Consider the following 288,358-nt stretch of genomic DNA (forward strand, 5'->3'; position numbering starts at 1 on the left):
GTGCCCCCATTACTGCGGCAGCCGTACCAATCCGTCTGTCAATCTCCTGCTCCATTTTTCCCTCAGAACAAGACCCCGAGATACTTAAACTCCTCCACTTGAGGCAGGAACTCCCCTCCAACCTGAAGAGGACAAGCCACCTTTTTCTGGTCAAGTACCATGGCCTCGGACTTGGAGGAGCTGATCTTCATCCCAGGCGCTTCACACTCGGCTGCGTACCGCCCCAGCACATGCTGTAGGTCTTGGCTAGAGGGGGCCAGCAGGACCACGTCATTTGCAAAAAGAAGAGACGAAATCCACTGGTCCCCAAACCAGACCCCCTCCGGCCCTTGGCCGAGTCTAGAAATCCTGTCCATAAAAGTTATGAACAGGACCGGTGACAAAGGGCAGCCCTGCCGGAGTCCAACATGCACTGGGAACAGGTCCGACTTAGTGCCGGCAATGCGGACCAAACTCCTACTTCGCTCGTACAGGGACCGGATGGTCTGCCAGTGGGTGTGTTGGAACACACCCACTGGCAGACTGGGGGACCACCACCCCAGTCTGCCAGTCCAGAGGTACTGTCCCCGACCGCCACAAAATGTTGAAGAGTCGTGTCAACCATGACAGCCCAACAACATCCAGAGATTTGAGGTACTCAGGGCGGATCTCATCCACCCCCGAAGCCTTGCCACCGCGGAGCTTTTTAACCACCTCGGTGACTTCAGCCTGGGTGATGAAAGAGTCCAACCCCGAGTCCCCAGCCTCTGTTTCCACCACGGAATGCGTGATGGCAGGATTGAGGAGATCCTCGAAGTACTCCTTCCACCGCCCGATAATGTCCTCAGTCAAGGTCAGCAGCTCCCCACCCCCACTATAAACAGTGTTGGCGAAGCACTGCTTCCCCCTCCTGAGGCGCCGGACGGTTTGCCAGAATCGCTTCGAGGCCAACCGGTAGTCCTTCTCCATGGCCTCACCAAACTCCTCCCAGGCCCGAGTTTTTGCCTCTGCCACAGCCCGGGCCGCAGCACGCTTGGCCTCACGGTAACCGTCAGCCGCCTCAGGAGTCCCACAAGCCAACCACAGCCGATAGGACTCCTTCTTCAGCTTGACAGCATCCCTTACTGCCAGTGTTGTAGAATATAAACTATCTATGTGTGTAATGTAGAATATAAACTATCTATGTGTGTAACTGGAAGGTGCAGATATAGGGGAGTGAAAACTTAGGGAGTGAAGCATAGGGGGGTCAAGCTTAGGGAGTGAAGCATAAAAACTGCAAAGTCATAAATTGGTGAATGACAAGGGAGAAAGAGTAAAGAGAGGGCAAGGTTGTAAATAGATGGAGGATGGGGGAGACATGGAAAGATGAGTTTGCCAGAAGGGAACAACTAGAAGCACTCCTTATTTGGACCTAAGGAAATGTTATGCTATATACATGAGTGACATGATATATGTATATGTTGAACACACCCTTGAGACTGAATAAAACGAGCTGAGAAGCGAAGAAAGGGCAGAGTTGGACTCAGGTTTTCACTGGAGTCTATCTCTCTCAGTCTGCGCAGAGGCAAACTGAAAGTTGATTTTACTTTGTGTTTATTTCACTCTTTTGAAACCTGTACCCAAATCAACGGACCCGGGGAAGCAGAGACGGCTTCGACAATTGGAGGCTCGTCCGGGATTTGGAAGAATTAGGTGAAAAATTGGGATCACTGACGAGTACCAAAAGACATCAGACACAGGCTAGCCAAAAACTATAGAAAAGGTAAGCAGAACCTGTTTAATCAAACTCTGCTTTTGGATTTTCGATAGGCTAAATTAATATTGTGTCTGATGTCTAAGTAAGTCTGAAGTCTGCCAAAACTTAAGAAAAAGAGTGTTATACATGTCGACTAGGATTTACACTGGTGAATAGGATGTTGTTTTAAGAGAATTACAAGACTTAGTGGTGGTGTTGTGTGGAAAAATATAGTAATTTCTCGAGTGTGGCGGTTCAGAGTAAGCCTCGACAGAGGACTACTGTTAGCTGGGTTGGAGGCCTGAGGAGAGTGAGAAACCTCAAATTCTACAGAAATGTAAATACACTAAGATCAGGCAAAACACTTGGGTGTGAATGCCGTGTTTTACGTGAGTTCTGCCTCAGTAAAACCGGAATACAGACGTAATAAAAGCACAAGCACATAGTCTGAGAATAAGTCCTGTGAAGTGATTAAATAAATGAACTGTGAGCTGAAATACAGGCATTCAGCAAGACCAGGCTTTTTGGTAAAAAACTCATGAGCTGTGCCCAGAGGAAATAATCTGTGTTACAGACATTATTAGGCGGAGTGAGGGAAAATTTGTGTATGACTGGAGAGCAGCGCGACTCTCATAAGCAGGTGACTGAATGCAGCTTTCTGTCCAGAAACCAAACGGTGATAACGAAAGACAGACTGCTGATTGCAGCTTTTGATGAGTAACAGAAATATTTCTTTGTGAAAACTCAGATTACAGACGTCTGTATAAACACAGAAGGAACAATATAAGCGGTGGAGATAACACCGTAAGATATAAAAATAAATGAGCTGTGAGTTGGGTAAAACCAACGACATCAGACAGAAATAAAAGTTAAAAGAATGAGCTGTTAGTTGGATAAATAACCAACAAACAGACTTGTTAGGGTTAAAAAATTAATGAGCTGTGAGTTGGGTATAAATAAACCAACAACATCAGACTTGTTAGAGTTAAAGAGTGAATGAGCTGGACACAAAACACACCAGCAAAAATTAGACAAGATTTATAGTTTAAGTCCATGAGCTGAGATACACACACACACTGGCCACTAAAAACAGGCTTCTGGGGGCTGAATGTGTTCTGGTGTCTTGGAGGTTGGTCAGAACTGAATGAGTGAGTGACTGAGATAACGCATTAAAAATATATCTTTTAGAAAAAAGGATAGTAGTTGTCATAAGATGGAAAGTGAATTTAATACAGAAATGGATATCAGTGCAAAAGAACAGAATGATTCATGGAAAACTATAGAAAATCAGCTGTTAATAATGAAAACTGCTATTAAGAAAACACTTGAATACAGAGAGGAACAAAAGTTGGTTAAACGGATGGATTCTAAAATAAATGAAGAATTGTCAAAAGATGGAAAGAGCAAGACACATAGAGAAAATATTGGGAAGTGGTTTTGGTTGAAGGAACAAAATGCAAAACAGAAGAGAGACTTGGCTGACAAATAGTGTAGAGACAGCAGATGGTTGAGCCGAGGAAAATGGAAAGAACTGAGAGACAAAGCAGAAAAAGATGGAAAATTTTGGTCACAGATGGGAATGTTGTGGCAAAGTTGTGACCATGCGATGACTGACCAGAAAAGTAGACAGATTAAAAATAGCAGTACAGTTGAAATGCCACCATCATATGACTTTCTACCAAATAAGCCCACTTTATCACACCACACGGCCCCCACCTATCCCCTTACTGGCTTATATCCCACGCTGAAAGTAACTGGAGGAAATGTCAGCGTGTGTGATTTACCGCCAGTAACTGCTCAGCCTCCTCTTGACCCCCCCTGCTCGGCCCCCACCTCTTTCTGCTCACATTCCACTGATGGGTCTGTACTCTTATCCGGAGGTTCCTTAATTTCACAGGATCCATTAACTGACCCATTTGCTGACCGGGTATTACGGGACAAAATGCGGCCAGCTTCTGGCCCAAAAAAGTGTTCCACCCCGTATATTTCCCATTCACCTAGTGATATGGAATTGGTCACACCTCTGAAATCAGATGTAACTGAGGGCTCAGTTAATATGTCAGTGTCAGGGAAATGGATAAATGACGAACCACTGACTACAGTAACTTATCATGACGCTGCTATGCAGGCACCACCTATTACAGTACAGAATCAGTCACCAATTGAAAATGAGGAAGCTATGCTACTAGTGCCTGAGGCTACTCCTCCCCCTGCTGGACATGGCTATAACATGAGACCCCGAACCCAGTCCAAATCTTCTTATATGGGTCCACTGTTCCAACAACAATTTGGGGCAAATAGATACAAGCCTTTTACACTGGGAGATCTTACCACTTTGTGTGACAAATTGCCTTTGATCGCAGAAGGTGCGTCTATATGGTTACAGACTCTAGACTCCCTGACAGCAGGTACCACGTTAGCTCTAGGTGATTACAGGGCCATTGCTGGGCGATGCATGAAGCTTGTTGCAGGTACAATAGCAGTACCAGATGGGGTCCCACTTACTGCATATTCCACTCTTATAGGCATGGCTCTTAGACAAATGTATCCAGTAACCAGAGGACGTACCATTCTAAAATTTGAGTGGAACACAAACACAAATCCTAGAGAATATTTAGATCAGTGCAAATCTGTGTGGCAAACACAGACAGGAACTAATCCAGACAGAGCTGGTCCCCAAAGGGACTGGTTCCAGGATGCTGTTTTAAGAGGATCACCGTTGCAGGTTAAAACTAATATGGAGGATAATCCCAACCTCCCCAGAGCCTGGAGTATGGGATCGCCATTTGATGCATCATTTATCTAAACTCAAAGAGGCAAAACAAGATGAGGAGAGTGAATTAAAAACGTTACAAACTCAACTCCTGAAAATGCAATTAGCAGAAGCTAAACAGAAGGTTGGGGAAAAGAAGAAGGAGGGCAAAACATCTCAAATTATGTATGAAGGTGCAGTGTCTCAGCCCCCTCAGGCTCCTCCATTTCCTGGAAATAGAGAAACAGCAGTGGCATCAGGCCCCGGTCCCATATCAGGGACATGCTGGTCGTTTTGGGGGACGGGGAGGGCTAAGAGCAAGGGGATTCCAGAGAGGACCACAGAGGAGACTGGGTAATGCTGATGTGTGTTATTACTGCAATGAGCCTGGACACTGGGCCAGAGATTGCCCCCATAAGAATGGTTCACCCGGAGGGTATGGGTGTTATGGTCCCGCCATGGCTCCTCCGGCCCGTCCATACAGAGGCAGAGGTGGCCCAGCACGTGGTGCATACGGACCACAACTCCAATTACCGGCCTGAGACAAGCCTAGTCTCTGGCCTGAGCACAACTGACCCCACCGACCCCAGAAGACAGCGGGACTGCGGACCCCCTGCTGTCTGTGACTGTGTCCGGAAATAGCCTTGCTTTTCTGGTGGACACTGGGGCCACATGTTCAACCATCAAACAGGCTCCTCCAAAAACACTCTCCACCAGGACTACAACTGTCATGGGGTTCTCGGGGTCAAAACAGGTCCTGCCATATACCAAGCCTTTAAAGACTGAAATTGGTGGACAGACACTGAATCACAGTTATCTAGTCTCCACAGACACACCAGTAAATTTACTGGGGAGAGACATGTTAATAAAACTGGGAGCAACCATTTTATGCAGGACTGATGGACTGCAGGTTCACCTGCCCAATGGCATCCAGTTATTTTGTGACAACAACACTTCTTTTTTACATGGACAGTACCTCCTCCAGCCACTGCAGGACTCAATGGCTGATATATACTGGGTTTTGCTGCAACCTGAAACCACCGTGCACAGAGGCATTCTCTCGGCTTTCCAACGGTGGAAATCCTGGGTCTCCACTCTGGCGCCCTATGTACCTCCTTCTGACCCTTGTCACTTTGTTTTATGATATAAATAATTGTGAATGCTACCAGGAAAGCTTTGCTGACAAGTTAGAGGGTACACACTGGGACATTACCACCACAGACATTTATGTAGCACCAGAAGGAGTGGTGGCCGAGGTTCATTTGACTAAAGAGCAGGAAGTGTGGTTTAGGATGTGGTCTGATGGCGTACCTCATGTCTCTTTAGCTCTGCACCCAGGTCATGAAGCACGTGAACTTGGAGGTGTGTTAAAACGCTCCCTGAACCTACAGGATTGGCAGCCTTTGGCAACCCCTGACCTTTTTTACTCGCCCTCAGGAAATACTTATCGCATATTCAACCACCCTACGGATGTGGGCACACTGGAGCATGTTCAGTTAGACAGACACCATGGCAGGGAAAGAACAGACCATCCACTGGCAGCTGCTGTTGTGGGAAAAATGCCTTCCACTCTCTGGGCAGTGGGGCCCACAGATGTAGGCCTGATTAAATGTTCCCCCATTACCTTTCAGTTAACCACCGACCAACCAATATGGAAGCCCCAATACCCTCACAAACCAGCAGCAGAATTAGGCATTAAAGATACAGTGGAAGGCCTCTGGAACTCAGGTGTTTTAGAGTCCGCACATTCCTCTTCATGGAACACACCCATTTTGCCAGTGGCGAAAAAAGGGACAGGTAAATGGCGCATGGCACATGATTTACGGGCCATAAATGCAGCTTTGGCAACCCCTACCGTTCCCGTGCCCAATCCCTATGTGGCTCTGACAAATCTTAACCCTGACCATTGCTGGTTTACCTGCATTGATCTGGCCAACGCATTTTTCTGCCTTCCTTTAGCTGAGGAATGCAGGGACATTTTTGCATTTACCTATAAATCTCATAGGTATAGATACACTCGTTTGCCGCAGGGATTCGCGCTTTCTCCAGGAATCTTCAATCAGGTTCTCAAAGACTCTCCAAGATTGCCTATTACCTCCAAACACCACTCTGATTCAGTACGTGGATGACATTCTCCTCGCAACACCCACTGTGGATGAATGCTTAGCGGCAACAGTGATTGTCCTGTCACATTTGGCTAAAAAAGGCTACAAGGTTAGCAAAACCAAACTCCAGATCTGCAGACGCCAGGTTGACTTTCTGGGCAGAGTTGTTTCCCAACCTGGCACAGGGATGTCCCCACCTCACCAATCTGCAGTTTTGTCCCACCCAAAACCGCTCCTGGTGAAGGACATGTTGTCTTTCCTAGGACTCACAGGGTATAGCAGATCTTTTGTGCCCGGCTACACCGACCTCACTGCACCCCTTAGAGATCTTGTCAAAAAACAGGGCATGAGAAACCTCACTGCCCCGCTTGAATGGACCAGAGAAGCTGAAGAAGCGTTCATTAACTTAAAAACCAGCCTCTCGCAAGCTGCACATTTGGCACACCCAGATTACTTGTTGCCATTTCAGCTGGATGTTTCTGTAACAACACACACAGCAAATGGTGTGCTGTTCCAGAAAAAAAGGGAGAATAAGAACAGTGCTAATGTACATAAGCGTAATGTTGGACAACATGGAACAAAGACATCATGAGTGCACCCGACACGCAGCAGGGATGGCTAAAATAATTCAAAAAACAGCTCATGTAGTGATGGGAAATCCTCTTAACATATTAACATCACATGGTGTGGTGGCCTTTGTGAACTCTCAGGCTTTCACACTCTCACCACTGAGACAACAGAGGCCTAGTAAGGTGCTGGAGGCCCCAAACATCACATACACACATGAAGGGATAAACATGGCAGATAGAATAATTACCGGTACACCACATGTCTGCGCAGAAAAAGTGGAGTTTAATGAAAAAATCAGACCAGATCTACAAAGCACATCCCTAACAGATGCCCGAAACCTGTACACAGACGGGTGCTGCTTCAGACATGACACAGAAGGACTTAAGGCAGCATACGCGGTGGTGGAAGATGCAGGGACAGATTTTATCACAGTACAGGCAGAGGAACTGACAGATGCACAATCAGCGCAGAGAGCAGAAGTTTTGGCAGTGATAGCTGCTCTGGAACTAGGAGCAGGGCAAAAGGTTAACATTTACACACACTCCGCATACGCTGCAGGAGCAGTACATGTAGAACTTAAACAGTGGCTGAGGACAGGATTTAGAACTGCAGGACAGAAATCCATTAAACATGAACAGGAAATGAGAAAGTTGGCTGAAGCTTTGTTGCTCCCTCAAGACGTAGCTGTCATTAAATGCAGAGGGCATGACAGCAGTAACACCAGAGTAGCACAGGGGAATCAGGCAGCTGACCAGGCTGCTAAACAGTGTGCAGGATATCAGCCCAGGCACATAATGCTGTGTTCAGAAGCAGGGTGGACACCAGAACCCACCCTGGAAGAAGTAATGAAATTACAAAAGGGGGCCTCTCCTGAGGAAAAATCAGTTTGGAAGGCCCGAGGGGACTCACAAGAACAGAATGGTTTCTGGAGAAGTCCAGACGAACGTCTCATTTTGCAACCAGGTCTTACCAAAGTAGCCTTAGAAGAAGCACACGGAGTAGGACATGTGGGAACAATGCAAATGTTGAAAAATCTTGAACACTGGTGGCATCCTTTTTTGAAACCAATGGCAGTGCACAGTCCAAAATGAATTGGGTTACGGCCTTGCCATTAGCTCTGATGTCTGTACGGAGTTCTATAAATCAGAAACATGGTTTAACTCCACATGAGCTGCAAACAGGGAGGCCATTTCCATGCCCACAAACAAGGTTACCGTTTCTCACTGAGTGTGAACAATCTATGTCTCATCGTGATTATTACAGATCTCTCCACAGTCTTGTTACAGCTTTCTCCAAACAGATCCCAGCAGAACGAGAGACCGGGGTTGGGACCACCACATCGGAAGCTGAGTGGGTCCTCCTGAAAGTCATCAAAAGAAAGTGGTCAGAGCCAAGGTGGACCGGTCCATTTCAGGTCACAGAGAGGACAACCCATGCAGTCAGGCTGAAGGGCAAAGGCGCTACTTGGTATCACTGGAGCCAGTGTGCAGGAGCAGAACCACCTCAACGATCCCTTTCTCAGGTCCAGGAGGATCTGAGCGAAAACACAGGAGAAGACAATCTCACTTCTCTCACCCAAGAAGGGGCAGAATAATCCCCGGGTGAGAGAAATTAGCCCAGGGTTAGTCTGCCCTGAGAGCTGAAGACAGAAGAAGAACAACAAAAGAAGAGGCGGAGTGTCCCTCTCACTAGGAGTGGTAGAGTTTCCCTCCCACCCCAGAAGACACTGCTCGGCGAACATTTTATATTTTATATTACATTTTGATTTTTTGGTATCTTTTTTCAGGTTATGATTTAACTGTATATGTTTATGTTTTAAGTTTCATAAGTTTAAAAAAAAAGAAATGAGTACCCAAAACAAGGGAACTAGACTCTAGGAGTTTCATCATAGGTGGAGTGTTTCTCTCAGCACTCATTGTTACGTTTATCTTAGGGTATTTTTGTGAACTTCCATTCCAGACATGTTCTGAAAACCACTCCGGGAAGGTGTCCAAAAGATCTAGGGTAACTCCATCCAAGGACGTATGCCTTAAGCGTTACGGGGGAATAGAACTAAATTACACGTCAGGAGCAACTACCACTTTTCGGTTTGACCTGTGTGATGTCATGAAGTGTGGGAACAATCCGACTGCCTGGTTGGGGTAGAATGTGTATTTGTGTGCCAATCTCGACGTGTCCACCAAATGCGCTGCAGGCAGGACCATGAGTTTATATGGGGGAAACGAGCTTTGCGGAAACTGGGGTCATGCAGTGGGGTACACGGGTAGGTGGACGCCCACCCTGACATATAAAAGTTTATGGAATCGAGAAAAAGCCAAACAAATCAGCCTGGTACGGGCGTTGACGCATAACACACTTGGGGGTGCCAATACACTATTTTTATCCATAAAATCGTTACAAGAAGGTTTGCATCGCATCTCTCACAAGTGGGATGAGGTGATGTATTTCACTCTAGGGATAGAGGTAACACGGACCAACCCCCAGATACTAATCAAAGTCAATTTAAATAAACCATCCCCTCAGGTACAGGCCACTAGCACTTCTACAGTTCCAGAACCAGAAGACCAACTAGAAGGGGTGATGAAAGTAGATTACTCCACCCTGCAGCCTCTAGAAATAATCCAGATAGCCACAGGTGACACAGACGATAATCTTTGGTTGCAATGGATGACCCAAACCGCAAAGGAACAAAGTAGGTCTGACTGCATTGCATGTGCATCTGCAAGGCCACACTTAACCACTGACCCAGCCCCTTTATATCCGGAAGATGCTTGGGGGTACAGTTGCATGTTACCACTAACTAAAGAAGCTGCTATAATAACCTTATGGTGAAAATCAACCATTTTTTTTGTCTTAAACTTCATGTTTTACTGGTTTGCTGCCAAAAGGGTTTATGATCCTTTGTGTGGGCTGAGTTTTACAACCCTGCTGGGGGAAGGTTTATGACTGCCCGTGTCCCGCTGAGCTACACTTTGGGAGGGGCGCACCCAAAGCTTCGTTCAACCATATTCCCCTTTTATTTTGCCATAACGGCCATACCTGCTGGTTTGATTTCATACACACCCACTGCTGTTTTGTTTTATTTTGTTCAGTCAGATATTTTGCCCTTTTGTGTAGAACTTTGCATGTTTGAGTAGGTGAAGATCATTAGATCGAAGAGCTGATTGTATCAGGCTAATTGGTTTAATAAATTTTCACGTAGATAAAGAGAAGGCGTTTTGTGTTTATTTTGTGCAACTGTGATTTGTCAGTCAAAATAAGGTTAAAGTTCCACACGTTTCGGCAGAAACGGTTGATTAAACAGCGACATCTCTGGTAATAGTTATCAATTCTTACTGGGTATTTAACGGTTGTAATTATCAAAGGCGTTGAGCCACAATTACAACACGAGAAGACATATCTGGTCTCGATTCATAAATGAGGATTTTTGGTTAAGAAATTAATTTTCTCAAATTATGATTTTTAATTATAATTATTGATAAATATTAATTAATCAATAATCATAATCCTTACACTATTAAAGACTTTCTCTTTAAATCTTGTTCCAGAAACTTTTGCCTCGATTCTTTGGTCCTTTGAAGTTGAGTCTGTCATTGGCCCACCTACTGTCACCTCAGACTTCCATTACACCTCTTTGTCTATCCTGTTTTCCACATCTCTTAAATAAAACCAGTCAAGTCCAGCTCATTGAATTACCTACCTGGATTTGCCATCGCTCATTAACCTGCCTGTTCACCCTATGACGTTCATCACTCCAACTTGGATATAGGAGAAAGAGACAATCACTGACACGCCCACTCAGCAATCTCCTGCCGACCCGCTACTGTGAATATACTTACCTCCTCCTGGAACGCCATCTTTTCTTCTGCCAGTAAGAAACCTTTTTTCATACTTCACTACAAAATCAGTCTTAATCATTTTGGATCCCAGACATTTAACACTTCTCTCTCCTCCTATTGATGTCCTGGACCACACTCATTAACATGAAAAGTTCATCTTACTTTACACATTCACCATCAAGCCTTTTAAACTATCTTTTTGTGTCTATGATTGGTGCCTGACTAAAGTCTTACTCCTTAAAAAAACATGACAGTTTGGTCTAAAATCAAGTTAAGAAGATATAAGACGTAGCTTCATCATATTTATTTTCAACTATACAACAACCTGATTAGACTTCACTGACCCTCCCCAAAGCATAAAAAAGAAATGATAAGATAGTCAAGTAAATGTTATGCTGTTCAATGATGTGAATGTCAATGGGTTTTGTTAATGTCTTTAGTTCACATATTAGAACAGCAGGACCCTGACATGGCAGCTAGGATTACTCACCCTGGTGTACTGGGACTGCAATCACTGATCAAATATGATGCCATGCTTGTTTGCCTTTAATTAAAACTGTCCAAGGTGTCATTTTTTTTTTTCTTATCTCAGATGTTTGTTTAAGCCCTCAGTAACTTTTTAACTTCAAAAACCCAGAGCTAACAAAACCTCAGCTGCTGTCCTGTCTGAATGTGACCACCGTGGACCAACCAAAATGCTGATGTCTGGAAATGTCTTTTAAGCCTAAGACTCCTTTGAAAAGATAGTCTCACATCCAAGAGGGTACCAATAAGCAACTGATAATAAAGCACAAAAGTTGGATCCAACTGGCACTTTTCCCTCTTGTCCTGAATGGATGCTGATTTGAATCTGGATGGTAAAGTCTTGAGTTTTTCCAATTAGAGTTTCAATTTCTTCTTCCAACATTTCCCTGGCTACTATTAATTTCCTTCCCAGACATTGACTAGCATTAGATGGATTTTTTTCTCTATGACCTTTAGTAACTGTTACATTTTCCATGCTTATAACAAAAAAGGTAAATTGAATTCCTCCTCGTCCTTAAGAAGAGCAATAAAAAAAAAACACTTTACCTTAAACAAAAGTCACTCACTTTAACCCAGATATTACTTGTTTAGAATTTAAGGTTATTGGTAACTCTTTCCAGCCCACTTTTTGGTAGCCTAAGCATTAAATATTGGTTACTTTAACCCGTTGTTTGGGTTAAAAACCTTAAGTAGTGTGCTCGGTCATTTACACAACCCATCCGTGTTAAATCAACCCACATTGGCCATAGTGGAGCAGTATACCAGGTGAACCATTAAAGAGGTTATAGTTTTCTATACAGCCATCCTGGTTTCAGTTACCAACCTCAAGCCCTTTGCTGTATGTCTTCCCTCCTTCTGTCTCTGTCCATTTCCTTTCTGATTACTGTTAACAAAAACCACTACTGCCACAAAAAAATAAAAAATTAGCCTGTACTACAGAAGTTAAAAAAAATCCGTGTCAGGTAGTTTTTAATCTCCTTCATGTTTTAGACAGTAGATATTGAGTCTTTTCCTGTAGGTGAATATCACATTTGTTTAAGTGTTGTGCCTTGCTCCATCTTTTCCTAATGTGGCCTTTTATATGTTGACTGGTGGAGGAAAATTTGTCTGTTTTGAATTGAAGAAAAAGATTGTCAGCTACCAAATAAAATGGTCACATGGAACCAATAAGAAAGGCATTTAGAAATATTAGTTTCTAGATTTTAATATTTCCTCACCAGTAGGATACAAGTTAAGGAAGAGATGATAAACATATCAAAATTAAAGAGGTACAAATTTAAATTCCGAAGTTAAACTTTGCACTCATGGGGTAACACTGCCTTCATTTAAAAGTCAACAGATGGAGAAGAATGAATGATGAATTCTGATGAAAAATGGGAAACGATTCAGGAGACCATTTGTGTTTCAAACGTTCCATGTCATACAAATTTGACTGTGATAAATAAATAAAGCAGATTAGTGCAAAAACAAATTGTATGTTCATTTCAGGAGGGGTATCATTTATCAACTCCTGACTCATTGGACTGCTTAATCAATTAATGTACATAAATTAATCTATATTAAGTATTTTTATAAAGCTAACACTGGGTGTCACATGGAAGTGGTGATTCATCAAGGCTTGACCATTTGAAGAAAAGAAAAAAAAGGACTCTCCAGAGGCAGTGCGTGGGTGTATCATACTCACACACACACAGTTTCTGTACAGGACACAAACTAAACTTTAAGTGTAAAGCAATATAAAGTCATCCATTTATTTCATTTGTTATGTTTTTTTTTAATTATTATTTTCATGTTTTACAACCCTCCAACTCCCTGGAAACATCTTCTTCACAAAAGTAAGCATATAATTTTATAAACAGCTGGAACGAGATATTTACATACAATGCATAAAAATACATAAAACCTTTTTGTTTTCTTCTCTGACAATAAATCAGACTAAATATTCCCTGTTTAGGTCATTTTGATTTACCAGTATATTTTTTTGTGTAATCTCAGAATAATGAGTGAGATAAATACTTTTTTCAAATTTATAAGTGTACATGGACTAAGATTACTGTGACATTAAAAAACTCGGAAAAGCCCAGATAATGATGACATGGCTTTGGAGGCACACCCACAACATATCAGGAAAAGAGCTGTAGATCTCCACAAGTCTGGTTCTTCCTTGGTTACAGTTTCCAAATGCCTGAATGTACAGTAGTTATCTGTTCAAACAATTCTACACAAGTATAAACACCAGGGGGAAGAAAACGTTTAAATAAATTATCTAACAAACGTTATGGAGTTTAGCAAACCTAAATGCTTTGTGTAAACCTAAATGACCGAAAACAGGAAAGGTTTAGTCTAATTTAAAATCAGTCAGGAAGGGGAAAAAATGATGTGTCTTTTTATACAGTGTCTGGTTTAACGTGTTCAAATCTTGCTTCTCATGAATATAATGTTTTGCTATAAATGACACATTAAATATGCCACTTACTAACTGGAGATGTACACAGCTTCTAGATAACTACTACATTATTGTTTGTTTATTGCACTATATGTTGCCTAGATTAGGATAGAAAAATGTTTAAAAGGTTGATCATTGCTTTGTTAGGTATAACAACTATGGGCACTCTTATGATTTAATTTTATATAGACCACCTGGATTGATTTTCGGATTATGGTTGTAGAATTGTAAAAGTTGAAAATAAGCAAGGGGTTTATGTTTTTGCCAGTACATCTTTAACTTTAATTGTCTGTCTGTTTTTCACTATTATTATATTATAATGCTGATGCAAAGTCTTGTTTGCGCTAAATTGTAATAAAAGGGTTTAACGTGCATTTTTTGGTCTATTCAATTTTCCCACGGTACTGAAATGCATCATGTGATCTAAACAGGTGATGTAGAAAAACCCGGGGACAAGGCCGCCTCTCCTGTGACGCACAGCTCACGCTACGGTACGCCATTTGTGTCTAGCAGCAAAAAAGCGCGCACCGTGGTAATAGTCACATAACATTGGGTAAGTCCGCTTGATTTATGATAATGCTTCCAGATTTTTACTCAGGATGCGTTTAAATTGACGACCTTGACGCATTTATGGTATTTTAACATGCTGTTTAGACTCTGTGGATGACTATTTCAAAGGTCGACGTTAGCCTCCTTTTTGGGCCTCTGTGCTGCCGTCGTTTTCCAAACGTTCGAGCATTTTAGAACCGCCTTACCCCCGCTATGATTGGCTATCACAGCCGAGGAAGGAGTCTAATTGGACGCGCTGCGTATCAGTAAAAGTACAGTAGAGGAACATGTTGCTAGTTAGCAAGTTAGCAGTAGTTACCCATCTGCAGCAGCGCTCCATAACCGTACCTCCGACACGGGGAGCTAAACTTATGTGCGCTCAATAATGTGGGCTTTTGCGAAAGTGTACCTGGTTGCCGGATGGTTTTTATAGTTTTCCCTGCTGTAAACGTTTGAGCGTGCTGTTTAGTCCTCCGTGGCTAACTTTTTAACACGAGTTTCAGTTAGTCTTGTCAGGCTAGTTAGGATGGTAACATTCCGACTTGATGTTGTCAGCAGCCAAAATGAACATGTCTGTGTTTTTAAGTAAAATGGGGAGGATGTTGCATGTGCTTTTATCTTAATTTCCTTTTATTGCAGTTGTCGTGTGCTAAAAAACTAAACCTATTGCTACTCATTGGAACAACATTTGGTGTTTTTGTCAAATAGACCTGCGTTAAAAAAAGGCACATTAGGTAACGATTTAAAAAAAATATATATTTCTTTCAATTGTAATATATCGCTCCATCTGTTACATCCATAATGTTCAAAAACAAATAGGGGATTAAAGCGGATTCTTTTACGTTGTAAAATCAAGTCAAGTTTATTTCTCTTTTCTGGTTTTTGTTATCATATACATACACGGTGTAGATTTTTCTTGCCTAAATGTGTGCATATAAAGCATTAGTTCCTGCTTACAATTAAGCCCAAGCTCAAGGATTTTAAGTACAAATGGACTCAAATTGAGAATGTACCATTTCCAGATCCGACTGTGCATGGAACAACTTTCTGATAGTGGAAATCCTCCATGCCTGTCCAAACCTTGAGGGCCATAATCATCAAGTCGAAAGTGCTGGTGGGCCATTAAAACTTTTTTTTTTTATAAAACTGTATTGATTTTTTTCCCTGCTCAACAATAACCTAAACATGCAATATTTTATTTAAACCAATAAAGTAGTCAGTGGGAAAATTAGTATAATTCCCAGCCTGCATTTTGGACACCCCTGCTTTAAAATTAGAGTTTATAGGAACACATCACAAAATGGATCAAATCAATTTGTAAGCGGACCCAGATTGAGGAAAGCATGCAAAAAAAAAAAAACATTGCTACAAACATTGTCATTGTTTTTTATTTTTTATTTTAGCAACAAAAAAAAAAAAACACAATTGGCTAGTGTTTGTGAATACAAAAACATACATCCAAAAGTGGTAATATTTACCATCATATCATAACTCTTCAAGTCAAAGTAAACATGAAAGAAAAACTGGCATGATTACAAGTTAGTAATCTTACCTGTTGAGGCGGCTTAGTTACATTGTCAAAAAATGCATCTTCCATTACCTGTTTCACATTTTGTAATGTTACAACCAAAAACTTAAATGTATTAAGAATTTATGTGATAGAACAACAGAAAGTTGGATATAACTGTGAAGCATTTCCAACATTTTGAAATTTTGTATTTAGCCGTATTTACTTTATTTCCACTGAATAAAATCCAGGGCAACCAATAACCATCAGAAGTCACCTAATAGGCAAAGATAGCCTGTTGAAGTATTCATTCTTACTATGAAGGAAGGCCTCAGAGGTTTGTTGGAGAACATCGATGAACAAACAGCGTCACAAAGACCAAGTAGCACATCAGACAAGTTCTAAAGTTACATCTCATTGAGATATCTTAAAATGGGAAGAATATGGCACAACTTCAAACCTAACAAGACATGGCCATTCACTTAATCTGACAGTCTGGACAAGGTGAGCAATTAATCTGAGAGGGTGACTCTGGAGGAGCTGCAGAAATCCACAGCTCAAGTGGGAGAATCTGTTGACTGCAGCTATTATGCACTTCACAAATCTGGGCTTCATGTAAGAGTGGCTGGAAGAAATCCATTGTTGAAAGAAAGCTATAAAAAGTCTTGTTTGCAATTTGCAACAAACCACCTAGGGGACACAGCAAATAGTTCTAAGAAGGTGCTCTGATCATATGAGAACAAAATCAAACCTTTTCTGCTTCAATGCAGAGCGCTATGTGTGGCAGAAAACAAACGGTGCACGTCAACCTGAACAGAACATCCCTACGGTGGTGGACTGAACGTTGTGGGAGCATCCTACTTTAGGGATAGAGAAGGTGGTCAGAGTTGACAGGAAGGTGGAGGTAGCTAGAACAGGGCAGTTCTGTGAGAAAATCTGTTTGAGGCTGCTAATGTCTGAGACTGGGGTGGAGTTTCACCTTTCAGCAGGACGACAACACCAAACATCCAGCCGGAGCTGCAGTGCAATGAATAAGATCAAAGCGAATAGAAGTGTTAAGAATGGTTGAGTAAAAGTGCAGACCTAAATCTATTGCAGAATCTGTGGCAAGACTTGAAAATCGATGTTCATAGATTCTCTCCATCCAATCTGACTGAGCTTGAGTTAATTTGCACAGAAGCATGGGCAAAATGACCAGTCTCTACATGGGCAAAATTACCAGTCTCTACATGGGCAAAATTACCAGTCTCTACATGGGCAAAGCTGGTTGAGACATACCGCAGAAGACCTGCCGCTGAAGGTGGAAAAATCATTTTCTGTTCATTACTCAGATATGCCTTGCTTTGTGTCGGTCTATTACATAAAATCCACATTGATGTTTATAGTTGTAACCTGACAGAATGTGAAAAGGTTTGAGTAGTATAAATACTTTAGCAAGGAGGGAGTACCCTTTGCGTTTTTTTTTATTTTTATTTTTTTCATGTTCAAATCAATCTGGTAGCATTGAGGCTTAGAAGGACATTACACAGAGGTGTAATGTAGCAGAATGTAAAGGGTGTGAAGGTTTTGGGGATCTACGTCTCAGAGTTTCAAGTTGACCAATGGAAAATTGTGGGAATTATTTAACAGAAAGTCAACTGCAACAGTAGGGAATATGCAACATAAATTAGAAATAAAAAACCGAATTCATTTATTTTCAGTTGTAATTTTCATTTATTTTTGGTATTTTAACATTGTTTTCTAGTATATCTATTTGAAAAAGGTCAATCTTGAAAATGAGACATGTCTCAATGAAATTTACCTGCATTATCTGTAATCTGAATCCATGGCCGAAGCACTATTAATAAAGACTTGCGGGTTGATTTGAGGGATAGAATAGGTCTGTCATGTAATATGCTGCTCCCACATTGTAACTAGTGCGAATTAGTTACAAAGCATATTGTGAAACAATGAAAATGGCAAAAATGAAAAACAAAAGACTCTGTGGATTAACTTTGCCCGAAAAAAATATATATAAAAAAAAAAAAACACTTCTCAAAAATAGTAGAAAGTGTTTCAAAAGATAAGATTTAAAAACATTTGAGTAGAGAAAAAAACAAAGCAGATCAGAGTCATGGAAACTAGGCGAGGGAAACACACAAATTTTACCAGAATGGATGAATAACTGACATACCCTTTTTCTTTTGCATTAACCTTGCATTTGTTTGCTCATAATATTATACTTTCTATATATTTTTTTTAATCACATGCAAGATTAAATATTCTACAATTACATTTACCAGTCCTATTCAGTGCACCAAACTGTAGATTTGACAGCAAACCTTATTCTAGCAAACCACACTTTAAGTGTATTGTGCTGAGATAAAGTTGAAAAGGCTTAAATAAATACAGCTTTGTGAAGGATTATCTACAGTGGTTATTTATATTATATAAACTCACTCTGATAAATAACAGTGATATAATCTAACCTTTCAATGGTGATTCTTAAAAACAACAAACCACCTTTTATGTTACCATACTTTAAGTGACAGTTCATGTCTACTAACACTAGATGGCGACATTTAATCACGTTTTGCCAGACGGCGTTGTAAAAACTTTCTGCCATGCGGTCCAACATTTTAAAAATGAAAGTACTTGCGGCCCACAAAAATTAGATAAAAAAAAGCAAAAACTAATGGCATTCTGATGTTTTTTTTTTTTTTTTACTTTTACATGGTCAACAATAAACAAAACAAAAAAGTTTTAACAAAAGAAACAAAGTAATCAAATTTATGTAGAAAATGGATCTGGATTAGAAATGTATAAAGGGTCTTACACTTTATTAAAAGAAAGGCATATGATTTCTGAAATGTAAGGGTCAGTTGTCATAGGCTATTAACAGCAACAAGAACAGGATATGGCTCACTCCTTCAAGAATGCTTTCTGCAGCCTATGAACTGCCTGTACTGGATGGTCTAATTCTTGAATTGCATTTGGGGTACTGCACAAAATCACTCTGAGTACTACAAATGGCCCAGGGGCTGCATTTTACACAGCCCTGATCTTGGGGCTGATATTAGCTGTTATATAGTAATATGTTCAAAACACTTGGACATGCCGCATATAAAATATCTTTGCATTTGTTTATTTTTTTTCCTCAGGATTGTGATGCGGTTTTGATGATGCAACTGGATTTCACATTTGTGTGAAATAAGAAAAAGGTATGATATGGAAAAAACACTGATATTAGGAAAAGTGGATGCTGAGAGCAAATCAGCTGAAAACCACTCTGTGAAGGTGCCTCCAGATGACATGGAGATGGAAGAAACCACAGGGGACTCCCCTGGTAGCACTAGTGAGTTCAATAAGGCAGAAGAAGAACGGGCTGAGAGGCTATTGCCAGACAGTGGACGTGAAGATGAGGAGAACGTTTGCAACATTTGTGGCTTCTCAACCATGTACCCGAGATCACTGAAAATTCATTATACACGAAAACATGGGAAAGCAATTGACAAAAATCCTCAGCCTCATGAACAAAATGTATATAATGTCGATGTTTGTGAAGTCCAAGATGAGCTCACCCTAAAAACCGTGGAAGATGATGGTGAACAAAACCAGAGTCCAAATCTAGATCAAGAAGAGCTGTATGCTGGCCAAGAGAGAAGAGTGAGCAAGCGAATCCCAAAACCTAAGATAATTTATTCCTGCAACTACTGTGGACATGAATTTAGGGACAAGTCTCCTCTTGATGTTCACATTCAGAGATACCATGCCAAAGATGTCCCTTTAACTTGTGAGTATTTCCTGTTCACAGTTAATATTTATTTAATGGAAATATCTGATCATCAGCCTTACATGTGAATTATGTTTTTAAGTGAATTAAATATTAATCTTAGATATTGATGGCCATTATGTTTTTCTGCACGTTGAGAAAGACTAAAAAGAGGGATATCTCTTGTCTTTTCAGTTGAGTTGGATGAGAATGCGGTCGAATCGGAGGAGGCCGTGGAGAGTGGCGGCACTGAAAAGGCTGCACCATCAAAAGTGGCACCAAAACGTGTTCTCAGCAGGTTCCAGCTGAAGTGTCCGATCTGTGATTTCAGGGTGGGCAGCACTGCGGTACTGGAGAGGCATGCTCGTGATAAACACCTCACCCTAGAGTGGTTCCGCTGCAAAGTGTGCAACTTCTTTGCAGCGACTTCAGAGTGGATGAGTGCTCACCTGTCGTCTGATGGCCATTTGGAGAAGCAGAAAGGAATGAAAAGCTCAGAAGCTTCTTCATTTGAGGAGTGCGTTGAGAAAGTAAGCAGAGACTCTGCGGGAGATGATGCTGTTGTATGTGACCTCGATCAGGGGGCTGCTGGAGAAGGGGTCGTTACTTTGACTGACGAACAACAAAAAACCGATGAGCTGGCAGAGGCAGCAGAGTCCTTGCTGTCTGAGGAGGAAGATGTAGAGCTTGAACCTCCAAGAAAGAGAAGAGGAAGACCAAAACAAGGTACTTCTACCACTTGTGGATACTGTGGCTTGGTCGTGTCCAATGCCACCAACCTCAGTGTTCATGTTCGCCGTAAACACAGCAAAGATTATGGCTACAACTGCACTTTGTGCAACTACAGCTGTGTGACCAAGGGAGACATGGATCGTCACTGTTTAACTAAGAAACATGTGAAAAGAGCACAAGAGAGTTCTAATAATAAGAACCCGGCAAGGGCCGACACCAGTCCACCATTGCTTGAGCCAACCAGTACACCGTCTACTGTCCCACAGGCTACTGACACAAAGCAAGAACACGACGAGGAACTTCTTGAGGAACACAAAGATGAAGAGCATACAGAGTTAGACGCAGGTCAGCAAAAACACAAGTATGACTCTGTTAATGCTTGCAGTCTTTGTGATTTTGTTGCCCAGTCAATCCCATCCCTCCATCTTCACGTCAAGAGAAAGCATACCAAAGATTTTGAGCATGTTTGTTTAGCATGCAGCTATTACGCTGTAACCAGCAGGGAAATGTATCGTCATGCTAGCACAGAGAAGCATAAACAAAAGAGTCAGAGATACCTGGAGCTGCAAAAGAGCAAAGAACAAACAGCTGCAGAACTTCCTTTAAAAGAGACCGATATCAATGTTTCTCCTGGGCAGAACCCGTGCTCCGACTGTGAACTTGTGAACCCCTCTGAAGTGTCGGGATCTTGTTACATTGACAGTCAGCATATGGAAATAGACGATCCAGTTGCGTCTTCTGTCACTACAGAGATTGTTCGAGTTGTGGTTGGAGCAACTGGCAGAGAAGATGAAACGCCAGCAACAACTAACACATCTTCTGCTGACAATGAACCAGAAACAACCAACCAGACAGCTGAGATGACGGTGCAGCAAGCTTCAGTAGAACTTAAACCTCGATTAGATAAGTCTGCACATCAAGACAACCAGAACGTAGGGTGTACACAAGCAGGAGAGGAGACTTTGAAGGAAGATGTAGTGGTTGTTGATATGCAAATGTCCAAAGCCCCTCCATTCGATGCCAGCATTGTATCTTTTAAGGCCCTTGCAGACCAGGAGGCTGCACTGCAGGAAGGTCTGGCACTGGAAGGCGAGGCCTCTATCATATGTTTGACTGGGGGAGCAAAATCCGGCATCATGTCCCCCAGCTCTTCATATGTTAGAAAGCTCAAACCCAAGGAAGGGAAGGTGAGGGATGACGCCAAAGGCAGCAGCTCTCGCATTCGCTGCGAGGACTGCGGCTTCATGGCAGACGGCATCAGCGGTCTCAACGTCCACATCTCAATGAAGCACCCGTCCAAAGAGAGGCACTTCCACTGCCTGGTGTGTGGCAAGTCCTTTTACACTGAGAGCAACCTGCACCAGCACCTCTCCAGTGCCGCCCATCTCCGCAATGAGCAGAACAGCGTGGAGGAGCTGCCCGAAGGGGGCGCAAGCTTTAAGTGCGTGAAGTGCACCGACCGCTTCGAGACAGAGCAGGACCTCTTTGTCCACATCAAGGAAAAACACGAGGAGCTCTTGAGGGAGGTCAACAAGTATGTGCTGGAGGACACGGAGCAGATCAACCGGGAGCGCGAGGAGAACCAGGGCAGCGTGTGCAAATACTGCGGCAAGGTGTGCAAGAGCAGCAACTCCATGGCCTTCCTGGCACACATTCGCACACACACTGGTATGTAGCTCTCCGTTGTGCACTCGCTCAGTCAATATACATCTCTCTGATACTTTCAACATGTTTTGAAAACATGCATAGAATTATTAGCAGTAACACACAGTTAAGATGCTTGATTTGAACACATCATTACATATGCATTATTACAAATTCACTACTTTGCAGCTGCATACATTATTAAAACCCTCTTGTAACTGATACAGATTAGGTACATTGCTCTCTGGCCGTCTCGTGAGCACTTAAATGTGACACATTTTCCGGGATATCTCAAAACAATAATCTCCTTTAGTGAGTGTTTAGCTATTGGGCCTTTGTTTTTAGGTGCAGCAGCATTAAATAGGGAGATACGGGGTCTTCAGTGGCAGTTCAGGCTATTGTTAAGGCCACTATCTACTCCAGCCAGGTAATAGCTCTTTTTGTAGAAGTGAAGGTAAAGACTGATTGAGCTTCAAACCAACAGGAGAGACGCTAATGGACCCCAGATTGGGATTTCCTGAGCACCGCTTGGTCAGAGACATGTGCAACTCATAATTGATGTGTCCATTACTAAGACTCAGTTGTAATTATAGTCAATAAGTCTCTGTAAATGTGTTAAAGCTTAGGCTAAAAGCATTGGAGGTCCAAAGAGAGGTGGGCTAATAATTTAAAATAATCAATGCAGACATATTCAAAGCCTTTAATTTCCCTTGTGTCTGTATGTCCACGTTTGTGCATATATATATCTGTGTGTGTGTTTGTGTGAGAGAGAGGTTGAATGTCTAGCAAGTGTGTGTGTGTGGGTGTATGTCAGCCTTCATGGCTAGCTGATTATCCTCAATCCATTAGGATTTATCTTGTCATTTATAATGCAAAGCAGGGCTGCTTTGGTCAGGGCTTCGGCTGGGAAATGTCCGGCAGGTTAAGAACACGGGGTGCTCCATTACTTTTCCCTGACCGTGTGTATTAATTGCTTTTAAAATCAACTTAATGCAGGAATGAGATGTGAGGGCACCATCAATAAATGCCCCTCTCTGCCTCCCATAGTCCATCCCCCCTTTCAGGCTAAACTTTAATGGGACTTTAATTGAAGTCCATGCTCTGTGTTTACTGTGTGTGTACATGTGTCTTTGTGGGCGTGTGAAGCCTCCTTTTAGAGTCAGATGAAGTAAGGAAGCTTTGGACTTGGAGACCGTGGATGGTCGTAGTGGGTTTTCAAGGCCATCAGCTAACTTGATGACTATTATTCAAAGTCTGTCTCGACTGTTTGCTGATTTTACTTAATATTATTTACTTATTATTAATCTGTCACCATAAAGTGCCTTGCAAAAGTACCGGTACATCAAAAAAATATTTTTTGCTCACCCATTTTAGAAAGTGAAACTTTTTTTGTATTATATAGATTTATTACATGCATAGTGAAATACTTCAAGCCTTTATGTCTTGTAGTTGAGATGATAATGGCTTGCATATAATGAAAACCCAAACAGAGTTAAATATTGGAAACTTACACTGACAGCTAATTAACCCAAAATACCTGCAAAGGTTTCCTGAGCCGCTAAATGGTCTCCCAGTATGGGTCAGTAGGCCACACAATCACGATGAAGAGTGCTGACTGGACAGATGTCTGGAAGGCAGTCACTGACATCCTCCACAAGGAGGTTAAGCCATAGAAGGTCATTGCTAAAGAAGCTGGTTGCTCACAGAGTGCTGTATCCAAGCATATTCATAAAAGATTCTGTGGAAGAAAAAAATGTGGTAGTAAAAGGTGCGACAGCAGCAGGGATAACTACAGCGATGAGAGGATGTTCAAGCAAAATTCATTCAATAATTTGGGGGAGCTTCACAAGGGGTGTACAGAGGCTGGAATCAGCACATGGAAAACCACTACTGACAGACAAGTCCTACACATGGGCTACAAATGTTGTCGTCAAGCCACTCCTGAACCAGAGATGTCAGAAGGCCCGGGGCTGAGGAGAAAAAGAACTGGACTGTTGCTCAGTGCTCTAAAATCATCTTTTCATATGAAAGTAAAGTTTGGATTTATTTGGGAAATCTAAATCCCAGAGTCTGGAGAAAGAGCAGAGAAGGACTGAATCCATATTGCGTGAAGTCCAGTGTCAAGTTGTCGGTGATGATTTGGGGTGCCATGTCATCTGCTGGTGCTGGTCCACTATGTTTTCTGTTCACAGTCAACACATCCAGTTGACAGGACATTTTAGAGCACCCTTTGCTTCCCTCTGCTGACTAGCTGTATGGAGATGCTGATTTAATTTTCCAGCGGGACATGGCACCTGCCCACACTGGCAAAGGTGCCAGAAGCTGGTTCAAAGACCATGGTGTTACTGTACTTGATTGGCCAGCAAACTGGCCTGATCTGAACCCCAGAGAGAATCTATGGGGTATTGTCAAGAAGATGAGAGACACCAGACCCAACAATGCAGATTATTAAAACAACCTGAGCTTCCATTACACCTCAGCACAAGATGACCACAGACTGATCACCTTTATCCACCTCGCATTGATGCAGTAATTCATGCAAAACGATGCTCAACCAAGTATTAAGTGCATTGAAATGAACCTTCTTTTCAGAAGCCTAACATCTGTTTAAAATGTCCTGTTGTTATTGATCTTATGTAATATTCAAATTTTCTAAGACACTGAATTTTAGGTTTTCATTATCTGCAAGCCATAATCATCAAAATTTCAAGAAATAAAGGCTTGAGATATTTCACGATATTCTTGGAGATGTACTTATATTCATACCCCTTTTCCACATTTTGCTGTTAGAACCACCAACTTCAATATATTTGAATGAGAACTGATATGATAGACCAACACAAAGTTACACATAACTGTGAAGGGGAAGGAAAATGATTTATGATTTAGAAAATGTTTTGTTTACAAATAAAAATCAGGTAAATGTGGCTTGCTTTGTATCCAGCTGCCTTTACTCTGATGCCCCTAAAAACAGCAGCCTGTTGTCATTCAGAAGTCATTAGTAAATAGAGTCAACCTGTGTGTTTTAATCTCCGTGTAAATCCAGCTGCTCTGTGAAGACCTCAGATGTTTGGTAGAGAAGATTAGAGAACAAACGGCATCATGAAGGAACACAGCAGGTTGATCAGAGATAAATATGTATAGTTGTTCAAATCAGTGTTACATTATAAAGCAATATCCCAAGCTTTAAAAAGCTGACAGAGGACTGTTCAAGCCATCAGCCAAATATGGAAAGAGTATGGTACAGCTGCAAAGCTACCAAGACATGGATGTCTACTTAAACTGACAGGCCAGGTAAGGAGAACATGATCATGATCATGCTAACTCTGGATGAGCTGCAGAGATTATCCGCTCTGGCGAGAGAGTCTGTTGACACAAGTGTTTGCTGTGCGTTCCCCAACTCTGGCCTTCATGGAAGAGTTTTAAGAAGACGTCACTGCTGAAAGAAAGCCACCAGAGGTCCTGCTTAAAGTTTGCCACAAGTTGTGTAAGGGACACTGCAACTATGTGGAAGATAAATAAATAAAGGGCAATCTTGTAAGAATGCCTGTTACAGGCTTCAAAAGAGTTGAGAGTGGGGTGGAGATTCATCTTTCAGCAAACAAATAGCCAGAGCTAAAACGAAATGGTTTAAATCGAAGCATATTAAAGTGTTCAGATGGCACATTCAAAGTCCAGACCCAAATCCTTTTAAGAAGACTTGAAAATCAAATAGTATTTTCCTTCCACCTAACAATTATACACTGTTTTGTGTTGATCCATCACATAAAGCACTGATAAAATAAATTGAAGTTTGTGGATGGACAGTAGCAAAATGTGAAAAGGGTGATCTGTAAATCAATCTTAAATTAAAGGGCGTATTGGAAAAAATGTTGCTGTAGTCCTGGACTAATACAATTTGTCTCATTTTGCAGATCTTACATCATGGTTCTAGCGTCTGCCACCTTGTGTGCCAAAGTCAGATTTCTTACTGCTGAACTCAAATAGCTTAAAGCTGTGAGAATTGGAGGTTAAATCCCAATGATTAATGTTTAGCTTCTACACTCTTCATATTAATGGTTACCCTACACGTATTCATAACTTTACCCAGTGTCATAATTCTTGAGTTTTGAGGTCACTTACTCAGTGTTACTTAAGAAAATGAAAGTAGTGACACCGAGGTCCCAAAAGATGGCATCCAGTCAAGGGCACACTCTGAGGTTTCATATAAACTGTTTGTTTTGTTTTTATCCCATAGAGCTATGTACTTGCTTATGTGATTAAATCTCCACTTCTTTGTATGTTTTCTGTTTCAAAGAGAAGGCCAATTTTTCCTCGTTTTGACAGCATATGTCAGTTGTTATTATTGCTGAATTACCTCATTACAGTGAATTATTTCGCTTTTCACATGTGGGCATTCATTCTGAGAGTTTGTTTGTGGGGCCGCAGAGCAGCACGGTGGGGGTCTGCTAGTTTCTGAGCAGGGAGCACGTCCAGATCCTTTTAATTAAGACCTAGTTTTTATTCACTTGATTAATCAGTGAAATCGGGGAATGGTGGTGGGAGGCTGCACACAGATTTGTCAATTTGTCCCTTTAAGGAAACCCGTACACATGCTTGCATTTTGCCAATGAACTGGAATTACCATTTTGAGCTAAATTGGTCACTTTTTCACCAAAGCGAGCTGTCTGACCTCAGACCGAGACTTAAAGCAATGCACACACGTGCCAGACATGGGAGTTATCAAGCAGGGTGGGATTTTTGTCTCCATTTAGAACTGCAAAGGGACAAATCCATCCAAAACATCAACCTTTTCTTTGTGTGGGCATTTAAAAACACTCCTCTTCGAATGCAGCCCAGTCTCCCCCAAAATTTACTATATATCTTACTTAATATCTACGTTGGTCCACAAGGGAAAATGGAGTATTGTCACAATTTGGGCTCCTCAATACGTGTCAACCCTACGTTTTATTTGGCCTATTCATTTACATTGACTTGCCACCAGGTCACGTGATTATCAAGTCTCTCTCGGTGAATAAAAGGAAATGTCCAACATTATCCGTATTTTATGTGAAAAACAAAATTTTAAGAAAGCACCTGCATTATATGCACTTTGATTACATTTCTAGCAAGAAGTACGGATAATATTCTCATAATCTCCGTTCAGGGAATGTAGGCAAGCTTTCGTTTATTAGTTTTTTATGTATTTATTTATTAAAGTTTCATATACAATACAACGAGGCACATTTTACATCAAAACAAAGTGCAGTACAAATACAATTGCCTGAGCAGAAAAAGTACAGAGTTTTAAAGTAGAAAACCCCAAAAATTTAATATAAAAAAACACCCCCAAAAAAAACCTATTCCCAATTCAAGAGGACAAAACATTCTTTAATGAAATTATATATATCTATATATATATCTATATATATAGATATATAGATATATATATATATATATATATATATATACCGGATGTCTCCTGGACGTCTTCCTCTGGAGGTGTTCCAGGCACGTCCCACCAGGAGGAGGCCCAGGGGACGGCCCAGGACACACTGGAGGGACTATGTCTCTCGGCTGGCCTGAAAACGCCTTGGGCTCCCCACAGAGGAGCTGGAGGAGGTGTCTGGGGAGAGGGACGTCTGGGTGTCTCTGCTGAGTCTGCTGCCCCCGCGACCGAACTTTGTAACCGTTTGAGTTTGATGGTATCATTCATTGGATCAAAATTGATCATATTCAAATTCGTTCCTCTAAAGATTTAACTACATCACATTTCCTGATGTGATGGCATCTGTTTCGCTAAATAAAATTAAAGTTGTCTTGATTGATTTTTATTTTTTTATTTTTTATTTTTAAGCATTTTATCAGATATGAACAATGAAGAAGCTGGGTAAATAAATTGAGATAAACTTTTCATTTTAGTGAGAAGAATACAACCAAAAATAGATAAATCTCACTGGAGCCAACCGTTGTGAATAACGTAACTTTTCTGGATTTTAGTGTCTATGCTGGATGCCTCTCTTAATTCTTTATCTTTGGAAATAATATACTTCACTTCTTTTCTATTTGGGATATTACAAAAAGCATCAAAGTCATTATTTCACATGTTTTCATATTCAAATGCAGACCAGATGCTTTAGAAAACGTTTGTATCGCCTTCAGCACTTTTGAGATTTGTGTTTTATCTTTTAGAAACAGGGTGGTGTCATCTGCTTGTTGAGTAAATCAGGGAGTTTCTCGTCATATTTAATGGTTCAATACTTAAATTATTTTTTGTAAAAATTGCTAACAGTTCTGCCACAATAATAAAAACCAAACAAGCAAACAAATGAAAATGGTGTCAATAAAGCACAAGGGACAAAGTGTCAATATGTAGGCATAAAATAAGGAGTATGAGGTAGGGATGGTGGATTTATCGTTTCGTCTGTCACTGTTGCGAAACAACTCTTATCGTGATTCTGAATTTTTATGACAATCATGAATTCCAATTAATGACGTCTAAAATCTCCATAAACTCACTTTATTGTCTGGATTGTTCCTTTGACTGTTTCCTCCACTGTGTGTTCCATAAGACTATCAGTACGTATCAATAAATCTAATAATATAATTACACACACTTACTATATGCAGTGTAGTGATAAGAATCACACGTAGCATTTGTCTTTATGGGACTATGATTGTGGTGACATGCAGTCACAGCCATGCAGTTGCCTAAAAAAAGACACAAAATGAAAGTCTAATAAAGGTCTGAAGAAAAACAGTTTTCAGTCTTGAGGACATTTCAAGAGACTACAAACTTTAACTCTAAAGAAAAAACTGTTTTTTTTACCGTCTTTGTCTACTAAGCTTCTAAAATGGCTTTCTGTCCTCAGGATGGGCAGGAAAACTGTTAAAGTAGATTTTACATTTACCTGCTTTAGAAAGACTACTATACTATACTATTTACCAGATAACTAGTCAAAAGCCAATTTTGTGTGTAATTATTTTCAGTACATGCTGGGGGTCATTGTCCACGCACCAAAGGTTATGTGTCCAACTGCATACCTGACAGGTGGGATGCTGATCTCCGGCTTGCAAACTTACTTCTTTTTTTGTGATGTGATGGCCGTCATGGTCCTGCACTTCAACTTTAGCTCCATCAGACCACTAGGCATGTCTCCAAACATTGGGCTCTTTGTCCCTGGATGCATTTGCAAACTCTTATCTGACTTTTATGTTTGTTTTGGAGTAATGACTGCTTCCTCCCTGTGTGGCCTCTCAGCCCATGTTGGTACAGGACTCGTCTGGTCAGCGTCTTCATAAGATCTTTTGCTTTCGTTCTAGGGATTAACACACATTTTGAATCAAAACACATTCAACTCTGGGGCAGATAATCCGTCCCCTTTCTAAATAGTATAATTTTTGGACATTCCTATTGTGTTTATACTTATTTTGAGTTTTTGAACTTAGTGGAAGAGCTTGTCTCCTTCCGCCAACACTTATTTGTACTCAACCATGAACCAGACTGTGGAGGTCCATCATTTTCTTCCTGATTTCTTAGCCAATTTACTTATTTATTTTTCTATGATGTCACATAATGAAACAGTGTGTTTGAAGTTTTGCTTAAAATACAACCTCAGATGTTGTAAATCAGACTTGTACAAAGCCAAAATATTTCCATCTTAATATCTGGCTTCAACTTTATTTAAAAAAAAAAACGGCTTATGTTTTCCCTGTGTTTGCATGTAATCAGGGTTAATTTGTCAAAGTTACTGTCATGTGCCATGGTTTATTTTGCTTTTGTGAAATCATATACTGGGTGCTGGGTAAAAATAAAAAAAAGTGAACCTATTGCAGCAGAGTGAAGTGTTAAAACATGCTACCAAGTTGCATAAAGGGAAGTGGAGGACAGCTTTGCAGTTTATTCATACAGTCCTCCAAATGTCAAAATATTTTCGGCTCAATTGCATCATTATTTGATTTCTTTTGTCATTTTTGTCAGTTGTGGAGATGCACTATTAACATACTTCATGCATTTTCTTTTTTTTTTGACAAAAATTTTCCCAGGTTTGTGTGCAAAACCTGTTCACAGATGCCATCAAACTATGTGGTGGCACGCAGGCCAAAGTGCCTCTCTGGGTGTACTTTTCACACTCTGGTGCTGACAGAAACAGCTGAAACGTTTCAATAAAGAATCATGTTTAATATGTCTCTGACTTGGTGGCAAAATTCAGATCCACTCATTTCTATGCGAAAAGAAAGATATTTGTTGGGTGAAAAAGTCGAAAGGAAAAGAAGAGATAAAAATAAATTTTATTCGGGTATCTTGCTATCCCAGGTGTCAGAGAGAAATGGAACAAACAAGAGCACAAACACATTTATCTAATGTGAAATTTACATTTTTTTTTATTCTTATTTCCCTCCAAACCTGAAAGCAGAGGGTCTAAGGTAGAAGTGAAAAAAAAACAAAAACGTAAGTTATCAAGATATGTGAGGTGAAACATTGCATGAGGTTTCTCTCTTCTCTCAGGAAATGAATTAGTCATTCTCTGTCTCATCTGGGATGTGAAGCAGCTACATTGCCCCTGTGTGGATGGCAATATTAATTTAACATGACACCGCATTGATGGTCAATTTCAGTTTCAGGGAGGCTGTTTAAGTAGAGTGGTGGAGTATTAATGTGATAAGATGTTGGAACGGGGGGAGGCAACGGTACATCTCTCTCCACTCTGCCATGTTTCATGCTCAGCCAGCCATCTGGACAAATCATCTCCCCACACACCTCTCTCTCTTCTCAACTTTAGGTTGGATGTGTCTGAAAGTGGGTGAGTGAGAAGGAAGAAGGGATGATTGTTTTTTTTTTTCTCAGTGGGGAATGTGTTTTGGGAATATAATGGCGTCTGCATGCACCCGCACGGCTGCGAGGTGGGGCTCTGAAACTTCATGTAGGTGTTATGGTGGGTGTGGTGTGACCCTGTACGACTGTCTTTTTGTTTTTATTAGGTGTCGATGACTGTATTGTTGAGTGTGATTTCGCAACATTTGGGTGTGAAGTCTGCAGCTACATTTGGGCCTATAATCATTTTTTTTTTTTCTGTTTTTATTAGCTCCTGTGTTTATGGCTGTGTAAATATTTGTGTACTGTACTGCAGAGACATGGAATATAAAGAGACTGGCCGTGCGTGGACCCCCACCCCACCCCAGCCCACCCTCATCCCCCTGTCCCTTGTGTTTATGGACCTTGTTAGCACAAGCTTGCCTTTCAATCTTCGTTACTGGCATAAAATTCGATGTGTCGTACTTCCAGCTCACAGCAAGTGACCCGTGTATGAACGAATTAGTAATCTACACAAAGTGCTTAATCAAATCAGCAGCTGCCCCTGGAATAAATATTGTAGAACGTCTTGGGATATTCACTGGCAGAGGGTGAGGGCTTGCTCAAAGATGCGTGCGTGGATATTATACCAGGCTACCACTTAGACTGAAGTGTCACACTGTGTCATGCCAGCCTAAATTCGACTCAGCTTACTAACAAATTATACATTTAGCTTCATCATACGCATATGTTTAATGTATGTAAGAATGGGTAGGTTTTTTTTTGGGAGGGGGGGTTGTGAATGGTAGGTAAACCCCCTAATAATAATTGTTTGTGGTGTTTCTCAAAAATGACATGGTTAGACATAGTGTATTTCCTCAGTTGTCAAATATTTACATTCCACTCCATTGCATTTTGGCCTTGAATTGTGGCTTACATGCAGTGGCCATTAGTAGATTCCTATAATGTACCTTCAGTGAGCACATGGTATGTGCTCACTGAAGGTACAATAAAAATGCTGCTATTATTGAAACTACTGGTAAATATTTATCCATACTATGTTCCTTTAATTCTACACTGGCTGAGAGAAATTGTCCTTTGACAGAGCTTTATTAAAGCTTACGTTAAAACATAAATCAACAAAATGAGAAAATAACCCACATTTATAGAAAGATATTTAAGGAAACAAAACAATGATGAGCTGTTTACAGGGGTTATTGCAGAGGGGCTATTAATTAAGAGGGGAATTATTATAGTCATTCATTCATTCATTCTTTCATTATTCTTTGTGTAATTAATCTAAAATAAATGCAAATTAAATATCTTTATAGCAATAAAATTCCATACCTCTTATTTACAAGTTTTGATGCATAGCATCAGCATTTCACTGAAGGTTATACAGTTTTTCACTTTAGCCTGTTAGAGGGCGATAATGTGCTGCATTACACATTGTCTACTCAGAGCTGAAGAAGAGAAGAACTTAGTAGAAATTATAAAGTGATTTTTCATCAGAATATCCATAAGGTTTATGCAAACTTGTCGTCCTTGTAGTGAGACAAATCACCCAAACTGAGGAAACAGCAGATCTCTCCTTACTGCGTTTCTTTAAAACAAGCTTTGTTGTTGTTTTTTTTTCTCCTCATGATCTGAGATTTGTTCTGTTCATCTGCTGTGCATATGGTGCCAACCTCTGATTCAGAGTATTATTGTCCTTGGCGGCGCAGCACTGCCATGCTGGACATACAATTTGTGTTTAATTGTATTTAATATTGTGGTGATAGTCATAAAAGTGTACTTTATCTAAAGGGTACCCCCAGTTTCCACTGATGGTTCTGATCTCTGTCTGGGCTGGTTGCTTCTTAAGAAATTAGAGAAATTTGGGCCTCTGATCAGATCATAATAATCCTGAGTGACTTCCAACTTGTAGATATTATTTGTTTTAGTTATATAAAACCACATTGTTTAGTAATCGGTTGTTGCTGAAAGAGAATGTAAACTAATTAAGGCATTTGGATGAGAAGGTAGCGGGACTTTTTAAAACGGGAAACATTTATGAAAATGATTTTTAAGAGATTTAAAATGTCAATCAGCAGCAGTCAAACTCGGCCAGGGTAGAGCACCTAGAGTTTCTGTCACAACTGCCAGAGAAATAGTTCCCCACAAAGTAACATACAGGATTTTGTGAAGCACAAAAAGGCACCTGAAGAAAAAATGGGCTTAATGGTCGAGTGTCTAGAAAAAAGCTGTTTCTACACACCATTGTCACAAAGTAGATGCCTACAAATCACCAAATAACACAGAGACAAGCCTCAAAATTAGTTGAGGCCAAAAAGAAACTCTCTGGCCACAATCATGAATGCTACAGTTGGAGAGGAGACAACAAGGTGATTAAAAGGATACTGTTCTTACTGTGAAACACGGAGGTGGATCACTGATGTTTTGGACTTTTGTCATCTAAGAAACTACAGGGAAGTGGGTCCAAATGGACAGCAAGATAATTACATTTCACCAGAAAAGGCTGGAGGAAATTTAAGGTGTTAATGGGTCAAACATGGACAATGATTCAGAACCCAGGGCCCAGTCATTCTTTAATTGGGTACAACAGGAAACAGTGAAGGGTCTGGACTGGTCTTCTAAGTCCTCATACTCTTTTGATCAGGGTCATTTGGGTAAAACAACTGTTGGATAATAAATGGCTTCACCCATCCATGAGTGACAGAAAAGTTTGTGTTGTATCATTTAGGTTCTCTAAAAAATTGCAGGAAAATTAGAAACTCTTCCAACTTATTAGCACAACTATATATAAATTACAAACATCCTCCTGCAGACTCTCATTTAAGGACATTTTTGTGAACTTATAGTGCACTCCCAAAAACTCTGTGTTCAGGGTTGTCTTTATTCATTTTTTTGACTCAGACACCCAAATATGTCTACTAAATATCAGAAAAAGTGACTTTTTATGTTATGTCCCTTTTCAGTTGAGCTGGTGGCTGTTCATGCATCACACATATAGTACAGGCATCTGCCCTCACTGCTCTGCAGTTAAATGATTGATGGCAAAGAGAAGCTTTGCCACTCTCTCAAACGCTACCCCGCCCTCTGGACTTATTAATGACAATAATTAGAAGGAAACCTCCCTGTGAAGCCCGCCAGAGTGATTAGTGCTTTAATGATGGAATGGGAGGTAGCGAGTGCACCCAGAATTGATTTACGTATTCGCCCTGACCTTTGGAATCCAATTTACACATCCACAGGCAAAGAAAGAGTAGGTAAAAGATGGAGGAGAGTGACAAGGATGGATAGATGGAGTGAAAGAAGAGCTGCTTGGCACTGTAGTTTTTATGGATGCTAAATTAGAGACAGATGTCTTTTTGTGTTTGGTTCTTCCTTTTTTTCTTATTGCATCTGATTTGTTTGCAGGATCTAAGCCCTTCATGTGTAAGATCTGCAACTTTGCTACTGCTCAGCTGGGAGATGCCAGGAACCATGTGAAGAGGCATCTCGGGATGCGAGAGTACAAATGTGACATTTGTGGGTGAGTGACGAGCCGGTTTTAATGTGATTAAAAACACTTCTTTTTAATAAGCTTGTTAGGGGTTTATTTTGTCATCTCCGCTTTTTTAAAAGGTAACCATATTTTCAGTTGTTGAAACCTGTTGGATAGGTGACCATTCATATTCCTTCCTTCTGTCTGTTCCAGAAGAATCAATTCAGACTGATAATGTGAATAAACAAGCTTTTACGTACAGTTCCTCCTGAATATCCCAGGAGGAACTATATCCACAACAGCTGCCATAGCTTAGGCTTATTTGTCAAACTGAGATGGAAACTAATTGTTAAAGACAGTATTTGCTCTGTAAGCTCTGCTCTGTGAAGTGTGAGCAAGAAATTATCTGTGGTATAGCCTTCCCAGATCTTATTTGTCTTAGGTTAATTTAAAATATACCCCGGATGAGAGAACCAGACTGGAACCAATGTGTTTTTTCCATGTCATAAAATAGTGTTTCCAGAGATGGCCTGATTCTATCTCAGGGTCCTGATCAAACCTTTGCTAAATGACCCATAAAGAGTTGGTATTTTTTTTACACAACCTATTTGATTTTGACAACTTGCATACATTATTCACAGAGAAAGAGACTGTATTGGATGCTGCACCTTGCCCTCTGTCTCTCTACTTGCTCTGTTCACTGTGCTCAGGCCTTTTAAGTTTGATATCTCAAGTGTCATGGGAGAGGTGCGCAGAGCGCTACCAAAACAGCAGTCATTAAGTCTGGACATTGAAAGCCAAGCGCCTAGTTAATGATGCGGTAACAATTTCTCTAATTTGTGTCCACAGATGAAATCTGTTACGAGCTGAATTATCAACAAGTCATATCAAAAAAGAGGGGAAACATGGTAGTATTACCATAGCCCTTTAGCAAACTGTTCTGCTGAAAAATGTCGCCTGTTGTTTGGGTTGAGTCACATGTACAGTACTGTGCAAAAGCTTTAGGGAGGTGTGAAAAAATGCTATAAACCAAATGGAAGTGTTAATCGTTTATTTTTATCAATCAACAAAATGCAGTGAACAAACAAAAGAGAAATCTTAATCAGATGAATATTTGGTGTGACCACCCTTTGCCTTCAAAACAGCACCAATTCTTGCGCACAGTTTTTGAAGGAACTTGGCTGGTAGGTTGTTCCAAACATCTTGGAGAACTAACCACAGATCTTCTGTGGATGGAGGCTTTCTGACATCCTTCGGTCTCTTCATGTAATCTCAGACACACTCCATGATGTTGAGATCAGGGCTTTGTGGGGGCCATACCATCACTTCCAGTAACTCTTGTTCTTCCGTCCGTACGCTGAAGACAGTTCTTAATGACTTTGGCTGTATTTTTGGGTTCGGTCACTTAGCATTTTGTAAATTGATAAAAATAAACAATCATCCTTTATATTTCTGAAAGCATTCTTTGTTTACAACCATTTTTCACACCTGCCTTAAACTTTTGCACAGTACTGTATCTTCAGAATCAAATGATAAAGATTGGGCAAGATTTTGATGCGGACCTGAAAAACTCCTGGGACAAAATATCCCGTGCTACCCAGATTAGTTGGTGAATTAAGTGCTACACAGTCATAATACTTATGTAGACCATTTAAGGTAAATAAGGATTGCTCATTAGCGACAAATTAAAATGGTTTTGTGACTGCATCTTGGGGATTCAATTATAAATACTTTGTCTGATCGGGCTTTAACTCGATATTTCTACACTCAACAGAGATTCTTTAAATCAGTTTATGATGTATGAAATATTTATTTTTTTAACTAATAAAAATCATTTTCATTGCTTTTTGAGAACAACGACCTATGAATTAGACGGGGAGAAAAAAATGTAACATATGGACTGAGAAGTCCACCCTGATAAAATAGTCTTTAAAACACAGTGGGATCTGTGAAACCTTTGCTCTAATTGTGAAAATGGGGATTCTTAATTTTCCCCAAAATATTTCAAAAATCTTGTCTTGTGAAGCAAGTAGCTTATATTCTATTGTATGACTGTATTGTATTGTTGTGTCATGTCTTTTACATGGCACTGATTTTAATGAAGTTTTGAGCTGGGACTCTTTATCAGCAGAGGCCTGTTCTTAAAATACTCTGATCGGTATTAGGTGCAAAATAATCCCCATCCTCATCATTTTTTTAATCTGTTTAAAACAGCCAGCAACAGAATTAAGCTGCACAGTGAAACATTTAACATGATGTATATTTTATTTTATACACTTACTGCTTTATGTGTAAATACCAGCGGTCCAAAAATAACATGAAGATTTATTAATAACATGTGAACGTGGGATGCCTGGCCTTTCATTTCAAGAAAAAATGTATACTCCTCGCCAACTTTCCTCCCAGCATAAGGTGAAAGAAATGATTTTGCCAGCTGTACAAATAATCCTAATTGGAAGTTTATGTAGGTTAGCACAAGGCTATAAATATCCAGTAGTTCAAGAGTACGGCTGTTATGGTGGTACCCTGTACCCCCTGCATTCTGACCATATGTTGCGCTCAGCTCCTTCCATTCCCGTGGTAGACCTCCTCACAGCTTTGCCATGTTCAAATAAACATGTTAAGCTATTTAACACTCAGCCGGGGAATAGAGTAAATTGGGGGATTTTCGCCTTTTTTATTTAATTTTATTTTTTTGCCATAAAGTTATAGCAGGTGCACGTCATCTTAGATGAAGCAATACGCCGCTAAAACAGACATGTAGAAAGATAGTTGTTAGTTTCTCCCACTGTGTGATTCTGAGTAAACTGCTTCATTTGGTCTGGTTGTAGGCGGAATCTTATTGTTTTTGTTTTGTTGTCGACCAAATCCGAGCAGAGCAAATGTGTTTATTTGCTCCCGCTGATGTTCGCAAACATATTACAGCAGGAGCCAACAAGCTTTGGTTTAAACACAGCATCTCCTTTAATGAGAGGAGAGGCCCATGTTTCAGTACCCCCCCACCCTTCCCCCAGCACACACACACACACACACACACACACACACATCTGAAAACCCGCTCCTTCCAAGTGCAGCAAACATGTTGGGCTTTGACCAAGCGGTCTCACTTTACACACACACACACACACGATTGGAGCGGTTCTCCAATATGCTTTTAAATGGGACTACTAAATACAGCCCCTGGTTTCACAAATCATGCGGCTGTAGGAGCTGCGTGCTGCCAGTGCCAGCCACCGGTGACAAATCGGCCCTGTGTGTGCTTTCAGGACTGACTGATCACCAGGCCATCCCTCGACTTGACTAAAGAGCAGCAAACACAAGAAACTCCCAGCAACAACCTCATTAAGGCCAGAGCCATACATACACATAACCCCGCTTCGCCTTTTTTTTTTTTTCTTCCTCCCCCAAACTTTTCACACTTTGATACGTCCCTAATCTGAATGTAAAGCACGGTACTAATGGATGGCCATGGATCAGGTGTAACGTGTGATGTTATTAGCCGTTTTGTTTTTGGGGTGACCCAGAAAAGGGAGATCATAGTGCGATTAAGCTGCACATCCAACTGAAGGGAGAGAGAGGGTGTTTTACTTCAGCAAACGAATGTTTTAGAGGATTTTTAAGTGCAATCACACTTCATCATGTCAATTAACACAACACTTTGTTTGGGCTCCTTTTTCCTGCAATGCAGCTTTATGGTTTCATTATTCACTGATAAACTACATGCTTTCCTTTGCATCTATGTTGCATGGTGTTTATGGTCATTTTGTTTTGGCTTAGATCATTGTCTTTTCTTTTCTTTTTCCTGAAGAAAAAGGGGAAAAAAAGACTTCTCCTCTTCCATTGATCGCCATGTCTTCCTTGTTAAACTCCCAGACTGGAAGATTACCTCGCCTCTGACTCTTTGAATGGATGTGCTGCATCTCGGCTGTCCACCTCACTTTAGCAGCTGCCCACTGCTGCTTTTCTCTTCTCAGGAACCTAGGGGGAGTTGTTGATAGTTAAAGATCATATTGTTTTGGCATTTAATTAAGAAATGCAAATGCCGGGCCACGACAGATTAGAACCCTTGACCACGCTGCCAATCAAACCTGATTATGGTTTTCAGCGTCCTGCTCGCCATTCACTTCACAAGCTCTTGGTGCCATCTCTTTGTTTCATTTGCTTCTTTCTATAGTAGCGCACAAAAGTATTCATGTCCCTTGAACTTTTCTACAAGTGTGTTTTTTTAGGGAAAAAAAGGATATATAGTCTTGAAAATCTTTAAAAATAAAAACGAACAAAAACTATCAAGACAAGCCAAGAGGCTCGAAGTAACTCTGGAGGAACTACAGAGATCCACCGCTCCAGTGGGAGAAAACGTGGATAGGACTACTGTTACTTGTGAAAAGAAAGCCACAAGTAGCCTGCTTGCAGTTTGTGACAAATAATGTACGAGACCCAGCAAACAGGTGGAAAAGGGTGCTCTGGTTAGATAAGAGAAAAATGCAAATCGCTGTATGTGGCTAAAAACTAACATTAATTGTTAGGATAAAGGTGGATGGGGAATGTTTGCCAGAAAGCATCTGCCTAGATGACAAACGTAAAAATGGGCGGTCAAAATGAACGTGTTAAATCTTAATGGCCAATTTGTAAATTCACATCAAAACATGCTAAAAATGATTCACAAGAATCAGCGTATCGCTCTATATGTAGTCTCAGTAGTCAGTTTTTTTTAAATGCAGCTAGACATAAAACTACAGCACATGAAACTGTGGCATATGGTATTATTTGAAACAGCCAAAGTCAAAAGTCTCACCGTATAAAGAATTATTTACTAACCAGGCTCCGGCTCTAAAGAGAGATTTTATTTGGAAAGGATACTGACGTATCACATGTTGTAAAGAGAATCACATACAGGTCCTTCTCAAAATATTAGCATATTGTGATAAAGTTCATTATTTTCCATAATGTAATGATGAAAATTTAACATTCATATATTTTAGATTCATTGCACACTAACTGAAATATTTCAGGTCTTTTATTGTCTTAATACGGATGATTGTGGCATACAGCTCATGAAAACCCAAAATTCCTATCTCACAAAATTAGCATATTTCATCCGACCAATAAAAGAAAAGTGTTTTTAATACAAAAAACGTCAACCTTCAAATAATCATGTACAGTTATGCACTCAATACTTGGTCGGGAATCCTTTGGCAGAAATGACTGCTTCAATGCAGCGTGGCATGGAGGCAATCAGCCTGTGGCACTGCTGAGGTCTTATGGAGGCCCAGGATGCTTCGATAGCGGCCTTTAGCTCATCCAGAGTGTTGGGTCTTGAGTCTCTCAACGTTCTCTTCACAATATCCCACAGATTCTCTATGGGGTTCAGGTCAGGAGAGTTGGCAGGCCAATTGAGCACAGTGATACCATGGTCAGTAAACCATTTACCAGTGGTTTTGGCACAGTGAGCAGGTGCCAGGTCGTGCTGAAAAATGAAATCTTCATCTCCATAAAGCTTTTCAGCAGATGGAAGCATGAAGTGCTCCAAAATCTCCTGATAGCTAGCTGCATTGACCCTGCCCTTGATAAAACACAGTGGACCAACACCAGCAGCTGACACGGCACCCCAGACCATCACTGACTGTGGGTACTTGACACTGGACTTCTGACATTTTGGCATTTCCTTCTCCCCAGTCTTCCTCCAGACTCTGGCACCTTGATTTCCGAATGACATGCAGAATTTGCTTTCATCCGAAAAAAGTACTTTGGACCACTGAGCAACAGTCCAGTGCTGCTTCTCTGTAGCCCAGGTCAGGCGCTTCTGCCGCTGTTTCTGGTTCAAAAGTGGCTTGACCTGGGGAATGCGGCACCTGTAGCCCATTTCCTGCACACGCCTGTGCACGGTGGCTCTGGATGTTTCTACTCCAGACTCAGTCCACTGCTTCCGCAGGTCCCCCAAGGTCTGGAATCGGCCCTTCTCCACAATCTTCTTCAGGGTCCGGTCCCCTCTTCTCGTTGTGCAGCGTTTTCTGCCACACTTTTTCCTTCCCACAGACTTCCCACTGAGGTGCCTTGATACAGCACTCTGGGAACAGCCTATTCGTTCAGAAACTTCTTTCTGTGTCTTACCCTCTTGCTTGAGGGTGTCAATAGTGGCCTTCTGGACAGCAGTCAGGTCGGCAGTCTTACCCATGATTGGGGTTTTGAGTGATGAACCAGGCTGGGAGTTTTAAAGGCCTCAGGAATCTTTTGCAGGTGTTTAGAGTTAACTCGTTGATTCAGGTGATTAGGTCCATAGCTCGTTTAGAGACCCTTTTAATGATATGCTAATTTTGTGAGATAGGAATTTTGGGTTTTCATGAGCTGTATGCCAAAATCATCTGTATTAAGACAATAAAAGACCTGAAATATTTCAGTTAGTGTGCAATGAATCTAAAATATATGAATGTTAAATTTTCATCATGACATTATGGAAAATAATGAACTTTATCACAATATGCTAATATTTTGAGAAGGACCTGTATTGTATTGTTTGTTTCATATTTGCCAGGGTAGGTGATACGAGTCTTTTTAAAAGTGGAATGAAATAATGGAATCATATCAAAGAGCAGGGCCGTAGGAACGCGTGCACAGGCTCCATATAGAGGCTGGCTTAATAACATAAGATGCACAGATATCAAGATAACCTTTTTACTTGCAGTTTGTGCACGACCGGGTACTGAGACTGTCCTGAGGCAATTCTGAGGGTTTTTGTTGTCCCGTTGTACCCTGGAAGGAGAGTCTATAAAACTGTTTGATCAAAGCATAATTATGCGTTAAAATGACCCAGTCAAAGTCAAGAACCTAAATTCAGCTGAGAATCTGGCAAGAATATTGAATATTGTTGTTTACAAACACTTTTCATTTAATCTGCCTGAGCTATTATGTATAGATGTAAATGTGCTAAGCTGTTAGAGATATACGCCATAATACTTGCACCTGTATTTGCCATTAGGTGGCTCTACTGGGTATTGACTCTGGGAGCTGAATATAAATGCATGCCACACTTCTCAGATTTTTATTCTTTAAAAAGAAAATTAAAACCATATTTCTTTTTCTTTCCACTTCACAATGATGCACTACATTGGGTTGGTCTATCATACAAAATGACCACAAAATACACCGAAGTGTGTGGTTGTTGATACCAGCAATGATAGTGATAAAATGTAAACAAAAACATAAAATCTAGGGGTGTGAATACTTGTGCTAGGCAGTGAATGTGCCTGCTGTCCTACATATCTATCTACTCACTTTTGTTTTTATTTTTGAAAAGCCTTATTTGTCTTAATTTGCCTATAAAGAATTCTTTAGATCTAAAAACCAGCAGAAAAACACAAATTGGCTGTTAGGATGGAAGATCAGATTCTTCAAATTTAATTGGTTAAAAGAAAAAGAAAAAGGATGGCAGAATCGTCCATTTCCTCCTCGTGTTTTTTTTTTTTTTTGTCCACAGTGGGGCTTGGCTACTTAATGAGCCTCCTCTTCCTCTCCTCCATCATCTGGCAGAAAGGCCGTGGATTCAGCATTTCCAGCTCCCGCTCTCTTGTCCTCCCTAAAGATGCAATGGACGTCCAGTGCTGTTGTAAGTGTTAAATTATGGATAAACAGTCTAAATGCTTTGAAGCATCGGTTTAATATCTCAGCTCGGGCTCTGGTAGCAGCAGCAGCATCGCCGTGGATGCGGATTGTTCTCATGTGGATTGGCGTTTTATGATTATGGGTCACGAGTTTCCCCACCCTGAGTGTCACTTGAGAAATTTCAACAACCCTCTAAAACCAACATCTTTTTGCCAGCACAAAAAAAAGTTTCCCGGATCCAAAAAGTTTTGTGTTTCCTCCTCTCCTAATTACTTTTCAGAGAGTGTGTGTGTATATACAGTTTATATATATATATATATGCAGTTTGTAGTTGTGATTTCATGTTGTGTGTGTGATTTGACTGTTAACAGACTAGGGCAAGCTCGTGTCAGGGTTTTTATGTCTTGTGAGATTGTCTGGTTTGTTCCCAGAATAGCCCATCAGTTCCGCCCTGCGTGGCTCATCCGCTTGTAATGTGCCTTAATGCCCGGGCCTGTACTGGTAGCGCGAGGCCCGGCTGTGACAGTGGAGGAGCATCTTAGCTCGCTGCTTATTCAGAGAAAGCCGTCACTTAACTCGGCCCCTCTATTGTCCGTCCACACAACTCTCCTTCTCCCCCTGACGCGATTCTCTATAATCCTCAAACAGATTTTGGTTAGAAGTCCCTGAGAACTATTTTTATGGGTTTTTTTTTCTGCTTCCTTTCTTCCACCCATTAAAACATTAATGGCTGTTGCAGATGAAGAGAGGGATCCCTATGAGGATGATTATAATGTCACTCCGCTGATCTCCTGCCGCCCGAAATAATTGTACATCATCGCTTCATAACGTGTCATAGGGACACGTTGGTGGTGTGCAATTAAAACCGCAGAATATAATACAGCAAATTACGGGCTGTCAGGCCTACGAACAACACACTCGGTATTTGAGTTACACTTAATCATCACGTACATTAGTGATTTTGCTGAGATCCCTTCAGCCCCCCTCCCCGGTCTCCGCTCATACAGCAAGTCTGTGAAAGGAGTTGCTCCTTCCAGGCTGCTGAGGGATCATGGAGTGATACCCCCGATATGTATTTATGTTGCTGGTGGAGCTTTCAAAGAGTCACCCAATGTGGCCCCATTGGTTTCTAGCACCGTCCACACTCCTGCAATCAGGGTCCCTACACAGTTATGAAATCACTTATTGGCACCCCTAGCTCATCCTGTAAGGTTAAAGTAAATGAAGGATTTTTGTCATCTATACTTCAGTTTTATTTTGATCCTAGTTACTAGGACCTTGACCTTTTAATTAGTACCCACCAGGTGCCTATCTCCAGTGGTCATTGAGCAAACGGTGGGGTACATCCTGGACAGGTCACCAGTCCATCTCAGAAAAACACAAAGACACACAGAACAAGATAGTTTCCATATTGTGGATTGTGAAATGGGCAGCCAAGCTTATTGGGCAGCCACAGGTGAGCCATGATTTGCTCTACACCAATCAGCTGCAGAGACTGTGCTCCAGCATCATGCAGGACCCTCTGAACCACCTCTTTCAATACCTGCCATCAGGACAGAAGTTGGTAGTTCCAAGATGTAGAACAAAGAGATACAGAGTCAGTTTTATCCCAACAGCAATTGTCTTTTTAAAAATATGTCTCAGCGTCACTAGGGACTGATTTTAGTTTTTTAGTATTTTATACTTTGTGTCTTTGTATGTGCTGTTGAATGTTTGTGTTGCTGCCTTTGTTGTACTGCAACCTAATTTTCCTATGGGTACTAATAAAGTCACCTTGAACCTTGATATCACCAAAACATCTGTTGTTGCCAGTTAAATGGTTTAAACTTTAATAACATGGCATAGACAGTGATGGTTTCTTTCTTTGTTCACATGGAGTGCCAACACTTCCTGTCCCCTCCCCCATACGTTCTATTTCTCAGACCCAGTACTTGGCTCTTCCTGTAAGGAAAATGTATATAACATTTACAGCCTCCTAGACTCTCAAGTCTCAGTGTGTGGACATGGTCCTTGTCAGTCAGCACAGACCCCCTTCACCAAAATAAGCACATTTTGCTCTGATGCATTTAACTAAATCTAGTGTGCCATTATGGGAAATGAAAGAAGTAACGCTAAAGGTCATTTGGAAAATAATGCAGAAAGCCTGGTCTGGAAAGGTTAAGTATGTGACGGAGCAACTCTGATGATAACGAGAGCTGCGCGTACAGCTTGGAGAGCTGTGCGTTCTGGTTTGACTCGGCGCCGCGATCGCTCTTTATGACCGAGACAGCTTTACAGCCCGTTTCCCCACCACCACCACCACCATAACACGATAAAGCACGGCATAATGGATTGGATGTGTTTAGTAGCCTTGGGCGGATGTTTGTAAAATTAATGCTTTTTGCAATAGAAACACACTCTAACCCGGGTACACTTGCTCACACAGAGAAAGGCAAAAGAGAAGGGAAAATATTCAGACAGCGCTGATGCATCAGTGCAGATCCACGGGCCCGTTTTCACAATTTTACCTTGAAGCAGAATCCCCAGACTTTATATATTCATAAGCTGTGTGTCCTTACAGGTAACTCTCAGCAGAAGAGACAGAAAAAACATGGCTTCATTAGTTAGGTTTGTGTTGTAAAGCTCAACAGCCGGCAAATGAGGCAATGAGTGTTATTAAATTTGTGTTTCAAATTACGGTGCGCAAGTACTTGGGGGGGGGGGGATAGTCTGTTTGCTCTGTCTGTCTCTGGTTGGGTACAAGACTCTTTTGAAGAATGGGAATAGGACCCCACTCAGCATCTCTGAGCTCGAGAGACAAAGAGAAAACTCTCCGTCAGCATTTCAGTCCCATTAGGTTTTAATAACAGTCTCATTTTCTCTCGCGGCCCCACAACAGGGGCCTGGGGGCTTCATAATCAAACCATTTTTCCTTTAATCAAAGACAAAGCAAAACAAACACTTCGTCCAGAAACTAAGCGTCCAACTCAGTAGTTAAAGTAAGGGGGTAACGTTGTGCATGAGCTCCTAATGGTTTGTTGTACTTCTCTTGAGGGCTGTTCAAGTTAAGAGGCTTTTATGTGAGCTGTGCATGATCTAAGTGATTATTTTACTAAACTTCTTTTGTCCCCAACATTTCTGTTCCTTTTTAGCACACAGATCAAAACATGAAAGAAGGCTAGCTTTCCTTTGTTATCTATCTATCTATCTATCTATCTATCTATCTATCTATCTATCTATCTATCTATCTATCTATCTATCTATCTATCTATCTATCTATCTATCTATCTATCTATCTATCTATCTATCTATCTATCTATCTATCTATCTATCTATCTATCTATCTATCTATCTATCTATCTATCTATCTATCTATCTATCTATCTATCTATCTATCTATCTATCTATCTATCTATCTATCTATCTATCTCTCTATCTATCTCTCTATCTATCTCTCTATCTATCTCTCTATCTCTCTCTCTCTCTCTATTTATTTATTTTCATTTGTGAAGTGTTTTGTTGCAACTAGAGATGGATAAATTAATTGGCCATTTTCATAAAAATAAAAATAAGTTTATAATTCCCTTAATTTCAGTTAGATTTAAATCTTTACCAAAGAACCTGTGGCTCTTTTTTTTAAATCTTTTATGTGGTATAGTTCTTGCAAAAAAAAACAAAAAAAAAAGATCTGGGCAGGGTCCCAACCCTAACTTTTGAAAACTGTTGACATAGGCTCAACACGAACAATTAAATTTTATTTATAAATAAAACCTGAAAAGGGTGGCATTTATTCATATTCAGCCCCCTTTTATCTGATACCTTAAATAAAATTCTGTGCATCCAGCTGCCTCAAGAAGTTGCTTCAATTGTAGACAGTTTGAGTTCGTAATGAGACAAAATGTGTAGAAATAAAAGGTAAAATATTACTTTACGAAGGCACTGTATTTTGTGGGAGAAAGGAAAATAAAGAGAGAGTAAAGTTAATGAGTGATTAGCAACAGCAATTAAAAGATGGAGTGAGAGGCAGATGAAAAAAAGGTCCGTAATTAAAATATCAGTCCGTTCATTGTCAGAAGTGCGTGTGTCATCCATTGTGCTCTTATTAAAAAGCTGGGTGGAGGAGGGAAGCAGCGAGTGGCGCTTAATTCCAGCAGCCCAAAGTGTCTGGTAATCTGCCCGTGGATGGGGCTCCGCAAAGGGCCGTAACTCACATTTAACTGTTGGGGCCGTGTCACTGCGGGTTCACAGTCGTGCATTTCCATGTTGACACCCATCGGGGCAGGGGATATTTGGCAGTCAGGAGTAATTTAACTTAATTAATGGGATGCATATTTGATGGAGGAATAAAATATCCCGGCTCAGCAAAGTGGAAAAGCCGAAAGATTTAGTGGGAGTTAAAGGTGGAGGGGAGAGTAATTTGTGCCTTCGGTTACCGGCTGCTTGAGAGACGAGGAGGGGAGAGAGCAAACTGAGGGGGGAGCGGAGCGGAGGGGAGGATGAGAGATGGATGGTTGACACAAAGCTGAGCTGATGTGTAGAGGGGAATGGGCTGTCCCTCCATCGAGAGGACCATCAGAGTGACGGTGCTTGATTTAATTGATATCCAGACTGAGCTCTTCCTCAACGCAAACAGACACATTACGCTGGTTTGCAAACTTCTAGCTGAGCCGCCGACTGCCAAGGGCCTCTTTAATATTCATGAGAGGGCTTTTAAAAGTGTTCGCCGATGGTGTCCTCCCTCTGCTGCCACCACCGCCTGCGTTCCAACTTGTCTTTGCTACCAACACACACACACACACACACATCAACACACACATTACCTTCCACTCACACAGCAGACACGCAACTCGCTGGTTCTCTCAAACAAACTCGTGGCCTGACGAAAAGCTGTCACGCTGCTCTTAATCTCCCCTGGCACTTTTTAATTGACTTCCTGTAGGTATAGATTATATTCATGCCGAGTCTGCCACCGAGATGTTTGATATCGTCCCAGAGACTGGCATCCGGGTTGCTTGTAGCTCACCGAGGGTGACGCCGCTATCTCGGTCTCTGTCTCTGCTCCTCTTTCTCCTCTTCCATCTCTCTCATTGTGATTGCCAGACTTATTTGGGCGACAGGGGAGAGGTAAAACACTATCACTCATTGCCATCATCGTAATTGAGCTGATGTACCTGCTGGGAGTGCTGGGAAAATGCTGGCTTGGGCGTAGGGAATGCTGCTTGTGTCTGACCGAGGCAGTTAGTAGCATGAGGCCCAGCAGGTTCTGGCCTTCTGCTCTGAGCTGGATGCCAGCCAGTTTGTCCGATCAACATGATGGATTTGTCGTAGTTGCTCTGATTATATCCTGCAGTTATTGTACGATTACGTTGTGTTGCCACATTGAAATGGTCCACATTTTGCTGTTACAACCGCAAGTTTTGGAGTATTTTATTGGGACTTTATTTGATAGACCAAGACCGAGTAAAATGATACAAGTTTTTGTTTTTTTTAAGATAGAAATTTGCAAAACCAAATACCATTGATATTCAGCCACCTACTTTAAGTAGATGAGTGAGTAGGTACAACGGTAAGTAAAACTTTATTTCTCAAACACTTTACAAGTCTAGGATTACAAAATGGTTCATCTAAAGTACCAAAAAAAAACAATTGATAAGTAAGTAAAATTGTAAACATTAGGACAACTAGAGAGCACAGACAGAAGGTTAATCAGAATCAAGCATGTTCAGTCAAACAGAAAAAAAACATTAGGAGAAGAGGTCCATCTTCAAGTGGGATTTAATACAATCATCTGTGTTTTCAGGGGAACGTCATTCCACAACTTAGGTTTGTAGAAAAACCTTGCTATGCATTTATAGCTGCAAGCCTTTCAAGGTACATCACTAACAGTTTTTTGCATCTACAGACTGGACGTTTGCTCATTTGTCTTGGCAAAATGCCCCAAGCCCAGTCAGAACATCCATTTTCAAGTTTCACTACTGATCTCAATTGGACTTAAGTCTGGACTTTGACTGGGCCATTCTAGCACAGGAAATCTGCTTTGTTCTAAACAACTCCATTGTAGCTGCCTGTATGTTTAGGGCCTTTGTCCTGCTGGATGGTGAACCTCCACCACAGTCTCTCAACAGGTTTCCTTCTAAGATTACTCTGTATCCGTCTGTTCATCAGCTTTCCCATCCCTGCTGAAGAAAAGCATCCACACAGCATGATGCTGCCACATCCATGTTTCACTGGGTGTTCAGGGTGATGTGCAGTTTTAGCTTTCCACCACACATTGTTTTCATGTAGGCCAGAAAGTTCAACTTTGCTCTCATCTGACCACTGCACCTTCTTCCACGTGTTTGCTGTGTCCAGGACTTGGCTTGTGGCTGCAACTTGAAATTCTTATGGCTCTTTTCAGTAATGGCTTTCTCCTAAATTTTATTTGATTTTATTGTGACAAAACGTTATGAAGGGATAAAGACCTTAAGTCTGTTAAAGCAGCTTCACTGGATCTCAAATAATTATCTATGGAGTTTTATTATGAATGTTATGTCAAATTAATTTTGGACACACAAAAGTCATTTTGTGGATGGACCTGGTCTGTTTTAAACATGGTCTTATAACTGCACTGTTTGAAGTTTCAAAGTTTTTTTTGGCCCTAAAGTGATTGTGACATTTTGAAGTTATGAAATATGAGCACAAACTGTCATCTGTCAGCGGCTCGAATCCAAAAATCTCTATGTTTTGGATTGAGGCATCTCAAACCAATCGGTGCGCCAGATTCCGCTCTCACTTTATGTTTCACATGTTGCCTGGCCCACACATACCAGGCACAGTAGCGCACAGGTCCGCCGCCTACGCACCGTCAACTATTTAAACGTTCATCGTATGAACACCAAACTTGGTTTCAGAGTGGGATTAAAAGCCAGCTGATACTACAGTGACATTTAAAATGGGTTTTCATTTCTATTCATGATTCCCATTTTCAGTGATAATATGTCATCTGAAAATCGACCACACTGTTATCAGATGCCTGTTTCCCTAGATCATTTCTGCCACAGAGCTGCTGCACGTAATGTGTGTACCCCTGCTGCTTAATCCCTTGCAGTAGCTTTGATTGTTTAAGGTACCTTACTTCCTATTTTTGGCCCTCGCTCTATGTTGGCCATTATTTGGTGGGTTAATATCACTGGATCCCCATGATTCTCCCATTTATGAAGCGATATCGACCATCGTTTTATGCGAAACAGATAATAAGGTGTGATGAATGGCTGACATTAGTGATGAAATTACATCAACCTTAACAGGCTATTGTATTAACACACCTTGCCGATTCCACTCCTCCCCACTGCCCGTTTACTTGATTAATTGCTGACGTGGATGGATGAGGGGCCGGTTGGTTCTGGATCAGTGGGCTGATTGCTAGTCAACCGTAAACAAGGAGCGGCCACAGTGGGCCCTCAAGGGCAATATTCATGCTCCCCAACCTTATGGTGATTCCTTCTCCAGCCCTGACAAGAGGAAAAATATTTGACCATAAAAAGGCTTGTATAAACCGGGCTGACATATATAAAGCCCTTCTCTGTTTTTCTTACCCTCCCTCCCTCCTGGCCTGTGCCGCGTCTCCTTTAGTGCTCAGCGCACCCGTCGGACTCTGAAATCACCCAACCTCGTCTGCGTGCGCAGCCAAAGTCCCTCAGGTAACCCCTGAACATCCCCAGCTTTAAATATGAGCAAATAATGGCAGCGTGAGTGATGCTGCCCCCGTCCTTGACTGGGATCCTTGGTGTGCCGTAGCCACTCCTCAATGTCTCTAAACCTTGGGGACGCATAAAACATCCTCATAGCAAAAGTCCCTAAGCTTGTCTGTGGCATCTGTTGGAAGGATGGTAGCCCACCCTGCGCGAGCAAAGGGGTGGACTCGCATAATCTTTACTCTGCTTTGAGTTTAATGACAGGGACACTGTGTCCTTTTTAATATGTTTACATTTTAGAAGTAGTGCAACAAAGTCATTAAAGCGCAACACCACACATCACATGTTCTTTATGTCTTGCTGTGTGTTTGCCGGCCTGGTTTGTGGCCCCAGTAAATAATGCCGTGTTTAGTTCTTGCAGTAGGTTAGTTTCGGTGTCACTGGTGCTGATTAAAGGCACACAGCTATGCTCAACCTCCCAATGGAGGCAGACGGGGTTACATTTTATAGTGCAACCAAGTTGGAAAGGGGTAAGGGACATTTTCATGCCTTCCACTCAGGCATCTCCAAATGTCAAGACAGAAGAAGACGTGACCATAACAAGTATGAGACAACTTTTGTCATCCGGGCTGCCTTCGCTTTGTCCGACCCAGCCCCACATTAACCTCTGTTGCAATAAGGCCCTCCAGGCAGAAGCATATAGGTCTGAACCCCCACTGCCAGCTGTGAAAACGCTGACACATCGATTACCCCACGTGAGAAGAGGAAAAAAGTAAAGCTCAATGAGGAGAAACGCACGGCACAAACATGAAGGAGATGCATTTATTCACTTATTCTGTTTATTCAGCAAAACAAACACGAGGTCAGGATTATGCTGCAACACCGACAGCCTGTTGTCTGTTAGAATTAAATTTCAAATTAACCAGTTCACTCTGCAAACCTTTATGGTCATTTTAAAGCATGCCTGCTGTCCACCAAAGAAACTGTTCCCCATCCTAATGAGAAAAATTATAATGTTTCTTGAAGTCTACTTTGGAGCTTAAAAGAACTCACTAGTGGCTTGCACTCTCTTTATTGAACATTAGATGGTGCCATTCAACTTGCTAGAAAGTGCAAGCACAGGGCTCATTGCAAAATGTGACTGCCTGCTGTGTGGTGCATGTAGATGTCTAAAGCAAATGAAATACAGTTGATATTCAGTTTGTTCTGTTGAAAGTTGAGTTTGAATTGTCAACTTTATTTATATATCTAGAGTTAAATAAGGTGAAGCTAGAGCAAGTTTTTGGTATAATGTGAAACGCCAGACGTGTTTGATAATAAAGCTATTAATAAATGGCAGCCAATCACAAGTGTTTTGCTTTGATCTGCTCAAGGAAACTCTTACCTTTCGTCACAAATCCTCAGTAGAATATTTTCTTTGACATGGTGGACTACCAATAAATGTTAGAGCGGAGTAAAATGAGCCAAGTTGGAGGAAGGAGTTGTGGCAGGGCAGACGGTGTGATCGTGGGGGTGTTCCTGCCGGTGCTGCTTTAACTAGGACAAGCCTTTCTATAGCAGCGGCGCTGAGGGGCCGATCACCAGGTCTCAGGAGAGGCTCTCTATAGTGCCGTCTCACCAGGCCTGTCACGGGGGAGCTGATGCTGGGCTGCCTAGGCTGGCTGGCTGGGTGTGAGGCTGCTGCGATGACGGTGATGGTGCTGGTAGTGGGCGAGTGGGTGGGTGTGGGCTGACATGCCGAGAGGGCAATTACAGCAAGGACAAAGACTACACAGTGATAAGTCCCCACAGCAGCCCTAATGAAGAGAGCAGGTTAGCGTGTTAAGAGGAGAGAGGAAAGCGAGCGTGGCCTCGGCGCGTGCGTGTTTGTTTTCGAGTGAATATGTTTGTGTACGTTTAACCTACCCGAGGAGGATATGCTTTCAGAGGTCATGTTACTCACCGTCCCTCACTAACCTCACTAACTCACTAAACGCCGCCTCTTCCATAGACAACGTTTTTCTCCTCATGGAGCAAAAGCAAACAACAACACGAGACTGGAAACCAGTCCATCTGTAGGGAATTCTGTTCCTGTGGCTGTGTGGAGCGAGAAGGGAAGTCCCGATGCAAGCTGTTAATGAAACAAAACGTTTAAAATAAGCACGGATAATTGCTGCACATTACTGGACCTAAAAATCAGGTTTTTTATTATTATAAGGCCTTATTATTTTTAAACGGAAAGAGTAATTCTAAAACTTAAAAATGCAAATTTTTCATATATAAAATAAAATCAGTTGGATTTGATGAGAAAACCAAAAGGTGGAAGTGTTGTTAACTTTTGCACATCCAGCCCGCATGTGATTATAGCCAGTTCCCCAATACCTCACCACGTTTCATGAGTTCTTCTTCTCTTCTTGTATTTTATTTTGCTTTCTTGTTGTGTTTTACTTTATCTCTTTTATTTCTATTTTTCTGGGGATCGGACTGCAGAAAGGAAAGATGGCGTGTACCTGATACTGCTGCGTTGGCACACCAGTCTGGGATCTGATAAGGGAGCCCCGTGGAGCGGCACTTATTCAAATCAGTGCATGTTCACAGTGAATGGGGAGCAGGTAGAGGCAATAAGATACAAGACGATAACCTTTCTGGAAAGGCAGAGAGAATAGTTTTACACCCTGTTTCACAGCTACACAGGATGAGGGATTTTCAGCACAGTCTAATTGATTAGCTTTTTGGAGAGTTTTACAATAAAAAAACAAACAAAAGGCTTCTTTTCAGTTCAAATGGTTTTCCAATACGTTAGGCGATTTTACCTTTCAGATTTTTAGTCTCAACCACTGTATTTACTGCTTTGATGTTTTTATTGTGTGTGTTTGTTTGTGTATGTGTGTGTGTGTGTAAATATGTTACTCCCTGTTAAACCCATATTTAAATTTAACACCACCAATTTATTTTTTTAGCATTCTACCCCCCGCTGTCTCTGATGAAAAGCAGAAGCATATGGGGTGGGTAAGTAAAATCAGTGTTTATGACACAAACACTGACACGAACACAAGCATTACATAAAATCAATTAAGTTTAATAACTCTGATCCGCAGTGATCAGTTTGCGCAGAAGTCTGAGGCAAAGCTTTAAGCTTAATTGCGGCACTCGGTGGTGTGCCAGGCGTTCTGGAGGAGTGGTGGTGGTGTGTGTGTGTGCGTATGTGGGGGGGTTGGGTGGAACATATGTTGCTTGAGCCTAACACACGACTCAGCAGTGATGGCTAAATGTTTGGCTGGAATGCAAGCTACGAAGGCCTCGGCCATAATGTTTCTGGCGTGTGCTGCACTCGGCGTGTGCGACCTGATCTTTAAAACTGTACTTCCTGGAAAAATCCTAGTACAACAATAGTGTTTCCAATCATGCAACTAGTGAAAATCAGAGGCTTTACATTAGTCACCTCAATAAATTTTATACATTTAAAAATAACGCATTTGTTGTAAATTTACAACTTTGTTGTTTTTTTTTCTTACAAAACAGAACTAAAGAAAGTGATGCACTTTTTGTTTATTTTTAAGTTTTGCTTTCCTGTTCTAAAAATGTATTTTAGGCACTTAAAAAATTGCAACCCCTAAACACACACTAGGAGAGGCTCACTATTAAATAGGTTTTAGAATACTGACATGTAGTACAATAAGACTAATAATGTATACAGAGGGCTATTGGGCAGCTCATTACTGTCAGGGGTCTAATGTGATACCCCCCTTTTTCTTTTAAGAGAAGAAAGATAATGAAACACCCGCCCCCCTCCCCTGTTTGCAACCAAACATCACTAATCTAATATAATAGTAGTCGCCCATGCTGCTGAATGTGTGAGCAATTATTCTAAAAAGTTTCCACGCCGTGCCGAGGCGACGACGGGAGTACGCGCAAGAAGGGCCGCAGACACTTTTGACGGCTGCGTGGCGACGCTGATAGGCCAAACGGCGGTGGGGACCTGCCACTTTTAATCACGCGCAGGGCGATAGCTTTCATAAGAGCGCATGGCGACTCTGACTGCTGTAATAAGGAGAGGTGACAGAGAAAAACTTTGTGTTAGTGGCAAAACAGAGACGAAGGGGGTGGTCCTTTTTTTCCCCTCTAGTTCAGGTTGAGCATAACAGTTGAATTTCGCTATCTGAGACTGGATTTGTGGTGAAAGAATGTCAGCATTAATAAAGGGCTTTGAGGACAAGGTCACGCGGATGCCTCTACAGCAGAACACCTCGAGTCTGTTTGTTTCTTTAGGGACGGGGACAACATGCTAAGACGTCTCCCTGTGCATAAGGTAACCGACCAGGAGTTTTTTTCCCCATCAACGTCTTATCGCCAAGTCTAATTTATGATTCCTCAGCCCCCCTTTTTTTTTTTTATTCAAAAACAATCTGGGCTCTACTTAAGAAAAAAAAAAAAAGGAGCGAAAAGGAATGATGCTTTGAGGATATAATTAAAGATATCGTTCAAAGAACAACTTTTTGCATATTTGAATTATTACTGTCGTTAAAAACCACACAAAATATGGAAATATGATTGCCGGAAGCACATAAATCAATGATCAGCAAGGCCTCAGAGCCCAATAAATATGGGGAGTTAAATACTTTAAAATGCAAATCACATCTAAAATTTGCATATGGGTGAATTTAAAGGAAGTGTGCTTCCTTAAGACCCTCTGAGGTAGAAACTAGCAGAGCTGGAGGGGGTTTGGGGAGGGGTTGTGGAGATCACAGACAGACAGCCCAATGTGGTATTTTATATATAAATATATGTATATTTATATTTATTCCCGTTATCATTGGTCAAGTTGTTGGATTGCTCTAAATGATAGCAGCTGAAGTGGGCTGACAGACAGGACTGCATTGCTTTTGTGGATCCAGAAAGTGCCTTAAGTGATCTGAATAATTAGGAGTTAATTATTCTTCATCCATCTAAATCAGAAAAGGACAGATATGGGAGTGGAATTATAATTTTAGCCCGACGCTCTGTCTCGTCCTAATGTGGTAAACTAAAGTGACTGTGAATAATACCTACTGACCTTCGAGTAATTACGCCTCGCTTGGCAATTTGCTTGCTGTTGCTAATTGAGGGTATTGATTCAGCGATATTCATATTAAAAATACATATGTTTTATGGCTGGGATTTTTTTTTTTGTTTTACTTCTGGTTGTGTTTAATGTATTATTAATCCTTATTATTATCTTATTTTTTTAAAGCATAATTAGGAGACAGGATATGCAGCACTTGAGGGTTGTAGTAGAGTTTCTTTGTCCTAATCACAGTTGCAGGTAGTTTATGTTTTGCAAAACTTTCTGCTGAAACCGCAGTGCTCTGCATATGTGTTCACACCCTTTGTGCTTTTCCACATGTAGCCACTGAAGGAAAAAGTTGCATGTTTCTTTTTTATTAGCATATACTGTATATGTATATACTCCCCTTTACTCTGATACCCATAATAAAAACCCACCAGAAGCCTTGAGAAGTTGCCTTATTAGTAAAATAGAGTTTAGCTTTATAGAAAAGTGGCAAAAAGAAAGCTATTCTTGACAGAAAGCCCTAAAAGATATAATTTAAAGTTTGATCATGTAGCAGACATGCTGAAAGAGGTGTTCTGGTCACATGACATCAAAACGAAATGTTTTCGTGTACATGAGTGTTGCATGAAACTACAACTACATCATCCTGAACTTACCAATCCCTACTGTGAAACATAGTAGTGGCAGCATTATGCAGTGGGGATGATCTTCAGCATGGACCGAAATCATACAGCAATCCTTGTATAAAACCTGTTGTTGCTAAAGTATTCGCATCCTTTCAACTGTTGTTTTTATGAATACATATCTGTAAAGTGTGCAGTGCATATGTATTCGTCCACCTTTACTTTGATACCGCTAAATGAAATCCTTCAGAATCCTTTAGAAGTAAACTAATGGGTTAATAGTGTTGATCTGTGTGTAATTTAACCTCAGTATAAATACCACTGTTCTGTGCAGGCTCGGAGGCTTGTTAAAGTTAATATCTTTTCATTTGAGCAAAAAAAAAAAAGTCTCCTAAAATAAATAGTGCAAAATGCAAGGCAGTCGAGATTCTCATGAAAGCTAATATCCCGGTAGCTCTGCATAAACTCCCCCTGTGTTTTTCCCCCTATCAGACATTTAAAGATTCTCTGGCGGCATCGCTGGATCAATGGACATGATGTCTCCTTGTGCATTAACACGTAGGTTAGACTGTTAGGTTAAAAACCTGCCCTGCACCTTCATGCAAAAAAGAAAAGAAAGGAGAAAAGTGGGGGGGGGGGATCAATTTTCCCTCTGGAGTCAGAGGGGTGGTCTGCTGGTTTCGAAGGCATACCTTTACCAATATCTATGTGTGTGCGTGTTTGTGTGAGGAGTGTGGGAGCGGCCGGGACTGTTGCTGGTGAGCGTCAGGATGCACGTACGCCCATCCTGTGGCGCCTGCAGGTATTGACCAGTGCAGAGGACGAGGTGGCTTCCTTCAAACACATCTCAGCCCATAATATTTTAAGCCAAGCAGAGCTCCAATGGCAGCTCACAGCCTCATAATGACCTAGATAGGGATCGATGGCACTGGATTTAGGCACTTACCCCTGCTAAAACCGGTAAACTCATTTGTCTCTCTGGAGCGAGCGTTGCCTCCGATGTTTAAGGAGACATTTTAAAGAATTCCCTGAATTAAGATAATGTGACTGTTTGGTGTGTGATCAGGCAGGCTCCAGCAAACGGACAAGCAGCTCTTTTAGCTCTTTTATTAGCTCTGTGTTTAAGGGGCCATACATGTTTTGACGGAGTCCAACTCTCTTTATTTTATTTCTGTCATGCTGATTAGTGTGTCGGAGAACACCCGCACTGCTCACACACCCCCTCCTCACAATAGTGTGTGTGTGTTTTAAGCAATGCCAGCTCTAAATGAGATGGACCAAAGTGCGATAGCCCTGCTGCTCCGCTGGTGCAAGCCTGGACACAAATTCTTGGTGAAAGACTCAATGGATGCCGTGAAATCGTATTTGCTGTACAGCTAATGGCATGGGACTGGTTCTGCTGGAATGTTCCTCAGAGCGAGAAAACACATCATTGTGCTATGATGCACTCTGACCATCTGCAATTTACCATACCGCATGTATGGTTCACCAAAATCTATGCAAACTAAAAGCAAAAATGCTCTTATTTCCAGGAAATTTGATTAAAAATTCTGTCTTAAAATGCGCAATTTTGTTGTTTGTATCATATGCATAAAGGATTAATATATTTCCTTAGTAAACAGGGCCAGTTCAACTGACGTACATAAAAGGGTGCAAATAAATGGATATGCCACACACACCGCTGTGTGTACTCCACTGTGTGCTGCTGAACACTCAGGGAAGAGAGAACCTTAGAGCCTTTAAAGGTGTTGTTAAAGGTGGTGTGTCTGGAGAAAATAGGACAAAGTGACACCTTCACCGAAGAGGAGAGAAAATACAATAAAAACAAAGGGAGGAAAGAAAGAGAGGTGATTTGATAAGTCAGAAAACAAAAAAACCTCCCAAACTTCAAACATACCTTGTTTGTTTTTTAAGCAAACTTACAACACCCCTTCATTTAGAAAATTAAAAAAAAACTACAAAGTGCTGTCCATCCGTAGGAGCTACTCTGCCGTGGGTGTCGCCGACTGCTGCTGCTGCTGGTGGTAATTAGGCGTCACAACACTTAAGCCGGGTGTCTCGCGCAGCGCTGGATTCCTCCTGACGTGACGGAGGGATGGAGGAGTTATTCAGTTCTGCAGTTTCTTCTGCTCTGCTGGTCATCTGTCCTCTTCAGGGCCCATCAGCATAAACAGCCCAGCCAACACACACACACACAGAAAATGTGCACACACACTGTGTGACCCTGCTGCCAACCCCTACGAGAACCCGCAGGCAGGAAGGAATCCGTGTGTTGGAGGGAGAGACTGAGGGAGCTATCAAAGCCCCGGAGGGGTTAGCAGAGGGTTATGATGGGGGGGAGGGGGCAAATATATGGTGTGTGTGTGTATGTGTGTGTCCGAGGTTGGATGTTGGGTGTGGTGGAGGGGGGGTTCAATACTTGAACTTCTGAATCACTGGCTGCACAGACAATAAAGATCAATATTAGGTGAAGGCACATATATTTTACTAATAACTACAATAATTAAAATGGTCTTTTGTTATTAAAACAAAATCAGTACATAGTTAATTTTTTTAGCTAAATGCATTTAGACACAGTTGGCTAATCCTGTTTCAGCTTTGTTGCTCCCTTGTCATAAAATCATTTCACAAAACAAGATTAGCAAAGGGAAGCCTTTTTATTCTGTCTTTCTTTATAGGTCAACCTTGGAGACCAGTGGCAGGTGATGAGCAGGTTGGGTTTTATTATCACAGCCTACAGAGTGAATCATTTCACTTTAATCACCTACGATTTGTTCATTCAAATTTAAAGGAAAAGTCAAAGGTATGGAAAAACGATACTTCTGGTTGATAGGTGTAGGGGGGGGCACATATTTTTTTCTGCTTTTTTGTTTTTGTTTATATTCCCTTTAATGAGACAGTTGAGGCTGTTTTCTTTTTGTCATCATATGCACTGTAGATGCTTTCCCTTCCCCATTTCATGCTTAGCTGCATAAGATGAAGAAAAAAAATAACTCTAAACTTTATCTCCTAAAAATTTATTTGAACAAATAAGCAGTTTATTGGGGTTGTAAACACAACAGTTTTGGTTGAACTACACAGGAAAAAAAGCAGTCTTTTAAGGGTAACACTTTTTAGGAACAAAAATTTGCAATGAGATTTACCACGTTTCTCGTTGATGAACAGTGCATTGCAGGCCGGCCACCAAAGCAAATGACCCAGCCTAACGAACTAGCTAATTTTAACTTGTCAGCCTTCAACCATTGGAGCAGAAATGATACAAAGTTCTGCACAGTCATTATGTTAGAATTTCTAAATGTAGCAGGTGTTTATTTAATGTTTCTACTACTGTTTAGTCACAATATATTTTCGTCATGTTGGCTCCCTAAGTTTTAGCTGAACACCGAGTTTTAATTTCCTCTCTGTACTTTAGATGGAATTAAAGTTAAAGTCTTGCTCTTAGAATACTTTTAGCTGGTTGACAATAATTTTAAATCAGTTTCACAAGCAAATGAATTAGCTTAAAATGATTTTGCAGAGAAAATAAACGACAGTACACTCGTTTTCAGTCCTAATCTGCATTTGTGCATTAAAATAAAAAAAATAATAATTTATATCTAGACCTATGAAAGAAACCAATATAACAGCTATGTGCGATAATTCAGCACCGGTAGTAATAGAAGTTGCATTGGTGTGTTTTAGGCATTTTCATTTCTTATTTAATTTACTTTTTACTTTTGTGGTATTTACTTTTTGGAAATTGTGCTACACACAATCTCATTCACACCAGACCATATAACTACATTTATTCACACCCCGTTACTGTGACACCCCTAAATAGATTCCTGTTTGCAATTTATTAACAGTATTAATACAATTTCTGTGAACTCTTCAGAGGTTCATTAATGATTTTCTTTTTTCATCTAATAATAGTGACAAAATGTAAAAATGTAATTTAGGCAACCTTCTATTTCACATTGTATGTATTTTTCAGTTAATATTTTTCTTAATTTTATTTAGTTTTTAGTTTTTGTACAAGGTTATCACACTGTAAAATTCACAGGGGTCAATGCTGGACCATATCTATATCAAATACAGCTGGCTAGTGTATTTGTATTTGCATCAATATGTCAATTGGCTATTAATACTGCATACATTTGAAAGATTTGATGGAATAATGAAAAAAGTCATGGGGCTAAGAGAAACTTGCTGTGGCAGGAAATTCAGAGTTTGCATGGCGTGCCAAGCACACTGCTAGACTACAATAGAGAAGGAGAGACACGCTGCTTTCATATCCCCGAGCCACGTCCACGTCCACTGAAGACTTCTGTTTTTACACAGGTAGGCAGTTTGGGGACTATATCAGTAGGAAAATGAGGGGTGAAAAAAGAAGACTGGAGGAATCAAAGGATGTTCTCCCCTTTTAATAATGTAACAAATATTCTAATTTCCAAAAATAAAACCTCCTCTTCATCCTTCCTGCTAATCTGAGCTGTAATTTATTCCAACCCAAGGCCATATTAGTATGCTAGCCATGGGCAACATGGTTATGACTAAACCAAGATTCCCTCAGACACATAGAAAAAGGGAGCGAGGAGCTCAGGCTTCAAGTTGCAGCCAACAATTGAATTTTGATCTTTGAACTAGTTGGTGACAAAAGAGTCTAACTAGTATGCAACATAAAGTTTCCGCCTAATGTTTCCCAGTACTTACGATAAATCAATAGACTAATGGGGAAAGGATGTTTTATTTTTTGACTCTCTTTGCACTGATTCTACTCATTTATTTCAACTATATTATATAATTAATATTTTTCTCATATCCGATGCAGAGAAAAAGGGCCAAGGTAGGACAGTTTTATAGCTTATATAAATGTAGTATAATGTCATTCTGCTCTTTGCACATGCAAGCATTTTTATTTCTGATTAATTGCATCTGAATTGTAAGTTTCATATGTATGTGGGGGTGTGTGTGTGTTTTTCTGTCCACGTGGATATATTGATGCCATTTTATGAAAAGCAATTGAGCAATGGGACTTTGTACTAACCGTCACATAGACACTTCATTATGGAAGCAGTGATAACAAATACATTGTGTAGGATAATGACGGCAATGGTTCGTGCTGTTCATTATATGTCTGGGTGTCATGCAGCACTTGGAATTTATGTGTGTGTGTGTGTGAGTGTGTGTGTGCTTCTGGTTTTCGTCATTTTACAACATCATGTTTTAGTAAATGAACGTCTGAACCATCAGGAAGAAAAATATCCCATCATCTGCTATCTGTGACAAACAATATATTTTGGATAATGATTGCGTCTATTGGCTTCTGCATTTGTAAATGTGAGGTAATGAATTTCCTTTGTGAGCAATGAAAGCAAAGATATTATGCCACTTTCCTTCAACAGGCCTGTTGGATGCATGATGTTCGCTCGTTCAGTGATAAACTGTTTCTCTTAAAATATTCTTTCGGTGGTAAGAACATGCCACACATAAATATCTCAATAGAATATACTTCTGCTCAGACACTTCGGCAGGAAGCAGGAGGTGCTCCATGTGGAGAAAGACCGGAGAAGGCCTCTGGCACGTTGAATGGCTTCAACCTATGGGCCTGTCAAAGGTTTTTTTTGGGGCACTGGACTGAATCGATGCCTGCCACACACACGTCATGCCCTCCCTCCCTTGCGAGCCCTGCAGTGCCACAATCAACAGTATTTTCACTTCCAAATGTATATCTTTAATTTGTGAACCAATGACAGTTTCGCTTGATTTATGGTCCAAGGCAAGATTTAATTAATTGAAAAAACGCATATTACCCTGTGACTTAATTATTAGCTAATTAATCACAGAGTACTTGTTCAGTTCTTCCCTCCTATTCCTTTCTACTTTTCGGGCATATTTCTGTGTGTGCCTGACACTTGAATTTCCTCCTGGGGTCATTTTTATGTGAGGTCATGGTTTTTCTTCCTGAGTGCCTGTTAAGATAGAGAACATGCTCCAGAAAGAGCTCCATTATCCAGGCACTGACAGTCTTAATGCAGAATATAAAATAATTTTCTCACATTGCTGGGATAAAATCTGCTTAAAGAATAGTGTGGATTTCTTAATTGTGGTCTTGAGTAAAGTTCCCAGTAGTAACAGGTTGCTTACCTGTGGTAGACAGATAAGTTGTAGAAAAGGAAAGAAACCCTTCTAGTGGTGGAAGGCAAACAACTAGTTTGCTGACATCACCCGTTCTAGCTCATTTTAGCCATTTAAAACAGCTAAGAAGAACTTTACAATAGATTAACGCTTTTTTTCTCAGCTAAACAACCTCCATGTTACTATGCTAAACTTACAATGGTTGGCACAAGCCGGCTGTATCAATCTGTCTGATCAGATGCTACTTGTCTTTTCTCCATTAAGTTCACCAAGTGTGAAATAAACTTTTGCATTTTACTACAGATGTCATTTACTTGTGCAATGACATCAAACATGGTACGCTCCTGGGCCTTTCTAGGTCTCAGTGTTGTCTAGAAATTATCTTTGTGGACTGACGATTGGCTGATCATGTGGACTGGTGCAACCGGCAGCATTGTTTTGCACCGTAACATTGATGCAACACCTTATAATAAAAATTTCAAACAACCCAGACTGAAATGTTATAAATCCCTGGGATATGCTATATTACAGTACAGTAATCATCTACAGTTTCACAAGAGATCATTATGTGGTTGCTTGCAGTTTCTGTCTACAAAAGAACTTCCCTGTCACTGTTGTCTGAGGCTGCCAGCCGTGCCATTCTATCCAACCAGCTGATCATGAGTCCGTTGGAACATTTTTCAAATATGGGTTAGGGTTGAGGTTAAGGTAACCCACCCTAACGAGGCCTGCACAAGCTCTGGAACATACCAACATAGCAAAACTAAAAAAAAAAAAAACTAAAAAAAAACTTTGTGTACCCTGTTAATATCTGCTAATGTAGCGATGTGAACATTTTCAGCTTGAGTTGTCTTAACTTGCTACAGGCCACAGCAGCTTTCTACTATAGATAAGGGAACTGAATCCATATGTGCAACACAGCATACAGATGGGTTGAACATTTATATCCTCCCCCTGTTTTTTTGTTCAGTTTGGGAGTCCTTCAGACTTCACCAAACTGTCTCAACACTGAAAATAAAGAATATACCCCTACATTTACCTGCCTCTTGTCCAGGTCTTCATCCAGTATGTTAAATCCTACGGCCTTAACCCTGAAAGCCTGCTAAGAGCCTTTGACTTGTTGAAATTGTTACCTCACCACCAACTATAAACATTTCTACTCAGATATAATCGTAATTTAGCCGATCACACAAGCATTCACAAATTGCTCTCTACACTTCAAACTCTACAAGAAACACAACCGGCAGCTTGTTGCACACACAGAACATATTCATATCTTGTGTGGTAGCCTTGGGAAGCCCAATTTGCCAAAGATGCAAGTTGATCCTTAGGGTCACGGTCAGAAACGATGAATAAACGTCTCACTGTTACAGCTGTCAGTGGTTTACCTCTCAGCGGTGGAGGGTCTAAATGGTAGTTTTTATGTCGGTTGGTTTTTCCACAAAAAAAAGCATGGCAGGTTGATCTGGAGATCAAGGATTTCCCCCGCCGTGAGAGCCTTTCCAGATATGTGCTGTTAGAAAATGATAGGGAATTGACACTTTGGACGCATGCATGCAAGAAGACGGGCTAAGATGTGGCTTCTATCAGAGGCCAGCCTGCCAAAACACCTTACCTCCCACAGCTGTTTGCTTCTCCTGACCACTATCTGGCCCCCATGTGTCTGTGCCTTGTAATGGTAAGCGTTTTAAACTATTAGAGCTACTGTGTAAAAGGCCTGTTTGAGTGCAGGGCTGTCAGTCTGCAATGAGGCAATTGGGGGTGGGGGGCTGTCATGGTTGTCACTCAACAGGAGGATGAGAACTGTTTGGCCCTAATGGATTCCTCCAGGCGGACGGCTTACACAGCGGTTAGAAGTAAAATCGATGTGTTGTCATGAGCGAGTGAGGCATCATCAAACGACCAGGTGGACGGGGAGGCAAGGAAGGGAAAGCCTGCTCAGGCAGTTACGTCTATATCTGAAATTGTGTGTGTGTGTGTGTGTGTGTGTGTGTGTGGTTCGGAATGGAGAGAAGAGACAGACAGATGCTCAGCTCAGCTTTACACGCCCAATGGGGCCTCCGCTATTATTGTAAGCATGAAAGGGGGCTCTGACCTCCATCATCTCTGTTGCTTTTATTTTCCGGTTCTCTTGGAATCAGACACAGATACATGCAGACATACCCCCCGCACTCACTCACATGCACATAGATAAATGTGAAGCTAAGCAGACAAGGGGTATATTGCCCTGACAGGTCAAACATCATCTTGTAGGCAAAATCACTTTCCATTTAACAGATTTCCATCCAGTGATTCCTGGTTTTGACTAGAACCTGCAGAGAATGACGCAGCTAAAGCCCAGATAGTCTAACAGAATATGACAGAAATTCACATCTGCACGTCTTTTTTCAAACTGCAAATTATTCACTGTAGCAAGGGGAACAGACTGGAACATTCTGACAGGATAAGATGAACATGAGCAACCTGCAGGAGAAAGGTTAAAGGAAAAAACGATAGAAGAAAGCCACAATTTGTGGTGGATTTCTGCTTTAGAAAAACAACAGTGTCACCCAGATTGCTCATAAGAGGGAAAAACATACATATATGTTGTAAATTAGTACCCTGAAATTGCCATACTATTGTTTTCTTTAACTCACAGACCTTAACAGTTTGAGGTTATATTATCTCTACATTGTGTTTACCCTGGTGGCCTGGTGCGTCCTTGGAGAATTCGACGGGGGCCACCCTTCGGCTTCAGATTGGACCTGAGGGAACGGCCCTGGCTTATTGATCGGGAGAGTTGGAGGTGATTGCTCCAAGCTGGCTGGCTGCAGGCAGACGGCTGATGCTGAGCAGGGGTACAAGGGTTCAATTTCTGCACTTGGCCTCTTTGGCTGGGCTCCACCAGCACTTGACAACCTGCTGGCAACTTTTTAGCACAACTGAATCTCGGGGGGTGCCTGTGGGGCTCTAGGTATGGGTTAGTTTTGGAATCAAGGTGTACCAAGGTTTTAAAAAGTTACAGTTTCACACCTGTTTAAATTGAACTATACCAACATTATAAAGCAATCAGTTTTCTGTAGCTATACAAGGTGTAGAGAAGCAAAGTGCTGCAACTACCCCATCTGTTGCTGCACACTGCTGGTCACTTGGCAACCTTAAATAAGACATCTATACCTCTGGCAGCCTGATCTGCCCTTGTGTCTCTCTCAGGTCGTTTTTATGAATAATAATTTGTTCTTCATACCTTACCTGGTTAAAAATATAAAAATAAAATAAAATACATAAAGAAAAATGTTGCTGTTCAGACACATATCCGGGTTTGAGAAAAAATGGAAAGTGGTGATAATGGTGTAGAAATTCAGATCGTTCTTGTCAAGGGCAGTGTTGGGAGTAACCACATTACAAAATAACGGCATTAGTAACTGCGTTACTTTGTCGGTAACAGAGTAATCTAACTAATTATTTTTCTCATTTCCGTAACGTTGTTATGATGTTTACAATGTAAAGCGACACGTTACTACAACTCAATAAGTGAGGTTTAATAAGAGCACAGTCTGCTGCTGCGGAGAGATCTGCTTTTCCTCTGCAACTGCAGTGAGAGTTTTTTAAAGCTATTCAAGGAAAACGCAGGAGGAGGAGTGAGGGAGGGGGGCATGGACAATTAGTGACATACAGGACGCTGATTGGCTGAGAAGGCATCAGGTAGGTGGGTTTTCACCACACAGACACAGTAAACCAACAGCAAGAGAGAAAATTGTAAATTCAAAGACAGTGTTCGAAAGTTGAAAGTATTGGCAATGTTTCACATTCGCTGAAGTTAAAGGCAAAAATGCGCATGGGATTTGAAAGTTATGTCCGGGAACAAAGGAAATATCCACGTTCGTGACCAGCAACTCCAACCTTACGAAGCACCTCGCATCGTCTCACCCTTCCACAACACGTGTGGCTAACGACCCGAGCCCTGCTGCGGCCAGCGTGACCTCCGACGATCCTACACCATGCAAACAGAAAAGGCTTGATTTTTCTGGTCCGCAACTTGTAACATCATTTTAGATTCTAAAAAGTAACTGAATAGTTACTTTGCCTGGTAATTAGTTACTGTCATAGTGCAGTAACGAGTTACTTTTTGGGAGAGTTAACAAGTAACTATAACCAGTTACTTTTTTAAAGTAACGTTCCCAACACTGGTTAAGAGTCACACTGTTTTAAACCCATAGGTGTTAAGCTCAGAGTGTTTGCTAAGCAGCCAACTACCCAATTAGAAAGCTTCACTAGTTGAACAACAGGTTGTGGTATTTGTGTTTTAACGAACAAAAGGTCTATAAAGAGCTAATTAGCAAAAAGGTGATCAAATTCTGTTGTATTTAGTTTCTTTATATTGCCCCCCAATTTACAACAAATCTCAGGGCACTTTACGAGGCAAATCAGGTCCAAAAGAATCCATTACAGTTCAGTCCAGTTGATTTCAGTCCACATTCAGATTTAATTACATCCGGTCCAATTCCACTCCACTTGTAGGGTAATATGGAAGCAAATCGTTACCATATTTCAAATGAAAAAGCATTTTCAGAAATGCTTTTTAATTTTAACAATGTGGCTGGATTATGTGACCCATAAATAAAATTAGTAATCAATCATCCTATTTGCATTTGCATTTTCTTCTTCACGACTGCACATTTTATGCCATAATCAAAAAGAAAACAAAGCAGACATTGCTTTTTTGTTTTTGTGGTCTGCCCGCAAAGTACTGCCCAGAACTCGAAAACGAAAAAGCATTCCGAGCGGCGGGCGCAGCAGAGTGACGTCAGCAGCCGCTCTTCCTCAGCTCCCTGCTGACCGAGCTACCCACCTTGTTGGGTAGGGGGCGCTGTGCACGTCTGCGTTGCATTACATTGCAAACGTGCCGAGAAATTGATTGAATTGCAGCAGGACCGAGCTCAATTTGTGGCAGTGGCAGGCAGAACTGGTAGTTTCGGTGGCAGGCTGTGGCATTTCCGCCACAGCCTGCCACCGGAGCTGCCACAGCCTGCCGCAGGGTGGCACGGGATTCCACGAGGATGCCAGAAGGTGCCAGACCGGCCGTAAAAGCTTGCCAATGCGGTTGCCGCTGTTTTTGTGGAAGCTGATGCTGATTATCGGCAAATGGGATATCATTGTTGTTATAGCCTGTTACCTTTACATAATGATTTCATTATTGATTATTATTTAATAAACAGCTTTAGAACCATAACATAAGGTGATTGCATTTACTTGACATGGAAAATAAATAGCACTATGTGTATGTGTGACGTGTTGAAAGGATGACGAAGATTTATTGCACAAACAGCCGGTTTATTATAGAGCACGAGTGGCTATTCTGAATTGTCACTCACAGAAAATTATAAATAAATGCTTAAAAACATGCTGGATGTCCCAGGCCATAAGGTTGCCACCGGAACTACCAGTTCTGCCTGCCACTGCCACAAATTGAGCTTGGCCCTGCTGCAATTCAATCAATTTCTCGGCACGTTTGCAATGTAATGCAATGCAGACGTGCACAGCGCCCACTACTGAACAAGATGGTAGCTCGGTCAGCAGGGAGCTGAGAAAGAGCGGCTGCTGACGTCACTCTGCTGCGCCCGCCGCTCGGAATGCTTTTTCGTTTTCGAGTTCTGGGCAGTACTTTGCGGGCAGACCACAAAAACGAAAAAGCAATGTCTGCTTTGTTTTCTTTTTGATTATGGCATAAAATGTGCAGTCGTGAAGAAGAAAATGCAAATAGGATGATCGATTACTAATTTTATTTATGGGTCAAATAATGCAGCCACATTCTTAAAATGAAAAAGCATTTCTGGAAATGCTTTTTCATTTTCAAATTTTACATTTCAAATTTAATTTTGGTATCTATTTGCTGGGGCATATTTTGAAAAATAAATCTCAAATGTCTTTTTCTTTTTCATTTTAATTTAGTGAAAGAATGAGCAGTCTTGAAGAAGAAAATTAAAATGCAAATAGGATGATTGATTACTAATTTAATTTATGAGTCAAACAATGCAGCCACATTCTTAAAATGAAAAAGCAATTCTGGAAATGCTTTTTCATTTGAAATATGGTAACAATTTGCTTCCATAGGGTAATACTATTGAAGTCAGTTGATCACAAAATGCTAACTATTTAAAGGTTACCTTTCTAAAGAAGCCCAGACAGTTGCATTAAGTTTTTGCCTTTGCAGCAATCCCTCCTCCTGCGTAAGCAATGCCAAAAGTGGAAAGGATCAGCTCCCTACCAACAGGAAGACATCTCCAAATCAAGAGTATTTTAAATAAAGCATTGTTCTTATTTTTATGAAGCAAGCAGAAGAAGAAGCAGCACTAGTGCTAAGATGACGAACCAAGAAACTACGGTACAAAGCCAGGTAATGTTAAAAAGTTTATATATTTCTTAATGTTGTTAATATATGCTCTTGGTCCGTCATCTTGGCGCTAGTGCTGCTGCTTCTTCTGGCTCTACGTTTACTGGCGGTGAGGAGTGTGACAGCGTATGCGCAACGCGAATCGACTACCCACAATTCACTGCTGCAGATCACGTTCTGAGCAAAATCCAATCACAACTGTCAACGTAACCAGCCATCAAATCAGAATAATAAGAACTGCGTAAACTTTAGACAGCAAACCAACAAATATATATTTTTACTGGTTTTTCAGGCTCAACGTTGTAAGAAACCACTGGGTTCAGATTGAGTCTGGGCAGTCAGTAGCCCATAACACTTTAGTTACCTTTCAAACAAACACTGGCACGGTGAGAGTCTGATGTAAAATCCTCCTGCACTTTCTTCTCCTCAAAACAATTGCTTGTTGCAGTTTTATATAGTTTTTTTAGCAGCAAGACTGTGAAAACAGCGCTGGTTCCCGCCCTTTTTGATGTTGCAGTTACGGTGCAGAGGTGACGTCGATGACGTAACCCCTACTGTCCCAATTCTCCAATTTTGCACGCTTGTAACATGCGCACTTCAACCCTTATATGCACTTATACAAAGTACACACTTCATAGAGGGGTGTAGTGTGGGTATTGGGACTGAGACTCTGTGCTCCACTAACCAGTCTGAGATCAGGTGACACCAAGTCGCTGATGTAAATTCATATTCTCAAAGAAAATAAATCGTATTCACAAACTGTTATAGCACATTGTATTCATAAAGAATAAACCACGACTGTAAACTTGAACTTTGTGTTTGTAATTCCTTGAAGCTGTAACATTTTATTTTGTATTCTATACAATACCTCTTGTGGATTTTACTTATGCACAACTATTGACTAATATACATACATTTCCGTCTTTACATACACATTGTTTTTGACAGCGTTCTTACCCCATACGTTTCTGTTTGAGATGAAAGCAGTTAGATCATGGGATACATTTTAGTTTTATATGTTTGCATTAATACCGTGATACGGTGACATTTTGACTCAGGTCCTTCCCACCGGAAACCCCAGAGTTAAAAAAAAGCAGTATTCCTCCTCCTGTTTGCCTTGTTTTCTTCACCTGTTTGGGAAGATTTTGGAACTTCATTTTTTTAATAAAAATGTGTTGTGGAATTTCTCGCTGCATTTAGAGTTTTATGTTCCATTACAGCCTTTTCATTTCCATTTAATAACTAAAAGTAAGGAAGACAGAATAAGTAAATGTGTTATTTTTTATTTCTACAATTAAAGATAATAATAATAATCCAACAGAAGCTTTTCTGATTTCTGTAATCCTTGTCTTTTAGGGAGAAAAGCTTTAACAAATGTTGAAATATATCACTTTTACATCTTTTTGTACACCACATTATCACACGTTTGGATTAACACGAGTGAATATGTTCTGAAAGTCCTGCAAAGTCAGGATATTTTTTCTCTTTTTCTCCAACTAGACTGATAAGCTTGTGTAAATCTATTCTGTTTGTTCAACACTTCTAGTTTTCTGTTTCAAACTTGTCGAGACATCCTTCGTAGCCTCTCTTGTTAGCCTTTGGAAACAAGAATTGCTTCTTTTTTTATTGCTGAACACATGAAAGAGTTGGTTTTGATTAAGGAGGCCTTTTAAGCTAAATGTGCTTTGTCCTTAGGAAGATGAAAAGGAGCTGAAGTTAGCCCGAGCTGATTCTTACCTTAGCTCCTCCAATGGATAAACCTCTGGGAGGATGCCTGAGAGAGAGACAAACGCCAAGCCTTTATTCTCTATGCTAATTTATCTGCATTTTACTTGTAATTATGCCCCAGCATCCCTCTGTCTCTTTCCTCCTGTTTCTTTTCTAACATCACCCTCCCTGCACTCCTCCTCTGGCAGATTAAAAATTTTTTCCAGCTATACCTTCTTCTTTTTTGAAAACCCGATCCATATCTTTTAGATCTTCACCCGTTTTCACCAAACCTGTATTTGATTATTTCCATCAGAGTTACTGCTAAAAGGAAAAATGACACTTTTGTTCCTTGATTCATAGACATTCAACTGGAACGTCTCGCTTCTTTATCAATATGCCGCCGAGGTCCATTCAAGCCAAAGTGTTTTGTGGTGACGTATGTCCTCTTTCTCCTTCTGACATGTCACTTTCCCTCCATCTCAGCGCTTCCATTGCCCATATTTATTTTATCTTGCTAATGTGGGTCACCCCTGCATGGCGGCCATCAGCGAGCCGCAGTCAAACAGCCGTGTCTGAAGCCTACCTTCGGCATGATTTATGGGCCCATGTGATGCTCAGCTCTCAGAAGGACCGCCATTGTCCTGCTCCAGCTCTCGACGTAGGGGCGCTTTGTCTGCGTTTGAGGCAAACCAGAACCCCTTTCTTTAAAAAGAATCAAATTATTTCATCATGTTGGAAATGAAAAGGCTGTAATTACTCCTAATTAGAGCCTGACTTTTTTCTTCTTTCTTTCCCTTCTTTTCCTCCTCTCGTTGTGTCTTTTTTTCTTTCTGACTTGGGCGTTTCTACAGTGAATACTTTTTCCAGAGGGGTTCGAGATTGCTCTAAACCAGACCCCTTTAGGGTGGAGAGTAGGAAACAATTTTCTGTTCAGTTTGAAATTGATGTAGGCTCTTGACAGCTCTTCTGGCTTTGATACTCCGTGAATGGGGAGGTCTCGAGTGATGTGATGACAGTGTAATGTTTGCTTTAGGATCTACCTTAATGGGGCTGGCTCCAACCATGTCAACCTGTTTCATAGCCCAGAGGGAAAAACGAGAAGCAAAACACGCCAGTTGTGGGGTGTTAATACGTATGTCTGTGTTTGGACATGAGTGAAGTCTTGGTGGATCATCTAGTTGCGGAGAGAGCACGTGTCTGTGCAGCCGTGTAGGGTTTCCCTTTCCAATAACAGCCTTCCATGCCGGAGAGCGCCAGCCTAATGGTTGGCCATCATGGAAAATCATTTTCTGCCCGTCGACTATTTACATGTATCTTTACCGCACAAGCCTCGTCGTTTTAGGCAGCTTGACAATTTGCTTAGCAAATCCAATTGCTCTTTATCTATCAAAGAGAGGCAGTTGGTGTGTGGCTGGAGAAAGTTAGGAACAGATTGGGGTGGGGGGTGGGGTTCTTTTTTTGGAGGAGGTGGGTCAGCAGTGGTGGTGGGGGCAGCGAGGGAGGCAAATATTTTCTCTGGCTTGCGACAGCACAGTGAAAACACACTCCTGATGCTGATGTATATTAGAAGTGAGCCGGGCAAATATTAGGACTGCCTTACAGTGGCAGAGCGGTGGTGTGTGGATGTTGGGGTGGGTGTGTGTGAGATTGAAGGGGCTCACTGTGCTGCTTTGTCACACTGGTAGTGCTTTTATTAGCCTACTATAACATAGCCTAACAAGGTTGACTCCTTTTATAGCTTAAGTATAATTTTTTTCCTCTTAAACAAAAGTATGCCCTGAAAATTGTTGCCATTAAAAATAAAACAAATTGCCACAAATACTTGTATGAATTTTACTTCATAAAAATTTGTAAAATAGTAAAATTTTGGAACTGCTTGTCCTATAAATGACCAGAATATTTACTAATAATATAGTTCCAGTCAGTAGTTTATACACTCTTATCTGCAGGAATGTCATGTTTATTTTGGGCTTTTACCAATGCTTTAAAAGCATATTTTTGGACCGATAATACAATATACAATTATTATTTTTGAAACTAGAATTGGATGCATAAGTTTGAATTTATTGTGATTTTGTCTCTAATCCTCACAGGGTCACATACAGGTCCTTCTCAAAATATTACCTTATTGTGATAAAGTTCATTATTTTCCGTAATGTCATGATGAAAATTTAACATTCATATATTTTAGATTCATTGCACACTAACTGAAATATTTCAGGTCTTTTATTGTCTTAATACAGATGATTTTGGCATACAGCTCATGAAAACCCAAAATTCCTATCTCACAAAATTAGCATATTTCATCCAACCAATAAAAGAAAAGTGTTTTTAATACAAAAAACGTCAACCTTCAAATAATCATGTACAGTTATGCACTCAATACTTGGTCGGGAATCCTTTGGCAGAAATGACTGCTTCAATGCGGCGTGGCATGGAGGCAATCAGCCTGTGGCACTGCTGAAGTCTTATGGAGGCCCAGGATGCTTCGATAGCGGCCTTTAGCTCATCCAGAGTGTTGGATCTTGAGTCTCTCAATGTTCTCTTCACAATATCTCACAGATTCTCAATGGGGTTCAGGTCAGGAGAGTTGGCAGGCCAATTGAGCACAGTGATACCATGGTCAGTAAACCATTTACCAGTGGTTTTGGCACTGTGAGCAGGTGCCAGGTCGTGCTGAAAAATGAAATCTTCATCTCCATAAAGCTTTTCAGCAGATGGAAGCATGAAGTGCTCCAAAATCTCCTGATAGCTAGCTGCATTGACCCTGCCCTTGATAAAACACAGTGGACCAACACCAGCAGCTGACACGGCACCCCAGATCATCACTGACTGTGGGTACTTGACACTGGACTTCTGGCATTTTGGCATTTCCTTCTCCCCAGTCTTCCTCCAGACTCTGGCACCTTGATTTCCGAATGACATGCAGAATTTGCTTTCATCCGAAAAAAGTACTTTGGACCACTGAGCAACAGTCAAGTGCTGCTTCTCTGTAGCCCAGGTCAGGCGCTTCTGCCGCTGTTTCTGGTTCAAAAGTGGCTTGACCTGGGGAATGCGGCACCTGTAGCCCATTTCCTGCACACGCCTGTGCACGGTGGCTCTGGATGTTTCTACTCCAGACTCAGTCCACTGCTTCCGCAGGTCCCCCAAGGTCTGGAATCGGCCTTTCTCCACAATCTTCCTCAGGGTCCGGTCACCTCTTCTCGTTGTGCAGCGTTTTCTGCCACACTTTTCCTTCCCACAGACTTCCCACTGAAGTGCCTTGATACAGCACTCTGGGAACAGCCTATTCGTTCAGAAATTTCTTTCTGTGTCTCACCCTCTTGCTTGAGGGTGTCAATAGTGGCCTTCTGGACAGCAGTCAGGTCGGCAGTCTTACCCATGATTGGGGTTTTGAGTGTTGAACCAGGCTGGGAGTTTTAAAGGCCTCAGGAATCTTTTGCAGGTGTTTAGAGTTAACTCGTTGATTCAGATGATTAGGTTCATAGCTCGTTTAGAGACCCTTTTAATGATATGCTAATTTTGTGAGATAGGAATTTTGGGTTTTCATGAGCTGTATGCCAAAATCATCCGTATTAAGACAATAAAAGACCTGAAATATTTCAGTTAGTGTGCAATGAATCTAAAATATATGAATGTTAAATTTTCATCATTACATTATGGAAAGTAATGAACTTTATCACAATATGCTAATATTTTGAGAAGGACCTGTATATGCATACACCCTGACTATCATTTAGATAATCATCCATTGCAAAGTTGCTGATAAACCACGTTTTTTGTTGCCATCCTCAAAGTTCTGGGGTTATTCTGCTTGGATATTTGAAAACTCTTCACGTCTCATCGGAAATCATAGAGGTCATTTGAATTTGTTGGATTGCTGGGGCGCCCCCACTTTTTAGGCCGTCCATACATTTTTAATAGGGTGGAGACTGGGTTCATTGCAGGGGCCTCATGTTAACATGTTTCATCCATATTTTGTTCTGGTGTGTTTGGGGTCATTGTCCTGTTGGACACAATTGTGTCACAACCAATTTTAACTAGTCGTTGCTTCGAGGTGAAATTGATGAATTTGAAGTTAGTCTTCATTATTGGTAATTTCGCCAGCATTGTGAAATCCAGCAGTACCCCTGACAGCTAAACAGAGCCTTATCATGATGCATTTACAACCAACCTCCTAGACAGTCAGCACTAGTGCTTTTAGGTTTAAAAGCCTTGCCTTGACCTCTCTAAACATACTTCTTGTTGTTGTGGCCAAAAAAGCTTTTATCATCGTGTAGTCTGGTGATAAAACCTCCACAAGCTTTTGTCCATGTGGAAAGCTTCATATTTCAGGTGAGCTTAAAGGGGTTGATTGTGAAGCTGGAATTTCTTTTTTGGTTGGGACAATCTCAGTCTGTGTTTTCTGTACACTTACACAGATGTCCCAGCACCATCCTGTTTGTGATGGGCTTAAACCTTGGTGGTCCCTGGTGGTTCTTGAAAATCCTAACCCATTTATTTTTTCTAAGAAGGAACATTTTAGTCATACGGTTAAACCTTTATAGAGGTGGGTGTTCCAACATGACAAAGATGGTTACATCAACTGACTCTGACCTTAAGGCCATTCATAATGTATGGACTATGTTTAAAAGTCAGATTGGTGACAGGAAATCAACCGGCTTAAATGGGTTCTACTAATTCTTACAAGAAATGTGATCAAATATCCAGCCAGAATTACACTTGTTGATGGCTACAAAAAGTCTGGTGTTTCTCTGTAGCTTGCCAAGAAATATATTTGACAAAACATTAGTGGGGATGTATGTATATGTTTGAGTTTGTTTGTACATTTTCTACCCTGTGTGGATTATAGAAACTACAACACTAAAGTCCACACTAAAATTAAAATCTTGTCCTTCAAATTTTTGTTGATAAGTCATTGAAATTCAATATTTTTCCACCCTCAAAAGAAGGGCTACTGTTAATAATTGCTAAACAAATTTTTCTCTTTATAAAGTTAATATGAACCTTTTAAAGGGTTGACCTTTAGAAGGTGTTCTCCTCAAGACAGACCTACTTACAAGCCCACCTAGTGCCCCAATCAGATCCTTGCATCTACTAAGCCAGACAGCTTGTTTAGGTTGGAATGTGCCCTCAAAGGCACAACAGCAGCAGCAGAGGCCTTTCACCACACCCACATTTTCTGCATAAATTGGACACTAGCTGCGAACTGGGGGTGGGGTCAAACCAAACAATAATGCGTTCTGTTTGTCAGAGGAGGTTTCCAAATCTATTTCCTGCTCTTGTCCGTCCACATCAGGCGTTGAGGATGGATCTGCTGGCTCTTATTGTTTTTTGTTACGGTGGGGGGGCTGCGGATGTGGAGAAGTGGGTGCACACATGCCCAAAAATAATGCGTCTCCTTTGATCTGTTCCAGTGTGAGGCACTTGAACTGCACCGCTGCCAGGCACACACACACACATGCAAAGCCCTGCAGTTTGGCCCTTCGCACTTTTTACAGCCCTGCCCAGTGTATAATTCTTTGTGCACACATGTATGAGGAATGGGTTTTTTTTTTCCAGTTAAGTTGGTGGACTCATTGTAATAGGAGCTGCTGTTTGGGCTACAGCACTTATTAGTTTCTTATCTCAGCTAATTACCCATTTAATAAGCACACGCACACACACACCCTCACACACACTCTCGTTAGTCGATAATTAGCAACTGGACAATTATGAATATGCTTTTCGCAACGCTTACTGTGCAGAAATATGAATATATCCATTCTAATTTCTTCAATTGATTTGTCACGCCTTTCATGAAGCCGTTGCGCCTTTCTTCAACAGAATCCAGGAATCAGAGAATGTAAACTGGTCCACTAATCATGGTATGGGTAGTCTTTCTTCCTCGTGGGAGGTGTGGACAGTTGCAGCCACTTTAGTATTTATATCTTCACTTTTCTGTGCGTGGTTTGTTTGATGCTTCATTAGCAGGAATCAATGCTGCCGGCCTGCAGGCAACCTCAGGAGTGGGTCCAGCAGCAGCAGATGTGAGGCCTAATTCAGTTCTCACTGGAGCTCTGCCAGCGTTGTGTTATGCTGCTAATTTGAAATGTTTTATTTTTATAAGTTATGAATATTAAAACCCACTTAATAAAGTTTTCAATTTCTGATGCTGCAATACTGGACAGTGTTCTCTTGTTCCCCTTTGTTTTGTTTTTTGTTGCCTGTTGTTGCACGGATAACGCTCGGAGTGGTGCGTGTCACATTGGGTGCGTCAGGATGTCCATAGGCCACTGGTTGCTGACTGTGGTCGTCCTGGCCAATCAGGTGTCGGCGCGCTGACCTTTTTGCTGCCGTGCTGACCCTGATGGGAGATGATGTGTGTGGCTGGTAGCAGTCAGTACTGGCACAGCGGGAGGAGGAGGAGGAGAAGCAAAAGAACCAGGCCGGAGGCTGAGAGGTTTTCTTGGCCAGCCTTTCCTGTCCTCCTCCTGGCTCTCAAGTCGTCTTCAGCTGGATTTATGACAGGTTCTTTTGGCCGGTTTTCTTTGAGGTTTGCAGGCTTTGACAAACTCTTGACTCTTGTTTTAGAAAGTCTAATGTAAGAGAGGGTTTATAGGCTGGGAAGAGTTTCTCACAGTGTGATACAAATAAAAACATATAATATGATCATATAATATGGTTTAATTTACAAGAGAGAAGCAACAATTATGACAACTGCTGCTAGAATCATATAACATACAGTCAAGCGTATTTAATTTTGTCATACTTTAGTATACTTGCATTTGTCAGTGTGCTTCATGTAGTTTTAAAGAAGGGTAAAGTTAAGATATGCCATTTTGGTTAAACTAATTTTGTACATTTTTGTTAAGCTTAACTGAAATTTAAACTGAAACTGAATGTATCTTTCTTGTAACCAGAAGAAAAGTATGACAGCCTTCTTTTAGCCAGCTGGTGGGAAGTGAGCAGCAACATCTCTTGGAGGGGTAGAAAACTGTGACTGTATGGAAACCATAGCTGTTACCCTAACCGACCAGTGCCTAAAACAAATTAAGATATTTCCATATTTATCCGTAATGGATGACTTTTTTGTTGTCCCAAAATACCTTGCAAAGGTCTCTTCCTGGACCAGAAAACAAAAGTCAGAGGATGCTTAAAAATACTCCAAAATGCTATAATGACTGTTTCTGACATAAAAGACCACTCTCCCAGCATCCATTTGCCTGACTCTGTCCTCAAAACAGCCTTTTTAAAGTCAAGTGATGAGGGTTAAGTTAATTATGCACATTAGGGCCAGTCTCTCTCCCTCTGTTGTTTATTCAGTCCCTTCATGTGTGTGTGTGTGTGTGTGTGTGTGTGTGTGTGTGAGGACTGCAACGGTGGCCTGGGATGCCAAATCTCTGCCTTTAATTAAACACATATGCATGCAGGAAGAGACTGTCCGTCACACAGACTTTTAACAACAGCTGCATACATGCAGACATGTACTGTATGCACGCAGACACAGGAGATGAAAGGCTCTTGATTGTGTAAGAGGAAGCAAGTTCTTTGTATTGCCGCTCTGCAAGAGGATAAATATCTCCATCTAAATTGGGCTTGAAAATTACTGGCTTCCAAAGCAGAAATGTCAGATTTTTAATTATATTTGTTGCTTTGCAGAATAGTTTAACAGTGCCTTACAAAAGTATTTATTACCCTTAAAGTTTTCTCATTCTGTCACATTAAAACCACAAAGTTCAAATTTTTTTTTTCAAGATTTTATGCAGTGAGGTAGACCAACACAACGTAGTGCTTAGCTCCGAAGTGGTAGTGCAAAGTAGAAGGTACAAATAAAAATCTAAAAAGTGTGGCATGCATTTGCATCCAGCCCTCAATCAAGACTACGTAGGGTCGCTTTTTGCTTGAAGTTTGTTTGTCATACGTCTGTACCAGCTGTGCACATCTGGAGACTGATTTCTCTATCATTTCTGTGTATAAAATCAGTCAGTGAGACAGAATGAAGCGCATGCATTGGCTATTCTAATCCCCAACCATGGGGGTGCAAACCAGTACAGGTCCCTGGGCTGTTTGGTACCGGGCTGCAACACTACAATAATAATGTTTTGTAATTTGTGTGGGATTGACGATCAGATTGTGGAAGCGATTTTTGATTTAGAAAAACTGGAAGCCTCTGTCTGTGTGCAGCCTTATGGTGATCCCCCCAAACCAGGGTTGTGCCTTAATCCAGTTGATCTATCCATTGTAGCTCTGGCTGTATGTTTAGGTGTGTTGTCCTGCTAGAAGGTGAACCTCCACTCTATTCTCAAGTCTTTTGCTGCCTCTAACCAGTGTTCTTCCAGGCTTGCCCTGCATTTAGCTTCATCCATCTTCTCCTCAGCTCTGGCTAGCTTCCCTACCCCTGCTGAGGAAACACCTCTCGAAAGCATGATGCAGCCACCACTATATTTCAAGGTTAGGATCGTCGGTTTAGGCATATGTATGGTGTAAGTTTTCCACCACACACAGCGTTTTTTGTGCAGGCCAAAAACTTTATGTTTTGGTCTCATCTGAGCAGAGCACCTTCTTCCACATGTTTGCTGTGTCCCCTACATGGCCTGTGGCAAAGTGTTAATCCATTTCTATATTGGCACAACTCTTCGTTAAAAGGCAAATTTGTTGATTGCACAGGTAAAAGTTGTCTAGTGGAGAGATTTTCCTGCCTGAGTTGTGGATTTCCCCAGCAAATTCCCATAAGCTAGTGTAAATAATGCTCTCTTTGCCTGACCTTTTGGTTTAGGTGGACAGCCATGTCCTGGTGGATTTGCTGTCATGCTCTTTCCATTTTCAGATGGTGGAACGAATAGTGCTCTGATGTTCAAAGCTTAGGATGTTAATTTATATCCTAATCCTGCTTTAAACTTCTCCACTTTATCCCTGAGCTGTCTGCTGTGTTCCTTGGTCTTCATGTTGCTTCACCAATGTCCTCTAACAAACCTCTAATATTTCCAGCGAACTGACATCACATTATACGCAGGTGGGCTCTATCTATTAAATTGGAGACGTCTGAAGACACTTAGTTGCACTGGAGTTCATTTGTGGTTATCAGAGGTAAGGGGACTGAATATTAATGCTACCACATTTTTAAACATCATGTATCACTTTCTATTCACTTCACAATTCTGTACCACTCTATGTTGGTCTAGCACATAAAATCCTCCCACAATACATTAAAGTTTAGGTCGCAGTGTTGGTGATAGCATGAGAAACTCACATATAGAGGCTGTACATCCTTGGTACAACCTTCCGGGGTTCTGTTCCCGACCCCAGAACCTTTGCTGCATGTCTTCTCCTTCTGTCTTCGCTCCTTCGCTGAACGCTAACGTCACAAAACGTTTGTCTATAATTTGAAAGAGTACCTGTAAATGTTTCTTTATGTTTTTATTAATAATGTGTTTATACTTCTATACTTTTAATTTTTAGTTTTCATTAATCTTCATCATCCAAACCCTTTATTGTTTTCATCTTTTTGCTGGGTGTCTTTCATCTTCCGTGACATGACAGCTGATTGACTGAATCTATTTGCAAAAAGAGAGGGAAGCAGGATGTACCACTTCGAGACGTGAAGTAATCAGTGGACTACCAGAGTCCAGATGCTCAAAGCAGCTGCGAGTTTGGAGTTATTTCATGTTAAATACTGAGCGATTGTAAGTATAGTGTTATGGCCACTGGATTTTATTCTGTTACCTTTATCTGAGAGCTATTTTGACAGAGATTTCATTGTGTAAAAAGTTAAATTAAATACACAGTGACAAAAACAAATAAATAGAAAAAAACTTTTTTTTTTGACATTGTCTTTTTTCCTCACCTTGTCATTCTTAAATATGGTTTTTGTATTTAATGTAATCTTATTAAAGGAATGCGTTTTCTTTGATCACACATATCGAGGCGGTTGCCTGAAATTTTCAACTTCCTCCTCTCTTTTTTTTTTTTTTTGGTCTCTCGGTCTCTGCTGTGCCACTGCGACCGCCTCATTTTTCATTAGAGGATTGCCCCATTATTTCATTTCTTGTGATAAAACGACAAAAGATTACTCACGAGAAATACTAAATACAGAGCCGGGCCGATGGGATCTCCCCTCATATGTAACAGGGCTGCGTCGTGGCTGAAGGCTTCATATTTTCTATTTCTCTCTCTATTATATATATCTGGCAGAGTTGTAGATATAAGAAGACTGGTGTTTGTGAGGTCCATATTACATTCTGTGTGTCCCAAATCTGATCAGACATGACTAGCTGGTCAATAGACCTTCCTCCTTTTTTCTTATTTCATAAGGAAACATTTTTCTTTTTTTTTTTAAAGTTAAAGAATTTGAAAAATATCCAAGGTAGTACTGACAGAAATGTCACTGGGTTGTTGGAAAAATAACTAATAGCATGGAGAGAAAGAAGAAAGAGGGTAAATAGTAAACACAGGCCAAAGATGGTTAACTGGTGATTGAAAAAAAATAAAAGCCTGTATAATAAATAAATAAATACACTGTATCTTTATCTGAGATGATTCATATTTTATTTCAAAACACCTCCTGCTTTGGTCATATTTTCAGAGGTGGATAATAGAAAATGCAAAGATACGGGAGGTGAAATATGAGTCGGTTTGGAGAGGTAAGAATAAGAAAAGATTAGGCTGAGATTAGAATAAGAAAGATGGAGGAGGCTAGAGAGCTCTGTGGTGTGTGTCTGTGTGTGTGTGAGGGATTTTGCAGGTTTGCTTGTCTGCCAGTGTGTGTGGGAGAGTAATGATGGGACACACTCCCACTCTGCTTTGTTTTCTTCTAACTTCCACACCAGAAGAGAGTGGGCATCCTTGACCGACCGGCTCAGCTACATCTGCTCACACAGATTTCAGTGTTTATCAGCAATCAAACTCAGTGTGAAGCTTAAATTCGCTCACTTTTTCAACCATTTACCCAAAGATGAACAAGCATGATGTAGTTGTTACGTGCTGCAAACCGCCATGCAAACTAATAAACTTCTTTGTTTTGTCATGCTGACTCTTTTGTTTTTGCATATTCATCGGGCTGTAAGTATCAGGTAATCCACGTCGAGCTGAGCTGCTTCAGTGGTTTGTTCAGCAAACCTGTTTTTCTTGACCCTTGTGCTGCAGCCTCACAGTAGTTCAGAGGGTGCTGAACTCTTACCTTGGTGGCCTCGTGTTTTTATTTCAACAAGATACCAAACAAGGACCTGTGATGGAAGCAGGGCCACAGTGAGGGAAACCCAGACATACATTAGCATACACGTGCATAGACAGAAGGAGCTCGTGTTTATTGGAAACTTCCAGATCAAATACTGTGAGTTACGCCAGATTTGAGCTTTGCTTAGTTTGAACAGGAACCGGGGACTCTGGTGATGAGAAGTGGATTAAAACCAACATGGATGCAATTATCATCTGCCCTATTTCTATTCTGTCCCTTGTTTTATTAGCAACTTGGACCCGTATCTTTGTGTAACAGTCAGGAAAAAATGTTCTGATCCCGTGCTAGAGATGTAACGGTAAACCAAGATCACAGTTCAGTGTGTTTAATTCAGTTACATAAGAAAAAAAAAACCCACAACTAAATATGTAGTTTTTTTTCTGTCTGAAATTAGTAAATAAAAAATATAATTAAAAAAGAAAAGGTGTAATCCTTAGAATTCACCTTTAGAGCATAATCAGTACCGGATCATGCTGTTTTTGTGTGCAGATAAACATTGCCGTCAGTCATCAGGCAGTAACATAAGCTTTTGGGTAAATCACGGACTGCATGACTTACAGGTTTAAAACAAGATGGTGTATGTTCAGTCTGCTGCCGGCTGAACCGAATGGCCCAAACTTTGTACCATTTGTTTGGAACAAATACATTGCAGAGTGCTGAGAAGTAAACTACTGTAATATCTTTGGTCAAACAGTTACATGTGTGTTTTAGAAGAAAGGTTCTCACTTTTTTTATTTTTTCTGTAATGAGGTATCTTTAAAGTAACTTGATTGACCTTAAACCTGTAACAGATGATTCTCTGGGGAAAAGATGAACAACATGTTTTTCTGCCAACGTTTTAACATAACATGCTCTTCATGTCATAACTCAAATTAGTATCAGAGTTTGGAGTTCTCATTACATCACATTGTAAAATCTATTTGCATAAACAGCCCCCTGTTTTTTTTTTATGATCGTGGTACCATGTATCCTTTTTACAGCGCCTGCTTCGATGGCATCTGCTTTGCTTTAAAAGAAGGTCTGAGTGATTCAACATGAAGGACGTGGTCGGCTCATCACGCAGGGCTAATTTACTTTAAGTTTGGCCACGTTTGTGATACTTTAGATCTGCCACGGCATAACGCAGATGTTGCTATAGCATTATTTTGTTTTGTTTTAGACAAAAGAGGGAAGACGAATAATCCTCTCTGACAGATCAGGCCTGTTGTTGGTGGACATAGCTGGCAGAGGCTGAGACTGCTTTGTGTTCATGTGTGAGCACAAGTTACTTGAAGAAGAAATGGAAGACAGAGTTTCTGTCTTTTGATTGTTTTTTGGGACTTTAATTCAAGAAATATGTTTCGCGTTGCCCCGTTTCAAAATGTTGTTTTTATGCAGCATTTTATCTTTTCCATTCATCTTTTGTATAGTATAGGATTTGCATTGTGGCCTCAGCTTTCAAACACCAGCCCAGGTCTTTGTCTTCCAGCAATACAGCTGGCACTAGAAAGCTAAATCGTCGTTCTTCTTAGGAAATTAAAACAGTTTTCTACATTTAAAAAAATGAAAAACTATTTCCTAGAGTCACAACTGTGCTCAATGTTAAATGTTCAATGGCTAATATTTACTTTAACCTTAATCATGCGGGGTCCGACCAATAAGCTGAACGCAGTTGTTCCAAATATGTACTTAAATAAATAGAAATGCACCAATTAGAGGTTTTTCACCCATTTCAGATCCTATGTTTTGTAAATATTTGACCAGCTTATGAGGATTTCAGTATATTCTAAATACCCTTCAAGAACTGTAATATAAAAAGATATTTCTAGTCATCCTGCCATAAGAGTACATTAATGATTTATAATAAGAACAGAGGCAACCCCAGGTGTGTAAGAAAGCATTCACTAACACATTTTACCGTTTTATGTTTTAAATCTTGTTTTAAACCATATATTAGCAGTCTCATGGTTAGCATTATTAAAACAGCTGTCTCCATGTGTGTCTTCTTAGAGAATTTATATAATTTTTTCCCTAAATTCCAGAATAATAAGCAAGATATTTTTTAATGCAACTTTTTAAATATTCTTTAAATTCAGAAATTTGCATATGTTTCCTGAGTATTTGGTAGAACGGCCTGTAATTATGGACCAAATGTTTTTGGTACCATTCCTCAAACTTCCCTCAGTGGTTTAACTGAACTAGTGCAACAGAGTCAGATTCATAAGTTTCCCTGAATTTCACCTCTGGCCATTATTTTTCTATGTGAGTGAGATCAGGGCATTATGATGGCCACTCCAAAACATTGGCTTTGCTGCACTTAATCCACTTTGTAGCCAAGTTGGCTGATACAAACATCATTATCCATTTGGATGTCATGTCCACCCAGGCTTTAACTTCCTGGCTGATGTCTTAAGATGTTGCTTTGATATTACCACGTAATGCGTCAATAATTTCCACATAATTCTTCCAATTAGATACCATGTAATTTAATAGTGCATCGTTCCTTTCTGCAGCAAAACACCTACACAAAATGATGCTGCCACCTCCGTAGTTCACAGCTGGGATGGTGTTGTTAGGCAAGTTTCCTCCTCCTTTAAATGTGTGAGTGTTCTTTGGGGTAATCTGGTAAAAAATAGTAAAGTGACTTTTTATGTGGTGTCCAAAGCTACCGCACCCTGTTGGTGGTCAGACGCCTTGGAGCTCCACCGGTCCTTGTACCCCGGAAACAGTCACCATTCTATCTAAAGACTCTTAGGGGAACGACTCTAAACCAGTTTCTAACCTTTAGCTCTTTTTAATCTAAGTTAAGGCCGAGGAATGATTACAGAGATCAGCGCTAAGGCTCCTGTCTCGGACCGTCGCCGTCTGTGTAAGCATGACGAAGAGCCCCGATAGAAGGTCACATACAGTTTTTATATCTGGCACTTCAATGCAATGGATGTTCTCTCCCTCAGTGATGATCAGTAGACTATGTGTCACTATTGTGGTGTCTATCTGTTAGATTGTGTAGAAGCGGGTGTCCATACTTAATCTAAGTGTGTTGTAGGTTTCTAATCAACCCAGTTATACCAGCTGCTCCACTATCTACCCCTGTGCCCCAGCTACAGGTCATTTATGACAACCCTTGGGCCATTTATCCTTGTAATATGTGTCGATGAGCATTCTTATCATATTCTAACAAAAGGTAAACATTAGAACTTATATTTATTTCACTATAGTATAAAAGGGGAAAACAGCTATGAGCATATTAATAAAAGTTATTCCTAACAGTGGTGGATGTAAATTGCTGTTTTCAACTTTACATTGACTGATGGCTGTTGTAAGATTGTTTTTCTTTAACTGATGGCCTGTTGTACAGTTGAGAACATGGTGCAGGATCTGAATATATTCTTAATATAACTTAGCTGTCAGACCATAACCCTACCAATGGATGTGCTGTTGAGAACTGTTATGTTCATGCACAACAAAAAAAACCCAATCAAAACTCTTCTGTGTTCAAATTGTTTCATGTACATCCTCCCAAACAGACTAATACAGCTTTTTAAGCCTTCTTACAGATGCTGAAGAGTTGTTTACCTACTTAACACAGGCACACTCGGAAAAAAACCCCTTCTGTCTAATTAGAGATGGGAATCACTGTCATCTGTCTCATAGCAAGGAATCATGATCGCTTTTTATATCACTTTAATGCCATTTGATATTTTACTGTGTCTACAAATGAGCAGCTGAGTTGTTTCCTTATTTTAAGGCTCTGCTGTAAACAGGGTCACTTGCTGCTGTGTGTGTGTGTGTGTGTGTGTCTTTGCGTTTTCTCTCTGCACTGTCAATTACTTAGTGGAAGCACAGAAACAGTAGAGTGGTGCGCAGGCTGGCTGACTCGCTGGGCGGCTGACTTGGTGGCTGACTGGCTTGTCTCTCTGAAACCTCTGAAATATGATTTACATTGTGAGCATGTTGTAGCGAACCCTATCCCACGATATGCATATTCTCCCATTGTTTGTGACAGTTGGTTGTACCTGTACAGGAGAAGCGGTGGAGGGGGGTGGGGGGCACCAAACAGGCATCCGACTTTGCATTTCAGTGACTGAGCTCAAGGTCAGGAGCACATCTGGTTTACTGGGAGCTCTTTGGTGTGTGTGTGTCATTTTCCAGCCTCGCAGACACCCAGCCACGCTCGCGCACGCTTACTGAGCTCACTTGTTGCTGTGCAGCCGGAGCCCCGCGTGCTGTAAAAGCAGCACAAACAGCAGAACCCGCCGCACTGATTCACTCCCACACAAACAAACAAACACACCTGCTGCTCCTGGCAAGTCGCTCTGACAATCAGCCCAAGGAGGGAAGGCAAACAAAACAAACGGTTTAATTTACATGACAGTAGCCTGCTGTACATTAGCATGCCGTGGCAATGATAGAGCGAAGCTCTGCAGGAAGCGTTAAGTAATGAAAAGTGATGGTCCTATTTGCGGCATACTGTAAGTGCAGGAATTGGAGGCTCAAACAGTCAGAGCTGATAGTGTGTGCACACAGTGCTCCCATGTTTCCCACAAACTGCTGTTGCTGTGTCATTAAAAAAAAAATACTCAATCCTCCATTTCTGTCCTTTCCAAAGGAACAAATTCTTCAGCCGCACAAAATAAATGTAAGCAATTTGTTATGGTGAGCAATTTCAGATGCGTACAAGTGTTATGTGAAGAGAGGGCAGCAGTTCTTTTAAAAGCTGCTTTTCCTTTTTTTTTTTTCACAAACTTCCTAGCTAGAGACAGAACATGAAAGGCTCGTGCAGCTTTTGCAAACTTTAACGAGCAATTAACTTCATCAATGGACAAGCAAACATTTTTTGGAGGGTGTTTATAGTGAGAATGGTATTTGTGTAATGAAGCTCATTTTTTTGTTACTCTGTAAGCATTATTTCTGAGGACATGAGTCTTAAATTGTGTGTGCTTGTGTGGATTGGGGAGGATTAGTTTGGTTTGAGACTGCATATTTGTGTTTCCCATGGGATGATGGTATACACGCTTCATGCCATGTGTTTGCAGTATTGCTGTGTGTGTGTGTGTGTGTGTGTGTGTGTGTGTGTGTGTGTTCTGGCTCCGGTGGTCTGCTCCTCATGTAAAGAGATAGCATCTTTCCACAACAGATCAATAAGGGGATATTTCTAGAATCCCCGCTTCTGTCTCTGATTTAACCAACTGTGTGTGCGTGTGTGTGTGTGTGTGTGTGTGTGCGTTTGCAAAAAGAAAAAAAAAAGAATGAAGAAAACTCAGACTGACAACCCTGCTTGTATCCTGGTGGTAAGGTTCAACTTTGCTGCCATTATCAAATCTATTGGCATATTATCAGCCAGGGAGAGGCTGGTGGAGATGTATTTTGTTTTGCTGCTGCTCTGTTGTGGTAAGATATGTACTTGTTCTTAATATGGCTGCCCAAACAAACACCTCAGCAGCCCTATTATGCCGTATATGAAATGAAATGTAGGAAGAACTGCATTGTCTTCTCCAAACACACGCTCACACTATATATCAGTATGTTGACTCTGTCTTGCACTTAGATTCTCCACCACCTCCACTTTTCACCTAGCCCATGTTTACCTGCAGTAAATTGTCCTAAAGGGATGAAGTCACAGCTGATTTATGGTGCTGGATACGATTAGATCTCACATTGTTTTACACACTTTTAGCACAAGCCTTCTTAATACGAAGCCGGTCGTCATTAATGTCTTTAAAAAAAAAAAAAAGATAAACAGCACGATCCCGACTTATTAAAACACAGCTTCATATTTCCTCCTCATGATGGTCTCAGCGGCGGATGGCAGCACTTTGGCAACAGAGGTGCATCCCACTCAGAGTGAATGTGAAAATATTTATCTGAGAATGAGGGCCAGGGTGTCAAAAAGTGCGGGATGGACTCTGGTGATCGCTGGTAATTTAAACTCTTAAGTGACAGCTCAACTGGGCCCCTCCTGAACCATAACTGCTTGGGTCGCCTTGTGCAGCAGTATTTACAAACTATTGAATGTGCAATCGGAGAGGGAAATCTATGAGTAGGAAAGAATTTACATTGACTGACTGACATTTGATTGAAAAAGTAGGTAAGATCATTTTTATTGCTCTAGGTTTATTACCAGTAACAGCTTCTTTGGTAACATTATTGCCGTAACATTGGAAAACTTTGTTGTAACAACATAAAAGCTGCAGCATCCTTACAATGTTACATCTCTAGCTGTAGCTTTATAACAATATTAGTACCAAAGTAAAGAAGCAACAAAACATCAACTGCAACAATTTTCTTACTAGTCAATCTGCTGTTTTCCTTGTTAACTGTTCAATAGTAACTTTAATGAGGGTAAGCAATAGAAATATAAAATGAAATGACTTCAATGAAATGATGAAGAAAATTGATTCATAAATTAAGTTGAATTATTTCAGTTTAATTGAAAACTTTTTCGAAAATGTGAAAACATGACTACACGTTTTTTTTTTTTACGTTAGGAATGGACCGGCTACAAGGGTCAAGATATTCTGAGGTTACAGATTCAAAACTGCCAGATTTTTGATGTCATACCATGACGTTTTAATTCTTTTTTATGAAAAATCGGAGAAATTGGAAAATTTTTGCAGCGCAGCCCCTCCCCCACGTACTCTTGCGCACTGCCGGTCAGCTGGCTGAAAGAAGAGTGCTACACTGTGTACACAGCTCGCAGGAAAGGCAAATTTAGCTATTTGAAAATACTCCTGGTTCAGAAAAACATAGACGAAGATGGCTTGGAAATCAAACAGTGCCACCTATTACTGTTTTTCAAAGCTGCAGTAGGAGGTTCTGGGAAAACTGTGGACTTAGCCTAAAGTTAGAACAACCACAACTTACAAGTCCTTGCCCCTTTCTCTCTGCTGTGGTATACAGCCCTCCCTCCACAGGTTCTTCCCCACAGCGGAACCTGCCGTTAACGCGCAGGCTAGCAAGCAGGGCCACCGATGACAGCGGATGAACAGCTATGGGAACGAAACATTAACAATATGCTTTACACTGACTATTGCCTGCCCAAACTTTGACTACAAACTTGGTCCTCAAGTCATTAGCGCTGCTGCAGCACAACGGCAATCTTGAACGAGTGTACGTGCTGTGCGGGGAAGCATTGCGTGATGCTTTATGTTGTGTGAGCATTGCGTACACTAGCGTAATTGACACTGCTAAAATATTCCTCCTGGCTCTGATTGGTTGTTTCTGACTGGGAGCGGTCTATTTCTGCAAATGGCAGTAGGGGCCACTGGAAGGAGCCGAAGGGGGTTGATTGTTTTCACAGATAATCTGGCTCATATTCTACTGTCAGGACACAGTGACACTTTTAAAAAATATGAAGAAAAAAAAAAAAAATGTTTTTACAAAAGTTAAGTGCTGCAGCTGTAAGAGCTGTTTTAAAACTACTGTTGGATAAATCGCCAACTGCAGGCTGGTCTCCCGAGCAGCTTTTTATATTGGTAATGTTACTCTACAAAGAGCAGAGTGGGAAAAAAAACAGGCAATAAGCATGTTGATCTAAAAACTACTACATGAATACTGCTAAATTGAAGTCTGTGTATACAAATCAATATAATAAATAATATCTACAATCAACACATCACTTTAGCAGCAGAGAATATAATTGTTGCTATTTTGAAAAAAACCCAGCATTTTAAAAGTGTTTTTTAAAAACGTTGTGTAAACAGTTATGCTGTGAACCTATGTTATCCTCATTCACTGAGAACCTCATAACGGTCGATGCCTTCTGAATACATGTAGTAAATGGCTAATTGTTCTTGGCACGTGTCTCAGAACACTTGCTACATAGCGATATCTCTCCTCTGCACTGTTCCTGAGGTGGGACAGTCTGAATAAAATCCGTTCTGTAGAAAACACTCCAGGGAGGCGCTCACAGTGTGGTACGTGTTTGCTTCCTCATCAGTTCATTTCTAACATCTTTTAACCTGTTTACGTTTTGCTCAGGAGAGTATACCGACATGTTGCTACAGTCTGTACATACTTTATGTCTTGCAGAGGTTAGACATGCATAGTTCAAGGTTATTCTCTAGCTCAGATCATTGTCAATAAAATTGATCTTTGTATGTTTTTTACTCTCCTCACATTTTGTTATTCTTCTCCCCCTCCTCTAGACATTTCCCTTCCCTCACTCTACTCCCCTTTGCCAGTGCCCTTCTCTTTTCATCTCAAGCCAGATAAGTCTGCTCTGACTGCCAAAAGCAACGAGTATCACTGCTTGGCTATTTTTTTTTTCCTCCTCCTCTTATGTTCTTCTCACAGTGCACTGAAGCCATGTCGCAATTTCTCAGGGAGTTTTGAAGCCTGGATGTCTCCTGTCTGGGCCCATCTCGTCTGAGGCGCAGTGCGGGCCCTATGCGATCTGAACTGCGCTGCCTCGCTGCAGGTCAGCCTTCACGGCCGATTAGTGTCGAAGCGCCACTTTGGTCACAAGTTGTCGGGAGCGCTTATCGTGAAGATCAACAGCGATCAGTCTCGCTGCTGCTTCACTCTCTCCCTATCTCTCTCTCTGTCCAACTCCTCCGCATCTCCTTTTTTGTTTTTTTCCTGCCCTCTCCCCTTTTGGCATTACCTCCCTTCCCTCTTCATGTTTTTCTCCTCAAATCACCATATTTCCATCTCTATCTCATCATTGTCATCCCCCTTTCTACTACCTTCCTCCATGTTTGTTTTCTGGATCTAACCAGATCAAAATGCTAGTCACTTTGCGTGGAAAACATCAGGACTGCGAGTTTGAGTCGATAGCTGTTCCAAGATAATATGAAGAAAGTCAATCTATAATTTCGTATGATGTTATTGATTTAGAATGCAAAAATATACACTTTTCTTTGTTTTAACAGGCTGCAGGAGTGTGTTGGTGTTGTGCGTTTCCAGTATGCAGCTACACACCAACAAAGCTTCCCTATTTTTGTTTTTTTTGCAAAAAAAAGCAAGGAATCTATAAAATCTTTGTTAAAAGTTTGGAATTCTACAAATCATCTCAATAGTTATCTATTGAAACATAGTGATTTTTTCTTCTCGATTGTCTCTGTCAGAATTGCATCCTGCATCTCTGTGCTCTTTCCTCCCACATTTAATCCCTCCATCCTTCCTTTTCATGGTGTCTCTGTGCGCCGTCAGGCCTCGTCTGTGGCGGGAGCGGAGACAAGTCATGTTTGGCCTGTCAGTGTGGTTGCTAGTGTCAGTATCTGGAGCTGCTGGTTCCTCTGACAGCGCTGGAGGGGCTGCTGGTCCTAGCAGAGTGCAACCATCACCCTGTGACACGCTCAGTGTCACCGATCCCCTCCGTCGGGTGACATGGCATCCCCCTCCTCCCTCGTTCTTCTTTCTCAACCCCCCCAAGCCGGTGGCCTTTTCACTGCCACTCTGCAGTCAGTCACTCCAGCCACTCACTAACTGGCTCACTGAGGACTCTTTAGTAGAATTTGACCTACATGTATTTCTAAATGCTGAATTTCTCTGTACATTTAGTCCGATGTTGTTTCCAGCGTCTTTTGTTATGCTTTTTTGTGGAAAAGGCATATGCTGATACAGCTTCCCAGTCCAACCCTGCATTAAAGTTCATAAATACCTTGTGTATGTTTGAGAGCTCAGCTTTAAGTTTGAGAGCTTTAAAATGCAATGAAATAGCACACGCAATGTGATCAGTATCAGTGGCAGAGGGCTAACAGTCAGAGGCCTGCCCTGTTTTAGCTTAACTCAAACTGAAAATGTTTGTATCTTTTGTACACAACACTATATTATTGAATTTTGACCATCTACACTTTTACAATAGACCGATTGAAGTTTGTTGCTGTTTTCTCTAGTGAACACGTCTGTGCTACTATGCTAAAGTTACATTAGAGTATCCGCCTCAACTGAGACTCGTCGGTCTCCTCTAATTTCGCCAAGAGTGGAGTAAGCATTTGGAATTTGCCTCATCACAATAGCATTGAAGATGCTTCATTCCTGTGCTTTTCCAAGTCTTGTGATCAAATAGATTAGGTTAGGTAGAGTCGGTTCCCTCTGTCAGCCTAGCTTCATGTGATGACACAGACTTTGTTTGGCTGAGAAACAAACTTAGCAGCTGTCTCTTGGGAATGTGTACACCAGACGTCTGTGATTGCGGTCCATGGGGGTCGTGTCCTGTATCTTTAGGGGGTCATACTCCAACAACACTTCAAGTACAGAGAAAACTGCTTTACCGAAAGACCGTAATTCAGCTTGTGTTCATGACAAAAACGGCCTATACTTAAACAGAGAGGTGAAAAGAAAACTGATTATTCTGCTCTCTCCCCTACACCCAGAGCTATCTGTGGACCCCAATCTGGCATTTGGGATTGGACTGGGACACTCCTAGAAGAAATTAAAGAAAGCTGAAAATGTATTTTAATGTTCTCTGACCTGTTTTATGTTTTACAGACCAATGGGCAGAAGGATTACGAAGGGAACCATTACAATAAAGATGGAAAAGATTATAGATAAGATGATATATGGAAAGATTGATAGATAGATGGATAGGTAAATATTCTGTGCACAGCAGAACTAAATATGTGTGTGATTTAATTCGGCCTTGGCGAACATGCAGCAGTGACAAATGGATGCTCACTATGAAACTCTCTCATCCAAGAGACAGTATTAGTTTTTGCTTTAATTACCAGCAGCAGTAATGTTTCCTATCCATAACTGTCGGCCTGCGAGAACGTAGCCTGGCAAAGGGGTGAGGGCCTTGTCTTTTCTCTCAGTGGGCTTCCTGTCTCATCTCCAACGCACCCACCCCACAACCCCAGCCCATTCTCCCTTTATCCTCCTTCCCTCCGTCCCCCTCCAGCTACCTCCTGCCCCCCTTGCGCCCGCCGCATCTTTCATTTCAATATTTCAATATTTATGGCTCATCTGAAAAGTTCAAAGTCACAGTAAGGAGGCATAACTTTCTCTTGCCTCCCCGCCGACAGCGCAGGACCCTGCCTTGTGGACAGGAGAGGGGATGCTGTGATGGCTTGTTTCTCCTCCCTTCTGATGACAGAAACAGAGTAAAGTCTGTGCCTAGGGAGTTTGATGTATAGTTGAAACCAGATATTTACATGCACTGTATAAATATACACATAACCTTTTTTTTTTCTCAAAGTCTTATATAAAATCAGACTAATCTTTTCCAGTTTGATGTCAGGTAGGATTACCAAAATATATATATATTTTTTTGCTAAATGGCAAATTCTGTTTTAAGGGATTCTTTTATTACTTTCTTCAAAGTCAATAATTTTTTTACAGAATCTTTTTCTTTAAACAGTTTTGGAAAGCCCAGAAGATGATGGCTTTATAAGCTTCTGAATATATTTTTAAGTTAAATGGAGACACATTTGTGGATGTATTATAAGGTGTTGTGTGACATCATGGAAAATAAAATAAAAGTCAGATAAGATTTCAGGAAGACAATTGAAAACCTCCATAAATCTGGTTCATACTTAAGTGCAATTGCCATATGCCAGAAGGTGCAGCGTTTATCTCTTCAAACCTTTATACTGGTTATACCAGCATGGTAATGTGATTGCAACATATTGTGTCCCGGAGATTAACATGTTTTGATGTGAAATGTGTATGCCAACTCCAGAACAAAAACAAAACCTTGTGAACAGGCTGACTGAATCTGGAGTTTACACAGTGAAAGCGATCTTGTTTTTACCAGATTATTGACCGCCTTGTGGCAGCAGAAGCCCAGTGTTCTTTCCCTGCTCTAGACTTCGGTCTAGAAGTTTTGTGTCAGTGGCGCCTTGAGTAAATCGCCTCATAGACCGAAGAGGAATGTGGATAGGAATTCTCCACCTTAACCTTTCCGTCGCTGACAAGACCAGGCGTTTCCCCTGGGTTCTCAACCTGTTGCCCACCCTGACGTCACGTAGCAGCTGGTTCTCCACCTATTTCTGTGTTAGTGGAGCTGATTTTTTTCTTGCTTGCACTTCTTCTGGATAATTTAAGTCCAATGTGTCTCTACTCTTTGCAGAGCTATGATTGGGCATCTGTGACCTGAATATTAATCCTGACTTCAGTTTGCTAAATCTCTTCATTGAGAACATTAACTCCTGTGGTGTGGCTGAATTCCTGGGTCCTCAGTGTTATTCTTTACATAAACACATAATTTAAAAGATTTTATGTAATTTTAAAAACTCAGTTTTGGGTGGGTTTTCAGTTTTTTTTTGTTTTTTTTTCTTTGTCTCACAAAATTGGTCCTGACTGTCACCATCAGAGCTCTTTCATGTGCAGAAAATGTCAACAATTGACAGGAAGTTAGCTAAATAAAAGACACAGTGATTTATAATTGGAAGTATCCATGCTCAAAATGTTCTTTCCTTTTATTTTAATGAGTTGTTTAACGTTGACATCGCTGCCACTTGCTGTCATGGATGATTTAGTTTTTTTTTATCTGGATCAATATTTTTTTTCTCAAATTGAGGAAAACATACTTATTGCCAAAAAATGTTGGTAATTGGACCAAAATGTTATTACAAAGAGGAAAAATCAACTTTTCGTTTCATGCAAACTACTTAAAAAATTTTGAAAAGGTAAAATGCTGTCTATACATATTAAATGGCTTAATCATACATGATGTTCATCTTTTTAAAGATAAATTGGGACAAAGCATATAAAAAGGTTCAGCAATATGTCACTGGGTTAAATAGGTCCAATGATTGGTGAAGTAGCCATAAAAATGTCACTGGTTGACCAGTGTGTGCAGTTAATAGACTTATAGGTTAACATAACTGAAACCATAGTTTAACAGCAGGTTTATTCATAAAAATCACATGAAGTGTTAGGCCAGTTTCGCTTCGACAGAAGAAGGGAGGACTTAAGCCAGTAATGACTCTTCATACCCCTTGAATGTCTTAACACCACAACTTCATCTGATAGACACAGTAGTGTATAATTGTAACAAGGAGCCATACGAATAGATGGGTAACAATTATGTTTATTAATAAATATCTGAACATTTTGATTGCATTTGAATCAATCCTCTTTACTCTGATTTCCCTAAATGAAATCCAGTGAGACCATTTGCTCTCAAAGGTCACATAATCGCTACAACTCTAAGATTTCAGAGGTTTGTTAGAGAATATTAATGAACAAAAGATATCAGGAAGATCAAGGAACACAGCAGACAGATCACGGAAAAGGTTGCCGTAGTAAAGTTTAAAGAAGAGTTAGATATGAAACTGCGAATATCTAATGTTTTGAATATCTCACAGAGCACTGTTCAATCCTTCATCCAAATATAGTGTTCAGCTCCAAACCCATGGTGACCCTTGAGGAGCCACAGAGATGCACAGCTCAGGGATGGAGAATCTGCTGACAAGACAAATATTAATTGCAGACTTTACAAATCAGGCCTTTATGGAACAGTGGCAAGAAGAAAGTCGTTGTTAATCAAATGCCATAAGAATTATTTCTTCGACTTCGCTAGAAGCCAGAAAAATAACACTGTACATGACCCTGAACACACCATCCTGGCCTTGGATCGTGACTGTGGCAGCAGCATGCTCTGGGAATGCTTTTCTTTAGCAGGGACATGGAAGCTAGTCAGAGTTAATGGGACATGGGAATGTTCATCGGTTTTCATCACTTTTGCGAGGAAATGTCACTTGTAGCACCCCAGAGGACAATGGGCAGCACGGGTTCTTGTATATTTCTGAGCCCATGTCAGTATATGGGTACTTTTTGCTGTAGCACTAACTGACCATCTCTTTAAGAAAAAAACTCTGCGGACAATTTTAATAAATAAAGTGTCTGACAAGTCTGTCCTTTGCCATAAAGCTCTCTGACAGGCACCGTCTGGTAATAGATTAGCCTAATTACAGCGTCCCTGAGTCTAGATCACAACGTCACATACTCAGCCTGTCGCTCTAATAGCCATTACAGCCACTGCTCAGCACTCCCCCCCTGTTAATGTAAAGTTGTTCAAAAAAAAAAAAAGAGGGGGACTCACTCAGAAAAAAAAAGACCAGAAAAGGTCGTCGTCATTTGCATGCAAGCCATCATTAGAATATGCGAATATGCTAAGGACCAGAGCTGGCAGTTTGCATGTGCAGGTGATGAATGGGCAGTACATTGAAGAATAGGCCGAGATGAAGGCTTCATCACCCTCATCTGCATAACATACTTTATTTACTTCATTATTTCATAATTTACTTTTTGAGTGCTTGCTCTCTGTTATGCATTTTGTGTCTGCAGATGTTGACTGAAGACCTTTCCAATTTTAACCTCCTTCCATTTCCATGACACATTCACAAGACAGGACTGAATGAGAACTATCTGTACTTTTCAGACAATGTTCGAAGGGCCATTTTTGAGAGGCCTCCGTGTTTGCTTGACACTGCACAATTAGGATGTACCCAAGATATTTTGCTGGCTGTTGAGCATTGATTTAACCTGTAGAGTATTCCAAAAGGTGTCAAATAGTAGGGAAGAGGGCAGCTGGTATTTGAATGAAGCCTGGCAGTGGGGGAGTTGGGGGTTTGAAAGGTGGCTGGTGAGTTTACAGTAGAAAAACTCTTCTCTTCACTCTTCTCCGCTGTCAGGGCAGCAGATGGTGGGTGTCAGACAACGGCAGCTATAGGCAAAACAAGACATCTTTTGTGTGTGTGTGTGTGTGTGTGTGTGTGTGTTTGTTTGTGTGCATATTTTTCGAAATATAGAAGTGCGATGCCTTTGAGTAGGAGGTATCAGCAGCTACAATAACACATGGACAGTGAATTGTGTTAATTCCAAATTTTTGCTCTCACTCACTTTCCAAAGTGTCCGTTCGAGACTCCAAAATGAGCCCACTTCTCAGTTCCTTCAACCAGAGAATATGACAGATGTCACGTTCGCGCCGGTTGCACTCCAAGAAAATGTGAACTTCCACTTCCTGCAAATCTTCTTCTCCTTCAGCACGTCTGTTTCTTTGAGCCTAATAAGCCATTCTTTGATATTACGGCTGAATATTAGATTAGTGCCGTTGCAGTTTATTTTGCTCCTTTGGAATGTGACCTTAGCTGCCCTCCGCAAAGGCGGGGAGATAATGAGAGTGGTAGCCGGCCGACAGACGGGCCTGACATCCCAGCTGCGCCCTTCACTCAGCCGGCTGAGGAAAAACGTCAATACCGAGGCCTTATGTTTTATGGATTATCTGCTTTAGCAAAACTATGGTGGGAGAAATCCAATTCTCGCTTGTCATGTTACTTCAGTTCTTTTTAATGTGCGAGACCACTCTCCGAAACAACATCGGTTGAAATTAGAGGCTGTCTTCCTTCTTTGTTTTTTTCAGCTTTTCCTTTTTTCACTTCTCTCTCCATCTCTCTGATTCTTGGCATCTTCAAATCGCTCAAATCTGATCGCACCGACCTGGTTGTCTTTGACCTGGTAGTGAAAACTGTTCTTCTGCCTTTATTGGAGAAAGAGTAGTTTCACAGTTTTCAGTGTGTGTATGGCTTGCCATCACACTCTAATGTGTCTATTGTGAATAAAGCTTTTACAGTCCTTCAGCTTTGGGATTTTTATTTATTTTAGTGTACATTATTAATTCTCTTTTTCAACTGTTCTTTTTTCTATTTTATACATTTAATTTTTTCTCAGAGGATTATATAGTAAACAGACTGAATAAATCATGTTTCATTTTGTATTTTGTTGGAATATGGGGGGGTACATCAGGGCTACTGTGTTGCTTTTAATCCCCAGGAGGTGTGGGGATGTCGGTGGCTTGGGGGTTGGGTCTGACTTCTGTAAATGGACCCAAATGCACCCGTATTACATGGAGTTTAATCTGGCCTTTTGGGCCCTGTGGTGGTGGTTTGGGAGAGGGGGTGGCGACAGGCTCATCACCACTCCTGGTTCATGACGGGGCTCAGAGGGGGCAGAGGTTGCAAAGGGTGCCTGGTGTCTTTCCCCTCAATTAGGCTCCCTAACTGGGGAAAAGGCCCATCTGGGGTGGTTTTCTGTTCTAATGACGCATGGTGTAATGGCAGTGGTCATGCGGAAAAACGTGGTCAAAGTTGCTACACTCTGAATTGGTGGCTGTAAATTAGGTGCCAAATATGCATCAACATCAATCTCAACAAGTGAGCACTGATGCCATTGTCTTTTAACTAATACTAAAAAAAATTTATTAGCAAAAATCTACATTAAAACAAACAGAACAAATATGTTGTGTTTATAAAACCAGTTTAGAAGTGGAAAAAGAAACATAAATTTGTGTTTTGCACTTTTTGCTTTTGTCTGTCATAGCCTGAGAAAACACTGAAGCAAATAAGGTACCTAGTAGAAACTATATGTGAAGTCAGCTAAATACCTAGCAGCATTCCTTCAAAGCTTAAATAAAAAAAACACCAGACTTACATGAGACTGTATGAGATTCTCACTGTATGATAGTCTGGAGTGAAAATACTACATTATCACTGTATTTACTCAAAATCTTAAAACAAGAATATGTAACATGATCTTATTGCTCTCACTGAAACAGAGGAGCAACAATTATTCCAAATGCTGCTGAAATTATGAAACATATTGTTAACAAATGTTATAATGTTAACTATGTCATTTGTTATGGTTTTTTAATTTAGATACAAAGATGAAAATGTAAAATAAACACTAGTGATAGGCACTGGTTTTCAGATTGCCTTTTTGCACAGAATATTAGAAGACGTTAATAACTTTGCATTATAACAAGCTGATATTAGCTGGGTAGTTTTTACAACATAACTTCATTTTTTTCCATGACCAGAAATATTTCCAAACAGCTGAATTTGTGTTTCTTCTGAGCAAGAAGAAAAGTGTCGCAGTCACCTCTAAGCTAGCTGACCAGCAGTGCACAGCGACAGGTGTGGGAGTTTATTACAATGATTTTTAAAGCATAGAAACAGTTTGAAATAGTGAAACAACACAATATTGGCTTTTGATTTTGCCCGTTTCCAATGTGGAAAAGAGCTATTTCAGTGCTTTTTTGCATCTGCACTAGGTTATCCTGTAGGAGGTACAGATTCTATTACAGCACAGTTTATGTTTTGTAAAGAAAAAAAAGTTTCAATGCATTGTTTGAATGGCATATAAACAAGACCAATTTTAAGACCGATGGTCCTGGTTACTCTCACACTTTCTGTGACATCTTATTAGGAGGAACTGAAACTGTTGTAAAGTGTCAAGTAAACTTTCATTGGCTCAGTGATGCTTAAAACCCTGGTATACCATAATACTGAAAACATGGCCATGCTTACAGAGAAGAAAAGGGGTGTTAAAAGGGAAATTAATTCACTTCTATGTTTTCTCTTCAGTTCTTTTAAATGACAAGATTTAAATAAAGTTTTCTTAAGTTACAGTTTAAATAGACGAGGCTAGAACATGAGTTGTGTTTTTCTTATAAGCTGAAGTTGGCATATGATTCATAGCATTTAATTTTGTCCCATGTTTGTAATCAGAAGTTTGATTTTCTGAGTTCCCAATCATAAAAAATAATCAGAATGCTCAAAAGTCAGAAATTTCCACTGGGAAATTTGGAGCTCACTGAGGGACCCCAGATTTACTATGCAATATGGCTGCATATATATAAAATGTTTTTATTGGTAAACGTTGGTGGTATTAGCCATTTAATTAACACATCTGATGTTTTGTATCTCATTAAACCAGTGGTACACATAGTTCTGTGCATTATCTATGTGTAAACAAGAAACATGTTCCTTTGGTGCTTGAACACTTTAAACGGAGAGAAATATATTTATTAGTATTACTAATAGTAATTAGCCCCAAAACAGATAACCAATTTCAATGTCATCATTTACAGCCAGAATATAAGTTTTAAATCAAATGCTAACTTCATTGTGCTTTTTTTTTTCCACTTGAAAGAGTTATCCCAATTTAAGATTGATTTAACCTTATTTTAACGTTGTAAAGGATTGTTGAGCAATATTTAATCTGTCATGAAAATATGGAGAACACCGAGATTAACATAGAATAAGCTCATAAATGTCTTTTTACTCAAGATCAGACCCATTATTGTGTGCCTTTTATGGTCTCTTAGAGCCTTAACATCCCCAAGCTCATACTGTCAATTACTAATTATTCTTGTGGGCTTGTTAAATGTGAGTCTGGCATGTTTTGCTGTCATTTAGTGTTCAAAGAAGTAGGCCAGTCATTAGGACGCCCACTGCTTAAACCTTGGAAACATGTTTTGAATAACTGAAAAGGGTCAATAGGATAACGCTTTTTACCATTTAGATTTTTATTAAATGTGTTATCTTTCCAAGTATATCTGACATAATTATCTATTTGTCTATGTATATCTTATATACTGTTTGTTTACCAGACAGCTGAAAGAAATCATGAAAAATGGTCTCTGCCTTATTTAAATATTACGACGAAGTTACTTGACAGGTTAAATGATTAAAATATGCCTTTGCTATAAGAAACAGAGCTGTTGTAAATGATATTTTATTGACCCACCTCCCTCTCTGTCATATGGATGGATCTTCTGGAGGCACCACGCTGTATAGTCTCTTCTTGTTTTATGTAGAAACGTTGTTTTTGGCTCCAGAATAGTTTTCTTGGACCACAGACGTTAATGGGTGGTTCACATTAAAAATGTTTTCACGCAGAACCTTTCTTTAGTATCAGTACTTCGGTTTTGAAAAATCTCATAAAGAAGCTTCTTAAATGAAAAGCGTCGAGACGTCCTTTATTTGCATCCCGTGATGCTGAAGAGCTCTTTCATAAATCATGAATGATTAAATGTTTTGCTGTTTTACATCCACTGCTCACTCTTGGGAGCAGTCATGTGGAAATCTTCGCTGCAGCTCTGTCCTTCAATCCAAACATAAACAGTTCCTTTTCAAAGACAACATCAAGTCCCTCCAGTGATAGCTGTGCTTTTGCAGCTTTAGCAAATTTCATCCACTTTATGAAAACATCGTCAAACTAATTTGGCCTGATAACACTGAAAGCACGCAGAACGGCATATTTCTCACCTCTTCTTTCCCCAGCGTGCACCGCACACACCTGAAGAGGCCGAGCGAACCGAGCATAAGGCGGACCTGCATTACAAATTACTGCACATCATAGAAATTGTGCAGCAAGCTTTTTAAAATACCAGCGCTGCCAGTGAGGCGCTTTGTAATTTATCCCTTCACGGCTGTTAGCTGCGCGGTGCAACAGTGATTTATTTGGTTTAAGAGAAGTTTTGTTTAGAGAGATAATGAGCAGGACTTCTCTTTAATGATTTAACACGGCGCTGTGGAGTAGAGAGAAAGAAGGAGGTGTTGGGGGGAGGAAAAGCACATATATTTTTCATATCCTTAACTGCACTGCAGAGAGAAGAGAAAAAGGAGGAAGGAATGTAAGAGAGAAAGAAAGATGCATTAGCAACAGAAGCTAACAGCCCTTAACACGGGGCATTTTTGATTCATTTTGTTTTGTTGTGTAAAATGACTTTTTCACCTACTTTGGAACTCCGCACCATTTTCCCTTGTTATGTATTTCACTGGAAATGTTTCTCAGGACGTGCTCCGTCTTCACAGAGCTTCTTTTTCTTCAGCTTCTTCTGTCGTTTTCTTTTTTTTTGTTTAATCTATAAAAGTAGATCATGTTTGTGCTGATACCACACAATATCCCAGCTTTTTGAAATCTATTTTGAAAAGTGCTTTAGCTGCTTTTGTAACCCCCCCCCCCCCTTTTTTTTTTCAACACCTCTCTTTTCATCTTGACACAAAATACAGTATTATTCTTTCTTTTTCAGCATTTTCAAGTTTCTCCTCTCACTTAGGATTCAGACCCCAAATTAAAGCAGTTAATTAGAAAATATAATGAAGCTGAGGAGCATAATAAGCAAACAGGGCTCTGACGCTCAGAGCTGGGGGGGCTCCGTAATGCTGAAACTGCTATCGGCTCGTAACGATGATGATATCAATAATGGATTACTTCATCAATCGCTGTTCTCTCTTGAAGATGGAAATACGCTGTTGGGAAGGGACGCATTCCTTTTCTTCTTTCCTGAAAACGTGTGTTTCATCTCACATTATGGTGTGCTCTGCATAAGTGCAGGTGGAACTCCCCCACCCGCCCTTCCTCTAAATGATCCTTTAATGGAACAGTGTGCACTGGAGCTGGGAACTCTATGGGGCGCTGCCACTGTCGATGAGAACTTCGCCTCAATCAATCCGTCAAGCCCCATCACCTGCCTCAGCAGATGATCCAAAAACCCCTTCGGAGAGGCAAAGTGAGCTTTTTATGTACCTCCTCTAAGACTAGAGGGGACCCACACACCTGCAAACACACACAAGATGCAGCGTCACATGTGAGAAGTGTCTGTTTCACTGAGAGCGTTGACGTTGATCTGTTGTCAGAGAGCCTCCCTTTTATTTCTGTCAAGATCATCTTAGAATAGATCGAGTGCTTTGCTTCCCTGTGACTCGGCTTGAAAACAGAATCAATTCAGATACTTTACTCATTTATTTTCCTCCAAATATCCGTTACGTTTCGGGATTGTACACATAAGTGGATCCCTCTTGACTCCGAGTGGTATTGACGTGATGTCCTTTCTTGCTTCGCTCAAACAAAGTGACAGCAACGCAGACTGCCTAGGCTTAGAGTTTTTCCACTTTTTGTCACATTACCAGAGACTTTAATGTGTTTTATTAGAACTGCATGTGACAGACCAACAATAGTGCATCATTGTGAAGTACAACGGAAAGCATTCATCATTTACAAAATAATTTTCAAAGATCTAAAAACTGTCAGATGTATTGGCTTTCAGCCCCCCTTGTACTCTGATATACCTAAGTAAAATCCTTTACTGCCAATTATATGTATATGGCCCAATTATAAGTCAAAAAATAAACTTTTTGGCCTCCACTGCACGTCAGCCTGAACACAGAGTCGCCTTCATGAATCAAGGTGGTGGGGGCATTGTGCTGTGGGGAGGATGATCCTTATAAAGGCGTGTCACAATTCTCAGAATCTTATTAGGAAAAACGAACTTTAATAACCATGTATGATTTTAATTCCTCTTCACAATTGTGAATTACTTTTGGTTGGTCTAGCAAATAAAATCCCAATGAAGTACATTAAAAATTAAGATCGCAAAGAGACAAAATGTTAAAAAAGTTCAAGGGTCAAGAGAAGTTCTGCATGCCACTGCATGTGCTGATGAAACTCCATCATGATTCCTTCATTTCCAATCTCCATCTTTCCATCAGCCTCTTTCTCTGCAGTATATTGGCAAATTAGACTTCTCGTTTACAGTGGTGTGAACCCATCCATCCTGCCTGTGGAACATCCACGTGTGCCCGTCTGTCTCTCCATCAGAGAAGCAGCCATTCTCTTCTGTCAATAAATGCCTTATCTTTTGACTACATGTTTCTGTCTGTTTATGTATCAGTCTGACATGTCGGCAGCTGTCTCAGCGCTCCAGGGTTGCTGTCAGCCTAGTGTTGGTTTCTGTTCTTCTGTCAATTCACCTGCTTGTCACCGTCTCTCAGATTAGAAGTGTCAGTTTACCTCCAGCTTTTCCGCCTTCTCCAGGATGGCTTTATAAAAAAATAAACAAGGAAGCGGCAACTTTCGTTAACTCTATAGAGTGGATTAGTGGTGACATTCTGGAATGTTCTGTTTTATTTCACAGATCACCCTCTTCGATGTTAAATATAGTATGAAAGTGCATCCTTTTACATATCTAGCAGGTCTCCTACTGCAACAGAGAAGTGTCAAGTTAATTGTAAAGGGGCTCAGTGCTTTTACAAGTTCAAATTGTTCTAAGATCCAAAATTTCCCCATTTGTTCTAAATAAGGAGTTACTCCAAATTGTGGGAAAAGGATTTGCTAATAGATAGATTGAAAAGATGGATAGAAATAGGGTGAGGAAGTGAAGGGAGGTATAGCCCACAGGGTGTAGAAATAGGGATGTGAGCAGGAGTACATGGAGATGGATAGGGAAGGAGGCTCAGCTGAGACGAGAGCTAGGAGAAGCAGAAGATGGGAGTGAGGAGAGATGAAGGAACATGAGATGGCAGATGAGATGGAGGTGGGAGTATGCAGAGGGGAGCTACCTGCTGCTGATGACAGTCAAAGTCAGTGAAGGATGGAGGGCGATCCAGCTGTGACATTAAAGCAGCAGGTGGGGGCCGTCATTAGGACTGGCACAGTAGGCTAGATGAGCCCGCACACACTCATTTCTTTGGGGCCCACCGGACCACTGCAGGGTTAGAATGTGTGCATGTGTGTGTGCACTCATCGAAAAGAGCTGAAACGTAGTCCCATAACTTCAGAGCTCATACCCACCTCCACTTTCATCTTTCCCCTACTGAACTGCCCCTCCTCACTCAGATTTGTCGGCAACTTCTCCAGCAGACGGTTGACCCAATCTGGTAGGTTCCCTGTGAGAACGTTTATCTTTTTCCAAAGGAAAGTTTAGTTGAGGGTTTATATGCTGCCTGGAAAAGTATGGAAATTAATTTGGTTTTTTCTGTAAGAAAAAGAAACTGAGCAGTGAAATTTGAGTTTCCAGGCTTTATTTCTTATTCAGTTGCTTAAGACATTGGTTCCAAGAGTTGGAGTCAGGATTCCATTGGGGGTCACAAATTAACAAGTGTGGGTCTTTAGATCCTCTTCAGAAATCACGCTTCATAACAAAAAAATATAACATTAAAATCATATTGCTGTAGATGGTGCAGAAGACCAAGATTAGAAAAAGATTAACAGAAAACATGTATTGTTGATGCTAACTGTGTTATTATACCCTTATACTCATATACATAACACTTTTAAACTCGCATCAAAAGTTTTATCCTTTCTGCATCAGGTGCTAAAAAGTTTGGGAACCACTGGATAATATAAAGTTTTGAAAAACAAAGATTTTCAAGTGGATTTATATTTAGAAAACAACTTTTCTCCTCGATTAGACGCATATACCTGGGTTTTGATTTAACTTGTCAATCGTTGTTTTTGAGTTACTGAAAGAAAACTCACAGAGGGAAGACGTTTATCAATTTGAGTCTAGTAATGGCTGGCTTGCCGTTTTATTTCTTTTTAAAAAAAAGTAGATTTTAAACCGTTAAATTATCTTCTCATTCTATTCATGTTACCTAAAGCGTTATAAATCAGATGCCAATTTTCCAACTGAGTTTTTAACTGGGTTTTTCTTAGTATGTATGGCAGCTCTGGCACCCCAATTAGATCGAGTTATACCTTTTTTTTTTTCAATTCTTCAAGTACCGGGCAGCTCAGAGGGGTCGGACCCATTTTACGGATTGATTTGTGTCTGTCACAATACCAATAAAATGCTATATATGATAGTCTAATCATCATGAGCACCACTGACCCACACAATTCCAGGACTCCACAGCCCTAGGGGGACGTGCACAACCCTCACTCTTCTGATTCAGAAAATACTGCCATACATCCAACGAGTAGAGCAGGGTTCTCCAGTTCACCTGTTGAGCTAATGGCCTTCTCCGGTCTACAGGAACTCCTAACTCCACCAGCACTGTGTTGTTGCATGGCGGCCACTTATCCCTGAGGGATCCCCCAGCGTCAAAAAACTCGGAACTGCCATACAGCCATAGTTCTCAGCCTCGGTGGCCAGAACATCACACCTTGTTGTGCCTCTTTATCCTACTCCACTGCACATAGGCACACTTTCCCAAGAAGGGCGAACATGATTCCAACCAGGCTTGGAAGCATCTACAGGCTGCTCCTGATTTGTTCCCACCCCATGTTCGGAACTTCCTGGAGGGGTATACCTCAGCTCCCAGCACCAGACCAGCAATCCAATTTCTTTGCCGGTACCCGACAGCCATGGGGTTAGCAAACCATGAGTTACTGATCATGACCTTCAAATAGGTCCCTGGACCATAGGGGCCAACCACGCCAAATTTTCACCATGCCGCCCGTCGGGATAGTCTTCCTGCACCGTACAGAATAGTTTCCATGTTGCCCATTACAGGCACACAATCTGGATTTCCATCCGGCCCTGACCCGCAATGTTTTCTAGTCAGTTAGTCACAGCATGTGTGTTAGGGTGCAGGTACAATAGTCAGTTAATCTTGACATCCGATTTATCCGTCGCAACAGAAATGATGGAATCAGACTTTCCAGCTTAAAGATACCAGGATGCCATCGCGACTTCATGAATACAGCAGTCCATTGCACATGAATGGTGACAAATGAAACCACCACTTTACAGCCTTCCAGACCACGCCATCCATCTTAGCCAGTTTGGTTACCGGTGCCTCGCCTAGATCGGCCTGACAGTGGTAGTCCAGCTCCTACCTTCTCAAGTGTATAGATGAGGAGATCCATAGCTAGGTTGAACAGCAGTGGGAACATTGGGTCTCGTTGCTTCATTCCAACCTTCATGGGAATGAGCTGCATATGGCTGTCCACGCTGCACTCCCTTTTCGTGACCTGTCCACCTCCGATCGTTGGATGATCTCAAACAAGATTAACAGGTTTTCTGCACAACCAATCAAGGAGACTAACAACCGCGTTGCCTGGGATTCAGGGGAGAGGTTCGGAATACTGTCATTGCCAAATTCCGCATGAAGAGCCTCAGAACCATCGTCCTGATGGTCACAGGGTGCCACCCAGAGCCATTTTGAGTTTGAATATTCAGTTTAATTCTGCTATTGTAAAATAGTTTCAGCTTAAACAAGGCTTTCACTGAAAAGCATTCATAGAGAAGAGCTAGGCGTGCCTCAATGATAAATAATTCGACTTGTTGAGTTTGAAGTAGATATCTTATTCGTACCATATGTATAAACCAAATTCAGGCTAATGATACCACTGGTTAATATTGTTTAGTGAGACATGTTTGAGTGCCCAGCCTATCTGCACTAAGTTACGACACATTTGTAGGTCCCCTCTGAGCCAATGACTACAATTACAGTAAAAACTTCAAGAAACCAGCATAATGAATGGTGGCAAAATGAGATACCACATACTCTGTACGTCCTGGCTCCATCCCAGCATGCCACTTGAGCACCTAATGGACGTGCACGGTTTGTGGGTTTGGTGTTAAAGTTCTCCTCAGCCAAGTCTTGCTTGAGGCCTTTTTCTTAGATCTTTCTTCCCTTCCAGACCTGTGGATGAGACTATCCAGGAACACCATTAGGCAAATGAAGTTGTTTGTATCAAATATTGACATGTTATCTCTTCATCGTCAGGCGGCGGGTGGGAGGAGAAAGAGAAAGATGGTAACTGTGGGTAATTGAGCCGTGTCTCCCCTGCTTATCGGTAAAGCTCCGGCACGTCACGGACCTAACGAGCTGTGGCGTGCCGATTAGTCTGAAGGGAAAGTCGAACGTGGAACGCCAGAGCCTTCGTCTTTCTTTCTGCATTTTCTTTTTTTTTTCTTTTCATATCCGCAATGGATATTATGAGCATCCCTGGAGGGCAGAGGCACAGCCTTATTAGTTCAATTCATGAGAGGGAAGAGAAATGATATGGATGAATGGCATGTTAAAGTATCCCTTTGTTACAATAACCATCAAGGCTGATGGTTGGGCCTGATGATGCAGCCCAAGGCAGCGGGACGACAAGCTGAGGCCTTGACCTGGATGGCAGAGGATGCACACACACTGTGGGCAGGGGGCTGATTACACACTGCCTTAAACAAATGGATTTGGCCCCTTAACATTTAGATAGGGGATCCTTCTGTGTGTTAGTGCGTGCATGAGAGATTGGGTACTTGTGAATGTCCTTTCATGAGGAAGGATAACCATTTTTCTGCCCTTGTGCATTTGTGTGTCTGCGGCCTTTTGTGTGAGTTAGATAATCACACAGTGAATAACTAATTGTGAATGTGTTATCCCCCTTTCTGTGCAGTTTCTATTTCCAGTTATGCACGGTTATTTAGTGGGGTGCACAGTGTTGTTGCGCACATCTGCGAATGTTAACACACCTTGCTGTTTGTGCGTGTGCATGTATAGAAAAGCAGCCTGTGCCAGGTGCCTCCACAGGGCATTAACCATTTTCCACTGGTGCCACTCTGAGAACAATCCAGCGATTAAAAAGGCAGAGATGAAAATCTCACAACACGCCAGTTTGATTTGTACTCCTCGCTATCAAAGAATGCTAATTAAAATCATATTTTGCATATGTCTTGTCTTCATGCACATATGCAAATTGCCCCCATTGCCTTTCAGCACTTAGTAATTAGGTTTATGAAGGACAGCTGTAATACATAATTAACGGGAATGTTTGCAAGCTCTTTTTTCTCTTCATGTCTAAACACGATGACTTAAACAGGCACGAGTGAAGTGTTTCAGGGCTGTGATTTTCCCTCAAATATATTAATAAATTCTTTTATTCCCCCCCTCGCAGAAATATCTTAATTATGCTGTAGATTTATTTATAGATAATGGCAACAGTCAGAGGCCCTTTCAGCAGGCCAAAGAAGCCCAGCATTTTGATCTTGCCAGTCTCTGGCTGGAACCTACAAGATTTAGCTGTGTGCCTGCTCCTAGTTTAACTCCTAGGCAACACTGTGGATGAGTGGATGAATTGAGTTAGAGAGGATTGCAAAGATCTAGAGTGATGATAATGAGGCAAAACAGTGGAACATGTTTGAATATTTATATGATGGTGTTAGTTAGAGTCAGCCTCAGGGACCTCGATGACGGACGGGACTCTGGGGCCGTGGAGGACGCTTCAGTGTGTGTCCCTCAACTGTTAGAGGGGATGTTGGGGAAGAGAGAGGCAATGGCTGACATAGCAACATAAATGGTGAAATAATTATGCTTTTGCTTCAGAAAACACAACTACTGAGTGAAAATGAAAGCTTCAAAAGCCGGACAGAAAATGGAACAACACTTGACTTGGAAGAATGCAAACTAAAAACATCCAGAAAAGAAGGAAAGGGAGGGACCGAATTTGTGCAGTGACAGTGCCAGCCGTGCAGCTGCTGGTTCGACTCCCTCACCCGCTTTCATGTTATATGTTGCGGCGTCCTCGGCTCTCAGATGTGGTCATTGTTTCTCTGTGGCACAATAATGGGAAGTGATGGGTGCTAAATGAAAAGGCCAGGGGATGAAAACCCTGGTGAAGCAGCTTAGATGTCAGAGTAGTTATTCCTGTCATCCGTTCATTATGTTTTCATAAGCTGTTTGGGAGACACGGTAAACTCAGGCCGCTCGACAAAGTCAGGGCATTGTGGTCACTGTCAAGCAATGGTACTTTTGTGGGTTTTGACTACGTGCGTGCTATTGTATGTTCTGTAGATACATGTGCATTTAAATCCTTGCAGATGTGTGTGTATTAGTGGGACACTTGTATTTAGGGTCGGAACCACACTTAACGCAACCAAAAAGGTGCAGATAAAGTGAACAAACTCAAGCTTTTCATCTCTGAATGTGCAACAGTTTATTAAAAGAGGGTTGCTTTTGGTCGAATACTATAACGTACAGGGTTTGTTTATAATTTTTTCCTTTTTATTGAAGTATTATGGGCAGGTAAATGTCTTACCTGATGTATATATTGAACTCTGATTGAGATAAATGTTTTCCAACGACTCAAGCTAATGGCTACCCATTGTGAGAACTTCCCAAGCTGATTTTTGCCGTATTAAAACAAGTCCAATCACAAAACAATTATGTTGGTCCATGAAACCACTATTTTATAAACCTTTATACCACTGTTATATCTGTTTAGGATGATTATTAGATAAAACTGTAGTTTTTAGAATTATATTTTTTCTTATTGGTTCTGCAGAACAGAAGATGTTAAGCATGACCTGTCATAGTAATATCCACATCATACTAGTACATACAGTATCTGCCTTGCATTTAAATAGTATAGGAAGGTATATTGCCTTAAGTACATAATGTTTTATCCTAGATATTGTAACATTACAGAATGTAATCTCTAGCTGAGCAAAAGATATTTCTACATGTTAAAAAATGTTGAACTTGGGCTACATTTACACTGCAGGCAAATGCAACTCATGTATGACTTTTTCAAAAAGATCTAAATTCTGCCACTTTCATTAGTGGTACCGAATTGGAAACGTATCTGATAGTTTTCAAAGTGTCCACCATAGACTTGATATCAAATGCCCTTGATGCCCAAATCGCGTCCGGTCTGAAAGCACCATTAGAGTTCTCATATATCCCACCCACAGGTACTGCTGCTATAGAATTTGGGCAGATGCAACTGCAGCAATGACCCAAAAATAATAATAAAATTACTTAATCTCATGAAAACCTATGCAGACACTCTATCTGCACAGATGAAGATTTACTCTCCATAGCTTGTTTAATGCTTCTAGCAGCCTCAGTGGGATGGTAGCCTGACCGTTTATTCTGTTTAATTTAGCTAAAAGTTTAAAGGCACACATAGACTGTATGTAGAGCATTGAGCATTTAGCCCACTTATTACTGTATATGACTAATCATAGGTGCATTATTTCCTTTTAAAAAGTTACATCTCCATGGTTCCTCTGGCTTCTTTTTAAACACCTCACTAATAATCAAAATAGCTTTGAGTCTACGAACCTCAGTAACAACATCCACACTGAATAGTGTTGCTGTCAGTGAACCGTGGTAGCACTTAGGTATGGTGTGTTCACAGATCAACATAAAATCAGATTTTTTAGCTTCTGACCAGCCAGTCATGGATTAGGACCAATCAAGCTAAAAATTATTCATATTTATTTGATTACTCAGGGCATCTGTTATTTTGTTTATTCAAAGTGAGGTCAATCCAAGTTAAATGATCAGTTTTTATGGCAGCTAAAATTTCCTTAAACTGGATTTAATAATAAAGGAATCTGAGCAATGAATGTGTTTCAATTCAGTTTTTGCTTATTGCAAAGGTATTAACTTTGCTGAAATTGCAGCACACATATTTGACCTTGGTGAATGATGCGTTTACTGAGCAGTCTTGTTTTAGACTTTCATCACAAAGCTCTGGCTTTGATCCTCCAGCAAAGTTTGATTACATTCTGTTGTTAACTCTGGTGCTGCATTTGTGTGTGTGTGTTTTTTTTTAGATGGGCCTTTGTGATGAAGAAACACCTCAATACCCACCTGCTGGGAAAACACGGAGTCGGGCAGCGTAAAGAAAGGTAAATCAAACGCATGCAAACTGCACTTATAAATCACAGTCTGCATTCAGAATCAAGCTTCATTTAGGTCAAATGCATTTAAAAGCAATGCGAAGAGTTTCAACATATTTCTCTTTTGGATTCAGAGAAACTTTTCTGCATTTCCATATGTTCTTTAATTGCTGACTATTGTAAAGAAATGAACTCAAGATTTTGGAGGATAACTCTGGAGCTCTGCAGGCTTTCAAACCCATTTTCCCCACTAGTTAAATTTCCAGCTAAATATAACATGAAATCCTCTCATTCCCTAATGAGTTAAATGGCTGTCTGCTGTCTGTCTCCGTCTCTTGCTTACATCATTTTTTTTTCCTTTCTGTCAAACTTTATCTCGCTCTCTCTCTCATCTTACTCTCTGCTCTCCATCTTGAATTAAGGATGAATGATGTTGCCTTTCCCGTTTCTGTGTGTGGATTTGAGTGTGGCGTTTCTGTCTATGTGGAATTCCTGTCTCGCTTGGCCCTGTCTATCAGAAACAGAGTCCTGCTGTCAGAATGTGTGTTTGTGTGTGTATGCGATGAGCAGATGAAGTTGTGATGCCCCCCCCCCCTCCCCGAATACTGACAAGCCCAAATGAGACGTTAAACACCTCTCAATCTGTCAAGTGAGCTGCTAAAATAGAAACAGACCCGTTTTTTATTACTCTGCAACTGAAATTGATACTTTTGACAACATGCTGTATTAGACATGACAAGGGGCTTCAGATATAGCAGTGAGCGGCCCAACCAGACGCCTTTCAATCTTTCATACTTTATCTGCTAAATTCTTACTGTCAGCTGCTGCTCTGGATTAGATTGGGAACATATCCTGGATATCCTTGACTGCTACAGGACTGTTTCATCCACAGTTTGGATACAGTAACCTTTATTTCTCGACAGGTTGCAGAAAGATTTCCTTTTTTTTCACTCCCACACAGATATTTACATTTATGACTGACCAAAAACAGTGACATTTTGCTTTTTAAACTCAAACAGGAAAGAAATCCCTCCTTTGCCTCTGACAGAACAGATTAAAAAATATCTAAGATAAAGAAGCAGGATTTTGTGAAGCATGCCAGACCATGTGCTCAAACTCTGGTAATATTGAAGATTTTGTAATGTAGCAAATAGACATAGTCATTTTTGTGCCTGGAAATCCACACAATGGACTAGCATTCCTACATGTAAACAGATAAAAACATGTTGGAACATCAACTTTTACACCTTAAACAGGATTATGTGATCAAAGCTACAAAGACTGGAGGAAGAAGTCCTGAAGAAATGTTTTTTTTTCTTTTTTCATTTTGGCATATTTAGCTGCTTCTTCAACTCCATTTCCACAAATGGACAATGAAGATTATAATACATTTTGACTCAATATTTCAAATGTAGACATATGGAAAACTCAGTCTGCTTTGATTGGTCAGCTCCACAGACATGAACAGGCAACACACACTCTTCTACATCAGCTTTTTTCCTGTATAAGAAAATTATAAAATGATCTTTGAAGGTCAACAGAATAGTTTTCGTTCCAAGTAGCAAAATCTTCACTGACCTCAATCAACCAAACAATCTGATAAAGGCTGACTGATGTTCAGCTGTGTTTCACCAGTAAGTCAGTTGATACGTTAGTTAACGTCAACCCTTTTGCATATTTTTGCATTTTTATTGAAACACTTTAAAACTAATTTTTTCCGCATCATGCTTTTGATTTTAACTCATTCATAACCCATCATGGCATGCAAACTGTCCTCTACGTTTTCTGCAAATGACCATCAAAAGATCACTTTTTAAATTTTCTTTTTCCTTTCATTGCACACATAGATATGCATGCAGATACACACACACACAGACGGTCTCCTGCATGCACACCTTGCGAGAGGACAGCCACAAGGTTTGTTCTATTTAAACCGGTAAAACACGGCGTCATCATTTTTCTGACAGTCCTGCAGACAGAATATATCTCATCATTAATTAACCATCATATTTCCAACACAGTGCAGCTTAATTAGCGCAAGGTCATTGGGGAGGGGTTATTAAGTGGAACAAATTTGGGCAAGTGTACGAGAGGAGGCAGAGGACGCAGGATGGAAGAGTGAGAAGGGAAGATGGAGGGATAGGATGAAAAAACACACAGGCATAGAGAGGGGAGATGAAAGGAAAGGAAAGGAAGGAAAGGAAGAAGAAAAGGAAACCGAGAAAGAGAGGAACCGTGTTTGGGTGCATTTGTCCATGTGTAGGTGTACAAGCAGTTTGGGCCAACTTGACAGAGCCGACTCAGTGATTGATAACCGCACCAGTTTTGAAAACCCAGACTTGGAGACTAGGACGCTTGCTAAGGGAGAAGGAGAGACAGCGAGAGGGAGTGGATAGGGAATTGTGCATGTGCCTGTGTTTGTGTGAGTGTAAGGGGGTGTATCCGAACAGGCAACTGGGGACCAGTTTGCGGGGGGGGAGTTGAGAGGCAATGGGGGTTGTTGGGGGGAGCCAATTGCAAACATATGCTGGCTGGCAGGCGGTGGAGAGATGGATTGCAGTGGGACAGTGTCAGAAAGGCAGTTTCATCACCATCTCTACAGCCCTGTTCACCAGGTATTTTTAGAACACTTGGGAGATCTGTTAGTTAAAGGTAGAGAGGAGGAGGAGAGGAAGGCCTGACTAGCTGCTGGTTACACTAGGCTCCACTTAGCCAAATCTTTCTGGGACCACAAATGAAGATATTTCAGACAGGTATCTGAGAAGCAGATGGAGTCTAATTAATGTTGATTTTAAAAGTTTAAAGTCCTCATCATTTGTTTTATAAGTGTACTGTATGTAATTCCTAGTTTAGTTTAGTCATCTGGTGAAGTACTCCAGTGCTGTAGTATTTCCTTCATGATTCAAACCAATCAGAATTTGAAAATAAAATAATATGAAAATGAAATCATAAGGAATCTTCAGTAATTTCAAGTCGATTTTGCTTTTATTTAGGTTTGTATGCTTCTTTGTGATGGTTCGATAATTTAAATACATTCTAACACTTTTAGCTCTGGTGGGGCTGCAGAGATCCACAGCTCACAGGTATGAAACAATCCATGTAGGGGACACAGCAAATAAATGGAATAAAGTGTCCTGGTCAGATGAGACTTAAAGGTGAACATTTTGGCTCACATGAAACCTATTACTGCACATCACCCCAAACAGACAATCCCAACACATGGTGGTGGCAGCATCATGCTGCGGGGAAACAGGTCAGAGTTGATGAGAAGATGGATTGAGCGATACTGGAAGAAAACCCGTTAGAAGCTGCAAAAGACTTGCAATGTTTTCAGTAACCATCTATATTTTTTCCACTTTTGCGTTTTTTTCCACAATTGTTTTTTGGGCAGTCACATAAAACCCTTATAGATTATAGTGAAACTTGTAACATGAAAAAATGTAAAACAGAATGCCTCTCTGTTTTACTGTCTTTTTTTATTTATTGTAAACACTACAGTAAAGCAGTTTTTACAGTAAAGCATTTGGAATTAATAAAGTATTTTTGAATTGAATTCAATAGGTTTTAATGTTTGATAAGAAAAAAAGACCCAAATGATTATACAAACTGCAATGTTCCAATAAGGCTAACCTGTAGTCTCCTAAGTAACTTTCCCTCCCTTTTAAAGTCCATCAATCAATGAGAACCTGGCAAGCAACTACCTGTAGGAAATTAGGACACAGTTTCTCCATACAATCACTTTGCACTAATGAACAGCGGACACTGGCGGGTGGCGCTGGTCAGATCTGTTTAAATAAAAAGCTAATATTAGTCCCTACGTTGCTTGAACCCCCGAGGAGGAGGGAAAAAAAGGAAGACGAATCGAAAAGAAGGATGTTTGAGACGCCAAACTCCCACTACCTGACAGGTTCTGGGTGAGAGAGAAAAAAGGAGAGAGAGAGAGAAAGGGGTAGGTAGGGCTGAACTGTTTGAAAGTGACACAACTGGGTCTTTGTCTCAGTCACACCAGCACTCCTAACTGCAGGCACTGAGTGGAGATGAGGGCTTTTTTGTCCTTTTATCTGTGTGTGTGTGTGTGTGTGTGTGTGTTGTCACATATCACATAGGTTTGAGGAACACATGTCCTCCCAAGTTTACGAGAGCCGGCCTCGTTTGAGCATGTGTGAAAACGCTACCATAATATTGTCTCCAAATCATCACAACATGTATTTTGAACTATCCTCATTTCCTCCCTGGATCCGGCCTTGTGTTTCCAGTTAACACATGTAGGGTTTGAGGCTGCAATCTAGTTTTTGATGCTTTTCATTTTGATTGAGCACTGCACATCAAATACTCTGGATCGTCTTCATTCACACGAGAACAATAGAGTTGTCCTGATTAGAAAAGGAGGGGTGGAACACAGAGAGGTTACAGCAATCAGCCTGAAATGTGGAGTGTTAACTAGTGCAACAAAGAATTACAGCCCCTCAGGAGGAACATGGAAAACACATATCCCATTCCAAGTCAGGTTTGAATAATTAGAACTTCAGTCTGAAGTTCTCTTCTTAAATCTAAATCATTTTACGTGTTTTCATGTAATGTTTGACTACCTCAATTTTCTCTTTTATCTATGTTTGTTTAATTTACTGTTGAATCTCTCACATCACTTAACCCAAATAGGTCAAACTCTAAAATAGATTATTTATACAAAGAATGATATCTTTGTATCTTTGTATATCTTTATCCGTATTTCTGGTCATTTTAATAATTTAATGGCCTAATTATTTAGTCACAAAATTAGAATATTACACAAAAACGACGAAAAACAAGGAGGGCAAGACACAAAACGTCTTTGCTACATATGCTGGCTGATCTTGGAATGCTGTAGTCAAAGATACTAATTAAATGTTTAGTGAAAGGAAAAACTGTAAAAGGAAAAAGTGCACATGCAACAGAGACTGCAGTTTCGAGAGGATAGTGGAACAAAGCCTAATCAGTCGTCTGGGTGAGATTCACAACTTGTAGACTGCAACTGAAGCCAGAGCTTCAAGAGCCACCACATACAGACGATTCAGGAGCTTAAACTGTCAGATTCCTTATGTTAAGCTACTCCTGAACCAGAGACCACATCATAATCAACATACATGTGCTAAGGAGAAAAAATGCCAGACTGTTAATCTATGATCAAAAGTCATCTTTTCAGATAAAAGGAGAAGTTTACATTTGGAAATCAAAGTCCCAGGGTTTAAGGGCAGAGTTTCCACATTCAGTAATGATGTCCTGGAGCCATGTCATCTGCTGGTGTTGGTCCACTGTGTTTTCTGAAGTCAACAGTCATCGCAGCCATCTATCAGGAAGTTTCAGAGCACTTCCTGCTTGCCTCTGCTGACAAGCTTTATGGAGATGCAGATTTTACTGCCAAGAATACCAATATCTGCTTTTATGATCATGGTGTCTCTGCACTTGACTGGGTAGAAAACTGTTCTGAACATAACCCCAGAAACAATCTATGGAGTATTGTCAAGAGGAAGAAGAGACACCATAGCCAACAGTGCAGATGAGTTAAGGCTACCTGGGCTTCTTTAGCACCTCAGGAAAGCTACAGGCTCATCACCTCCAATCCATGCTGGACTGATGTTGTAATTGATTTAAATGGAGACCCAACCACCTATACTATACAGTACATGGGCGAACGTTTCAGTAGGAATTAAAATACATTTAATGGTTTTATGTAATAATCAAAATTTCTAAGGATTTAATTAGCTGTGAGCAATAATCACCTAAATTCACAGAAATACATCTGAGATTCATCACTGTGTATGTATATATTAGTTTCTCTTTTTAAACTGATTCACTAAAATAAAATAACTTTTTGATGATATTCTAATTTAAATCACTGTACTTGTATTTTTCTGCTTAGAGCAACTTTTGTCATATCCTCCCCATCTTTATAAACTTGGTGTCCACTTTTCTATTTTTACGGGGTGTGCAGACACCTAAACAAACACTCAGAGGCAATAGATTGGGGGCCTGATTGACAACAGCCCCCTTGACTCAACTGTTTGTAATTAGTCCTTTAAAAATAGGGCGGCAAAACACAAGTGACCCGGCTCACATACCTGTTTTCATAGGTAATTGTTAAAACGCCTGCCATTTTCACACTTATAATAATAAGCATCCCCAACTAATACACTCGCCACTCTTGGAAGTGGAGTTTCGACGAGCTGGAGAAAAGATATATTTGTTTAAAACAAGTGAGGAAGCATACGGCATGGTATGCACAGCTGGAGAGAAAGTTTTTACTGCGATGAAGGGCATGTTTCCTTTTTTGTGTTGTTTTTTTTTTATGCCACATTAGTATTTGTCTTAGCTACGTAAGCTGGGGCTAAAACCTCATGAAGGACAGCAGGAATAAGGAAAAAGACATTGCCGCATATCCAGAAATATCTTCCATGATGCACGCAGCGAAGGTGTGGTGTTTCACCAAATGGAGATGGTGACGCGTATGAGGCTGCAGCGAGAGTTGTGCCAACATTTAACTGTTTATACTGAAGGTAGGGGTGTAAATGGTAAATAAATGGTAAATGGACTGAATTTTATATAGCGCCTTTCCAGTCATACAGACCACTCAAAGCGCTTTACACTAGAGCCACATTCACCCAATCGCACTCACTAACGCTCACACATTCATACACCGATACGCAACTTGAGGTTAAGTGCCTTGCCCAGGGGCACATCAACATACAGCAGGAGGATGTAGTTGGAATTGAACCCACAACCTTCCGATTGCAAGATAACTATTCTTCCTACTGAGCCACAGTCGCCTGCAGGTTATATAGTTGATAACAGGCTTTTCCATGTTTTTCTTCAACTGAGATGTTTTGGTTTTGCAGGGTAAAGAACTCTTAACTTCCCCCCCCAAAAAAAATAAATTAAAGAAGATCTTTCATTTTGAGCACATTTGGGAGAAAAATCCCCTCTTAAGAAATTATAGTTTTTGTTTATAAAATCCATGTCTAGTGCACTTTGGTACCCCTGCTGATAAAACCCTATCTAACAACCTTTGCCAAAAAGACAGAGCGTCTCCTGCAACGTTTTACAAGGTGGATCATCTAGAGGGGAGGGGTCAGCTCAGCCCACAGGCCTTCTATATGATTTAGGCCTGGGGAAGGAGATGCCCAGTGAAAAAGGCGCAGTAGAGCATATACGTGTTGATTTAGCCATCTCTTTTGGATTACAATTACACCCAAATTACAATCCTATTATCAATTTTCCTGCAGAGGCCTTTAGATTTTTACTAAAAATCGGGCATTTCAAAGTGTTTATGATGCCATGCATTTTAACACAGTTCCCAAGAGCTTTGGGAGAGTAACAGGCCCCCAGCATCACAGATACACCACCAAACCTGATAGTGGGTAGGAGTGCTTTTGAAACTACATGTTTCCAATTGTGATGATAAGAAAGAAGGCTTTTTCCTGGCATGCTTCCCAAGCAGCCATTTGACATGTAGATAGTGGCTAATAGTTGTTATGGAGACTTGGCGATACGAAGATGCCACTATTGGCAGCAGTTCTTGATAGTGAGCTTTTAAGATTTTTTTCCGCCCTTATGAGCCCACGCATTGTGCGTAGTAATTCATTGTAGAGGCCAGAGACTGAGGAAAAATAGGGTCACATGATATTCGTACCCCAGGGAAACTGAAAAGTTTGGATTACTATTTAAAGGTTTCTGGACACTGAGATCCTCTCATAAAACCAAAATATAGAATAGAAATGCTTTAGATGCATGTATTATATAGAAACTGTAAAAGGTTCCAATAATTTTTCCATATCTTTACAAAGGGTGAGCATAATTGTAGAGGTCGCTGTAATTGTACCACATTTATTCTACGTGTGCACAAGATTGATCTGATATAAACCTGCGGTCGGTCATGTTGCTGAGCCAGGGGCCGATCTCGCATGAGCGGGCATCTGGTTCTGCAACGCAGGGCTCCGGGCTCGCAGCCGCATCGCAGCATGCAGTGCGGCGCAGCCATATTGCCCCGGCATGGAGGGCCCAGACCGTCCATGCTGGACGAGGGGAGCAGGGGCGGAAGAGCCATGCCTGGAGCCAGCATGGTGGCAATATGGACCACACGGAGCAGGCAGGGGTCATGTCACACACAAACCACCAAACAGTGTGGGTGAGCAGGGCTTCCATGCATGCATGTGTGTGTGTGATGGAAGTAAAAGTGTTAGTAGCATGATGGGGAGATAAAGAGTAGATAAAGACAACTTCTAATTCATTAGAATAAATCCTTTCCCTTAATTATTGATAATGAATCTGTGCTTTAATCTTTTGTCTTTCTTCCTTCTCTTATCTGCTCGTGTCAGCACTTTGTCTCTGGCTTGGTGTTGGGTGGTAAAGGCCTAGGTTTTAGCCACCCAAGGGCAGCAGTCACTAACATCCTGTGTGGCTTCTACAACAAGAGGGGATTTAACTGTATGACACGGCAGGGAGACTATCAGGATTTCTTTAGCCCCTTTAAGTGAATAGGATTTTTTTGTTTAGCAGCATGGAATGATAAAACTAGTTGCTATATGTCGGGTCGGCAACCTGTCACAGCAAGCCAAAAAAGCATGTCTCTTGAAAACAAAACGGCTTGTTTTCATAATAATTTTAAATACAAGAACAAAACTTTTATTTTGTTTTTAATACATTTCCTTCAATGGAACATTCTTTTTTTTTTTTATAAGAATAAGCATAAAAAAAGCGACCTAATGACAAAATATACTTCATAAAAAAATTATTAGTGTCATTCTTTGTGGAAATGGTTTGCATATATTTCATGAAAACACCTATGAAAAACTTATATTCTAAAACTTTGCTAAATTCTTTAACACTTAATGTTATTAAGAGCCGCAGGCTGCAAACCCCTGATCTTGATAATTTGGAATGTAGTAAACGGTTTATTTATTTCTGTACTTTAATTCTAAAAGTGAAACTTGTTTACAATACTGTGAGAATCATGCCATACAGAGTGATACATTTATTTATCTCTGTTTAGATGATAATGGCTTACACCTAATGAAAACCTGAATTTCAGTTACCCAGAACATTTGCATAATGCATTAGACCTTTTCTGCCCCAGTTTTTCCTTTCACTCAACTTTCTGTAAACATGCTTGGATACAGCACTGTGTGAATAGTCAGGTTCTTTAGCATATACCTTTTGTGGCACACCCTCTTTATGAAAGATTGAGTATTTGCTAGACAACTGTCATGTCAGCAGTCTTATCAACGATTGTGTTGGCCATAACTAAACATGGAGTTAAAAAAATTATTGGTCTTGAATAGTATACACTTTTCAGAATTTAGGGTTTTTAATAGCTGTAAGTGACAATCATCCAAATGAACAGAAGCACTTGAAAAATAGCATTCTGTGTTTAAATAATCTATACATTAGATGAGTCTCAGTTTATGAATTGAATCACTGAAATACAATCATCTATCAGTATTCTCCCTGCAATATCAATCAGCCTCCGTCTCACAGAGGTGGGCACTGTCCGTGTTGTCCCTGCTTGGTCCTGGCAGGGCCTCAGACCTCTAGCTCACCTTTGTGTTTGCTGGCTGCTCTTTTGAATGGGAGCCAGTGGACACGGCGCCTCCCTGTTTACCCTGCTCAATATTTCATGGCAAGTGAACACTTGCAAAATGAGCGATCGCGCTAATATTGCTGTTAAAATTAAGCGATAATTAAAATTTGTTAGTTTAAAAGCCACTGCAGTCTATAAAAGTTTGATTACTGGAAAATGAGGTGCATTAAGTTTTTATGGGTTGGCCCGGGCAAATGCTTGGGAACAATTTTTATGCACTTGTCATGGGCATATGGCGTTGAATTGGGAGTGTGTGTTTGTGGGAAGGGTGTTTGAGGGAGGCACAGTGGCTTCATGAAAACTGATGCATTTTAAAGGTAAAATCTTCACTCCTAGGGGGCTTTTATTAGCTTAAATACAGCAGTAGTGCTTCAGAAGACAACTGTGATACAACGCCAATTATAAATCTGAGCCTGTGTCAGAGGTCATATTCTGGGCATCTCGATTGGCCTGTGATATCATGTCGGCTCTCATTTCAGAGCTGTGTATTATTCCTCCTTGTTGCAGGGTGATCTAGGGTCCTATCAGCTCCTATTACTAACAGTAATATTGGTCAGCGGCTGACAGCTCGTCCCAGAGTCAGAAGCCACTTTTCACGTCAGAGCAATGTGACCTTGACTCGTGGAATATACTAGCAGCAGTTGTTCATCTTCTACCTCATCTGGGCAGTGCAGTTCCAACAGTCTTTTCAGCTTTTTAAGTTTTTATGATCTCACCCCCGGCTGAAGCCCAGCTGACATTACTCAAGCAGAGAACAACGGTGAATGTGAACACTTCACCTTCGTATTCATTTCACATCCTATGGCACAAAACCAGGCAGTTATTCTGTGACACAATTGCGCGGCATAACTGTTGACAGAAGTTGGACATTATGCACAGAGGGACTGTGGAACAACTGGGCTGCTGCCAGCCTGGTCTTTTCCTCCCAATTGAAACATCAGACTGTCATTGCAGAAATGGATGTTGCCAGGCATCACTAATGAACCAATTAATCAATGAATTAGCTGAGCAGCGATTAAATTAATGCGAGCTGGACGGGCGAGCGGCAGTCGTGGATATATCCTGGGGAAGGTGATTAACGCACACACAGAACAGGCAGCGATCAACAAGGCTGCTATTAAGTTGGACAACTTCCTGAACTTTTGTCTTTACAGCTAAATAAGGAACAACTTAATTGATTTTATTTATAGGTGTACTGCAGCTTGCTGGGACACAGTGTTGCTAATATATTGTGGAAGTGTTTTCAGTAGTGACAGATGACAGATATAATAACTGTTTTTTCCATAAAAATAATGTCTAAATCCCAACCGACCAAAGCACACAGTCCCAGTTAAAGTCCCAGTGTAGTTTAGCTAACAACATACTTTTACTTTTGTGATGATATGACAAGAAAGTATTTTCCCTGGCATCCCAAACAACCACATTGCATGTATAAAGTGTCGAATGGTTGTTATGGAGACTTGGAGACCCCAATATGCCACGTTTTGCTGCAGTTTTCAACCAGGGAGAATTGGAGATTGTCGTACAACACCTTATCATCCTCCTCACTGTGAGTGGTGGAAGGATGAACTTGGGTCCTTATCCAAACCTTGATTGTCTCAGTTCCAGATGTTTTGAACTTCATAAGTATTGGACTAACTGTAAAAATAAGCAATTTAATTTTGTTTTCGTTGTCATCATTTCCTTACTTATGAAGATGAACAGTGCATCTGCTTAACCGAATGACATGTTCTCCTGCCTTTCCTTTTTTGAAGAGGCTCTGATAAATGGACCTCCATGTAATATCATATTTACAACCTGGGAAAACAATCACTCTAATTATTAATTTAAAGGAATACAAAAGTGCTACACTTTTCAGTTCATAATATACGTTTTTTATAGGAATTGCAAGGTTTAGCCGGAACGATGATATGTTAAAGAAAAAACTAAACTGTAAATCAACTCAAATCGTAGCTTAGATGTTTTCTACATTTATTCAGTAGGAGGTATTGCTGCTGTAAAATAAGATGCATTTCTTTTAAGTGTCTTTACACCTCATAACATTCATAATATTATTAATTAGCACCTGCATTTTCTGAATCCCTGGTCGCAGATGCTAAAAATTAAAAGTAGGGCACATACAATGTCTTTATTCTTCAAGAAATGTAAAATATAACATGGAAAAGTGAAACACCATTAAAACAAGTTTCACTGTCAAAACCCTTCCCCACTTCAGCATATTTTCACGAGTTCGTGTTTGTCATTGGGTAACTCGCTGCACTTTATGAGAAACCCTGAACGTTTAGGTTAACAGTCATAAATTCAGTAAATTTGATGCATTCAGGCTCCTAGCTATGCCTCTGTGATCTTAGCCTATGTAAATAAAAAAAGGTGGCCCACTGTACAGTGAGTTTTGGGGCCAATTAACGGGACAGTCCTGAGCAGACTGTATGAGGTCCTAAGAAATCTTCAACAAAATTAGGAAATTAGGAATGCTTTTTAGATTTAGTATTGGATTTAGAGAGTATAAAATAGTTTTATTGTCACTAAACTTATAAGTCCTACATAGGAGATGTATGAAGCAGGCTGATACATTTACCAGTTAAAACGTCAGACTGTGCCACATCGCCCCCCTGATATCTGCGGTCTCGAGGCCTGCCATCCTCGGTCTGATCTACAATATTACAAAAGGCAGAGGTGGACATGCCATTGCGTTTGGGGAGACGTTGGAAAGGCGGCATGTTTGGGAGGGGCGTCTCTCTTGATTATGTGACATCCTCCGGAAGACCGCTGGAGTTGTTTCCTCCATTACCTAGAGACGGGGAGGGAGGGAGGGAGGCCTTTTCACTATTGAGACTGTCACTCTCAATTTGGACTAACGGTAAGCATGCACAAGGTCTTCTGAACGCCTCCCCTCTACCCTACCTGCTCTCTTTCTCTCTTTCTGCACACACACCCAGACACACACACACACACACTCACAAACAACTCCACAGCCGCTCCTCCCCTTGCAGCGGGTCGCCGTGGTGACAGTTTGATTAGATCATCAATCGTGGCCGTTAACAGCGGTCTTCCTGAGCACCTGGACCGGCAGGTCACAGCTGGCTCTGAGCTACTGCTGTCCCTCTGACCCAGCACAGTGTGTGTGTGTGTGTCAGTGGAAATATGCTCGCAGACACAAAATTTCACTCGCAGTTAAATTGTATCCATGGTTTTTGTTCTGTGTTGTAGGTTTTCAGGTGCAGCTTAACTCAAGTTTTAGTGCGTTGTGTCCTCGTAAAGGTTCAGTCTTAGGGTTTTAGGCATCGATACATAGCAAAAATAAACTGGTTCTTTAAAGGTTCTAAGCCAAAATGGAAACTATGTTTGAGAAAAAGTAATCACCCCCATGATGACCTTGTAGGTCCATCTTTACCAGCTATAACTTGAAGTAGACATTTTCTATATGACTGTAGCAGTCACTTTCAGATCATTGAAGAGGAACTTTGGCCCATCCTTCTCAACATCATTGCTTTAGTTCATTAAGGTTTGCAGGAACCTGTTTCCAAAGTGGTATCATAAGGATGCATCATGGCATTTCAAACAGGTATAGTTCTGAACTTTGACTGGGCCGTTTCTTTTTCAAGTAGATCTGCCTCTTTATGTGGTATTGTTGTCCTGTTGATGACCTCATTTGGGTCAAGCCTCATTTTTATAGCCTGAATACTTTGTTATACAGTGGAGATCTAGTTTGAGATTTTGTGTTGCTATGTTATCTTTAGCATTGTGTGTGATGGCCAACGGTCGTTGTTTGAAAAGTCTCCTGTTTTTCATTTAGATGCTGCTGAAGTCTATTTAGAGAGGTGGATTTGCCCTGACATCTCTTCCATACAAACCATACACAGTCTTTTTCTTGTGGTGAATTATGACATTTAACCTACTAATTGTCTTAAGTTGGAGCTATTGAACTTCGGCTGAGTCTACAGGGACCTTCACCTTCTCGAAGGCTGGAAACTTTCCACTCGTGAATAATTTGTCTTTCTGTAAGATCATGATGGACTTGGAAACTTTGGAAATGGCCTTTTAGCCCTTCCAAGAATGATAGAGAATGGGTAGTAACAATTGCCTCTCCAAGGCTGCTGCTGGTGTCTCAGCACACAGCTTTATGCTCCAGACTAGCAAACAGCCAAAACACTTGCTTTAATAGAGATGGTCACACTCCAGAACATTTCATTAGCAACACCGGACTGCCACTTTTCTACTTAACATCTTGCGGAAGCAGCAAGCACATAATTAGCATTAAACACGCTTTTCTATTTTGGCTTAATTTTTCAGAGTAGAATATGTTGTGTGTTTTTGTACACATCAGGTTAGATTTTATTAATTTTAGAATTTGGTTAAAACCAGTTTCTTTCTGTTCCGACACCTAAAACTCTTGAACTGACAAAAGGGTAAACTTTCTTTTTCTCATGACCAGGTGGTGATGTTTGTGTCTTGGTATCTTCCCATGTCTATTAAGGGATACCTCTTCAATGCAGAGGATGTTTTTCAAGTTGAAACAAATATGAGATTGTATTAAAACTGGAGGGCCTTTAACCCAACCATTTTATGAAAACTCTTTGTCTGACTTGGGAGAATAAACAAGTGCAAAACTCAAATGTTAATACAACCAGGGAGACTTGTAGAAGAATAAAATAATAACATTTTTATCTCTGTGTTCTCTCCCAGATACTTCTTAGAGTCTATTACTCTCCATGTTTGCAGATACACAGATACTAGAGGAAAGCTGCTATGGCTATTCATCTAAAGCACACACACACACACACACACACACACACACACACACATGAACAGTGAGTTCACTACACAAAAACATTGGTACATTAATTCACCTGCTTCCCCGCGTTGTCTTCAACTGCTGTATCTGCCCCTTCTTCAGCACTCAGGTAAAGCAGTTAAATTTATGGCTTAACAATAATGGGACAAAGTGTGTGTCTCGTTGCGATTCCTCAGGTATTCCATGATTAAATAAATGTCCCTGGTCTTTTCATAAAGCTTGTTTATGGCAGCATGACACCATATACTGCTGCTTACATCCCACCCACCCATCTCCTTCACTCTCTCCCTGCTTAATTCTCCTTTTCTTCATCTTTCTCTTTACTCAGAGGTGGAGTAGTCATGGGAAAGCCAAAGTTGTGTGTTAACCTGCACACGTGTGGGGTCACAGTCTTCAAACCATCTAGCCTAGTATCATTAAGCCAGTCCTAATGACTGTGTAAATACACAGAAAGTACCAAAACTGTTTGAGTAATTAATTCTCCGAAGCAGTATTCAGTATCCTTTGTATGTTTGTAAAGAAATAAGTGAAACCAAATCAGAAAAGCAATTAATTTCTCCAGCCGTGACATGGCAGTAAACACATGTGATTGTTCACCTTATTGTCTTGTTTGTGTTCTTCTCTGTAGTCCGTCAGAAACTTGAGAGACCGAGTCTGTATGCCGCAGACTTTTCTTGTGATTATTAATGGCCGCTTCACATTAACTCGGCTCTGCTAATATACTCGACAATGGCCCAAATCACCTGAGCGATGAGGACAACGGAGCCGGCCCCTGTCCCCTTGTCCAGCCAGCGCTGTAACGGCTACTCCGCTAACCCCTCCCTATCCTCAATGACCAAGATTAATGAAACCCCCGACATTTTTAATTAGCATGGCCGCAGTCATCAATTACGTCTGCCCCACCCCAAATACAAATATTGTTATATTTGGGGGGAAAATTCTTGATTTATTTCATTGTGGCGGCCGAAGGAGTGAGATGAATGGCCTCCCATCATGGTCATTTGTGGAGATGAGGACGAGAAGAGAAGGGAGGGTGGGATAGGGGGGTAATAAGATCAGTACAAGGAAGAGGGGGTCGGTGCCTCACAGTACAGTAGAGGATGTGTACATGCCTGGCTATGATAAAGTTGAGTTAAACCGAGTGAGAGCGGTCTGGGTCTCTCCGTGTCGCTGTTCTGTGATTCGACTTCAACTGTTCATAAAACCTCAGTAGATTTTAAATCCAATGATGCAAGATTCAAGTTCCCTCTGAAGCAATTTAAGCACCAAGTAGTGTAAATTTTACATTGTTTGGTTGAAGTGGCTTTTTTGCCTCCTATAGGTAGAGTCTGGTGCAACAAACACTTGTGTAAGTTCTGATTTGAAAGGATCTAATGACACTTGAGCCTATCTTCATTATATTCCAGTGGCAAGATATACCTGCCCTTGGTAAATAGCTGCTCTAATTTTGCAGCAGTGACCTAATATTAATACTTTATCCAAACTTAGCCTAGGCAAATTTTCTGTTTGCACTGATAAAGAATTACTCTTCTTCGCACTCGAAATGCTTGAAGTAGCTTCAATTGACAGCAACCCGACCCATTTATTTTTACTAAAATGGTGACATCATGACAAAAGTAACTTACCCCACCCTGGTGCAGTAAAAAATTATTTTTCCTCCTTAATCCCACTACTCTAACATTAAAGAAAAACAAAAAAATAGAACTTGAAAAATAAGACAGGATGCAATGTTTCATTAAATGTGCTTCAATTCTTCACTTTTAGACCAACATAAAATATGTTTTAAATACATAATAATCTGTGAGAGCAGCTTTAGGGGTTATTATGTATGACTAGTGTGTTCTCCATGGCTGCATGCTTTATTTTCTGTGATATGTCCATTTTAAAAACAATGTTGTGACTGTACTTTTTAAATCAGACTTTATTTGATGTTTTCAGCTTCACAGGCATATGCCAGGCAGGTTCAATGCCTCAGCCTGTCCCACAGCAAACAACCTTTAAATGGCAACAACATGGCCACAGAAATATTTGTTAAGAATAAATATAGTTCTGCACCCTAGTTTGTCTTTGAATGAGCTCCTTCCTGTAGAGAAGCTGTATTGATGAATGCAGGCCAGATTTCCTGGTGAAATATTCCCTGTACGGTTTTGCAGCTTCTTCTGATGTGATGAAGTAAAGAAAGAAAGAAACAATACAGACATGGTGCGCAGCCTTTTTTGCTTTTCTTGTTTTTTTATTTTTTATTTTGTTTTTTTCAAAGACACTGCTGGTTCTATTTTGAACCAAGTCTGTACTTAATTTTCATATCTATAATTTGACTTATGAAGCAAAACTAACTCCTCTAAATCAGGTGCTTGAAGACCAAAAGAACCAAAAGATTGTAATAAACCAAATGATTAGCTTTGGCTGTTCCTTTCTGCAGTGCTTCAGCTGAAGTCCGACTTCTCTCTGTCGTGATAATAGTGCGAGTGCTGCTGCTTTATAACTTGGAGATGTGTGCAGCTCCTTTTTGTGGTTTTCCTGAGATCGGGTGTTTACTCCGCGGTGAGCCACCAGACACTTGACTTCTGATGGCTGCACACACACTCACACATACACAGGTTTTTATTTTATACCCCTGCCGCCATAACCATCGCCTGCCCACTGGACTTGAGAGGGAACGGTGGGAAACATCTTGAATATTTTATGAGGCTCAGGAGCCCCACCTCTGTTTTGCCCACCCTGTGAAAACTGCAGACGCTTCGTCCGGCAATGTGCGCGCACACACCCACACACACACTCGCGTACACACCCGCAGAAAGAAATAATGTTTTAAATGCAATCATTGTCAGGCCCAAACAATGTCATTTATCAAGGGAGCATTTGGGACTGTATAATAAGTTTCACATTATTAATACAATTTTTCATCCTCTGTCAAGCCTATCTGATTTATGGTACGCGTGTGATCTAAGGTGATCATTGAATTACAATTCTAGTAATAAGAGAGAGAATGGACCTGGTTTACTTCTACCCACTGGAGCACAACTCCTCCCCTCTTTTCCCCCCGATACACGCATATACACTGTTAAAAGAAACAATTCAGATTTAAACAATAGCGTTAATTTAACAATTTTCATACTTTTATTTATGTAGATTTTTATCAGTATTTCTGAGTACAAAATATATTTGTAACAGCTACTTAAATAAAGTAGGTCGATTTCAACAAATTTTTAAATGTACTTGAAATTTTTTTTTTTTACCAGATTTGTGTGAGAATTCTACTCAGATTAATTTATTTTTTTACCTAAATAAAAATTAGGTTCTAATTTATCCTTTTTACATTGACTTAACCCCTTGACAGCCAATATTTAATTTGCACAATCAATATCCCTGTTGGGTCTTTTTTGGCAACACCAATATAACCAGGCACCTCAATTCTTTCTTTCATGAAGTTATCTACATTAAAAGAAATTAAAAATTATTTGTAATTAAAACTAAAATGTTAATTAAATAGTAAAAACCTCTAAAAACTTGTCTTTTTAGAAAGATGTGCAGTTTATGAGAAATGACTCCCTTGGATTTAATAATCAAAGCTTGCTAGCAAGTTTGACGTTACTATTAGTAAGATTGCTAAACTAGTTCTTACTCTTAACTACAAGTCTTATTACATTTCCTAAGTTTTACTACGTTATATTCTTTCATGATACAACCCATATACAAATACTATTTTACCATCTTCTTTGTGATGCAACACACAATGGGTGACTCAACGAACATCAGTTACAGTCTCATCAAAATGTTTAGGTAGGATTTGTTACCAAAATAGAAGAACTAGCATTATTCAAAAGTAGACAGACAAACTAGTATGCTTTATTTAAATTTGAATCATTATATTGACACATATTCAATCTAAGCTTGCTGTTAAATTTGACTTTAGTTTAGCACTGTTGCTAAACCCGTTAAAGTTGAATATAAACTAGGGATGCATTAATATCAAAATTCAGGCCGACATAAATATCCAATATTAATATCACTATTATGGCCGATAACCGATATTTACCGATATTATATATCATCTTTATCTCACTACCCTTTCAACACCATGAAAAAAAACAACCACACCACTGATATTGCTGCTCTGCTTCAGTTAAACACCCTACAGATACCACATGGTCAACCCCCTTCCCTCCACTCCCCCTCCAGAAACACATACACAAACAACAACAAGATGGTAATAAATATCGGTTATTAATATCGGCCCAGTTTTACTTATCGGACCGATACCGATGTGAAAACAATGACTAACATCGGCCAATACCAATGTCAATGCCGATATATCGTATAAGCCTAAACTCTTTCTCTAACACAGAAACTTTCACAACCCCAAGACTTAGCTTTATAGAGGATTTATTAATTCATAACACAAGCCATATAAACATACAAGTCTCTCTATTTTTTACTAGCTGGACATGATGGCGAATAACAATTCACCGAAACAACATATTCAGTTAAATTCCAATCCAAATATTTAGGCTTTGTTTGTTTTCAAGAATACATAGTTAATTTTGTTTGAACATTACTTTTGCAAACAAATATGCTTGATTGAAATGTAAATACTTCTAATGGCTTGTATTTGATACCCTCCAATATTCATTTTTGTGGTGCTCCAACAATCTAGGATGGAAGACATTAACAGTTAAACTTTTACCGCTCAGAATTTGGAGCTGCTTTGCTTAATATTCCTGATTTAAGGCAGCATGCCAAGGTCCTAATTTTAGGGACAGAAAAGAGAAAAGATAACAAACAAATGAACCCAGGCCCTGTTAATTAGATCAAGAACAAAGCTCATTATTCTAAAACGATATTGGCGCCCAGAGAGTAAATATGAGTGGCCTGTTAGGGGGGTCTGTAATGGGACAGGGATGCAAGTCGTTACAGGGCCAAGTGATTTACAACCAGATGCTCTTTGATGTATAGACTGCACCTTTTATTAAGTGGCTGTCGTTATGGTCACTGGCTCAGTCATTTCCCTTTTTGTCTAATCAAAATCCATATCCGCAAAAACCACAGCCATACAGAACCCAGCTGCTCCACATAGGGAAAGGAAACTGTATGGGAATGTTGGAGTTCCTACTCGTCTCCTTCCTCCCAGTTGGAACTCACCTTCAGTCGAAGATTATGTTGCAGATAACGCAACTTCCTGCAAGTAACAACAAATAAACAGATGGAAATGTGAAATTCTTTTGAGGTAATTAAATAATAAAGACAGACTCCCATCATAAGATTTCGACTGTTGTGGTTTGAGCAAGTATTTTCACTATTAGCACTCTTGCTTGGGCTTTATCGGATTAGCTCGTCGTTTAGGGCCCGCTGATCGCTGTCATACATCACCCTGTTTGATTTCTGTTTAGAGTGAATTTGAGGAGGCCACTAATTGGATTGTGGCAGTTTACCCTCGGTTAAAGATGGTAAACGGCAGCGCAGGCTCTCTCCCCCTACCGATTCAAACTCGTGGGCTTCAGAGCCGCCGGTTCTCCTCACGATCGCCACAATTTATGACACATTTTCTCTGTATTCTTAAAAGATAATTAGGTTTATCGCCTGTTTTTTCTCCACCTCCCATTACTTCTCTTTTGTGTACCTGAGAGCACACAATTGCAGCATGAAAACATAAATATTTCTGCAGCACAGCAGCACTGGCAGGTGAGCCTAATGAAATTCTAGCTGTGTAATTTGATTTACGAGGTGCTAATGCGGCCTGATATTAGAGAGAAAAAACTCTGATATGGCTGCCTTGTGCTGTATTTAAGGCCTATCAGAAGCCTGATAAAGAGCATCCTGTCCTTAGCACTGTGCCTGAGTTATTGTTGCAGATATTCATATTGATAGTAATTCTTCCCGACGCAATTTAGTACCGGCAATATATAAAAATGGAGATAATAGTTAATTTTGGCTGCTGCTAAGATTGCGATGTTTAAAATTCAAGATTTTACACACACAAAAAAAACAACTTTAAGCTGGGAAGCATGTGGAGGCTTTTTTACGTGTCATTTAAAGGATGCGTGTGTGTGTGATGGGGTCAGAGATCGGCCCTTGACCCCTACCGCACCACATAAATCAGAGTTTTTCAAATTTTAGCAGGAGGCTATTTTCGAAGCTCTTGATTTGCAGCCATTCTATTGAACATTTAGATTTATTGTCTAATATCTGTAAGGCTTCCTAAGCTTTTAAAGTTAGCCGAGCCAGACAGCAAGACATCATAAACACAAAAAGAAATCCTTTGGGGAGGTTCATTTACTTTTTAAAAGGACTTCTTTCTAATTGAGGTTGGTGCACATGGTGGGGTATCCACAGGGGTGTGACTTTATTCGTGTTTGGTGGACTTCTGAGGGTCATATCCAGGTTTGTCTGTTTGGGACCATTAAGCTATGGCTCCCAATAAAAACAGGCAATAACTGGGCCACCACAGAGGGACCTGGCCTTTGTGCTTCCCCCCTCACACCCCCTTCCCTCTCCTCTCCACCCCCTAACTTATGAGCTGAATAACCGCGCAACAATATTAAGATAACATTTCCTGATTGTTTGTCAGGCAGGAGGCTCCTTCACCCCGCTTTCATCACGTCCACCGTGTTCATTAAATTGACAATTTGTATTTGCCCTACAGCGGGATAAACAGGAGCTTATCTGATGGGCTTGGTCTTTTATTATTTATTTCATTATCTTTTTTTTCCGTCCCTCCTCCACCCCCTCCTCCTCTTCTTCGTCTTTCTCCCGGGATTGAAGGTAAACATAAATCAGGAACAGCATCTCTGTTGAGTGCCGTTGTTTATATTGCAGTCATACGCAGCAGTGATCATCTCACAGGAGGTTCATCTACAGTACTCTGCAAACACATGTGGCCTCCTTGTGGAAGTTTGAGACCTCAGTAAGATGTAACTCAGTGCTTATTTCACTTTAAGATTCTGTTCTGTCCTCTAGTAATGTCATCTTGTTTTTTCCTTCAGGTGTTTCAGTTTTTTGTGTGCTGCAGATATAATTCACCCCCCTTTTTTGTACCCTTGCATTGCCACCATGTCTCTTCCTACTTTTATTTCCTGCCCATAAACAAACCACTTTTTACCCATGTTCTTAAGTCAGCGTGTATCATTTTTAGTTTAAGCACTTTCAGGTTGTACAGAGATAACTGTCACAAAAATACTTAAATGTCTTGTATTATTTAATTTTAATTGTCACTTTTATGAATGTTTTTTTTAAGTGATTATTTTACTAAACTTCTCATCTATCTATCTATCTATCTATCTATCTATCTATCTATCTATCTATCTATCTATCTATCTATCTATCTATCTATCTATCTATCTATCTATCTATCTATCTATCTATCTATCTATCTATCTATCTATCTATCTATCTATCTATCTATCTATCTATCTATCTATCTATCTATCTATCTATCTATCTATCTATCTATCTATCTATCTATCTATCTATCTATCTATCTATCTATCTATCTATCTATCTATCTATCTCTCTCTCTCTCTCTCTCTCTCTCTCTCTCTCTCTCTCTCTCTCTCTCTCTCTCTCTCTCTCTCTATCTATCTATATATCTAACTCTCTCTCTCTCTCTCTCTCTGTATCTAGTAATCAATGCAGTGGTTGGTGGGCTGGAATTCAGTGTTTAACAGTGTCATAACAGGGTATGTTGTTTTTCTATGATGCCACGTCTTGTTATTTTTAGGTTTTATGTAAAAGGATCAACTGACTATCTGGGAATCGTATTTCAGTGCCCTTAAGTGTTCAGATAATTAATACTCAAATAATCAGACCATAAGTGAAGCCATAGATTTCACTTTCAGCATCCCAAGATGAGTAAAGTGTCTGGATATTTTGGTGTGCAAGGTTGTAGTTTGAGATTAGGTGATGATTTAAGAAGTATCATTGCTGTGATATTTAGATTGCAGTTACATTGATCCTGTAGCAGTGGTGGAAATGCTGAATATGTGTCATATGTGAGATCTGCCGTACTCAAGTGGTAGACTTTTTTGTTCAAAAAATCCATGGCGGGCTGGCGTATGTGGTGGTCAAACTGTGTATGTTACAGTGTTAAATGTGAATAAAGGTGATGTGGGAGCTGGAGTGTCCAATGCATCTTGTCTTCCAACACAATTGAAATGAAAAGTTGATGTAAAATAGTTTGACAGCTTGTCAATTATTACTAAGTTGTTAAATTGTTAGTTGACAAAGCAGGTACAATCATGTGGCAGGTATAAATTGGTGCATGGTCAGCAACAAACTTCCTGTGGCAATTTGGTAAATCTTGTGGCTGAGAACAAATCAGCTAAAACTACAGGTTAAAAAAAAAGGCAATTTACAGATATAGTTAGTCACTTCTCCATGATGACTGAACTCACGCCCTTCATTTACCAATAATTGACAATACTTGCTTGCCATTATTCTGTTATGTGTTTAAATAATTAAAGTCCTAAGCCTATAGTAAACTATGGAACCCAAAACAATCAATACTGGCATTATTACCTTAGAGAAGACGGAAGCACCGTAAGCTAACTCTGGAAAAAAACATACGGTAAATGTGGTCTAGCCTCTTAACAACTAAAGCACTACTGTGATGAAGGGAGAGGGACAAGCAATGAGAAGAAACAAATGCAACACTGATGCATTGAGATTTAAACATTAAACAAAAATGCAGTCCAAGTATCAAATTTTGTATTCCTGTGAGCAGGAGAAAAGGGTTGGGGACAGCAGCAATTCTCAGCAACATGTGGGGGAGGGGAAGCGCAGCCCTATTTCATAAACCAGTAGAGCAAAGATTACTCCTGCACTTTCTTTGGCATCTTAATCACATGTGGCAGGAGATCTCTCAACAATAAAACAGCAAAATATTTCTTGTCAAAGTGAAGTCTGTCTGTCTGTCGATGTGCTATCCAGCTGCTATCAGCTTGTGACTCTCTGTGGCCAAATAAAAGTGATAAATGTAATAAAAATGTATTTTTATGAGCCTTGAATGCGAGTGCTTTAGGTCTGACTCCATGTATTTATGTTTAAGATCTTATTTTGAAGTGTAAAAGGAAACAGCAACACTACAGAGACTGGCTAGCCGGTAGCTGCTTGCAAATACGTTAGCAACTGCCTAAGAGATTCCTATTGATCCTAAAACAAAGGGCTGTTTCTACACTTAACAAAGATTGATAAAAACAGTTTGACATTCAGGGAAAATTTCAGTACTTTTTAGCATTACAACCACCTTAGAATTAGACAATACAAAATAATATTGTAAAACCTGGACTGGAAGTATCTACACTGATTACAACACATGGCCGTATTGCTAAAACCCAATATCACATATTACCAGTTGTCCCCTTACATGAGCTGGATGTATCGTTCCACTGCTGTTTATCATACAACATCCCGACTTGTCTAACCAGATTGTAATGCTGTAAATCTGGGTGTTTCTTCAATTGTCACTTCAATTGAATGTTAAACTAGCATTATCATGAAAACTGATTTGTTCCCACAGACCACACTGACTTACAGCACTTCCTAAAGCACTTCTCCTTAGCACTGTGAGTGATGATGTTGCCCTCCTCAATCTCTTACCTCCCGGGGGAAACAAGCCTGTCGTCGGTCAACATTGTGCCCACAAATGAAAACTAACGAAGCCTGTGACTTTACTTAGGAAACAGTTGTCCCAGAAATGTAATCTTTTACCCATTTTTTTACCCAGCAAACCACCTGCCCCACCCTCTAATCAGGTTTCAATTGACTGCCACTGAAGGAAGAGCTTCTCCTCAAGACGCTTATATAGGTCCGAACCCAGTCAGACGCCATTTAAAGCTTACTCAGTCTTCCTCCCAATATCTCAGAGAGCTCAGGGCCAAATGATTTAATCTTCATTCAGCTAATTTAGTCTGGATTTAAGCTGCCGGGTTGTCGAAGTGCAGAGTGATGGAGTCTGAAAACAGGATGAGAGGGAGAAAACGGAAGGAAGGAGAAAGGGAAACAGGGAGCGATAAAGTTAGAGCGATGGAGGGAGCGAGGCAGAAAAAAAGAGACGAGGGAGGAGGAGCAGGGGGGCTGCTGAAGATGATGATCCATCCTGACCCTAGTGAATGCTGTCATGTTCCCCCCTCTAGGTAATCTCTCTCACTCTCTTGCTATTTTACATGTGAAAATGCTCTCCTGACAGTTGCATATCAGATGAATTTTCCTCTCTTTTTTTCCCCCTCGCTATCTCCCCTCCTTTCCCTTCGCCAAATAAACAACAGTCCTCACTTTGAAGTTGTCTGTTTGTGTCAGTTTGGCTTCAGGCGAGCGTCGGCCTCTCCCTCTTCTGTCTTTGTGCTGCAGCGCGAGAGCATCGCAGATTATTTCCTCTTGCGATGGCCGGCCGGCACAATGCAGAAAAACAGGTTGAAAAGTGTTTGATGTCCAAACAGGTCCACATCACTGCATTTATCAAATTAACTAGGAAGAAGGTTTGAAATAAGAGGAGGCATGTTGCCGGTTTGGATTGAGCTTTAACCATATATTTTGTAAAGACAGAGATTTATGTAGCCTAAGCAAACATCTGAATCCCTTTTTTGCATTTTTATGCTCTTAATCAAGTCAGAAACCACCATTTTTAACAATCTGTTGCCCAACTATGTGATTATAGGTCCCAGTAAACACACACTCTGCAGGTTCCTCCTCAACAGACACAGCCTCACCACTTGGGGGTGGTAGTGGGTGTGTGGTAATGAACCATGTCTTTTTTTTTCCCTCAGCCCCTATTAGAGGTGCAGTAACTCCTCCTGAGGGATCTCTGTCACAATTAAAGCCAGCAATGTTCTGACAGTTTCCCCACGTGCCGAATCAGGATCACACCACAGTATAGATATGGTAATGAGTGACAGTATGGATACGGCCACATTCCTCTCTCTGGATGTTGAGTCAAGAAGCTCACCTGTGTCTGTGAATAAATCTGCACAGGATGTCAATCAGGTGGCTCTGCTTTGCCATCAGAGGGGAAAAGAGAAGGAGGAAGAAAGATGAGGAGAAGACAGGAGAAAGGGAAGAAGAATTGTAATGAATCAAAGTAGGGCTTGTCTGTGATTATAGATGATCATTTCATAATGTTATTACATTTATTTATTTAATTAATTTATGTACCAGTCTAATGAAATAAACATATGATATGAAACTAATTTTATGTATAAGTGGTTATATAGTTATAATTTACTGAGTCTAGTGAAACGTTGCCTTTTTGTCTGTATTTTAAAGCCACTTACCAGCAGGTACGTTTTTGGTTAATTTGTTCAGGAGATGGATGGATGGATGGATGGATGGATGGATGGATGGATGGATTATACGACAACAAAACTACTGGAGAATGGTCAATGTTTAGGATTTTTTTTGAAAAGACTGGGACATTTGATGTTTTTGGCAGGTCAGACTCAAAAAAATCCACATCAGGTTTAATAGTTGGATGTATAATATGAACTTACTTATGATAGCTAAATCTACTCCCCCTTCATCGTTTAAATCATTTCATAGGTTTTTGTGTTGTTGTTTTTCATATAAGAAAAAGACATTTAGAAACCATTAAAACTGAGAGGATTTTTTATTGAATATTTTTACCACAATTTAAAGTGATTCAAGTTCTTTTTATTAAACTGACCATTTTTCAACTCAAACACTTTAAGACTCCGCGCGTAAAAGAAAGCAAGTTGTAATTTAAAAATCACATTATTATACTGGTTTTAAAGGAGGACATTTTTGATTAAAAGTATATGCTATACGAATGCAGAATGACTTTTAGAAGTTTTTCAGGCTGTGTTTGTCTAATGTGGTTGCTCAGGGAGGACTTTGTGAATTTATTTTCATGCCTTTGAGTTTAATTCTTGAAAGCATTCTTGGAAGGAGGAGAAGTTTTCAAAATAGACAAAAAATCTAATTTTCTGTTCTTCCTCCCTCCTTCACGCTCACGCATGTCCTTTCTCTCCTTCCCTCTCCTTCTCCGTCCGCATACACCTCTGCCTCCCACCTCTGGGTATGTTTTGCATGGTGCCTGGCTGTTTAGAGGCACTATGCATATGTATGGGTGAGACGGTGGATCATGACGGGATCTGACATGCAGGGACAAGATCAAAGCGCTCCATCTCATACAATAAGAAATGAACGCAAACCTTCCTCTCATCCTTACAAAACCCCCAATGACTCTGCCAGCCCTGAATCCTCCATCTTCCCTCTCCTCTGCTCCCTGCTTCCTGTTCTCACTCGTCCCAGCACGCTGCGTGCCCACGTCAAGGCCTGCCTGACTTCGCGATTAAGCCCAGTGATAAACAATGGCCCCGTTAGCTCATAAAGTAGGAGTGTTGTGCATAATGCTTACAATAAAAGATAGCATCTCTTCACTCATCTTATTTACCTCTCCCAGTGTGGCACGGCCAACAAGCTATTCTATAAATACCACAGGGAGGAAGGAGAAGTAAGGAACTGCAGATGCTGCTGGTCAAATAAATTCTGCAGATGAGATTTAGAAACCAGAAATCTGATTTTTAAATTTGCATTTGATTTGATAAAGGCATCATTTTAAAGACGCCTCGTTCTTTCTTTGCAATTGAGCTTAAAATGTCCTCTAAACTGGTGCATGGTGACATCTACATCACATTTAGATCCATCTCCTTGGAGCATATAGATTGATACGAAAACCAGCCTCCATTCCTCCAACCTCCCTATTCCCGACCCCCCCCCTTCCAGTAAGAAAGATGTATGAGTTTGAATTATTGATTCAGACACATGCTACATGCTGCTCGGAGTCATTATTTGTTCAGGTGAGTGTCACGCTGCTCGCTATGAAACAGATACCACGGGGATTAAGCGACACAATCAGGACTTAAAGACAGCCGCCCTCCCTAAAATAACACGGCCCCTCGCTGCAAGACGAATGCTCCCCAAAAGCTGACTTCATTTGTTTATGACTAGAGCATTAGTCATTCCGCGCCTAAATTATCGCACGGGGGTAAAGATTAATTCAAGCACAGGCGGGGTTTGCTATTGTCTTCTGCGTTTTTCTTGAAGCCGAATAAGGCGGTGGATGAATCTAGGTGCACACATCCTACACACTGATTAAAAAGCCAGAGCTTTATTTTTTTCTTTTTCTATTTTATGAATCGTAGGCGTGAAGAATAGACAGATGTCCGGAGCAAAAACAGAATGGCGTGCATATTCACAGCCTTTTCAGTGCCTTAGGCATCATACAACAAAATAAAATGCACCAAACAATGAATCATGCCTTACATTCATTGATTCTGACTATCTGAAGCTATAGAAGGCTGCAAATGTTGGTGATTTAAAACAAAAGCTGTGCTGTACAGAGGTTTTTGATAGAGAGAAGCTCTGATACAAGAGTCTTAAGAGAATAGCAGGAGGTAAAATGTTCATTTAGCCCCGGCTAAGTGGTCGGGGACAATGGACAGGTGAACTCTATTCTCCCCAATGGCCCTGCAGGGTGTGTGTGTGTGTGTGTATGTATGTGTGTGTGTGTGTGTGTGTGTGCGCACGCATCTTTGTATGGACTGTAACAGAATTTCTCTAGTCCTCTGGGCCCTGGTGCAAAGCGGAGAATAAATGGTGGAGGTGGCAGGCCTGGACAGAAAAATCAATGCCTGCTTATACAGACATGACACACCAGCAGCCAGCTACATTTTGTGTGTGCTGGGGTGTGTGTGTGTTTGTGAATGTACAGAATACAATCACACCACCGCCGTGCTCTGTTGGTATAAGTACTACTACCCAGCAAACTCCCATTTCCTCTCTCTCTCTTAGTAGATTTTCTACCTTTTTTATGTCAGCTTTGGGATCAGTAAATAACTCCTTGTTTTGTTTTATTTCCCCACTCCTCCTCCTGGTCCCTCTTCCCTTGCCTCTCTTGTCCTCCCGCAGGAAGTTTGAATGTGAGCTGTGTGACCGCTCCTTCAGCGAAAAGTGGGCCTTGAACAACCACATGAAACTGCACAATGGGGAGAAGCCGTACAAGTGCATCTGGCCGTCCTGCCACTACGCCTTCCTGAACCTGTCGGCCATGAAGGACCACTACAGGACGCACACTGGTGAGACACACAGTCACCAACTCTCAAAGGCTGCTCCTCCAAAAACATGGAAAAACATTTTTAAACACTTTGAACTTCTTCACAACTTTTTACGTTACAACCTCAAACTTCAACGTGGTTCATTTTATTTATTCAGCTCTGTTTTAATAATATCCAGTGCAACCTTATTCCCAGTATAAATGCATTCAGGGATAACGTTGTGGACAGATTTAAAGCAGGAGGTGGTTAGAAGATAGATAGAGGCGGTGAGAAGACAAGAAAAAATGAAAACCTACAAAGATGTGGCTGCCCAAGTAAACTGAGAGACTGGGTAAGGAGAGGATTAATCAAAGAAGCAACTAAGAGGGACATGTTAACTCTGGAGGAGCTACAGAGCTTCCCAGGTCAGGTAGGAGAATCTATCAACAGCACAAACATCAGTCAGCACTTCACAAATCTGGTATTTATGAAAGAGTGGAGAGCAACAAAGAGCTTACAGGAAACTTGGTCCGAAACCAAAATGTAACTTTTTGGCCTACACAGAAAACACTATGTGTAGGAAGAACACATGAGCCAGCATGGTAATGACAGCATCATGCTGTGGGAATCCTTTTCTTCAGCAGGTACAGAGGAACTAATCTGAGTTGATGGGAAGATTGACAGAGGTAAACAGGCAAGCTGACATCTTTGACTGGGCCCAGGGCAGCGACACAAATCTCAGAAATAAATAAATTATTACATTGTTGAATTCATGTCTGCGGCACATGACCATAAAGTAAAAATATTTATGAAAATTACTAATAATGTAAATGAAAAAAATATGTTGTTAATATATTCATTTATTTAAGATAAAGATTAATTTATTTGATGCATGCATATCAAAAATGTATTAAACATTCACATGTAAAAAGATCAAATTTGAGACTTTAGTTTAGTTAATTGTGGCACCATTGGCTTTTCTTACCTGCTGGGAGGTCCAAATCTTTCTTGGACTGGGTTCCAGACCACTTCTGCAGAGACAATTAGGAATAATAAAAAGTTTTTTTTTTTTTTTTTGTGATTTAAACAGTAGGCTGTGTTTTTCTTTTCAAATATACCAATTTTGAAAAAAAATATATATATATTCTAGCCCATAAGTTGGTAGAGGGCCCAATTTTGGTCTTCCTTCCATCTTGGGCGCAGGACAACTGACCCGGTTGCCACCCCCAACTGCCCTGTTGGCGCCCATGGAGGTAAATACAATGCAATCCTGGGAGAACACCAGTTAGTGGCTGCGAAAGACTTGAGATTCAGGAAGAGGTTGACCTTCCAGTAGGACAATGACCCTGAACATATACCCAGAGCTACAAGGGAATGATTTAGATTAAAGCATATTCATGTGTTAGAATGGCCCACACTTTTATTAAGAACCTGCGGCAAGACTTGAAAATTAATGCTAGCAGAAGTTTTTCATCCAATCTGACTCAGGTTGAACTATTTTCCAAAGAGCAATGAGCAAAATTTTCACATTTGCAAAGTGTCCTTTTGCCTCCGCTTCACAATTTTGTGCTACTATGTGTCCCAATCCCAAAGAAACACAGTGACGTTCAATGAGTATAAATGCTTCTGCAGGGCACTGTAAGTTGCACTCTGAAGTGCAGTATTCAGATATGACTTTTACAGGCAGTCAACAAGTTTGGGACAAAGAGTTGTTTATTCATACTTGGATGAGATAAAATGCATTTTATAGCTGTAGACTTTAGCAAAGTATAGTTTATGTGAACTGTGAAAATCTCACATTTATCATGAATCTTCTCAGCTTTGGCTGGAAGAAATATTCACAAGTTTCGGCCAATAATAGCCGCCACTTGTCCATCTGTACTCGTTATGAACATCCAGATAAAGTGGAGCCAACTCTTGGCAGCTTCGCCGGCGGCCGTTAGCCGGTTATACACAACCTCTTGATCCTGATACGACTAGGACTGTTAAGAGATGCCTCATCCGCCAAATAATAGTAAAAGGGGAGAAGATAAACAGTGCAGGGGTCTTTGGATTCTTGTTTTTTGTTTTCTGCCATCCTCCACGCTTGGAGTGACACATTCCAGGGATATCAAGGTGGTGCACATTTCCAAATCCAACGGTTGTAGCTGTGTGATTCCCCAAAGACTCCATCTGGACACAGAGTGTGTTTTCTTCTAATCCAGCTGGTCACTAAGCATGTTTTGGTCAAATCTGATACCGAAGAGTATTTTTTCCATACTGGACTAGTCCTCTTTGTGTTCCTGATTGAGAGAAATGATGCAAATCTGAGCGAAGAAAGACTCTCAGAAGAAGAATGTTTATATAATGGTAACAAAAAGTTAGACTTTGATTAAAAGCAGGAACGTTTTTTTTTTATGTAAACATGTTGTACATGCTGTAATATCATTGCAACTCCCCACTAATAGGGCAACATCAGGAACACAGTTGGCATATTTAGTTTCCTTTAATTTAAATCAACATCTTCTGCAGTGGTTTGGAACAAATTGATGCCTGAACCTTCTTGTTTATTATAACCAAAGTGAAATCTCCACAAAAAAGATGGCTCACCAGCTGAGCTGAGATCAAACAGGAATCTTAGTTTTCAGATTAGTGCAAATTTTTATTATGCTACCTTAATTCTGTTCAGCAGCCTGTCTTTCCAATTCCACCGCTTCTTTTCGTCTCTGTTGATCCGATAAAACACACTGTGGCGCTGCTCTGAATGGTGTTTTTTTTTTCTCCTGTACTTGCTAAAAACTTTGGATCGACAGATGGTTCAGTGGGCGGTGGGAGGATACTGTCTTGAATAATAACCCCATGATAGGAGCCCAAGTCAGCCTCTTTGAATGTGTCTTTATGCTGCAGCCCAGCGGTTTCCCCTTGGCCTCGGTAATGTCCCACACATGGCTCCTTGATGCCCTTTTAAGTCAATGACAGAAGCAGCAGCCGCCACCAGCCTGACAGGCTGACTGAGCGCTTGCAGCAGAACCCTCCATCCGTCACTGGTGCCTGCTGTGTGCGCGGGTTCTTAAACCTTTGTGTGTGTGTGTGTGTGTGTCTAAGACTTGCTGGATGTTATTTTAAATGTGTTTTAGCAGTGATGTAGCATCAAGGCGTCTCTGACATAATTAGACGTTTTATTTTCATTAGTTTCCAGCTCTCATCACTCCTCATCAGGCAGCTGGCGTCACACTGTCACATAGCTGTCACCTGCAGAGGTGCGAGGAGTGTGTGCCCGGGTCTTTGTGCGAGTTCGGCAGTAGGGAACATGCTTGAAGAGAGCGAGCAAGAGAGGTGATTGAGATGGTAAAAAGTTATTGAATAAGAGAACTTGAAAGATCAGGGGGTGAGCAAATATGAAAGCGGAGGGAATTAAGAACAGACCTGAAACAACCTCATTTCTAGTGAGCAACAAGCCCTGACTTGATTAGCGACACTCAGAACGCTAACACAATTTGCACCGCCATGACCTCCAACACTCCTTTGTCAGTAATTGGTGCCGGGTTGGACAGTTAGCTGCAGCTTTGCCATCGCTGCAATCACATTCCAGCAGCCCGCCTGACACACTGAAATATTATCTGCATGTTTGTGATCTGTTTAGAGGTTATAAATCGACTCCTTTGCAGAGCTACGATGCAATACTAATAAAATAAAGAGATTGAGAAGTTGAACTGATCTGTCCGGAGATCAGAGCCGTCAGTAGTGGAAGGCGATGTGAGCTATGGTCCTTGTGTGTGTGTGTGTGTGTGTGTGTGGGCCGGGGGGGTGAAGGGGGGGCTAAGTAGAGTAGAGTTTGTATAGTTCTTCCTGCACATCCTGCATGGTAGATATAGATGGAGATGCACCAATCAGAATTCAATCAGAAGTCCAGTTTTTGATTTATTTTATTCTAACGTTTTGATCTGCCCATTCTGACTTCAGCTATTTCTAATTTCTCTCAACGTCCTATGGACGACATAATGCGCCTTTTCCTCTGGCTCAATTTGGCCTGGCTCCACTCCACTCCGCTCACTTTGCGAGCCTTTCCATTACAGTTTTTTTTTCATAGTGGTACCTAGTTTTTTGATCCCTGCTCCTGAGCAGGTCCGACATGTGACGTGAACAGACTGCTGTTCCATGATTGGCCATGGGACCATGAGAAACGAAAAGGTTTTTACTGAGGTAGCGCAGATAAAAGTTAATAAAACTGAAAAGTGACTATAAAATTATTAAGGACCGCAATGGCTGGAGCGAGTCATACCAAAATATAACTTCACTATTTACAAATCATAAACCATGCCTGAAGACAAAAAGAAAAGAAAAGGGGCACATTAACTTTCTGAATTACACAGAGGCAAGGCACTGTATTTAATAACATCCTAAATCAGCTGTTCAGACGCATATAGCTCCAGCAGTTTGGATCCATCCATCTATTCATCCATCCATTTTGAGTTTTCACATAGGTCTGACCACTGTGGAAAAGTCTGCCATAAATTCAAAATGTTTACAGCGTTGAGAAGAGTGTGGCAAACTTTGTCTTTCTCCTGATCCCTGGGCTTTGTCTTGTGAACAGAAGAAAAGTACACTCAGTAAATAAAAGTGGGGCACTCTGAAGGAATCAGCAACAAGCATTTAAGCAATGCATCCTGGTTCTGTATTATCACAGTGTGAGGTAATTGTGGTCATCAAAGGGAGCAGACCAATCCAATGAACGTTGCAGAGAAACACACTGGCCTTACCTAGGGCAGGTAGTTATTCTGGGGGATGCTTACCACACATCAGTTATAATCTGAGTCTGCACAGTTGCAAAGGTTTTGTAACAAGATCATGCATGTCCAGATGCAGAACATGTGTTTATGGACTGCCTACCTTTTGAGATCCTCTCATGGCCTGCCAGATTCCCCATCTTCCCCCAACCGAAAATATGTGCGTCAATATATGTGGATGACTAAATGCAGAGAAGATATGAGGATCAGAAATCAGTACCAGGTGTCACAGGTGACTAAAAACAGAGCCCAACAGAAATTAAACAAAAGGTATTTGCAGAAATGAACACGACCAACTTAAAACCACTTTACTCCGATGTTAAAAATGAACAATACACCCAGTTTTGTCATGTTTGTTACAGGAAGGACAGCTAGTCTAATGCATTAAAAACTTTGCAAACACAATTGTTCATAGTAGTCTGTTATCTTGGTATCAATGCCCGCTGATGGAACAACTGCAAGGAAACTCAAATTTCATAATTATCAGTCACAAAACCATCAATATATATGACAACTCTCTGTATTTCAGAAAAGGGCCATTTTCTATATTTCTTTGATTTCTTTGATTCAGGCCAGTGGGCGGCATTCCTGCTCAAACATTCACTAACATTTGACTGTTTGACATGTGCCTTTACACCATCATTCTAAACAAAATGTTTTTCAGTCCCTCGGATAGGAAAACATCTCCAAATCCTTTTTCCTGGAAGTTTTTTCTTTCTGTTGTTTCTGCGGCCAGATGACTCCATCTTTGCATCAAACATTGCTCCTGGGATGGGCTTGCTGTGGTGGCAAGAACTGGATAAACCACTTATTCGATATCTACAGCAGTTACAGATAATTTCATTGCATTCATCCTTACATCAAAAGGATAATTTGGAGTAAAAGCTATTACATACCGGTGCCTATAGTACTAGCTTTCTTTTTAAAGTTTCTCCAGGAACTCTGTCGATCTTGGCATGGTGACACTACACTGGGACAGTGAAAGAACCAGAGCGTCAGGTTTCACCTGATGTTTTGTAGGAAGATGAGGTGAAATAAAGCCTTTTTTTCTGATTCCACTGATTTTTAAAGAGGTACAAATGTAAGGATGTATGGGTTTTTATATAGCTAAAAATGAATGTAAAACTTAATTTTTTTAATTTATTTTTCTTTTAGTCATTTAAGAAGCAAAAAACCCAACACATTTCTATCTAATGTAGAATCAGTTATGGGAATACAAGTGATTTAAAAAGGTTTCTTGAATTAAACATTTTAATAACGTAATTAAAGTTCTTAATGACGTAGATATTTATCAGAGAATATCCAGGTAAGTTACAGGAGTGAGATCCCAAGATTTCTAGAGTGGGAACATGATCTTGTTTTGAAGTTCAGTATGAAAATGTCCAACTAACAGACACTACCAAAGCTATCCAAAAGTTTGGACTCATCTTCTCATTCAATGGTTTGTCTTTATCTTTATTGCTACCTCTGGGAAGTCTTTTAAGACTGTTGGAAAACCATTCCAAGTGACTACCTCATGAAGCTCATCGTAAGAACGCCAACAGTGCGCAAACCAGTAATGAAAGCAAATGGGAGGGTATTTGGAAGAATCTAAAATATGAAAGATGCTTTGAGTTATTTCTCTTTTTGTTTTGGCTACATAATTCAATATACTTTTGCCTCACAGTTTTGATGTCTTTTCTATGTATCTACTATTTAGAATGTGATAAAAATAAGGACATGCCATTAAATGACAAAGGTGTGTTCAAACCTTTGACTTGTATCAGCAGTATAAGAACTTTGTTTTCTTTTGGATGTGTTTTTCTGCCTTTAGACTATAGTAATATGAAGTTAGTTACTTTTTTTTCTCTTTGGACCATAAATATGACCAGAGTTTAAAGTCTTGGAATGACTGAAGGGATTTTTATTGAAAGTAATTTGCAACAATAATATCAGATCTCTGCCTTTTGCAGTGGATCCCACCAGATTGGATTAACAGGTTATCTGGTCTCTGATAAATATAATGATGATTCTTGTTTAGAGATATATAACGGATTACCATGGCATCTCCATTTAAAACTGGGCCCGTTAGCATCAGTGGCCAGGAGAGGGTGTTAATTCTGTATTCAACAAACTGCTTTCACAACATGGTGCATTGATTGGAAGGGATCCCAGAAAAAGGCCATGGCCTTTTCTGTCCTACAGTCACCATAATAAGCATGTGGAGTTTGGTACATGTGCTACAAGGACTTGAACTGGGCCTGTATCTGTGGCTGAAAATAGATGCAATTTTTCTGTTTAAATAGTCTTTTTTTCAGCATGCTTTATATAAAAAATTTTTTGGTGTGACATATAAACTTGGTGACATTACCAAAAGTTAGTAGGTATGTAGAAATGCATGGGATGCTTCCATGTATTATAAAACTACTGCACACAGCGCCAATGATGAGCACATTGGCCCAAGTGAGCATCACAGTGAGACAAATTTTTCAAAACATCTAATCACAGAACTCCATCCATCCGTCCATCCATGAATTGTCTAAACCTAGAGAGGGCTGGTGTCCATCTCCAGGGGTCATTAGGCAAGAGGCCAACTACACCCTGGAAAGATCACTGGTCTATCACAGTTAAACACACAACGCTTATCTGTATACACAAAGCAATGATTTAACATTTAAAAGATGTTTCTAATGATGTTTCAAAATTACCCACCTCTTTGCTATTTCATCACTTCCTTTATGTGATGTGAAAAACTGCCAACAAAAGTCATCATTAAAGCTCAAGTGTCTGCTATAAATGTTATAAACAGTTGATGATAGTTCAGCATGCATTTTACTCAACTAAAAGCCAAATTGTTGGTTCACCAAATTTCAAATAACGGTCATCTCTAGATGGATTGAGGTGCTGGGACAGAGCTTCCAGTGTAAAAGATCTGGGGGGGGGGGCAATTGTGCTCTCCTTTTTCCTGTCTCCTACAACATTCATTGTTCCTCTCTGATTTGTGTGTTTTTTATGTTAATCGCTCCCCGCTCACACAGCAGTCATGTCTGAGGAGGTGGGAGGAGGGCCGTAGAGGGGGGTGGGGGTTTCAGTGTTCGTCAGCCGGGGTCATTTGTAACAGCTGATGAACGAGCGACTCAAATAAATAAATAAGTGCACTGTATCTGACCCACCCAGCTTATCCCAGGCGCCTGGGTGTTATGAGTGGTGGGGAAAGACAGGAGTGCAGAGGAGGCCTGAACACAGCGACGGTGCCACAATTGATTTCCTCATTGCTTCAGTTTGTTGCTTAATCTGGCGATACGCTGATAAATCTTTGCACTTTGTCCATTAATTTTGCTGAAAAATGGGACCCAAAATGGCGGGCACATCAATACAGCAGCGGATTCCGTGTCAAAAATTAAGCGGTAAAATTAATTGCCCTCCCATCCGCTCCTGCTAAAACATAACTAATGAGGGAGGCAATTATAGCTGCATGCTGACTCCTCCGGGGTTATTTAAAACACACACACAGACAGACACACTATATGTATAATTCTGCACACACTTGCAAAGAAAGGTTGTGTATATTTTGACTTTCAAGTGCTTTTGTTGTCTTCCTATTTAATTCAAGGAAGGAGAGTAGGGTTGACATGCATCATGGGAATAAAAGAGAAGAAACTTTATAAACATACAAATAACATTAAGGTCTCTCCTTTATGTGGAGACACATTAACTGACGTGGTTCTAGTTCAAATCTAAAAAAGATGTTTTTGACCTTTGACTCGATCTGTGTTCTTTATCTGCCAAACAAATGATGAATCTTCAACTGAATGTTTGTGAACAGTAGACATGAAAGTACTTTAATGGGGTTCTCCCTGCACATGCATGAGGTCTCACCGGTTATTCCAGCTTCCCCCTGCAATTCAGAAACATGACTTAGGTTAATTAGTCTCTCTAAATTGTCCTTAGGTATGAGTGTGTGGGTGCATGGTTGTTTGTCCTCTGTGTCTCTGAGTTACCATGTGATTGACTGGCAATCTTTCCAGGGTGTACCTTGCCTCTTGCCCAATGACCTCTGGGGTTAGGTACCAGCCCCATGGCCTTGCAAAGTTAAGCAAATTTTGACAATGGATGGATGAATTGATTATACTACTTCCACTTTCCACATTTTTTCACATTGCAACCATAAACTTAAACCGTTTATGTTGGGATTGGAAATGTTGGACCATTGATTTTATTATTATTATTTTATTTTGTGGAGTATCCATCATCCTTTAATCTGAAGCCTCTAAAAACTGCATTGCGTTCACCTGCCTTCAGAAGTCTAATGTGTAATGTGTGTAATATCTGCATCAAAGGTTTGTTAGAAAAGATTTGTTAACAACAGCATCATAAAGACCAAGGAACATCGCAGACAGGTCAGGCATAAGGTGGTTGAGACGTTTAAAGCAGGGTTGGTTTGTTAAACATATTCCTGGTTTTGAGATGATACTGGAACAGAGGTTAAACAAACAGCCAGATAGCGTATTCACGTGCTATAAACTTTACAAAGGCCTCAAAAACTATTGTTCAAAGAGGCGTGAGCAATTTTGCAAAAAAGAATGGACAAAGCTGTCTATATGTGCTAAGCTAGTAGAAACATATCCCCCAAAAGACTTGCAGCTGTAACAGAACTGAAAGGTAGTTCTAGAAAATACTGACTCAGGGCTGCTGAATACATGTCACACTTTTCAGATTATTCCCCTAAAAAATTTTAAAAAATCATCTATCCTTCTCCTTCCATTTCATAAGTGCTTCATGTTTGTTTATCGCATAAGATCTCGATAAAAGAAACCATTGAAGTTTATAGTTGCAATGTGACAAAACATGACAGAGATCGATGAAGTATAAGTACTTTTTGGAGGCACTGTAGGTGTTATGATGGAAGGCCAGTACTGCTTCATCCCGGCTGATCCTCCAGTTTTGATCGTAGTGCTGCTTACACCGCCCCCTCCCTCGCCGTCCCTGCCCCAGTCCTCCGGGCGCTCTGTCCTGCACAGCAGCAGTTGAAAAGCACACATGTAATTTATCGCCAACGTTTCCTCCTCAGGAATAATTGTGGCGACCGCGGCTGGGCAAAGGGATCGATGGCTATGGATTTTTCTGTGGTGGGGTCTTGTAGCGTTGGGCATAATGAGAGATGGAGAGAAGGGGTGGAGAATTGACTGGTGGTGTTCGTTTATTTTATTTTTTTACTTAAGAGGGATAAACAGCTTTAACAGATGATTGGTAACTCGTGTGGAGTTTACAGACCTATGAATAAAGGTGTTGTTCATTTAGTTTTCCATTATTTTTCTTCCTTTTTTTCTAAATTTATTTTAATAAATGCCTTATAAATCAATTCTCCTTCCATTATTATTTAGTTGCTGCAAGAACAACAAAACATGGGGAAAACGCTTTTTGCAGGAATCAAACTCGGTTGGACTTTTAGCATTTTTTCAACTTATTCCAGCTTGATCCCTGCACGGTGATTTCTCAGTATCTCTGAAATCAGGAGCGCACTTAATGCATAAATATAGTCCTTCATGTTTACATCAGAGATGGAAACATTTAATGTAATTTTACTAAATAAGTTTGAAGATTTCCTATAAATATTTCTTTGATGTTAGATGGATCGATCAATATCTTTTAAATCATAGAATAACTAATATTTCTCTCAAATTATTGCTTCTAGTTGTCACAATACTAGTGTTCCTTTTAACCATTAACTCTATTTTAAAGTTCTCCTTTTGACCTATAAATTCCTAAATGGTCTGGCACCTGTAAATCTCTCTGACCTACTTCAACCTCATGTTCCTCCTCGGGCTCTGAGATGATCTGATCAGCTGCTTTTAGTTCTTCCAAAACCTAGATTGAAGCTTAGAGGAGGTTGGGCTTTTTCAGTTGTGGTTCCTAAATTCTGGAACAATCTCCCTTCCAACATTGGACAGGCTTGTTCACTACCTGCTTATAAATCTCCCTGTCTTTAAACCCACTGTGAGTTGTCTTAGTGTTTTATTGTTCTGTGTTCTATGCGTATTTCTTCTAAATTTGTTTTATTCTTTTAGTCTCTGCCATTGCCTTCTATTGTTCAGCACTTTGGTAACAACCTATTGTTTTTAAATGTCCTTTATAAATGACATTTGACTTGACTTGAGCTATTTTCATTTAGGCAGCTCCACTGACAGCTCCACAACATATGTTTTGTGCACATCTTCACTTTGTATAAAGTACACATGAAAGATCTGGTTAAACAGCAGAATTCTCTGTGGTTCCATGGATGCAACACATTTTTCAGTGGAGTTCACATTAGGCAACAATGTCAACCAAAATCCTCATAGGGGGGTGAAACACCCACACTATAAAGTCTCCCTGTGATTAACTGATCTTCTCACAGTGTGCTGTTGCACCAGCATGTAGCAACTGGGCCTAATATTATATCATTTCTCTATTATGGCTGCACAATATATCGAAACGCAATGACAATTGCAGCATCAGTCAGTGCAATGTCGCATTTGCAAAGGACAGCTTGGATGCAATAATTGGTAGTGTGTAATATTTCAAGTAATGTGCCTTAAAACTGTGCTTTGCATTGTTATATTTGGCCACTTTGAGGGACCTTTTGTGTCCACCAGTGTATTACACCATTACAGTTGTGTTACTTTTATTTATTCTCATTTTCTGCTCTGAAAGGGACTACAACCTCTCTCTCTGTGTATATATACAAGTCCTTCTCAAAATATTAGCATATTGTGATAAAGTTCATTATTTTCCATAATGTAATGATGAAAATTTAACATTCATATATTTTAGATTCATTGCACACTAACTGAAATATTTCAGGTCTTTTATTGTCTTAATACGGATGATTTTGGCATACAGCTCATGAAAACCCAAAATTCCTATCTCACAAAATTAGCATATCATTACAAGGGTCTCTAAACGAGCTATGAACCTAATCATCTGAATCAACGAGTTAACTCTAAACACCTGCAAAAGATTCCTGAGGCCTTTAAAACTCCCAGCCTGGTTCATCACTCAAAACCCCAATCATGGGTAAGACTGCCGACCTGACTGCTGTCCAGAAGGCCACTATTGACACCCTCAAGCAAGAGGGTAAGACACAGAAAGAAATTTCTGAACGAATAGGCTGTTCCCAGAGTGCTGTATCAAGGCACCTCAGTGGGAAGTCTGTGGGAAGGAAAAAGTGTGGCAGAAAACGCTGCACAATGAGAAGAGGTGACCGGACCCTGAGGAAGATTGTGGAGAAGGGCCGATTCCAGACCTTGGGGGACCTGCGGAAGCAGTGGACTGAGTCTGGAGTAGAAACATCCAGAGCCACCGTGCACAGGCGTGTGCAGGAAATGGGCTACAGGTGCTGCATTCCCCAGACCTGGGCTACAGAGAAGCAGCACTGGACTGTTGCTCAGTGGTCCAAAGTACTTTTTTCGGATGAAAGCAAATTCTGCATGTCATTCGGAAATCACGGTGCCAGAGTCTGGAGGAAGACTGGGGAGAAGGAAATGCCAAAATGCCAGAAGTCCAGTGTCAAGTACCCACAGTCAGTGATGGTCTGGGGTGCTGTGTCAGCTGCTGGTGTTGGTCCACTGTGTTTTATCAAGGGCAGGGTCAATGCAGCTAGCTATCAGGAGATTTTGGAGCACTTCATGCTTCCATCTGCTGAAAAGCTTTATGGAGATGAAGATTTCATTTTTCAGCACGACCTGGCACCTGCTTACAGTGCCAAAACCACTGGTAAATGGTTTACTGACCATGGTATCACTGTGCTCAATTGGCCTGCCAACTCTCCTGACCTGAACCCCATAGAGAATCTGTGGGATATTGTAAAGAGAACGTTGAGAGACTCAAGACCCAACACTCTGGATGAGCTAAAGGCTGCTATCGAAGCATCCTGGGCCTCCATAAGACCTCAGCAGTGCCACAGGCTGATTGCCTCCATGCCACGCCGCATTGAAGCAGTCATTTCTGCCAAAGGATTCCCGACCAAGTATTGAGTGCATAACTGTACATGATTATTTGAAGGTTGACGTTTTTTGTATTAAAAACACTTTTCTTTTAATGGTCGGATTAAATATGCTAATTTTGTGAGATAGGAATTTTGGGTTTTCATGAGCTGTATGCCAAAATCATCCGTATTAAGACAATAAAAGACCTGAAATATTTCAGTTAGTGAAATATGCTAACAATATGCTAATTTTTTGAGAAGGACCTGTATATATATATCTATATATATATCTATATCTATATATATATAGATATATAGATATATATATATATATATATATATATATATAGACATATATATATATATATATATATATAGATATAGATATATATCTATATCTATATATATATATATATATATATATATATATATAGATATAGATATATATCTATATATATATATATATAGATATAGATATATATCTATATATATATATATATATATATATATATCTATATATATATATATATATATATCTATATATATATATATATATATATATATATATATAGATATAGATATAGATATATATCTATATATATATATATATATATATAGATATAGATATATATCTATATCTATATATAGATATATATAGATATCTATATCTATATATAGATATAGGGCCGTAAGTCCCTCCATGTGCTCTCCAGAGGTAGCCTGACTGCCATTAGGTTCCGAGATGAGATCCTCAGACCCCTTGTGAGACCATATGCTGGTGCTGTTGGCCCTGGGTTCCTCCTAATGCAGGACAATGCTAGACCTCATGTGCCTGGAGTGTGTCAGCAGTTCCTGCAAGATGAAGACATTGAAGCTATGGACTGGCCCGCCCGTTCCCCAGACCTGAATCCGACTGAGCACATCTGGGACTTCATGTCTCGCTCCATCCACCAACGTCACGTTGCAACACAGACTGTCCAGGAGTTGGCGGATGCTTTAGTCCAGGTCTGGGAGGAGATCCCTCAGGAGACCATCCGCCGTCTCATCAGGAGCATGCCCAGGCGTTGTAGGGAGGTCATACAGACACGTGGAGGTCACACACAATACTGAGCCTCATTTTGACTTGTTTTAAGGACATTACATCAAAGTTGGATCAGCCTGTAGAGTGTTTTTCCACTTTAATTTTGTGTGTGACTCCAAATCCAGGCCTCCATTGGTTAATAAATTTGATTTCCATTTATGATTTGTGTGATTTTGTTGTCAGCACATTCAACTTTGTACAGAACAAAGTATTCAATGAGAATACTTCATTCATTCAGATCTAGGGTGTGTTATTTGAGTGTTCCCTATATTTTTTTGAGCAGTTTATATATATATTTTAATTTTTTAATTTTATTTAAATGTTATCCACATTTGGATGGTGCAGTGAAGCTGCACGTACTGGCTAACAAATGTACCTTTTTAAGGTTGTTTTGAAGTGGCACCGCATTAATACTCCTCACAGTCGAGTGCATTTAAATGGGTGGAACAGGGAAAACTTGAGGCTGCTTGGTCTCTGCGGACCCCGTGAAAGCTGCTATCTATGCTGAAGAGGAGCAGAGCGGCGCCAAAGCCCAGCTGGAAGAGTCACCCAAATGTGTTATCATTGTGTGGCGAGAGCCGTGCTGCACCATCAGGAATTGGGATGAATATTTAAGTGTGAGGATCTCTGATGCAGATGAAAAAGACACACACATGGAATATTTTATGACCTGTATGTTAGACGTAGGTGTGGCTCCAACAGCACCTCCACACCCGGAAAACAACATGTACACGTACAGTAGCTCACCACATGCATGTTGTGTGTGTGTTTGCACACATTTGCATGCACATCTGCGTCCAATCTGTAAATGTGTGCACTCGTTTTCCCGAGTGAGCCTAATCACAAATGTTGCAGTCCTCGTGTGTATGTGTGTTCCGTGGCAGACAGAGAGAGGTAGAAAGAGAGACCATCATGCTGTTAATGACGGAGCCAGATGCAGAGAACAGAGGAGAAGTGTAAAAAAGCTCTCCACGCTCCCCATCTGGAAGGCATCGCCCTCAAATGAAGTTGTACAAAACCATCCCATTGATAATAAAGCTAATTTTTATGGCTCTGACAAGTATGTAATTATGTTCAGCGGTGCTTTTCAGATTTTATCACAGTCAATAAACCACACTGGCAATTTCCCGTCCCCCATTTGACATATTTACACGGATCCATCTGATTGGAGGAATTAGTTAGCTATGAGAGCTCTGATGGATATACACTAGCGATCTGTGACTTCTGCTTGGCTCATCTGTTAGCCGACTGGGCCCTCTGCTCATCTGTTCAATCTGTCTTTTCTTTTTCGCTTCGCTCCTACTTTACACGTTTCTTCCTTTCTCACCATCCCCATCCTCTTTGTCTTGTTGAACGGCTCGCTTGTCTCAGTGGCGCTGTAGCTGCTGCTCTCAGTGAAAGACATGTCACATTGAGGTATCAAGACTCATCCATCTAATCCATAGCCATATGGCAAGTGAGATTGCACTTGTGCCATTTGATTTTTATTTTGTGGTTGTTGGTGAAGCTCGAAAGTGAAATACAGCTTGAAATAGAATCAGTGTGAGAGAAACTAGCTTTACCTCCAGTCTACTTGAACATCAAACTTAGTTTCTTTCCAAGACGGCAACTTTTGAGTCCATCCATCCATCCACCCAAAAATTAACCTACCTGTTTTGTGGTATTAGAACAGAAGCTTAAACATAGATAACATGATCTAATTTATTATTTTAAAACAAAAATGCTGCTAATATTAATACTGCTGGCAATATATTACACATTTTCTTCACTAATATTTATTGTTAAAGCCATATTGCCATATTATTTTATAAAGTGTGTAGTTATTTTGATTTTGATACACCAATATAAAAGACTGAGACAATACAGGTAAATGTGCTGACAGTCATTCTTTTTCAACTTAGCTCCTTTGTATAGTCATAACACAGATTTTCAATAATTTCTAAAAATAGAAAATTTCAGAATTGATGTTGAAATTCAAATAAAATTTTAAAAATTGAGATGAAACCTAAAGTCAGTGTCAGTTTTTTTAAATTACTTTTTCCAAGATTACAAGAGATCATTTTCACGTTTTTTCTTGAAAACGTTATACAGCTAATCCATAAGGCTTCTTCAGTTGTAAATATGCGCCGAAAGTACCACGCTTATAAATTGTAGGCAGAGGAATCACACTAATAGGGCTGTCAAGGTCAATAACTGGCCCCTCCCTCCATCTTGTTTAATGTTTGGGTCGTAGCTACTTAACAATCCAACATACCACCCAAGTTGTTTTGGTCACATGCCTCAAGTTGTAAATGGCTGTATAACCTCCTTGTTGAGACGTGTCAAGGCTGCCCTACAGGTGTTAGAAAGATGAAACCTGAGGCAATTACCTCTGTTTTGTCTTGGTTTTTAATGCCTATTGAAAATGTCTTCATTCACAAAATTTAAATTAAAGATAATTTTTTTTACACCTTTGATCAACAAGTGCATTTATAGTGAACTGAAAAAACTACCTAATATTTCCTCCCATCTCTTCGTTTTTTTCTCATTTGTTTATCATTCAGTGTGTTTGTCAGCTGTTACCATTTTGACATTCCTTCTTCTACTCTGTATTTATAGGAGAGAAGTCCTACCTTTGTGACCTATGTGGCTTTGCAGGAGGCACAAGACACGCCCTCACCAAACACAGGCGCCAACACACAGGTAAGCAACCCCACACATCCTGAGCTGGTGTTGTAAACTGATCCAAGCACAAACTAACTCTTGTGTTTGCAGACTTTCTTAATTTCAGACGGTGATTGACACTTTGAGAGGTGAACCGTCACACAGTTTAGGCGACTGTGTGCTGTGTCTCACTCACACACAGGCGCAGCAGTTTGACACTCTGCCGTCTTTGATGGACATGTGTACGAGTATGGCTGACTGAATCTAAGATTTTTAATTTCAGTTATCATTTCACCATGTCATTCTGTCGCTTAGGGAAATTGCATTTTTCAGATGGGCTGTCAATAACAAGTGTTTTTTTCCCTTTTTTTTTGGAAAAAATTGAGATAGTGAAACTAATTTTTAAACCTTAACTGGCAGGCTACTAACAATTAATGATCCTATTATAAATATTGATTTGGGTTTTAATTATTAATTCAGTTTGCTCCTTCGGTTTTGTACACAAAGCATCCAGCTTTAGTCCAGCTCTCCTGTGCTGACATGTGTCAGTTCCACTGATTTACCCACACACCGAATGACAACAGATTTGAAAATGTAACAACTGAGGACACTAGGAAGTCCAAACTCCCAAGAGTCATATTGTGCCATTGTTTTAGATGAATTCGTAGGTTTTACGAAAGCGGCCATTGCCAGTCCTTTGAACATGGAAATGTCACTGAGGCAGTAAGTTAACAAACACAGTGTCCAGTGAAGGTCATGTTAAGTATAAAAAGAGTGAAGATTGTGAGTAAAATACCTTCCTGCTACACTGATCCTCTAAAAATAGGTGAAACAGACCTGCAGAAAGTTAAAAAGGTACTGCCGAGTGGTGTCTTTCAGTAACAAGTGTAAAATGATAATAAAAGACAAATAAAAGAGTTAGATAGTGAATTATGGATTTCCTCTAGAAGTAAATTGACACAGCTAGCTTGTGAGACAAGATGATAAAGGATAAAGCTAAGAATCCACACTTGTTTTGACAAATCCCAATTTAACATATAAAAAACTGTGTGCTTTAAACAATCAGTAACCAGTGGAGCATTATCTAGTCCAGGTTTGACCAGTCCATATAGGGCTGTTTTCATGCTTGTTTAATTTCAAAATGTGGTTAATGCAAAAAAAAAAGCATTAAAAAAGCTTCCTTTTGTGTTTTTAGAAATAGAATAAAAGGTAATTTGTTTGGGCTAAAGAACATGTTGGGATTATAAATCTGAGAATATTATTTAATATTTTAATATTTTATCAAATAATATTTTGGTGTGTTAAGGGTTGTCCTGTGAATACCAGCCCAGTAAGGCGATGGTATTAGGACACAATAGAAAGGTGTGAGACAAGCTCTGACATTATTGAACAGCATAAACTCTGCACATATATGGAATAAATTCACACAAGTTCTTAAAATACAAGAATTCATTATCAAAAATAAGTAAACTCAAAGTCAAACATATTTCAATCAACAAACTCTTTAACAATCCAACTAAACTACCAAGCAGAATTAAAGAATAACGAAGACTAATGGGCTATGTACAATATAAACAAGTTGATTAAAGATGCTTGAAAATCATGACCAAAAGAGTGATGCAATATTACCATGCAATGTTTATGTTTGAGAACCAAGGATTATCTTGAAGAATCTGGAAGTGAAGTTAAGTTAGTCTTGGAACTAACTTAGGCAATAATCAGCAAACGTTTAGACAACCATTCACAATGCAAGATCAGATAAAATATTATTTTAATAAAATAATGTTTTAAAGATTGATCTGCTGAATAAAACCAATCTTCTGGATGACTAATTCTCAGTGGTGTCTCATTAGTTGCCTTTATTTATTAAAATAATATTTAAAGAAAAATTATTAAGGGAATATTTGGGAAAAGAGACAAATCTTTCTGGAGAAATGGGGCTTAATGGTGTTTACTTAGTTATCAAATTTAGTAAAATGATGTTAGGGACACATTATTTACTGGATTGAAAACTAAACCTTTCTGGGTAAATATTATTTGGCAGCAAGCACGTGTCCTTACCTGTTAGCAGTTGAAGCTAACAAAGAAGGCTGATAGCTTAGCACCAGAATCAAACACACACCTTTAAAAATACCATCAATAAAAGGGTTAAACGCGGACGGCGCGTTATGGCCAATCTTCTGTGTTTAAAATCACCGTTTAAATAAAGTTTGTCTTAACTTTAAAAAACACAGAGCACAACCTGAACACATGTGCTGCAGATATTCTGCTAGCACCAAGATAGCTGAGTTCAACACAAACAAAACCAAACTTCATAACATTGAAAAACGTTTAGATTATTTCATTCTAAATCACTTCTATCTCTCTGCCCAAAACCTAACCTCATGAACCGTGCTTTAGGAGTTGTCCGGGCGATGACAACGTTTGAAGAAAGGTCCACTGTGAACAAAGGGTTAGTTTCCAGCTAATCTTTGGAGCTGTGGATGAAAGACGGCCCGTTCTGTCCGCTGACCACACTGCACGTTACCACAGGATGAGGCTCCTGTTGCCCTTCCTTCAGACTCGGCTTTGTAGAGACCGCGTCTCTGCAGGGAACTCTGGAACACAGTTTGCTTCTGCAGGCCTCAGAGAGAAAGTAAAGCAATGCTTATACCTTAATTTCCCTTTTATGAATGAATACTGGCTTCTTTCAACATTACATTCATCAGTACTTAACTTGTGCATATGATCGCGTGATCTTATGACACCCTTGGATCCAGTTTGAAGAGTTTATGTCTGTTTGCCAGCAAAGAGACATTAGCCCGCTGTTCCCCCCTATCCGGTCCCTCTGGAGGCCGTGTGGAAGAGATCGGACCATTGGGGGGAAGTGGGGTTTTATGTGGACAGTGGCATCATGGGAAGTTCGCTGTTACCCCCAATTCCTAAGTTGTGCCAGAAATAGGTTAATGCAATTTATTTTGAAAGTTCCAGAAAGGTTCGTACCACATTTCCTGTTGTAACTCATGACTGTGGGTCTTCCCAACAGATCTATTCAGTGCAGAATAATCAAATTCGGGTTTGATCAGTCTAAGTATTTTAGATTTTGAGCAGGAGATGATCAAATGTAGTCTAGACTAGAGCATTAATTTGTCACCAGCTAATATTAAGCTAGTTCTGCTACTCTCACATTGCTCACAAATCATAACCTTAGTAAAGCGAAAAACATGACTGGATGATCATGTTACTATGGGTGTATATTTAGCTTTATGGGCATTCCTACATACACTATATCACCAAAAGTATTCGCTCACCTGCCTTGACACACATATGAACTTAAGTGATATTCCATTCTTAAACCATAGGGTTCAGTATGACATTAGTCCATCCTTTGCAGCTATGACAGCTTCTACTCTTCTGGAAAGCCTTTCCACAAGGTTTAAAGGAGTGTCTTCATGGGGATTTTTGAAGCACATTTGTGAGCTCTTAGACTGATGTTGAACGAGAAGGCCTGGCTCTCAGTCTCCGCTCTAATTCATCCTACAGGTGTTCAAACGGTTTGATGTGCAGGCTAGTCAAGCTCATCCACACCAAACATTTTCATCCTTTATGGACCTTGCTTTGTGCACTGGTGCACAGTCATGTTGGAGGAAGAAGGGGCCATCTCCAAACTGTTCCCACAAAGTTGGGAGCATAGGAATTGTCCAAAACTTTTAGGATGCTGAAGCTTTCAGAGTTCCTTTCACTGTAACTAAAGGGCCAAGCACAGCAAAATAACCCCACAGCATAATGCTTCCTCCACCAAGCTTTACGTTTTGCACAGGTAGCATCCTATCACAGTACATCACTGGAATTCACAGATCTCCTGAGATCAACCCATTTTTTAACAAATGTTTGTAGAAACAGTCTGTATATCTAAGTGCTTGATTTTACACACCTGTGGCCATGGAAGTGATTGGAACACCTGATTTCAATTATTTGGATGAGTGAGGAAGTACTTTTGCCAAAATGGTGTTTATTTATACACAAAAATAATACATATGGACACCAGTTTAATTCTAATCTTGAAACACAAACTTCATGACTGAAGACTGCATTCTCTTCATTCTTTTCATCCCACATCGTAATTGCAGAAAGTGAGGAAAAAGGGGGAAAACAGAAACAAAAACTGAGAAAACAGGACCAATTCAACAAACCAAGGCACAATTTAGTATGATGAGTTGACAAACAAAACAACAAATGGTTGAAATTGGAAGACAACTGTGATTTCAACCTAGATAGGAAGCGGCCAAGTTTCTTTCCTTGCACTCAAGACTGATCTGTCCAGCAGCTACTCATTTCAAAGTATGTATTTTAACCTTTGTGGCAAAAATACTGAAACTAAACCGATCAAGCTGACTTTCAGCGTAATTCCAATTTGTTCTACCATAAGTTGCCTGTAAACTCTATGCAGTGGGCTTTCAGCCCTGGCATTTCAGTTAGCAATGTCAGCACCCTACTGTTTATATGAGACATGTAAAATGAGTTCCTGGATTAGAGAAGTTGCCATTTATTTTGAAGGGATAGTTCACATATCACTTCCTAGTGCCAGCTTATCATTAGCAAGATCAATATTTAGCTTTGGTAAAATAAAAAGCTTCTGCTGACCTTTTGGCTTTATGCAAATTTATTTAATTCTAAAAGAAGATGACCTTGCTTTTGCTAATTTTACACATCATCTTATCGGTTGAAGCAGATCAGACCCTGGTGGATTTTTTTTAAAGTAAAGCCTGCAATCTATAGTGTTATATAAGCTGCTTTTATCTTTTATCTAAGTCATGTACAGTGCTTTGCAAAAGTATTACGTTTCAAACATTAAGCAGCAAAAGTAGCCCTGAAACCTTTTTACATTTGGTAACATTATAGCAACAATTTTTGTGATAGAAACCAGCAGAAAACGGTACAACTTGTAAAGTAAAAGAAAGATAATAGGTGTTTTTCAACACAGTTTTTTGTAAATTAAAATTTGAAAACTGTGGCATGCATTTGTATTCAACCCCCATACACACACACGCATACAGATTTTGTTTCCATCCTTTGCATAATAGCTGAAGCAGACTCAAGTTAGATGGAGAGGATGCTAACTTTAATTTCTTTAAGTCTTTTCATTGATTCTTAATTGGATTAGGTATGTACTTTGACTGGGCCACTCTCACATGTTAAGCAGTCTTTGATTTAAACCATTTAGTTTTAGCCCTAGATGTTTATTTATAGGTGTTGTCTGCTAGAGGTTTAACACCCACCACAGTCTTTCACAGCCTCTAACAGTCTTTTTTCCAGGTTTGCCCTGAATTTAGCTTCACCCATCTTCCCACTGACCCTGACTCACTTCTCTGTCCCTGAAGGAAACATCCCCAAAGGATGATGCTGCCACCACCTTGTATTACTGTGGGGAGGGTGTGTTCAAGCTGATGTGCAAGTGTTGGTGTTCTGCCACACATTGCATTTTGCAAACTTCAAATTTCATTTTTGTCCTCATCTGATCAGAGATCCTTCTTTAACATGTTTGCTGGGTCCCGTACATAGCTTATGACAAACTTTGAACAGGACTTCTATTTGCTTTGTTTATACAATGGCTTTTATCTTGCTACTGTTCCACATTGGTTAAGTGCATGACTAACACTTGTTGACTCACTTAAGATGTGGATGTCTGTAGGTCCTCCAGAGTTGCCATATGGCTCATTGCAACTGATCTAATAAATGTATCCTTTTCCACCCTGTGAGTTTAGGTGGATGGCCATGTTTTGGTTTGGTTTCCAGTTGTGCTGTGCTCTTTCTTTATAACCTTAATCTTTCTTCAAACCTCTCCACAACGGTGTGTTCCTTGGTGTTCATGATGCAGTTTGTTCTAAATGTTCTGGGTGCCAGAATAAAGGAGGCCGACTGCAAATGCATTCAACATATATTAGATTTTTTATTGGTAAAACAAAATTAAAACAATCCGAGATATTTTGTGTTGCACAGACTATTTGAAAGAATACTTTAAAGTTTGAAATAGTAAGAAGACTTGTTTCCACTTTTTCATTATTGCTAATCTCAGAAATCTCAAGTCAGCTTCAATGTTTTAACTGTGTGTTTCTCTGTTTCTGTTTCTATGTCATTTTTGTCTCATCTCTTGACTTGTCTGTCTCCTGTCGTTACAACACCTCCACACAACAGGAGAGAGACCCTTCAAGTGTAAGCTCTGCAACTTCGCCTCCACCACGCAGTCCCACTTATCACGGCACAAACGTGTTCACACCGGAGAGAAACCGTACCGCTGCCCCTGGTGCGACTACAGGTACTGGCTCATTGACCCGCACATAGCTGTTGGCGCAGATGGCTCTGATGGTTAGGAGGTTGATAAGAGGGGGTCGAAGGGGTTCCATGTGGGCGGAGATGTATAAGTGTGTGTATTTGATGGCGAGAAAGCAGGTGACATTGTAGGGTGTTTTAGGGTGGGAAGTTAAGGGTAGCAGTAACATTAAAAGCATTGTGTGTGGGTACGTGTGTGTTTGGAGTTTTATGTGTGTGTGTGTGTCTGTGTGTGTGTGTGTGTGTGTGTGTGTGTGTACATTGGTTGAAAACAAAGGAGAGCAGACAGGTCTAATCTCCACAGCACGGCTCCATCTCATCACTCTGCCATCATCAACAAGTCCAGCCAGATCTCCACAACACAGACACTCAGAGCCACATTCCCACTCACATCCTCACACACAATGTCACTGGCGGGTCTCTGTCATTAAAACACCATCATACCACATCAGTAATTACACAGGAAATTGTCGGTGAAATTGAAAAAGTTTTGGCTGGCGTTGCACATCTGCCTCTCCCTCTCTCTCTCTCTCTACCTGTCTGTTCTTCTCTCCCCTTCATTCATTCCCTCTACCTCTCTTTCCGTGCTTCCTCATCAGATTGTGGCAGGAATGTGTGAAAGGGAATGATCTCAAACCCATCACTGGTTTTAGATGTACTCATTTGTTTTTTTCCTTCAGTGACAAAATCATTTCAACAGCTCACTACACCTGCTTTGCTAAAATGAAGCACTGGACTCTGGCTTTATCTGTGTTTTGAATGCAACTACATACAAAAGACAGCAGATATGTGGAGGAAAAGAAAGGCTGACAAGCTATAATTGTTACCAAATTATTGCTTTGTGTTTAAAAAGCTTTGGATATTTTTTTTACTTTTGCAGGCCAGTATTTGCATATGTTACCTGCACCTTGGTCGATACTGAAATATCTCTTAAATGCTCTTAAATGTTCCAGTCACATCTGTTGAACCAGTGTTTCACTGTTTCATCTAACAGTCAGGGTTTTCACATATCCAGACAAGTGTCTCTACATCCTTTACATTTATTATTTTTCTAACTTTTCAACTTTGTGTGTGGCCACAAGCAGGTCATGTCATGCCATTGTGGGGGTCGTCACAGTGATTCATCTGTCTCCATGTCTAACCCTATGTTCTGCATCTTCTTTTCTCACACCCACTACCTTCATGTCCTTTTTTATTCCATCCATAAATCTCCTGTTTGGCATTCCTCTAGGTCTCCTGCCTGGCAGTTCCCAACTCAGCATCCTACTGATGTACTCACTATCACTCCTCTTTACATGTCCAAACCACCTCTCTGGCTTTATCCCCAACACATGTAACATGAGCTGTCCCCCTGATGTACTCATTCCTGATCCTATCCATCCTCGTCACTCCCAAAGAGAACCTTAGCATCTTCATCTGTGCTACGTCCAGCTCTCCCTACTGTCTCTGCCTCAGTGCCACTGGCTCTAAATCATATAACATTACCAGTCTCACCACCATCTTGTACACCTTTCCTTTCATTTTTGCTGATACTCTTTTATCACCCAACACACCTGACGCTTTTCTCCACTTCCAACCTGCTTGGACACCTTTCTTCACCTTTTTTCCACACTCACCATTGCTCTGAACTGTTGAGCCTAAGTACTTAAAATCCTCCCCCTTCTTTGTCTCTGTTTCCTGTAACCTCACGACTCCACTTGGGTCCCTCTCATCCACACACATGTATTCTTGTATTCTGTCTTGCTCCAGCTAACCTTCATACCTCTCCTTTCCAGGGCAATCCTCAATCCCTGTAGATTTTCCTCCAGCTGTACCCTGCTATCACCACAGATCACAACGTCATCTGCAAACATCATAGTTCATGGGGATTTCTCTCTAACCTCATATGTCAACCTGTCCATCGCCACAGCAAACAAGAAGGGGCTTAGAGCTGATTCTTGATGCAGTCCCACTTCCACCTTGAACTCCCCTATCACACCTCACAGCTGTTTTACAGCTCTCATAATTGTCACCACTCTCTAGATACTTCTCTGCTACTCCAGACTTCCTCTAACAATACCACAGCTCCTCTCTCTGCACCCTGTCATATGCTTCCTGTATATCTACAGAAATACAATCCAGGTCCCTCTGACCTTCCTGTGCTTCTCTATCAACATCCTCAATGCAAATATTGCATCTGTAGTACTTTGTAGTCTTGTCATGAAACCATACTGCTGCTCAAAGACGCTCACTTATAACCTCGGTCTAGTTTTTACTACCTCTTCCCATAACGTCATTGTGACTCCTGAACTTTATTCCTTTTTAGTTGCCACAACTCTGCACATCTCTCTTGGTTTTGAAAATTGGTACCAGCACTCTTCTCCTCTATTCCTCAGGTACCTTCTTGCTCTCTAAGATCTCATTAAACAACCTATCAGCGCTTTGAGTGTCTCATTGCTGAAAGGCGCTATATAAATAAACTTACCTTACCTTATCAAGAACTCTCTGCTGTCTCTCCTAGACACTTCCATACCTTCACAGGTATATCATCAGGATAAACTCCCTTTCCACTCTTGATTCAATGCCTTCCTTACCTCATCTTTACAGATCTTTGCTACTTCCTGATCCACAGTGGTTCCTTCCTCTGGTCTTTGGTCTCTCTCATTTTCCTCATTCATCAACTCTTAAAGGTTTTCCTTCCATCTTCCTATCACACTTGCTACATCTGTCAGTACATTTCTATCTTGATCCTTAATCACCCTAACCTGCGGAACATCTTTCACATCTCTGTCCCTCTGCTTTGCCAACCTGTATAGATTCTTCCAACCTTCCTTACTGTCCAACTTGTCACACAAGTCACTAAATGCCCTTTTCTGGCCATAGCTACCTCTATCTTCACTTTACGCGGAGTCTCACTGTACTCCTGGCCACTCTCTTCAGTTCTTAGTGGCCCACTTCTTAGCTGATCTCTTTCTCTGTACACAGTGTCCTGTACTACCTTATCCCACCACCAAGTCTCCCAATCAACTGTCCTTCCAGAAGACATAAGACATACTCTCCTACCTGTCCTCCTGATAACATTAGCTCTAGCTGTCCAGTCATCTGAAAGCACCTCGGGGTTATATAGATCCTGTTTCAACTCCTCCTTGAAAGCCACACAACTTTCTTCATTTTTCAACTTCCAGATGAAGATGAAGAGGGCTGTGTTTGTCCTCTTCATCTTCCTCACCATCAGTCATTATACACACCACCATCCTGTGCTGTCTTGCAACATCTACTACTACCTTGCATTCACTGACTTCCTTCAGATTACATTGTCTACACAAGATGTAATCCACCTGTGTGCACCTACCTCTGCTCTTAAAGGTCACCCTCTGTTCCTGCCTCTTCTAGAAGAAAGTATTCACTACAGTCATTTCCATCCTCTTTGCAAAGCCTACCACCATCTGTCCTCTGCATTCCTGTTCTGGATACTAAACGTGCCCATTACTTCCTCATCCCCTTTGTTCCCTGCTCCAATATATCCATTGGAGGTCTGCACCAATCACCACTCTGTGACCTCAGGGGATATTCTGTTTAACTTCATTTAACATGCTCCAGAATTTCTCCTTCTTCTCTAACTCACATCCTACCTGTGGGCCAAAACCACTAACAACACAGAACATCACACCATCAATTTCTAGCTTTAGACTCATCACCCTATCTGACACTCTTTTCACCTCCAGAACATTTCTGACAAACACCTCCTTCAAGATAACTCCTACACCATTTCTCTTCCCATCCACACTAGAATAGTAGAATGGTAGAATAGCATAAACCCTGCTCCTAAGCTTCCAGCCTTGCTATCTTTCCACCTGGTCTCCTGAACACACAGTATGTCCATCTTCCTTCTCTGCATCATGTCAGCCAACTTTCTAGCTTTTCTGTCAAAGTCCCAATATTCCCTACTCCTTAAGTTTCTACTCTCAATTCTAGAATCTTGTCTTTCCTCTCCTGTCTCTGCTTATGAATACATCTTCCTCCTCTTCTTCCTCTTTTTCCTCTTCATCTTTGCTGACCAACATTTGCCCAATTTCCACCGTTACTCTGTCAGGCATCAGCACCAATAGCGGTCATTGTTAACCCAGGCCGATCCGGTATGAAGATCGAGTTCTTAACTTGCATGGTAGATGAGGCAAAAGTTACTAGACTAAAATCATAAGTACTGCAAGTTCTAGATCCATTTACACATTATGTTAACATGCTTCGTTGTCCATGAAGCATGTTACTTCAATTCATTTCAACTGAGTTTATTTATATAGTGCCAATTAACAATGAACATAGGCACTTTACTGGATACCAAAAAAAAAAAACACCTCAATCCAATTTAGATACAGAAATATACAGTTAATTTAATTTAATCATATAAATGGATTTAAAGTTAGTTGCACTCATTCACTTTGATTCTAGCTTGTAAACAGTTCTGTTAACAAAAACTGGTAAAACTTTGCCTATCTAAGGAAACACAGCCAATTGCAGTGTGTCCCTGACTTTGCAGCAATCCCTCCTCCTAGACTAGCATGTAGGTACAGTGGACAGTTATTTCATTGATTTGTTAACTTTGCAGCGGTTCATACTGAGCATTTATATGGCAATACCATGACATCATCAGCTGCATCCTGAAATTGCTGCTCTACCTCAACAAAACCTGTCAGAGTTTCATGAAGACTCCATTGTTGTTATAGTAGGTCATCTACTTTTTGTTAACATCCATGTAGAAACTGTGTTATGTGAATAGGCAAATTTGTTTTATCCACATGGAAACAAGGGTTTTAAGAGCCTTCATAAAATATTTTTTAGAAATCGGTTCCACAACAAAGTTTAGCATTGGTTGTGGAAACAATTAGTTTTTGCTGCTGTCATAAGACAAAAAAAATCCTACATTGAATGATAAAGTCAGTATTTTGTATATTTGTTCAAACTGAACATACTGAAGATTATTTGCAAAAAACCTGATACTTTATGAGATCACTGATCCACATGCTCCTTTGTGTGAAATTTGGCCCTCATATGAAATCCCTACACTGAACCCGACTATCAGAAAGATATTTTTGACAGAATGAGCCAAATGTTCCTGGCCCTATTGTTCCCTGGCTGATACATAATGATCGTTACTGATAGCAGCAAATTAAACAGTAAATTAGAAGCCAAATTAACATTTTGGTAGCCCCAAGGGTTCTAGGGATCCAGAGGAAAGGAAATAAGGGGAGGAGGTTATAGGAGGAGGAGGTAGATGGAGGAAACACCCTGCTGGCTTACAAATGTGAAGATGGGGAGGTGAACGTAAGGGGCCCCACCTTCGACTTGCTTTTACGCTCTGAATGCAGGTTTAAAACGTCTCTGGTGACCTGGTTGTATTAAGGAGCTGCTGGATAAGTTGGCCTGTTCTACCTCTGAGTGAATATGGGCTTATGAAATATGACGCATTCATAGAGAAATAGTTCAGTCTAATGTGACTGACAGTCGTTGCTGACTGAAAAAAAAAAAACGGGGGCAGGGATCTACATCTGATTTGCACAGTTACAATATGTTAAATGTTCCGGGTGTCGTCCATGGTTCTCACTTGATACAATGTTATCCCCATCAAAGCTGCTTCTGAAATACATGTAAATGAGCAAGGAGTAAATGATCTATCAAATGCCACTCATCTACCATTCAGACAGACATAGATAATGGAGGGAGGATAATTATAGTTGGGAAATAGTGGTGAAAATATTCTAATGATATTGCACTGGGAGTCCGGGGCTGTCAATTAATGATGTCTGTCTCACTTTTCCATAGCTATTTATGCAAGCTGCTAAACTGCTTTACTTCCAGTGTTTAAGAAATGATTCCTATTGTTCACAATGCGAATTTTGTTTTTCTCATTAAAGTCACAGTGGCATCTTAAATGGTCTAATTAATCTGTAGCCTATGACTTCTCACGCCCCAGGGCCTACTATTGCTTACTGAATGCTTAACCAGTTTAGTTTTACTCTGGGTGATTTGAGGATGACATGCCTACTGTCAGAGCCAGTCAGGTCTGCAATCTTGTAAACCGAAGAGAACAATCAACGAAGGAGAGGGAGGCATTAGCGATGCTTACTGGGCCTCATCTGCAGAAAAGGATCCATATAGCACAAATGATCCAAATACAACCCCTCCCAGCGCTGAACACGCGCAAAGAACACATTTAAATCTTCACTAACAAAGCACCTCTCAATTACACCTTTCCCATTACCATACAGTCTTAGGGAGGAGGAATATGGAAGTGGCTCAGATAAAGCGGGGAGTCACAAAGTGGCGGAGATGAGGTGACGTATGTGTTGACTATCAGTATGGCTGACTCCCGTGATGAGTGCATAGGTTGGAGGAGGAAGTTGAAACAGTGTAGGACTAATTAATCCAGTGTATGGTAGGAGGGTTAGTGTGGGCTTTCACTAACTGTGACACCTGCTGACTCCTAAACGCACGTTGTGTTGTTTTAATATGACAATTACCCCATTACCATATCTGAGAGATAGCATGGCCCCCCTAGGAATCCGCCTGCACTCTCTTTAGAGCCTTTTAGCTCTGCTTCAAATTTTATCTATTTATGCTGCAGCCCTAGAATAAGAGATCTGTTCACTTTTCAGCATTTAATGCTTCTTTCTTGCAGCCTTATTTGTGTTAATTTGAGTACATGTGACAGTTTAAAATTCAGCGGGGGTTTTTTTTTCCATCAGGCTGGAGTGGAGTCAACAGATGGCTGCAAGTTACCTGTGAAGCTGCTTTGGTTTGTTACCCATAACGGATAACAAAATAATCACAGAAAATATAAGGTTATTTGTTTGATACAACCATATTATTTCATATTAAGGCCTATAGAAAAATGTAAAAGAACTCTTTTTCACAGTTTGTCACAGTACAATCTCAAACTTCCATTGGTTTTGTTACATCTTATCTGATAACTACATTAATGTGAAGTGGGAGGAATAATATGTATGGTTTTCCAAATTTTTTGCAAATGGAAATCTGCAAAGTGTGGCATACATAAATATTCGGCCCTCTGTCAGCCACCTTCTGCAGCAAATACATCTGGAAGCCTATTAGGGTATGCCTAAGAAATGTTTGCACATAATAGAGACTGAAACGTTTGCCCACCTGTCTTTGCAAAGTAACTTAAGCTTTCTGGTGGCAATATATTTTGTTCCTAGGGTTGCAGTTTATATAGCCCTTTACATTGCCGTTACCTCATGAAACTATAACCACAGCATGATGCCGCTATTACCATGCTTCTCCATGGGGCGATCTAACCAGATGTTCTTATTCTACATGTTTGTTTTGCCCTTACACGACTTGTGGAAAACTTATTTGGCTTCCTTTTACACATAGCCGTCATATAGCCACATATAGACATCTTTCTTTTTGCCACTCACCCATATATGCCAGATTTGTGGAGCTGTTATTTGTTGCACTTCATTTTATTTTTGGTTATGGCAGGAAAGGTGGCCAAAATACATATGCATACCACACTTTTGAGAATTAAAAAAAAGTCTAAAACCCATGAATACTTTTCCGTTCACCGGTTACATGATAACATGCAACTTTGTGTTGGGCTATTATATAAAATCCCAAATAAATGATTGTAACATGACAAAACGTGAAAAGCAGGTATAATATTATTTTACAAGACACTGGTAGTGTGATTTGATTGAGTCATAAACAAAGGCTTGTCTGTGTTTAGGCTTTTAACCATTGAAAAAGTATATATTTTTTCTTTCTTGAGGCAGAAGATAAATCATCACCCCTGTTTTCTTTAAAGTGTTCTTAAAAAAGACCCTTCCTCAAAATGTTTTAACCTGTGACTGGGAAAAAAAGTGCTAAATATTGATCCACCTATTTTTAAGCAAGGTTAAGTTGTGGAGGTTGTGGGTGTAAATCCAGATACATCTTCACCCACTGCTACTCTTAAACTCATCTCTAGCAATCCTGAGGTGTGTCTTGAGGACCTGGATAGAAACAGAGACACAAAGACATGTCTCCCTCAGGAAACAGGCTGAGAGGTGGCAAGTACAGTTCAGTTCATCTGGTCAGACGTCTACCTTAGCTAACTCATCTATAAGCTGCTTACGCTGTTTCTAAAGCCTGTTCACACCTGGGGGTTAAGTTAGTGGACAGCTTTTAGTATGAGATTTGTGACATCTCATACTGAGCAATCAGATCACCCTTTGCTTTGATGACTGCTTTGCCCTCTTGATATTCTCTCCATGAGCTTCATGAGGTGGTCACCTGAAATGGTTTTCCAAAGAGTCTTGAAAGAACTTCCCAGAGGTTCATTGAGAGATGGCTAGAGGTTAATATTTCAGTCATTACAGCTAAGGGTGGCTACTTTAAGGAATCTAAAATATAACTTATTTAAAGTTATTTTACAAATGTTGGTTTGCTACATAATAACCAGACTTGCAGTGTTCAGGAAGGTTGAGGTCAGGACTCTGTGCAGACCAGCTAAATTTCTCCACACAAAACTTAATACATGAACCATGGAAGTGATTGGAACACCAGAATTCAATGATTTGGTGAAGTGACCAAATACTTTGGGCAGTATAGTGTGTGTATATATAAATACCGTAAATGTGCACTTTTCTGTTTTAAAACATTTAGTAAAAACCGAAAAACAACGGTCCTTACTCATTTTAATCTTGATAGTTATTGCAAACCTGTTTTCTAAGAGGCAGACATGAACACCCACATCGCTTGCACATACACTCCACCCTACGTGATCTACCCTGCTGCTTCTACTTAACTTTATAAATATTTTTTGATTCTGGACAAGGCATCTGCATGTTGGTCTCAGTGTAAATAGATCATCAATGAACGCCAGTTTAATAACGAATGGGACTAAAACAGTTATTACTGTGTAGTTATATTTATAATTTTATATCATTCCATTTCCAAAAATGCACATGACGAGGTAGTTTTATGTGTAAAAGAAGCATTTGATGCAATTCTTTCTGAACTTTCCATTGCACCCCTTAGGGGGGCAACCCCCTCGACTGGGGACATTGTCCTAGGTAACCGGAGGAACATATTTTTGAACCCTGGGTGAATTTGAAAAGCTTTATGTATTTGTGGTTCGTTTCCTGGGTTCTAATAGGTGTTAATCTTTAGGTTGAAAATGCCGTAATAACAACATATTCCGCCTTGGAGCCCTCATTGTTCAGCATTGGCTGGTTCTTATTTATTCTATACTTGTGCACCACCCAGTGAGGGCTGTCTCCATTGTTTTTTTGGCTGCAGTAAAGCCAGGCTGGACTGTAGACCTGTGATGGAGAGAGGCGTCTCTGCAAAAGTGAAAACAAATTCTCTCTTTGGCTGGGGTGAGCTATGGCACTGTTGGGCTTTATTGTCCCAGCCAAGGTGATAAGGGAGAATAATTGCGTATTATACTGCCCGAGAATGTCAGGTCCAAACTGAGCATGAGTGCCCCATCAATCAACACATGATGGTGTGTAAAGCAGCGTTCTACCCTGCACATGCGTACTTGTATGATGTATTGTATGTGAGCCCATATCTGTGTGTGAGTTCATTGATTCATGTCTATAAATGAAGACCACTGCTGTATCATTTGATTCTTGTTTTATTATTTTCAGCTCATACTTTAGTGCATACTTTTTATTATGCTGATATTCAACATAAATACGTTCATGCCCGTCCGGCTTTACGTTTAACCTGAACCTGTGTGTGGGTATGGGGGCCAGTTGAGATGAAGCCAAGGAGCAGATTAGGCAGCATCATTAATCAGCAGAGGGTTGCGTCTGACTCTCCGAGCTGACATTGTTACATCCTATCCTTCTGCAGTAGCTCACTTCTTAGTCTGGGCTGTTTGACCATCACAAACACACACAACACGTACTCCATACCACAACCCAACAACATAATCCTTTACTTTACTTACAGCTGCTGAAGATGCATAACTGCATAACAGATGGCCTCGGACATCTCTCTTTAATGCATTCTGTGGGTCTGAGTCCTCCAGCTGCCCAAACAGACTGCTCCCAGCATAAAATGAAAAAAAGTGTGAGAAAGCCAAATATCTTACACACACAAAATAGTTTTACTGTGTGCAAAAGTGGCTAAATTTAGTGTTAGGAGACCTTGTCCAGCTTTTGTCCGGAGTTGTTGTCTTGCATTTGTCAACAGAACAATAAAATATTACTGAAACAGACCTTTCTTGGAATCAATAGCAACTATTTCACTTGTATTTTCTCTCTTGAAACATATTTTGAGCTCTTGCCTTTTTTATTTTTTATTCTACTCTGGAAGATAAGAGTTTCTTGGTTTCTTTTTTATGGTTTGGTTCCCTAGATCCAACTGTGCCGAAAACATCCGGAAGCACATTCTTCATACGGGTAAACATGAGGGAGTGAAGATGTACAACTGCCCCAAGTGTACCTACGCCACCAACTCCCCCATGGAGTTCCGCAACCACCTGAAGGACAATCACTCTGACATCGAGAACCCAGACCTTGCCTACCTACATGCAGGTAATGTTGCACAAATACTGACTAAGTCGGGGATTCTGCTGTGTTCTGAAAACTGATTCAACCATATGCTGTAGAAGACGGCTTGTGATCTGTGTGAATCAGTGAATCGCTTGCCTAGAAGTCAGACCAAACTGAAAACAGTTTGCCTGAATTATTTAGGATTTTATTCATGCAACAGAAAAATCCTTCAATTTCTTCTAAGAGTCAGATGACCAACCCACTTTTTCTGGAAATTCCCCACTGCTCTGATGATTTTGTTTGTCTTGGTTGCTGAGCAACTCATCTGGATTGGCCAAAGGTTAAAGGGGCATTTCACCAATTTTACAGCTGATGATCTGTTCTGTAGTCAAAGAAGCCACCGCTCTGCCTCTGAACACAATGTAATAATTTCTTTGCTATCTCCAAGGGGACCTTTGTATTCTTAGATATCAACCAAGGTTATGTCATACTGATGCTATCAGAGTCTTGGAGACTTCAAATATTTGATAAAAAATCAAGGCATAAACTGCATGAACTCTCAAGTCAGGAAATGTGATACTGAGTTTCTGATAATCATCAAGTTTTCCCCCTTTTGCTCACTTTGTACTGTGTTTGTTATACCACTGTTGTGGAAGCAAAGTACAGTTGTAAAATTTCTATATAACTCTTTTGGGGGATTATTTATAGTGGTGGGTTGGCGTTAAAGTCTTTTAGTTTGTTACACTAATACTTCTCAAACAGAACCTTTTCCATTACACCAAAGATTTTTGCCTTAAGGTCTTTGAAGGGTTGTGACGTACCACAAAGATCATTCCTAGGCTCCCTTGTGCTATTTTTAATTCATGTTTTTGCTTTTCTGTATAATGTATGTAATGTATATGTATTCTGTATATCTAGATGTTCACAGTACAGGGGGTGTCCTCACATAGCTCACGCAGCAGTCTGGAAGTGGGACTAAAATAGCTTTTTCATAGCAGGTGCAGTGGCTGCATAACATGATGCAAAACTGAATTTATCTATTATTTACACATGAACTGGTGGACAGACCCTATCCTAGTGCTTGCATTTGACAGGTGGAAAAAATGCTCCAAATGTAGTCATGAACACAAATGGAGTATTTGACAAAGTCACACAAAACATGCATAAAGATACTTTTCGGTTTAGGTCACAGTTTGTTAGTAATGGAGATCATCTCTACTTTCTTTCTTTATTTTAATGGGACTCCCTCTCTTACTTTATATTGGTGCTCTACAAATATTTAACTGTGTTTGTTGTTTTTCTTCTTTTTGGTCTTCTACCTCACCTCTAGTGATAATTGGTGACATTCTACTTCAACAATCTTATTCTTTTGCTTTTTCGAGGTTTTGAACCTTGATCTTGTATAACTTATTTGAAGTGTGATGGTTCAGATTTTTAGAGTGCATTTTTGTCAGTGGATCAAGTCTTGTTATTAAGCTCTGATGGAAGGCGCCCAGCCACAAAGAAGAAGAGCTCAGATATTGGTGGTGCAGCCATCCCTGCCAGTCACTCAGGCCGCAGAGGCAGATCAAATCTTGTTCTTCCTCGATTGGGTTCCTTTGTGTCCCAGTGTTCCTCTTTGTCCTTGAGGACCTCCAAATCCAATCGGTAGAGTGGCTGTCCTTCAGAGGTGCGCCGAGGACAGCCTTTATCCTGTTATCCCTCTGACCTTACACAAAGGCATTGGAACCAGAGGGGAGCACCATGGAAAAGAGGCCAGGCAGGAACATTACTGGAAAACAGCTGCTTTCCGTTGATACGTATATTTCCCTGAACTCGTAAGGGTTGCGTCCTTGTTCGGACTCTGAAGTTTGTTGTTCTGAATGAGTTATTTATGCGTTTACTTCATATATTTTTTTGTCAGATTTAGGGATCTTCCTTAACCTCCTTTACTTCCACCTTCTAACCTTCCTGTTCAACCTTTTTACCTTAGTACTTTCGAATTCCCTGCACCCTTTCACCTTTAGCCAAAGCATACATTTAGGTTTAGATTTACCTTTTCACCCCACTATTGTTTTCACCTTTGTTTGTCCAGCTTCCCTAGTTTTTGTTTGTCCTCATGTTTCATTAAAACAGATTCTGAATTGGTTTTATTTATGCGAGCCTGCCAAGTTTCACCTGTGAACCCATAAAAAATAAGACAAGATATACAAACGAGGACAAATTTTTTGTTTTATCTGACAAAGATGTACAAGCCCTAAAATAAATGTACCTTTTATTTTGATATGATAACATATGATAGAAATATCCAACCTTTGTTGTAGTATATTTTTGCAGTTGGGAAAACAAATATTTAGTAGCAAAATCCCCTAGTGTAAATACTTTTATAAACCACTTGTTATAAAAGTATTTACAGTGGGGGATATTTGTGGACATGATACTGGACTCCAGTCTACAATAGCTTTTTCAGTTCCTGAATAGAAAGAGTTAGAAAAGGACCATCCATAGCTGGTGGGGGGTTGTTCGATAGAAGTTAATAGCTCAGTTTTTGCTGTTGATGCTAATGTTTACTTTACTCTTCTCCTATGATACTTCATAAGGTTGGATCATACTGAGAGGCTGATATTTAAGCATCCTTCTTTGCACAATCTTTCTAAAACCTTCAGAGATCTGGTTCTTCTCTTCTGGCTTCTTGTCTTCAGCTCAACCCACAGGCTTTCTACAGGACTTAGGTCTGTGGACTGAGATGGACATGAAAGAAGGTGTATTTAGTGTCAGGCAGAGGCGTTTTTAGGGTCTCAAAACATTGGGGGCTTTAGCCCAAATCCAAAATATTCAGATTTCAATATGACAAGGTAATTTAAAATTAAAGTAATAAGGGACATGTTGTACCAGTTCGCTGTCTAGGCATGTTTTAAACTGAATGTAAATTATTGGGAATCAAACAAAAAAGATTTGCAATAATTTTACTTTTTATTTTTGTTAGAAGCTGAATGAAGGATAAGGAGAAACAGAGTTTAGCCCATTTTGCTGAAGCAAATAATGACACATTTGAGGTACTTAGAAAAGAACTTGATCTGAATTTTTGCTGACAAAAGTTTTTCTTAAACTCAGAGATGTTTACTTTGGGCCAGATAAATATGCTTCTTTTGTCATCTACATAAATGACCTTTTTAAACATTATATTGTCATCAAAGTGTCCCACTCCTGAGGCTCCATTATCTTTATTCTTATATTTCAAAAAAGGAAAGTGGTATAAAGTTGATTTTCCTAAATCTTAGTCAAATGGTAAAATCCGAAAACACATTTATTTTATTATGCCAAGAGCTTTCGAAACATTTTATTAAAATTGTTCCTTCTTTTCTGAACCTGTTCTCTTTTACCGCCATCTTTTCAGCCCTTTATTCCACTTCTGGAGAAATGTGGCCTGCCAAAAATAATAAAAGAAACATTTTACCACCCAGTCTTTTGTTCAGCACTGAGCATGTGAGACATTAGTGCAGTTCTTACTATTAAACACTTTGAGAGCAAAGGGTGTTAAGTTGTCTTTAAAATACAGCATAGAGCCTCATCCTGGACCGTATCAGTACTAATATTACAGTTATTAATAACTGTATACATATGGTATGTATGTCTCACCTTCAGTGAAACTGTATCCTTGTTCAATTAGTTTAGTTTATATAATATTTAATGTGTAATTCAGAAAAATAAAATAGTTAACTAATAAACCTGTGATTAATTACTATGATTTATATCTTAATTATACTGCATCTTTAAACCCAGAGCTGTATGTTTAGAATCAGCACAGAAGATATGAAAGAGAAGAGGAATGCTTATTTTTGAACTTTCTACTACGTCTTACTGGAACCAGGAGATATTTTCCTGGTTTATTGAGCAACACTTTTTTCTGTGTAAATGTAGAACTGGACTATAAGACTGGCTGCAGCAATGAGATGTAATGTGTTGATCTGAAGGACCTTTTAATGTTTTCAGCTACATTAGGATTAAATGCTTTTATTTTGACTGAAGTAAAGGACCAGATATTTTCACATTATGATGCAAATCCGGCTAGAAGCTCACAGAGAAGGTTGTTACTGTTTTCTATCACAGCCACATCATTTACCTTCACCTGTAGCTCAGGTGAAAGTCCCTCATCATGACCCCGAAGGTGCTCATTAGAGTGAACCTCCACCTCATGTCTTGCTGGGTGAATAAGTGATTAGCTGTAACTTACAATTAGCCCATTCCGAGTCAGCATTCAGGTTTTACCGCTATCTTTGTCTGGGTTATACCGCTCTGTGTCCACCTGTTCCTGAACACACACCCACCAGTTTCCCACGCGTAGTTGCGCATTTGTGGTGCTGCGAGTGCGCAGATAACTATTTTTTGTCTTCTCCTTTTAACTCATTGTCAGGTTAGGTGGAGCGGGAGGTGATTATATGGAACACAATTGAAAAAATCTGATTGTTTTTAAATTAAAATGTGAAGTCCAATTCCATTCTGTGGCTGCATCTTTTTAATACTTCTAAATTTCTTCTATCAAGAAGTTCGGGACTATTCTGAAAACATCCGGGGCAGAAGCCTCGGAAGCCCAGGTCTAACTACGCGCCTGGTGTCAGGTAAACCATTTCTGTGTTGATTAGTAGTGCGTAATACCATGCACTCAAACAAGGTTACCAAGGCCTTTGGAAGAGGAAAGGACCCACAGTATCACTAAGATGCTTTTCCACATGTGATCTTTGGTGTCATCCCAAACGTACCTGGAGTGTCTGACCAAGGAATACTGAACCAGTTAAAGTTCCAGTAGAGTTTCATAAATGAAACTGGTCCTTGTGTCATACCATATTTATATTCTAAGGAACAGAAAATCATGTATTATCAACTATTATTATTTCCTTTAAACTCTAATCAACTTAAAGATAGTAAATAAAAAATACTTCCTTAACTTTATTTTAAAGGAATTGCTAAGTGTACCAGCAATTTTCCCACTGTAGATTTTAATGTTGTTTAAATATTATTTCTTTAAAGTAAAGAATGTTCTCTCCTTTTTGTGCCAGGCTAGTGCTGCAGCGGCTACATACTTTGTCACAGATTTTCAGTGTTTTATGTGAAGGTCAGATCTCATCTGAAAAACACACCATTCAAAGGAAGCACATCCTCCTCCTTCAGTCAAATTAAGCAGCGTATTTTCAAGATGTCATCTTGCCTCTAATATATATTCAGCTCACAGCCCACCACACACAGGAACTAAAGAATGACAGCAGCTGAAATAACCTAAAATACAGCAGCTGGCCCTTTCAACCCTAGGAATAAACTTTTTCTGAAAATAATTGCCGTTAATATTTTATAACTCTAGAGTATCAGCATGTAAATAAGGACAAACTTTACCATCATTAAAGACCAAAGCAAAAAAAAGAAATAGGTGATCTGAAAGAAGATTGAAAATCCACTTGTGAACTGTTCTTCTTTGAAAAAGAGTAGAAAGGGGAGGTGGAGGTGGCAGCAGGAAGAGGAGTTCTTCATCTAAGTAGACAGAACGAGTCCAAAAGAAAGAGACAGGGGGAAAAAGATTAAGAAGGTAGATGTTGAATTAACCTGCTTGTGATTGCTCTCTGTCAGAGTGGCACCGGGGCCAACAGCGAGAGGCAAATCGGCTGTGATGGCCCTTCCTGCTGTTCTCCCTTTGAAAGACACAGATCAAAAGCAGCCCCAGTCACGGGCCCTTGTAGCCCCTCGCGCCGGATTGATTGACACCCGAACGTCTCGGCTTGCGCTCCGTCTTTCCATATCGCTTCCTCTCGTCTTCTCGTTCTCTCGTTCTTTCCTTCTTTATTCAGAGTCGCACTTCGAATTAAAGCCTCTCTCAAGGATGAAAGCAGAAGTCCTTTGCAAACGAAGGAAGAGGGGGAATTAGATCCAGCAAGTGATAGAGGGGAATGGTGATTAGGGCATGAGAGGGATGGAAGAAGAAACAAAAGGAGGTTAGATACGTGAGGGGAGAATATTGCTGACAGGAGTGATTTTGATAAAATGGTAATGACAATTGTCTTTCATGTGCGATATGCAGAGAGATATGCCAACAGGAGAAACACAGCAGAACTGCTGCAACACCTACAGTGTCTTTCTATTCACTCCCATTGAACTTGTTACATTTTATTTATATATTTTGTCAGATTAAAACCTCAAATCTTACCATATTGTATTGTTATGCAATAGACCAACACAAAATAGTGCATAATGGTTATGTGAATGGAAAAGCATACGTGCCCCATTTACACTGATATCCCGAAATAAAATCCACTAAAACTAACTACCTTAAGAAGCTTATAGTTAGAAAAAGGATTGCACTTTGTGGCTAATTTAATCCAACTTTAAATCCAGCTGTTCTGTGAGAGCCTCAGGGGTTTATTGGGTAACATTAGTGAACATACTGCATCATGAACACCAAGGAACACAGCAGATTGGTCAGGAAGAAAACTGTGTCCGTTTCAAGCTTTGAATGTATCACAGAGCATTGTTCAGTTCAGTTCAATTCAGTTTTATTTATATAGCCCCAATTCACAACAACACATGTCGTCTCAAGGCACTTCACAAGGTCAATTCAATCTAATCATACAGATTTCAAGTCAGATACATACGTTTCAGTTAATCCTAACCATTGAACAGTGCAGTCAGATTCAGTTATTTATTGAAATTGGTTAAAAAGTTTTTCTGTTTAAGGAAACCCGGCAGATTGCATCAAGTCAGAGATTTGTAGCATTTACTCCTCCTGGATGAGCATGTAGAGACAGTGGACAGTAACTGGCGTTGACTTTGCAGCAATCCCTCATACTGAGCATGCATGTAGCGACAGTGGAGAGGAAAAACTCCCTTTTAACAGAAAGAAACCTCCAGCAGAACCAGGCTCAGCGTGAGCGGCCATCTGCCACGACCGACTGGGGGTTTGAGAGAACAGAGCAGAGACACACAAAGAATACAGAAGCACTGATCCAGGATAACTTTCTATAGGAAGGAAAAGTAAAATGTTAATGGATGTAGCTTCTTTAGTGGCTTCATCTAGGTAGAAAAAAAACCCAGATAAACTCTAAGCCAGTTTTCAGGTTTAGAGTATGAAAGGGAGCATATACAGCACAATAAAAGCTCAGTCTGTAGCTATGTCTAGGAGAAAAATAGGGTTAAACACTGAAAGACAAGGCCAATTGTATCATCAGTAGAAGGTAGCAAGTTCTTGGCAGCAGAAGCTTGGACGATGCCCCCCTCCAGGAAGGTGTCACAGGTAGACACAGAGTCAGGCCAGGTGTAGCTTCTAAGAAGAGAAAAGAGGGAGAACATAAAGTTAAAAGCTGAAATAACAGCAAATAATGCTAAATTGGAGAGTAGTATGGGAATGTAGCAGAAAGAGTGAAAGTTGGACTCCATTATGTCATCCAGCAGCCTAAGCCTATAGCAGCATAACTACAGAGATAGCTCAGGATAACCTAAGCCACTCTAACTATAAGCTTTATCAAAAAGGAAAGTTTTAAGCCTAGCCTTAATAGTAGACAGGGTGTCTGCCTCACGGACTAAAACTGGGAGCTGGTTCCACAGACGAGCCTGATAACTAAAGGATCTGCCTCCCATTCTACTTCTAGAGACTCTAGGAACCACCAGTAAACCTGCAGTCTGAGAACGAAGTGCTCTGTTAGGAACATATGGAACAATCAGATCTCTGATGTATGATGGAGCTAGATCATTAAAGGCTTTATATGTGAGGAGGAGAATTTTAAATTCTATTCTGGGTTTAACAGGGAGCCAATGAAGGGAAGCTAAAATAGGAGAAATATGATCTCTCTTTTTAATTTTTATCAGAACTCTTGCTGCAGCATTTTGGATCAGCTGAAGGCTTTTAACTGCATTTTGTGGACATCCTGATAGTAAAGAGTTACAATAGTCCAGCCTTGAAGTAACAAATGCATGGACTAGTTTTTCAGCGTCACTCCTGGCTAGGATATTTCTCATTTTAGCAATGTTCCGGAGATGAAAGAAGGGAATCCTAGAAACCTGTTTAATATGGGATTTAAATGACATGTCCTGGTCAAAAATAACACCACGGTTTTTTACTTTATTATCGGAGGTCAATTTAATGCCATCCAGGTTAAGTGATTGACTAAGCAGTTTCTTTTTTAAAGACTCCGGTCCAAAGACGACAATTTCTGTCTTGTCTGAATTTAGAAGCAAAAAATTTAAAGTCATCCAAGTTTTTATATCTTCAAGACTTGCTTGTAGTCTATCTAACTGGTTGGGTTCACCAGGATTTATGGATAAGTAAAGCTGAGTATCATCAGTGTAACAGTGAAAATTTATTCTATCCTGTCTGATAATTTGACCTATTGGAAGCATATATATAGTAAAGAGAATTGGCCCAAGTACTGAACCCTGTGGTACTCCACAATTAACCCTGGAGTTTAAAGATGATTTATCATTTACATGAACAAACTGGAATCTCTCAGACAAATAAGATTTAAACCAGCCTAGCGCTGTTCCCTTGATCCCTACAGAATATTCCAGCCTTTCTAAGAGAATATTATGGTCGACTGTATCAAATGCAGCACTGAGATTTAACAGAACCGGTACAGACACAAGTCCATTATCTGAGGCCATAAGAATATCATTAGTGACTTTCAGCAGAGCTGTTTCAGTGCTATGATGAGCTTTGAAACCTGACTGAAACTCTTCAAACAAATCATTGCTGTGTAAATGCTCACACATTTGATTAGCAACTATTTTCTCAAGAATTTTAGATAAGAACGGAAGATTGGAAATAGGTCTGTAATTTACAAAATCATCTTGGATCAAGTGAAGGTTTCTTGTGTAAAGCTTTAATTACAGCTACCTTAAAAGCCTGTGGTACATATCCATTTACTAAGGATAGATTAATCATATCTAAAATGGGGCTGGTAATCAGAGGGAACACTTCCTTAAATAATTTGGTTGGGATTGGGCCTAACATAGAGTTCAAACGAAAATTCAACATGGAAGACTCACCATCCCCGCCACGTCCAATCACTCCTCACTGGCTGCTCCAATCAATGGCAGGCCTGCACTCCTCCTTGGCCAATCATCTCGCAGGGCATCACTATTAAAGACCTTCTGCATGGAAGACACCGCTCTTCTGCTGAGCTTCGACCCTCGCCAGCGCCAAAGAAATAATCTTTCATGAATAAACTCTTGAACCGTCTTCTTGTTGTTTCTCCATTATGTGAGTCTTTCCAGGTTGAAATACAAGTTGAAGGTTTAGATGAAGCTAATATTTCTGATAACTCAGGAAGCTCCACTGGATCAAAACAGTCCAAACACAGATCTGGTTCTATAGTTACTTCCAATATTTTGTCGCTTGCTGAGGATGAAGTAATCGTCTTCGGGAGTATGTCAATGATTTTGTTTTTAATAGAATCGATTATTATTAAAAAGAATCCCATAAAGTCATGACTGCTGAGAGCTAAGGGAATGGATGGCTTCAATCCATCATCTGAAAATAAAAGCATTAAAAACAACAGCAAACCTAGCTGGGCAGGCAGAGCATTAATCACATAAGAGGCTAAGAGGCACATGGTAACTCTGGAGGAGTTGTAGAGATCCACAGCTCAGGTGGCTGAATCTGCTGATAGAACAAATTTTAGTTGTGTACTCCAAAGCCATAAAAGTTCCCATTTCCAATTTGCCACTGGCCATGAACAACAAACACACAACAAATGGCAGAAGGTGCTGTAGTCAAACATTATGTGTAGCCAAAAACTAAAAATGCACATCACTTGAGCACACCACAGTGAAACATGATGATGGCAGCATCCCAATAAGGAGATGTTTATCTTCTGCAGGGACAGGAAAGTTGGTCAGAGTTGGTGGGAAGATGGATAGAGCTAAATATAGGAAAATCCTGGAAAAAAAACTGCTAGAGGAAGTAAAAAACTTGAGACTGGGGTGGAGGTTAATTTTCCAGCAGGACATTAACCCAACGCAGTGGAATGGATCAACGCATATTCATATGCTACAGTGGCCCAGTCAAAATGTGCAAAGATGGTGAAAAGATGCCAAAAAGACTTGCAGTTTTTCTAGAAAGTATTTACTGAGGGAAGCTGAATACAAATGTGCAACCCTTTTCAGATTTTTCTTTGCAGAAATCCCTACATAATTTTCCTTCCACTTGCAAATTTGCTTCATGTCATGTCAGTCTATCATAAAATGGAGTAGGACCTGTAAATGTAATATGACTAAATGTGAAAGGGGTTTGAGTCCTTTTGCAAGTCAGTGAACAACTTTGCTAAATTACCGCTTGTCACAGACTTTATGTAGTTGAAATGCTGCAGCTTTGCTTTTTACTCTGTTTCCCTCTTTCTTCTCCTCCCAGAGAGGTCAGCTGTGTTTTTTCGGCTGCGGCTGTAATAAATTGACCTAACATCCGGTGTGGAACCAAAACTGGCACTGATACACAGGTGAAACATCACCATCAGCTTTGTCAGAACATTTTCATTGGACTATTTTTAATTTTAAAAAGTTTTCCAATTTTTTTTAGCTAAGGTTGTAACTGCTCACCTCGAGGGCTCAGAAATCAAATGCTTTGTAATTAGCAGAAAGCGTCATGAAGCTCTGTGCATAAGGTAAAACAGATAAATAAATAAACTTCTTGGAGGCATTGTTGCTGCTTTATGCAGATTATGTTTTCCATAATAATGCATGATGGATTGCCACAGCAGAGGGCCAGAGGAGGCGCTGGCCTTGTAAGTGATGATCTTAATACACAGTTATAACCACAGGCAAATTCATTTGTTTGCTCATTTTTTTATTCCTTATTAAGCAAATCTGTAAACAAATATGAGTTTCAATGGCTTTTACTTAAGTAATGCATCTATGTGCCTGTGCAGATACCCCTCCTCGCTTTCACCTTCTGTTCATCATGTAATGAAACATTACTCTCATGAGTTTTACTTGCATATTGTGTTACAGCGGCGTGTTGGATTGTTGAGGACAGGTGTGTATGTCATGCAAATATGCCCCCAGTATCCCTGAGCATATGACACCATGTTGACGTTGTGAAAGAAGCCACAGACACCGGCGATAAAATCAACATCTGTTTCTAATAACAATGTGGTATATGTGACAAGTTTTTGTGTGAGGTAAAAGAAAAAGCCACACACACACATAGTATGTTGCAGGTTTTGAAAAACACCGATAGGACTTCAAGGTGTCAGCTTCGGTGATAAACCTGTGTCTTCGTGTCACCTTCCTTATGTTTGTATCTGCTTGATGGACATAAATGAAAAACCATTTTCTGTTTGGAATTATGTAAAACTCTGAGGAACAGGGGTGGAAAATTGTGCTGACGCCATCACAGCAGAACCTTGGTGATACTGAGGTAAAGTAAACACTGAAATTTAAACATTTTCTTGTCCTCTTCGGTTCCTACACAGTACGGAAAAATTTAGAGAAGTCTTGATTTAAATATTCTTTAGGTCTGGGAAAGAATAAAATAAGAAATTGAGCCTAGAAGTTTATTCATCCTTCCAAACCAGCCATCCATCCACACCCACCCCTCCACCCATCCACCCACCCATCCATCCATCCATTCATCCATCCATCCATCCATCAACCCACCCCTCCACCCATCCATCCATCCATCCTTCCATCCATCAACCCACCCATCCATCCATCTACCCACCCACCCATCCATCCATCCATCCATCCATCCATCCATCAACCCACCCATCCATCCACCCATCCACCCACCCATCCATCCATCCATTCATCCATCCATCCATCCATCAACCCACCCATCCATCCATCTACCCACCCACCCATCCATCCATCCATTCATCCATCCATCCATCCATCAACCCACCCATCCATCCATCAACCCACCCATCCATCCATCTACCCACCCACCCACCCATCCGTCCGTCCTTCCGTAGAAATATGCTGCATTTCACAGTTATTTTTTTGTATCCATACAAAAAATAAAGAAAAACAGGGTTTAAGTACAATAGATTATCTAATAATGGATATTTTTCTGCTGTCTATTTACTTTACTTCTAGTTAATTTGACCTGAAAATGACTATACAATCTCTTTTGAACTAACTGTAAATTATTCTAACAGCATCAATTAGTAAGCTCAGCACGAAAGACTGATTAAAGCTGTATAGGGAGAATTAAACTATAAAGGAGAACCTATCAGCTTTTTCTGATCCACTCACTTTGACCCATTCATCCCAACCTTAAAAAATACCCTCTTTTTGATTGTTAATCAATATTCAATACCTGCTTCTTCACCTCCCCCCTCCTTCCACCACCACCACCACCTCCTGTGTTGTCCTGTTTGAGTTATGAGAGCAGAAAAGCAGCTGCTCTGTGCTCGTCCCCAAGGAGACAAACAGCAACCGATGTGTGAGTTTTTTGGGGTTAGCTAAGCATTTTATGGAAAAACACACAGCATCAGTTGCATGCATCTCAGAAAACCAATCCAGTGCCGGTCTGGGACGAGCAAGCAGCAATTCCTGCGTAATGACCTGCTCCAATGAGCGTGAAAGCTCTCCCAACTGGCTGTATTTATCACACATCAGCCACACATCAGCCACAACAAACGCTCTTTTTCCTCCCTGCTTTTTTTCTTCCTCCTGGCATCGATGCGACAGCCTCCACTCAGCTGTTTAGCAGCCATCAGGAGTCCTGACTGACATGCACCATACAGTCAGTCAGTTAATGTGCTGCAGAACTGATGTCTACATTGTGGTCTTGTCACCTTTTGGGTATTACAGACAAATTAGTTGTGTAGGATAAATGATAACCGAAGGAGCGGTGTCATTCCCAGACTGGGTCAAACCTGGCCGTGGTCTGCGCCTCTGGACAGATTCTGTCACAATCGGAACATCCGAGTCAGATTGATGACACATGATATATGCTCCCTGGTGTTGCAGTGACACACTTAGGTGAGCTTTGTGCTTATGTTGCAATGTTCTGAAACGTTGCAGATGGCTTATGTAGGACACTGCCGAAAGGGACGAGAAATGAAAACTGTAGGAATCTGTTTTTAACAAGCGCTACATTCCGGTTATGTCATTTAGAAGATAGAAAACTGGGCGTTCAAGCATAAGATAATAACCGTGATACCACTGTTTTGCTAAGAAAAAAAACACATACTTTAATATAATATTTCCTTATTCCCTGAACTGGGCGCAGTGGTTAATGAGAAACTTTGTATACTTTCTTTTTCTTGAAAGCTGTGGTACCAGTTTTGTTTTGATGCACTACACCCATCTACGCGTGAATTGGATAATCACTTATATAAACTATTCTTTTTTAGAGTCCCAGGAGATTTGCCTGTGCCTATCTGAATTCCTTAAAAAAAAAAAAAAACGACAAGGAATATTCTGCCTATACATTGTGTGAGTGACGGGATGCAGGAATGCTCACAGGCAGTGCACTTCCTTCTGTAGAGGACGGATATGGGACCAGTTAAGCCGGCAGCTACTAAAAAGCCTCATCCATATTTCAGTCTTCTTCCCTCAGTTCAGATACACTGTGCACATCCAATTACAGCAAACCGCTAACCTTCGTGGCACAAGAGAGACAGACAGAAGCAAGTAGGTATTGATTAGAAAAAGCGAGTCAAAACATTTAAAAGACTAATAAAAAGGAAAGCAGAAAATATGAAAGGGTTATTGAGAGATTTGTGCAGTCCATTATGCCCTGTCCTGACCTTTTACTGAGCCAACAGTACTCCATACCACCAACATGTTGTCCCTGATCACCGCTCTCATTGGCTGAAGTGCTCTTCTGAGAACTCCACCGCAACCTTTGGCCCCCTCTGCCTCCTTCCTCTCTACCCTCCGTGTGTCACCTGTTTGGTGGCTCTCCAAATGTGCCAGCGTCTCTAATTAGCTACAGGCTCAACTTTCCCCAACTAAACAACCAATTACTGACACTTTAGCCCTGCCCAGTCCCATGTTTCCTGATACAGTGGCCTATTAGGGCCCCTTATTTCTTCCCCAGCATAACTGAATCCCCTGGCTTCTCATCAGCGGGCTAATTTAAGCCAATGTGCAGAGTTGGTAATCAGACGGGTTGCCCATTAGGCTATCAGACCCCAATTAAGTGCCCTCTTATTTCCACCATAACAAGCCACTATCACTACTGCTGTTATTGTACAGCCACTTTTAGTGCTTAGGTTTGTTTGGGGAAAATCTGTGGTTTGTTTGTAGAAGGAAAAGAAAATGTGGAATAAAAGAGTTTTTATGTCAAGTTTTCAGTGATGCAAGGAGTGTTTTACTGCACATATTTACAAAGGAATAGGGTGGGTAAAAAAGTAAGCCAGAGAGAACAAGATCTTCTTATCTCTTCAAAGTCTAATAGGTTTTAGGGCTTTTAACGAAGTTTTATGTTGGTTATAGTGAACTGGTAGGATTTGTCAATGCCGGCTTATCATTTTTTTTTAGGCAGCAAAGTTAGTGTGTTCAGACTGATAAGAACCTTTGGATTTTAATTAGGCTTGTGGAATAAGTTACCTCTGTGATGAAACTAATCAGTAGTTTGATAGAGATGCACCACCAAGTCAGCAAGTGATCATTTAAGAGGTCAGTTTTCAGCTTAATTGGCAGTTTACCAACAATCTGCTGGCTGAAAACAATAAAGCAGATCTTTTTCAGAGGAATAAACTACAGGCAGCACTGACTATAACACTATTTTCTCTGGATGCTGTTATTGGTGGGGATGATGTTAACCTTTAATTGGTCTCCATACGGTGTTTAAAATTAAGTTTTTTAAGCTTTTTAAAAAATGAAACAGTATTTCAGTAAAATGTTGTTGATTTAGGCAACGAGAGAGCATAACGTCGAGCATATAATAGGAAGGCTGAACTGAGTAGAGCAGAGTTGTTTTGTTGTTTTTGGAAAAAGGTGAATTTGGTCATGCAGCCTTGGAGCTGAGGTAAGGATCTACATTACCTGGGGAATACACACAGAAACTGCTGTTTTAGTGATGCTAGTCATGCTAATGGTGCTAATCACTAGTATAAGGTGCTAAAGATGCTTCAAATTCTTTTCTTTTATCTTCTTATTGTTCTTACAGGGAAATCAGAATTGGCTCAAATTAGTACTGTCAGGGCGGTATTGAAAATCCGAGTTGGAAAATCGGCAGCAAATAAAGATCGTCATATTTTTAGTTTTCAAGTATTTATAACAAAACAAGACACTTTGTAAAATCAGTTTTATTTCCCTAGCTATATTATTTAGTTTTTTTATGTGCACAAATAACCAAAAAGTATAAAAGCAGAGATGTCTTAAAGCTCCCGGGTGGTTTGGCGAAAACTAACCAACTAACCTGGAGCCGGACTACTGCACCTTTAACTGCAGTGAAATGATAAAAGTTCAGAGAAGAATGGCTTTCGCCTTGGGCGTGTCTTTCTTTCATCTTACATGTGTGGAATATCTTCAACTTCTTTTTCTCTTTTTCTGCTTCTTTGCTCTCCTGGTTGCCTGTCTGGTCTTGGTGACTGGGGCAGCCGAGAGGAGCCAGAGTGTGAAAGAGGCCCACAGAGGCCTGACAAGGACTGTCTCACTGATTTCTGGGACATTTCAGTGCCTGTGTGTGTGTGTGTGTGTGTGTGTGTGTGTGTGTGTGTACCCATATACTGCATGTGTGTTTAAGGTAGCAAGAGTTCTGCTACGACCGTGTCTTTGTTTCTTTGTGAGTTTAGTTTCGGTGTCGACTCCCCATAGCCTAATTAAAAAGGCGAGAAAAGCCACTCACAGGGAAATTAAACCTAAAAGGGTAAATTAGTGCTCGAAACAGGTGTGGCATATTCACACATATGCATTGGCCATGAAATGTCTTCGGACACCTGTGAGGGGGGGACAGAAAAAGTAGTATTGTAATAGAGAAATACAATTTCTGTTGCTTTGGTTCAACTGTATCTTATGAATTTGTTAAAATGAGCTGCAGTTTATAAAAGAAATAGGAATGTTGAGATTTTAGGGTTTTGGTTTTGTGTTAGCTGATCAGCACCAGATCCTGTCTATTACTTATGATTTGTTTAACTTTTTTATGAGCAGCATCAGCCTTAAAGGTCTGTGTAATAAATACTGAGTACGTCTGATACTGAACTGAATTTAATCTTCAACCATCAAACCTAAACCCAACCATTTTTTGTATAACTTTGATTACAAGAAATATTTGGTTAAAGCTAAACAGTAAAATAAGAAATTCAACACGAAAAGAACAAAAAAAATCTACACAGCTAAGCAGAAAATCAGTTCATTTATTCAGTTTGTTTTGCTTGCATTAACTCTTCTTTTTTGAAGTCAGTGCCCTAAGACAGAGGGCTGCTGTACAGCATGGCTCCGGTGTTCTGAGCTCCAGGCAATACTATTTACTCAAGGCCCTTTTAGCCTTTTAGACGTGACTGTTCATGTTATTTGACTCAGGTTTAGCTCAATTCAACATTAGCTTGTTTTCTATACAGGTCCTTCTCAAAATATTAGCATATTGTGATAAAGTTCATTATTTTCCATAATGTCATGATGAAAATTTAACATTCATATATTTTAGATTCATTGCACACTAACTGAAATATTTCAGGTCTTTTATTGTCTTAATACAGATGATTTTGGCATACAGCTCATGAAAACCCAAAATTCCTATCTCACAAAATTAGCATATTTCATCCGACCAATAAAAGAAAAGTGTTTTTAATACAAAAAACGTCAACCTTCAAATAATCATGTACAGTTATGCACTCAATACTTGGTCGGGAATCCTTTGGCAGAAATGACTGCTTCAATGCGGCGTGGCATGGAGGCAATCAGCCTGTGGCACTGCTGAGGTCTTATGGAGGCCCAGGATGCTTCGATAGCGGCTTTTAGCTCATCCAGAGTGTTGGGTCTTGAGTGTCTCAACGTTCTCTTCACAATATCCCACAGATTCTCTATGGGGTTCAGGTCAGGAGAGTTGGCAGGCCAATTGAGCACAGTGATACCATGGTCAGTAAACCATTTACCAGTGGTTTTGGCACTGTGAGCAGGTGCCAGGTCGTGCTGAAAAATGAAATCTTCATCTCCATAAAGCTTTTCAGCAGATGGAAGCATGAAGTGCTCCAAAATCTCCTGATAGCTAGCTGCATTGACCCTGCCCTTGATAAAACACAGTGGACCAACACCAGCAGCTGACACGGCACCCCAGATCATCACTGACTGTGGGTACTTGACACTGGACTTCTGGCATTTTGGCATTTCCTTCTCCCCAGTCTTCCTCCAGACTCTGGCACCTTGATTTCTGAATGACATGCAGAATTTGCTTTCATCCAAAAAAAGTACTTTGGACCACTGAGCAACAGTCCAGTGCTGCTTCTCTGTAGCCCAGGTCAGGCGCTTCTGCCGCTGTTTCTGGTTCAAAAGTGGCTTGACCTGGGGAATGCGGCACCTGTAGACCATTTCCTGCACACGCCTGTGCACGGTGGCTCTGGATGTTTCTACTCCAGACTCAGTCCACTGCTTCCGCAGGTCCCCCAAGGTCTGGAATCGACCCTTCTCCACAATCTTCCTCAGGGTCTGGTCACCTCTTCTCGTTGTGCAGCGTTTTCTGCCACACTTTTTCCTTCCCACAGACTTCCCACTGAGGTGCCTTGATACAGCACTCTGGGAACAGCCTATTCGTTCAGAAATTTCTTTCTGTGTCTTACCCTCTTGCTTGAGGGTATCAATAGTGGCCTTCTGGACAGCAGTCAGGTCGGCAGTCTTACCCATGATTGGGGTTTTGAGTGATGAACCAGGCTGGGAGTTTTAAAGGCCTCAGGAATCTTTTGCAGGTGTTTAGAGTTAACTCGTTGATTCAGATGATTAGGTTCATAGCTCGTTTAGAGACCCTTTTAATGATATGCTAATTTTGTGAGATAGGAATTTTGGGTTTTCATGAGCTGTATGCCAAAATCATCCGTATTAAGATAATAAAAGACCTGAAATATTTCAGTTAGTGTGCAATGAATCTAAAATATATGAATGTTAAATTTTCATCATGACATTATGGAAAATAATGAACTTTATCACAATATGCTAATATTTTGAGAAGGACCTGTATGCTGTTGTTTTACACCTTCTGTTTTTTACATTTTTTCTAAAAGATGCTCTAGTATATTTTTATTTATATGTTATGTTTTACTTTTCCTATTTATGAAATGTTGAAGGGGAAAAGAGAAATGAAAAAGCTTTTCAGCTTTCTTAGGTGCTGTTTACATTTATTTTAAAAAGTTTATGTTAGTAAAAGGATATTTAGTATGATGGTCCACAATTCAGTAAATAAACCAACAAACGATTTTTTTAAAGTTATCAGTATTTAAGCAAAAATTATTAATGTATGTGGTCTTAATTATTTAACATGAAATATTTTTTTGTTTATTTATTTATTGCATTTTCGTACTGTCAATCAATAAACTCAGGGTTCATGAGTTTTGAGAATATTTTCCTGGTCTAAATATAAAAAACATAGAAAAGAGTTAAAAATAGAAAAAAAAGAATATAAGTTTTAAGCTCTGGATTTCTCCAACCAGATTTTATGTAAAAGATTGACATGCAGTAGTTATAATAGTGCAAGGTTTTCTTTACAACCGGGTCTTGAATTCAACTATTATTTTTTTTTGATAAAATAAAATACAGATGCGTTCACTCTGGTACACCTCTGAAGGTTTCAGGAATAGCTGATAGAACAGCTAACAGTAAAGCCTGAGATTTTAGGTTTTTAACTAACCTGATGACCTCACAGTCAGTGTTTTATAACAGTGTTTGCAGCTTACAAATTGATGATGACTATGAAAATATCTGCCGAAAATAATACATTTTGTCTTTTTATGAAACAATTAAGTAAAAATGTGCAGAGAAGAAACCCATAAATACAAAATAATACCCAATGGTAGTACCCTCCAGACTTCTTTTTACTCCAGGTAGAGTACAAGTGTGTACAGAGCCTTAAAAAAATCATATTCTAATAAACTGAGAAAAAATGCAAGTACATTTGTTCAGTGAGGAAAAAATCATACATTTAAAAATGTATGATGACTATTCCTGTAAAATAAACAGATCCTCAGAAAACATGAAACGGTTGGAAAAAAACACTCATTCAAACCCCACTTTTGGGGAACAGCATCAATTTTATTTTATTGTGACACTATGCTAGTACAATAAAAAATTAATTTAGTTTAAGGTTGTTGTTCTTTTTTTAACAAATATTTGCCCGGGGAACCAGTAAGTGTGGAGGTAAATGTGTTGCATTATTTCTTTATATTTAGGGTTTTATTTTCAGCCTGCATCCTCTGTAGCTGAACTTTATTCCATCCATTCATGACCACAGTTTTATATCAATCAGCACTCAGCCAAAATTAAATAAAAATCAGCCTAAATTAGTTAATATAAGCATTCTGTGACTTTTAGGCGCAACATTTTCCTCTCAATATTAAAAAATTTGGTTTTTTTTGCAAGAAATAGATGGAAAACGGCACAGGTTTGTAATTTCATGCTGATTCTTCTTCTATGAAGCTCTATTCATTATTCTTTCAGCTTTAGTTATGATCTAGCTTTGTATAAGGAACTAAAATACAACTCTTCCAACAATCTTTGCAGCAGCACATCCAAAGCTCTTACTTTAACTAAAAGGATAAGATGGAGCGGGTTTATTTTGCTTTTTTTTTTTATTTATTCTGGTGGCTTTCAATACTCTAAAATGTTAGCAGGAGTGCAGTGTTGTGTTTTACAGTCGAGCTGCACACTCACACATGTGGCTGTCACATCATCAGTCACCCTGTTTCATATAAACATCCCACATTTCAGCAGTGTGCAATAACACCCCAGGCTATGCTGATATCTCTTTACTACTATCGGCTCATTTTTGACCCCCTCAATCTTCCCCCTTTCTGCCACGTGTCTTGTGCTTTCTGGGCGCTGTGATGTTTTACCATTTCAGCGACTTGTCTGGGGTTTGTGTGTGTGAGCAGAGTGAGTGATGTGACTGTGGGCTGGCAGCTGAGCTCTGCCGAGCTATCTGTCTCTCTGTCTGTTTGCCGGTCTGCCTGTTGTCTCTTTGTGTTGTCTCTGCTCTGTTTGACTTCTATCAGACGAGTGTGCTGTTTGACAGAGCAGCGTACGCGTGTCATCTGTCAGCGTCTTTCTCCAAAATCAGCCATCTAAGAGTAAATCTCAGCTTGGCATGCGTGCAGACATGCACCATTTCACCCACAACTTCTTCTCCAATCTTATATTCTTCCCCCCAAGGACTGAGCGTGTATGGTTGCACGTATACAAGAGTCCACGTGTATGTTTATGTGCATCTTTGCGTGCACAAACACTCCTGCGTTTTCCTGCCTACAAGGAAATAGATCTTGCTTCTGTCATGGCTGGGCCTGTGGGCATAAGGGGCCTTAACGGATGTCTCTCTCTGCGAAACGCACACTTCCTTCCCCCGTGCACAGTCGCACACGAGCAGGTCCCAGACCCTTCTCCCTCCCGGGCTCGTGGCGAGGAATACTGATTCGGGCTCCTCTCCAGATAGCGATCGGCCCCTCCGTGGCTTCAGAAATGCTATCTTTACCGGTGTGGCTGAATTGATAATACTCCCCCTACGCATTTTATTACAAAGGCCTAGTTTGTAAAAAGGTAATCATTTACTGTTGCTACTATCTCCCCTGAGCCATACATCTTCTGTCTTCACAGGACAAAGTTCTCCTGCTGCTTCTGTTGCTGTTTTTTCCTCTTTCTTTTTTGTATCTTTGCAGACTGCCCCTGAGTTGTCCCCCACACAACAATCCACCGGATCAAATTAAATCTTTTTGTTCAATCTCTGTTTTTTTTTTTTTTTTGCCGTCAATTTGTATGGGCACTGTTCTTGTCTTTTTGTAAAGGACAGGAAGGCTAAAAAATGACAGTGAATGAAGGCTTAATCACTTTGGGGGCATTGAAGAATCCACTAAGGAAAGTACTGAAATCTCATAATTTCAATTATCATATTTATTCATTTTCCCCCAGCCAGACTTAATGCCATCGCTCTCCTCCCCTTCTTCGCCGCTGCTTCTTCTGTACGTTAATCTATTTTTTTTCCTCCCCTCCACTTCTCTTTCCACTGGCGAGATGTGAGCCTGCCAGTCAAGATGACTGACAGCACTCAAGTGGCCTACGGAAAAGCAGCTCTTTTTTTTTTTCTTTTACTTTTCCTCTTATTTTCTTATACATTTTCTTTCCGTCCGGTGTTGCATCGGTGATGCCGGGGCCTTATCCGGAAACCCAATTTGTGCGAGAGCGAGGGGGGATGCCACTCACACTGACTGACAGCTCTCAGACTTGCAGGCTGCTGCAGTGAAGGGATTTCCTTTTAAGTTGTTGGGTTCCTCACTGTCATGGATTATTTTATCATACATGGAGGTGCTTTCACACTGAACACGCAAAGACTTACCAGACAGACTAGCTATGTTCCTGCGCCTTTTCACTGCTTTCTGTCCATCTGACCTTGTCAGTCATCATTTTGACGGACAGATGGAAGTCCACAGCAGGTAAGCTTCAGCCTCGTGAACATTATTTAATTGTTTTATTCCAGAGAGGAGATAGCGTAGATAAAAAAGGCCTCATTTGAATTGTGCAGAAGCAGGTGTGTTTTTTTTTTTTTTTATGTGAGCGCACAAAATCATGTTTGATTATAAGAACATTACATCTGGGAATACAGGCATTAATACAGTATGTACTTATATTCTCGTCTGATCTGCGTGCGTTACATTTCCCCCCCATCTGTCTGTGTAAGTGTGTGAGCAAACTTTTAGGCTTTACTAAGCTATTAATAACATTTGAACTTTTTCACATTCTACTGGAATCTCAAACCTCAGATTATTTTATTTGGATTTCATGTGACTGACCAATACAAAGTAGCGCAGAACTGCAAGGTGAAAGGAAAATGATGCATGATATATACAAATCTGAAAGGTGTTGCATGCATTTGGTTTGTATTCTGCCTGCTTTACACTGATACCCTTCCCTCAGTTACCTTCAGGACTCACCTTATTAGTAAATATTGTTTCCCAGTGAGTAATTTAGTCACGGTATATTTTATATGGGCCACACATTATAAAAAAAATTCAACTGCGATACTACTCCCGAAAATTGTGATGCCTGTCGATTACAACTGAATATTTTACACAATGTCGCAAGCACTCTCTTTGAGCCTTAGCATCTCTGCCATAAAAAGCATCCATCAGGTGTGGGCACTTAGAGTTCCTTTACAATTTGGAAACTGCACTCACTGATTTTGCAATTGTGACTACAAGTAAATATGTGGTATATATCCAACTGACCTGTGAAGGTAAACATCAGGGAACAAACAGCGTCCTAAGGTTTAGATGTCTCACGTAGCACTGTTTGGTACTACTCCCAACCTATCTAAACAGACATCTGCAGCGAAGGTGGAAGACAACTATTAGTTGTCCACTCTAAAAGGCTTTTATATAAGAGTGACGAGAAGGGAACCCTTTTAAAATGAAAGCCATAAGAAATCCAAATCACAATTTGTCACAAGCTGTGCAGGAGGACATGGTCAACCTGTGGAAGATGTTGCTCTGGTCACATGGAAACACTATGAGTGACAGAAATCTTACACTGCATTTGACTCTAAACACACCATACCCAGTGTGAAACATAGTGAAGCCATCATGCTGTCCGGATGTTTTTCTTAATCAGGGTAAGGGAAGCTGGTCAGAGCTGATGCTATGGATGAAGCTAAATACAAGGTGATCCAAGAAGAAAACCTGGTAAAGGTCCAGACCTTAATCCAAATAAGAATCTGTGTGCGTGAAAATAGTCTCTATCTCATCTGAGCTTGAGCTAAAACCCCATTGAATCTCAATAAAAACATTGAAGGTGTTGGTTATACTGAGAGGAAATAAAAAAAAGTTCATTCAATGTGAATACGTTCATAAGACACCGAACCTCGTTATTTTTCTTCAATTTAAATGAAAGTACATCTTGAGTCCATCACCATTTTTTGCAAGTGATGGCCTTGTGTGTCAGCTCCAGCTGTGTTCCTGCTCATGTTTGTCAAATGTGACCTCCGAATCGAGAGGCTTATCGTGGCGCTGTTCCACATTATTGATGGCGAGCGAAGATATCGACAGGCCGAGCGCCGGCAGCTTCCAGCGGCGCCGGCAAGCAGGATGGGACTTTGATATGACATATTGTGCGTCTCAGCACAAGCCATAAATAATTCTGACACGTTTTTGTATGCATGGGAAAGTCCTTGATTCAGCCTCCCATAAAAATAAACTTCTATTATGGTAGGTATTTGTCAAGTGAGTGCGTGATGGATGGCCCCGCGTTTACCCCGTGGCAGGACGATGGGTTATGGATGCCATCCCCCCCTTGCCGGGGGAGGAGTCGCACCCGGCAACGCTGACACCAGAGTAATTACTGCCCTCCACACCAAGGCATGGGGTGCGGGGGGTTGCTTTATACACACACCTGCACCTCACTCCAACCCTCCTTCTGCACTGTCCTGTCACACCATCAGCATAATATGAAAAGGGTGATGAAAGCTGGATGTGGGCAGATGAACAGACAAACAGGGATGGATAATGAGATTTGTATGTTGATTTGCTGAGTGATTGATTTAAAGAGGGACAGCCTCTGTTATCTGCCCATGAAGATGATACTTGTCATATGTTAATCAATAACCTAAAATATATGGCTAAATAAGTTTGGATCTGTGATTACTGATGTCTACAAAAATACATATTTTAGCTGTTTTCCTTGTGCCCATGCATCCTCAAGTTGGCACTCTCATGAATATGTACTGGCCCTCTGATTGCCAACGAGCACATGCGCGTGTTGTCATTCTCTGGGCCCGAGGGACACGTTTAGCTGATTCTACACTGCCATCTAAGCAGGAGGAGGAACGTAGGCATGGGGTGAGGAGCGGATGAGGGGGCGAGTGCTCTCCAAACTGCCATTACCCTCCTTTACCTGTGTGGGTGTGCAGGTGGGGCAGATAGTCAGGATAAGGGAAGGGGGCTTGCGTGGCAGCCTGTCAGTGGGAGTGACACCTGTTTACCAATGCCCACCTTTTTTATTCTTACAGCTGTTTTACTTCCTCTGCCTCAGCCTTTCCCTCCCTTCTGCCTCTGCCGAGCTCCCACCATTCCCCTCCAGCAGACGGAGCCAGGAAGATGCTCGTCACAGCAGACCAGGGAGCGCTGAGTGGGACCAGTCCAGATGTTGTTGCAGGCGAGAAAGAAGGAGGGTTTTGACAGGATATAAACTCAAACTCAGACAGTTACTTTGACATCCACACACTGTCTCTGCGCCACCGAGCCTGCTGTTAAAGGGGATGATTTTTACATGACGCATTGTGTAAGTCAGCTGCCATATGCCATGCTCTGACACAGAGTCTTCAAAATTACAAGTAAACATGGATCTAGAGAGTAGCACTTACTTTTTTTAAACTGACAAAATTTTAAAGTTGGAGCAGCATTTAAAGTGATTAGTATTTTATTTCCAAGAATTTCAGTTACTGGAGCCATTTCAGAGATTGAAACCATCAAACAAACCATCACATGGATGCTTTTTAAACCTCTATGCAGAATAGTCACAATAAACACACTCATTTAGCCATCAAGAAAAAACTTCCTAAAGAATAAAGTGCAAATATATTCTGGAGCCAGAAAACCGAAAAGTCTTGAAAATATAAAACATAAATATATGCCAGGCAGCCTTTTCTTAGTTTACAAAGCATGAACAAATTTTTAAAAACTTTTTGAATCATGCCCTCTATCACAGGAAGATACTGCCATATATGGATTACAACGTAGCATCTGGAGCACCAATGTCTGCAAATCTCTGACAGTATTTACAGAACCTACTGTCAACAAACAGCCTATTTGCTGGAAACGGGTTTTCCCCAGGATTATAGAACATTTGGAATCTTTGATTTATTAAAAGGGAAAAATGGTGTTGTGTTCTTGTCCCAATGCAGAGGGACAAGGACACAACACATTTATATATAGCTTTAGCTTGAAGTGACATTTTGGAGCCACAAGGCATGTTGTTGTGGGTAAACTAATTGCAGATGGAACAATAGGCTTTAAGTGGCAAAGCAGATGGTGTCCCAGGAATAATATTTTAACACATAGTTCTTGAACTCCTAAAAACTAAAACCCGGGCTAATTAAAGAAGTTAAATTTGCATGGCCATAGCAGAGGCATGCATTAGCCTATCAAAGTAACAATAGTTTTTGTCACAAGTGGAAAATCACCACTGTGGCAAATTACTGGATTGGACTTGCAATCAAGCACATCTAAATCCCTCCATACTGTACATATGGACTATGGTTGAGTATTTTTGAGCAAACGATTAAATAAAATACTTAGAAGTAGGGGTGCACCGATCCATCGGCCTCAGTTTCCTTAATTTTGGGAGATTGGTGATTGGCCGATACTTACATGTGAAATCGATCTTATCCATCAATTTTTTTCTTTTATGTCTATTTATTTTTATGGTCATGAAAATAAGTCTAAATATCATGAGCCCATAGCCCATATGCAGCTGAAAAGGACAATTTGTAAAAAATGGTTAATATACACCCTTTAAAAATATTAGTATTTTTGTCTTCAGAAAGGCCTCTGTGCATGACTTTCACTGTTTGAATTGTATGTGAAGCGGCTTAACATCTCGTAGTCACCTGTTTATGCGTTTAACCCTCCGCTACACCTCCTGCATGTCAATGCAGACAGCTGTAAGACACGCTTGTTTGCAAGGAGCGCACCTTGTTTAACCCAGTAACCCCTTCCCAGGGTTCAGATTGGTGGACTGATGCTGCCGCTGGCTGCTACAGATTGGGGGTCAGGGAGAGGAACAGGCTTCGGTCAATAGGCTTAGAAGCCCATCAGGGACTATTGATTGTGGCAGACAGTGAGGCCAGCTCTGCACTAATTGTTTCTTTACTAGCCTGTGGCAAAGACAACAGTCACCGGCAGAGACTCATGAATCTTACATCTGTTTTGTTGTGAAAGTACTGCCAGTTAATAGCCTTTGATTACTGAGGGGTTTGTGTGCATGTGTCCGTGTCTCTCTGTGTGTATTTGTGCAGAAGTGTGGCTAAGGATGAGGCACATGTGAGAATGTGTGTTAGTGTTCCTGTGTTTGAGAGAATATTGAGGATGTAGAAAATTGAGGAAAGGTTTACCATTTTAAATATCTGAGGATGAAACGGCAGAAATCTGATTTTAATCATTAGAACGTTTATGTAGGCACACTGCTGACTGTTGGTGGCTTATATACACAATTATGTGGTCCATATCATGTATTCGAACCATTGTTAAATCACTAGCTGTGTTGCGAAGAGTCAATGTTTAGTGTAGAATTGTCCATAACAGGTTCGATCAGTTATATATGTTTATATATGTCCCTGCTCCAACATAGCTTATTCTGATGGCTAAATGATCTGCTCAGCAGCAAGTTCTGCAGAGGCCTGATAATGTACCGTTCATTGTATTCAGGTCATTTAAACCATTGAATCATCTGAAACATGCAGGACACCTTCCCTTGAGGACGGACAATGGACACCACAGTTCCAAGTATTTCAACTTTTGATCTGTAGATGATTAGATGCAGTCCAGACTCATGAAACTATATGCTACACCCTTTAGTTTAGCACTGATGGGAAGCTGCAGAGCACATGCTTACAGGGGTTGGACAATGAAACTGAAACACCTGGTTTTAGACCACAATAATTTATTAGTATGGTGTAGGACCTCCTTTTGCGGCCAATACAGCGTCAATTTGTCTTGGGAATGACACATACGAGTCCTGCACAGTGGTCAGAGGGATTTTAAGCCATTTTTCTTGCAGGATAGTGGCCAGGTCACTACGTGATACTGGTGGAGGAAAACGTTTCCTGACTCGCTCCTCCAAAACACCCCAAAGTGGCTCAATAATATTTAGATCTGGTGACTGCAGGCCATGGGAGATGTTCAACTTCACTTTCATGTTCATCAAACCAATCTTTAACCAGTCTTGCTGTGTGTATTGGTGCATTGTCATCCTGATACACGGCACCACCTTCAGGATACAATGTTTGGACCATTGGATGCACATGGTCCTCAAGAATGGTTCGGTAGTCCTTGGCAGTGACGCGCCCATCTAGCACAAGTATTGGGCCAAGGGAATGCCATGATATGGCAGCCCAAACCATCACTGATCCATCCCCATGCTTCACTCTGGCCATGCAACAGTCTGGGTGGTACGCTTCTTTGGGGCTTCTCCACACTGTAACTCTCCCGGATGTGGGGAAAACAGTAAAGGTGGACTCATCAGAGAACAATACATGTTTCACATTGTCCGCAGCCCAAGATTTGTGCTCCTTGCACCATTGAAACCGACGTTTGGCATTGGTATGAGTGACCAAAGGTTTGGCTATAGCAGCCCGGCCATGTATATTGACCCTGTGGAGCTCCTGATGGACAGTTCTGGTGGAAACAGGAGAGTTGAGGTGTACATTTAATTCTGCCGTGATTTGGGCAGCCGTGGTTTTATGTTTTTTGGATACAATCCCGGTTAGCACCCGAACATCCCTTTCAGACAGCTTCCTCTTGCGTCCACAGTTAATCCTGTTGGATGTTGTTCGTTCTTCTTGGTGGTATGCTGACATTACCCTGGATACCGTGGCTCTTGATACATCACAAAGACTTGCTGTCTTGGTCACAGATGCGCCAGCAAGACGTGCACCAACAATTTGTCCTCTTTTGAACTCTGGTATGTCACCCATAATGTTGTGTGCATTTCAATATTTTGAGCAAAACTGTGCTCTTACCCTGCTAATTGAACCTTCACACTCTGCTCTTACTGGTGCAATGTGCAATCAGTGAAGACTGGCTACCAGGCTCGTCCAATTTAGCCATGAAACCTCCCACACTAAAATGACAGGTGTTTCAGTTTCATTGTCCGACCTCTGTACTTTAGCATTTTTAGCAGCTAATGGTTAGCTACCTGTGGTATTCTCACAGTGCTTACAAATTGTTGTTCCTGTTCTGTCAGTGTTTCTTTTTCCACCTAAAATATTCCCAGATGAACAACCTAAAGGTTTTGGAGCCTTCTCTACACTGATTCCATGCTATTGTAACTGATTGTTGTCATTCTGCCTGACAACAAGTCTTTTACAGCTGATTCCATCAACACTACAGGGTAAATGAAGAACCACTTCCTTTCATATTTCAAAGTAAGAGTCTCCACTGTGAACACAGTAAGGTGTCAGGCTGAAAGATTGTACCTTCAAATGCAGGGCTTACACTTAACTTCACCAGACTAAGTCACAGTAATATTAATACGGCAAGAAAATATTGGCTCATGAGACAGAACCCACTTTGACAGAAAATATTTTAATGTTTCGAAATTGCAAGATCTTATTACACCCAATTATTTATGTTCTTTAAACTCAAATTGAATACACTGTTCTGTGACAATTGCATCTTCTTTCTTCTCTATTTATTCATTCATTGGCATTGAACATGTCAAAAATATGGGGGAGCAAAAAGGATTACTTTTGCCTTAAAATAAAAAATCTAAAATACAATAATAAAAAGGCTGCACGGTGGCGCAGTTGGTAGCACTGTTGCTTTGCAGCAAGAAGGTCCTGGGTTCGATTCCTGGCCTGGGGTCTTTCTGCATGGAGTTTGCATGTTCTCCCCGTGCATGCGTGGGTTCTCACCGGGTACTCTGGCTTCCTCCCACAGTTCAAAGACATGCCTGTTAGGTTAATTGGTAACTCTAAATTGCCCTTAGGTGTATGAATGAGTGTGTGCTTGGTTGTTTGTGTGTTGCCCTGCGATGGACTGGCAACCTGTCCAGGGTGAACCCCGCCTCTTGCCCATAGACTGCTGGAGATAGGCACCAGCTTCCCTGCGACCCACTATGGAATAAGTGGTAGAAAATGACTGACTGACTGACAATAATAAAAACCTAAAACCATATGGTAGTAACACACAGAGATGGAGCTGATGAGCCTGATAGCCTCAGGGAAAAAGCTGTTTCTCAGCCTTGCTATCCAGACTGGAGGCTACACTGCCTAAAGGCTGTAGTAAGGACTGATTTTCCATATTCTCTTTATTATTCGCAATGAGCACTGAAAATGTAACCACGAATAGTTCTTGACTTTTGAAGAAAAAAAAATCTCCATACATGCAAATAAATTTTTTTTTTTTAAACTGAGGCTTATCAAGACCGTACCAAACCAACACGTCCTTTCTTTCTTTTTCTCAGTGGTTTATGATTAATTTCAATACTATCCATTGATGGTGCAAACTAAAGTATGCCAACGTCTAAAAGCGGTATAAGAAAACTTCAAACACTGTGATCTGACAAGGTTCACGTACTGTCAAAATTTCATCTTGGAAAGATATTTTCTAGTTTTACATAAAATGTATCATTTTAGTTTTCACAGAAACGAATCCAGACGCAAACAATGCAGCCAGTGTAGTTTTTCCTGCTACCTTGAAGATTATGTTCTTTTGAAATTTGATTGCAGTGTTGCTTCATCATTACTTACAATATTAGACTATACTATATTGTACACAGCCATTCTTTGCTACACCCTTGTTTTGGGGGATTTCTGTGCAGCCAGGATCAGTTTTTCTGTCATTGTGGACCTTGTCAGGGTTTCAGAGGGCAATCTGTTGCCCAGCAGTCATGTCTGCTATTCTAACCCCTCCATCCGCAGTGGCCATGCTGAATACAACTGCACAAGGTTTGTTTATTGCATACAGCAGCAGAGTTTGTTTGTGGCCAGCTGTCAAAGCAGCCAGCCTGTTGTGATGAAAGACACTTGGACCTTCCCATCCATTTCACATTTGCTCCAATCAATTATTCAACAGGACAGCCAATTAAAAATGAGGGAGAGCGGTCAGGGCCTCGCCCCCCAAAGGCCGCCACTAGACAACTCTCTCCGTGAATAATTGGTGCAATTAATTTAGCATTGAGCAGTAAAGGAGTTCTCACTCTCCGCTCTGCCTCTTTCCCTATATACCGCAGAACCTCTCAACACACCAGCCGTTACGGACACACATCACAACAGCACACGCACTCACACACACACACACACTGCAGCAGGGTTATAGTAGAGATTTCAGGAGTTACTGGACTAGATTCAAAGATGCAGGTGAGATCAGTGCCTCTGGCTGCTATTTACTTCCTTTGTTTTACTAAAAGAGTTTGTAGATTCATGAGTTGTGTGTTATAAATCATTAGATCATTTTAGTACAGATGGGTTAAGCCATGACCATCAATTAAAAGGTATGAAAACAGAATAAAGTAAGACATAATTTTTTCATTGGGTTGCAAGAAGATCAAGTGACCCCAGATCCTGCGATATTAATGAAGGTGGTGTTTCTTGTCATAGTGTGTCTCGCTCAGCCCTATCTAGTTGCTTAGATAGCATTACGTCATCTGGAGGTGAGTATAAGATATTTTAATCGGAAGTAAAAAAAAACTAAAACTGTTAAACTGACATAGTCACCTAGTGAAGACAAGTCATTGGGGAAATCAATGACACATCATTAAAGAGGACCCCACCACTTATATGCTGTTTATCTGGATTTTAGTTGGATAGAAAAATGAAAGGCAGGCAGGCGGGCAGACAGGCAGGCAGGCGGGCAGACAGGCGGGCAGACAGGCAGGCAGGCGGGCAGACAGGCGGGCGGGCTGGCGGATAGTTAGTCAGGCCAATTTGTAGGAACTTTGAAAATACTGCCACCAGCTAATCGTTAAGGGCAACAGCACAAAAGTTAGCATCTATTTCCAAGATTCATGTTACATCTAAATTTACATTTCATTATCTCTTAATCAGAATCTAAAATACTTAGATCCACTGTGGTAGAAGTACCACTGATAGTACTTGAACAGATTAACTGATGTACAAATGCTAAGCCCCAACAGGGAACAAGAGAAGTTGTTAAAGCATGTTCTTTGCTTCATCAGCTACGTTTTAAAGGAGAGGGCTGTAGCAAAAATCTTGACAACTCCCAAACAGTGAACCAAAAACCGGTGCAAGTGGCTACTTACACTGAAGTCCAATTACCTCTTATGTTGGAACTTCTATTCTAGGAATGACATTGAATCCAGTTTAACCGTGTTTTAGTTGTGTGAACTGATACGTACATTGACAAGCTATATGCTATTAGTAGTGAAAATGAACAACAATGTTTTCCATTGTGTTTCTTTGCATTTGCACACTATACACTATAGCAGCATGTTCAGTACAGGAGGTTCTGATAGTGTGTGTGACTTGGTCAAAAGTGCAAATAACTATTTCGTTTTGTGTTTCTTTGCTGAGGCTTGTGATATCCACAGCAAAGAAACCGAAACAAAAAACCAAGCGACCATGCTGGATTTTGAGGTTGGATTGGTAATGAAGATTCAACCTTCACATTTGGAAATTTGAGTATTTTAGTATTTTTTGTCCATTTTCACTCTTTGAAATTTAAACATCTGAGTGAAATTGAGACCTAAATTAAACTGCGCCATTCAACCAATCATGCAATGACAATGGATTTCTTTTATTTATTATTTATTTGTGTGTCACACCAGACTAAATAAGGTTCTTCTCTTATGATAAGATCGTTTTTTTCAAACTGGTCGTACTTGAGTGGTGGTATGAAAAATGTTTTAGGGATCAGTGACTTAAGTTGATCAAACCTGAACTGGATACTTCAGCATGCAACAGAGGTTCTTCAGAACCCGGCTTGAGATTTATAAAGCTTTTATTCTGTTTAATAGAAAAGTAAATAACGCTTTTTGCTATTAGGGCTAACTTAGATGCTTAGTTTTAACATCGGCAGTATATGGACTACTCAACCTGGGATTGATTGATTTTACACTGATTACAGATTCTTTAAAACACAGTTTGAGTGAAAACATTTAGTGAAACATTTATATGTGAAATCCCAAAAATTGTGACTTTTGAATGTTTCTGAAATTATTGTCTGGTTTTCGTCTCGTCTTATATGCCGAATATTGTCTTGTCTCATGTACTAGAAATATAGTTACCCCCCTATTGTTTCACAATGATCACCAGGTGGAGGCACTGCTTTATGTAGCTTGTTAATTCCCTGCTAGATCAATGGGAATGTACACAAAAGCCAAACACAGCTGTGCCCTCTGGGACATCCATGCAGATCCAATCTTGGGAAGCAGCAGGAGAGGATCCTACCTCGGATTGAGGAACCTTGGTCAAACCGTAAATTAATCCCACGCAATAAATTACCCAATTTACTTTGTTTTAAACATTTCTTCCTCTTATTGTTTCATATGTGCAATCATGCCTAATTTGCTGTTGCCCTGGGAGGACAACGCCCCGGCTTGTAACGGCACCCGCAGCTGGTACGAACACAGTGGTAAGAACCCTCAGGAGGAGGGTAATGGTGACAGCTTAATTCCACCACTGCTTCAATTTATTCAATCACAATAGAAGTATGATGATGGACCAGTCCCCCACCCCCTACCCCTTCCTTCATCTCTATTCTGGCCCCCACCTTCCTCCCACAGCTTCCCTTTATTGATCAATCTGTAACTCTCAGTGTACCCCCCTCCTTTTCCTCTGCCGCCCACCTCAGAGCACCCACCCCCCACCTCTTTTGATAGCCAGATTGACAGTTGAGTAATTTCACTGTCAGCACTGACTGACGCATGGTAATGGGAAGACGTTTCAGGGGCGCATTACAACACAAAATAATTTCCAATTTACCGCTCATCAAAAGCACTCACAAAAGAATAAAAGAGAGAGGGCACGGGAGGGATGCGAGGAGAGAGGGAGAGAAGGGAGGAGAGGACAGGGAGGAGGTGAGGGGAAACACAACAGTGGATTTATGGCTTCAATTACTGATATTTCACATTTAGTTTAAAGCGACATGTTTTTGTAATGTGACAGGCTTCACTGGATTTGAAAAGCTCTTCAGACCTCTCCACTTCCATCGTCTTGTTTTTCCCCCCTTTCCTTTCTCTCTTCCTTCTTTGCTGTAGAGATAATGAAAAGGCGAATCCTGGGATGTTGGGGAGGCTGGGAGTTGGAGGTCAGAGTAGAGAGTGAAAGCTCTGGCTCCAGAGCCTCTTTAGAGAGCCGAGCTGGGAAGAGAACGAGGCCTGAAGCATCCATGTAGATGGATTTGACTTGAACCTCCCGCCATCGTTCACTGGGTGGGCTTCAATCTCTGCCCTGCCAGTCACTGGCCAGATTTACAACTTCACCTCACTAATCATTAATCAGCTTTAACCTTCCCTTAATGATTGTCTTGGGTTAGTACAATACCCTTGCTACATGAAAGCAGATGGTTGCAATCAGTTTTTGTACTGGAAGAATTCCTTTATAGTCATATAGGACTGGTTCTCAGAGCAGATTTTATGTCAAAGTAGTGCATAATTGTAAAGTTTAAAAGACCATATAGTCATTTAAACCTTTCACAAATAAAATTATGAAAAGTTTGACTTGCGGTTGTATTCAGCCTTCTTTGCTCTGATAACCCGGAATAAATATCAAAATTATAAAACAGTGTCCCAAGGTTTGAATATCTCATCAACACCTCATATGGGAGAATTTATTGACATGCACTTTACAAATCTGGAAGAGTGCCAATATGAAAGTTATTGAAAGAAAGCTAAAAGTAGTCCAGTTTGCTACAAACAATTTAAGGGACGAAGCAAACATGTGGAAGAATGAGCTCTGATCAAAGGAGACCAAAATTTTACCTTTTGGCCTTGATGCAATTCCTGGATCTTGTCTGAATGGTTGGTTTTGATATATCATTCATATAAATGAGAATAATCTAATCTCAACGGTCTCCTTTTATTCACTTGGTCCCAGTGTAATATATTACAGCACCATTCTAAAGCTTAACCCTGTGGATTTTACATGCAACAGCAGAACTGGTAATGCATTTCATCCTAAATGTACCATTGCTACTGTCAAACTCGTCGATTGCGTCTTTATGCTGTGGGCAACCTTTTTTTTTTTTGCTTTTCAGCAAGGACAACAAAGCTACACAGAGTTGATGGGAACATAAATGTGCCAGTGTACCATGTTTGGGGATGTTGCAAAAAAATGCCCGTCATATTTTTCAGGATTAAATCTTTTAAGAAATGTATCTTATTTTCTTCCGCTTCAACTATGCAGTAGTTGATTGTTTGGTTAATTATAAATAATCCCAATAAAATACATGAATGTTTGTGTTTGTAAAGGCCAAGCAGTACAAATACATTTGCAAGGCACTGTAAATACTTTTTAAACAGCCACACTGTAAAAGACAAGGTTTCCATCTCATTTCCTACACCTGTTCCCTCAGCAGAGCCAACACAGTTACCCTCTCAGCACTGGTACCACACATATAATGCAATAATTGCTCCCAGGGACACCTCTGCAGACTGCTAAGGCAGTATGAGGATGGCATCGGAGCATCCTACAGGTTGTGGTGAATCACACTTCCTGATGAGCACAACTTTCTGGGGAAAAATAGTTTACTATTTTAGGCACTAAAATAAGCCTAACAGTGTGCCACTAGCAATGACTTTAACTGGTGGAACATATGACTCGAGGCTTTTTCTGTCTGCAGGCCGGTGCAAATTTCAGAAACTGCATGCGGTTTGTTTTCGTTGGTCAACATGTGCTGGAAAAGTTTATTTAAGAGCTGCTCTCTCTGGCTGTTTTGCAGTCCTTTAAAGTTACCGTGGTTTTTTGTTGTCACTTCTGTGGTTCAACAATGATTGAAAAAAATATTTAACATTTTTGACCAATAAGAGATTTTACCTGTCCTCTTGAAGACAAAAGGGAGATGTGACCCAATTCATTGCTGAAGTATTCCTATGCCTTTAACTTCGCATCTTGTCAGGTTACAGCCACAAACTTCTATCTATTCTATGTGGCAGCCCAAGGCAGACTAGACTTTACAAATAAAAATATGTCATGTGTGAATTTGTATTTTGCCAACTTGAGCCAATAGGTTAAATAACTTATTTTTGTTGCAATGACTGCTGGTCTTTTGGAGTATTTCTCTACATGCATTGCACATCAGGAAACTGAAATTTTTGCCCATTCTTTGCTGATTAGCTCAAGCACAATCAGCTCGGTCAGAACATAATTTTTGAAGTCTTGCTACAGGATTCTCACTTGGATTTAGCTTTGGACCTAAACTGGCCACATACATACGCTTTGAACTAAACAATCATTGTAGCTCTGGTTCTATATTTAGCGTCATGTATTCTTTTCCTTTAAAAACCACAGCTCTACTTTTTGTCGGTCTGTCATTTAACATCCCAATAAAATCAATCAAAGTACGCCATTGTAACATGACTAAATTATAATATCAAGGCGAGGAACTGTATGTGCTGAGATTGAGTTAAACTTCCAAGTAAGCTTGGTAAAGTTTTTGATTTGTGACTTTTGTCCGCAGTTAAAAGGTAAGTAAACCCTTCTTAGGTCAGAGCCAAGGAGTGATGCATGTGCACTTGGATCGCTCCAGCTGTGTGTCCTTTTCAGTTCAGCTGTTTTTATCCTTTAACTTGTGTAGCCCCTTATTACACGTGCATGTCGTGGATATGCAGGCAGATGCCCATGTGTGCACCACAGCCCGCCCTCCACCCAGGTGTTAGTCGTGTCACAGCAGAGATTGATAAGTTGATGCTAAAAGCTCTTTGTTTGAGCAGCCTCCTGGAGTGAGAGAAAAACACCACCTGCTTGCTACAGTAAAATGAGAACACACACACAAGCTTGTGCCGGAGACACACACACACACACACACACACACCTAGGTTTCTCACCCAACCTTTGGTGGTTCTGATCAGGTGCAAATCCAGTTCAAAACAAGGTTCTTATGGGTGCTTGAAGTCCTTGAAAATGCTTGAATTTTAACAAGGTTTTTTCAAGATAGGAAAGTTCCCGATTCCTGAATGAAGTTCTTGAAAGTGCTAAATATTCTAACTGCACAGTTTATCAATGAAGAGCACTATAACAGTTTGATTAAAATCCTTAATTTAATGTTTACATCTTAAGGGCACAAATCAGAGAGCAATCCCTTTTCCTATTACTTTATTGAAGTCTCAGAAAACAGCAAGTGGGTTTGCTCCTTTTCTTAATACCGGCGTGTGAGTAGTAGACATCACCTCCTGAAAAGACCAGCCACTGCAACAGCGGCGTCCTCTGGCATAGCTATGAAGCCTACTTTGAGGACGTAAATGTGTCTTGCTAGTCGTACACGTCTCCTGTGAGCAGGAGAACAGCATGCCGGGCGGTTGCCGTTTTAATGACCACTGGGTTGAAAACACTAGATACATAACATGGTTGAAACGAGGACCAAATCCTCAAGGAGCGTCCTGCAACATATGCAAGAAGGACCTGCAGCTTCAAGCCATGCAAAAGATAAGCTATAGCATTGGGAGGGAATCTTAAATTTAAGCTAGCTTACAACTTTACAGGAAAATTGCAAATTGATTGTTTGAAGGATGGATCGAGCTAGGGTTTTATGTTGTCTACTTTAGAATGTGCAACAATAAAACATTTTTATTGACACATTAGCTAATGATTTAATTACACAAACCGTAGCTTGCTGTTAGAGCTGAGTGAAGTTGGTTGTTGTTATATGATGGTTAGTGCTGGAAAAGTTTGAAAATTTACCTTGAAAATGCTTGGAAAGAGCTTCAATTTTACTGAAGTAAAATGTGCGAACCCTGTCAAAAACAGGTCGTACATTTTACTTCATCATATGAGGCCTTACAGCAGGTCACTAAAAGCTTACTGTAACAGACATGTATTAATGGTGAATACAAATGATCATGAATAAGAGACTATGATATAAATATAATCTGACAAACAATTTTTCATTTGTCCTTTTGTTTTTTTATGACAATTGCCACCTTTAATTGGAAATGAACACTGATTAGGAACTGTTCAGCAGGATGCAGCAGGAGATGTGTAATCAACACTCATTAACATTAATTACCCAGAGCCTAACAAGCGAGTTAATCCAATGGCTTTTGTTTTTACCTCTGCTGACTATCTCTGATGGTAGATTATGTATACAGATGACAGGGCAGCTACAAAGGCAGAGACCAGTATCTCTGCTGATAAGGATAAGCAAATGTGCAGGTGACAGTAAGTAATATGTTGCTGCTTGGTACTCGCCATGCTTGTGTTAGTCAGTTTCCCCGTGCTTTAGCAGTGCGACAGATTATGCAGGTGCTCAGTGGCCACCTGCTAAACAGAGCAACTCCCACTTGTCTCTGGCTATCTTTACTCCAACTTAAGTAAGTAAATGCACCAGCTTATAAAAGTAAAAAGGCAAGAAACATTAAATCAAATCAAAGCGCCCCAGTACCTGAGGGCATTGTTTTTAGTTGTAATTATATGTGACACATAAACAAAAAAAGTTGCCTTAAGATTTTTTTTATGAACCGAGGCAATATTTCAGTTTGTTTGGGTTTGTCGATTTTGTTTTTCTAGATGTAAAGTCTAATGTTTTATCTGAATCTATTTTACTACAAACGTCATATATTTAACAGGGATTTTATGTGATAGACCAACACAAAGAAGCTCATAACTGTAAAGTGGAAGAAAAGGATACATTTTCTTCAAAGATTTTCACAAAGAAAAATCTGGAAAGTGTGGCAAGCTTTTATATTTAGCCTCATTCACTCCAATATTCCTATATAAAATCCAATGCCACTTCATAACCCACCGAATTAGGAAAGTCCACCTGTGTGTAATCTACTCAGAATAAATACAGCTGCTTTGTGAAAGCATCAGAAAGACAGAGGAACACACTACACAGGGACAACATTGTGGAGAAGTTTAAAGCATGGTTAGGTTTAGAGTACAGCACAACTGCAAACCTACAAGCACCTGACGGTACACCTAAATCCACTGGCCAGGCAAAGAGAATATTAATCAATTTTATTGGTTACTCAATCAGAACACATCATCCCCATGGTGAAAATGGTGGTGGCAGCATCATGCTGTGAGAATGATTTCCTGTGCTTAGACAGTCTACATACAAACTGACTGAGATGGGCATACATTTTCATTTCATAATCAACAAAGCTTTTAGAGACATACATGTTTGGAAAATAGTTTGACAACCATTTAACATGTTCCTTCCATTTCACAATTATGCACTACATCATGTTGATTTATCACTGTGTGTAAATGTTCAAGTGTGTGTGCCTGTGATGGTACCATATGTCTGTTCTCCCAGATAGAGCTTCATATCAGATCCAGATAGAACAGTCACTGACTGTAGACTGCAGAGGCAACACAAGCGTTGAGAAACAGAGGAAAACAAGGTACCTACCCATTGAGGGATATGGGTAGGTACCCTTAAAAAGGGAAAAAGTATAGAAAGGTTTTTATGCATGCATGTGTGATCCCATGTGTTTTTCCCTTTTTTCGTTTTTTTTTTAAGTTCTGGACCGTGACACTTTATCCGTCCTCTATTAGAATCCCTGAATCCAAACTTGCTGTATTCAATCATTTTGATTAAAAGCCTCGGTCTCTAACAGAAGTGTTGGGAGTGGAGCTCCGCTGCAGCCTGACACGTTTGAGAATTCATATATTTTCATAAACTTTTAACAATGTCAATGAGACACGTCTTCAATCTTTGGCCACACCACGGCGGGGTATTCAATCTTTCTTTAGCTTTTCGACAGAAAATTTGAATACGAGGGCGGTGTTATTAATGTGACAGTTCATGTGGGGGGCTTCACGGGGGGATTTGTGAGGAGTTTTTTTTTTATTATTATTATTATTTTTGGAGACACTTGAAGCAGAGAGGGAAGAAACACGTTCTGCTAGGTCAAATACAGCTGCGGGGGCTTTGTCCGCATTCCCAACTTGCTGTGATGTTTACATTTTAATTTTGCATGCCCAATTAACAGCGCTAACTAACCAGGGACATTAATTTCTGCTGAGGCTTTTGTATTAAAAAATGGAATAGTTTTTTTTTTTCCTCATTGTGAATCTTCTATTTATTTGTCATTTCTATTTGCAGCCTTAACTCATCTCAATTGTTTTCATTTTTTACTGAATTGCAGTCAAATCAATATTGCTTTCTTGCAGATTTAAGAGGCACACCTATCTGTGCCCTGAATCACTATTAAGCCCTTAGTTAAGTGAATGAACAATTCAGTCAACTTAGCTGACTGAATTGTTCAATCAGAAAATAAAATTTTCCCATTTGGGTAGTTTAACCCATATTTAATTCTTGTAAATTATTTTAAAAAATGCTTTTTTTCTTTGCAATACTTAATGTTCTGCTCTTTTGTACTCTCATAAGTGGATCTAGATAACTTTAAGTAAATCACATTTGGATATATATATATATATCTAAATGTGATTTGCTTAAAGTTATATATATATATATATATATATATATATATATATATATATATATATATATATATATATATATATATATATACATACATATGAAGTGCCTCTGAATACCCTTGACGCCTTGAAGAGCAAGTCCTGAGCAATATAAAAAGGTTTGTCAATGCCTGATCAATGTGCACATCTTATAAGAAAATGTGCTGGCTCCGGAATCCATAACAGTAGGTAGGGGAAAAGCAGTACAGCTTTGTATTGAGTGTCTGTTGTCTTTGACACATCTTTGGTGTCATGGTTGGTGCCATAGAGGCGCCTGAGAAATAAGCCGGCCCTCATTCATATAGTTTTTATTACCATTCTCTGGTTACAGGCCATAGTAACGCAGAGCATTTTATCAGCATTAACTTCAGCGGTGTAGATATCCATCTGTCAATATGCAAACTCTAACTATTGGCTGTGCTCATATTTATAGGATGGTCATGTGTTTGTTTGCCTGCACTGCTGTGTGCACACAGCTGTTTGCTCAGGCAAATAACAGGTTAGTCTATTAAATTCCAAAACCTGATACAGAGATGGAGGATCTTTGACAAGATATTATAGACTGACATACTGGGAGGGAGACCAATCATTCACAACATGTAAACCACTACAGTTGAAGTGAATGACGTTGATCATGTTGCTACAATGCAGTTTGCTGATTGTATTTTTAGATCTTGTCATTTAGGTTGATGTTGGAATACAGGTCCTTCTTAAAATATTAGCATATTGTGATAAAGTTCATTATTTTCCATAATGTCATGATGAAAATTTAACATTCATATATTTTAGATTCATTGCACACTAACTGATATATTTCAGGTCTTTTATTGTCTTAATACGGATGATTTTGGCATACAGCTCATGAAAACCCAAAATTCCTATCTCACAAAATTAGCATATTTCATCCGACCAATAAAAGAAAAGTGTTTTTAATACAAAAAACGTCAACCTTCAAATAATCATGTACAGTTATGCATTCAATACTTCGTCGAGAATCCTTTTGCAGAAATGACTGCTTCAATGCGGCGTGGCATGGAGGCAATCAGCCTGTGGCACTGCTGAGGTCTTATGGAGGCCCAGGATGCTTCAATAGCGGCCTTTAGCTCATCCAAAGTGTTGGGTCTTGAGTCTCTCAACGTTCTCTTCACAATATCCCACAGATTCTTTATGGGGTTCAGGTCAGGAGAGTTGGCAGGCCAATTGAGCACAGTGATACCATGGTCAGTAAACCATTTACCAGTGGTTTTGGCACTGTGAGCAGGTGCCAGGTCGTGCTGAAAAATGAAATCTTCATCTCCATAAAGCTTTTCAGCAGATGGAAGCATGAAGTGCTCCAAAATCTCCTGATAGCTAGCTGCATTGACCCTGCCCTTGATAAAACACAGTGGACCAACACCAGCAGCTGACACGGCACCCCAGACCATCACTGACTGTGGGTACTTGACACTGGACTTCTGGCATTTTGGCATTTCCTTCTCCCCAGTCTTCCTCCAGACTCTGGCACCTTGATTTCCGAATGACATGCAGAATTTGCTTTCATCCGAAAAAAGTACTTTAGACCACTGAGCAACAGTCCAGTGCTGCTTCTCTGTAGCCCAGGTCTGGGGAATCTCTACCTTTCCCTGCCTTTGTAAACTCTGATCAATATTTATTACAGAGCCATACACCCAATCAGGACTTCAAAATACAAGCAGGTGATTGAAAAGACTGAGTTCCAGAGTACAAAGATTTGAAATGAATTGTCTCCGTTGTCGTGTAGACAGGAAAAACGGAATCTCCTTGTATGGGGAAGCCCTGGCCCATGCGCAGTATGACTGCAATCAATATAAATTAACACGCATGTGCACAACATAATGGTTGATGACTGATATTCTCTTGAAATTTGGATGTTTTATAATTCTAAATCACCTAAATCAACAGTTGAACTTCATCGTCTGTCCATCAAAGCGTTTGAGCCCCTACCATTCTGAAAGTTTATTTAGTGGTGGTGCAGGGAGTCTTTGTACGCATGTGTATGTTGGCGTGGCAAAGAAATTACACACTTTTTTACAGGTTCTGCTAGTTTTTTGTGCGCTGATATCGCAATTAAAACTTTGTCATGTAGATGTGTTTAGTGTTTACAAAAACGAAAAAATAATCTGGATTTCAATGGAGCGTTGTCATGTGCACCTAAATGGCAACTTTTAAAGCACCGTTCTCTGGTGCATTGACCTGCGTATGTGATTGGTGAAACAAACAGCATGAAAGCTTGTCATAACAGTCGTGATGCTTATAAATGTACTTCTTATAAATGCTGACGCTTGGTGTTTTTAGTGGGCAGAATAAAATATTTGAACACAGTGGCCACAACATGTTAAGTAAGGTCTCTATAATCCTTGTCTTTTCCCCATAACGAAGTGGTTCTTAGCAATAGCCAGCATACTGGAATGGTTGAGGCTATTTCTGGGGCTTTGGGTGAATATAACTGAAAGAATTGACGCACAGCAACTGCTGGCCATGATTAAACACCTAAATGGATATGGTGAGAGAAAAAAAACTGATATACTTTAATATTAGCACTATCATGTAACATTTTCAAGTTTTCTGCTGTGAGCATGACAGTGCCAAGATTAACCCAACATCAATTTTACCCTAATCTACTCTCCCCTACGCCTAAGCTTTATAGGGTTTTGTTTTCTTCTTTTTTTTTTTTTTTGCGAATTCTCTTCCAAATGTGTTGTGTATATAGTCTACGTAGTTACTCTCTGACTTACACAAAGCTTGTGTAATATTTGTTTTCTTTCTTGTCGAGTGCCCTCCCATGCTCAGAGCAGAGTTTTCTCCCAGCCTCTGCTGCACATCACTGGCCTGTTGTCATGAGAATGGATGGAGTCCGTCTCCTCCAGTGAAAACCTGGTCCGATACGTGTGCTAACCCGCTGGATAACAGATAGACACTGGCGCCCCACATCCCTTTTGGGAATTCGAGAGGAGGGTTTTCAAAGACCCGTGTAGTACATGTGTGTGTCTTCTTAGAGGAATCCTGTGGTTGTTTGTAACCCTGGCACTCCTGTAGCACCTGCTGCCCAGCACAGGCAGCCTAGTAATGATGCAGACTGATGATGTTAATAAGAAGAGGTGCCCCCTTTGGCTACACGGCTCAGGTTGGATGCACGTGACTACATGTTCAGACACTTCCAAGAAGATGCACATACACTCACTTACATGCAAACCATTTGTGAGAGTACCTAAACACAGGTTTTTTCCACACACACAGAGAAGACATCATTATTCCTAAATAAGATGTTTGCATTAATTCAATGAGGGAAGTAGATGATCTGAGAAAAGATGCCACCCAAATCTGTCGATTTAAAAAAGTGTGGATTGCTTTTCCGTTTTTCCACAGACTCTTTTAGAACTGAGAAGCTTAGAAATTAGATTTAGGTCTGTGAGTTTGACTAGTCTATTCTAATGTCCGTATAAATATGTTTTGATTTAAACCATGGTATTGTAGCTCTGGCTGTATATTTAGCATTGTTGTTCTGCTGGAAGGGAAAACTGCTCTCACAGGTTTTTCTACAGAAAAAAAAAGCATCCTCACAGCATAATGCTGCCACTACCGTCTGTTGCCGTGGAAACGACGTGTTCAGGGTGATGTGCAGTGTTACTTTACCTGTAACTTTGGTGCTGTCTGAGTTTGCTTTGTATAGCTTGTTGTAAACTGCAACAAGGATTTCTTCTGGCTTTCTTTCTTTCAACAATAGCTTTACTTCTAGGTACTCCTCCACAAAACCCATTGGTGGAATGAACAACTAATAGTTGTCCAATCAACAGATTCTTCATTGGGGATCTCTGCTGCTTCTCCAGAGTTACCATGGGCCTCTTGGTTGCTTCTCTGGTTTAACGCCCATCCTGTCAGTTTAGGATAACCATGTATTTTTAGGGTTACCTTTTTATTTGTTAAAAAAAAAGAAAAAGAAACCACTTTACAAGTCTCTGCTCTTTGATGCTGGTCTACTCCATAACACTTTAGTAAAAATACTTTGGGGTTTTAAAGTGACAGAAAATGGTGAAGGATTATTAATATTTTAGCCAGACAGTGTTAGTAGCCATGTAATGTCTTATTCATTTATACCAATCTAGAATTCTTAGTTGACGTTAGCCTTCGATAAAGATACATATAAATAAATATTATTTCAGCATGTGTTTGTGCTGTGGTTTCCTGGTATTGCAGTGTTTAGTCCAGATGCTCAGAATTTAACTTAAGCCCAATAGGAGTGTGTTATAAAAAGCTGGCTTGAGCTCAACTAGACCTGGTTAGTGCCTTCTCTATGGTCCCCTTTCCCGTTTTCTTTGCTTTTTTTTATTTCTCCTCACAATCCTAAAGAATTGATGGAGTCACTGTGTTTATTCCGGCAATGTCAGCACTGTGCACGCACTCCTTCACTCTCTGTCTTCCCCGCTCTCTTCCTCTGTCTGTCTCCCTTTCTCTCTCTCTCTCTTTCTCCTTTCTCACGAGGTAAACATATTTTGCAGAAAAGCTGACGGAGAGCCTGTTTTAACAGCTTCAAGGTCAGCAAGTCAAAGTCTGCAATCGTCACGCCACCCACACTGCATGTGGCCTCTGTGTGTGTTACAACGGGATGGAATCGCCGTGGCAGATTTATACCTCTCTGTGCACCTTCAATAATTCAATAACCGTGCCTATGTCTCCTCCCCAGCTTTCAGTGTCATTATAGAGCAGGGCTAAATGCCACCAAGCCCTGTCCATCTCTCCGTCTGTGTCTCTTTACTCCAGCGACAGAGCACACACACACTCACTCACATATGCAGGCACTAATTTCGGTGCTGCCCCATTTTCATCTGTAGCAGGCTGTCTCCTGTTTCAAACACACCTGAAAGCCTCATTTGTCAAATGAGGGAACCTGCAAATTTTCAGCAGCACTATAATCTTACATGGAATCATCTCATCTGGGCTCTTCAGCGTGCACAATCGAATTCTACCTCTCTGAGCATCAAAATCGGTCAATCTTGCCATCCCCTCACCCCTTTTACGGCCTGTCAGTGCCTCATCCTGCCATTGTGAGGCTGTTTTAACCCCCCTGACCCGTCTCTCTGCTCTGCTTAGTTCGGCTTTGGGCATCCGTGACTCCTCCGGTATTACGGACCTCCTTCAATCTCTCCCATCGATCTGGCTCCCTCTCCGTTGCTATGTGCTTCAACCTCTCTCTGACCCATCTTCTGCTGCCTCATAGTCCCGTCTAGTAATGCGCCCTGTGCAGTGCCCTCCTTTTGCATGTGTGTGTATGTGCGTTCTCGCCGCTGACCTGAGTGATGAGTGGTGACCCTCTGGCTGGCGCCTGGCGTCCTCCTCGCTCCTATTGATTAGATCTGAGGTTTCATACAGTAGCCGCCTCACGTGACTCTGTCATTTACTGTCTCTCCACTGTCTCTGAACTGTCTTGTTTATGCACACACACACACCAACTCATTCAGTCACTTATGAGGTACGTGTTTAAGCGATGAGCATGTTTTCATCAACACTAATTAATGCATAAGGGGTTAAAGGACCTGACTCTCTTATCGCATGTATGAATACAGTCAGGCATCCTGTAGAATTAGTTTAATTAGGAGACAACAGATGCAGCATGCTAACTGCTTGTATCGTTTAGATTACAGCTACAGAGTGAGTCAGCAGCCAAGTGAAGTGTGAGTGAGGGATCAGAGAGAAAACTGGGATACATCTGTCGTCCTTCATGTAGATGGGATTTGATGGAGTGAGATTTGAGTGTTTTTCTTTTCCAAATTTTTCAGGATTGCATGGGTCTCACAGCATGATAATCATCTCACATTAAAAAATATAACTTTTTCCGTATCATGCTATTGACAATCTAATTTCTCTTGTATGAAACAGAAAAACAGCCTTGTCTTAATATGAGTGACTGTTTTCCACACCAAGATTCCCTGTGTTTTTCACAGAAATACTTACAAACTACAGAACCTGTTTTTCTTATGAGTGAGGAAGAGTGGAGGGGGCAAGAAGAAAACGATTTTCCCAAGAAAACCATAAGAAGACATGTTGGAGAAGGTGCTCCGGTCAGAAAAGAATGAAATTGAACTTTTTGGGCAAGATGTATAATGCTACGTATAGATGTATGGAGAAAAACTCAGATCAGAGGAGCTACATACACATAAACCTTAAACCACATAAGGCTGCAGAAGACTCGAAGCTGGGGCCAATATTTATTTCCCAGCAGGACAAATAAAAAAAAATGAAATTCATGTTTCCAGACCTAACTCCAAGTAAGAATCTGTGGCAACACTTGAAAACTGCTCATCAGAGACATTGTCCCTTCAATCCGAATGCGTTTGAGTTGTTTTGCCAACATTTCAGTTTCTAGATATACAAAGCTGGTAGAGACATAGCTCAAACACTTCCAGCTGTAATTTCAGCTGAAGGTAGTTCTGCAAAGCGTCGACTCAGAGAGGATTAATACAAATGCACACCTAACTTTTTTTTTTGTAGCTTGCTTCCAGTCTGACTGAGGTTGAGCTGTTTTGCAGAAAGTCTTTGAGATTGTGCGGAAAGATCATCATGGTATGACAATTTTGAATAAAAATATCACTATCACAAGGACAATGTTTATGGGAAAAGTGTGGGAGCCTTCCTTCTGCATGCTGACCCGGCAGCGCACAGCAACATGTTGGGGAGGGTCAGTGCTCATGCAATCAGAGAAAATTCCATTTACTCCATAACTTTTTTTCTTGCTTCTCATTAAAAGGGCTTCAAACTGAACATTGTAGGCTCTGGTATCGGTAACCAGCCCACGCCTGATGCTGGGTTGTTGTCTGCCTGTTCAGACTCTGGTACACAGACTCCTGGGAAAACTAGACTTTCTTTGTAAGCACGTGTGTGTGAGAGTGTGTTTGTGCCTCTTCCACTCAGTCTTTGCCACAGTAATACTCAGGTTAAGTGTAGTTGCAGGCTATTATACATCATTAGGGTAAGTAAGGCTCAGGCAGCTTGGCAAGAGAAATGGGGCCCTCTCAGATGTTTCATTTCTCTCCAGCCACGGCAGCAATAGGATCCAACGCAACACACAGCAGTGGTGCACACATGCTTGTGTACAGGATGAAAGGAGCCTGTCGGTTATCCAGTCAGTCACAAATCACCCTGTCAATCAGGTGGTTTGTGGAGGCTAAAGCCCCGCTGACGGCTGCTAGTCGGTCAGCCCTGCCTGCCACTCGCCTGCCACTGCTGAAATTAAAGCATTCCTAATGGATAGATCTGAGTGTTTTATTATGTTTTCACATTTTATGATACATGTTAACACCAACCAGGACGGACTTGGAGTGTAGTAATTTCTTTTAACCACATCAATTAGAGTCGGGCGAGTAGACGGGGGAGACATCAGCCTTTTAATAAAATGAGAGATTAGACATCCAGCATGATAGATAGGAGGCAATTCATTCCTGTTTTACTCCAGCAGTGATTAATAAGGAGTTTATTCAGATAAGATATTTTTGTCATTATTATATTACGTCTTGCTTGGGAGTTTTAGTCCAGACGTAATGAAAATCAATTTAGTGAAGGAAAAGAACTTGGAAACTTTGTGTTTTCTTGAAATATTAAAGAGATGCAGTTCCTTGCTGAAGAATTTGTACCACTTGACCTTTTTCATATCTTTTTCAACCACAAACTTCAATGTATTTCATCAGGATTTTATGTGATAGACAAACACAAGTGTATATTTAAGAAGAGGAAGAAAATGTGATTCATGGTTTTCAAAATATTTTATAAATATTGAAAGTGTGGTTTACATTTTTTGTTCAGCCTCAGTGAGTTAGTCTGGTGTAAAACAACCTTTTTATCCAATCATCACCCTTACACATTTTTATAATCAGATTGGGGGGATAACATTCAAATCTTGCAACAAATTCTTGACAGGGCCATTCTAGTATGTCAAGATTATTTGACCTAAACTACTAAATTGTAGCGCTGGCTGTATGTTTACGGTTATTGTCCTGCTGGAAGGTAAATCTCTGCCCTCACTCTCAAGTCTGGTGCAACTCCATCCATCGGGCAATGTAATCGGATGAGTGTCCCTGTCTCTGCTGAAGAAAAGCATCACCGCAGTATGATGCTGTCATCACCATGTTTTACCTTAAAGAACTGTCTGTTCAGTATTACCTTTCCACTATAACATACGCATTTAGGCCCCAAAGTTACATTTTAATCTCTTGCCAGATTAACTTGTTCATGTTTTCTTTGGCCCATCTGGGCTTTTAGCAAATATTAAAAGGCATCATAAATGCCAGATTTGTGGAATGCATAATTAATCAAACTATCAACAGATTCTCTCACCAGAGCTGTGGATCTGTGCACCTCCTCCAGAGGTACCGTGGGCCTCTTGGCTGCTTCTCTGTTTAAATGCCGTAAATCTTTGCCGTGCCTGTCAGTTTAGGTGGAGGGCCTTGCTATTGTACGTTTGCAGTTTTATCCAACTCCTTCATTTTTCAGATGGATTGAACAATGTTCCGTGAGACCTCTGAACTTTGGCGCTCTCTGACCTGTCTGTTGTATTCATTCATCTTCATGATGATGATTGTTCCCCAGGGTCCCTTCATAAACCTCTGAGGCCTTCACAGATGTTGCTCTGCATTTTAAAAGCAGTAAAAGCATTAAAGGTTGTGGCTGTAATATAACTGTTGAAAAATGAATACTTTTTATGGGACCGTAATCCATCAGAATTTAGTTTAGTTTTTTGTTTTGTTTTGTTTCTTTAGTCTCCAGAACTATTTGTCCATCTAACCGTTCAGAAGCACGAGTGTTGTTCCTCAAACAGGTCCAACTAGCACTGTGCACCAGAGTTTTAGGGCCCTGTTGAATGTAAACAGCAAATTTTCCTTTTTTATCTCTCTTTGCTGTGCTTCTGATTCAGAGTGTTCCCCGTGCCTGCCCAGTGGACAGATCTCCAGCTGGGTTCAACGACAGAGGCCGGTCATGTGGCACTGCCACAGGAACCTGGAGACGATAGATGAAAGAGGGCAGGAACAAGACTAATTGTTCTCATTACAGAACAAATAAAAATCAATAGCTCTCAAAGCAAAGGGGAAGGAGCTGCGTGGTTGAAGGACGCTGTAGTTATTGCACAGGAGTGGATTCTGTCGGGATTTGCGAGCAGCGGGCGAGGCGCACGGGAACCAATCACATTTGAATGCTAATTCCGACGTAAGACAGTTAGATTAATAGATGTGGCGGTTCGGCGCTGGGCCTTCCCCACATACAGGCTGAGGGGTTGTTTGAGATTGAAGTTTTAAAAGCAATTATAGTGGAAAACACAACGTGGGGCTAGATATTTCCCCATTTTTTTCAAATTACAGCAGGAAATTTCATTACCAAGGGGAGCATATTTTACACGGCAATTACAAGGTTGATACGTCTTCGACACCCCCATTTGAAGTCCTCATATATTTGGTCACGGATTTTGTTCTTTTATTTTAGTTTAATTGGCTCCGGAGATGCTAGATAGAAAGTCTATGTGGTACACACAATAACATACACTAAAAACGTCAGTATTATACTTTAATATATATAGATCAACTACCTCACACATTATCTCGATCTTTTCCATCTAGCTCCTACACTTATCAACATCTTTGGAAGTTGATGCCAAAAGTGCCTCTAAGAACAAGTAAAATTTTCTAAACTTTTCCCAAAATGTCCACACATTCGCTGTCGAGAACCATCGTAAGCCAGGCCTCAAAAGTCTATCTACTCACACACACTCTCCCACCATTTCAGTTTAGAGTTTCTGTGGAATATTGTCGGCAGAAAGTGTGTGTGTGTGTGTGCATGTGTGTGTGTGTGTGTGTGTGTGTGTGTGTGTGTGTGTGTGTGTGGTCGTATCTCAAACCAACTCCAGTCTGGCTTTTCTATGACACAAATGACAGCATTGTGTTCATGGATTTCCGTGTGTGCATACGTTCCTGCTGCATGAATGTAGAACAGCTCTCACTCATAAGTTCTCTTTGACCTGGAAAGCACAGTGAATAATAAGCAGCACGAGTAGATGATCTGAGCTAATATTCACGATTTGAATGTGTTGATGACATGTAATGCTAAAACACTGAACAAAAACTAACTTTTAAGCTGTTCCCAGAGCTTAATGAGAGCCCGCAGACTCATCCTAATAAGTTTATAATACCAAACTAGTTTCTCGCAGATCATTTCATTGCCACCCTTCTCAGAGTTTCCTCCCTGTCAGGTTGTTTTCTTCTGATTTAGCCTGTCTTACATCCACAGAGACAGCACACTGTATGATAGAAATTCAACAGTGAGGCAAATTGGCAGAGCCATAGAGGGCGGATCGACAGCGAGAAGACAAGCTGGGAAGGAGGCGTAGAGCAGAGGAGGCAGTGTGAAAGATATAGAGAGCGCGAGATGGAGATGATGATGGAGAGAGAGAGAGAGAGAGGTTGTGTTGGTTTATATAACATCTCCACGATGGTCTTTGGCATGCGTCAGGAGGCTGAGCCATCAATCACTCCATCTGTGTAAAATCACGAGCTGACTCCAATATTGCTAAATATTTATACTGTCACATACACACAGGCGTGCAGATGAAAAGAGCCATTCATTAGGGCCTTCTCAGGCCTGTCAGCCTGGAGATGGAGATTAGAGAAGCAACCTCCCACTGTGCCTGCCTCTCCTCTCACCGAGCTCCTCAGCCCTATATATAGAGCCATCAGGACGATAAATATCTCCAGCATGCCTCTGTTAGGTAAATACCCAGTAAATATGGCAGAGAGGATCGGAGACTCGGCTAAACAGACCCGTGTGTCTGCGAGTATGTGCTAGGTACGAGTGTGAGTCACACAGCAGAAAACAATAGGGACTTGCCATTCTATGTTTTCTATAGAGACACTGAATAGATGGCCAAGCTTTGACTTAGCAAGGATCAGTTATGCTGTTGTTATTAAAAATGCTGGTTCTACTGCATTTTCTTCTAATAAGCTTGATATACCTCGCTCTGCCATGTTGAAACTTACTGCAACACCAAGTGTTTTCTCCTGCTTTATCTCTGCTCTTTCTGTTGAAGGTGTGTGCAACAATTAATGTGTTGCTTACATCATTGTGAATCTGAACAGGTCCAGAAAACCTGTTTGGTTGAGGAGAAAGGCACTTTGATAAGAAAAAATAATAATAAGTGCAATGTCTGCAATGTTTCAATCTACAACTAATATTTTAAATGCTTGAAAGCAAATAAATCAATATTTCAAATTTATCTCAAATGCAAACATTTTGTAAACTAAATTACCACAAGAAGGCAAGTCAGCCAATGGGAACATCTTCTTTTCAAATTCAATGAACGTTAAGCATCAGTTAAACTTTAACGATCATTGCCGTAACAGATCGAAAATGTGAGTTCTGTCTTTTAATATAAACACCTAAAAACTCTTGCTTTGAGCAAAAAAAAAAAACATCTCTTCACAGACATCACGTTAGTTGTCTTCGGCCTCCCTTTGTTTCTATCTCCAGGCCTTTCTGCTGAAACATTTTAAGGCATTGTGTCTCTTTCTTCTTTGTTTATTCCTTTTCTCTCGCAGTCCAGTGGAGACCACTCTATCTTCATCATTTTCTTCCCAGTTTTAAGAGATCATGGAGCGGTTTATTCTATCTCAATTATTTGTTTCATCCACCATGACGGACCTCGGATCACCGCGTGGTCCGGGCCCTGGCAACAAAAAGACATCAGCAACATTATCTTCACACTGTAATTACCAAAAAAAAGGGGGTGGGGGGGTGGGGGTTCATTTTTATTAGCTGAAAAGCTTTTATTCTCTAACTCACATCCATAATTAATCATTAAATCATGGGAGAGTTAGTGAGAGGGATAGATGGGGAGCTGGGAGAGAGAGGAGGGGGGCACAGTGAAAGGAGGATGGAGGGATGATGGAGGGAGGGAGAAAGGGAAGAGGCATGCAATTATCTGCAGAAGTTTGACATCGCCAGTAAATCCACAGAGCTGTCTGACGTTGCTAATTAAAGAAGTAATCAAAGGTCCACCTCCAGAGCATTTTGAGAGGAAGAAGAGAGAGAGGGAGGCAAAAGGAAACAGGACAGAAACAAGAGGAAGAATGTCTTCTGGGAAGAGTTGGAGAAGGAAAGCAGGAGGGTGTTATAATCTTTGTTATTGTTTCATATGTCAACCTCCCCCCTGGACTCCAGCCTGAGGCACATACACGTCCCCCCTTCCCGTATTCTCTGGTTTTTTTTTTTCCTTCCTGCATCTGGCCATCAAACCATGATCATTCCTGACCTTCATCTGGAGAGTGCAAATAGCTGTTGATTTGCAGCATCAGGGAAATAACTACTCTCCAACCCAAAGTAATACATTAGTCATATCTGGTTAGTCATTTTTAAACCTGAAATGATGCATCTTGTGATGCTTTTTTAGGACACATAATCAGTGATGTAACCTGCAGTCATCAGGTGTTTCAGTCCTTTCAGCATCAGACGCCCTCTATCTGGCAGCGGCAGCCCTCCCAGCTTGATCGGGCCTCTCTTAGTGCGCGGCTGCAGAAGCCTCCCACACATTTGCTCTTTTCATCCACAGCCAGCCACGGAAATTTCAGCAGCCTGCGCATTGTGCAGGGTGATTCTTTCCTTACTTTGCCCTCGCGACTGACGGTGCAGGGTTGATCTCCGTGACAGAGATTTTCTTTTCTCCTGCAAAGCTGCTGAATGCATGAAAAAAACTCTACTATCTGATAAAGCCTTCATATTTCCCATCTATCTGGTCCTCCAGGAAACGGTTAACACAGCTTGTTGGCACATGTTTTGGACATTACCGTTATTTTAAATATTTTTCTTCCTGCATCACAAATTAACTGAGAGTGCAGACATGTTTTTCATTGTTCCCAGAAAGTGTTTAGGTTTCAAATGTTTGCCTGGATCTACGTTTGGTTTCCAAAACACATTTCAGTTCCTGGAAATCTTGAAAACAAACTAGCTCAAATATAAGTGTATCTCAATAAATTAGAATATCAATTAGAAGTTATTTTAATAAATTAAATTCACAAATTAAACTGAAGATCAAACAAAAGGGTTTTTAACACAGAAATGTAGTCCAACTAAAAAGTGTGTCCATGTCCCGCAAAGTTTATGCACTCACGGCTCCTGTTGGATGAATTGCTGCATCAGTGCGGCGTGGCATGGAGGCGATTAGCTCCTATTGGTACAGTGTGGGCAGGTGGCAGGCCCTGCTGGATAATGGAATCCATAAAGCTTGTCAGCAGAGGGAAGCATGAAGTGCTTTACATTTTTGGCCAAATCTTCACTGACTGTGTACCACAAGGAACTTGGATTCTGTGCCTTTCCACTATTTATCCAGACTACGGGACATTGATGTTCAAATACAACAATTATTTTCACCTAAAAGGTGGAATATGGACCACTAAGCAATAGTCCAGATTTTTTTTCTATTTAGTCCTGGTAAGAAACTTCTGATGCTGTCTCTGGTTAAGGACTGGCTTACAGTTGTAGCCCAGGTCCTCGATACGTCTGTGTGTGGCGGCTGACTCCAGCATTAGTCTCAACCTTGTGAATCCTCCAAACTCTTCAATGGGCTCTGCTTCAAAAAAGGCTTTTGAGGCTGTGCTTATTTCTGTTTCTCGAGCATCTTATCCACCAAAGCTTTTCCTTTCACTCAGCTTCCCATTAACATGGCTGGGCACAGAACTTGCCAGTTTTGTGACCTTCTGTGTCTTATCCTCCTTGTGGAGGGTCTCAGTGACAGTCTGCTAGACAACTATCCAGTCAGTGGTCTCCCCCGTGATTGTGTAGGCCATGAAACATTTCTGTGAAATTGCATCATTTTATTTTCTGAGCGGCTGAATTTTGGGTTTTTATTCGCTGTGAACCCATGATCTCATTGAATCCAAATAAATGCTTGAACTTTATCATTGTTTGTAATGAATGTGTGAGTTTTACTTTTTATTTTAAATGACTGAAATAAACTTTTAAATGACATTCAAATTTACTGCAATGCACCTGTGATACAGGTTGATGGCCTCAGTAAATTATACAAATTCCCAATTTAACCTGTCAAAAGAGGTCTTTTAATCTCCAGTAATATAATAGATAAAAATCCAGTTTTCTGTTTTTGTTTGAGTTCTTAACCACACTATGATTTACTTAATAATTGTAGGAAAAAGCTGTCTTAAAGATCAAAGCCAAAGGTTTGCTGTGGATAGTTTTCTTCATTATATATAGTTTTCATCTTCACCTCCCTCCGGTCTCCTCTTCACCTCCTTTTTCCTTCTTCATCTCCCTCTGTCTTATTCTCTTTGCGTTTCCCTCAGTCTCTCTGGGGGCACAGACCTGGGGACTGGAGGTAGATAGAGTTAGTGTGGACCAGATTACTCTCACTCCGGGTCATCCTCTGTCAGCAGAAAAAGAGCTGAGACCAGGACACTGACCTGCAATTCCTCCGACTAGTTACACTCAGTGTGTGTGTGTATGCATGCATGTGTGTTACTCACCTCTTGAGCCCTCTACTCCTCTGCTGTAGCACGTCTCCACAGTATTTCATTGTTTGGCGAGGATTTGTTGTTGTGGTATTCTGTCCCTGACCCTGTTACAAGTAAATGTTTTTACAGTTATGGTCATAGAAATGAATGTCATAGTACCTTATTTGGCTTTTACTGAATTATTTGAACCATTCTTTGTCTAGGGTGGAATAATTGCCCAACATCCAACTGCAATGAATTTTAAAATCAAGAATTGAGGGGACAAATTTTAATTTATGGTGAATTATATCTGTATATCCACACAGCATCTATCCTATACCTACAGAATACTTAAAACCAACTAAATGTTGAGGAGTGGAGCAGAAGTTTCCAAAATGTCTCAACTCGACAAGGGTTATTAAATGCTCATTGGTGATCATGACTGTTTGCAGCTGGGAGTTTCTCTTTGCCAACATGAGAAGCCAGAACACTACTCAGTGGACTGACAAATACGCAGAATGTTTGGAAGGTCCAAGGAACTAAATGAACATCAAAAAGATTGAGCTGTTTCATTACATTTTCTAAAATATGTTTGGACGTATCAAGGTGAGGCTGTACCAACAGCATGGTGGTGGGAGTAGCATCCTGTGGGGTTCCATCTTCGTTCTGGCAGCTAGATTCAAACAATGCGGTGGGGAACTTTAATAAATATTTATTCATGCATGTACTGTATAAAAAATAGATTTTCATCAATCTGTGTATCAATTTTTTTATTTTGCTCATTTTATGTTTAACTATATTATTATGAATGTTTGTAATTTAGGTTGTGGTTCTAGTTCTATGATAGTATGATTCAGTATATATTTTTTATTTTCTTGCGTTATTGACTTTTTGACCATTCAGAAATCTGACGAATGGACCTCTGATCAGACCAACATAAAACATGCGGACTTCACTAATCGATGCAAATATGGATTTGATCACTCGCATATTCATATTTAAAATGACCTGAAATACACTCTTCCCCATGAAGTTGGAATAAAACATGTTTTCCCCAATGCTGACAAAATGATTGTGACAATGTGAATTATTCTTAACAAATAAAGTGTGCATGTTCCAAACATCCATCTGGTGACCAGATGACTTGGCGAGAGGCCGGACACGCCCTGAACAGAACCGCCGCAGGGCAACACAGAAACACACAGGACAGACAACCATTCACAGTCACACCTAAGGGTAATTTAGGGAGACCTGTTAAGCTAATTGGACTGTGGGAGTAAGCCGGAGTTCCCGGGGAGAACCCACGCATGCACATCCAAACTCCATGTAGAAAGAGAACAGGCCAGAAATCGCACCAGTGCTTGTACTTAAACTATTACTAAAGTTGAATGTTATATTATCTTTTACCCTGAAAACAAAATAGAACAGTTACATAAATCATTAGAAGATCAATGTTAATGATACCTGTGCCCATCATAAGTGTTTGCTCACTTCTGACTGAAGCTGTGTCTCTACCTGCCATATAATAATTTTCGCCTGACTTTATTAATACGTGGCACATCTCTCCGGGTAAATGTTTTTCTCATCCTTTTTTGCACAAAAGACTTTTTGTTACAGTGAATTACACCTAACTTTCCTTCACAACTTGACTCGGCGGCCTTATCTGTTCACGTTACTGTCAGGTAAAACACACAGAGTTATTTTTGCACTCTCCTGTACCGGATTACATTGTAAACACCAGCTTCTTGATTATGAGCAGCTGACATTTAGTGTGTTTACTGAAAATATGACTAAAGTTTACTCAGCTTTGTGTGGGAGGAAGGCTTAATATACCAGGAAACAAACAAATATTGTTTTGTGTTCTGGAGGGTTTTTTGGTTTGTTTTTCTTTTCATGGCAGCATGGTAAGAAAAATGTAAAAGTATTCTTTTAAAGGTTTGAGTTTAAAGCTGAAATGATCCCACAATAGTAGGTTTGTAAACAACAATGATTCATCCTCCTCGCTTTTTATTACACAAAAAAAGATGTTTGGAACTGAGTTTTGTTTTCCTGGCCAGCTCACACTCCTCCATCGATCTGAGAAAATGTTGAAAAGGAGACTGTGGAGAGTATTTACACTGCCTTACCATATTACCTTACTACCTTTTCCATGTCTTGTCACATTACAACCACAAACGTCAATGTTTTTGAGATGGATTTTATGTAGTAGATCGACGCAAAGTAGTGAGACAACCTTGTAGAGAAACTCATTATGTCTCCACCAGCTTTGCATATCTTGAAACTGCTGTTTGGGGACATTCTTCTTTGCTAAATCGCTCAAGCATCTGTGGACATTAATTTTCACATCTTGCCACAGATTATAAATTCATTTAGGTCTGAACTTTGACTGAGCCATATGTATATGCTAACGTTTAAACTGTTACTTTGTGGTTCTTGTAGCTTCTTCCACATGTTAGGTGTTCCCCTACATTTCTTGAGGTAAATTGCAAAACTGAGTTCTTCTGATGTTCTTTCAACAATGACTTTTTTCTTGCTACTTCTCCAAAAGGACCAGAGTTGTGAAGTTTTGCTGGCCTGAAATTCTCCCACCTGTACTGTGGATCTCTGCACCTCCTCTAGAGTTACATGGGCTTCTTGAGTGTTTCTCTGCCTAATGCTGCCCTTGCCTGGCATGTCAGTTTAGGTGGACAGCACTGGATTAGAGGGGCCTGAATACTCATTTTTAAACTTTTTCTTCTTTTTTTTTTTTGAAAACCATGTTGGGTTTTCCTTCCACTTTACATTTAAACTCTACTTTGTGTTTGTCTTTTGCGTTGGTTTGAGGTGAAAGCGTAAACCTTGAGCTTCCATAACAAGTAACAGTGTGGAAGAACTGTTGAAGACTTTGATATGTCACAAGCAGATTATGTTAAACATTTTTAATATGCAGTATTTTCTTTAAGTATCAGCCAAAGTTCCACCTTTCAAAGTCATTCATGGAGTAGCGCTGGCCTTCAGAGTCATTTATGTTACAGTCCTGAGGGCTTTCTGTCAGTCGGTGCCCTCGTTTTCTGCTGGTTATTTGTCCTTGGACTGTTTTCAGTGTCTCCCCGTCCGTCTCTCCACCCTGTCCACCTGATGTCAATCTGGCCGCCACGTAATTGGTCGCTTTCTGGTCGGCCGACCTGTCCTAGGTGGCGTTGATTCATGGCATTTGGAAAGGTGACAGCAGTGACTGTCCCAAGCAGACAAAGTAGAACCATCACTGGCTGGACCTCAGCTGACCTGCTGGTTTGTGCACACACACCTAAACAGCCACACACACACACACACACATAGGTAGCACTTTTGGCTTTGCTTGAGGCAGTCCAGGGAAAGAGAGAGAAGCAGAGAAGACCATTAAGCAGCTCAAACAGGAACAATGATCAAACATTCAGAAAATGAACACACTCATTTATTACTCTACACATCTAGAACCTTTATTTACTTCTGTTTACACTGCAGTGCAAATAAAAACCCATAAAAATATTTACTGACAATAAAACTAAATGAAATAACATCCATTCGTTGACGTATATTAAAACACCCACCTACTTGCGCCCTGACACACTCTCTCACTCAGCACCCAGTTATTCAACCCTTTGCTGGTGACCTGGATACACCCAGAAGTGACACTTTATCTACTTAGCAGTGTCACCTTCAAAAGCCTCTGACATGCACAAATACACACACAGACGCACAAAGCTTCTGCGTTTATAAAAACTCCCTGTGTGTGTGTGTGTTGCATTTAGGTTTCTCTATTTAAGGTTGTGGCTTCATATCTGTAATTGAAGGGAATGGGTGGGTAAAAGGATTGTAAAGAGGTCTTTTTGTGCCAACTTGATCAAAAGCTGTGACTTTTTCATGGTGCTGCCAGTGACCCGCTAATTGATTTGGAGAGCATCTTTTTCTGCGTCTCTTGCCTTACAGTTTGACACAGTTTAATTGACTTTGCTTGGTGTATTGTCTGGTCAGGTTGATTTCTTTGTCTTTGTGTATGTGTGTGTATGTGTGTGTGTGTGTGTGTGTGTGTGTGTGTGCGCGCGTGTGTGTGTGTGCGTGTGTGTGTGTGCGCGCGTGTGTGTGTGAGCCTATACTTGTGAGAACCAATTAGCATTTACAGTGAGGCACACTGAGGTTATAGTTAAGGATGATTTCAAGTTTAGGGATTACAGCCACAGTGTCCTCGGGATGTAGACGGGTGTGCAGCTCCCCTGATTACATGAACACGTGCTCGCAGGCTTACATTTGCAGCAAGCTGACCTGTATTACAGCGGGTGTAATTTATTTTGTGTGCGCCGGTGTCTCCGTGTTAAGGTTAATTTCTCTAACTGCTGGTAAGTGCTGTCTGACCGCTCCCCTGGCGGCCTCTCCGAGCTGAAGTATTGCCACTTAGAGACCCCCAGGCCCCCCGACACAGGCCAGTCTATTGATCCGCTGATCAATAATTGCATCTGCGACACACAGCAAACAGGGAGGCTCCTGCACTGACCTGGTGGTGCCACACTAGGAGTTAAGCCTTGCAAACAGTTGTCAAACTGCGGTCCAGGGATCACTTAAGGGTCCTTAAAGAGGATCCAGAGGGTCCGGAGCAAAATTAAGTTTACTTCTGCTGCAGTGGCATTCATTTATCCCATTTGCTTCACTCTAGGTTACCCTCTACAGTGAGGATAGCTGTGTTCCACTTATATTTATTTGGATCTTGCTGCAAAGACATTGCGATGGTGAAGGAAAGTAAATTTGGTTGTTTCAGATTAAATTATTTTCTTTTGTAACACAGTAATTAGGGTGAAATCAAAAAGGGATTAATTTGACAGTACTCATCAGATTGGCCATTACTCAGAAAGCCAATGGAGCCAAATACGTTTTCTAGAAAGTGTTTTGCATGAGACATGATTAAACAGTTTGGCCACAGTTGTGACACATTGGTTTGGAGAAAGACTGTCAAACCTAAGAAAACTGTATGGATTGTGTAGCATGGTGGTGGCACCATTATTTTGTTTGGGTGATTTCCCTGCAGTTGGTATTACTAGATTATATAACGGGACAGACGGACGGACGATTATGTTGATGTTCTCTATCTCCCCCATCATTTTATAATCCAAACAGCACCAGTTCCAGCCTCTGTTTCCCTGTCTTCCTCCTGTTGTTTTATTCCTCTCAGGGAGCCTCCATCTTGTTTCAGATCACAGGCAATAAGGCAGCCTGTCTCTCTGTGTCGATCTCATTCTCCCTCCGACTTCCTGTTAAAGGAATCAGTCAGTCAGAGCACTCAAAACACATATTAAACAGGCATCAGCCTCTCGCCGGGGCCAAATCACGCTGTTCAAATGTTGTTCTTCCACCGGGAGCGCAGGACAACTGAAGAGATGGGATCTGCAACATTAACTTGATTCACGGCTGCGGCGACTGAGTGACACTCCATAAACCTCAGCGGGCCGCCGCTGGGCCCCGCCGACAGCACCCCATGGCTAATGTGACACACACTAGCCTCACCATCCCCACAGCAGAGCAACTCACACACACTGAAACACTGGCATAAGCAGGCACATACAGAGACGAATGCATGTAGGAGCACATATTGTTCAGAAACAAGACAATAAAGGCTGATCTCTTACTCCACCCACATCCCAACACACACATAGCTGTACACTCTGACCCAGGCTTCAAAGCTGAAGATCTGCAGAAAGCCAGTAGTTTAACAGCCTAAAATGGCACTGCTTTGTTAGATTTGCACACTTTCTAACAGCTTTTATGGTAATGCAGTAAGAAACTGCACAGTTATAGAGTTATTGTCTCCCTACAGCCGACCTCTCTGCTCACAGCGTTTTGGCGTAGGCAGTTAGCATCGGCCCCGTAGCTCTGTGTAAATAGGTAACCTTCGTTCTCAAAATGCCAACCTGTTCTGGCTCTCTGTGACAGTGCTGACTCCCATCCGCTCTCTAACTACAGGGCTTGTCACTAGAGGTGCAAATAGAGGGGTCTGAATTGATATTTACCACACAATGCTGCCAGTGTGCAGCAACCTTCCAATTAGGTTTTTTGGTGGGAATTTGTTCGTGAGCAAATTAAGATTACATTTTCATTAAGTAGAAAAAGATGGAAACACAGCAAATGTTATAAAACCCTCAAAATAAATTCAGCTTTTATTGCAGTGGCTTAATATCACAAATGCTGCTGCAGGTGTTTTTTTATTTTATTTTCCTCCTTAACTTAATTTAAGTGCCTACTCTTCCAGTCTTGTTTGTCACATTTGCAGTTGTTTAAAGCCTTTTAATTATTACTGAATAATGAAGATCAACACACAACAGTCTTACTTGAATGGGATGTTTTTATGTCTTTCCTTTTTTGAAGAGTGGCTTAGAGAAATGGTTGAGAAATATTAGCTACATCACGTCATGATTATTTCCAAGGGAGGCAGGAAGTAATGGATTATTAAATATAAGTTCCTGGACAATTTAATCAATTAGAAAATATAGAAGTAGGAAAATGCTTTGTCTATAAATATTTTGTAAGGATTATTAGTGAAACCATCATTTTCACTACAGGTAATTTTATTGAAACGAAAGAATAACAAAACATTATTTTCTAAAGTGGGCTTATTTTCCCCACTGTATGAATACACTCATATTAAAGGTAGGGTTATATTTCTGTGTTTCTGCAATAAAAGATGAATTTGTTTTCAGGATTTTTACACATCTTTTCCAGGAGTAACAATAAACAGGCAGCTGTACTAAAATGAATGGGCACTGATAGTGCTTTTATTAATGGGCTGTTCATAAATCTAGTTTTGAGCACAGGGCTGCATGATATTAGAGAACCTCAATTAGAATTAGAATGCTTTTATTGCCATTGTATTGTGCAAACATACAGTACAATAAAAGTTTTTGTGCAAAAACGAAATAAAAAATGTAATGTGTGACAATACACACGGCAATCATTGCAAGTAAACTGTAGATTATTTTTGGCGACGTAAATTTAAAAAAACAAATTCTTTGACGGAGATCTCCTTTCCATGAGATATAACCTCCATCTACTGCTAATCAGTTGACAGCACTGAAGTTTACTAAGGGGTATGAGACCTAAATCCAATTAAGAATCTTTGGCCAGATTTAAAAATTGATGTTCACAGATGCTCTCCATCTAATTGGCAAAGAAGAATGAGCAAAGGTTTTACTCTGTAGATGTGCAAAGATGATAGAGACCTATGCAGCTGTAATTGCAGCAAAAGTTTATTGACTTAAGGGGCCTGAACACAACTGTATGCAACATGCAACGTTTCCCCCTTAAACAAAAATTGGCGTTGCTCTATCACATAAAAGTACATTGAGGTAAAGGAAATTCCTGGGCTAGGAGTGCTTTTGCGAGGCACTCTGCGTTTATGTTTTGTTACTGCTTCGTTGTCCCTCTTTCTGAAAAGCGGTTTGCTTGGCCTCAGGTCGTAATTTTCTCCACACCCCTCCAAACCGTCAGTGACTTCATCACTGTCTGCTTAAAACAGCGGGACACTAGCTGGTCAGAATACTTTACATAACTCTACTGAGAAGCCAAAAGTATCCCCTCAATGTGTATCATGCTGTACGCCAGATAAGAAATAGGAGTTGTATACTGAAGAGAAAGATGAGCAGTCAGGCACTCATGTTTAGTTGATCGATGGAATAAAAATCTGTGGTTCTCTGAGAAGCATTAGTGCAACAGAAAGTGGATATTATGTCAGAAAAGCCCAGAACATCCTGCATTTTATAATTGCTTGAAAATGCAGGGTTAACTATCGGACTGCAGACGAAGAATTAGTGGCATGTGTTTCCAATAGGAGCTCCGCTAGCTGAGTCTAAATTCACAGGGGAAAGGCGGACCAACTCAGATCCACTCTCCAGCACAAGTGCGACTTTCTAATCACATCGTCAACCTTGTGAGTTCAGGACATTAAATGTCAGGGGACGGCGGTAGCATCAGTGATTGATGAGTTTGTTTCTCTATGTGTGATCCCATTGCTGCCCTCAGGTGCAAACCTTGCATCTTCAAATGTCAACTCCTCCTAAGCAAACAACAAAAAACAAGTTTTGGTATATTATAAAGACTTGAGAGTTTTGGAGACTTTCATAAACCTAACAGGCTTATCTGCTGACAAGAATATGTTGCCATTCTCACTTACTGTAAATTAAGTTCAGCTCTCTGCAGCTTAGTCGTGAACAGAGGCCCCCTTTTTTTAAATGTCTCAAATCAAATCCCCGTTTTCCTGCATAGATTAGCCTACAAGTGTCTGAGCCAGGCAATGTTTAAACAATGGCATTTCTAACACTGTTCCTATCACCTTGGAAACGCCATGACAACCTGTGATGTGAGAGGGCACAGTATGGCTCAATTAGCAGCAGCTGTATCTCTCCATGCTCCTGCAGAAGCAGAGTATCTTCATATTCTGTCTGCTTTCATGCCCTAAGTGACACAAATATGTGAAGTGTTACATCGCCTTTAATGTCACTTTAGCTTGCATGATCTTTTTTTTCCCACCATATTCCTTCTCATGATGATGGAAGGATACACAGTGTAATATGATATTTGTCGCTGTACGGAATAACAGTTTGCTGAAGCATCTAGGAGTTGTTTTCGTTTTTCTTTTTTTTTGCATGCAAATTTACTAACAATGCACCAATTTCCGACCTCCACTTTTTGTAAAGCCTTGACCTGCCTGTGTCCCTTTTAGCTTACTCAGATTTCTCTTTAAGATTCATAAAAAGTTAATAAGTAAGACTAATTATTTATACTAAGTGCAGAGGCTACATTGTGTGTGTGACAGCATATGTTTTAAAATAAGGTGTCATTATAAAAAAAAAAAAAGGCAAACTCATTGCAGATTTTACATTTAAGGTGTTTTTAGCATCTTATTTCAGCAATTAGTGAGGTTAGCATCAGTAACTCTAAACACTGCTCTGTTGGCATATTCTGCAGAATAGATCCTTACCTTAACCCTGAGACTTCCAAATCCAGCATGGCAGACAGGAGTTGAAAACTAAAAAGGTTAAAACATAGCAACCCTGCTTTTCTCCCTTTAGCCTTCCTTTTATCTACTGAAAGTCTTGCTCTCTCTTTCTCTCCTGCATCAGAATGATGCGCAGAGGTTTCCCGACATGCTGTAGAAAATGCGTCTTTCTTCGAAACAGCTTCTTTTATGTCTTTGCTTTATCCAACTTCATTTTTAAACCGTTTAAAAAAAAAAAGAAATACTAACTGTAAGTCTTTTTCCCAAGGTAATAACTTCCATACAGAAAAGTGCTGTTGCCAGCCCACCTGTTAGCTCTTGGATATGGTGCCTTTTCTGATCCAAAAATGAAGGGATCTTTGACTTGCCAACCAGCTGATCAGCGTTCAGGGCTGGTGGCTAGCCATCATTAATTTCTCCCTCAGTGCATCTTTAGCTGTCAGCCTTCTCGTTTCCTGCTGAAGTTTTGCTTTCTCTCGCTGTCTTGCTGGCTGAATGAACCACAGACATGTTTGAACATGTTAAAAACAACAGTTTGTTTGTTACATCCCTGTATTTCCTCTGACTTTACTCTTAAACTCCACGCTGATACTGAAAATAGCTGACTTTGAGTGTTCTTCCCTCAGCAACAACTTCCACAGCAAAAAATTGTGCTTTCACAACCCTCACCCTAACCCCCTAACCCTAACACTTAGACTGAATTAGGGGGATGTCATCATGACACTAAACTCACCCTAACCCTAAATTGTGCTTTCACAGCCCTAACCCTAACCCAACAGGTCATATTTTTAAGTTTCTGACTCAAACCGAACTCGGTCAATCAAGCTAAAAAATTGGAGGGTTCTGATCACCAGTCAGTTTCTCTCTGCATCTCTAATAAGTATCACTCATGATTTTGTAAAGATATGTTTAACTTGCTGCTTCTTAACTTGCCTTTTTGTTTCAACTCCAGGCTTATTTTTTTCTGTTCTGTTTTTTATTGCTTAGCCCTTCGTACTCTCTGAACTAGTCTTCAAAAATAGAACCTGAACATGTTTTTCTTTTCCTAGGTATTGTGTCCAAGTCCTTTGAATGTCGTCTGAAAGGCCAAGGAGCAACGTTTGTGGAGGCAGAGTCTGTGGACTCTCCTGAGCACAAGAAAGGCTCATCCGAGGTATCCAGTCACGAAGAGGCCATCCAGCAAGTCATCATCATCCAGGGCTACGGTGACGAGGACGTGACCATTGACCAGGCCCTGGAAGAGTCGGCCGCTGCCACCCTGCAGACACTGGCCATGGCTGGTCAGGTGGCTGAGGTGCTCCACATCACAGAGGATGGACAAGTCATAGCCTCAGGCAGGGAGGTAGCCTCAGCAGGGGCCCATTTAGCTGGAGGCAGCACCCAGTACGTGGTGGTGGAGTCCGGAGACGCCAGGAAGGAACTGCAGTCCGATGCGGGTCAGAGTCACATTGTTTCCGAGTCATCCACCGCTCTGGATGCTCTGCTCAGCGCCGTCAGCGAAATGGGCCATCAGGAGAAAATGCAAGGAGAGGGAGCCGTCGCTCATGAAGTTTTGACCCCCGAAGTCTGTGAGGCAGCCCACACCGCTGTGGAGGTGAAGCAAGAGGAGGAGGTGCAGGTCATCCAGGAGTCCGGCAACGAAAATATGCAGGAGGTGTTGAAGCTCGCCGCCTCCCAGATGTTGAAGGAAGGCCTCACCCAGGTCATTGTCAATGACGAGGGAACTCACTACATCGTTACCGAGCTGGAAGACTGCACCCTGCAGGTAGAGGAGGGAGTGTACGGAGGTGCGGCAGCAGGGCACGGGGAGGTGCAGCAGGTAGAGCAACAAGCAGGAGAGGAGATGGTGGTCTACCTCGACGGAGCTTCTCATAACATTGTCTTGGAAGGCTGAAGCACACAGAAATTATGTTTTCAAGTTTTCATGTTCAGTTAAAGTCTGCTTTAAACCAAATGTTGCTTTCTGTGAATGATGAGTGTTTTCATTAATATCCCCCTCCATGATTCAGTGTGTAAATTGCATCTTTTCCCTCAGATCTTCATTTGAGCTATGCAACAGTCAGGTTCAAGATCATTTATTTCAAGAGACAATTCAGAAAGGAGTTTTTGGTGCTACAAATGTTAACCAACATTGATATGGACAACTTACTTATATCCATGCAACTGAAGCAAATGTTTATGTATTCTTCTTCATGGAATATGTTTTAAAACAGCTAACATGCTAGAGGTAAAAAAGCCCATATGGATTTTTCTTTGTAGTGTAACCACAGTGTTATAGGATTTTGTGTAATTGTTAGCCTGACTTTTGTTTTGGGTCTAAAAGATGAAAACAAATACTTGTTTTTTTGTCTCAGATCTGAACTTACACAATAGATGTGTTTTTTTTTCCTCCGACACAATAGCAGTGATGATTTGCCGTTTTCTTCACAATCTTAGTCAATCTTTTTGCTTTCAGAGAATATTTGGTTCCATATAATTTCCGACAATAAAGATTGTCTAATTTTTCAAACACTGATATGTTTTTGTCTATCTTGAAATTCTACATCAGAGTTGACTTTATATTCAGCAGTGTATCACACTTTTCACTCCACCTGTACTTTTTTCATAATTTTCTCTTGTTTTTGACCACTAACCTCTTAGCATTTACTGGGATTTTATGCAAAAGAACAACAAAAGTTGTAGCGATGATGCATGATTATCAGATTTTTATTATATTTTACAAATAAAGTGTGGGGTGTCGAATTTCTGTTTTTACCCTGAGACCTGTTAATAAAATCCAATAAAAACAATGAAGTGTAAAAAAAATCTGAAAACCATGCATCCTTTTCTTTCCCCTTTACAATTATGCACCACTTTGTGTTGGTCTGTTGCGTAAAATACAGTACTGTACTAGCAATATATGCACATACACACATTGACTGATGGCTCCCATCATGCCTTCCGATCACCAACACAGTCATTACCTTCACCATTATCATTATTGTCCTCATGATCGCCATCATCCACATCATCATGCTCTCACCCCGCCATCCGGCCCCATTCTCTTCGATGTGTCCAACTCACTCTTCCCTTTTTTTTTCCACCCGCAGCATTCACCATTGGAGGGAGAATCGATATTTATTTAGGCCCCAACGCAGGCCTGGTTACTAATGGTTAGAGTGAGAGAGGAAAGACAACGACCAGTTGCTAAAAGTTAAGGGGGGGGATAAACACGGATACATACGAAGGGAATTAAAAGATCATCCATTTGGTACACATATATACAAACATTGCCTGCTGAAAAGAAAGTGGTGAAGGAGTGGGCAGGAGAAATGGGTCTTGCAGTGGGAAGGCCATAGAAATAGGAAAGAGGAGTAAAATCCAGAGCCACACAAGGAGAGAGAAACCTGTATTTTCAACTATCATTATACAGCTTCAGGCTGTTCTGATAAACCCAGTTTACCTTCCTTCCATTCAGCCAAAGTTGACAATTTAACAGAGGTTACACTCTGTGATCATCAAGAGGAGTCTGTGAGAGCAGCATCCACTGTGCTCAGGGATAAAATGTTTACATTCATAGGATGAATGCGTAAAGAACAAGAAACATCTTTGTTTTATGGTGGCATCCAATCCTGGCTTGACTCAGGACATGCCTGTATTTTATGAGGGAGAGGAAGAATTTCCAATTGGGAATACCAAGCTGACCCCAGAGCAGCGAGAGCTGGCAGGTGTTACTATCAAGCTTTTGTGCAGAGCGAAAGCAAATGTTAATCCCAGTTTCACCATCCTATCAAAACCTTTTAATTTATATAACCCGTAGCTAAACATACAGTGCCTTGCAAAAATACTCATACAACTTGAACTTTTTCACATTTTTTGCAAAGCACTTCCACAGCATTATGCTACCACCATCATGTTTTAGGATAGCGAGTTTAGTGGGATTTTCAGTGTCTGCTTACTGTCACACATAGCATTTTTGTATGCTGGCCAAAACATTTCAGTAAAGTCCCATCGGACCAGAGCACTTTTTTTCACACATTCAATGTCCCCTATATGACGTTTTGTCATACACCGGGTTTTGAATGTAGACTAAAACGTTAAAAAGTTCACTTTAGGTCTTGTGACGAGCATGCAGGTATAGGCTGTGGACTATGTACTAACTCTGTGGCCTCTGAAGGCAATTGGTTGGGCCTGGGTTTAGTAAAGGGTATTAAAGTAGAGCAGGCTGAATATAAGTGCACAAAGCAGTGGTCAGATATTTATTTGTAACACATTTTATAATCACAATCATGCACCACTTTGCTGCTCTGCTACAGAAGATCCAAATAGAATGCCATAAAGATTTCACTGCAACGAGAACAATTGCGGAAATACAGGTCCTTCTCAAAATATTAGCATATTGTGATAAAGTTCATTATTTTCCATAATGTAATGATGAAAATTTAACATTCATATATTTTAGATTCATTGCACACTAACTGAAATATTTCAGGTGTTTTATTGTCTTAATATGGATGATTTTGGCATACAGCTCATGAAAACCCAAAATTCCTATCTCACAAAATTAGCATATCATTAAAAGGGTCTCTAAACGAGCTATGAACCTAATCATCTGAATCAACGAGTTAACTCTAAACACCTGCAAAAGATTCCTGAGGCCTTTAAAACTCCCAGCCTGGTTCATCACTCAAAACCCCAATCATGGGTAAGACTGCCGACCTGACTGCTGTCCAGAAGGCCACTATTGACACCCTCAAGCAAGAGGGTAAGACACAGAAAGACATTTCTGAACAAATAGGCTGTTCCCAGAGTGCTGTATCAAGCCACCTCAGTGGGAAGTCTGTGGGAAGGAAAAAGTGTGGCAGAAAACGCTGCACAACGAGAAGAGGTGACTGGACCCTGAGGAAGATTGTGGAGAAGGGCCGATTCCAGACCTTGGGGGACCTGCGGAAGCAGTGGACTGAGTCTGGAGTAGAAACATCCAGAGCCACTGTGCACAGGCATGTGCAGGAAATGGGCTACAGGTGCCGCATTCCCCAGACCTGGGCTACAGAGACGCAGCACTGGACTGTTGCTCAGTGGTCTAAAGTACTTTTTTCGGATGAAAGCAAATTCTGCATGTCATTCAGAAATCAAGGTGCCAGAGTCTGGAGGAAGACTGGGGAGAAGGAAATGTCAAATGCCAGAAGTCCAGTGTCAAGTACCCACAGTCAGTGATGGTCTGGGGTGCCGTGTCAGCTGCTGGTGTTGGTCCACTGTGTTTTATCAAGGGCAGGGTCAATGCAGCTAGCTATCAGGAGATTTTGGAGCACTTCATGCTTCCATCTGCTGAAAAGCTTTATGGAGATGAAGATTTCATTTTTCAGCACGACCTGGCACCTGCTCACAGTGCCAAAACCACTGGTAAATGGTTTACTGACCATGGTATCACTGTGCTCAATTGGCCTGCCAACTCTCCTGACCTGAACCCCATAGAGAATCTGTGGGATATTGTGAAGAGAACGTTGAGAGACTCAAGACCCAACACTCTGGATGAGCTAAAGGCCGCTATCAAAGCATCCTGGGCCTCCATAAGACCTCAGCAGTGCCACAGGCTGATTGCCTCCATGCCACGCCGCATTGAAGCAGTCATTTCTGCCAAAGGATTTCCGACCAAGTATTGAGTGCATAACTGTACATGATTATTTGAAGGTTGACGTTTTTTGTATTAAAAACACTTTTCTTTTATTGGTCGGATGAAATATGCTAATTTTGTGAGATAGGAATTTTGGGTTTTCATGAGCTGTATGCCAAAATCATCCGTATTAAGACAATAAAAGACCTGAAATATTTCAGTTAGTGTGCAATGAATCTAAAATATATGAATGTTAAATTTTCATCATTACATTATAGAAAATAATGAACTTTATCACAATATGCTAATGTTTTGAGAAGGACCTGTATGTTTGCAAAGCAATACAGAAGGTCTATGTTGAAAGACTATGTAGCCTTATGCTTTGTTTATCACAAAGTATATGAGTTGCTTTGGACAATGTTTTGCACATAACCATTGATGTATCTCCTACTGTATCCTCAATAGGAATGTGTTTGTGTGCTTGTGCTTGTACACAATCCTGCATATCTTGTTTCTGAGGGATTGTGTACTGTACTGTACTGTGTGCGCGTCAACCATCCCTCCTATGTATCTCTGTAATCAGGGCTGGATTGGCTCATTATGAACTGCAGCAGGCCACTCATGTGACATGGAAGAGGGAGAAATTAGCAGCTGTCATCCAGTGATGAGTTCATTTCCTGACAGGCCTCTGCTCTGAAGACTCCCGCTGCAGACGACCAGACAGCTGATGGAAACCTGCCGCCAAAGCTTAATTGGAGAGCCGGAAAAGGCCAGTAGGGAGGGGATGGGGTGGGGGGTTCAGAGATGGGGATAAAGAAGTGAGGTGAGGAAGCAAGTGAAGCATGAGATGTAATGTTTAGTGTATATTTTGTCAGAAGGTAAGCACAATTTTGGCATGCTTCAATGTTCTCTGCTGTGTTCATATTTTCTATCGTTGTCTGTACCTTGTACATACCATATGCAGCCTTAACAAGAGGCTGAGAAAAAGCACTGTTTTCACCTTAACACCCACCATGTGGATAGTAAAACACCGTTTTTAATTGCCTTGCTAAACCTGGTGGCACCTTAAGAAAAACATTAGTTGATTCTTTTATCATTTTTAGCCAAAGTTATTGAGAGCCATTGTGGAAGGTTACAAAGAGCCACTTGTGGCTCCGGAGCCACAGGTTGCAGACCTCTGACATATACCTACATTTAGTGATGCATTATTGTGCAATGCAAGAAAAATTATACATGGATCTATTTTTTTTTTTAAATAAATGTGTAAAAATGCTTTGGCATACCATCCATCCATTTTCGGTACCCACTTCTTCCTTACAGGGGAGCTGGTGTCTTTCTATAGCAGTCTACAGGCGAGAGGCAGGGTATACCCTGGACATATCGCCAGTCCATCGCGAGGCAACTTGCGCAGCTTTGGTATACCATTCCTTTATGGCTTTGACTGTATGTTTAGGGTAGTTGTCCTGCTAGCTTACCCTCTGCTCATTGCAGCCTCTAACAAGTTTTCCTCTAGGATTGCCCTGTATTCAGCTCCTTCCAATTCCCAAAACTTCTGTGCTGTTTCCCTGTGCCTGCTGAAGGGAAGTATTCCCACATGCTTCCACCACCATGTTTTATTGTGTTTTTTTCATTCAAGCCCTAAAGTTCAGTTTTGACCTTTTCCTCCACATGTTTTCAATGTCCGCTACATGACTTGTGACAAACTGCAAACACAATGGCTTTTATTTCCCCTACTGTGTTTTTTTCTTGCCACTTTTCCATAAAGTCCACAATTCTGGATTGGACAACCAATAGTGGTTTCAACAGATTCTCCACCAGAGCTGTGGATCTGTGCAACTCCCCTAAAGTTACCATGGGCCTCTTAGCTGCTTCTCTGATTAATGTTGCTCAACAGTACGGGGTCTCCGTTGTCGTGTTTAGAGCTTCATAAAGTGCCACATATTTTCAATAGGAGACAGGTCTGGACTGCAGGTAGGCCAGTCTAGTACCAGCATTCTTTTACTATGAAGCTGTACGTTGTTGGAACACCTGCAGAATGTGGCTTGGCATTGTCTTGCTGAATAAGAAGATTGTAGAGTTTTAACTTTCCCTTATGGATGTAGTGATGAACTGCATTAACTGACAATGGTTTTCTATAGTGTTCCTGAGCCCATGTGGTAATATCTGTTACATAACAATGTCAGTTTTTAATGCAGTGTATCCTGAGGGGTCGAAGGTCAAAGTTATTCAATGTTGGTTTTTGGTCTTGCCGCTCACGTGCATATTTCTCCAGATTCTCTAAAACGTTTGATGATATTATGGAATGTAGATGATGAAATCCCTACATTCCTTATAATTGTATGTTGAACGTCAAACATTTTACTATTTGCTCACGCAATTGTGCACAAAGTGGTGAACCTCGCCCCATCCTTGCTTGTGAATGACTGAGCCTTTCAGGGACACTCCCTTTATACCCAATCATGACATTTACCTGTTTCCAATGAACCTGTTAACCTGTTGAAAGTTGAAAGCAGGTGTTTTTTGAGCATTTCTCAACTTTCCTAGTCTTTTGTTGCCTCTGTCCCAGCTTTTTTTTACGTATTGCAAGCATCAATTTCAAAATGAGTGAATATCTGCAAAACAAAAACAAAAAACACTTTGAACATTAAATATCTTGTCTTTGTACTGTTTTCAACAGGACTGAACAGGATTTGTAAATCGTAGTATTCTGTTTTTAATTTCAGTTTTACACAACATCCCCACTTCATTGAACTTAGGGTTGTAGTTCACTTCTGAGGATAATTGCAATGGATCTTATTTAGGTATTATAGTGAATGAGGCCGAATACATATGCACGCCACACTTTCTTAAATTTTGACATAGTGTGAAAAAGTTCAAAGGGTATGAATATTTTTGCAGGGATGTGTGCAAAAACACACGACTTGCACTGTGTCCTGGGTGGAAACCTCATCCTTCTTTTGAGGACTACGGACAGGTACAGGAGTGCGCATAAAGGTCTCCCGCTCTCTCACTCTGTCTTCATGAGTATGATAAATATGGCAATTCTGTTTAGTCGCCATCTATAGAAAACATATCAGCCCCGGGATCATTTCCTTAATGTCCCCACTATTAGTTCTGGCTACCCTGTGGCAGTATTAACATGCTCTGTTTGTGTGTCTGTGCGAGAGACAGAGTCCTCAGGGTTTCAGGTACAATTCTATTAAACCCGATTTGTTCGTTTATTTCCTGTCTGTCTCCTACTACATGGACCCTGCTTGCTGCAAACTCGGCTCTTGGTCGGTATGTACGCACATGTTAACAATAGGCCTAGCTATTGTAGCATTTTAGAACCCAGTGTTTGTGTCATTTTATTTTGTGGCTATAAATCGATAGCTGTTTGAGGCTGTGGTGGAGTGCGGTGGAAGCCATGGTTCAGTTACGGTTCATCTCCTCCATGGGAATTATTATGGAAAAAGAGAGAGGGGGGAGTGGGGGGTGTTATGTGGGGAGCCCTGCATGGATCTTCTCCCTTTCTCTTACTTTTGCTATGTGCCTCCGCATTTGTGTCTTTGATCATGTTAATCCCTGCCTAGCCACCCCCCCCGCATCTCACCACTCTCGCTGCCGCACACACCTCCATGCTTGACAAAAATTGACAGCCCACTCTATCTGAGACCACACCTCCAAAATGGTTAGCATTCCTCATTGTTGCATTGAGCAGCTTCAATAAAGGAGTAAAATAAAAACACTTGGGAGGCAGGCGTTCCCACTGACAGTCTGCCGCACTTCATTAAGGAGGCAGAGTGACTGAAAGGGGATCTGATTAGCTGTTTATGGGGAGCTAGCAATGTTTCAGCCTTGAACCACAAACTCCTGTAAGTGCTCTTTAATTAGACACACAACACTGAGAAATCATCATAAAAGAAGTGAACGACAGTGTTTCAGCAGACATTACAAGGCAAAGACTGGATAAGTTGGAGGCCAAAAGCATCACTTCTGTAGGACTATGCATATTTATTTATTTTTGAGACCTTCAGAGTTGGACTTGCTGGTGAAGTTGAACTTAAGATTAAGAACTGATCTTCGAACATTGCTCTTTAGGATTTTCTGATAAAGAGCAAAATTCATGGTTCTAAGCAGGCAAGCAACCCGAGATTATCACACTACCACCACTATGCTTTGAGTTGTCAGTACATCCTTTGGAATAATTTGAGTAACCCTCACTCCTGGAAGGTTTCTGTGCTCCTTTTTTGGTTTACTGAAAAACCAAAGATCTGACACCATCTCCAGATGGGTAGTTATTGATGTTTCTCATCTGTTTTTGGGTTGCTTTAGATTGGGCTATGGGTTTTTGAAATTTAGTTGGTTTCATGTTGACAGACAGGTAATGTTTATGTGTATTCTTGATTCTACAGGTCAAGCAATGTTCAGGCCAGGGTTTGATTAGAAAAGTAGAACCAAAACATGTGGTTAATCACAGTTAATTCATGATTTAATATCAGTTACTATATTTTCAGATAGGGCCAGGTTGGTTTGCATAGCTTTTGTCCCACAATAAAAGAAATCCAAATTTCTTATGGATTTCCTTTAATCCAAATGATTTTTATATTGACTCTGGTTATTTTTGTCTGGTATTAGAATGTGTTTTACAATCTGAAACATTAAAATGAAATAAGTAAAACCTATAAATCTGTAAGTAGGGAAATACGTTTTCGTGTCATTGTATTTAAAAAGATAGTTGCCAAACCTGAAACATGTCAGTCTGATCAAGTTCATTTGAAATTCGCAGCACTCACACAGTTTTGATTCACGTGTATTTCTTCTGTGGATTCCACATCCTGAGCGGTGCCAACACATTACTCTGTTTAGATAGCAGATCTTCACTGTCAGTCTGTGATAACACCTTTCTACAGAGCTGATGCAGCCATCTGCTTCATATCAACACAGCCGCATAGGGGTTAATTCTGTTGGTTGAGTTGTTTTAGCAAAACAAACACCATGGCAGATGAAGACAGAAAACCCATGACGTGTTTTCGTGATTCCAAAAATATGTTAGGATAAAGCAAAAGTCTAATGTTTCAATTTTGTAAAAAAGGGGGTCTTCAGGAGTAGAAGCAGAAACAGAAAAAGTAACGGCCCTTGGAAATACCTATAGATAATGCACAGAGCGATCAGAGGTCACTGATAAACTTTTGTTAAACTGATATACTGGGGTTGGACAATGAAACTGAAACACCTGGTTTTAGACCACAATAATTTATTAGTATGGTGTAGGGCCTCCTTTTGCGGCCAATACAGCGTCAATTTGTCTTGGGAATTAAATATACAAGTCCTGCAGAGTGGTCAGAGGGATTTTAAGCCATTCTTCTTGCAGGATAGTGGCCTGGTCACTACGTGATACTGGTGGAGGAAAACGTTTCCTGACTCGCTCCTCCAAAACACCCCAAAGTGGCTCAATAATATTTAGATCTGGTAACTGTGCAGGCCATGGGAGATGTTCAACTTCACTTTCATGTTCATCAAACCAATCTTTCACCAGTCTTGCTGTGTGTATTGCTGCATTGTCATCCTGATACACGGCACCGCCTTCAGGATACAATTTTTGAACCATTGGATGCACATGGTCCTCAAGAATGGTTCGGTAGTCCTTGGCAATGACGCACCCATCTAGCACAAGTATTGGGCCAAGAGAATGCCATGATATGGCAGCCCAAACAATCACTGATCCACTCCCATGCTTAACTCTGGACATGTAACAGTCTGGGCGGTACACTTCTTTGGGGCTTCTCCACACCGTAAAACAGTAAAGGTGGTCTCATCAGAGAACAATACATGTTTCACATTGTCCACAGCCCAAGATTTGTGCTCCTTGCACCATTGAAACCGACGTTTGGCATGAGTGACCAAAGATTTGGCTATAGCAGACCGGCCATGTATATTGACCCTGTGGAGCTCCCGACGGACAGTTCTGGTGGAAACAGGAGAGCTGAGGTGCACGTTTAATTCTGCCGTGATTTGGGCAGCCGTGGTTTTATGTTTTTTGGATACAATCCGGGTTAGCACCCGAACATCCCTTTCAGACAGCTTCCTCTTGCGTCCACATTTAATCCTGTTGAATGTGGTTCGTCCTTCTTGGTGGTATGCTGACATTACCCTGGATACCGTGGCTCTTGATACATCACAAAGACTTGCTGTCTTGGTCACAGATGCACCAGCAAGACGTGCACCAACAATTTGTCCTCTTTTGAACTCTGGTATGTCACCCATAATGTTGTGTGCATTTCAATATTTTGAGCAAAACTGTGCTCTTACCCTGCTAATTGAACCTTCACACTCTGCTCTTACTGGTGTAATGTGCAATCAATGAAGACTGGCTACCAGGTTGGTCCAATTTAGCCACGAAACCTCCCACACTAAAATGACAGGTGTTTCAGATTCATTGTCCAACCCCTGTATATTTCTCAACCTTTTCCAGGAACCAGGATAGTTTTCTGGTGTCATTCCTTGTTTGAATTTACAGCACAGAAGACATAAACTGATTACCAGGGTAGAGATAGTTGTTCAGGTATTACCCTAAACCTTTGGGGTGAAGCTTTGATAAGGGAAGGCGTTAAGCATTTTCTAATTGGTTGAATCTTCTGATGATAATTTCAATGGAGTATGAAGACGTAATGCCAATTAGAATAATGTTCCAGCATTGCCTTTCAACACTTATGACACTGTAGCAAAGGCTATTGTTCACCAATTAAGCAGGTTGCAGCAGTAACCCAATAAAAACTTTACATAGTTTTACACTACGATATCTAGATGCTTAACTCACCTCGGGATCCAGGATGCTTGAAAGTAGAAGTAAAGGTCTTGGTTTGACTTTCTGTCAGAATTTTGCTAGTAATTATTTGAAATACTTGGGGAACTACTATTTGAACTCATAGAGCAATTGAATTGAAATCCTAGATAGTCAGCTGATTTCTTTTAAAAAATGTAGGTACCATGTACATGATCATGACACAACACTGACCTTGCAAGCATATCAAAAGCATCGCAAACTTCAGAAGCATTATTGGATTTTATGGTCCAGAAATGAATTTTCTTATGTTTAAACCCAGGTAACATGTTTGTCCAAACACAAGCATACATGGCAAGATTGAAAACACAGTGACAGCAACTTAGGCATTATATTTTCCTCTTTTCATGTTTTTTGCTGTGAGAAGTCACAGGTTATGGCTTGAAACACCATAAGATAATTCTGAAGAGAGTAACTCATCATTCCTACTCTGCCACAGATGCAAGTGCATTTGAAAGTCTGCATCTGATAAATACGATACTACACTGTACTGTGACTGTAACTTGTTGCAGTCACAGTAGAGTGTACTTTTGCATGGATGTTGGAGTGATCTTTGATATGATTTACAGCAAAGCTGCTTCTAACTGACTTATCTGTTTTATTTCTATTGCTGAAAATCACAGGTGGATTTGTTTTAGTTGGAGCAGTTGGCTACAGTCCTGAGAAGGAAGGAAGGATTCTGGTGACCCCCTTACCATCAGCTGAGACTTGAAGGCAAACGGCTAGTCACAAGAACCCCTGTTTAAGCTGAATTTCACAACTTCAACAAACACAAAATAAAGCAATTTTATATCCATGACATACAACTCTATATTAAGATGTGTCTCAACTATAAGACCTGGAACGTACTTGTTGGGACCCACAGCCATGGTTACAACAGGAAATGCGGTACGGACTTTTCTGGAACTTTCAAAATAAATCGCATTAACCTACTTCCGGCACAACTTAGGAATTGGGGGTAACAGTGAACTTCCCATGATGCCACTGGCCGTATACAACCACTACCTTTCCAAGGAATCGATCTCTTCTACGCGGGTCACCCAGGGGCCTGGACAGAGAGACACAGTGTACTAATGTCTCTTTGCTGGTAAACAGACATAAACTCTTCAACTGGATCCAAGGGTGTCATACGATCATCGATCATATGCACTAAGTTAAGTACGAATGAATTACTGTTCGTGTATCCGATATATTCATTCATGAACGGGGTAATTAAGGCACAAGCGTTGCTTGACTTTCTCTGTGAGGTCTACAGAGGCAAACTTTGTTTATAGAGAGTTCCCAGCAGAGACGCTGTCTCTACGATGCCGAGTGAAGCAGTTTCCCAGTCTGAAAGGAGGACAACAGGGACCGCATCACCGTGGTTACAGTAACTGTGCAAATGGATGGCGGACAGAGTGAGCAGTCCTTCATCCACAGCTGCGGAGGTTAGCTTGAAGCTAACCCTTTATTCACAGAGCTTTCTTCAAACTTTGTCGTTGCCTGGACAACTTCTCTTCAGCACGGATCATGAGAGGTTAGGGGTGTGGGCAGAGAGAAGTGATTTAGGATGAAATGATCAAACGTTTTTCGTTTTATGAAGTTTGGTTTTGTTTGTGAAACTCTGCTATCTTAGTGCTAGCAGGCTATCTGCAGCACACGTGCTCAGTCTTGTGTTCTGTGTTATTGCGTTTTAAAGTTAAGACAAACTATATTTAAAGGGTGATTTTGACCACAGAAGATTGATCATAACGCGCCGTCCGCGCTTATGCATTTTAACCCTTTTATTAATGGTATTTGTAAGGTGTGTGTTTGATTCTGGTGCTAAGCTATCAGGTTCTTTTGTTAGCTTTCACTGCTAACAGGTAAGAAAACCGTTCTCGCCTACTAAAGATCATCTACCCAGAAAGTTTGTTAGTTTTCAGTCCAGTAAATAATATTTTCCTAACATTATTTTACTAGACTGATAACTAAGTAAACACCATTAAGCCCCATTTCTCCAGAAAGATTTGGCTCTTTTCCAAAATATTCCCTTAATAATATCTCTTTAAATATTATTTTAATAAATAAAGGCAGCTAATGAGACCCCGTTGAGAATTGGTCATCCAGAAGTTTGGTTTTATTCAGCAGATCATTCTTTAAAACATTATTTTAATAAAATAATATTTTATCTGATCTTGCATTGTGAATGGTTGTCTAAACGTTTGCTGATTATTGCTTAAGTTGGTTCCAAGACTAACTTAACTTCATTTCCAGATTCTTCAAGATAATCCTTGGTTCTCAAACATAAACATTGCATGGTAATGTTGCATCACTCTTTCAATCATGGTTTTCAACCATCTTTAATCAACTTATTTATATTGTACATAGCACATTAGTTTTCCTTATTTTTTAATTCTGCTTGGTAGTTTAGTTGGATTGTTTTAGCATAGTAAAGAGTTTGTTGATTGAAATATGTTTGACTTTGAGTTGACTTATTTTTGTTAATAAATTCTTGTATTTTAAGAAATTGTGTGAATTCATTCCATGTGTGTGCAGAGTTTATGCTGTTCAATAATGCCTGAGCTCGTCTCACACCTTTCTATTTTGTCCTAATACCATCGCCTTACTGGGCTGGAATTCACAGGACAACCCTTAACAGACCGAAATATTATTTGATAAAATGTTAAAATATTAATATTAAATATTAAATAATATATTCAGATTCATAGTCACAACATACTGAAACTTAAAAAGTTTGAAATACTAAAATATTACATTGAATGAAAGATTTCCTCCCTCTTTGGCTTTAAACAGACATTGATGATTTAAAATCTATTGCAGTTAAAGTTAACCAGAAATAGAGGGTCTAGAATAGTTTAAACTGGTATGACTGCATTGAAATGTTGCAAAAAATCAACCAATTTCACATGTTTAGGACTATACGTCCACAGAGTTCCTTTGTAAATAAAAGAGTACAAGTTCCAACCCACCGCCTTTTTCTATGGTAAATTTCAACCATGGTAATTCGTTTTTACCCTGGAAAAGCTGTGAAAACAGAGTGGTAAGGATAAGGTTCCTGTGGTGGATATGTGCCTTTAGAAGTCAAAAAACATCCCTGTGTTGTTCCCTAGCTTAGTTCTTCAGGCTAGCAAAAGGGCTAAATTTGCTAATTACAGCTATACAAGTATTTGGTAAGAGACTGAGATATCAATAAACTATAAAATGGTGAATGTTTGCCAAAAAACCTAATTCCAGTCCAAACCATTAATGAAATTTTGACTAGTTTTACACATTTAAAGAAGGCTGTAAATGGGATCCACTGCAGAGATGTGTGTAAAAAACAGGAGTCCACATTTTTTGAGGATGGGCAACATGAGGAAAAAGTGATATAAGAGTCACCTCCACCATCAACAAAACTCATAGAGGCTTTGAATGCTAGCCATATAACTTGTTGAGGAAAAGGTATTAAAATAATAGGCCTATAATTGTTTTGATGATAGCTCCATGCTGCTGTTTTACTGGATGTCTTTTTTGGGAAAGCTAATTAATCATAATTTTAAAAAGATTAGAGATTAATTTCTTGTTGTGTTGATTTATCATTAGTGGAAAGTTGTATAAATATTATCACCTACTAATGACCTAAAAGAAGTTTACAGTTTAGTGTCATTGATAATGAATATTGATGTGATATTACTGAATATGCGAATAAATGAGATCAGACAATTTTTTGATGATGATGAGTGTCTGCGTTGTTTCACAAAACTCATGTTATTAATTAACTCTCTTATCCCTGGAGATTTCGTTTGGATTTTAGCTCTTTTGAGAACAAATTGTTCTTCAACAAGAGAAATAATTTTGTTTTCTTCCTAAACTCAGCTTAAACTCATGAGCTTCTCATAATTTTCTCCAGGTCTCTTATAGCAGTGTCTTTCAAAACAGGACATAATTGCGGTGGATTTCCTTTCCAGGCTCCCTGACATCCTGCATGGTGCATTCAGCTCCACATTTGTGAAGTGTAGCCCTGGGAGTCCCCTGGTGGCCCCTGCTTTGCTGTAACAAGCATGGGGGGCCCCTGTGGTAAGTGCACTCAGGGGACGCAGGCTCTGATCTGGCCGTCCCAGGGGTCCTGTTAATTTCTGCTCAGAAAGCCTCACCACTCTCCACTGCCCTCTTTTTCTTCTTTTTTTATACTGGATCTCTCCCTTTTCTTCTTCTTCGTCCACCCATCTTATTCTTCCTGTCTCTTTCTTCATTTTTTTTCACATGTAGAAGGTGTGCTATCAACAGGAAACTTGAACTCATTAAAGAGCTGGTGGAGGTTGTGATGGTGACAGAGATATGCAAATCAGTGGCAGGGCAGTGTCATAGTTAGGTCCATTAACCAAACTCCTGATATTTGGTTGAAATGTCATCAGAAATTAGCCCAGAGTCCTGAAGAAATTCTACCATATTGAATCTCTCTGTAGTTGTAGTTTGTACTCTGTACAATTTGATGCAAAGGTGAAATACTGAAGTGCGTAGGCTTGAAGTGGAAGGGCATCTAGCACTTCCAAATTCTGCCCAAATATGATTAGATACACTCAGTATGGGTGCAAATATCATTTTCCTTTTGTGTTGTACGTGCTCCACCATACAACTTTAATGATTTTCAACATAAAAAGGATGAATATGTTTCTTTTATCCCCACAGGATTTTAATATACATCCAAGCAAAAATATATACTCTCCTAAATATTGAAGTAACTTGTATTAAAGGTTCCTGGATGTTTGAAGAAGTGGCTGCTTGTTAGAAATCATGACTGATTTTAGTTTCTCGTTGCTGCATATACAAGGATTGGTTTGACATTATTAATTGTGCTGACCAGTACTCAGAACAACAGGAAAGTCTCAGAAACAGTGAATATCTAAGGTGGAGATTTACAGATATCCATAGCTTTGGAAGCAATGACCAAACCACTGCTCATTTCAAGATAATTTTGGATGTGTCTCTGCTGTCCCCAAACACAATTCCCAAACTGGCACTTGTAGATAGAAGAAAAACATGTTAAGATGTTTAGGAACAAACCAGAGTTTGTCACTCCTAAGGTACCCCCTAAGGAACCACCAATTTTCCAACCTGCCATAAATTGGAAACTGCTGGCACAACAGTGCCATTGTCCACAGTAAACCAAGTTTTACTTTACCATGGACTGAGACTCTCCCAACAAAGAGCGAAGTCCCTGCTTCTAAGGTTTTATGGTCGAGCAAGAAAAGGATTGCGCTACTTGGCCTCAAGGACAAGACATATGCTTGGAAGAGTCAATGTGAGGCTTTTAACCAAAGAAAACTGTATTAACCGCCAAACATGGAGGTGGCATCATCATGCTGTAAGGAAGTTTTATGGCTAGAGGTCCTGGTGCATTGTACAATTGAAGGAAGACACTTCCAAATCCTTCAACTTTACCTTAAATCAACAGGTAGACTAATAAAACTTCCATGCAGCTGGATGTTCCAACATCCCAATGATGTCAAACACCCTGATTTTGAAAAGAATAAAGCAGGCTAACTTTACGCTTGTAGAATGGCCTGCCCAAAACCTCAATCTCAATCTTCTTGGACTGGGCAGGAAACTAACCGGTTTAAATGACAGCTGCAAGTTTTGTCAAGAAGAATGGCCAAATAACCTGACTGAATTGTGCTGGAAGAGATTCAAAGTAAAACTGTGAAAACTTAATACAAATTACAGATGGAGACTAAAGTTTGAGACACACTTAAGTCACAAAAATAAATAACTTGAGATTCAAATAAGACTTGTGCCCAAAAGACTTGAGACTTGACTTGGAAACAATTTTAATCTCATGTAATGAAGAGTGAAAGTAGGCAGGTATGTGAGTTGCAGACTGCAGCTGCTGTGCATGTTTTACTGTGAAAGGATGAGCTTGATTATTAGCCAGTGATGTTGGTGGATTCTGGGCTGTTAAAGACTCATAACAATCTGTATATTCATAATAATGAACCACAATAATGCCTCTTCAAATAATTGTTGTATTAATTGACTTTGGATCATTTAGGAAATAAAATAAATGTAACCTACCTCTGGCATTCTCTCACTCCTTAGCCAGCTGCAACCTTACAAGGACACTTCCTGTTCCGTCCCTTCAAGTAGTAGTTAAACACTCATTTGTTTACTCACCACACTTTGTTTCATTTATTATGTTGTAAGTTATACCTTAAATTTAAACATCTTTACTCTTTAGGATTGATACATGTTTTAAATGTAGATTTCCAAATATTATCCAAATATCCAGGTATCCAAATATTAATAAACATTCTCCAGCTCAGAGTGAGGACAAGAAAACTCTCATAACCCTATTCAGTGTGATATGTAGTGAAGGACTGAACAATATATTGACAGAGATAAACAGGTGTTAACTTGGTAATTTCAAAGAAAAACAAGTTCTTTGTTTGATTCAGTAACAAGTTTCAATCGGTTTCTGTTTTGTTTCTTAAATCGTAAATGCCTATTCATATTACTGACTGGGTAAATAATACATTTATTCAATTTTATAAATATTATAAATCAGCCTTTAGCTTTTTTTGGTTGGTTAAAGGTTGAATGATAATTATCAAATGTTTATGTGACAAATTAGGCTTCAGGACAAACAGTACAAGTTTGGATTCCTAACCTACAGTGATGCAGTCTTAAGAGTGTTAGGATTATGAATCTAAGAATATTATTTAATATTTAATATTAATATTTTATCAAATAATATTTCGGTCTTCATGCAGTGTTAGAGGCACACTAGATGTCAAGCATTTGATGAGAAAAATATTTATTTTAGACTTGAGACTTGACTGACTTCTGGAAAAAGACCTTAGACTTGACTTGGACTTGCGTCTCAAAGACTTGAGACTTGTTTTAGACTTGGAAAAAATGATGTTAACATCTCTTGTATAAATATAGTAAAAGTAGTTTAGTTAATTATCTAAGTGACTTATTTTCGTTCTGCACCCTAACCCCGAGATGCCATCTAATATTTCTACATAACTGGTATCATGACACGGATTAAAGCTAGCTTGATATGGACTACAGACTGACAAAAATGGTAATTGTTGATGTCCCTAGATATGAATAAGCTAGTCAGACGTGACAGGTAATAACTGAAAAGATCTTAGTTTAGAATAAAACCCAGCATGCTGTGTCTCAGTCAACTGAAAATTAGGAGGCTGAAGCAGCTTCTCCAAGCTGCTTTCATTTTCTAAAGTGTCCTTGAAACGTATACCGGAACCCTTGTTTCCATCAAAGGAAATCAGTCAAATTAGACATCAGAATGCTTTTATAATCTTCAAACCATCATTTTTGGTATCTCTAAAAGCATGTTTGCCCCAACATTTCCTTTTCTTCACTCCCCACTCCTTCCACTGCTGTCCCATGACCTGACCAAGACAGGGCTGGAGCATGGCGAACCGAGGAGGGTCAAGGGTAGACAAGGGGAGGAGGAAGGCGAAGGAGCTCATATCATGCCGGGCAACTCCACAGGAGTGATAAGAACGAATAAGCTGTCAGCGTGGGCGTCAGATGGGCCTTATTGTTCATATTTAGATGGAGGAACAATGGCGGCGTGTCAGCCGCCTATAGTTCATAATCTGCTGATGCTGACCAAGTGTCAGTGTGATCCATGAGCACAGAGGCTCCAGAATCCTTAAGCAATCCCCCGTAGGAATGTCATGGGGGAGAGTACAAATGGGACAGCATCTGCTGGACTATAGATAGATAGGTATAGCAATAGGAGAGAGGGAGAGTAGAGAGCGTAAGGAGGCCAAGGAAAAGAGAAAGTACAGATGAAAGAAGAGAAGGATGAGACAGAACAAAACACATTGAAGAGATTTTGCCAAATCATTACTAGAGCCACATATTCCCTGAGAAAAAAGAAAGCTGCTAATTGTGAACCACTATGGAGGACAGCACCTGCAAAGAGAGAGCATGGTAGATTGATAGATACTGACTTGAAAGAGGTGGGGGGGTGGGGTGAAACGGTGCACTGACTGTGCACAGGCTTTTAGTTGTGTGAGCTCCCTCCCACCTGCAGGTGAGACAAGGAGGAGAATGGGCGTCAGATTAGAAGGAGGCCCAGAGAGCTACTTCCCCCACAATGGAGGCTTGATTCTGGGCGGGGAGATGCTCCCGAGACCCCGGAGCCATCAAAGCCTATCAGCCACTCTTCTAGAACTGGCTTGATCGAAATGCAACTGACTCTGTCCTCACACCACATCCTCTGTGACAGATGACAATTAAAGCAGATTCTTTGATAGAGTTTTTGAACTGATCACATCATTTTGGATTGTATGTGTGTGTGTGTGTGTGTGTGTGTGTGTGTGTGTGTGTGTGTGTGTGCGTGTGTGTGTGTGTGTGTGTGTGTGTGTTGTGACAGTGCTTTGAAAAATTGTAAAGAGGCACACTGAAGCTGCGCACACACATGCACACTCTCAAGTCGCACATTGCTCTGGAGCTCTTAAATGTGTCACAATGAAAATGCCCCCCCTTAGGCATTCTTCATTTACTGTCACAACCATTAGACATGGAAGCGGAGAAAAATAAGAGATGGTATCAGTAACGCATGAGCTACAGTAATTAGCCTCCCGATGCAAGTGTGTGCAAGCGTTTGTGTGACAGATGCTGTGTTAATGCACCCCTCCTCACACACAAATACCAGAATATTCTACATCTGCTGAGGGCTCTTATCAACAAGAGCTGGACTGAAATCTCTGTTTTTAAGGACTAAGATTTTCAATATAATATATTGTCTCAAAAGACTCACAGTCATACTATAAGCTATGTTAATGCTTCAATTAGTTTATGAGCTGATATGAGACGTAATGAGCACCTTATGTACACCATGCCTATTACTTTCAGGACTTCAGATCTTCATTTCTTTCTCCTGCCTTGATCTTTGTGCTTTCACCTTAGCATCCTTTCACAGCTATCCATATATAGTGTTTGAGAGTGTATTTTTCTCAGGAGTATGTGGTTCCTCTTACATAGCATTGACGTGTCAAGGAGCTTTGGGTTCTGCTAATACTTCCTGTCATTAGGAGCTCGTTATCATGGCAGCCACAAGCAACTTCATTATCTTCACAGATCTGTAGTGGTAATGAATAATAATGGTATACTGATTACCAGTTTCTATAAAGGCTGTTTTGTGACATACTGCTAAAGTTTGTATGCAGTTGCATCTTAATTGCCCCTATGGGCCCTATTGAAGACTATGAGTTGTTTCTTGTTCTTTGTTATGCTGATGACATTGTTCTTTACTGATGAAAATTCAACACATTATATTACAAATGACCAAGGAGGATGTTGTTTTTACTTATTTGTTATTTTTCTTTATTTGATTTACACTTTATTAGGCTGTGAAATGATTTTGATCATGTTGCTGTTTGTCAAAAAAAATCTCAAACTGTGTCTTAATAAATATCTAGTTGGGGTCTACTCAGTCTAAGCAATTTAGATTTTGAACTAGAGATGTTAAAATTAAGTCTAGATTTCCAAAAAAACTGGGAAGGAGATTTTACTTTAGCTCTGATAAGAAACAACAAAGCAAATGCCAACTTCAGAATTATTAGCCAGTTGCGATATTCTTATAGTGCTAACAAATCATTGTCATGTCTTGTCTGTCGCTGTTTCATTTTTCTAACGGTACCCAAAGTGCTGACACAAGCATAATTTAAAAGTGGTGGCTGGTTCTTCTTCTGTTATGTATGAGTGTTGTCAGACGGTCCAGCAAGCAGTCTTTATGAGTTGGCTCTGTCAGCACAAAAGGGCAATTGAAGAAGTACTTCCTTTCTTATTTCAAAATAAGAACATCAAACATAGATATAGGGTTTAAAGTATCAAGCACTTGGGGCATGTAATAATAGCTTAGACTTACTGGAATCACTGTGGTATTTTAAAATCTCCAGATCATGTCTGACGAGTTATTTTTACACCCCTAATGACAAGATCTAAATCTACAAGGAAAATTTAATTATATTATTTAAAAAGAAAATTTTGTATTCTTACATCAAGGAACTTGAACAGGGATTTCCAAGTCCAGTCCTCAAGAGCCACTATCCTGCAACGTTCAGATGCATCCCCTGTCCAACACACCAGAAATCAAATTTCCTCATGAACATTCTGTCACATAGCTCTGCTGAGGCCCGTTGATGATCCATTCATGTGATTCAGGTGTGTTGGAGAAGGGATGCATCTAAACGTTGCAGGATAGTAGCTCTTGACGACTGGAGTTGGGCAACCCTGAGTTTTTCCCGTAGTGAAACAAGCAAAAGTTAGGTGGGGTACAACCTGGACAGATTTCCAGGCCATCACATGTCCAGCATAAGCTACAAGCTACATCTTCATTGTATCTGCGCCAAAGCATTTTACGCTGGAGCTTATTTTCAGGAACAGTCAACACTTGCAGCACAGGATAAGCTCCCAGTTCATCAGTGTACCCCATCATAATGTTTTACAGTCAAAATACTATCAAACATTTAAACCTAGTCATTTGTGCAGTTTCAAAACCTTCCAGCCTGTAGCAGGACTGTAAACTCAACATTAGGATAATCAGTCAGTCATTTTCTACCGCTTGTACCATAATGGGTTGAGGGGAGGCTGGTGCCTATCTCCAGCAGCCTATTGGCGGGAGGCAGGGTAGACCCTGGACAGGTCACCAGTCCATCGCAGGACAACTTTAGGATAATAAACTTGTTAAATCAGACTAATTAAGCATTAAGCATAGTGGTTACATTCTCATAAAACAGAAACAGTAAAATCACTCCTATCACTGTAGAGATATGTAATTGTAACAGATTTAAAATTAGTTTTTTTGACACTAACTTGGGCATACTTACACCCCTGTAGCAGTAAAAAACAAAGGGAGACGGAGCTATGGTATAGTGACCTACGGCAACGGCGCAATATTCTCTGAGTCTTTACAGTTTGAAGCAATAGTAAAATAACTGTAAGAAACCACAATTTGTATTGAAAACCATAATATAAACATATTTTACATGGAAGCTGTAGTGCAAACTGGATAAAAGAGAGTCAGTAGTTTTCAACCCTGCAATCCAATCCCCACTATGAAAAAGCAAATATGACATAAATGTTGCTATGATAAAACTGATCCAGTATGCTATCCTAGCTTTACATAATAATGATATGCAAGCAATAAAAGAGGTTGTTAAAAATGTGTCATATGAGCTTGTACATAAAACAGAGGACACATTTAACTTTTGCTATGAAAGAAAAGAAAGAGACCAAAAAGTTACAATCTAAATTACAGCCAATGTTTTTTCAGTCACTATTTCAAAACACTCCTGATTACTCATTTGTAATAATATTTACTGATCCAGTCACATGTGTGTGTCATATGTTCTTTCTGATGTCAATTAGACTGCTGTCCAAAGTCCACGTGGAATATAAATACCGTATGTAGAAAAGCATGGAAAGCTGCTATGATCGAGCTCCTGGTCCTGGATGTTGTTACCTAACTGACCTCAGGGTCTTTCCCCAGTTTCAGTACACCGTGTTAGCCTACGTCTGGGATCTGTTCAGCATCAAGCATCACAGAGCAACATCCAACACAAACACACAGCAGCCAGGATGCAGCTTAGTCTGCAGCAACGCTGAAGCTCTGCCTTCCACACCAAATGCCACTGACATCAGTGATAGCTTAGCCAGCCCTTTGAGTGGACCCCCAAAGGCAGGGTCTCACTCAGTAATCAATGAGCAGATCCTGTAACCCCTGAGACACACTCCGTTCTCGCTCAGATTCACAGAGGAATGTACTGGCATGTACTACTCAAGTATTTAGTTGAAACATGACAGCTAAAAGGACAAAGTGACGGTACAGATTTAAGCAATTGCATTCAGTTCCTTGAAAAAGTGTTCACACCCATTGAACTTTTCCCTATTTTGTATTTTTAATCCAGGAAGAAACCTGTTAGAGTCTGCAGGAAACCTGAGCCTGGAGTGGAGGTTTACCATCCAGCAGGATGAAGCTCAACATACAGCCAGAGCTGCAGAGAAATGTTTTAGATCAAAGTGTATTCATGTGTTAAAATGGCATAGCCAAAGTATGGACCTAAATCAACACGATAATCTGTGGCAAAACTTAAAATTGATATTCACAGATATCTCCATCCAATTTGAATGAGCTTGAGCTGATTTTCACAAATGAACGAACAAAACATTTTAGTGTCTAAATGTCAAAAGCTGACAGAGGCATACCTCAAAAGATGTGCAACAGTAAGTGCAGCAAAAGGTGGTTGGTTCTACAACGCATTGCTTCAAGGTGATGAATACAATTGCATACAAACATATGTCAATACCAGCTTGTGTCCTTTTCTTCCCAATTCACAGTTCCACGCTACTTTGTGTTTGACAATCAAATAAAATCCCAGTAAATACAATCAGGTTTGTGGTCATAACATTACAAATTGGGAAAACATTCAAGGGGAATGAATAATTTGGAAAGGACCGGCAAGACTAAGTCAAATTAACATTTATGAAAGCAGATTTGGGCTCAATTCCATTTTATTGAAGGTATCCCAGTGTGTAGATTTGTGCATGTGTTAAAAGCAATGCTTAACATTTACACTGATATGTGCAAATTGTAGACCTCTAGCAAGTTTAAGCCAGAAATAGGATTTATATGTTTGTTTTTAATCTAGTGATCAAAATGTATTTGTTGTATTACAGGATTAAATCCTTGCCATTCATTTACTCAGCAGAGTTTATTACAAGAAAACAAAGTTGCTTATTTTTCTATATACAGGGCCTTGCAAAAGTATTCACCCCCTTTGGGATTTTTCATGTTTTGTTGCCTCACAACCTGAAATTATAATGGATTGTTTTAGAGTTTGCACCATTTAATTTACAGAACATGTAACAGAAGATGTATTATTGTTTTTATTGTGAAACAAACAAGGAATATGAATAACAGAAATCTTCAGCATGCATAACTGTTCAACCCCACTAAATTCAGTACGTTGTTGAGCAGCCTTTTGCTGCAATTTCAGCTGCAATTGGTTTTTGATAAATCTCTATGAGCCACATCTTGCCACTGGGAGTTTTGCTCACTACTCAAATAAAACAGCTCTAGCTCCTTCATGTTGAATGGTTGTCACTTGTGAACAGCGGTCTTCAAGTCTAACCACAGATTCTCAATTGGATTGAGGTCTGGACTTTGACTAGGCCATTCCAACACATTTAAATGCTTCCCCTAAACTACTTGAGTGTTGGTTTAGCAGTGTGCTCCAGATCATTGTCCTGCTGGAAGGTGAACCTTCGTCCCAGTTCACAGGCAGAATGACAGGTTTTGCTGAAGAATATCCCTGTATTTAACACATCCTTCCCTTTGACTCGGATCAGTTTCCCAGTCCCTGCAGCTGAAAAACATTTCCACAGCATGATGCAGCCACCACCATGTTTCACATTGGGGATGATATTGCTCGGTGATGGGATGTATTGAATTTGGATTTGTTAGACAAAAAGTCAATTTTAGTCTCATCTGAGCAGAGCACCTTCCTTCATACATTAGGGTAGTGTCCCACATGCCTCTTAGCAAACTCAAAATGGGCCTTCTTAATTTTAACACTAGGTACGTTTTTTTTCTGGCCACTCTTCCATGAAGCCCAGCTCTATGGAGTGTATGGCTTATTGTGGTCCTATGAAATGATACTCCAGTCCAGTGTAATGCCTCTTGCTTAGTGTTGTTTCAGCCTCTGGGGCCTTTCAGAAAAGGTGTGTTTGTACTGACACATCATGTGACACTTCGATGGCTCTCAGGTGGACTTTATTATAAAAATAATTTTAATTCTTTTTTTATTTATATATATATTTTTTTTATTTCATTTCACCAACGTAGGCTATTTTGTGCAGATCCATCACATAAAATAAGATTAAAAACAGCCTGAAATGTAACAAAAATGTAACAGAATATAGGTAAAAATTCAAGGGGGTGAATACTTTTGCAAGGCACTGTAAAACACTCACCTTTATTCCTCTGTCCACAGTTTACACTTTCTCAAACCTCTTTGAACACCTGTGATGAGCCTTTTTATCAGGAGTACTTGCAAATTGACAAGTGCAACATAGATACACTGCTGACTTCAGCATGGCCACATCTGAAATGTGTCATATTTGCCATGAAAGACTGAATGGAATGAAAACACTATCTCAGGTTGCACAAAAGTGGTCATTGTATTCTCTAGACTCAATACTGGGTCTTAAATTGAATGGAAACAGGAGACTTTGGTTGGTCTTTGACATCTAATCCTGTTTTGCTCTGCATTATGATGGCAAGCCAAAGAACATCTACAGATATGATGTACTTTACTGAATTCTGTGTTGCAGGCGTTTGACTTATTCACAAGAAATATTGCACTTGAATGCTGATCTATGGACAGTATACATTTAAATATGCATTTTTATGGTGTGAAAGTATGTATTCTAAACTATGTGGGAAATACAGCAGAAAAAAGCTAAATCAACTAAATAGTGTGTAAACCTCTTTTAGAGCAACATTTGTTTCTGAAAATACTAATTATATAGCTTGGTCCAGGCTTCTTGGACCACTGTTCTGTGGACTCAGGTGGTCTCAGCTGCTCCTGTCTGTATATGTGAATATAGATGGTCTTGATGAAGTTGAGATCTGTGGGGGCTATGCCATCTGCTGCAGGACTCAGTGTTCTTCTTGATGCTGAAGATAGCTCTTTATGACTGTAGTGGTCTGTTGTCATGCAACCAGAACAGTTTAGCTCATGTCTCTCTGATGGCGCTGTGTGATGCCAGTGCCTACATGTCCTGAAAGTTTAAAATGTATCAATTAGCTCAAAGTAAAATGTTGGTCTTTCAAAACCATTTAACTCACATGGCTGGCAGTGCTCCTGTAGTTTGGTCAAATCCAGTTGGGTTTAACAAAAAGTGAAATGGTCCAATTTTAGTATTTTGTATTTAGTATTTTGGGAGTGGTAGCCTAGTGGTTAGAACAGGAGGTTTGTGTTCCAGAGGGGACACAAGGGGCCAGGTTCATATCCCACAGATTACCACTCTGGGTCCCTAAGCAAGACCTTTAGCCCCAGAATGCTCCCCGGGTGCTGCACAATGGCAGCCCACTGTTCCCTGTAAGGGATGGGTTAAATGCAGAGGACAAATTTCATTGTAATGTACATGTGCAATGACCAATAAAGATGATTATTATATTAACAGAATAAGTTATCTAATCAATCCAATCTAATTTAATCTCAATAAAAGTATGTCTAGATTTATTACAGATTAAACTCAATTATGCACAGTATTTTGAATTCTCTCCAATCCAATGCAGATCAATTCAATCCAAATGAAATTCAGATACTGTTATGTCAGTTACATTAAGCTAAATAATAAATATAAAATGCCAACTGGTAAAAATGTTCGCATTAGTAACTTTCAAGAAAACAGTTTGGTCATTTAATTGCAAAGACAAACCCCTCTTTAAACCACCCATGGTTTTTCAGAAATCATTAAACTTGCTAGCCACTTCTCACACACACTTGAGCTTTCACAAAATAAAGCCACAAGTACTCACAAGGTTTGTGCAGAGCCCCTCCACATGGTGAAGCATGGTGGTGGCAACATTATGCTGTGGGGTTGTGCTTTTTTTCCCCATTAGGGACAAGGAAGTTGGTCAGTTGTTGGGAAGATGGATGAAAATATTGCCAGGTAATCCTGGAGGAAAACTTATTAGAGGCTTTTCATCCAATCTTTGCACAGAATGCAGATCAAATGTTCACTCTTTTGATGTGTAAAACTGGTTAAGTCATACCCTGATAAGGGAATTTTTAATACATATACATTCTACAGTTTTCAGATTTTTGATTTGTAAAGCCTTTGAAAACCACGTATTATTTTCCTTCCATAGGCTAATGGTTTAAGGCCAGTATAAATACACGTTTTAGGGCAGCTTTGTGCACACGGACACAGACACCACTTCTTAAAAGGACCTCTGCCTACTTTCTGCCTTCAAAAACTGTGCTCCGGCTAGGTCCCTTAGCTGCCTAATGGCAATACATTTGAAATGTTACTCAAGTTAATAGAAAAGCCTCTTGCCTCAGCTATGTGTGGCAACTATCTGCGATGGTGGCCTCAGTCATGACTTTAGGCAAAGGAGGACGGTGGGAGTAAGGGCCCTGGAGAGCTCTTCCTGGAAAAACAGTGAGCAGAGCACCCACAGCAGAGCTATAGAGCAACTATAGAACATCCTCTGCGCTGGAGGTGACTGTCACGGAGTTCGCTAACCGCCTCAGGGTCAACAGTATTCTGACTGCTGGTCAGCTCCAAACCTCCATCAGAGTACTTTTTTAACTCCAGTACTCATGCTGGGCATTCCAGCTGGCATCTGGGGAGTAGGCAATATTTGCATCAGACCACAAATCCTTCAATCCAACACAATGTGTCTGAACAAAATCAAGCACATGCTGACAGTCAGACAGCAAAGGTGCAGAAACTTCACCTCTACATTATAAGTATAGTATAAGTATGTTATGCAGGGTCTTGCAAAAGTATTAATACCCCCTCACCTATTTCACATGTTGTGTTAAAACCACAAACTACAGTTTATTTAGTGAGACCTTATGTGATAGACCAACATAAACTAGAGCATAACTGTGAGGTAGATGGAAAATAAAACATGTACCCTGAATATCCAGTGCAAACAATGGCCTTCAGAAATCACCTAATTAGTAAATAGAGTCAGTCAGTCATTTTCTACCACTTACTCCATAGTGGGTTGTGGGGAAGCTGGTGCCTATCTCCAGCAGTCTATGGGCGAAAGGCGGGGTACACACTGGACAGGTCGCCAGTCCATCACAGGGCAACACACAAACAACCACGCACAAACTCATTCACACACCTAGGGCAATTTAGAGTGACCAATTAACCTAACAGGCATGTCTTTGGACTATGGGAGGAAGCCGGAGTACCCGGTGAGAACCCACACATACACAGGGAGAACATGTAAACTCCATGCAGAAAGACCCTCGGCCGGGCTGCAAGGCAACAGTGCTACCAACTGCACTACTGTGCAGCCCGTAAATTGAGTCTATCTAAGCATGATTTAATTTCCGTATAAATACAATTGTTCTGTGAAGGCCTCACAGGTTTGTTAATATTACTTAACAGGATCATGATCATGATCCCTCACACAGCAGACAGGTCAAGCATAAAACTGTAGAGGTTTGAAGGAGAGATAACTGCTAAAAACAATACAAGCTTTGAACATCTCATGGATCACTGTTCAATCCATTGTCTGAAAATGGAAAGATTATGGAGCAACTGCAAACCTTCCAAGACATTGGCACCCTAAACTTACAAGCAGGGACAACAAATATTTTGGAGAAGCTGCAGAGATCCAAAGCATGTGTGGATAAGTCTATTAACATAATAACAATTTGTCACGTATTCCAAAAATCTTACTTTTAGGTAAGGAGGGCAAGAAGAAAGCAATTTGTAGAAGAGAGCCATGAGAAATCTAGTTTGCAATTTGGTTCAAGGTATGTTTGGAGTTAAAGCAAACATGTGGAGGAGGTGCTTTGATCATGTATCCATCCATCCTCTACACCCCTTTATCCTTGCAGGGCTGTGGGGGATAGGTGCCTATCTCCTGCGGTCAGGGGGCAAGAAGGAGGGCACACCCTGGACAGGTCACCATTCTACCACTGGACAATGCTGGGGCAAACAGGACAAACCATGCATCCACACACTTGCTCTAAAGAGCTATTTAGAGAAATACACAGTTTTGAACTTTGGAAAGAAGCTGGAGTACCCAAAGAGAATGGGAGAACATTTAAACTCCATGCAGACAGACCCTGGCAGAGATTTGTACCTATGACCTTCTTGCTACAAGGCATCGGTACTATCAACTGAGCCACCATGCAGCCTGGAGTTTTGATCAGAAGAGACAAAAAAATTCATATTTAGGCCTACGTGCAAAATCTTATGTGTGGCAGAAAATAGTGTATATTACTAGACAGTATTACAAAAAAATCTTTTGGAGGCTGCAAAAAATCCAAGACTTGGGTGGAGGCTGACCGTACAACATGGTGATGACCCTGATCCTAAAACCAGAGCTGCGGTTTTTACATCAACGCATATGTTTGAGCTGGGAGTGTTGACTACAAATGTGAGCCAAATTTTTCTGACTTTTAATTGCAAGGAAAATTGAAAACCATCAATTGCTTTTTACTTTATAAGTATACACTACTTTGTGTTGGTCAATCATATAAAGTGATTCCAAAATAACGAAATGTGAAGGGGAAAGGGTGTAAATACTTTTCTAAGGGACTCTTTATCCATATTATACCTCTATATCTACCACATGCCTTTTCTTTGACAGACATGTATTTCTGTTTGACAGTGACAGTAATTTTTTTATTACTCGTTAAAAGATAATTGACTTTAAAACTGGCCGTGGTTATTTAGAACAATAGACCCAAATGTTCTCAATAAAAATACTTAGTGAAAAAGTTGAAGATTATTGATTAAAAGTCAGTACCTACAACATTTATGGTGCGTTCTTGAAATTAATTAAACGTGTGTTTAGTTGGATAATACCACTCCAACACATCTAGATTTTGACTATTCGATGATCCTCAAACAGCTCTCTTGCCAATTTAGAAGTAGAGCAACTGAAGGCAATGTTTTATGGAGGCGATGTTTTATTACTTAATTGAGTAGAGTTCCAGCAGGCTCTGTAAATGAGGAGTGACTGTAGATGTTGTCGTAGCACGCCCTGAGTAATTACATTCGAAGAAGGTGAGGCTCTCAGTGAGGTTACAAACAGCAGAGTTTAGATGAATGCACGGTCATAGAAGATTTTTTTTCCCAGTTTAAGAGCTCTCTTTATCGTGAGGAACAAGACAGTCTGCTGTTCACCGTATCAAATATTTATGAACCTAAACTTCCACTGAACAGCTGACAGTCCGACAGGTTTGCGTGTCACCGCTAGCACATGTAACACCTTGCTGTCAAAGGCAAAAAACAAGCACAGTCCTGGGGAGAGGTGTAATCATGTTCAGGGCAATTAGACAGGTTTGTTGTTCTCTGCAGCCGTGTTATGCACCTGTGGGATGCTGATTGACTCAACAATCTAATTAGGTTTCGTTATGTACGGCTTGGCAACATGTTACAATCAGCAGCAAGGCTCTTACGGTATAGCGGGCCGCCCCCAGCCTCATCGTGTTTTGTTATTTAGCTCTGAACCCTCCAATATCCTAGTGAAACCAAGAGTCACGTTAAAAGATTTTTTTGTTTCATAATGCGGCTCATGCCATTTTCTTGTTTTTTCAGATAGAATTCCAAATAATGTTAGCGAGGTTATATCAGTCAACACTTGCAAAACTGATGAAAGAACAGACCATGCAAACTAGCTGAAAACAACCATACATGTTAAAATTTATATTGTTTTATTTTAAAATGATCGATATGTTTAAACAGCCTCTACCTGCTTGTTTTCTATGGCTACAAGTTCAAAACCTTAAGAATGATGAATTGAATGTTTTAAAATGTTTAAAAGACAAGATACAACTGATAAATGCCATTTCCATCCATCCATCCATCCATCCATCGTCTATACCAGTCTGTCCATGCAGGGTTGCAGTGGAGCTGTTGCCCATCTCCAGCTGTCATTGGGAGACGTCAAGAACACCCTGGACAGGCCGCAAGTCAAATACAGTGCAACATAGAGGCAAACAGGAAACACAATCATGCACACACACTAACACTCATACCTAAGGGTAATTTAGACAGACTAATTAACCTAACAGTCAGGTTTTTGGACAGTAGAAGGAAGCCAAAGTAACCAGGAGAACCCAACATGCAAACTCCATTCACAAAGACCAAAGGCCAGGATTCAAACCCAGTATCTTTTTGCTGCTAGTCAACTGTGCTACCAACTACATCACCGTGCTGCACTAAAAATACCCAATGAAACAAAATAGTATCTATTAACCCAAACGTATCTATGAAGATGTAGGAAATCAAACAGCACTTGACTCAGTATAAAATACTTCAGTCCAGGTAAGGTTGTCCTAATGCCAAAATATTAATTGAAATGCTCCCTTTTTGAGTTTTCTTTTACAAAGTGGATAAAGTTTTTTTTTTTTATAAATGTCAAACTATGTTTTAAATAATCAATTTTCAGTGTAGAATTATACAGTTTAGATTGAATCAGTCTAGGTATTTTAAAGCATCAAATGAAGCCCAGACTCAAACATCTTTAGTTTAGCACTGATGAAAAGCTGTGAAGTAGATGTCAAGTTTAGCATCATTAGCAGCTAACAGGTAGCGGGTTATGATCTTTTTGCACTGTTAACAAATTGTCCGACTCTTTTGTGTCCCTCTGTCACGTTTTTCTTTGTTTATCAAGTACCTAAAATGTTGCCACATAAAGGATTTAAAACTTCTTCGATGCTTTTGAATCCAATTGTTGTCAGCCAGCCCAATGGGAAATCTTTATTTGCAGACAACCAGCCAACAATTTAAGAACTATTTCCTGTCTTACTCCAAAATAAAAGTTGCAAACACAGGTACAAGGTGTCAAGCCCTAAATGTATCACCTTCATATACAGAGCTCATAAAACTAGCTTCAGCCTGTGCTGTGCAAGAAAGACTTCACTTTGACGAGAAACATAAAGACATTCTAATATTGGTTGATCTTGTGCTACATGTCTTTTTACTATATTATAAAAAAACATATCCCTTTAAAATGTTGAATTACCTGAGTGACTTTGATGAGAACTGCCTTTTGCATGATCCTTTCGACAAAAGTGAGCAATAGACTGGAAAGATTAAACCTGTATGAAAGAGAATCACAGATGTTCCAGTCAGTTCCAAGTCTCCAAAAGCATGACACTACGTTTGTGGAAATGGATAGAGCATGAAGATCGAGGATGGACTCTATGAGGGCAAAGTCTCCATAGACTAATTATTCCGCTGACAAAGTGGAAACGGTGCCATTGTGGTCCTTGCTTCACCCAATCACACATGTAGCATTAAACTGTAAAAAAAAACTTGTTCCTCTCTGAAACAGACTTTTTGCAAAGGAGAGGCTCTGATTAAGGTGGCGTACGGTGAAAGAGAATCCACAATGTCGCCCACCTTTGAGGCCTTCCTTAAGTGGCCTTAAATAAGATAATAAGGAGGATGGGCAGAGAAGAGAGGACTTTGTCTGCTGGCATTGGTGCGACGGCCGTGTTAGCAGTGATATCTGTAAGGGGGGGGGTATGGTGTGCCAGTAATGAGACAGGGTTGCCTTCCCTTGCCGGCCTAATTAATCCTACATTTTCATAGTGTATAATCACTGCCCATAGTACAGCCTTCCACTGGCTGGAGAAGAGAGATGTCGGAGGAGTCTTTATCTGTTGCCCTATCTTTCTTTCTCCATTCTCCGTCTTTCGCTCTCCCCCTTTCTCTCTGCAATTTATTACAGTGGTAGAGTGAAGTGAAACCCCACAGTATGGACCTATCTGTCATCTGTACATTATCAGGAAAACACACTGCCTACCATATTGTGCTACAAGGGGCTCCAGCAAATTACAATTTTTATGGGACATGATAAAGGAAATGCAGCCTTACGTAGGGAAAATGGGAAGGATTGAGTGTTTGAGGTTGCTATGTGTTTTGATCTTTGTGTTCATGGCAGTGTGGCAACCAATAGTGTTACCTCTGATGGATAGCACAACAATTGGCCGCAATCTCATACAAATGTGCTCCTATATGGTTAAAACACAATAAAGCATTTAAAGTGCAATACACTCCCAGATAATATGGGTACATGGGGTAGTAGTTGTTTAAGAAAAAACACTGAGCTAATGGTAGTTATACAACTTTAAAAAAGTTGTAAAAAATAATCCTTTTTTATGACTTTTTTAATTTTTTTTTTATTTGGGGCAAACTTAAGGGGTCGAATATAATGTTTAGAAATTTTATTTACGGTCTTCACAGTTTTATTATAATTCTATAGAAATGGAAGACCAAACAAAAACATAAAGATATTTGTGCTCTTGTTTTATTGTATGTACAGTGTCTCGCAAAAGTTTTTATTCCCTCTGAACTTCTTTACTTTTTTTTATTTGATAACCACAAAATTTTATTTTATAATAATTTTTTATGGACAGGCCAATACAAAGTAGCACATAATTGTGTATTGGAAGGAAAATGCGAATACATTGTTTTTTTTACTTTGTAGAACCACCATTCACTGAAATTACAGCTGCAAATCTTTTAGACTATGTCTCTATAAGCTTTGCACGTCTGGAAGCAGAATATTTCCCATTTTTCTTGCAAAATGTCCAATTTCACTGGGCCATTCTAAGATGAGTATACATTAATCTTACTCCACTGTGGCTGTATATTTTGGGTCATTGTTCTGTTGGAAGGAGAACCTCCCAGTCTCAGGTTTGTTTTGCAGCCTCTAACAGATTTTCTTCCAGGATTTTCCTGTATTTGATTCCATCTCCTTCCCATTAACCCTGACCAGCTTCCCTGCCTCTGATGAAGAAAACCAGCCCCAAAGCATAAAAACATAATAAATTTTTGCATCATCCAACCTGAACACCTTCCTCTCCATGTTTGTTGTGTCCCTTATATGGTTGGGCTTTCTTTCAACAATGGCTTTCTTCTTGCCAGTGCTCCAGAAAGGTCGGATTTGTGCAGAGCATGATCAATAGTTGTCGTGTGTACAACTTCTTTCACCTGAGCTGGTCATCTCTGCAGCTCCTCCAGAGTTACCATGGGCTTCTTGGCTGTTTCTCTAAATAACTGCTCCTAACCCAGCCATATTTCCTACGATGGCTCCCACTCTGTGGAGGCATCAAGGGCACCAGTGTGACATGGAAGCCATGCTGTACAATGACGATCCCCGGAATGATAAAGAGAGGAAAGTGAAAAGTCACATTCTTGTCAGATCTCATGATTTCCTGAATAATGTAAAGACTGCGGAGCCTTGATGGAGACATCCTCTATATACCAACACACTATAATGCAGTGAGTAAAACAAGTGGATACAGAAAGAGAAAATGAGGATTGGGGTGGAGCCAATGAAGAAAACTGGAGCCAGTGATTTACTGATGAAAAGGTGTGTGCAAAAGCAACTGACGTCCTTTTCTATCTCTCTGAAATCCCACACTCCTTTCCCTCTACTTTTGTCTCTCTCTCTCTCTCAATCGCTGTCAGTGTGAGACAGATACCCCAACCTCAAAGTGACAGGCCCTCAAACGACTTGGCGAGGAAACCAAGCATTAATTAAGTCATTGCCGGACTGTAATTTCCTTGAGAAGGGAAAAAATGCACGAGAAAAGGTTACTGAGACCTTTTCTGTGTCAAAAATTACCATTCGTCATGAATATTAATGCACCTAATGAAGACAACCTTTGCTTCATCAAGAATGTTCTGGAGCAGGGTGCCATGCTGATAGACTCTCCCTGGCTGTTTTTCTCCTTCAGTCAGGAGGGGAAACTGGCACACATAAAAGCACATGCACACACACAAATTGAGGTTTACTCATCTGAATCACCAGCATGCATCATTTTCCTTCTGTGGAGCATCTCATCCTTCCAGCAGCAAGGTATCATTGTTGACATGCTGTTTAGGAAAGAAAGCACCGGGCATTAACATAAAGCACCAATATGGTGATGGTGGATATTTTTAACTTAATGCCTGTCTGCAGTAACAAAAAGGGTTGGAGACAATACAATGCAAAAGATGAGTTCAGTTAAGCAGAGTAAAGATCTGAACTCAAATGAGCCGTTTTCTGGATTATCTAAAACTACACATTTAACATTTGGATATCTTGCTCTCCTCTGTTTAAATCTGGTGAAATAAAAATGATTTAATATCTACCACATTTTTAGAATGATTCTATGCTAAACTGCTTGATTTTCTAGCTTTTTTAAAACTGTGGTCCACAGAAAGCACCATTCACAGTTTTTGGCATCCCTGGTAAAGGTGCTTCTTAAAAAGCCTTAAAATAAATGTTTTACTACAGCGGCATTATCTCGCACTTAACCATTCTGGACAAAAATCGAACTTTCAACTTGTGCTCGTGTTTATTTCAAACGTCACGTTAAACTACATTACCGGAACTGCAATTATTGGGAAGAAAATTAATGCAATAAAGGAATTTTTATTGCATACTTTAATCGTTTAAGAATCAGAATCAGAAAAGCTTTATTGCCAAGTACGTTTTTGGACATACAAGGAATTTGTTTTGGCATAGTCGGTGCAATATAATACAAATTAAACAGTATAAACATATCTACAATATAATATAAATATATGTGCACAGTGGTTTCCGGGCTTTGTTAACAAGGCTGGTGGCAGATGGGAAAAAACTGTTCTTGTGGCGTGAGGTTTTGTTCCGGATGGACCGCAGCCTCCTGCCAGAGGGGAGAGTCTCAAAGAGTCTGTGACCGGGGTGGGAGGGATTAGCCAGAATCTTCCCTGCCCGCTTCAGGGTCCTGGAGGTGTACAGTTCCTGGAGCGACAGTAGACTGTAGCCGATCACCTTCTCAGCAGACCGAATGACACGCTGCAGCCTGCCCTTATCCTTGGCTGTAGCAGCGGCGTACCAGATGGTGATGGAGGAGGTGAGGATGGACTCAATGATGGCTGTGTAGAAGTGCACCATCATAGTCTTTGGCAGGTTGAATTTCTTCAGCTGCCGCAGGAAGAACATCCTCTGCTTTCTTGATGAGGGAGCTGATGTTTGGCTCCCACTTGAGATCCTGGGAGATGATGGTTCCCAGGAAGCGGAAAGATTCCACAGTGTCAATTGTGGAGTCACAGAGGGTGATGGGGGCAGGTGGGGCTGGGTTCTGCCTGAAGTCCACAACCATCTCCACTGTCTTTAGAGCGTTGAGCTCAAGGTTGTTCTGGCTGCACCAGTCCAACAGATGGTCCACCTCTCATCTGTACGCAGACTCGTCACCATCAGAGATGAGTCCGATCAGGGTGGTGTCGTCCGCAAACTTCAGAAGCTTGACAGACTGGTGACTGGAGGTGCAGCTGTTGGTGTACAGGGAGAAGAGCAGAGGAGAGAGAACACAGCCTTGGGGGGAACCGGTGCTGATGGTCAGAGAGTCAGAGACGTGCTTAAGATGATCAGAGTCGTAACTAATTTATTTTGGCTGTTGTTCAAAATGGGAAAGACAAGAGAACATGGCAGATCTTTGAGATGGCTAAAAGAAAATAGCTATTGGAGAAACTCCAGAGTTTTTTTTAATAGTAAGAGCAATAATGACATTTAAAGCAACTGGAACTGTGACACACTGGTTTGGTTGAGCACCTAGATGTTTCTTCCCACCAGTGAGGAGCAAGACAAGAAAGGTTAAAGAGAGGTCACCAAAGTTCACTGTTAAACGACAAATTGTTTTTAGTGTAAGATTTTGTTACTGTTCTTAAAGATTGCTATGCTTTAGAACTTTCACACATCTTTACCAGTAGTGCAAATAAATGAGGAGGATCAAAATGGATCAGAATCAGAGCAGCATGACCTTACCTCTGTAAACTTTGGATGTATCCTAATCTAATAAAAATGCACCAGTGAAGCTTTTTGGCACCAAAAGTTTCAGATTTCTTTAAGGTGTGACCTGTCAATTCCAATTTTGACCTATTCTGAGTTTTTTTTCTTTTTGTTCTAGGTACAGAATACTATATCAAATAGTATAACTGTGCTGCAGGTTCTTTGATAGAAGTAGGTTGGATTTTAATAGAAAAACAAACAATTATAAAATTATCCCCATTTATGTGTTAAAGCATGTGTCATTTATCAGATCCGTATGAAACTTAAACAATGTAGTGCATCAGTAAAAAAGCATGATGTGTATATAAGCTGAAGAATGAAATGGGTGTTCTTGGTTTTGTCAGTTTAACCTGTTGTTCCTTTTCCTATCTTTCTGTAAGCAGAGTTAGATAGAGAGAGTTCTGCGCCATGATTTAAATGTGTATTCTGTTTAGTGACCTCCACTGTTTGTTCTGTGCATAAGTAAATGAAACTCCCTTCTAGTCGATCTACTTCGAGCAGCAGCTAGGCTGAAATATGTGAAATATGTATTTTTTTAGGATCATCGTCTTATTTGCTGTATTTTTAAAAACAAGAGGCTGCAGTTTTTTTGGCAAAATGTATATTTCTTGAGCATCAGATATCTTATTTTCTAACAAGATCATAATGTGCAATCATATTCCACTGATTTGTCCCAATCATTAATTTTGCTAAATAAAACATAAAACAGTAATGATTGAAGCAACAACTTCTCAAGTTCTATTACATTACAAAAGAACAACGCAGAACTTTGTATAAATGTTCCAAATTGTGTGTGTAAACTGAGAGAACTGTCTGCATGTGGAAGTTTAGCCAGCAATTGGCTGGCTTATTTGCAAGCAATAAAAACAACATGCTTATGAAAGCTTACGGCATGTCTATTTCCAGTAATTGCATAAGCCTTTATGGACACTGCTTGCAGCTACCATCAGCTGCAAGCAGTGGCCAAATCTGAAGACGAACCTACATGATCTGATCAACAAGTTGCACAACCTTAGTCTCAAGGATCTGACATCACAAAACATCTACACATTCAGTTCTGCAAGACTTCCTGTTCTTCTACAGCCACTTGGACATTGTGATGTGTGTGGGTGTGTATACCTGCTTTCAGTTACTATGTCCTCCAATAAGACTGTTTTCGGTTTGAAATTGCTGACATTGTGAGCATGCCAAGTTGCTTAAAGTGAATTTAGCATCAGCCTCACATTATGCTACACAGGAGATCTCAATCCTGTTCTGCTAACATGCTTGCTACATGTACCACAGACCGTTGACTGATGCTTCACCACCTATCCAGTAAGTCTGCCGGTAGGGGGAAAATGGCTCAATGGGAATATCTCCTCTCCATTCCCTGCTGTAAAACCTATTGGGCTGTTGTACCCTGTATGACATGCCTCTTCTGATCCAAAACTAGTAGATGCCTACTACTACCTGGAGCTATCATCAGCTAAAACCACGAGAAATCCTCTAAAGACCAACCTTTATGATCTGATGGTAAGTTAACCTTGGCTTCTTGGCTTAGGGAACATCACCAGGTATTGACTGCCTAGGAAGGCGACATCAAGAGTCTAGTAGCCAGTCTGCCCTCAGTCATTGGGTATATGTTTTATAATAGAATATGGGCATACCTATTTTCTGTAGCCATGTCTTCCAACAAGACAAGATTCTTGCTTGAAATCTTTGTCGACGTGATTATGTTAAGATGCTGAAGTTGTATTTAGCATCATTCTCCCATAGCTTCTTGCGTTGCTGTGAGCTTGTCTTTCTTTGGCCCTCAGCAGATTGTACAAGGTGGTTTCCTCTTTAGTCCAAGGTGAAGTATATGTGACACTGTTCTCTGTACGTATGACTCAAGTTTTGCTCCTAACAGAAAGTGCGAGACAGAGACCTCTTTAACAGCAAATCTAAGTTATATACTACATACCAGTTACTGCTATGCTCAGCTCAGCAGTATAGACTATCAGATATGGCTTTAACATGAGACTGTGAGTGATGGTAACTTTAAAGATTCATCTGATTAGGACTTCACCCAAAATCAGCAGTCAGAAAACAGTGAAATTATCATTTTAAGTACCATCCCTACGTACACACATGCTGCAGTCACTACCACTCAGCCGCCATTTTTGCCCTCTTTACTCCTCAATGTCTATCTCTCCCCTAGACACATACCTCTCATTAATTCAGACTTGTCATATTGACATGCACACATACACACTCGCAGGGTGACAGCTCCGCACTGAGTGACAGCAGCTCTGTCTGTCTGCTACAGGAAGATCTTCTGCTGCCAACAGTTTTGTAAAGTAAACCTCGACTGTCACTGCGAGAGAGGGAAGGGTCATCTATTCATATGTCTGCCTCCTCAAACTGTAAATAGCTTTCAGAGGTTCCTTCCCTCATCCATTATTAACTCCTTTTGAATTAATGACAGGCTTTTATTTTGCAAACGTGATTGTTCGACTTTGAGTTATCCATCCTGTAGCAGTTTCACTTTATCCTGTCATTAGGCCGAGTTGAAAAGAGATTTCTTACCATAATGTTATACTGTGTAAGAAGAGCATTCACTTTACTTGGTCAATCATTCTCTGTAATTTAAAATAAATCCTTTTGTCTAAATTAAAACATGATAGACATGTGAAGTTCCTTATTGTTCATGCAATATAGATTTTGTTAATGTTTCTTGCAACCTACAGGGGTTGGACAATGAAACTGAAACACCTGTCATTTTAGTGTGGGAGGTTTCATGGCTAAATTGGACCAGCCTGGTAGCCAGTCTTCATTGATTGCACATTGCACCAGTAAGAGCAGAGTGTGAAGGTTCAATTAGCAGGGTAAGAGCACAGTTTTGCTCAAAATATTGAAATGCACACAACATTATGGGTGACATACCAGAGTTCAAAAGAGGACAAATTGTTGGTGCACGTCTTGCTGGCGCATCTGTGACCAAGACAGCAAGTCTTTGTGATGTATCAAGAGCCACAGTATCCAGGGTAATGTCAGCATACCACCAAGAAGGACAAACCACATCCAACAGGATTAACTGTGGACCCAAGAGGAAGCTGTCTGAATGGGATGTTCGGGTGCTAACCTGGATTGTATCCAAAAAACATAAAACCACGGCTGCCCAAATCACGGCAGAATTAAACGTGCACCTCAACTCTCCTGTTTCCACCAGAACTGTCCGTCGGGAGCTCCACGGGGTCAATATACACGGCCGGGCTGAATAGCCAAACCTTTGGTCACTCATGCCAATGCCCAACGTTGGTTTCAATGGTGCAAGGAGCAATACAGCAAGATACACACAGCAAGACTGGTGAAAGATTGGTTTGATGAACATGAAAGTGAAGTTGAACATCTCCCATGGCCTGCACAGTCACCAGATCTAAATATTATTGAGCCACTTTGGGGTGTTTTGGAGGAGCGAGTCAGGAAACGTTTTCCTCCACCAGTATCACGTAGTGACCTGGCTACTATCCTGCAAGAAGAATGGCTTAAAATCCCTCTGACCACTGTGTAGGACTTGTATATGTCATTCCCAAGACGAATTGACGCTGTATTGGCTGCAAAAGGAGGCCCTACACCATACTAATAAATTATTGTGGTCTAAAACCAGGTGTTTCAGTTTCATTGTCCAACCCCTGTACAAAGAAAAGAAATGACTGTTTCCATCTACAGCTGATTGTGACCCTAACCTGTCCAAATTTAGCCATTCTTCAAAATGGGAAAAACAAGAGAACCGGGCATTGAAATAAGGCAGAGCTGTGCTAGTCTTCATAATTCAGGAAATGCCTCTAGAAAACAGCTACTCGCCTCAACTCACTCATATCTGTTGCCAGAGAAATATTTAAGAAGTTTAAAACAACTGTGACTGATCGAGGATCTGAGTGTGGTAAGAGCAAAGTAAAAAAAAAGAAAGTCCTGTATTTGTATTGGGGGTCCCAAAGATGTGGCATGATTCTGAACTAAACATTTTTTTTATTTCTTAAGCCCTTTGCTGGAGGGTTTAGAGACCTAAAAGAAGGAGACTAAATGCCTCACTAAGACCTAATATCCAAAAAACAACAGATGTTTTGTCACATTATCTGCTTCACATCAGTCTAAAAATAAATTAATGAATTGGCCATTTGGAGGCACAAAAAGAAAGTCTGCCTTTGTTGTGAATCTGTATAAGAGTCGCCACCATGCCTTATCATGAATAATACATCCATATCTCCTCCATAGCCATGGGTGGTAGGGATTAGATAACGCGCCATAAATAAGTTTCAAAGCACGCTGTCCGCCGGTTTGTTACACCTCACCATACAGGCCTTTAATTTAATCACAAACTTACCCTAAGCTGGTGGGGCCTTTTTGTTGTGACTGTGCTGCTGTCGCTATTAGTGCAGGGTGGCCCCGCCTGTACACACATATTCATTTACCTAATTAACACGGGAGTCACACTGAGAGTCAAATGAAAGCTACCATAGGGGAGTCACCGAGAACAAAGCCTGGAGAGGAAGCCCGGCGTCCCACTGTTACCAGTCACTGTATCACTGGGAAATAAAAGGAAATTTGAAGAAAGATGGAAACACACCCAGACAGAGCTGTTGGATTTTTGGTCCATAAAAGACACAGGTGATGAACCTGCTAAAAATCTGTTGTCTTTTAGTATTGTCAGCTGAATGTATATTTTTAATTATAACTCTTTGTAGACATGAGAAAATCTAGAAAAAATCAAGATCTAATGCATGTATTTCTTTTTTTAATTCAGTTTGATCATTTTCACCCGAATTAAAGGCCTCAGATTCCTATGAAATTCTTGCGGATGTTGAGAATATATTAAATGTATGCAGACATTTATGTTTTCATCCCCGAAGTGATCTGGGCTTGAACTGTAGGAAAAGTAACTGAATTTGACCAAAAGAAAAAATTAATACATAACCATCTTATTTTTAGTATTAAACTGACACCAAATCTGATATTAGAGAAAATGTAATTAGTTTGTAATAACTCACCTTTTTATTATAGCTTTTGTATCTGAATTCTTCCCTTGCACACAGGGTTCTCTCTGGGTACTCTGGCTTCCTCATACAATACAAAAACATCCATGTTAGGTTTATTGGGCTTGCACAATTGCCCCTAGGTTTTAGTGTCTGCATGCATGCATGGTTGTATGTCTCCATATTGCCTTGTGATAGAGAGGTGACCTGTCCAGGTTGTTCCCCTTCCTCTCACTTTATGACCACTGGAGATAGGCACAAGCCCTCCTAACATCATCAACAGATAGCCCGTATACCTGTGAGTTCTGCTGGAATCAGAAAAGAGGAATTGACAACTGGATATGAACTCTATCTTAGCAAAAATTTACAAATGCAATCATTACTTTTTTGTTGTGGTTCACAGGTAAGTTTGAAAGTTAGGAAAAAAAAGCTTGTCTCTTCTGTTTGAAATTATTTTTCCATTTTGTCATTCTCACTCTGTGGTCAGTGCTGGACTCAGATTCAGGTGTTGTTTGACAGGTTGTTAATATTTAAGGACAAACAGTCTTAATTTAACACAAAACCAACAGTCTTAATTTAACACAAAACCAAATGAAGAGCTTTTTCAAGATTGGTTCTGTAGAGAGAGAAATCTAGTCTCATTAAATAGCTGTCTGAATGAACTCAGTTGATAGAGATGTTCTGATCCGATGTTCTGAGTAGTTGAGGTAATGGCTGCTCATGGCGGACTAATTGTAATGCACTTTTCTGCCATCTTAACCCTCAAAGTTATGTTTTTGCCCACAGACAACACTGTTTTGGCCCACACACCACCCCTTTAACATTTGTCAGGATGATGGTTTCATGCACTGCTAGCAGTGTTTCCAAGACGACCAACCTCACCAAAGACCTGGGATTCAAAATTCCACCCTTGGTCACTGTGGAGCTCTGCAGGAACCCCAAAGTGAGTGAACACCCACACCTACAACGTCTCCACAGTGGTAGTGGCACCTTTTAGTAGGTTTATATGTAAATATAATGAACAAAATATATCTGTGATGTGCATAAATATGTGCAGATGTATGTTTGAATGAGTAAATACATGTTTGGCCTTTATTTATGTCTAGAAATGGTAGTTTTTTGTTCGTTGCCTCAGGGCAACATTGTGCAGATAGCACATGAATGTAGTTGAGCAGAAATGTATAATTATCTCTCAAATAAATATTTTGTGCAATATTATCAATGATCACCCACCTGAAATGAATGCAAAAAGATTTTATGTACGCAGGAAACTTGACTGAGCAGATAGGGTCATTCTTTTTGACAATGACCCCAGAATCAGGTCTGAGGGAGAGTTTGAAGATAAGAATTCAGTCAGCAGTGTAACATGCTGCATTGGATAAGTTTGTGTGTGTTTTTGTGAAAACAAAAACTTGTTGAAATTATTGTTGTTGAAATAAAGCTTCCCCTAATGTATTTAGTGCTTCTTTGTTCCTCAATCCATTATTATACATTATAGAAAATCTTGGCGTTTCAGTACTCTTATAGCATATTGTTACCCTGAGGGAATAAACCAAAAATCTGATGGGAGGGGGCATATTTTATGATTAATATATTATCAGGGACCCCTAAGCTCCTAAAAACAAGAAATAAGTATTTTTTTTCTCCTAAAATAAAAATGTATGTCATAGAGGGTTAAAAAAAAAACATATAAATAGTTATTTTATTAATTTTTATTCTGTGTGTTCCCATTAAACTCTTACCTTTAAATGGTCTTAAAGGTTTCTAAAAAAAGCTTTTGCATAAATCCAGATAAAATTTAGTTTGAGTTTGGAGTTCTTTGAAGTACTCTACAGTTCATATATTTTGTTCATTTAAAATGATTTAACAGCAGTGATTAATATTTTTCTTTAAAACGCAACATTAAAACCCAACATCCATGTTGAGGACTGCTGTTTTAGCAGTGTTTACATACAAATTAATTGAATAAAACCAGTTAATCTTCATACACATATGAATTAAATGAGTTGTGGAGGCTCTCATCAAAGCATCAAACCAAGCATCTAGTTTTTAAAAGTCAATTTTTTCCTTTTATCTTACATTTTTATTTTTTAGTGTTAACATGAAATGGGATGTCTCCTACTGTTTTTGATCCTCTCTCTTCTTTTTTTTTCCACGTGTGCTGTCCTAGCATTGCAGGCATACCATATAGAGAAGCTGATTCCCTACCTGTGCCAGGGCAGTTTTGCCTTACAAAAAGGATATCTCAAGACAAAATCCTAAGTTCACTTCCATAAAATAAGATTCCATCTAGCATAAAACCTTGGTTTTAAATTTACGGTTCGGTACTGTTTTGGTCCGTTTCAGTCAAGTAAAACAAACACAAATGTATATTTTTTTTCATTTTATTCCACAGGGAACAGAGAATGTTTACATTTATAATGAGATTATATCATTATGTTTTAGCATTCCCAGAAGGGGCCAGCACTGAACTAACTGGGAAAATGTTTTATTGTTTTAAATGATGAAATTATACAATAATAAAACCACTCGAAAATGGTCATGGTTGTTATTTAGGAATTTTGGAAAGAGACTACTGACATTTGCTAATAAAAGTATTACTATAAAGATAGTAATAATATGAAAATAATTACTATGAAGTTTTTGATATAAAGATAACCCTGTGTACGGATTGTACTTGAATGCACCCTAAATGGAGACCTGGTGGGAAACCCCCTCCCAACAGACAGACTCCCCTCATAGTACTGCTGTGGTTGCATATCTGTTGCTACAAAGAACTCCATGGCTGGTTAAATGCTACAGGCAGCTGGATTTACTCTTCAGTAATTAATTTATTTTTCGCATCACTGATGTGGAAATCTGGCTTAATAAATAGTTCATACCTGAACATTCACTCTGTTTTATATACACAGCAGCCATTTTGGATGTTTAACTTTGGCTGCTGAGACACCTCTGACTTTCTAGGAGGGGATTCTGACTTCAGGAGGCATTCCAACTTCCAAGTACAAATTAACTGAACTATAACTAGCAGATTTTTTTTGTCAATCCAAAAACACTTCAACACTTCCAAATAGACATAGGACTAGGTTTTAATAACCAAGAATTTCTTTACATATTCATGTAACCTTAGTGAATAACGTAACAAAACATCAGATATTTTTGATGTGCATACACATAATTACACTGGCAGAGATGAGGGTTTGGATGTTGTATCAGCAGCCAATTATCACCTAAAGAGAGTCAGTTGGCAGCTCTCCGTCCCTCCACTCACGCCTCTCCCAGAATCAGCTGCCTATCAGCCTCAAGCCAACCGAATGAGTAGCCAGGAAACAAATTTACTCCCTAACACACAGTGGCAACAGATCTGCAATCAGAGTCACAAACTCTAATTTATCAGGAAAAATGAGGGATGAAGGATGCAGTCTGGTCATAAAGCTGCTGAACAAGGGTACATGTTGGAGTCCATTCAGCTTTTTATCATGAGATCTTGTAAGTTCAAACCTAGAGTGATGGACTGAGGGCTTCTGGGACTTCTTAGAACTCAGTGGCTGTATTGATAGTACCAAAGGAGGGTGAAGTCAGTGAAATTGGCAACAGAGCAGGTCTAACACAGAAGAGGTGCTGGACTGACTGAGACCCAGACAGAGAAACAGAAAGTAAAGAGTCAGGAATTGTTTCATGTAATGTTGATTTTTGTGGAGTCATATTCCCCTCTCGCCAGCAACATGACCTCTCCTGACTCTGATGATCCCCGTGCCATAGGAACTGAAAAAACAAGTATGAGACACCTCTGCTGTCCATCCCTGTCTCTGAGTGATGAAAATGAATGTGGCCAGAGGATCAACACACAGCAATATTGGCAAAAAATCAAAAGTTTTCTCTTGCGCCTTGCATCGGTCCAGCAAACTGAAACATATCAATCCTTACATGTGCACGCCATACGCTAATCCTTTCTGCCTGTGTGTGTGCATGTGAGGAAGACAAAACTGCTGCACTGAACAAAAGCTGCCCAGTGTGTCTGAACCGCTCTATTAAAACAATCTTTGTTTTTGATGCAGACAGGGAGAGAAAAAAAATAAAAGAACAAGCTGACTGAACACAGACTTGGATGTCAGTCTAAGATGGAGAGGGGGTATGTTGTTTTGTTTTGCTTTTTCTTCAAATTCTGCCTCTCATTACTGTGTGCAGCCTCAAGCATTTAGATGGTGAAAAAAATAAAGTCTGAGCAACTGTGCCTGTGCCCAGGAGCCCCGAGGAGCAATGGGGGGTCCCTACTTTGATGGAGGCCTGTGCATCATTAGAACAGATAGAATGATGGGGTCACAAACATGCTGCAACTGGTGCCCCAATTCTGCAGACTACAAAAATACTGGTGTCAGTACTGACACAATGATAGATAGATAGATAGATAGATAGATAGATAGATAGATAGATAGATAGATAGATAGATAGATAGATAGATAGATAGATAGATAGATAGATAGATAGATAGATAGATAGATAGATAGATAGATAGATAGATAGATAGATAGATAGATAGATAGATAGATAGATAGATAGATAGATAGATAGATAGATAGATAGATAGATAGATAGATAGATAGATAGATAGATAGATAGATAGATAGATAGATAGATAGATAGATAGATAGATAGATAGATGACAGACAGACAGACAGACAGACAGAGAAGTGGTTTTAATTGTGTAACCCACTGAGGCTCTCTCTAAAAGTTCACTGTTCATGAAATAATGAATATGAGCTGCACCACTGCCTTTATAGGCATCATAAAAATTATACTGTTGCACTTACATTTTTTAATAAAGTGACTGAGAACATTTAGAGAGACTGGCATATGTTAATAGGACTGAGAGGAGTGGGCTGTCCAAACAGCACAGTTGAGATACAAGCCTGCATTAAACCATCCGTGGTCCTCAAAGGTCAACCCTATTTTCATAATAGCAGCCCTATGGCAAACTCTAAATCTGTCCTCCGAATATGGATGCCACCCAATGAGAAGAAGTAGGAGATAAAACATGGTACCTGCGTGAGACACAGTAACGATGTTCTCTTTATAGGTGGGCAGGACTGAAAGATGGGGCTTTATGTTTTATTAGACTGGCACTGAGTAAATTTCTGTCATATGAGCTATTTCTGTCATAGGTGGAAGCTGCAGCAAGCATTACTCTTTAACCCCTTAAAAAAGGTTTCAATACACGTCTAATGTCCTTATATTATGCTTCAAAACAGCCAGGGATCCTCTTTAAAAGCGGTATTGATCAATACTTCTCCAGGTTTCTGAAGGACTTTTATATTAATTATTTGGAATGTATTTGCTTTTGCCTCCACTTACAGTCCACATTGTTTTTAAAAAGATGAAGTGGACAAGTGGAAGCAAAAGATTTCTCAGCCCTAAATAACATTTTTTCGCCAAAAACATTCACTTGTCTCCCTTCACACACATAGGGTGAAATGTTGATATCAGCCCATCCTTTGAAGGTATAATAGCTCCAACTGGGAAGGCATTCCTCGAGGTTTAGACGTGTGTTTTCAGGAATCTTTGACTTTTCTTCCAGAAGTGCATTTGTGAGGTCAGGCACTGATGTCGGAAAAGCCTGCACTCTAATTTATCCTAAAGATGTTCCACTGGACTTTGTGCAGGCCAGACAAGTTCTTCCACACATTCATTCATGTCTTGATTAACCGTGCCTTTTGCACTAGTGCATGGTCACGATTAAACAATAAGTGGCTGTCCCCTTAAGGTTGAGAGCATGAAATTGTCCAAAAGATCTTGGTATGCTGAGACATTAGGAGTTAATTTCTTGTTTTCATCATTTACCTGAACTTTTATGAGACACCCAAGATCGCTTGTCTTTGATAAGCTTTGACAGATCGGCAGAGGGGAAACAGCTGTTACTTTTCACTTTCTCTCTCTCCCAGTAGCAGAGCGTCATGCAGGTGAAAAGCAATGATACCCCTGCTTTAGTCTTTCCCACCTGTAGTTTTAGTGTGCCTTTTTTGAGCTTTTGGTTGATAAAAGCTCAGTGTGCTTTGCACCTGGGTCTTAATAAAGTATCACACATCCAAGAATTGTCTCTTCCAATTAATGATTTTTACCTGCCACCTTGGAAATAAAATATTAAATGTTTTCCACTGTTGGACCACTTGTTTGCTGAATATTGGACCATTTGCCCGTTGTTGGACGTCACTATGCCTTTCCAACGGCATCGGCCATTTTGTATCCAGGACAGTCCGCTCCTACATATCCCATCGAACATTGCGACTGATATGACGGGGCGCCCCAAGTCTGACGTCACAGGACGCTATATATGAAGGCACCCAGTTTGAACATACACCTTCAGCTGGAGATTGTGACACAGTCACCAACATCTGAAGCATCACCTGGAGAAGAGTCCCGAGTGGATTTCATTTATTCTCTCTCGTTGGCCAACGAAGAATTCATAAAAGAGGTTTCTGGGCTAAGAAGGCCAGAGATTTCACTTTGCCGATCAAAGACGTGAGTTTAACACGTAAGTAAAAAGTTTCAAGGAGTTTCAAGGAGCCACCTTGTTTTGTCCTAGTCGACTTTGATGGTCAGATCATATTTTCCCTTGCGCCAAGGAGGCCAGAGGACAAAGATTGACCGCTTTTCCTGAAGTTAACTGTGGACGCACAGTAACTTCCAACTCCCCCCTCCATTCGCTCTCAGCTCCGCTGAGAAAGAAGGCTTCAACAAGTAAAACCCATCCTTTATTTTTATTTCTTTCTTAGAAAGCCTGGGCAGGGTAGGACGTTTTAGTGCAATGAGATTCGCTATTTAATCTAATGTGTTCTGAATGATATGTGCATGTAACCCTTTTTATTGAAACTTTGATGTGCCGTGTTTGACGTCTGGAGGCTGCTGCGCTCCCAGCTTTGTGAGTGTTTTGCGGGGTTATTGAACACCTGAGAGCAAGCACAGATGCGCTGTAAGACTGGACTGTTAAAATAACCTCACGGTGAAATTCCCCATTTTCTTTGTCTTCAACCTCACTGCTTGCTAGCTTGCCGCCAAAAGTTTTATAACTCTTTGTCTGCTCAAGAGTTGGGGGAGGTTTTATGACGAGTATAATAACTGAGTTACAGTGGAGCTGTGCCCCACCCTCCACTCACAACCATATCCTTTTTGTCATATTATCATTTTTGCCATAACTGCTGGTTGATCCCATTCGCACCCACTGCTGTTTTGCTTTATTTTTGTTTATTTAGATATTTTACCCCTTTTGTGTAGAACTTTGCATGTTTGAGTAGGTGAAGATTATTAAATCAGAAGAACGGATTGTATCAGGCTGTGATTTAATAAATATTCACATAGATAAAGAGAAAGCGTTTCTGGGTTTATTTTGTGCAAGAGTGATTCGTCAGTCAAGATAAGGTTAAAGGTTCCCCACGTTTCGGCAGAAATGGTCGATTAAACAGTGACATCTCCGGTAATAGTTATTAATTATTACTGAGTATTTAACGGTTGTAATTATCAAAGACGTTGAGCCACAGTTACAACACCAGAGGACATTTCTGGTCTTGATTCATAAATGAGGATTTTGGTTAAGAAATTAATTTTGTCAATTTATGATTTTTTATTATAATTATTGATAAGGATTAATCAATCAATAATCATACTTCCAACACCACGTACCCCTGAAATGAGCTCACATACCACGTACCACTAGCGGTGCAAGTACCCCCGGTTGGGAATCACTGCTTTACACCACTCTATCCAACACTGCATTGCACCTGGCGATATAGGGCTCGGGTGCAAAAAAGTTTTCTTCCCACTGCACAGTTATGTGCTACTTCATTATGATCATATATCACATAAAATCCCAGTAGAACATTTTGAAATTTGTGATTAAAATACAACAAAATGTGAAAAACTTAATAGAATATAAATCCACTTGCAATGCACTCTAGATAAGTTAGTTGCTTGCCCAGCGGAGTTTTAGTACCACACTTATCTGTTTCACTCTAAAGCTTGTGTGTGTGTTTGTGTGCGTGTTGGGGGGGGGGGGTCTGTGATGAGACCCTATATCTGACACAATGCTGCTCTGTTAAGGTCAAGCCCTACAGAATGTCAGAGATGATGACACGCACTGAAAGGTTTCATCTAATCCCTCCATTTCCTCTCTTCCCCTCCATTCCCTCCGATCTGTCTGCCCTACCTCCATCTCTGGACCGCTCGCTCACAAGACAAGACAGACATATACCGGCTTTCACCTACAGTCTGCATCAAGACTTTTCGTGGGTGTGTTTGTCTAATTTGTGTGTCTGTCTGTGTGTGTGTGTTTGTATTTAAATAGCTTCTAGGCATGCCATCCTACTAGTAAGGCCAAATAAGAAATGCCTGAGGCCACTGTCTCTATGTCTGCATGGTTGGCCTGCTCTTTACAATCTGCTGTCAGATGTCTTTGATTAGGTCTTCAGCAGCAGGACATTTACTTTTTGTTGGTGTTAAGCTGCCAAGAAATTACATTGAAATAAAAGGAGTAATGCAGATTAAAAGGTTGTAAAACTCAGTAAGGGGACCACATTTATATTTCTGGATCAGTTAAAAACTTTTTTGCATTTAGTTTCTGTAGAACTGGTTTTCATCTTGCCTTTCATAAGTATTCATACCCCTTGCAATTATAACTTTTTGTTACAGTACAACCGAAAATGTCAGTGTCTTTCATTGATATTCTGTCTTAATTGGAAGCATAGATTACTTAATTTTCTTTTTTTTCTAAATAAATTCCTGAAATATGACATGCATTTAATCCCCTTTAATGTGGTATCCCTAAACACCCAAAAATCCTGTTCCCCAAATGCCGTTGTAATACAACATTAATGAATAACATGAACATGAAGATCAAGAGACAGGTTACAGAAAGATTTCGACAAAAGCTGCTGAGAGGCCCATGGAAACTCTGGAGGAGCAGCAGAGAGCCACTGCTCAGGTGCGAGAATTTGTTAACAGTATTAGTCATAAAAGATTGTTGTGACTATTATTCTGAATATATTATTTAATATTAATATTTTATTATTTTATTAAATAATGTGTTCTGTTAAGTCTTGTCCTGTGAGTAGCCCAATAAGATGGTTATTAGGACAATAGAGAAAAGGTGTGAGCCAACCTCTGACCTCACTAAACAGCAAAACTCTACACACACATGGAATAAATTCACACAATTTCTTAAAATACAAGAATTTATTAACAGAAATAATTCAACTTAAAGTCAAACATATTTCAATCAACAAACTATTTCCTATACTAGAACAATCCAACTAAACTACCAAGCAAAATGAAAGAAGAAAGACCAATGAACTATATACAAATATGAACAAGTGAATCAAAGATGGTTAAACACCATGGCCAATAAGGTGAAGCAACATTACCATTCAATGTTATTTATGTTTGAGAACCAAGGATTATCTTGAGGAATCTGGAAATGGTCAAGTTAGTCTTGGAACCAACTTAGGCAATCATTGGTATTCCTTCAAAAAACCATTCACAATGCAAGATCAGATAAAACATTATTTTAATAAAATAATATTTCAAAGAATTATTTTCTGAATAAAACCAACCTTCTGGATGACTAATTCTCAATGGTGTTTAATTAGCTGCCTTTATTTAGTACAATAATATTTAAGGAGATATTCCTATGGAAATATTAAAATAACATTTAAGAAAAAATTATTTGGCAAAAGAACAAAATCTTTCTGGATAAATGAGTCTTAATGGTGTTTAATTAGCTATCACATTTATTAAAATGATATTTGGGGATATATCATTTTCCTAAATTGGAAACTAACAACCTTTTTGGATAAATGATCCCTAACTGGCCCTCACCTGTTGACGACAAAGCCTACGGGCTCATAAGATGGCGGTGAGTCACGTGTTACTGTAGCCGTTAGCAGTCGGAGCTAACAGGAAACCTATGCTTGCTACCACGCCTTTAGAGTCACACGTACTTTTAAAATACCACCAATAAAAGATAAAAATGCATAAGCGCTGATGGCGTGTTATGGCCAATCTGTGTTTAAAAACCACCCATTAAGCAATGTTTATCCTAACTTATCCTAACTAGTCTGCTAGCACTTAGATAGCTGAGTTTCTCAACACAAACAAAAGCAAATGTCATAAAATAAACATTATTCAGATTATTTTATCCTAATCTAATTTTCGCTGCCCAAACACAACCACTTACGTGAACCATGCTAGAGAAAAGATGTTTTGGGTAACGAGGGAAGCGAAACTGTTCTGGTAATCCACGTGTGGGCATTGACAAAGGGACTAATATTGCAACTACTCTCCATGTGTGGGGGAGCTGGGTTAGGCGTAATTCAGCGTGACAGTGAAAGGTGCAGAAAAGTGCATATGGACCTTTGTATGTACAGTTCAGAGTCCATGTTCATCCATGTTTTAACCCATGGCTGGAGTCCCAACAACATAAAACTGAAGAGCTGTGACTTCTACGCATTGCTGCATTATCACTGACACAACAGTTGTAAAAAGGCAGAAACATACTCCCACAACACGTTCATTAGCACATCTTCCCCAATGCGGTGCTTGATATAAAAGCAGCACACAGTCATCCATTCTCACAATGAAAGATGGTGGCGGTAGCATCATGCTGGGGGCACACAGCATTTTTATTACCCATCTTATATCCAGTGTGACTCAAAGTATAGTTCATAAAAATGGTTGATGTTTTACATGAATATACAAAGAATTTTAGTCTTATTGTCTGAGCTTAATCTATCTGAGTTTAATTCAGCCCTTTAGTTAAGAACCTCTTTATGTTCCTTGTTGAGTGTGTGAAACTGTTATTCCTAAATATATTCAATTAAGCTGCCACAAAAAAGTATGTTATTTACACCTTATGAGATTATCTGGACTTAATTTCCTGGGGTTTTTAAATGACAAACAGAACTTGCGTGTCTAACCAAGCTGCGCATTATGCGCACAGTTGAACATGTCATGATTTGATCTTAATGCTTTTTATTTTTAAGTTCTGGCTCATTTTTTACATATTTTATTTCGCTTAGCTG

The 288,358-nt window shown here is 40.3% G+C and overlaps 1 protein-coding gene across 1 annotated transcript; it reads left to right on the top strand.

The window, feature by feature from the left end:
• The first annotated feature begins 14,420 nt into the window (after window positions 1-14,420).
• znf407 (zinc finger protein 407) lies at window positions 14,421-237,150 on the top strand. Its single transcript, XM_047361951.1, has 10 exons — window positions 14,421-14,504; window positions 19,148-19,779; window positions 19,954-22,158; window positions 34,328-34,442; window positions 109,700-109,774; window positions 138,094-138,260; window positions 154,609-154,692; window positions 160,828-160,948; window positions 171,307-171,485; window positions 235,395-237,150. The coding sequence occupies exons 2-10, from the start codon at window positions 19,215-19,217 to the stop codon at window positions 236,237-236,239; spliced, it is 4,356 nt and encodes a 1,451-aa protein (XP_047217907.1). The 5' UTR covers window positions 14,421-14,504; window positions 19,148-19,214; the 3' UTR covers window positions 236,240-237,150.
• The last annotated feature ends 51,208 nt before the right edge of the window (window positions 237,151-288,358 follow it).

This window comes from Girardinichthys multiradiatus, chromosome 3, assembly GCF_021462225.1.
Source record: "Girardinichthys multiradiatus isolate DD_20200921_A chromosome 3, DD_fGirMul_XY1, whole genome shotgun sequence".
Classification (NCBI taxonomy): Eukaryota; Metazoa; Chordata; class Actinopteri; order Cyprinodontiformes; family Goodeidae; genus Girardinichthys; species Girardinichthys multiradiatus.

What these genes read in the sequence shown, in the direction of transcription:
- znf407 (XM_047361951.1), top strand. Translation starts at nt 19,215, where the DNA reads ATGGAAAAAACACTGATATTAGGAAAAGTGGATGCTGAGAGCAAATCA. An exon ending in TACAAATGTGACATTTGTGG is followed by an intron (nt 34,443 to 109,699) that starts GTGAGTGACGAG and finishes GTTTTTTTTTAG; the next exon opens with ATGGGCCTTTGTGATGAAGA. An exon ending in TGCCCCTGGTGCGACTACAG is followed by an intron (nt 160,949 to 171,306) that starts GTACTGGCTCAT and finishes TTGGTTCCCTAG; the next exon opens with ATCCAACTGTGCCGAAAACA.